Below are 235,285 nucleotides of genomic sequence, written 5' to 3' on the forward strand. Positions count from 1 at the left end.
AACCTAAGAGTAAAAAGCTAAAAACTGTCTCACCAGCATCAACACCAATCCCTCAAGTTGCTAATGAGAAACCAGCTACACGAAAGAGTGAACGCATTGATAGGGAAAAGCTAAAAAGATCTTCATCCCCCAGAGGTGACTCCACAAAACTCATTGCTGACTCCAGAAACTCTACAAAATCTCCTGTTCATGCTACAGATTCAGAGCAGGGTCATGAATCGAACACAAACCATGGCAGAACACGGCAGCGACGGAATGTACGATCTGTCTATGCAACACCCCATGAGGATGAAGCTCCACAATCAGGAAAAGAGATTACCGAACCTCCCCGTGTCACCCGTAAGCGCTGTAGTGATAAGGAAGCTGCAACACAGCATATGGTAACCACACTTGGTAGAAGAGGTCGTCCACCCAAGACTCGCAGAAGAGGTGATGATATGTCTCCAGTTAAGGGAGATCATACCAAAAATTCTGAAAGCGAAGACATTGAAAATAAAGAGTCAACATGTGCTGGAGAAATATCTAAAACAGCAGAGGCATGGCGCTCTCCACGATCTCAAAAAGGACAGTCTTCACCAATAAGAGCAGGACAAAGCAGAAAAACATTGAAATTGGACAAAGTGTCAGGTAGCCCAGAACCCATTCAGTCAGAGAGAGCAGGAGTTGATGTGTCACCTGCCCTAGATCACCAAGCTGAATCCAAAGATGAATCTTCAATGCAAGTTGGGCAGTTGTCAGAGGATGCCAAACAACATAACATATCTAAAAGAGAAAAGGAATTTGCACATTCTGGTGAGGAAAAATCAACAGATGCCGATATAGAAATCACTCCTGTAGAAAAAACACAGCCATTAGATAAGAAAGTCAGGGCATCAAGGTCAACACGGAACACCAAAACAATGCCTGATGATAAGCCTGTCAACATTGTTAATCTCACTGTGGATGCAGTTAAGAATGCCCTTCATTCAGATGATGACAAAGCTGTAAGTTTTGAAGGGTCTTTTAAAACCAAAGCCCCACAGTTAGTAAAAGAAGAGTCAAACATCCCAGTTTACCACAAAGAGGAAGATGTTCACAGTCCTGATGAAAAGGAGGAGTCTTTTTCAGAAATGGAGCCTCCTACTGATCCTGTGGCTGCCTTGCTTGCCCATCAAATGGAACTGGAAAGGGCAGTGGAGAATATTTCAAAACTTACTGATGAACAGCATCCAGCACCTTACAAAGAACCTCGTACTGAACCACCAACCCTAACACCACCTGTTATAGTACAACCTGCAGATGATACAGAGGTAGAAAAGCCTGCCAATCCAGCAAGTGAAACTGAACTGGCTGCTGCAATCGATTCCATTACTGCTGAGGATATATCTGGTGATGCAGATGGATTCTCTGCTCCAACAACATACACAGCCCTCCTTCCCACACCAGAGACACTTGTTTTGCCTGTATCAAGTGAGGTTATTGAACCTGAGACGAACTTGACTGTAAAGACCATTGTACAGTCTGAACAAGATGGTGTTATAGATCCAGATTCAAAATCTTATCAAACATGTAAAACAGATACTTCATTCACAGAATCTCCATTATCAGAGGCAGCCAAGAAAGGAGGAAGAGCACGGCCAAAAACTCCAAAGAAATCTAGAGGTCGGAAGGTTTCTTTGAACAGAAAATTAGATATTGCTGAGGATGCAGTGCTGGAACCTGAATCCACTACAGTCAAACTTCCAGAGTCTATCCCTGAAGAGATTCAAACTGCCAATCCTAAGGCAGCGACATCAGCAGCTGCAGCAGCTGTAGTCACTGTTGCTGCTGCATGCAAACATGAAGCTACATCTACAGTGATTTTGGACACACCAAAAGAGGCAGAACAACCTGCTGTTGACCAGCCTGAACCTCAAGAATCCGCCTTCCACTCTGGAAATAACAGTCCTTCTTATCTAAGGACACAACAGCTATCTCCTGAGCCAGTAGCACCTACCCTTACTTCACCTACAACCTGCCTGAATTCACCTGCATCCTCCAAGACTCCTCTCACACCCCCTGAGTGGAACACCAGGACAGAGGAGAAAGGAATTCTCCTTAAACCTCAAGTTAATGTGTCTTTGTCTACACCAGGAGTTGGGGGACCTCCAGCAAATCCTCCCATGCCCCCTGACACAAAGGCCTCTGATATTGACCCAAGCTCCAGCACATTGCGAAAAATTCTAATGGAACCGAAGTATGTATCTGCTTCAAATAGCAATGCAGTCCCAGGTATGCAGTTCACAACCACAATGGCAGATCCACGGATGTCTAATAATGAAAATTCAGTTGAGGCTGTGCTGCCTTTAAAGACCTCTCTACCTGAGGATAGACCTAGCCCTATAACTCAACTTGTACCTTGTACAGCACCACCACAGCCACCTCCTCTGCAACCATGTGGTGCTCCGCAGATCTTAAAGGAGAAACTGGCTATAACTTCCACCGCTACTTCAGTCATTAGTCGGATCCCTATGCCCTTTGATTTCGAAGACACTCCTCGGATCTCTTTAAGCAACCGTAGCTCTGGAATGTCCTTACCCAAGCAGAAGTATCGTACAGGCTTGAGTGAAAATAGCAAGTATCATGGACTTAACCCCTCTGAGGAGGGCGGAAGTGTTGGGCGCCCTGTTGTTGAAAGCACACATTGTAACACAGGGTCAAGTACTGGTTTGAGGGTCAATACATCCGAGGGTGTGGTAGTGTTGAGTTATTCTGGACAAAAGACAGAGGGACCACAGCGGATCATTGCTAAAATAAGTCAAATCCCACCAGCCAGTGCAGTGGATATTGAGTTTCAGCAGTCTGTAACAAAATCACAGATAAAACAAGAACCACCATCTCACCCATCTACACCAAAAGGATCACAGACACCTATAGGTTATGGACATGCAGGGGTAGTATTATCTGGCCAAACCTTCAGTGCTCAGCCTGTTATTTCCTCGATTAATCATGAAAGTCCTAGCTCTGAAAAATCTGAACCATCCTACCACACTGGTCAACAAGGAGGTTCTGTGAAAGCCTTTCAACAGTCCACAAGCCATCCTCAACTTCTGAGGTATAGTCAGTCAATTACACAGCAGCAGCATTTTAAGAAAAATGGAGTAACTGAATCTATGTCAATGAAAGCTGATATAAAACCATCACAGACCTTCAATGTTAAACCAGTTTTAAGCCCACACCATCCATCTTTGGTAGGCAATCACATTTTAAGTTCAAGTGTTCCACATGAAAGAGTGGTTTCACAACCCAAGCAAGATTCACATTCTCCAAGGTCATCAGGCCATTCCACGTCACCCTTTCCAAAAGTTTGCCCCCCTAGCAGCTCAGTTGTTTTGGGACCAGCTGGCCCTATATCTCAGTATGTGTCAAATATACACCATGCTGAGCAGTCAGTGATAATGCCCCCTCATAGTGTCACCCAGTCTATGCCCATAGGTCATTTGTCTCAAGGAGATGTCAGAGCCAGTACGCCATCATTATCTGGAATAGGTTATGGAATCCGTTCAGAAAACCTCTTATCGCCTCGATCTGCACCTCCAAAACGTTCCACGACTCCTCAACCTGCAGTGATCAGAGATGTCGTACTGAAGTCACATGCAGGTTCATCTGGTGGTGGCCAGGTTGAGACAAGCAATGATGATATGCAGAATCTCCCACAAGGACTTCGTAGAGCTTCTGCACCACAGTTACAACCGGAAAGCATAGTAATGCAGCCTGAATTCAAAGGTCTGCATCACAGGGCATTGCGTCTAGATCAGTATGCCAGAGATGTGCGTTTACTTGTGCACCAGCATTTGACTGACCATCCAGGTGTTGTAGAAAATCGCCAAACTCGAACACCAGAGGCAATGCAGTCATCTTCACACATATCATCTGCTTCTTCTAAAGCTTCCCCTGTGGTAAAGAGTGCTTCACAAATTGTGAGGGATGCACCAAAAGCAATAGAGCTGAAGATGACACCCTCCCCTCACTCAGACAGCAGGATAATAGGGCACACCCCTGGCTCTGTGATGGTATCTTCTCAAGGAGTTCAACTGATTCATCCTGGAAATCCAAACTCCATGCCTGAATACTACAGAGAAATGCGTGGCTTCCATTCTCAGTATCCAAGTCATTCAGTAATTGGAATTAATTTGGCTAATCGTGGAATTGCTGCGTCTCAGGTGAGAGTTTGTTTTGTGCTCTACAATTATAATTTATGCAATCCAGTTATTAGTTATGATATATCTTGTCTTGATGTGCCTTCTTCACTAGGTCTCACAAGTTGATCAATGTCAGAGACAGAAGGTTCCCTCTGTCGTCTCTGAGTCTGTGGGAAGTTTTGGTGAATCAAAACATGACGGTTCTCACATTCGACACCCAAACTCCATGGATTTGTCTCACATATCACGAGTTCAGGGTGAGACTGGCTCTCCCTCTTACACTTCTCCAGTGACTATAACACCCAAATTGGAGTTGCCTATCACTGTGCAGAAGGGACCTCAAGGACCTGTTTCTAACCAGATGCAACGTCCATCCTCAGCCTCTTCTCAAATGCGATCAGACTTTAAACTTGACCACACAGGACTTCGGTCCGTTGATATGGTGCAGTTGTTAACGGTTTGTAATCTTATTTTATTACTATTTCTATTTCATTTTTAATTCCATCAGAAGTATAATTGAAATAATTCATTTTTTGCCATTCTGGTTGTAACTGTTTTTGTCTTTGAGCAGAAATACCCAATTATTTGGCAAGGTCACCTGGCACTTAAGAATGACACTGCAGCAGTACAGCTACACTTTGTGTCTGGTAACAATGTTCTAGCTCACCGTTCACTGCCACCACCAGAAGGAGGTGCCTTTCTTCGCATTGCCCAGAGAATGCGCTTAGAGGTCTCACAACTTGAGGGAGTTGCAAGACGTATGACTGTAAGTATCCTGTCTTATTTTATACCTCTTTCTCAAACCATATTAGGGATTTGTCTTAAATCTAATTAATCTCTATCTATTAAATCTAAGCAAAACAAAATCTACTGAAAGGTTAGGATAAAATTAGGAATTTAAAGGAAAAATGTTTTTTTTTTTTTTTTTCTAGGCTGAAAATGAATACTGCCTTCTGTTGGCATTGCCTTGTGGATTGGACCAAGAGGATGTCCACAACCAGACCCATGCCCTTAAAACTGGTTTTATCACTTACCTGCAAGCAAAACAAGCTGCTGGAATTATCAATGTCCCAAACCCAGGCTCAAATCAGGTTAGTCCTCTCAAGAATAAAAATTATCTTGTGCAGTACAGAGTTGAATGCGAGTTTTTCCTGAAAGAAAATAACTTGGCAAGATGCTCATGTCTAACCACGCATAAAAGATTAGATGCTTCCATATGTGAAAATAAATAATTTAGCCATCTGCTGACTTAAAATGAGACATTCCACTAACAAATAATTTTCTTCTGTCTTCCTTGTAGCCAGCCTATGTTGTCCAGATTTTCCCTCCTTGTGAGTTTTCTGAGAGCCACTTGTCTCATCTTGCTCCGGACCTTCTCAATAGCATCTCCAGTATCTCTCCTCATCTTATGATTGTCATAGCTTCTGTATAAGAGGGAGATCCCAGCTTCCCACACCAACATGCCAACACCAGCCTTTGAGACTTGCCAGTTTTTTGTTTTGTTTTTTTTAAACCTCTGGAAAGCACCTCAATGTCCTTTTTGGCCATGTACTCACTATCTTTTTGTTCTTTCACCAGCCTTTTAATCCATTGACTCATTGCCACTTTCGTTTAACTGTGTATCACCTTAAAGTACACAGGGATAAATGGAGCTATCCACAACGATCAATTCTCTGATCATTTTTTCCCTTTTTTTCATTTGGAGATTTGTATCTATGGTTTTTAAAACACTGAAGATCTTTGGGATTATTAGGACATGGGAGTTAAGAAATTTTTTATTGATTGATTTTTTTTCTGAAGAATAATCAGACCAATCATTGCACTATGTTATGAAAATCAAAAAATGAAAAACAAGTTTGTACAAATTTGGTTATTGAAATTGTAATTTTACTTTATTACTTGGACACGCTTCATTCACCAGCCATTTTTGTGGTAGAGACTAAAAATGTTATCTAGTCAAAGTAGTTCAATTGAATTTCTTTGACACATTTTATAAAAAATAAAAAAAAAAAAATAATAATGTAATATAAAGCAGTTACTGTTCAGTCATAAGTAAACAAGTTACTTCCATGTTATTTGTAGAAATGGCTCTCAATATAACCCTTGGTCTCTCCCAAAGGACAAAATGTTGGAGCATTGTAAGTTGTACAGTTTACACTTGATGCCTCAATTGGGGATTGTATGTATAATTTTTTCGCTTTCTTAATACTTGCAAAGTGAATCAGGCAAAGACCTGGTTGTAAATATGATGTATATTTAAAGACTTTCAAAGCAGTCATTAGACACTGCACACGACAAGCATAACAAGATCGACAACCTATTGCCATCAACCGTGAAAGTGAACTGTCAGTTACCACTTGAGTATCATTTCAGATTTTTGTTTTGTTGATGTTTTTGAAATCAATCCTGTGCCATAATTTTTAATGGAGAAGCTAAATGAATTGAGATTTATCTAGTTTTATTTTGATACTTGACTTTGTATTTGTCACTTGATCTTTAAGGCCTGCTTTTACATTGCCTTGTTTTATGCTTTTTGTCCCCTACCTCTATTTTTATCTTTTTTATTGTCATGTTAGTAACTATTAGGGGATCCTAAAAGATGATATTGTCATTAGGACCCCTAAAGTGTTAAATTCTGTTTTCCACTGTTTCTTTCTTGGTTTTTTTGAACATACCTCTGAATGTCCAACAAGAACAGTGCAATGCAAGTGGTAAATATACTTTGTAAAGAGAGAGGGAGGGAGAGAGAGAAAAAAAAAGATAAATATGTACAAATCTGTCAGGAGACATGATAGAGACTGGCTTTTTGGTCTCCTTTCTTCATTGGTGTCTCCTTGAGCCAAGCTGTAAATAATCATTTTCATTTTGTGTTGCTTTTGTTTTCTTCTTTGTCTTTGTTTTTTTTTGTTTTTTTTTTTGTTTAATGTCAGGGTCATTATTTTGTTTTGTGAGACAAAACAAAAGTATGTAAAGAAAACCGATGCAGAAAGTAAACCATGAGTCTTAGTTTTGCAGTTTCATTGGGTTACTACAAATTCGCTCATGGTCATTTTGAAGGCACTTACATTTTTGATATACAACTTTAAAATATCAAAATACCAAAAGAAAGAGAAAACAAAAACAGCTGATCTTAAAATTTTGTCTGATTTATTTTATTTCATCATTTTGAGTGTATTTTGCGGTTCCTCTATGAGGACATTTAAAGATGTAAAATAAATTTTGTTTGTTAACACCTCTGCAGATCATTAAATGGTCATTCACACTCTGCCTTGTTGGTGTTTTGTTTCTTTGCTTCACTCTGGTTTCCTTTCACTATCAATTTTACACTGTTATACTTGGCTATCATGTAGTTTAGTTCAGATTGGTCATTACATATTATGCATTGGTGTTGGTCAACTTTTCATCATTTTAAAAGGCAGCCTTTGAAATTAGAAATGAAGCAATTCAAGTTTAACGTTTAGTTAAGAGATCAGTGACCTACAGTGTTAGTGTCCCTTGTAGCCACTTGATGGCAGTGTTGTGATACCAATAACATGTTCTCTATTTTCATCTAATGGTTTATTATGGGTTTTGGCTACAGTGAACTTAAGTCTTTTGTGTGGTTATACAGTGAGCCTCAAAAAGACAATGAGAGAGTGAAAGATATCAATGAGAGTGTTATTCTTCAGCCACAGCACATCTGATGATGCTAAACCTAAATTAATTCGCTAAATTAAAACTCTTTAATCTTAAGAACAAATGGCCTGTAACTGCCATTGTAAATAGAGACTAGATTTAGACTTTTTTAAATGTATTTTTAAAAATGTATAGTATACAATACGAAGTTATAAGCACCCAAAAATGAAAATTCTGTCATCATTTACTCACTTTTGTGTCATTCCAAACCTGCATGACTTTTTTCTTCTTTTTAAAAAAGAAAATATTTGAGAAAAGCCCTTGTTTATACACACAATAGAAGTAGGAAACGAATCGGTTTGATTACATTCTTCAAAATATCTTTTGTGCTCTGTATAGAAGGAAAAGTATGCAGGTTTAGAATAACATGAGGGTGAGTAAAATGATAACAATTTTCATTTTTGGGTGAACTATGCCTTTAACGACATTACGTTTATAAATGCAATTATTTTAATATTTTGCCATTTTCCAAAAAGTTTTTTTATTTGCCTGTGTTTAGCGAACTATGCTTGTATGCAAGATGGTTTATTATGCAGGAATGAAGGGCAAAAGCATCTCTTCAAGGCACATATTTATAACTTTAAGAATAAACGTCTGTGTATTTAGGTATGTGATGAGGGAGAGAGAGCAGGAAAGAGGTTCTGACCAGCTCTTGGTTTGATTTGGCTGATCCCGTATAAATCAAATTCACAAACCCGCATGATGTTCCACCACAGGAAATTCACGGAATTCCCAGGGGCAATGTTTTGTGGTAGGGCTGGCATGACCCTGAAGACCGGGAAATTTGTGAATGTGGTGAGTTGGAGGACACATCACACAGAAACAGTCCTCATTTCTCTAATGATCCAAATGTATCCCATCCCGACCACAGCGCCTGTATTCAAGAATACTAACTTGCTCCAAAGCTGTGGCTTTTATGTCAGGTTTAATCATAAAATATAAACATATTTTGAACTTGCATTTTACTTGAATTAAAGAACACTTATATTCTTTGAGATTTAGGTTTAGCCGTGGGTAAACTTTTTACTACCTATAAATCTGAAAGACAAAACGAAGGGCAAGTTGCGCACAGGCTATACCAATGCCCTCAAAGACATATCGCTCTCCTCATCTTTCTTTTCATCCCAGTAGGAAGAGGGGTGTGTTCATGGAAAAAAAGGAGGTGAAGTATATAAGATTTACAATGCCATGACAGACCAAGACCAGGAATGTTAATTGACACCCACTCCCGGCAAAGCAGTGATGCATTTGCAGGAAGTATGAGGATCTGGAGGGCCCAAAATAATGAAAGGAAAGTAGAAGTAGCATCTATATTGTTCCTCTACAGTTATAAACCAGGCCGACGGCAAAGGTAGCAGTAGGACGTTTGGTATGTAGTAAAAACCACAGTTGGAGGACATTGCAACAAGAACAGGCATGCAAATATCTAATTCATTCAAATTGCTGGGAGGGTTTTTGACTGCTTTATTGAGCCCATATGTCGGTGGCCGAGTACATGTGATATGATACTTAGATACTTCGATGGTATTTTTATAAACACATCAGACTGCTTTAGAAAGATCTGTTTTGCATTTCTCCTTAAGCCCATATTTATGGACATTAGAGCACAAAATATGAGAAGTATTTGCTTATGACCACTATACAGTTATCCAGTTATAGATAAATGCTTTTATTATTTTGTACTTGGTTACGGTGCGTGTATATGTGTGTGTACGCAGGTGCAAGAATGAAGGGCAAACGTATTTCTCTTCAAGGCACGTATTTGTACTGTCTTTCATCCTTCTAGCTCTCTGTAATTCTATGGGCATGAACCACACTGACTGGGCTCCAAAAGACCAAATTAGAAAGAGAAGGAAAATGTTAAGAATGCTGAAAATACTGGGGTTGGCTTTTCTTTTTCTGATAAGTGTCCACTTTCCACCAGTCATTTGGGCATGCTAAACATCCTTGCAATTTAAATTATCTCACAAGCTGCTGAGCTGATACATTCCTTATCACAAATAGATTTACATCTGCAGTGTATTCACTCCTTTTGTTTCCTTAAACCTAAAACTAGGAATCCTCGACTTATTAAATACACATATCAAATGAGATAACAGGGTGGGAGTTGATGTACAGTTTGTGGAGGAATGTAACTGTCAATGTGCTCAAATGGTAGGATTGAAACATTTGCAGACATTCTGAGAAATGTGTAGTGTGAAGCATTTTGTGACCAACACAAGTAAAACATCTATTGAAATGCCGTGAAATTTCGCCAAGCAAAATTATTATACTATTATGCAAAATACTTTATTCTAATTGGTCAAATGCTTTTTGTGTTATGTCAGTAGAATTGTGCGCTTTACCATTGTCAATAATTGCATCCCAAATGACACACTATACAATCTGCACTTATACACTATGTACTTTTGCACTATGTACTCAACTGAGTAGTGTATGAATTTTCCAAGTTTATTGTGTCATTCAACACTGGAGTCTGAAAGCCCTCCTTCTCCCCCACGTAATTAAAGCTGCGATGGTTGGGTGCATGAGTTGTCCAAGGGTGCATTTAACTCCACTTTTAGACATGCACTCGCAAACTTCCCAAAGCACTTCCCCTCGGGGGAAACTCTGCCGGTGTTTTGAGGTGCGTTCAACTTCGTGAAGTGGACGAGGAAAGTTTATTTGGACAGACCCTCGACCCCTCCATTTTGAGCGAGGGAGTGAGTCTACTTATATGTACACTTCAGGCAGATCCATAGACCACAATGCAACACAACTGTGACGTCAAAACAGCAACTCACAGTGCTCACACTTAATTTATCCACAAGTGATCAAGGGCTTAGGGTGTTCCATTTAAACCCATTGCAAGGGTTCTGCCAGTAGTGGGCACTTGTGCGACATAAGTAAGGACGTACATACGAGTGAACGAGATGGAGGGAAGTTAGCAAGGCAAGGGCATAAAAAATGTACTTAACACAGCCCAACATTCCACACTTGTTTTGTTTTTTTGTTGGTTAATTAAATGCATCATCCAGGTATTTAAAATATGAACACACTACTCGTACTATTTATACTACAAAACAGCACAGAGTAGTGCAAGTACGGCAATTGGAACGCACTTAATGGCAACACACTAGCATATCACTCTCGTATCACGCAGTCTCTCTTTCAAGTTAAGCACCAAATTGCGTACTTATGCACTATTGTATGTTGTTTTGTAGTATAAATAGTGCGAGTAGTGTTTTCACACTAAAAAATTCCAAAAAGATAAAGTACACTTTAAATATCCAGAAAAATTAAGGCTACATCCAAAATCTCATACTTCCCTACTATAGGCTATACTAGGCGAAAAACAGTATGTGACAAAAGAAGCCTATGTCCGAATTAAGAGTACTCATAACAGAGTGGGCAAAAAGTACCCAGATAATGTACTACTTCTGGCGAGATTCTGAAGTGCGCATATGATGGACACTTTACTATCCCATGAGGCCATGGGAGAGGATTTGTGAATGGCACAGCTGAGGCTGGTAGGTCACATGACAGTGACAACATGGCGAATGTCTTTGGTAGTACGTCCGGGGCTGTGTTCCAGTTCGTTTTTTTATGCCCTTCCCTCACTTACTTTTCTCAGTCTCGTTGACTTAGACCCTGTCCCAAATGGCACCCTAAACACTCATGGCCTTCCGCACTTTCATGACGTAATGTCGCTTTGACTGTCGGGAAAAAGTCTGCTGCGGAGCTCGCACCAGTGCGGGCTCAGCAAAAGTGCGAGGGCGCATCTCTGCATATCGAGGGCGCATATCTGCATAGAAGTGGACCGGGCCTTGGAATGTCCTAATGCTGCATTCCAGACGAGGTTGGACGTGGGAATATCCCAATTTAAATGTCCCACTTCAGACCTGTGTGTTCCAGTCAATCACACGTCACGTTCACATGTTGACCATGTGATGTCGCCACAAAACAAGGAGAGCATATCGTGTTTTTGTGTCAGTTATGGCAAAAACAGAATAAAAATAACATAATATCTTTGAAAACAGCTGATGAAAAGCAAAAATGTATGTATCATTACATTAACTTAATGTGTAATGTTAAAGTTTGTTTTTACGTTTATGCTCATAGAGTACCTCAGGGATGACGTGTTTTTGTAAGCCAACCCGAAAGGGTGCGGCGCACGGGTTCCCTCGATCGAAAGCCAATGCATTTTTCCCATAGACTTTTGGAAAATCGCAAAAAATAAGCTCTGTGTTTAACAAAGGGTTATGGCACTTACGTTTTGTCTATCAAGATAATCTTTACAAGTTGACACAACATTTATACATTTTGAAGCCTAAATAAAGTCGTCAGATATAAAAAGCTAACAGTAGGCTATAAACGGACTACAGCACACCATGGTCGCGGATCAACGTCACCACCACCAAGCTTCCTCAAACTTTATTTAGAAAACAACTTTATTTAAATACATGCTCGCTGATTATGATCTGCGCTGTGTATGAATACTTATCCACTTTTTCATGAGAAATGCTGTCCAAATGTCCTGTTTGTCATGATGACGTCTAAAGTCCCCGCCAAAGGAAGTAGTCCCTTTTAGCAATTTGGTATATACAATAAAGGTTTAAAAAAATCACAAGTGGGTTATATCTGGTGTGTTTTATGTGATTAATCAAAACGTGAAAATATTTAGAGGCTTTGTTAACCACAGACCTTATTTCAGGCGATTTAGCAGAAAGCCATTCAAAAAACCCATAGACTTTAGGGCGATGGAACCAGAAGTCCTAAAATGCTAAATCGCTTCCGGGTTTTGCCTACAAAAACACGTCATCCCTGAGGTACTCTATGAGAAACAGGACTTGCCGCCATCTTGAAAGTGACGTCAAATGACGCGTCTCGCTGAGGTTGGGGTTGATCGATGTACCCCGACTTCAGAGGTCGAATGTCCCACTTTGAGTGGCGTTCCAGACGTTATTTCCTAGAAGGAGGTAAGAAAAATCCAAATTCCCATTTGTCTGGAACGCAGCATAAGCCCTTGATCACTTGGAACCCACTATGAAGCTAATTTATTATTAAATTTTTTCCCCCTTACGAAATCGTTTATTGCAGCATTCTATATGTATATAGGTGTATTTGGGTTGTTTTAGATATTTAAAAAATATATCTATATCATAGAGTTGTTTGTGGTGGGGTAAATTAAACGCGGTGACATCACAATCGTGTTGCATTGTGGTATATGGAGCTGCCTGAAGTGTACATATGAAGTAGACTCGCTCTCTAGGTCAAAATCAAGGGAGCGAGGGTCTGTCCACTTCCCTCATCCACTTCAAGAAGTTGAACGCACTTCAAAATTGCAGCAGGGATTCCCCTGAGGGGAAGTGCTAAGGGAAGTTCATGAGTTCGTGTCAAAAAGTAGAGTGGAACTGAGTGGAACGCAGCCCCGATTACATTCATACTACACACATTCACACTATATAGAACATACTTTTTAGCACTTTCAAAGTAAGTACTTATTCAAAATAAGTACCAACTCAAGAGAGTATACGATTTCAGACGCAGCCGATTCACTCAACTGTCGTGGCTTTCCTTATGTAGAAGAAGGGAGGGCTATCAGACTCTGATGTTTAATGACAAAATAACCCAACAAACGGTTGATTAGGCAACACTGTGCATTGTAAGTGCATAATGTACAGGTGCATCTCAATAAATTAGAATGTCGTGGAAAAGTTTATTTATTTCAGTAATTCAACTCAAATTGTGGAACTCGTGTATTAAATAAATTCAATGCACACAGACTGAAGTACTTTAAGTCTTTGGTTCTTTTAATTGTGATGATTTTGGCTCACATTTAACAAAAACCCACCAATCCACTATCTCAATAAATTAGAATACTTCATAAGATCAATTAAAAAATGTTTTTTTGTGAATTGTTGGCCTTCTGGAAAGTATGTTCATTTACTGTATATGTACTCAATACTTGGTAGGGGCTCCTTTTGCTTTAATTACTGCCTCAATTCAGAGTGGCATGGAGGCGATCAGTCTGTGGCACTGCTGAGGTGGTATGGAAGCCCAGGTTTCTTTGACAGTGGCCTTCAGGTCATCTGCATTGTTGGGTCTGGTGTCTCTCATCTTCCTCTTGACAATACCCCATAGATTCTCTATGGGGTTCAGGTCTGGTGAGTTTGATGGCCAGTCAAGCACAGTAACACCATGGTCATTTTTGGTACCTTTGGCAGTGTGGGCAGGTGCCAAGTCCTGCTGGAAAATGAAATCAGCATCTCCATAAAGCTTGACAGCAGAAGGAAGCATGAAGTGCTCTAAAATTTCCTGGTAGATGGCTGCGTTGACTGTTGACTTCAGAAAACACAGTGGACCAACACCAGCAGATGACATGGCAGCCCAAATCATCACTGACTGTGGAAACTTCACACTGGACTTCAAGCAACATGGTTTCTGTGCCTCTCCACTCTTCCTCCAGACTCTGGGACCTTGATTTCCAAATAAAATGCAAAATTTACTTTCATCTGAAAAGAGCACTTTGGACCACTGAGCAACAGTCCAGTTCTTTTTCTCCTTAGCCCAGGTAAGACGCTTCTGACGTTGTCTTTGGTTTAGAAGTGGCTTGGTACGTGGAATGTGACAGTTGTAGCCCATTTCCTGAAGACGTCTGTGTGTGGTGGCTCTTGATGCACTGACTCCAGCTTCAGTCCACTCCTTTTGAAGCTCTCCTAAGTTCTTAAATCGGCTTCGCCTGACAATCTTCTCAAGCCTGCGGTCATTCCTTTCACTTGTATACCTTTTCCTACCACACTTTTTCCTTCCAGTCAAATTTCCATGAATATGCTTTGGCACAGCACTCTGCGAACAGCCAGCTCTTTCAGCAGTGACCCTCTGTGGCTTACCCTCATTGTAGAGGGTCTTGATGATCGTCTTCTGGACAACTGTCAAGTCAGCAGACTTCCCCATGACTGCTGTTGGGATTACTGACCTAAACCCAGTATTTATACCCTGAGAATGGTAATTTAATAGATCTTGAAATTAAATATTCTAATAATTTGAGATACTGATTTTTTGATTTTGATGAGCAGCAAGCTGTAATCATCAAAATGAAAACAAAAAAGTCTGGAAATATTTTGCTTTATGTCTAATAAATCTAGAATATATTTAAGTTTTACTTTTTGAATTAAATTACAGAAAAAAAAAACTTTTTAATGATATTCTAATTTATTGAGATGCACCTGTATAGTGTATCATTTGGGACACAACTTCTTTCTCGTTTTTACGTTCGTAAGAATAGTATTGGTGCCATCTTGTGTCTCCAATTTAGTTACTCCCTTTAGTTACTGTTGCTATGTCCGACAAGCCATGCCGCTCTCACGCTACACAATATGTTCACTTCTCACGCAGTAAAAAATACATCGTGGAGCAAAGAGGACATGGCTTGTTCGAGATGCATCGGCGCTGCGCAGACCAATCGTCATATGACATCAAAGTACAGAGCGATTCAAAAGCATATAGAGTCGTGCATTCATCTTGAACAAGCCAATGCATCTTGAACAAGCCTACTGACAAGTTTTTTTCATGTCCACTGACGTTAATAACTCCCCTGACTGCTTTGTCAGACAAAACAAAGTATGGATTCTGCGTTATGATTGGTTAGAATGCCTGTCAATCAAACTTTCAGCGTAGGTCAAATGGAGGACGTTTGGTGGGCTTCATTATTAACTTTATGGAAAATATAACACATTTGACTAATACGCCAAGTTCGCTGATCAAATGAGCCTATCATGCGGAGGAAGTGGGCAAGGAACCGGTAAGACACTTGTTTTATTTATAAATACATTAGCTTAATATGTGATCTACCTAGACCATAAGAAATGTAGCCTACCTGGAATTGCAGATTAATACATTAATATTAAAATTAATTATAAATTAAAGCTGCAGTCCGTAACCTTTTTTGTGTCATTACGTCACGTCTGTAAAGAGAAAGGAAGGAGTCCCAGCTAGACTATGCATATATGATTCTGCTGGTAGCAGATCATTTATAGCCTTTTCTCACAGCAGCTGCAATAATTAAACTTAAAGGTGCAATATGTAAAAATTTTGTCCGCTAGAGGTCGCTAGAGGCCTATTCAAAACGAAGGTGTGGCTTGATGACGGCAAGTTTGAGCGCGGAATCTTGGGACATGTGGTCTTCACCTCACCAGACGGTGGAAACAATCGGGATAGGACTCAGGAAGAAATCATGTTCATGGATGCGATTATTAACGTTACTGTAGTATGAAGCAGAGCAGGACCGAGTGTTGTGGGAGCTCAACGAGGCTGCTGGAGCGATTGCGCAACACACCTCATGAGCAGCGGAACTTTTATTATGCCACAGTCGCCGGCGCCGCTTCCGCTTTTCCGGTCATGAGTATGAGGTAACGCAGCTCTATTTATCATATTACATACATTTGAGTGCGTTGATGATGGTGTTATAACATTACTCTGTGCGCTTGCTCGGTGGCTGCGGTGAGACACTTGTTTGAGACACACTGCAGTAAGTTAGATCGATTTTAGAATATCATATTAAATGCTGGGTGGCTTGCGTTGATAAATGGCATGCAATTAATTTTAAAACATATTGTATGGTGGAGAAAATTCTGTATTACTGTTACTAAAAATAAAGTTGCATCTGATTATGCTATTTTAGCTACTTCACAAAATAGTGTTTTTCTCTGAGGCGTGGTAAAGCATGGTACTCTCAAAAAATAACAGTAAGACTAAACGTGTTGAGCTTTATAACAATAATTAGTTTTCTGTCTATAAACGTAACCAAACAGTTGTTCCCTTGTCTATTAAAACATGTAATATATTAAAGCATCTTTGGTGTTTCCATGGTTTTTACAAAATAAAACCGGAAACCGAGGGTAAAGGGTATGACGCAATTGACAGGCGACTCCTCACACGTCCCGGAGCCTTGGTTAAAATTGCAATTTTCTCACGATTTACAAATAGCTGGAAACATTTGGGATATTGTAAGTACTCAAGTGAACAAAATATATAACACTGGCCTAGTGGTTTTTGGATATTTTACTGCAAAATTCTTACATATTGCACCTTTAACATTTTGATGGCGGATTGTAATCCAGAAAGGTCCAAATGACAATCATCAGTGACAACTGGCGATTCACCCCTAGACAAAAGCAAAAGACTGCAGAGTGGCTACAGATATTTAAATCTACAGGTAACGCTAATACACGATAAATACATAATCACGCAATGCTTATGTGGTTAACATTAACAATTTGAGAACAAAGGATAACAACAATAATTTGCACAGTTTGATGCGATATGAGCTAAGCGATCGTTAGATTTATTCACTATTGGCAGTGAGATTTATTGTAGGCTAATGCTTTTCCCCTCAGTTGGTCAGAACAAAAGTGGCAGACATGTTACTTACTTTTTCAGATGACATTTTCCAGTGAAAATTCCTACTTTGTTCATACTTCAAGACTACAATCTGTGATTCCGAAGTACAGTATCCACACCGGTATGGTGACTGACAGCAAGCATTAGATTCATCCGCGCTGAGGAGCAGTGCCAATTCACAATACACGTAAAGATAATAATTTCGCTTATAACTGCAATTGCAGGTTTCAAACAGAGATGGCGACAAAGAGGCAAATCTTATGGACAGCAGCTTTAAATTAATATTGTAATATTGTTGTTTGAGGTCGTTTCTTCGGTGTGGATTATCTTACAATATTTGAAACTCTAATCAATATTTCATGTCCATATTGTTTATTTTGTGTTTTTTTTTTTTTTTTTTTATAAGTAGCCTTGTAATAGTAGCTTTTTAATGTATGTTCAGTCAATAGACCTGAACCCTGTCAAGATTTATTCAAGGACTGTATATTTGTAGATAATTTCAGCATTTTTCTAGCCTTCTATGTTGATGCCAGTTTTTGTGTTGTGGTGGAGAGTCATAAAGTTATGGAGTGTAATATTTCTATAGTCAGTCTTGATGTTTTTAGCTGCACCCTCTTCAGTGACAGGAGAGATAAGCAAATCACATGCAGATACACAAATACAACACACACACATAAATAGGCTGATAGGCATGTTAGGCCTATCATTCAGAAAACAATGCCTCCTTTCATAGCCATTTTTGTTAGTTATGGTGGTCTTGACCTCCGGAAGGCTATCACATATCATTTAAAATCAACTTTTACAGACATGAAAATCTGCTGAAGACAGTTTTGGGCGATTAAACTGCTCTGTACAGTTTTCCTCTTTTAATGTAACCCTCCTTTGATAACATAGCCAAGCAGACATTTGATAACATAAATATAGGCTGCATTTAGATAATCGCTTCACTTCAATGACATACTGTATTTATCTGATATGAACCTCTTGCATGATGGCAAATTTAAACCAGACCTCTTGATTTTTGTATTTTTGGGCCCGCTGAAGCACCGTGTCAAGCTTCAACAGTTTACTGTGAATAGCTGAATCAAAACAAAGCAACAAAAAGGTTTGAATATGAGAGCCTTCTGACCTTTCAGTTAGGGCAGACTGAAATTAAGCTGTTTGAATGGGCAATGTTCCATTTTTATCTCTGAATTAGTCATAGGAAAAAGGAGACCTCACTGTGGATCACGCGAAAATGCTGTAACAGATGACGTATGACCAGAAGCCACACTGTTGTGTCTCCCTTGCTGGCTGAATAGTCTGAAGAAAACATTAGGATTTGATGCTGCTCTTCTTTTCATACCCAACACAATGGCCAGGATGTGTTCAGTGCTGGATCGGGTGGCACTGGGGTCAGCTTGCTTTTTGCGTAGAAAAAGACTGGAAAAGGTCAATGCTGCCGCAATAGGATTCACCTGGTGACTTAAACCATGCGAAAGGGTTACCTCCCCGTGACATCATCTCCTCTGCTCTGAGGCTGAAATATAATCTCAGACGCAAGTAAAGATGGGCCTTGTGCATAATTATATCTCGCTGCAAAAATTTTTCTCTTTGGGTCAGTTTGAGCAGAACTGGGATCAGATCAAGAAGGAATAGTGCGGAATGGAATCTGGATGTACTTTCTGAGACTGGTTTTGGTATTCTGGTTTCAATACAAGTTAAACTCGGTTTGTGGCATAATTATGATTACCACATAAAATAATTTCGACTCATCCTTCATTTTCTTTGAAAAAAAAATATATGCAAAAATCAAGGTTGCAGTGAGACACTTGCAATGGAAGTGAACTGGGTCGGTTTTAAAGAATTTAAAAACAAATGTGAAGTGTATAATTTTACAAAAACTTACATTAATAATTCTGTGTAAACTTGCGTTTGACTTTGAGCTGTATATTTTTTCTCATTGTTACAGACATTAACACTCTAACATAATGTTAACTTGCCTATTGTTTATGTCTTGTGGCTGTACTGTTGAAACAGTGAATATTTCAACATTTAAGGATTGGCCCCCGTTCACTTCCATTGTAAGTGCTTTTTTGACTGAAGAAAAGGAGGGACAAGTCAAAATTCATTTTTGTGGTAATCAAACTATACCACAAGTGTTATCGATTGAGCTTAACTTGTATTGAACCTGTAATATTTTTTTTAAGCACAATCACACAATGCTCCGTGTGTGTGGAGTTTGTGTTTAGTTTAGAACATGCATGGATTTGACTAACCCAGAACTCCCACAATGCCCGAGTTTTGGGTGAGGCAGCATTTGGGCATATCTGTTGCCCTGTGAAATTAATCCATTAAAGTCAATGGATTACTCCAAGTTTGAAAAAGGAAAATCCACAAGCCAGACAGTAAGCTTTTTCTGACTTGTTGAAATTGTTGAAACAACATAAGATAAATGCAGTCCCAGCAAGGATGTATTATTCAGAGCGCTTGACAGTAAGACTAGTGTAGGCGTATTTGCCTACCTGGCTATTTAGCTTAAAGGGAGTGAATTTCATTACATACACTGTCTGGCATTTATTTGGACTTTTTGTCAACTTTTTTGCAGGAAAATTGTTTTTCTGTATTTACAAAATCAGGCCTTTGTTGACTTTTTAAATTGTTAACAGGTTTTTTGAAAGGATACAGCAAACAGACCAATTTAAAATGGATAAACATTCTGTAATTTAAAAAAGTTCATTTCCCAACTGGGTTTAGAGCAAAATAAAGCTTAATACTTAGTTTAAAAAGAAGTATGTGTATATATATATATATATATATATATATATATATATATACATATATATATACACACACACACACACACACAGTATATTCCCAAATAATAATATATTATTGATCATTTCTGTAGGCAGAAATGTTTATAGAAGTTCATGGATTAAAATTAGTAACTGTTCATTGGTACATTTTAGATAAATGATAAATAGAAACCTTCTTCAAATTGACACTTGCTGTTCAGATACAGAGGGCATGTGTGATCTTGAAAGAATCATATGCAGGACGACAATGCAACATTTTGTATTGCATAAGTTGTTCCTGCCTGTTCTCTCACACACACCCTACCAACACGCCTGATTTATTTGTGGTTAAGGTGGAACGTTTGGGACATGTAAGAGCAAGCAGAAGGAGCTGAGAGAGAGAGAGAGAAATAGAGCATAAAAAGAGGAAGAGATGTAGTATAGGAATGCTACAGGATCGCCACCAATTTAACCGTCACATGTACCGCACCGTTGCCTAAAGCACTCATAAGAAAAAGAGACACGTTCTGTAATATGGCATCCTCTGTTCAGCTCCATACATTTTCAAGTGTGCATTAGGGCTGCACGATATTGGGAAAAAAAACTGTCATTGCAATATTTACTTTTTCTGCAATATGAGGAAATACAGGAATGTTCACCAGATGACTTGATATTTGCAAAGAATGAATCATTCTAGAATGAGTGGGGTGATTGGCAAAATAAGCACATCATCCTTTTAGGGATAAATGATTTATTATATTTATCTTATTTCTTTATTTTTTTATTTGGGTGTTCACACCTTGGTTTATTCTTCACAAGAAGTTACACAAACCTCTTTCAGCAACCATGAAGTGAACAGTTTAAAAAAAATCTCTCCTCTTGAGTTTGCATAGGGGAGATTCACACTTTTTGACCAACTCAGTATAAAATAATAATAACAAGAATTGAGTATTATTAAATAGTATATCAAAAAAAAAAAAGGAATATATTGTAGTATTGTAACTGTTTACTGTGAAATAAGAACTCGAGTATTTAATAAAATACTGAACACTGTGGAAATGTTCTAACCTATGGAAGCCCATTTCCGCCACTAAATAAAAAAATAAAAACAGTAATTGTGACTTTTTATCTCAGAATTCTGACTTTTTTTCTCACAATTGCAAGTTATAAAGTCACAATTTGCGTGATATAAAGTCAGAATTGCAAGATATAAACTTGCAATTGCGTGATATAAAGTCACAATTCTGAGATATAAACTTGCAGAAAAAAAGTCAGAATTACGAGAAAAAAAACATCAGAATTGTGACTTTATATCACGCAATTGCGAGTTTATATCTCGCAATTCTGACTTTATAACTCGCAATTGTGAGAAAAAAGTCAGAATTCTGAGATAAAAAGTCATAATTACTGTTTTTATTTTTTTATTTAGTGGCGGAAACGGGCTTCCATACTAACCCATTCAATAGTATAGAATATAATAGAATAATTATTCAAACGTGACCCTGGACCACAAAACCAGTCATAAGTCGCATGGGTATATTTCTAGCAATAGCCAACAATACATTGTATGGGTCAAAATTATCGATTTTTCTTTTATGGCAAAAATTATTAGGATATTAAGTAAAGATCGTGTTCCATGAAGATATTTTGTAAATTTTTGTACCGTAAATATATCAAATTTATTTTTTATCCACTAAATTTATTTAGTGGTTATGTGTTGCTAAGGACTTCATTTGGACAACTTTAAAGGCGATTTTCTCAATATTTTGATTTTTTTTGCACCCTCAGATTCCAGATATTCAAATAGTTGTATCTCGGCCAAATATTGTCCTATCCTAACAAACCACACATCAATGGAAATCTTATTTATTCAGCTTTCTCAGATGATGTTTAAATCTCAATTTCACAAAATTGACCCTTATGACTGGTTTTGTGGTCCAGGATCACAAATAGTATTGAAGTGCTCTTTAGTAGTCTTTAATGGTTGTAGTAAACAGTGTTTATTGTTCACCTGTTTTTGTGTGTGTGTGTGTGTGTATGTGTGTGTGTGTGTGTGTGTGTGTGTGTGTGTGTGTGTACTTGTTGGGAAGGGGTTGGAAAAGGGAAAGGCATCTTTAAATGGTCACCATGTGCCAATGTGTTTAAATTGAAGAGGGCTGCTGTCATCTGGTGAATCATTCTGAGGGTGGTGTTTAAGTCGGGCCAGCAAGGACAGACATGTTCTCGTACCTCATTTAAAGCCCCCATGAGAAGATGATGGGCCACAGATTCACAGCACTGTGTAAGATGTGACATCTGTCAACAAACGAGGAAATGATTTGCAGCCTTCAATTCCAAACCACTACTTACCTGTCAAAACAGAGGAGCTGTTTTTCCCAGCTGTCAACATGACAACTTTTTAGGTCAGTGAATTTTTTTTTTAGATTGACATGTTTTAGGGTCAGTTGATTTATTTTTTTTGTCCGACTTATTAATTTATTCAAAAATACACTGAAAATGCAATTCATACATACAGTGTGTACACCGGTTCTATGATGAGCATATTTTAAATTTCTCAGGGTTTTTCTCCCCCCTGTGGATGTCATGTGGTGCGACTCCCCAAAATTCAAATTTTTGAATTAATCATTCATGATATTTGTTAAAAAAAAGAAAAGCATTTAAGCTTGGAAAATATATTTAAATAATCAATATTTATATCAAATAATCAGTATTTTACACTCGTATACTTATGATTAAGTATAGTGCATGTATTGGAGCTAAAAGGAAAATATGTTATTTCTTTACTTGATGGTTACACCACATGACACAAGACATTAAAATTTTCTTGACAATGGTATAAAACATTTTCAAAGCCGTATGAAACCAACTTAAATACAAAGAGTACATTTCTACGAACTTGGCATGTATTTTAAATGTCATTTTTAGAAGATTTTTTTCCTTTTCTTTATTATGGACTGTCATATATCATTGACCCTTTACAATCTGTCTCAGAAAGTATTGACATAGAGAATTTTGTAATCATTTTCGCATTTGGATTGGTTTTGTAAAATGTCAAAGTATTATTACTGAATTACAGTTTTTGTTTCAGACTCTTGTTGGACACACTACACTGTTCTGTGCTACACCCAAGCTGTCTCTCATTGGTTTCGATTGTTATCTTCCCATCAGTAATGAGGCTTCTGTGACCCACATATCCGTACAATACATCATCCTTGAGCTGCTACTTTGAAAACTTAAGGTCCCTCGTTCTTATCAAATGGATAACACATTTCCATCTGTTGTAATCCTTTTTATCTCCTTTTTGACTAATCTCCACTTTGATCCTCCTCTTTCCTCCTTTTCCTTATGTGATACCACTACATTATGAGTTACCCCCTCCGTCAGTAATTTACACAGCTGCCTTCCACTTTCTCTTGGCTCTGGCCCCTTTGTAGGGTGAGGGAGGAAGGAAGGGCCAGTCAGCTGGTTGGGGGTGGGGGGAAGGGGGGTGACATGCCTGACGTTCCTAAAGCCTACCTCAATAAACCAATGTTAACCTCCTGGGGCTCAGACTGCTGGAACAGGTGCCTTATTGCTGTCTGCTCACTCAATACAGCGCAGTGAAGCCGTAACTACTTAACCGACCACAAGTGCACACAAACAGTCCCGCAAAGAATTCAATCACGCAGTTAGGACACACGAACCCGTGCATATTATTTGCTGCTCTATCTCTTCCTGCTGCCGGGCTCATCTGATATGATGCATGACTGAACACACTCAATGTTGGGTGGGTCATGAGCACTGAATCAACAGGTGGCCATTCAACAAGACTGTCATTAATACAGTAAATAAGCCCTGATGTGATTTATGCCAACTATGTTACAGTTAAGTGAACCGCATTTGTCGTTATTTGCATTCTCAATCTCTCCATCTCTTACGCACATAAGTTTAAAACCGTTCCCTCGCATAGATAACTTTGTTAGTGGATGAATTCCCCAGTGACAAGGTCATTCACCTCCAATGAACATCTAGAACATCCCTTTTGCTGGTCTTGTGTTAACTGAGCCTTGAGCATATCTAATTGAACAGGAGGTATATTGTTGTGCTCCAATTCAGAGCATTGGAATGTTGTTATAAAGGCCCTTGGTGCCCAGAAAGCATTTATTCATTCAAGTGAATATGTGCACTGCTTTATGTTGTCTGATCACATGATTGCCCAGCTATCAGTGGCGGCTCATTTCCCTGCCGGTCTCGACTCTTTGGTCTGTTGGGGTGTGTCAGTGAAATGATAAAGGAGATTTATGGTACCAAGTGCAAGAATTAAATTGCAGTAATCTACAGGAATGTTGCATCAGATTATCAGTTAGACTATTTGCTCTAACTACTGTATTGTGAAATATAAATGCATGGTTCTGAGTCTCAATTCTAATTGGGTAAGACATATTCAAAGTTGTTAAATGACTATATATGGGTCAATGACGTGACGGGTCATTTTTTTTGTCCAAAGGCCTTAATAATAATAAAAACAAAGATATGACATCCAAAGTATGTAAGGTAGTATAACTAGATTTTATTGAATCCAAAAGGTTTTAATTGTATTTGGTTACATATAAAGGTATTTTAAAGATTTTGAAGTGTCAAAAGGTCATTTGGTTTAACCGCCCAAAGGCCAATACAGCCACTTCATTTGTGATTAAAATGGTATTAAAATTGTGTGTAGAAGTCATTGCTCTGTTATGAGAAAGAATGTCCGGAAAAATTAATTTAATTGATGTGATACGGAGTAACCAATATAAAGGGATCATTTTGGATCAAGTCATGCGGTCAATATAATGCGACAGGATGTAACATCATTCAGAGACACCTGTAAAGGACCACATGGTCATGAAGCAAAGTAACTAACTCTCTTTTAACTATTTGAAAAATTAATGTTTTCACTTGATCATACGCATGTCCCGAAACATCAGGTCATTCGGTACAATCGCTATAAAACATGGAAAATGTAATATTTTAAAAACTTGTACTAAATATAAAATGTTTGATTGTCCTTTTGCTAGCTAGCTAGCAAGATAACTAGCTAGCTAGCTAGATATCAGCCTGTTTGAAAATATCGTCATTCCGTATAACCAAAGTGTCTTTCGGTAAAACTGAAATTTTAGTTATACTGAATGACTTTTTTGGTGACAAATTTTGTCCATCTTGTAAAAAATGACAAAAGCAGTGTTAATTGATTATAAAAAACACATAATTTCATTGTTAACACTTAATAAAACTTCAAAATTAATTATATCTCCATTATGTTTTTGTTTTTTTACACTTTTAAAAACCTTATTCGTCAATGACCCATATGTAAATGCACTTTATATATTTTAGAGGGACAGTTCATCCAAAAAACAAAATTCTGTCATAATTTACCCTCATGTTTTTACCTGTATTTTTTCTTCCCCTCTGGAACACACACACACACACACACACACACACACACACACACACACACACAAAGATATTTTGAAGAATGTTGGTAACCAAACCATTTTGGTAACCATTGATTTGACAGAATTTTAATTTTTGGGTAAACACTTTAATTAGCCAGGTTGCTACTTTGATGGTAACTGCAAACAGCCTGCTGGATATTTATGCTTTTGACACAATGATTCCTAAAAAAATAACTACAATTACAACAATATAACAATAAAAACATAATAACAGTTATTAGTTATGAAAAGTTGTTTTGCAAGTCATCTTGATTTAAGGGTATGAGTGAGTGTAAGTAAAACACTGGATAATTATGCAAACAATACATTAAATAAGGAATTTTATCAGTGAACACTGCAACTCTTTATTGAACAGGGTTCTCTTTCATATAGTGCTGTCGCCACCATTTTATAAAATGAATAAAGTCTGTGCGTTCAGTAACCGAGTTTTAGGCACTCCACTTTGTGTTAAATCACTGTAATGCACAACTTCTCATGGCTTATTGCTTTAATTTAACCTGCTTTGCTGAACGTGCTATTTATAATAATTTCATTTTCATGATTACACAGTTGAAACTCTCTCTATACCGATGAAAATAAACATTTGATCCATGAAGAAGTTGTGATTCGAAGGAAAGAGTGGTGAAGACCCCATCTTCAGCCCCCTTCATCCGAATCAACAGAATGGACTGCATTTCAGAGATGCTGAAGCGTTGGAAAATTGGTCAGTGGAGTGGAATTTCTCTTTATGTCTCTTTCTACCGACCACACAGTCTTGCAGTAATTTTAGGGTTAGGGCTGCAGTGGCATCTCCTCTATTCCCATCATTATCTCCATCTGTGACCACATACGGTATAGAGTCTACATTACAGCTCAACTAAGATGCTGAAACTACATTTAAAGTGTTGGCTGTATGTGCACTATAGATACTAGTGACGACTCTCACGCCAATTCAACCAAACAAACCTAGACTAATCGTTGATCTCTCTATCCAATCCTGCCTGTCGTTAAGGGCAAAAGGGACCACACCTAACGTTTAGTGCTCTTAGTTGTCCTCATTCAAGTCCTCTGTTTTATGATTACGTATGTTATCGCTAAAGTCAAATCATAAACTTTCTGTGGTGATGGTTCCCAAGCAAAACCCCTGTTTAGCCCCTTCATGTGGCTCAGCTGTGTGTGGTCTTTGCTCTGAGCATCTTTCAGAATCGTGTCCCGCATAGTCTGTGATCTTGCAGTAAAATGAACTCTGACCATGATCGAAGTAAATATTCTACCAAGCACTCTGTGTCGCAATAACAAATCATCTTTTTGAACTTTTGACCTGGTATGCGAATTTACCAGTTAATGACTCTTATCATGTGATTACACACAATGTGTCAATACCGATTCAATCGTTACCATAACAAACTGAAAGCCATATAAAATTTACACTCTATTCATTGTCAGTTTCAATGCTAAAATGGAATATTCATTGAGAATTTCCCTTTGTGATTTATATACTATTATAGTTTTTATTAAAGGGTTAGTTCACCCAAAAATGAAAATTCTGTCATTAATTACTCACCCTCATGTCGTTCCACACCCATAAGACCTTCGTTCATTTTCGGAACACGAATAAGGATATTTTCGATAAAATCCGATGGCTCAGTGAGGCCTCCATTGACAGCAAGATAATTAACACTTTCAGATGCCCAGAAAGCTACTAAAGACATATTTAAAACAGTCCATGTGACAACAGTGGTTCAACCTTAATGTTATGAAGCGACGAGAATACTTTTTGTGCACCAAAAAACAATACGACTTTATGCAACAGTAAAGTGATGAGCGATTTCAAAACACTGCTTCATGAAGCTTTATGAATCTTTTGTTTCGAATCAGTAGTTAGTTTAGTTTTTAGTTATTTTAGTACTTCAAGTTAACTTAACAAAAATTTGAAATGTTGCCTTTGCAACTAGCTGAAATAAAAGAAGTTTTTTTATATTTAATTTCAGTTAACATTTATTTTACTTCAAGTAAAATGGTTATTGTTTTAGTTTTAATTAATGATTATAATGCTGGTTCCTGGTATATAGACTATACAACAACATTCCAGACTTTAAAGGGATAGTTCACCCAAAAATTCTTTTGTCATTTACATGTTTTTTGTTCACAGAATGAACTTCTTTTGTTTTCTGCAGAAGAAAGAAAGTCCTACAGGTTTGGTGGAAGGACATGAGGGTGAGTAAATGATGTCAGAATTTTCATTAATAGGTGAGCTGTCCCTTTAAGAGCAGGAAGTCCCAGTGTTACCACAGAGGTGATTCACTGAGATATACATTAGCTCACACATGCGTCTTTGAGCAACACTTGCTGCTGTATGTTGATGGGCTAGTAACAATGGACCTGCTGTTTGCTTCTCTGCTGTTGAGTGGACTACCACCTGTCCTTCAACAGCACTCCATTCACAACTTCCCCCACAACCTTTTTCACCATCCATTCATGACTGTTAAGTTTAAAGATTTACAATGTTATTGCCACCTTAGTAACTAGTGTACTAGTGTACATTTAATCATTTGAAATTGCTCTTATGTAAGAACATAAACTGTATCACAACAAATACAAAATAAGACTACTTATCTTTCATAGTTCACATAAAGGCCCTGAAGATGTAATTAAAATAATTGATTTCAATGTGATTACACACAGTGTATGAATAATGTTTGTGCAAAAGTAACTAGTTCTGCTTTTTTAGTGCAACTTTTCATTCTCAAATCAAGTTCATATGAATGTGTGAAAAAAGGGTGTGAGGTGAGAATAGTGGTGTGGGGGAAGTTAAGGAGATGGCATTGTTAACCAAAAAAATCTCTGAAATGTTGGGAGCAGCCCCTGGTGTGAAAGACTTTGTGGGAATGGTGTCGTCAGAGGTGTGGAAAGTGAATATTTTGACAAGAGCAATGCAATGACAGCAGCAATGAACTCCAAAATTAGGGGTTGCACAATATTCTGAGCATTTTTGTCTTAGAGAAAAAATTTGCTATTTAAGAGTTTAATTAGTCATTCTGAAAATAATATGTAAGTTATGCCATCTGTTGTTTTTTATCTAAATGACTGAAAGTGGGGTGACCGTCGTAAAATGCTCTCTGTCAAGTAAATCCTTTCACTTGTGCACTTTTTGTCGGTGACTCCACTGTGTGGCTGTCAGTGGAGCAGCTAAGTAGGGGTCTCAAACACAGGGAGCTTGACTCCAAAATTCCTAAGAGTTGCCATGGGACACTTTTGTCATGATTTAAGTCCTGTACTCAAGCTCTTACCAGTTCTGCTTACAGTTGATACATTTTTAATCCTTTATTTTTTTTAGCAGTACACATTAATGTAAAAATAAATGTTACTCATTTAAAATTATTAGCCTATACAATAATTTGAATATCAGTTCAAAAGTTAATGTAAGCAATTATGACATTTGTTGTATGATTTTAATTGTTAGGTAATCCTACAGTTGAGAAGATCAAGATCTTTGACATGTCACAGGACAAAATCTCCATTTAAGGAGGAGATTTAGTCATTTGATGTTTTAAAAGTTAAAAATTGTGTCCACTATAAACTTTACAGGTAAGTTACTCGTTAAAAAGAAAGGTCAGGGGCGGGGTCCCAGGACGGAACTCATACATGTCAATGCCCATGACCACCCCTCCTTGCTATAAAGACGTCGATCACATTCCAGCGGGCGGGGTTCATGACTCTCTGCGTTTCTCAATGAGTCTGTTGAGAGCGCAACTGGAACAGCAACTGGATTGAGCGTGGAGCAGCCAACATCACTGTCCACTCCGAAGAAAACATGGATTACAGACGGATTAAGCGAATTTTATTTGTCAATGTATTTATGAACTTTGTATTTATTTCTCTTCAGAAAAAGGAAGGTACGTTAAATTTGCTCTCTGAGACTTTCTAAAACTTATTAGCCTACTGAGGTTCACACACTTAAACTATTTAAAGGTTATATCCTGTGCCGTGTATAGCTACCTAAATTACTGGCAAAACTGCAACAACCTGTGCGAGGAAAAAGATCCTTTAAATGTTAACAAGACTGGCTTCGTCGATGAAAATGTGTGCTTTCCAACTTTTTTGTGAATTTAAATAGTTTTTAATGTTGAAAATGTAGAGCATTTTAGTAGGCTATTTTAGACTTTACAAGTGGCATTTAATGTATCATACGAGAACGTAAGTAAAACAATCAGTCTAGTTTTGAAGTAAATCTGTAAGCGAAGTGCGAGTTCCTTAGCGACGACAAATAATTAACCGTACGACTTTGCAACACGGAACATTTTTATTATGAAATGTTAGCCTATTATTGTCATTATGAACTGAAATGTGTTTTATTAGCAGCAGTAGTAGCTAAACATTATTTCCCTTAGTTTGTTTCTAGGAACCTGGTGTGCGTATATTCATTTAGGCTACTTTATTGCTTTATGCGTTACTGTTGCTGTCTATCCGAACAAATATATTAAATATATAACATTTTTTCTTCATTATCACAGAGGTGCTGTTGGATATGATGGCATCGGGAGCAGAGTTGGGTTGGTTGACATCGCCTGTTGAGCGCGGGGTGAGTTTATTCCTCGTGTACAGTACGAGCCTCCAGTTATGTTGGCTGCATTTCGTTTGTTTAACGTAATTTTTTAAATAAGAAGGTTTTTATTATTTGTTTATTATTATCGTTATTGCTTAAGGATAATTCAGACTTCACCCTCAAAAACATTCCTGAAGGATTAATACTTCTTTGCCTGCTGAACACTTGTAGTCTCGTGCGATTTTAAAGCCCTGTGTTAGGGACTGTAAAGCTGAGGGTGTAATTAACTTTTAAAGGTTGGCACATATGGTGCTTTTTGTGACGTGAACTGAAGCTATAATGTTAACTAGAATTTAGAAGCGTAATTGGTTTTAAAATCAAAAGGATGTTTTTAGAACAATTTGGACTAGCAACAAACGCTACTGGTCATAGGGTAGTCAAGCTGGGTTTGAATGATAGCTGGTTGACAAGCTTAGACCAGCTAGTGTATTTTAAAACCTTGTTCCAAAAGGGCTACTGGGTTTTCCAGCAGGGAATGATTCGAGATGGCAAGTACAGACTTGTTAACTCTTCCTTCCATCAATAGCCAGTCTAAAACTGAAGATTTTCATCATAAAATGTGGAAAAAACAAATGCATACAAAGTAATTAAATGCAAAGCATTGTGTCCTTCAGACTGTCGTGGAAAAAGCTGAGAAATGAAGAATGTGAACAAGGTGTCAGCATGTTCAATTTTATAGAAAGTTAATTGCACTCTTAAGGAGCTGCTGTTTATTTAAGAGTTTAATGCCTTTCAAATGTATGAAATGCTTTAAACCACAAAGTTCCTTTAATTTGGAAGCATTCGTTGCAGAGACAGTTTTACTGCCATGCCACACACTACGAAAACAATGCACCTCTCCTGTAATTAATACCATGGTAGCACATGAAATAAGAGCTAAAAACACACATGTACGCTGCATGTGAACAGATATGTTACAGCATATTACATCAGTCATGCAGAAAGACTGCCGCATTGTTCTTTGCCAGAAGTTGGTGGGTAATTGACCAGCATCCTCACTACTACTTAAAATTCCATGGTCAGGACATTTTATGTTATTTTTGTCCTCAGCCTTCGTTGGCATCTTTTCTTTGAAATTTTTTCCACAATCTTGGTTTTGACTTTATTGCTAACATACATTTTTTTATTTTATTTCGCTTTGCAGTGGGAGATTGGCCAGCGGGCTGTGAACGGCTCTCTGTTGTATAACTATTATGTATGTAACGTGGAGGAACGAGAACAAGACAACTGGCTTCGTACTACGTTCATCCAGCGCAACCCCGCTGCTTCTCGGGTCTTCGTGGAGCTGCGATTCGTAGTTCGTGATTGCAACTCTTTCAATGCAGACTCACTTATCTGCAAGGAGACTTTTAACTTGTTCGCCTCTGAGGCTGACGCAGACATCGGCACTGCTTTCCGCAAAGGACTGTTCCGCAAGGTGGCCACCATTGCTCCGGATGAAATATCCAGCCTCGGGGAGATGAAGATGAACATCGAGACAAAAGTAGTGGATAATCTTTCTCACAAGGGCTTCTACCTGGCCTTCCAGGACATTGGGGCCTGCGTAGCCATCTACTCTGTCAGGGTTTACTATAAAACATGTCCAGCAACAGTGAAGAGCTTGGCAACATTTCCTGAGACAGTGGCAGGGGGAGAGAACCAAGCCCTGCGGCAGGTGGCTGGAAGTTGTGTCGAAAATGCTGTAAGTGAGGACCAACCTCACATTTATTGTACCACGGATGGGGAATGGGTGGTACCTGTGAGCCAATGCCAGTGCAGTCCCGGGTTCGAAGCCATGAATGATGCTTGCCAAGGTAAGACATAAGTTTCTTTGTTTGGTTTCTACAGATCGAAGCCAGCACCAGCTGTTGTCAGTTAAGGTTTCTGGTTAGGGTCGGGAATTTGAATATTGACTAGACTTCCACATGGATAGTGATTAACATTTCATTCATAGTACATCATTATATGAATTACTCTATTATTTTATAAAAATGCTTTGTATTATTGTGGATGTATATTAAAAAAGACTGGTATATAATGTAAGTAATATTATAAGAAATCCGTTTTTTTCACATTTTAAGTTGCCGCCAGCATCTTTACCATACATGCTTGTAATACTTTTTTGGAAAAACACTTTTTCACATTTTAAGTTACTCATCAGCTATTTTGTTCATGCTGTGACTCTTAAACTTTCAAGTGCTTTGAAACCTGTTTGCTCTTTGTCACTGTGCGTTTGACTCCCATAACCCCCAGCATTCTTTGAAACACAAGTTCAGACGTCAACGACTATTGCAAACCTGTTGTGCTTTAGGCAGAACCTTTCAATGACAGATTTAAATCTGGCTTTGAGGATGTGACAATTTCTCTTGGTATTAGGCATGTCACCTGTTTTTTTTGTTTTTTTTTTTCTTCTCCTCTTGTGTTTCTGTTCCTGCCACACCAGAGCGAGATCAACCATGTGACAGTCCTAAAGTTCTTTGTGACTGCAGAAATGAGAGGCACTGGCATGTTGGAACTTGTTTAGAATAATTCAGTTTTAAACGTCCTCTAACCTCAACACTTTAACATATTTCCACAATTCAGCCACATGCAGTGACAGGTAAAATGCAGGAAATGAAACACGAATTATAGAAAAGTCTCAAATAGGCAATCTGAGTTAAAATTTCTTAATTGTAGCGGTTACAGATTACCATTGCCAAGCTCATGCACATGCAATTTTTTGGTTCGCACACATTCCTTGTTTTATAGACTAGGAATTGTGGGAACAGGTGTGTGTGCATGGTTTAGAATGGGAAAAGATAAAGTGTCAGACTTTGGAGAGGGAGGAGATTGTAGTGGAAAGGTGGAGAATGGAATGTAAAGGTAGCAGAACAATGTAGTGCTGTGTTCAGAGACATGCCCCCCTCCACAGGTCCCCCCCCTCCACCAGTGCCTCTTTCACTCCGCTGATGCATTCCTGCTAGGTTTATTAAGGAGCCTTCCCAACTACTGCCTGCCTGAGGAATTCCCTGGGGAGAGCTCCAGGCCAGAGCTGACTCATGTTGATGGATGTAGTGTTGATTAAAGGCAATCATTGTCAAATAGCCAGGTCAGAGAACTATGGGTAAATGCGTGGGTGGGGTCAAACAACCTTTCGTTCTCAAAAAAAGGATGGCAAACTGTCCTGTATTGGTGAGATTTCTTAAAAATATAAATATCAGACATGCACGCAGCATTGTGGTTTAATCGGTATTGACGCTGATTCTGTTTTCCACTAATAAAACAGACCCTTTCTCAGTCGTAACGAATAAAAGTGCACATACCTTTGCTGACCACACAAAGACTGCTGCCTGACCTGTGCTAGACTGCACTAGGAATTCATGCCCACACCCTGTCACTCACAGTAAACTGAGGTTGCCTGAGTTGGATAGCTATAGTTTCTGGAATGTTTCAAACTGCTATTGGCCTCCATATTGTTGATCTATAGTAAAAATGAGACCCTGATGAATCTGGATGGTCTTGAATCTTTCATAGTAACATTTCTGTATAGAAAAAACCTTGTGCTTTACTGTAAGTAAGGCTTTTTCTGCACTGGAATGAGCTAAAGCTGAGAGTTATGGGTGACCAAGTTAGAGCTGTGCGTGTATAACGTGTGGTGAGTGACTGGCTGGGTAGTAATTGACTTGGGTGTGTGTCCTCAAGAGCCATAAGTACTGGTTTTGGATGGATCTTCTTCCTATCCTGTTACTCTGGTCTTTTCTTTCTTTCTTTCTTTCTTTCTTTCTCGCTTTCTTGCTCTTAGTTTGTCCCACCTTTATAGCCTCTCCCAAACTGATTGTGATCCCTAGAGTTTTCCCAACTAGGCATGGTTTATATTTATTGTTATTGGCTGTTCTGATGACAATATGTTATTTTTGGCCTTGACTGCAGGTCTTGGAAGTGACATGTATTGAAAGTTTAAACATCCACTTTCACACGACCCTGCAAACACTGTTGTAACTCTTCTGGGAGATTTCAAATGGTGTCTTGTAAATAAACAGCTTTGCTTATCCCAGTCTGTCTCCCAAAGACAAATAGATGGTTTTAGACCATCCCCAGTTTACATGCAAAAGTGTTTTAAATAAACGTTAACTCAGACTCACAAGCATTTATGTGTACGGTCAAAAGGTTGTGAAATTTTGGAATTCCTTGCTTGAGAAAGTCCACAGAGCACTCAAATACCGTGAGCCATTGGGCGACAGCACAGAAGGGGAATACAGAAATCCTCCAAAAGTGAGAGATCTGGAGTTTGCTGGGCTACAAGTAAACAAAAGTATAAAATTATTGTGCAAGCTTATTTGCGCTAAAGATAGTTTAGCAATATTCCACCAGAATCCTAAATGAAGTTGATGAAAGCTGTGATGATCTGTACCCTGAGGTGTAATTATTCTGCTTTATGTGATACTTATGCTCTTTTCTTTTGCCTATTTTGCTTTCTTATACCTATTAAGCCAAAGAAACCATTTATCTCCACCTTTGGGATTCCTAATCTTACTTAACTAGCAGTCAACCGCAACAATTCATTGCCAGTTCTTTCCATGCAGTACCATTTGCCTGGGCAAGTTTAGATAATGATGAGCACTTCCAAGTGGGCTTGTTTGACTTCTTTGATCCTCTGTCAACTTCATGTGCCAACATCAAACGAAACTAGAGTGGATGACATGGTTGTTCTGTTAATTTAAGTATAATGACTGCTGAGACTTACTAATTAAATGAAACTATATTCACTGGAACTCCAAGTTACTCAGTTTCTTTGAAATGTTCACGATGACCATGTAGGAGGAGGTGGGCGAAGTTCTCTATGATAAAGTGAGTCACCAGAAGGAGGGAATTGTGTGGATTTTTCCACCTTAGTAATGTAAGAAAATCAGTTGCATACAATTCTGCCATTTTTGTGTATATAATTTTGCTTCTTTTTTAGTTCAGTGGCACAGTTGGTGGACCGATGGGGTGGAATGTTTAGGTTAGATGCTTTATATACATTCCCTTACATGAGAGGAGTTAACTTCAGGATTGTGTGCATGTGCTGAGTGTATTGTGCTGCCAGTGTGTGAGATCAGCAGTTTCCTGCCCCTATGTCAGCTCTGCGTCCCCGAAACAGGACAAGCTATAGCGGAAACCGGAGGCCTGCTAATCCTCGGTGACCCTCCAACTCGTCCGCTCAGGGGTTTTTATTGTCACTGGCTTCATTCACTTATTCATTTTCCACTTGTTAAGGAATTTTGTTTATGTTTTTGCTTCACATTTTTGGCCTAAACCAGACTTTACCCATACGTGTTGTCGTCTCAAAGTTTAGACAGTGGGCCAATGTTTTGTATGGGCCAGAATGAGAGCAAACCAGTTGTGCCCATTCAGTCTCTGGATTCGTGTTTTAGATTTCTTAGTTAACTCCTTTCTTAATTAACAAATCTTCTGGATTGGTCTCAATGTTTGTGTCCTTTTGTGCTCTGTCATCTTCTCTTCCTCTTGCCCTCTTTCCTTTAGAATGAGTGAAAAGTGTGAAAAGAGAGGGATTAGAGCATTTATTGTGTCTGTTAACGACTAGATGAAAGAGTGAGTGGAATTGTAAAGCGTAGATGTAATTCTCTTACAACTGTTCCATTGGGCTGATAATCCTTTGCACTAATGCTCTCACCACACCTAGAGACCATTCCCTCCCCACTGGCTTCATGTTACCACTGCATCCCCCCTATACATACAAACACACACTCAAAGCTCTGGCTTTGTCCCGTCTGACCATAAGAACCACTCCAATGACCATTCAGAGATGGTACAAATGTTTTCTGTGGAAAGTGCAAGCTATTATGTGATAATATGCATATTAACCTTCCAAAATCAAGCATTTTTAGGGATGAACTGATATTAAAATACTAGCCTATAATGATTACCCAAAAATTATTTAATATGTTAATTATTACTTAATTGCAAATACATTAAAAAAGAAATACTATTTTGTCTGACAAGAACTTTTGATTTTAGTTTTTATTGCCTTTTTTTTTTTGTACATCAATTCAAAGGACTGCTTTAATCCTTTTATGCAAAAAGTTTAGGATGTGAATGTAGGAATCACATCATTAGTTGCATTAAATTTTTGTATTATTTTGTTGAAAAAAAAATCTAAAAATAGGCAGAAACATAGCACCCACAATTAAATATCCAATATTGACTTTTAAATATCCAATATTGACTGATATGATAATCACTATCACTATTATCATCCGAAACCAGATATGCTCTTGTTATATTTAGCTAAATAAATAAATAAAAATTATATTGTGTATTCCTAAAAAAAAAAAAAAAAAAAATTATATATATATATTATATTATACATATACAGTCAAACCAAAAATTATTCTGACATTTTTGATATATTTTTACTAGTGGGTGCAGGACACTATAGCTCATTTATGTAAGTGAGGATAGCAAAATAAAGTAAACCGTGACATATTATACCCAAAAATTCTTCATACAGTGGACTACCAGTAAAATTGATAAAAATTTGAAACCAAAAATCTTATTTTTTATTCCAAATATGTTCAAATAGAAAAGTTATTGTAAATGGTAAAAATATTTCACAATATTACCGTTTTTGCTATATTTTGGATCAAATAAATGCAGCCTTGGTGTGCATGCATTAGACTTCTTTTAAAAACATCTTGCTGAGCTAAAACTATATATTAATTATAATATATATAATATATATATATATATAATTATTTTAAAAAGATTAGTTAGATCTAGCTACAATTTGTCTTCACCTCATTGTAGGCCACAGAAAACCAATGTTTATGATTGCACCATGCTATCTTTATCTTCATTTTCTTATGTATACATATTTTACTTTTTCAGCGGCTCTCTGTTTGAATTTAACTTCTTCCCCTGTGAAATGAGTCCCTGGCCGCTGTCCGCACTCACTCTGCTGTGTTGTTTGTTTTACTTGGCCATCAACACCTGGCGGAGCAGCACACTTTAACTCAACTCTGCCTAGGGCTACATGTAAGCCCTCTGTGCCTAGGTTTAAATGACTAGGCCTTTTGTTTTTCTTTCCTTTTCTTCATTCGAAACCCCCCCCATCAAACTCTTGTCCTGGAGGGGTTCGCGCTGTCCCGCCGCCATGTAAACATTCATTCATTCAGCCCTCCTTCCCCTTCTCGGTCAACCCATCCATCCATACATCCGTCCATTAACGTCAACCTCTCATCAGTCTTCGCTCTGACTGCTCCACTCAACCCATACGGCTCACAGACCCCAGTAGGTCACCGGCGAGCAGGATCCAGCTACTCTCACAATAAACAAACAGTCACTCAGAGGCTCTTATGGCCTGGGCCTTCGGTGCCAGATAGTGAAATGGGGCCAATGAGAGACGGCCGACACATCTATGCATCTCTGCTGGGAAGTTTGTATTACATAAATGTAATCAACGTTCCTCAAAAGCCATAAGTCGTCTTTCGCCTCTGACCTCTCGTTGCGATTTTTGCGATTGAGCTAGTTCTCCTTTCCAGAACGTGTCCAACATTCGCCTTCTCTGTCCCTGCATGCTTTGATTGGCTGCCTTAGGAAGGAAGCTACGAGTCAGCCTTGTGCTTCCTGCTTCCTGTTGTGTCCGAAAGGCGAAGACAAAGACCCTCGTGCTGAACCACATTCCTGCTGGATTTTGGAAAGTAAGACGTTGACTCAAAAAGCCAGGGTAGCTTTAGATTGCAACCAACTATGCACTGTAAAAATAGTTATTATTAAGTTATTATTTATATATAAATAGAGAATTATTGGAGCACATATTACAAGAAAAAATCAATTTCAGTCTTTCTACATCAAAGTTTTGCATTTAATTCAATGTGTTGCAAATGTTGTAATTATTTGTGAATTGTGAAATTAAAAGTGAATTTATTTACATTTATGTATTATTTTGTTGTTTAAAATATTTAAATATTTAAATATAAAAATGTATTATACATAGTTTCATATATATAGGGTTAGCAATTTCTGAGTGAAAATTGGTTCAAAGTAAATCCTACACCCATTTTGTTTTGCTTTGGCTTGAAAAGTTGGTAGATCTGATTCGTAACACACAAAGTGTTTTAAATAAAAGTTTCGAGTCATTCAAATTCTTTTGTAAACTTTTTGCATAAAAGGATTAAAGCAGCCCTCCAAAACGCTGTCAGGTTTTTGTCCGTGGCTGTTAAGAAGCCAGCCAGCGTATTAACGCGTCATGTGGCATCTACACTATTCGAAACAAGTGTTTTCTCTCTCGCTGCCCCGAGTGGCATTCTGTGCCTGTTGTCCGGAGTGAATGGGCTGCCGAATGTTGTGCTAGACCCTCACATGTGGCCATGAGGCAAGCGAGGGGACTTAAGAATTTGGAGATTACGAGTGGAGAGCTGAGAGGGGGGCTGTATGAAACGGGGTTCGCAGCAGCAGCTGTTTGGCCCCCTTCGCTGTGAATAGGACAATTCTTTTTCTTTCCCTACTCCCCCCTTTCCTTTCAAATCCCACCAGGACTCGTTATCCCTCTCTCTGTCTCTCCCTCAGTCCCCCTGTCTATCCCACACTATCCCCACCTCCGCAGAGGAGTGCGTTAATGAGTTGCAGTAAAGTCTCCACAACAGCTGGCACAGAAACAAGATGAGGAGTCGACTTGAAAGAAGGAATAAATAACACATTGGCTCGATCTACGCTGCCGTGCTGAATTCTTTTCATGCTGCGAGTTTTCTTTTGAAATAAGAGAATGCATGCTCTCAAATATTAGAGGTAATGTATACCACCGTTAACCCCCTTCCTGTGAGGGAGAGCAAGTGGCTCAACCCAAAACAAGGCCTCAATTGATACAAAGCATTCAGGAAGGAGGAAGCACCCTACTCTGTAATTAAAACTGTTTGGCAAATCTTCAGATAACAAACCATTAGAAAAGGGAAACAATGATTTGGTTTGTGGTCACTGTGCTACTGAAATACAACGACTGCAAAAAATACTTGGACACTATTAGCCACACTTAAAATGCATGCCATTGCCATTGTTAGTTCACCCAAAAATGAAAATTATCCCATGATTTACTCACCCTCAAGCCATCCTAGGTGTATATGACCATCTTCTTTCAGATGAACACAATATATTTAAAAATATCTTGGCTCTCTAAAGATTTATAAAGGTAGTAAATGGGGGGGGGTGTTTTGAAGCCCCCCAAAAATGCATCCATCCATCACCATGGCTCCAGGGGGTTAATAAAGGCCTTCTGAAACTAAGCAATGGGTTTTTGTAATTGTGTATTTTATTTAAATTGCAACTCCTACATCCTGCATCGTATATCGCATGAGAGGTTACTCATTTGGCGCAAGTCGACTTGCGCAGTATGCGTACGGTTGTCTGGCAGAAGTTAGTTATTTTAGATTATAAAGTTTTAAATATGGATATGTTTCTTACAAACACCCATCGCTTCGCTTCAGAAGGCATTTATTAACCCCCTGGTGCCATATGGATTATATTTATGATGGATGGATGCACTTATTTTTGGCTTCACTTCACATGGTTCACTACCATTATAATGCTTGGAAGAGCCAGGATATTTTTAAATATGTCTCAGATTGTGGACATCTGAAAGAAGATACACCTAGGATGGCTTGAGGGTGAATAAATCATAGGATAATTTTAATTATTGAACTATCCCTTTAATAAATTTAATAAATGCTTTTTTTTACTACTGGGCAAATGTTTAATAATCTCGTATCTCGTAATCTAGTATTACAGTCTTTGCCTCTGGCAGTATTTCAACACACAAATATAAATATATCACCTGATCAGACACATGGTGTACATAATTGTGTAATATTGCTATAATCTATGCCTTGCGTGTGTCTCAGCTTGTTTTTTGACTCATAAATAATGCACTTGAAACTAAAAACCAGATATCACTGCTTTATTGTGAAAGTAAATAAATTGGTCCTGTATGTGGCTGCTCCAAGAAATGAAAGAGCAAGTTTCAGAAAGGAAGCAGTGTGTGTGAGTGTGTGTGTGTGTGTGTGTGTGTGTGTGTGTGTGTGTTTGTGTGTACACAGGGTGGTGGTGGATTGTGAATGAGACTCTGGACAGCGGAAGGACATGAGCTGGGCATGTTGGAATGTTTCTAGACAGATTCCGTGGACACCTTTCTTTTTCTTCCTGTTTGTACATTTAAACGTCTGATTGACTAAATTTATGCAAATTCAGATTTTTGCTTTATTAATTAATTTTTATATAAAAGAACGTGGTAAATAATAAGCAACACTTTTTTGTTTATTTTTTTATGGGGGACACTTTAGTCAGACTTAAAAATGTATGATCTCACTGTTTTTTAACCATTTATTTCAATGACATTTAACCAACTGATCTCAAAGTGATTTATTATTAGTACATGTATGATGTAATTTCCCTTCAAGTTTACACAGGTGTCCTACCTAGAAGAGTAACCACAGGTGTAGTTCATTACATTAACCCTGGACATGTTTCAATGATGTTTGATAGCTACAGCATGTCCAAATATTTCATTTTGTACAATATATTTTTAGTATTTGAAACGTAATTGATTGCGTTGCAACTAAATGCCACATTATGTACACTGTAAAAAGTAATACGCTCTATCTACTCCATAAAATTTTGGCAACAGATTACAAGCAATATTATTAATTAACTTTAACAAATAGAATTGAGTTAGAATTAATCAAATTTATTCCTTAAATGTCAACCATTTAAAACAAGTAAAATGTAAGTAAAATTTAAACAAAAATATCTGAATAACAGACAGACGTCAAAGATAAATTTAGAACTCTTAATTTTTAATTGCCAACATTGAAGATACCAGATGATAACAGAATCACTGAAGAAAAGAGAAACACATGAATTAACAGATGTTTAGATGTTGATGTTAATTGTATTTAAAATGTTTGGTCGCCATTATGGTGATCAGTTTCCTGTTTAGTTGGGCAGTTTGACGCTTTGTTTTTTATGTCAGTTTGTGGTTTTTGTAATGGTGTTTGTTAATTTAAATGGTTGACTTTTAAGGAATTAATTTGATTAATTCTAACTCAATTCTTATATGTTGAATTTAATTAATAATATTGCTTGTAATCTGTTGCCACAATTTTATTGAGTAGATAGAGCGTATTACTTTTTACAGTGTAATATTTTGTTATATAATGCAAAGATATACATATATTTTTAAGTGTGACTTAAGTTTCAAAATACTTTTTGGAGCCACTGAATGTCAATATTTGTTAATGCAAACTATTCATGAAAAAATCCACAAGACTTGGTTGAAAACATATTTCTTTTGTATTGAATCCTTTGTTAGATGCAGCATTCATCCTGTTTGTTGGTTTTTATTAATTTTGTTCAGTTTTCTTACGTGGTTGAGTTTTGAGAGCAGAGGTACCGGGCTGGAATGTTGGATGACTGGTCCTGTGTGTAGAGAATGAGGGGGATGGTTCACACAGGATGAGTAGGAGTGTGCTTAGTCTTGCTCTGTCAACTTTGCACACTCTTGCACAGAGCTTTAAAAAAAAAAAAAAAAGCTGTAGAGGGAAAAAAATCATCTTCAAAGGAGGTTAATTTACTGTGTTCATACATAGATGATCACTTGACATATACGATGTGAACAGTTTAATTGCACAGTTTCCTCTCATCCATATCCAAGTCATCATGCATGTTTTTTTTTGTTTTTTTTTTTGGCAGAATGTCAGCCAGGCTTCTTCAAATCTTCAGTGTCCGGCGAGGCTTGCAAACCCTGTCCAGAAAACACCCAGCCCTCGGGCCGTGGCGCCATCAGCTGTTCCTGCAAGGAGGGCTTTTATCGAGCACCCGAGGACCCCGAGACAGCCGCTTGCTCTGGTGAGAAGTCAAAACGTCTGCCTTGAACATTCAGTGCTGTCATGAGCTAGTTCCTGTCATTTTATATTTACCTGCAATATCCTTTCTCTGTCACTCTTTTCTTTAGGGATTAACTAAACCAGTATAGGTGAACAGGTAAATAAAAGGCTTGTCTGCTCTTTGTCTACTCAGGTTTACCTTCCGCTCCTCAGAGTCTGCTGGCCACCACAGCTCAGATGTCAATAGGCAGGCTTCAATTGTCATGGAGGCCCCCTGCAGACACCGGTGGCCGTAGTGATATCACATACACTGTGGTTTGCGAGCGGTGTGAGGGAAGGGCGTGTCAGACTTGTGGCGAGAAAGTGCGTTTTGACCCAAGCAACTCTGACCTGAAGGAGACCAGAGTCACTGTGAGTGAACTGGAGCCCCATTTGAACTACAGCTTCACAGTGGAGGCACGGAGCGGAGTGTCTCAGTTCAGCAATAAGAGAGCCATTAGCAGCATCAACACTGCTTTACATTATACAGGTTGGTATTGATCACTAGTAGAAGGAAAAATTCAGTGTAACTGATGGGTTGAATCATTTTAAGTAGTGTACTTTGTTTTTGTTTTCAACTTTGTGGGAATTTGCACACTACTGTTTAAATGTTTGGGATCAGTAAAACATTTATTTAAAAAAAGAAAGAAAGAAATACAATTCTATTTAGCAAAGATGCGTTAAATTGAACAAAAGTGACAGTAAAATCATATATAATGTCACAAAAGATTTTTATTTCAATTATTTATTTCATTCTATTCATCAAAGAATCCCGAAAAAATCGGTTTCCACAAAAATATTAAGCAGCATCATAACTGTTGATAATATTAAGAAATGTTTCTTGAGCAACAAATCAGCATATTAGAATGATTTCTGAAGGATCATGTGACACTGAAGATTCAGCTTTGCCATCACATGCATAAATTAAATTTTAAAATATATTCATATAGCAAACTGTTATTTTAAATTGTAATAATGGTTCACAATATTTCAGTTTTTACCGTATTTTTGATCAAAAAAATGCAGCCTTAGTGAGCACAAGAGACTTCTTTTAAAATCTTTTAAAAATCTTAATGACTGTAGTTTTTTTTTCTCATTCTGTTTTGTCCATTTTGGAAATCAAAAATTAAGAATATATTATAAATACTTTAGGCAATGTTCAAACATGCAGCAAAAATCTGATTCATTTTTTCTTTATTTACTCAAATCGTTTTAGTATTTTGTAGTCTAAATGGCAAAACCCCTCCACAAAATCTAATGTTTACAAACCCAAACCCAACCACTTCCATTTGTGGTTTGAAATCCGATTAAAATCAGATATTTTGTGAATTATAGTCTGTACTGTGACTCCGGTCAGATCGGATTTCAAGATTTTTTTCACAACGCCATAGTAAGTGCACAGTGTTTACTTGAGCTGTTTCCAATTAAACTCATTTTCCCCTCAACTCTTTTCTCAAATAGCAAACCATGTGACATTCACTTTTGGAGCGCAGTTAGTCCTAAAGATCAGATTTGAAAGTTTTGAATGTGCAGTATGAAAAAAACCTACTTCAGAGACTCACACTTAACTGCCGTTTTACCCCCAGATCCTCCAAAAGTGACTGCAATACACCTTGTGGAAAGTAGCCCCACCAGCTTGTCGCTTCAGTGGTCTGTTTCTCACCGTGCCAATCCAGTTGCTACACGTTACGAACTGATGTATCGCAAGAAGGTCAGTAACAATATCCTTTTCATCCCTAATACTTAACTGCAAATCCTGATCTATGATAGTGGCATTGTTATTCTCCATTTCATCATCTTCCTTTCATTGTCACGTCTACAGGAAAATGATGAGGAGAAGGCCAGTGGAAAGGTCACTACCTACACTGTGCTGGTGCTGGAAAAGAACTCTGTTCAGATCAGTAATCTGTCTCCTTCCACCGTCTACTTGTTTAAAGTCCAAGCTCTGAGCTCAGAGGGAAACTCGGGCAGCCACAGCGTGGAACAGGAGTTTTCAACACTCCCCCAAGGTAAACAAAGTGAAAATGTTCGCTTTTATATTTACAATTATGCATTTATTTATTTAGTCTTTAGTCAATAAGTCTTTTTCTTATTGGAAAATGAACCAAAAATACTGATGACTCATTTTGCACTACACAGATATATGTCCAATCAAATGTTTTCTAGAATGAGAATGTCCCGCCCCTTAATACTACAGGCTACTTGTCAAGCAAATTCATGGGGTCTTTAATAATTAATAAAAATATTTTTCAAAAATGATCAAATTCAAAATGTTATAGTTTTTGAGAAATATACATTGTAAATTATTTTTAATATTATTATTAAAAGATTATTTTTAAAATCAGTGTCAGAAAGTTTTTGTTTCTTTTTAGCCTGAACAACATACTTGTACCAAAGCGACAGAGAATGTTTGTTTGCTCTTTTATGTTATGGAGTGTGTTGTTTTATTCTTGAGTGATTAATTTGCCTGGCTGCTTTGTTGTTGTTGTTTTCCCAGCTCAAAAAACGGGAAACACACCAGTGATCCTCGGGGCAGCGATTGGGGGAGGCGTCATGCTTTTCATCGTAGTAGTGGTCCTGCTTCTGCGAAAACGGTTAGAAACAAGCACTTCACGCACACACCCATCTTTGTACCTCTCCCCTAGTCACTCCTTCAAGCCGTTCCTTTTCTTTCTCCTTACAAATCCATTCACTGTTTTCTTTTCACCGCTCTCACACTCTTACTGAAATTGCTCCTTACTAATTTTGAGGAAGAATCAATTCGCTGACTGTCCGCTGACTGCTCACTAAGTGTATCTTAACAAGAGGCATGTTTGAAAGGAGCTAAATCAGAGAGGCATATTGTGTAAGATAAGAGGCGACGGGATTGTAGCGGGTCTGTGAAGGTGACCTGAGCCCTTCTAGTTCCCTGTGATAACCCAGACCTCTGTCACCACTTGGAAAACACAGACCGCTTTTTTTTTTCCTAAGCACTCCTCGACTGAATGGAGCCAGTCCAGCGCTAGCCACTCTTCAAACTCAAGTCTGAAAAGAAATGTGTCGGTTTGCTGAAAAATAGAACCCTCATTGAGTTGTTTTTCTTCTACAGCCGAAGAAACTCTCACACCAGGCAGGGGCCAGAGGACACTTATTTCTCCAGCCCAGGTTAGTGGCATTGAATTTCATTTGGTGGCTTTCTTCTTTTAATACCCTGTCCCTTTCCTCCTCTTAAATTCTCCCTATATTCTTGTCAACCCAGACCAGTTGAAGCCGTTAAAGACCTACGTTGATCCTCACACTTACGAAGACCCCAACACTGCAGTGCTGAAGTTTGCCAGCGAGATCCATCCTAGTCACGTCACCAAGCAGAAAGTCATCGGAGCAGGTTAGTACATCCATGGCAGTTTGACAACCCGCTGTGGGGCTGTTTGGAATGCATTCTGGGAGATGGCACTTTCAGCACTCATTGATTTGAAGTTATGTTACAGTTCATTGAAAGTGACAGCTTTTTTTCAGTTCATTGGAGTGACAGCTTAAACAAGGCGAACATCAGAAATTGTCTAATTCAAGCTTTACATGTTAGAGCTGGAATATTTTTAGTGTAGTAACTCTTTCCCTCCAGAGACGTTTTTTTTTCCTCCCAATGTCATTCAAATTGAATTAGTGTTGTTTTCTTAACCCGCTCTAGAGCTTTTTTTCATATCCCACATGGAGGAGTACTGCTATAAAAAAAACCTGAGTTAATTAATCATGACTTAAAAATAAAACAAACAACCGCTAAATTAGTAGTAAGTCCTAAAGTGTTTATAGGCTATATCTCAAACGTCAACTTTAAATGAGAAGATCAGTGCACCGTGGTCACGTTTCCCCTCTCAAGCCGCCCACAGGACATGGCCCTTGTCCACTTTCTGTCTGCTTGTTGTACACAAATTCTCATGCCCTTTCTGACCCTCTCCCATGAATCCACTCACTAACCATTCATAGGATTCTCCATGGCCTTAGCATTAGATGCACACTGATTATATTTCCAAGTGTCTTGTTCATGTTTTTAAATAACCCCTATTTGTCATGAGGCACGATTAAGGAGTTGCCCTTGGATATGTTGCTTATCTGATGCCTGTATGCCTCTCACTTTGGTGGTTTGTGTTGCTGTGCTGAAGGTGAGTTTGGAGAGGTGTACCGAGGGATTCTAAAAGTTCCTGGTCGGAAGGAAGCAGCGGTAGCAGTAAAGACACTGAAGCCAGGCTACACAGAGAAACAGAGGCAGGACTTCCTTAGCGAGGCCAGCATCATGGGACAGTTCTCACATCAGAACATCATCCGACTGGAGGGGGTGGTCACCAAATGTGAGTTTTAATTTGTTATTTACATCTTTTAAATAAATATTTTAAATATATTTTTATAAATATTTCAAAAATATATTTATTCTAAAAATAATATGTAATTGTTTATTAAAAATAATTTGATTAATGATTAAGTTATGTAAATTAAATAGATAATTATATATATATACATTTTTAAATATAATTTTATAAATATTTTTTAAAAATATTTCTTCTAAAAATAATATGTAATTGTTTAATGAAAATATTTTTATTAATGATTAAATTATGTAAATTAGACTAGATAATTCAAGATAATTAATAGATAATTAATTATATATACACACACACACACACATTTTTGCATTTTTTTGTTTAATTCAGGAACAAAAAATAAAATAAAAATAGTTTATTTTAGAGTATAAATATAACATATTTTTTTTAAATATTTATATTATTTTCCATATTTTTATTTAATTTAAAAATAAATATAAGAAATATAATAAAAATAGTAGAGAATAAAAAGGTAGAGAATTTAGAGTCATAATACATTTTTGTATTAAATTAATAATTGTCGAATAGTTTTTTGTCGTTACTTGACTTTTATCCTCTGAATATATTTCAGTAGAATTTGCTTTTACTTGTTATGTAGTAAAGCTGCTTTGTGTTTATTTTTTGCAGTCAAGCATGCCATGATTGTGACTGAGTACATGGAAAATGGAGCTCTTGACAAATACCTGAAGGTATGTTTGTCAAGTTCATCACTGAGACAGAAAAATTATGACAGATGATAATGACGTACTTGCACGGTGTTTTAACATAGCAAATAGTTTAGTCAAAATTATCAAGAAAAACTAGAAATGAAACTTTAATTTTTTCACAGGACCATGATGGCGAGATGTCGTCCTTCCAGTTGGTTGGTATGCTCCGTGGCATTGCGGCTGGGATGAAATATCTCTCAGACATGAGCTATGTACACAGGGATCTGGCTGCCAGAAACATCTTGGTCAACAGCAATCTGGAGTGCAAGGTGTCTGACTTTGGTTTGTCACGTGTTTTGGAGGATGACCCTGAAGGAACCTACACCACCAGCGTAAGTTCACATTGCAAATAAATGTGTGGTTCGAATGTTCTCTGAAGCTGCACTTAACTCCAGATGTCTTTATTTTACCATTACTACAACCTGGTTATTATTTCAGGATTTTCGGAAATTACAAGGGATTGCCTGACACTTGTTTATATGTTTTTTTTTTTTTTCCTAACAGGGAGGTAAAATTCCTATTCGCTGGACTGCTCCAGAAGCCATAGCTTACAGGAAATTCACGTCAGCAAGTGATGTGTGGAGTTTTGGCATTGTCATGTGGGAGGTCATGGCCTTTGGAGAGAGGCCATACTGGGACATGAGTAACCATGAGGTACACCACACCGGCTATGAACAATAACTCTGCTGTTTGTCTTAAAGGATCTTCCTTTGAGCAGAATGTCTTATCTGACTATCTTTTCTCTAGGTAATGAAGGCCATTAATGAGGCTTTTCGCCTTCCTGCTCCGATGGACTGTCCCTCTGCCGTGTATCAGCTGATGTTACAGTGCTGGCTGCAAGATCGCTCCAAACGGCCTCGCTTTGGTGACATTGTTAGTCTCCTAGACAAACTCCTCAAGAGCCCAGATTCTCTGAAGGCCATTGCAGATTTTGACCCTCGGTAAGAGCTCAACACATACTCTGAATTCTTAAAAGGCTCGTATGAATTTTTACAAGACTCGAACGGCAGAGAGAAGTTGAGGCATGCACCAACTATTACACAATTTTGTGCAAGAAAGTCAAGTGGTAGCTCAAACAAAGTCATTCCTTGGAAAAGTTTAGACATGCACCACGTACCAATGGTACCTCTGAATGGTTTTGGCATCTTCTGATGTTTATCACACTGTATGCGTGCAAGAGGGAAAATCTGACAGTTTCGCATCTTTATCAGATTCTTGAACTGAACAGACAGGTTTTCCTCTCGAAGTGTGTCTCTACCACCCAACAATTACAACAAAGGAAAGGCAAAAAAGGTTTCACTGTGTGGTTTGCTGAATGTATTTGTGTTCTGTCTTTGTCAGAGTTTCCATTCGGCTTCCCAGCACCAGTGGCTCAGATGGCTCTCCCTTCAGGTCTGTGGCGGAGTGGCTGGAGTCCATCAAGATGAGCCAGTACAGTGAAAACTTCAGCATAGCCGGGATCGTCAACATGGAGCAGGTGCTGCAGATGAAGAGCGAGTGAGTAACGCTAAGTTCCCATCATTCCGGACCTTTAGCACGCTATACAAGGGAAGCGTAGCTGTGAACAATCAGATGAGATCATGCATACAGTACAAAGTGCATTTCTGCAGAATTGATTTCTGCTTTACTTGGTGTGTCACATCCTGGTGCTCAAGATAAATGGAGTGTTTAACTTGGTCAGCAGGAAACTAGGAGTGTCAGTAGATTAAAAGTAAATTATTAATCTTTTTACAGTTAACATGATTCAGAATGCTTTGAATTTGCTCAAAATTAGTCTTTAATACAGTATATAATTATCAGTTAAATATACAACAAAGATTTTTTTTTTTTTTTTACTTTTTCTTTTTTTCATGACTCTTCACCCGTAAATGATGTTTCATACTTGAACTAATTGAATTCTGAAATATTTTGTGAAAAGTCTCTTTTTAGTTTCATTTATAAATAAATTAGCTGTTAAAAAGATCTGTCTCCAACATGTACTGATAAATGAAAGTTCACAAATAAAACTAAATACATTTATTATTTATTATTATTATATGATTAGTAAAATAATACAAATAATTATAATTATAATTATTATTATTATCTCACTATTTAAAATATATAATTTAGCTTATATTTACATGCATGTAAAAGTGCCACTGTTTGGACATACAGTATCCAATTTTGCAAAATTCCTTCAATGTTCCCTCTTATATAATACAAAATTAGTTAGGCTACAATTCTGACATTATGTAAAATAGTCCTTTGAGTAAAATGGCCCCAGATGAACATAATTTGAGAGTTCTGGGAATTTGTGAAGGAATTTAGAGTGTTTGGAGTGTTCTCTTTCCTGTGGCATACAGCCTACACTGAGGCTGATTGGTCAGGACAAGATCATATTTAAATAAGATGGTATCTTTTAACTTTTAATAATTCCTAGAACATATAAATATTTTCCATGTTTTTGTTTTAGGGATCCGGTAATTGAATGTGGCTTAAATTTATGCTTCGGTTACAAGGATAATCTTCGCACAACCGCAGACCATTTTTGATTTACTGTATTTGGCGAGTGCGGAAACCACATATATTGTAATAACGATTTAACCTTTTTAGGACTTTTAATCAAGTCAGGCGGTAACATTTTACTTAAAAACTTAAAAACTTCTCAGCGTCTTCTCAGCTTAAAATGCTACTCTTTGCTTCAAGTTTGAGCGGAAAACATTGTGGCAGCAAAGAAAGAATAGCCTTCGTTTTTAATGGCCTCGATGTGGTGGATTGTGGCATGCTGTTGCCCCTCCCCTGTTCTGCCATCCCTCCCTTCCTCCCACTGTTTCGGCAGACTCTCTCATCCCTCCCATTCCCAACAGCGTTAGTCGAGGCTTGTGCTTCCACTGCAGCCAGGAACCACTGTTTCTGCCTGCTGGGGCCATGAGGCTATGCGGCTACTCCCCCTCACATCAACAGGATTGGACTTAAAAGTCAGGACATGAGATGAAAGAGTGTAGGGATGGTGAACGAGAAAGCTGATGTACATGTGGAGGTAGAGACGACAGTGCTGGACCTCACGGAGGAGGTAGTTTGACTGATGAAGGGGTTGGGAGTGTAGTAACATCGTAGCTCCAAGACCTCTGGCTCAGCTCCCGTGGGTGTTTTTAGCCTGGAAGCTCGCTGAACTTTGTGTGGAGGACCAGAAATGTCTTTGATGTGTTTGTCTTTTATTTTATGGCCGACTGTTCCATCTGGTGTCATCTGGTAGCACTCTTTAAAACCAGAAACTATTTACAAGTCCTGTGTTGGCTGTGCAGGCCAGCTCTGATTCATGATGTGTGAAGGGAATACTTGTTAAATCATCAAGGCGCTAATTAAAAACGTAATTAGGACTTGGATAAAATGTTATCTTTCAAACGCCGCTTCAAAATTACTTTTTGAAAGATAAGATTGTGTAAAAAGTACCCTCCCACAGTGTTATTATCATTGACGAAAACTAAAGCAAAAACTATATTAATATTTTCCAAAAAAGGAAAATAAAATTTAAAAGAAAAGAAAAGAAAAATATAAACCTATCTCGGGAAACTCCAAAGACCAAGTAACATATGAAAATGGATTTTAATGGAAATTATTTTTCATTTTAGATACATAGATTATTATAAAGCTTTGCATTAACTTTGGCTAAAACTAAAATAAAAACTGAAGCTAAACTAAAACAGAAACCTAAAAAATAAACATTTTCGAATAATGAATCACATAACTTGAAACCAAACTAAAATACATTCCCCTGGTTTCACAGACAAGGCTTAAGCTAGTCCCAGACTAAAATGCATGTTTGAGCTATTTTAACTGAAAGCAACTTGCACTGACATATCTTAAAATATGTCAGTGCCATTGTTTTGTCTCAAGACGCACACCAGTAATGTTTTTTTTCTAAGGCATGTTTATAAAAGCCCTATCTGTGAATAATCTAATCTAAGATAGGGCTTAATCTAAGCCCTATCTGTGAAAGCGGGCCATTATGACTTCAAAACTAACTAAAATATAAATGAACATAAATTAATTTTAGATTTAGTTTTTCATACATGCTTTTTTTTTAAATTTAGCATACACTCTTAAAAATAAAGGTTCTTTATTTGCATCCATGGTTCCATTAAGGCCCCGTTTACACTAGTGCGTTTTTGTTTTAAAGTGCATACGTTTTGCTACGGTTACACCTGTTGTTTACACAATGTCGGCATTTTCGAACCTCGAAAACGGAGACTTTCGAAAATGCTGCAGACCCCGTTTTAGTTTGAAAACGCCGGGGTTGCGTTTCAGTATAAACTGAGACTTTTGAAAATGATGGCGTGACTGCCCACGTTCGCTCTGTGTATCCTTGACAACCATGTAAACAATAACATGGAGACTGAACTGCAGTCATTGCTGGCTTTGTTGTCATTTTTAGCAGCCATTGTGCAGTTAAACTCAGCATTTTTTTTAATACTGCAGCTGCCTACATGCGCAAGAGGCAACTGTTTACACTCGTACGCGCATACCCAGTGTGCATGAACGGTCATGTGACATGTGTTTTCAGCCGTGCAGTGTAGATGGAGAACGTTTCTGAAACGCTGTGGAAACGCCAGTGTAGACAAGGATCGACCATTTCAAAACGAAAACGCACTAGTGTAAACGGGGCCTAAGATCCTTTAACACCCATGGAGCCTTTCCATTCCACAAAAGGTTCTTTATAGTGAAAAAATTTACTTCACACTAAGAAAAAAAATGGTTCTTTTAATAACTTTAATAACTTTTATGGCATCGCTGTGAGAACCCAGTTTTGGAGCCATTATTTTTAAGAGTGTATTAAAGGGTTAGTTCACCCAAAAATGAAAATTCTGTCATTTATTACTCACGCTCATGCCGTTCCACACCCGTAAGACCTTCGTTAATCTTCGGAACGCAAATTGAGATATTTTTGTTTAAATCCGATGGCTCCGTGAGGCCTACATAGGGAGCAATGACATTTCCTCTCTCAAGATCCATTAATGTACTAAAAACATATTTAAATCAGTTCATGTGAGTACAGTGGTTCAATATTAATATTATAAAGCGACGAGAATCGTCACTATATAACTCGTTATTTTGTTTTTTTTGGCGCACCAAAAATATTCTCGTCGCTTTATAATATTAATATTGAACCACTGTACTCACATGAACTGATTTAAATATGTTTTTATTACATTAATGGATCTTGAGAGGGGAAATGTCATTGCTCCCTATGTAGGCCTCACGGAGCCATCAGATTTAAACAAAAATATCTTAATTTGTGTTCCGAAGATCAACGAAGGTCTTACGGGTGTAAAACGGCACAAGGGTGAGTAATTAATGACAGAATTTTCATTTTTGGGTGAACTAACCCTTTAACTTTGGCTAAAAAACAAAATTAAGCAAAAACTGTGAGAACGGACAAAAAATAAAACGAAAAGACAAATTAAAGATAAAACAAACATATAAACTAAATAAAAAAATTTTTCAATAACCCTGCCCCTCACATTCTCACATTCTTTTCTGTTTCCCCAGGGATATCCGTAACATCGGAGTCCGTCTGCCGGGCCATCTGAAGAGGATTGCCTACAGCATCTTGGGGCTTAAGGACCAGACGAGCACCCTGAGTGTGTTTGCAGTGTGAACTGTCTTTAAAATGCACCGAAGGGACCAAACCCTTTGGCTGTGGACTGAATAAACTCTCAGCTGCCTCAGGATTGGACTGCAGGGACAGCCCTCAACCTGGCCTTAACCCTCCAGCCTAGCGAGATGGACTCTCACCGCCGTGGAGACTTTTGATGTACTTCTCAAAAATGGAGGAAGTGTAAAACAATCAAAAAGCTATTGATGTACGCATCAAACCATGTATATTAGATCTATTTTTACCATATGCATATGTTTATTTTTTAGAAGAAAATATAGTAATTTCTTTAGTTTTGTTTTTTAATTTTTTGTTTAGTTTCATATGCATGCTTAATTCTCATCAGAGAGTAGTGATCAATGCTAGTTAGCGGTCACTTTACTCTCAGATTTTATACTTTGCTCCTCCAATGGTGTTGAAGGAGAACTGGCACTGTATTGCTCTGTACTTGACTGAACTCGTCAGCATTATGAGAGAAAAACAGACCAACAGGTCTTTCTATACCAGAAATGTAGACTCAAAGCTGGCGGTTATGGGTTTAATGTAAGACTTAGTGATGTTCCGCTGAGATCAAGGTGATTGTAATGCTTTCTGGTTTCTATCATGCTTGAGTTGGCCATGATTTGATGTCTCGCACGATGACATTTTCATTACAATTGCACTCTCAGCGCTATATGCTTTGGACCATCAAGTTTAAAGTCTGGTTTAGATGAACGGAACAGCAAGGCGTTCCTTAAATCCTGTATTTTCTCTGCAAACAAGAAGAGCGGAGGCACCGCCATGAAATAGCACTTAAATCAGAAATCTCAGCAGCTGTCTCATCCCTTATCATTATGAAAGGTTACAGCAATGATGACATTAGGGATTGAAGGAACAAAGAACGACCGAAATGAAAAAATGGAAATGGGTAAAGAAGAGAGAACTGCTCTGGAACAGATTGTCGGCCTAAATCAAATGGAAAAATGTAATCCGGCGGTGTTCTGCAAACAAATGCATGGTTCTGATTTTCAGATATTTGCACCAAGTGACAGTCTTTGCAAACTAAGAAATAGATCAAACAGATAGTTATGTTTAACAGATATGTGGATGATGTACCAAGGTCTGTTATTCATTTGGTATCAGCAGATTAAAGTCGCCTGGAGCCGTGAATTGCGGAGACTATCTTCAGCAGATCTGGTTTATGATTAGCTGATCCAAGATATGCTGGGATGAAATTCTACAACTTTCCTTGATTATTTCCTCTGACTTCCAGGACCTCAATATGGTTTCAGATGGGGGCAGATACAAAAACTGTTTCAATGTTTAACTCTACTTTTCAAGACTATTTTGTATTTACAGAGGAGAGAATCAGCTAACTTTTATTCTGATTATTTCTAGATGTTGAATGCATTTGAGTTTTTCCATATTTAGAAATGACATATTTAGTGTTTGTTTGCAGTTGATATTGTTTCATATATTTTCTAAATGGGACGTTGATACTGGCAAACTGTAATAATGGCAGGACTTTTTGGAAAGGGAAATTTGTCATTTTTGATCTGCTATCTTAGTTCTGACCTTTTTCTAAATATTGAAATTTGAAAAGCTCAGTACAAACATACAGACCCTACGCATGGGCATTTTTCTACACAAACAAAAACATGTTTGATTTGGCCAATTGTTTTGTACTTAATTTAATAGTCTATTTATTTTTTACTTTATTTATTGTTTTAATGACACTGAATTGGGATTTATTTGTAATGGAAGTTTGTCTTTCAGTCACAATAAAATCTTTGTAGCCTTTAAATTCAATGTCACTATGATTTCTTTATTTGTTTCTTCATCCACAACAATAAAAAGGCATAATAGAATGGAAATGAAGTTGCTGCTACCAATTACAGCTTCATTGTAGTACATTAACCACTGCCATAGTGAGCAAGTCAATACAGCTCTTATGTACTCAAGGAAGCCAGAAGCTTTGCATGACTGCATTATCTAATTGGTCAGAGCAGCCCCTATTTAATTAGTTGCCGGTTTGCAGTCCATCTGTAAACTATGACAGAAACCAATGAACCTTATAACCCATGCTGGACAATTTACTTTGTTCTCAATTTAGCCCCTCCTGTCTATAACCACAGCCTCACTGAACCCAAATTAAGAGAGGCTTTTGTCTGGCGCCCGGAGTATTGAATTTATCAGCTGCTGCTGAGTGATGTAGGTAACAATGCCACTAATGCACTCTTTTGATAAGGTGGAAAATGTCAAGGTTGGAATGTAAATATTTATATACAAAAATAATCGGACAGGGGAAGCTGGCTAAAGAATGAAATGCCATCATGGAAGTCAAACAGGTACAGCAGTCTAACAAAGTGTTCCGCATCCGTTTATGTCTGCATGTTTGTCATTGTCATCTTCGTCATCTTTTGTTCAGATGTACCTGCATCAGTGGCCTGGAATTATGTATTTAAATTTTACGTAATATGTGCCTCATGTGGTTTAGCGTGTATGTTTGACCTTGATGAATCAAAAAAGAAAAAGAAAAAAGTTTTTTTTTTTTTTTTTTGTGAATTTTGTGATTCATTGGTACATGATATTTTAAAGAATAGTGTTGTCTTTTAAGTCTTTTATTAAAATTGAATATCTTGCTTCACCTCTGAAAACACTTTCTTGTTCCACTGTCGTCACTTATGCCACAGAGGCTTGTACAATGCGATGTTTCACAGTAGTGATTATGACAGTTTAGCAAGTGAGTCAGGTGTTGATTCATTAAAGAGTTAGTTCACTCAAAAATGAAAATAATGTCATTAATTACTCACCCTCATGTAGTTCTACACCCCTAAGACCTTCGTTCATCTTCTGAACACAAATTATTAAGATATTTTTGATGAAATCTGATGGCTCAGTGAGGCCACTATTGAGAGCAAAGCCACCGAACCTCTCAAGATCCATAAAGGTACTAAAAACATATTTAAAAACATATTATTTTCAGTGGTTCTACCTTAATATAATAAAGCGATGAGAATACTTTTTATGCGCCAAAAAAATAAATAAATAAATAAATAACGACTTTTCAACATCTCGTGATGGCCGATTTCAAAACTGCTTCTGAGCTTTACGGATCTTTTGTTTTGAATTAATGATTCAGATCTCCTATCAAACGGCTAAACTGCTGAAATTAAGTGACTTTAAAGCTCCGATTCACTGATTCGATTCGTAAAGCTCCGAAGCAGTGTTTTGAAATCACTAGATATTGTTGAAAAGTCGTTATTTTGTTTTTTGGCGCACAAAAAGTATTCTCGTTGCTTTATTATATTATGGTAGAACCACTGAACTCACATGAACTGTTTTAAATACGTTTTTAGTACCTTTATGGATCTTGAGAGGTTCAGTGGCTTAATGGAGGCCTCACCGAGCCATCGGATTTCATAAAAAAATATCTTTAATTTGTGTTCCGAAGATGGACGAAGGTCTTAGGGGTGTAGAACGACACGAGGGTGAGTAATTAATGACAGAATTTTCATTTTTGGGTGTACTAACCCTTTAACAGCGTTGAGAGATTCAATTCAGTAAACTAGTCCTTTTGAACCACTAATTAAAAGAACAGGCTCCTAAGAGAAATTAGTTAGGGAAACAGACTACACTTTTCGTGCTGTATGTTTTTGATTCATTAAAAAATACTGACTCATAAGAGTCATTTGTTCGTGAATGGATAGTCGGTGAGGACGACGAGAAAAACGGTAATGCTATTATTTCGTTTTTTTCTTTTGCATTCAGACTGCGAAGTTTTGCGAGCTCACATTTACAACGCAGGTATGACGGATTTTCCGTGACGCTGAAGATTCAGCAGCAAAACAAGTCACTCCCTACATTTCTTTTTACTCACTGAATATCCTATTTCAGTTGGAAATACGTCACATTTTGCTTGTGAATGACAATTCATGTTTACTGTAAAGAAAACACAAAGAGAAAACCAGTGAAAAGAAAGTGACAATGTTGTAAAGGTAAGGGGAAGACATTTTAAAAGCACTACCAGTATTTGCCAGTTAAAGAATCCATTTATATTCCATGTAAACAGCACCGTTCCCATCTATGAGCAGAAATGTCCCAGAATGTGGATTTTGGGAGGCACATTTTTCCCTGTATGTGTGTTAAGCTTAAATTACAGGCTACAATAGCATAGGTGAGGACTGTGTTGAAGGCTGGGCTGTGGTGCTTTATCCGCTGTACACATGGTTTAACCTTAATGGCGAAATGTCCTGTGTGAGGCCTGCGGCTTTCATTTTTAGGTTTCCTCCTCCTTTACAGTGGCTTTGAAAACGTCCCTGCTCTTTAAAGTACTCCCATTGTAAAAATCATCATTATACAGTTCAAGTATGAGTTTTCCCTTTTATATTTATTTCTTGTCTTTTCCATAGCCCTCTTTTTCATCTGAACACACAAAGTCAGAAACGTTGTGGAATTTACATCCCTGGCTAATTTTAGAGATGGGTTTCTGACCAAAAAACACATCCTCCAATTTGGGGCTATATTGGTCTTTCTCCCTCAGTTTTTCACTCTGTGTTTCTCACTCTCTCCACTCTTATCCTCACTCTTGTTCTCCTCTTCAAATCATTCTGGTTGTCTTCATGACTTTTTCATGATTTTAGGCTATGCTACCACACTCACTAGCTCTTTTTCTCTTCATCATTGGTGTTTTCGGTAACTTATGTTCAACCAAGTGGTCCTCAAAGTTGTTTCAGGGCATAGATTTTGCATTGGGCATCGATTTGCGACTCAAATGAAATTATTTAGCATACAAAAGTGAACAAAATGTTCTCAGATCCAACATTACAATGTATTAAAATTGGACTGCATAGATCCAGCAATGTACAAATTTAATACCATTACATAAGCTGAACAGGAAAAACATCTCTCTCTTTTTTTTTTTAATGGTTTAATGTTCTCTGCAGTGCACAGCCAATAATTGTACCGCAAGGAGTCAGCCCTAAACCACATTTATTCCAGCTGCATGTGAACCTGTATTTAATGTAATCTGTTTTTGTTTTGTTTTGTTTTTTTTACCTTGTGTAGTTTTGTTCAAAATTTTCAAGGAATAAAACTTGGCACTCAACCGTCAATGTTGGCATCTTTGTAATTTGACTACACTTTTAAAAATAAGGGTTCTTTAATGGAATCTATAGTTCCATAAAGAATCTTTCCATTGCACAAAAGGTTCTTAATAGTGGAAAAAGTTTTTTTAGGGTGTGTTTACACTTGGCATGTTTGGTTCAATTAAAACAAACTCTGATACGATTGCTCTGTTAGTGCGATTCATTTGAATAAGTGTGAACGCTGCCATTCGAACCGTATGCGCACCAAACAAGCGGTCCAAAACCCCTGAAAAGTCTCTGGTGCAGTTCGACTGAAATATGAACACAACATGGACCAAAGACATTTAAATTAACCAAAATGTGTCATAAAAGCCCTTTTTTTCTTGTTTGTTTTGTGTCTTTTCAGGTTTCGGTGTTAAAAATGACAGTGTGTGAACGCTAAGTGAACCAGGACTAAATGTAACATTTTTTTTGGTCAGGACCAAAAGAACCAAGAGAACCGAACTAAAAGTGTGAACACCCTTAGATTATGTTCTTCACGCTAAGAAAAAAATGGTTCTTTTAAGAACTTTAACTAAAAGGTTCTTTGGGAAGCCAAAAATGGTTCTTCTATGGCATTGCCACAAAAATAAATAAAAAAATCTTTTAAAAAAAAGAAAAGTGTATAGCAAATATTGACATGAATGTTTACCAAAATTCTGATTGATAAGTTCACTGATAATAATTGCTATTTTTAATTATGCACAGTAATATTGTCAGTTGCATTTTATTGTTTGTGTTTTTCCTACAGTATTAATGAAACAGATCAGTGACCCATTTCGGGGTAACTTGTGTTGTGACTCACCAGTTGAGAACCATTGGTTTAACTTATATGCTTCTTCATTACTTTGTGGCAACAGCTTGCTTTTTATGTAGCCTTTTTTTAAGTACTGCATGTAAACATGTGTGGAAAATGTGTAACATGTGTAAAAACATGTGGACTGGGAAAAATTTGACAAGTTTTTTCAAACAATTATGTACAAAGACCACTATGTTTGTTCTCAGCTCAAATAAAAAAGCATTTGAATGTATATAATATTATAGGACAACACCCAGTGCATGTATTTAGCAAAAACATAACATTTCCTTCTACCCTTAAAATGTTAGTGCTATTTAGGAAGACTCAATGGAAACGGATTTATCCGTTTAGCAGTTGTGACATGTATAAGTTTGTTACAGTGCCTAAACAAATGCTGCTTTGTGATGAAAGTGACCTTGATATGTTTATTTTTAACACAGCTTATCTTATCTGCATTTTTACAATGTGCCAGGAAGTGTAGATTGGTTAATTATGCATACTAGACTGTAACTCATCTATCAGTGTGCCTTAAATATGGTTCTTTCAGACCTTGACAGCTTGACAGTGAAATATGAACTTTTTCCCTTTGTTTCCCCTCTTACGCTTTAAAGAAGACAGCTGCAAACGGTATAAAACTAGCATGATTGCTTCCTGTGAAGTTTCACTGTGTTGTTGTAGGTTTTCAGGTCAAATAATTACCCTCTCAACAACACAAGCTCTATTTTGCAGTTCTCTGTAGTATTCTTTCAATTAGATCTGTTTTGCCTTGTCCCTGAGTGGCCATGACAGTCCTTTCAAACTTTATCGGCCCTCTTTCTGCTGGCATTCTTCAGCAGCTCCCTTCTCTTCTACTCCTGTCTGCATGTGTTCTTGAAGCCATTAATCGTTACTGCCTGCACAATGTGAACCCCAGCAGATAATTACAGTAATTAAACCAATTAGACAGCATATGGAACGAGAGTTAACATGCCCCGAGGACACTGAGGTCTGCTATTCATCCCCTGCATGAGCCTCTGCTGAGGTGGTCCCCGTATCTGGCACTGCTTAAGGAAGGGGCCGGGGAAATTGCTTCAACCCAATTTTGGATTAAAGCAATTTCCTTTTAGCTGAGCCTTGAATACGGTGTTGCAGATGTATGCTGCTGGCCTGATGCAAGAGAGGACTTCAAACAAAGGAGGGCAACGTAAAGACAACCTGTCATCCCTCAGTCATATAAATTGATTTCAATAGCATATTTTGTTCATGCTTCATACTCAGATAAAATATGTATTTTATTATATTAGCTTACTTAAAGTGATCTAATTACTTACTACAGTGATTATTACATGGCTCTCTGTAATACTTGATTCTGATTCGTCAATCAGACCAATTATTTGAGCGGCATTCCCAAAAATGTTTCACTGTATCTTTTTTTGCAGGTTACATCGTTAAGTAGGAGGCATCAAATTATCCCTTCGTACGAATATGCCTACTTCCATGTATTGTAGATGACAAAACAGTAGCTGTGTCCAAAAACTTAAAAATGCTGCCTTCGGAGGATGCATTCCAAGGTAGGAAGACATCAATGCATGTCTGAATCTAATGTTAACTTCACTTCCTGTCTCCTGAGATACCTTCTTCTTTTAAAGGCAGCATAGATGTATCCTTCGGTGCCTATAATATCCTACGAACCTTTGCGTTCCATTCTGTGGCAGTTATGCTAAAAAATAAAGATAAAGGCATCTAAAAGGTGTGGTTGGTGGTCAGTTTGTGTGTAAATGTATATTTTTGGCCAGCGTTTTTGACTTTTGATGTCATTTTTAGCGAGAAATTAGTATTGTAGTAATTAAATATTTGTTTTGTTTTCACCAAAGCTCTCTCTATTTTGTTGTACTTCATTAAAACGTTACGCGGCCTACTTTCATGTGCAGTCGCTGCCTGCAAAGTCATTGCCTGATAGGGCAGCGAGGCAACAAGTCAGTATGCAGCCAGTTTACCAATTAATATATTCATAAAACACTACCTGCCTAAAAAGGATGCAAGGAAAGAAAATGAGGACAGAGGAATCGAAGGAAAACTTTTTTGAATATTGGAATATTCTTGATCGTTTAAGCGTCACCTTATGTTGTTGAAGTTTGGTTATTTAGGAAATGTTTGAGAAATATTAATAAAGCAAAATTCCCTGCTGAAATATTTGAGATGTTTATTTAAACTGCAAAGGTAAAACATAAATAAAATTATTTTGACAAATGTGAAGGAGGAGGAGAATTTATTTGTATTGGTTATTCATTTATTAGAATTGAGAAGTGAATGAGTCATTGAATCATTAACTCACGTGGTTCGTTTATAGCACTGATTCGTTCAGGAAAGCAAAATGTCTGTATGAGTGAGTCATTGAATCAACCGATTTATTCAAAACAGATGATTCATTCAGGAACAGAACTTCACCACAGTGTGTTTTTTGTTTGTTTGAAGATGAGGAAACAGATTTTGCTTTGTCTTTGTTTGAAACATCTGTCCCTGACAGAACAAAACAGTGTAACTGGCAATATTGTGTGTAAAATGTAAGTTACTCAATTATTGTTGTGTACAAACAACATCACATTCGAAATTGTGAATATCAGCACAGCTCTTGCTTGTGTGATAGCTTAATGCTTACCTTAAATAATGACTAAACTGTATTGCTGCATTCACGCCACCGCATAATTACCGTAATCTACGAGGACATGAGCGCTTTTTACAAACCAGAATCTTGTAGTTACAGTAATTATATGGCGTGAACGCACATTATATTGGACTGTTGCACTGACGTACTACTCTGTAAACAATATAATCTGAAATTAATATTTTATACTAATTTATTTACTTATTTGGTAAGTGTTCTTGTAAAAAATGATGTAATAATTAGGTCGTGGGTGAAATCCAGTCATTTCAATGGAAAGCTGCTATTGACAATGGAAAATTGACTTTTTTTGCCTGCAGAATTTCACTAATGTGCACTCGGCTGTCATTATCAAAATAAACTCCTTCAGGCTGATACCAGCCCTTAGCTTCGCATCATGAGATACATATGATGTAACCATCTTCCTTTCATGTTTCTGTTTTTACTGTGAAATGGCTCTATTCAGCACAATTACACTTTTGTTTAACAAAAGCACACTGGCTTTCTTGTGCTGATATTATGATCTTGATTCTTCGTGAGCTAAATTCTTGTGGTGCTGCAACACATTTGTCCTGAAGCATTCAAACCCTTGCAAATGAGATTTGTCAAGTTTAAGTTTTCTTATGTTACAGTACAAGATTTACTGCCGTAAAAACAGTTTAGGTTAACAGTTTTAGCCAAGAAACAGGAATGGACTGGAAACTAAATCCTTTTTCTGCTTCTCTTCCTGACAGGTTTTTGCAAGCACTGGACCAAACGTCTACTAGGAAGCGTTCAGCATCAGTAGATATGACAAGAAATGCCACATGCAGATCATATCTGTGAATCCACCTTTCAGCATTTTCTTTGGAGCAGATAAAGAATGTGAAGGGTTTTCTTTTCGACAGCAACAAGTGGGGGGTCTCAGAGGATTTGCTCGCAGCAGCAGGTGAGGCGGGTGAGATTATCTTTGTCTGAAGTGTGAGAACAGCAGACAGTGGGAGGGAGTCAACAGTAGTGGGAACCTGCTGAGCTGGTGCTATGGAGCAGGGATGGGCCTTTACAGTGGGAAAACACTGGACAGGAAGAGCAGATCAGGTTTCTGATGTATTGAAGCTGTAAATGCATGAGATTTTAATCAATAATGACTTCTGGAGTAAAGAAAATACAATACTTTGAACAAATGATATGGAATTTAAGGGTTTGTGGTGATTTATTATGGTGAGAATGTGTTGTTTCAAAGCACCAGCTTTGGAAATCCCCTAGCATTGCTCTTCAAGTCTGATGTTGAATTTAAGTGACACACATTTGTCATGTTTTAACATGCTCATAAAAAGAAAAATAGGTAATGTCTAACAGCTTCTTTGGTAGTCATCGTAAGGAATTTTTTTGTCCTGCAGATTACTCAAAAGTCAAAAGCACTTCTTTTGGTGTGGCGTCTATTTTAGATATAATTTATTAAATATCGTCTTGCATAACCATAATTATCGTTCAGTTCTGTCTTTTAAAGGTGTACATTTTGTTTGCACTTTCAATTTTGTTTGTGTAGATTATTCAGTTTTTTTAAATTAAAGTCAAATTATTATTATTGTTTAACATGATCTTTTTAAAATATACTATTTTTAATTAAAGCTAGACTGCAACAAATATTTAGAAATTTTGGAAACATCCTCTGACTGCATCTCTGCTTAAAGGAGTTAACCTTATGTCTCAGGCCACTGAGTAAAGCGTTCAGTCCGGCCTCTCCAGGGGAATAACCACTGACAACTCATAAAATGGGTTATTGCTTTAGTTATGTTATTTATGGTGACAGAAGTATGTAAACTCTATGGAGACAGAAGGAAGAAAAGCACTGAGACCTCCAAAGTCAGCAGCCAAAAATAAAATCAGTGGTGTTGAGTGTGTTGTTGTGAGTGATGGGATCGAACTGACAAGCAAGTCCCACGGGAAAGGATTTTTTTTCATGAACCAAAGTGAACAAAACATTTTTTTCGTAAAAGAATCTCTCTTTTTGGTGTTTTGATACAGCAAAAACATATTTGTACATTAAAAGTGAAGCTGTTAGAGCAGAGAAATACAAAGTTATGTCATGAAACTCTAGATGGCACAGGCTGACAGGGCCTTAACTCACACTGATTGCAATCAAATCATTCTCTATAGGGCACAGCTGATTGAATCCTGCTGTATCAGTAGCCAATGAGCTCGCTGCTCAACCTTCGAATACTGATTAGCATTTTCCGTAGCAGTTGCAGCGCACTTTCAGAAACCCTCCACCTTCCCCAGCTCCACCTGTCTAGATGTGCTGCGGTTAATTCATGTACGCTATATTGTACAGCAGCAGCAGTGTAGCAGATCTATTCCATCAAGACTAAACATATCAACATTGTCATATCCATTACCAGTTAAAACACTTTGAGAGATGTCATGACAGAACTATTTTAAAAGTGAAGAACAAGTAGCTTGAACACATTCAAACAATAATAATTTACATTTAAAATATGTAAATATTCTATTTAAAACAAGTACGAGCATGATTTCTCTACAGTAAATTGATTTTGTTACTATTTCTACTACTAAAATGCTTTCTGGGGACCCCACAATGCATTATAGGGGGTCCTGAGATTGCTGAACCTTAGAGTATTGAACAGTTGAAGTCATCTTCAGAAAAAGGCTCGAATTAACTCTCAAATGAACAACAACAATAGGTGGATTGCCTTTTCACTTGTATGCCATGAAAGAGGAGGACTAAAGCCATGCCTTTGAATGATTTCAATGTACTGTTGTTGTTCATTTGTATGATTAATTATTCATGATGAATCTGATTACTAGGAGAGTTAATCAGAAAGCAAAAAAGCATAGATGATGGTGGAAGTTGTTCAGAAGACCCTGTGGAGTCCAGGATCTGCAATTAAACTGATGAAGCACACACTTAGATGTTTTGTTATACACAAAGCTGCACACATATATTTGCTGTGCCCTGTTCTCCAATTATAATTCATCACTCACATCTTAGTGTGTCATCAGCAAGATTATATTAGCAAATCTCCAAGCATCACACAAAACCCTGAACACACAAAAACAGATGATCCTCACAATGTTCTCCCTATTAACCTGTTTAGTGACTATTTAAGGCGTAGATGTGTGTGTGTGTGTGTATGTGTGTGTATGTATGTATATGTGTGTGTGTGTGTGTGTTTCACTTTTTTTAATTAAAATGCAAATCAAGCATTTTCATACTGCTCTCAGATTTTTTTGGACCCCGCGGTTATCTTCTATCATGATTGTGATTTTAGAGGTGGAGGCGCCCTCTAAATTTCTCTCTTAGATGGTTATAGTATGTTATGTAGTTTTTCCATGCTGTGATGAGTTTGAGAAATAGACAGAGCTGGTGTGAATGGGCAGGGAAATCTGTGGGAATAGTAAATGGCTAGTTAAATGCAGAATGGAAATTTATGTGCCCACAAAAGTCAGACACACATGTGCAACCTCAGAGAAAGACAGAATAACTCATTTTGACATGGTACAATTAGTGTAAATCTTTACTATTTTCACATAGAAAGTTCACTCAATTTGTGTCAAAAAATCTCATGATGAACGTAAATGTGCAGAGTGCAAGTGCATTGATTTACCACTAGGTGTCAGAATTTCATCAAGCTAAAATATAATTTCCTCTGGCGTTCAACTTCAAGCGTTGAGCTAACATGAGGAATGTCTCTTACACTGAGGTATGCCAGAGATGTTTAGCAAATTAAATTATATTTGCATTGTTTAATAAAAATGTTAAATATGTTAAACCTTTACTTAATTAGAAAAATCTGGGCCCTCTACTCAGTACCGTTAAAAGGGAGCAGAGTTTCTATTGTGCAAGAGCATGACTTGAGGTGATGTCAGTAAAAAACAATTTGAACAATGTTTGCTTACTAGATTACAGGTTAACAAGAGACAAGGAAAGTGAAAAGAATTTCTTTTTGAAGCCACAAGTTCAGACATGTGTCCTGCGTGTTCTGAGACATGTAAAAGATAAGTGAGAGTGTAGAAATAAAACTTTTCTTTTATGATAACTGAACAAACTGAACCAATATACAAAAATGAAACCAAAACGCACTTGAGCTTGATTTGTTAAATAAAATCAGTAAAAATGTGCATAGGCTAAAATAGTTAAACTAGGCCTTTATGTATTTGAGTTATCTAAATTCCTCAAAGTTTGTCGTTAAACACCAATGATTCACATGTCATTAAAACAAATATTTCTTATATTTACCCAGATATATAGCAACATGTTCAAACTAGAGTTGGCAACTGATTAAAATGTAGGCTGTTTGCCAGTGTTGATCCACACTCATAATGGCACATTGTAGTTCTATGTTTATTATGATGTCTGTCTTGCAAAAGTAAATGTAAAAATAGAAAAATAATATGACTCAAATTCTTTAAATTTGAAGGATAATAGTTATCTACATTAGTGGTAAATCACAGATTACAGTCGTTCAATATTTACAGATAAATTAAGAAATCATTTATAATCAATTTGTCATGGAGGTGGGACTATAATTCTTTGAGGATCCATGTTCGGATAATTCTCAGCTCTTCCTCTGAACTGTTGTGCCCTTGAGGAAGAATGTAGCCTACTCTCCATCTGCTCAAGATGTATAGTGTGAATCATTACATATTACATAACAAATATTTTTAATACATTGCTGTAAATTAGATGTATTTAAAGCTAAAATAGTTATTGTTTAGCATTCACGTCGAGTGTGATTCTGCATGCAACTTTACCTTTGTGACACTGGAGGGCAGCAGAAAGCAATAATTAGCTACAGAAACTTCTATTCCTTTCTGCAGCACTGGAAATTTCAGCTATCTTGCAGAATCTTATCTGAAAATATCTAATCATAACACACCTTTATATTCCATTATATCTGTTATATGTCTATATAAATCTATCTTCTTTTGCTTCTCATTTCTCTTTTAATTTTTCATTCTATTTCCAGTTTTCAGCTATGTAACGTGCAATCAGCACCATATTGGTTATCGTCTGGTATTAGATTTTTTTAATTTATCGTTGCCGGTGAGATATTTAATTGTGCATGTTAATTTTTATTCTCACTTAAATTAATTTTTAAAAACACTAATAATTTCATAACACTGCTAAATGTTATCTTTATCAAATTTCAGAATTAATACTGTACATGAACATATAAGTTGTGATGCCTAAATTCACCTAGTTTTTATTATTTATTTTTAATTTATGTTGGCAAAATTGAATAGAATTTTAATATGAGCCATTTGTTGATTATTCATAACATAAAAATATTTATTGGCTTACCGTTACCAGATACCAGTGCATCCCTAATGTAACCTCAATGAAAGGTAATAATTTCAGTATGCAGGTGGTGTGAAAGTTGTGTCTGAGAGAGAAAATGAGAGCAGAAGGGGAGGAGAAGAGAGGAGAGGAGGGGAGGGACTGAGTGCACACAGTCAGTGTGATGTTTCCCCCTACTTCTCTCTCTCTTTCCCTCTCCTCACTTCCATCCCCACTTGAGAAACAGTGCTTCACACTGTACCGGATGGACACCAAGTCTGTTTTTTCCTCCTCCTGGACCAATCTTTTTCCTTCCTTAATTTCTCCACCTCTATCATCCAGTTGGCTCTCTCTGCCTGTTCCACATCCCCTTCTTCCAAACACACACTCATCTCTCTCTCTCACTGTTGCTAATTTTTCCCCGTCGCCCCGCTCTCTGTCAGCATGGTGAACAGATAACTGCTAAGCTGTTGAACATGGGCTCCTGCCTCTGCAAAGGTCACCAAGGTCAGTCTCTTCCTGATTGTATCTGAGTTTGTCTGTCTCTGTCCATCCTGTGTCCATCAGCCTACCTGTTGGTCCGTCCAGTTATCTAATCTGTTTCTCCACCTGTCTGCTTATCTCCACCATAGAGAGCATTTTACATAATGCATGAATGTGAAAAGAAAATCACAACATTCAAAAATAATGCAAAATGAACATATACAGTTGTGAGTGACTGAAATAAATACAGTGTGTATGATTGCATGGTTTTATTATATGCAGGTTTTATGCTTTATGATACTGATGTACAGTTATTTGCTCAGCAGAAAGCATGTTTCTGCTAAAATATTGATGCTTACGCAGCCTACTGTACTATAATTAAATATTACGCTGCTCTTTGGAATTCTTGATTCTGATTGGTCAATCGCGACACTCAGCGGTCCGATATTTCCTAATATTCGGCGTCGTCATAGCAGCGATCTAGATCAGTCTGCTCCTCCCTCGAATAGGCTATATGCACGGTTACTTCCTGGTTGTCGTTAAGCCAGCTCGGGCATTTCCGGTGAACTGTTAGCTGTTCATTCTGTAGTCGCTGTACATCGACACAAAACCATCAATGGTTGACTTTTTAATGTTGTATTCATATTTTAAAGCAGTTATCACATTTACCTAATTTATAAACCAGTTTTATTGATTGCAATAAAGACGAAGCTATTGGGACCGTTTAAAAACGCAGTGTCTGTAATTACACACGCACACGCATTTTTTCCCCCAGCACTTCGTTATTTTTAATGTGATGACCACAAACATTATTTGTTCATCCTTCTGAGATTGTCCCCATTGTAAAACCGAACGTTTAAAAATGTAGGAAATTCAACATTTGATAGAAAACACTTATTTAAAAATGAAAAAGACAATAATTACCACTTTAACCAGCAGGTGGCGGCAAAGTAGCATTTATTTGCGCATATCAGCCATTTCCTCTATTCGTTTTTCACTTCGTTTTTGACTAAATATTAAACATTATAAAATAACTAGGTTTAAAGATACATTTTGTCAATGTTAATGAAATACTCAAAAAATCTTAAGAAAAACAATAACTTTTCTTGTGAATGAATGACAGGAAGCGCACTGCGCTTTCCCTTTGTAATCAGCTGTCAGTCAGTGCAGCGCAAGATCAATGATTTCAGCACACTTGTAAAAACACACATTTTATTCAGTTAATTTAACTAAAGTGCACAATAAATATTTAATTTTTGAAGCTTTTTTTTACATAAAAGTGTGAAAACTGATGGTCGAATTGAATTTAGCCGAGGAGGAACAATGAGGTACGTCTTTATTTATTTATTTTTTATGCTGTCTTACGTTTAAATAACTAAATTAATGCTATGCCTGACTATTTATGTTACTATATTTTGATTAAAAACTAAGTATTACACTACTGATGCTCAACACACCAGCAAATGACATCTCACCGGAAGTTTTCGAGCTGTCTTATATTATTGCGGAAGTTCTAAAGAACAATCCGTGTCTCCGTCAACTATCAGTTAATAGTTTATTTCATAGTTTATACTAAGAAAGTATACAAACAAACGACATAAATTCAAAAACGTGTATCAATTTAAAGTGCAGGCTATATATAATTTCTTACTACTGCTTGCTTACCGATTTCTCAAGACACCGGCGCTAATTTCACACTGTAATACCACACCGTTTCAAACAAACGCAATTTGCGCCATCTTGTGTTCATTTATCGTTTGAAGTGTAAATACATACCCTCAGAGAACTTCGTATGTATTATATATATATATATATATATGTATTCAGTGTTGTTACTAGGCCGCTTATTTTGAACATTGTAATTTTGACTATTTTCTTCGCGGTAGCTGTAAGATACTGTACAGGTAAGATTATAAAATTATTCTCAAATTAATATTTCATGTATTTATTTGAAGAGTAGCCATGTATTATGTGCATAAAACTCTGTCAATGTGAATTTTATTTTATGATAACGGCTGTCATTTTGTACATAATGCCTAGAAAAATTAATTTAAAAAAATTCTCATCAATATTTCATGTCTACTTGATTTGGTGAGTAGCTTTGTACATTATTGCTTACATATTGATTTTCTACGCTAAGGAATTTATTTTAGTTAGGCCTATTTGGCGCAAAATTTACAGGCCACATTTAGATGCAAACAGAGCCAGTTGTTGATGCTGGAGTAACAGCTGATTCTGGGAAGTTTCCTCTGAGCACCAGAGGGAAATTATTCTGTTCTTATTTGTATCATCTAAGACAAGTGCATTATGGTAAGGCAGGCTTTGAGACAGTTCAATCTGGGTACACAAGTGTAGTGTCACAGTATTTACAAATGGAGTCTAAGGTAAGAGGTGACATTTTATCCTTAAGGTGTCCTCCCAGGAAGTGGCACCAATGAAGTGGATAATTTGTAAATCCCAAGGAGCGAAGGGTAGTGTTTGTTTGTCTGAGCCTTGTGGGGGTTAGAAAGTCCAGAGCTCCGTAGCTAAGGCGGAGCATGGCATGCGAAATGCCAGGGTCAAAACTGATGTATAATGCAAATGTGAGATGGATGGAGTTTCACAGTGATGAATGGGAGGTCGGTTTTACACGGGGGGACACGCACGACTTGTGACATTGTAAAGGTCACACAATGTCAGTTGATACCTGTTAGCAAATAACATGCTGGCGGGTACCTGAAGCTCCACAGGTCTGAAACCTCAATGTGATATGGCCGGTGACGAAAAACGTGCTCTCGAACATTGGGGATCCCCAGGGAGGTGTTGTCAAGACAATCTCTTGTTGCCATGGAAACATGAGTGCAACAGGAGTGAGTCCCGTCCATCCACTCCAGATAAATCTCAATGCACACTGCCAATTGCACACACACTTGAGAAGATAAATTAAATAAACAATTATTTACAATTAACAGCAGTGTATTTTGTCCTTCCAGAGTTGCAAAGCGGCCAGCAACACCCCATGGAAGAGCTTCAGTCGTACGCTGAGGGACAGCCCATCTTCAAGGTGTGTTTTCTCATAAAAATCAAAAGTTAAAATCCTGTCGTTTAGAATATGAAAATACATTTCAATGATACATGGGAGTTCTTTCACACTCTGAATGTGTAAGATCTGATAAAAGTGTCTTGTTAGGTGTAATTAGCACCTGTGATTCACTGTGTTGCTTGCAAATGTGATTTTCTGAAAGGTTTTATTTGGCAATGGTAGGCTGTCATATGTGTATCCCGTCTTGTCATGTTATTCAGGGTAACCAGCAGCCCTACAATGGCAGCATGTCAGATAAAAGGAGCAGCAGTGGGTATGACATCGGAGAACTGGCTACATCTTCCCTGCTGGGTGAGGAGCAAAGAGCACATGTTAGACACTGTCACACTGTGTGTTGTTTTTTGCCATCGTTCAGAATCATTCATCTGAATCAGAAGAGCAGTCGACCTTTACAGAAGCTTGCTAATGTAATTTCCCTCTGCCTGCATATCTCTCATTTATGAACAGTCTCTCTCTCTCTCTCTCCTTCTCAGTGCCTCTTTAGCCACCTGTTTTCTTTTCTGCCTGTTTCTTTGCTTGACGTCTCCACTCTCTTCAGGAAGTTAATTAAAGAGACTAATAATGTGTTATGGGTTTTTAAGCTTTTCCAAAGAACATTTTTGATCATTTCAGTCTAATTATAAATGCAGTCACCAGCCGATGAATATGTATAATGAGCAATAAAGAACCACAAATCTCTGATCGACCAGAAAAAGCTAGAAATTAACTGCTTGTGGAAAAATGCTATTAGAAGGATTAATTTATAAAACACGTCATGGGGAGTGCAAATCATTGCTGTATCCAGTAATAAGTTTGTAAGGACTTGCATGATAATTATGCGCTCAGTTTGGCTGTGTAAAAATGTTTCTTTCTTTTACATTTGGTACAAAAAAAAGAGAAAATTCCCTTTTCCTTCAGAAAATGTTAATTAACATCAGGGCGTCATACAAATTGTAATGTGAGCTATTATATTTTATATTCATTTTATATGAATTTTGCATTTTTTTTTAGCTCTTTCATCAAAAGTTGGGGCATGTCTAAATATAGTTTAAAACTAGTGCTGTCAAATCGATTAATAGCGATTAATCGCAATTAATCGCATCTAACATAAAAGTTTGTAAATATATAATATACAAATATGTTTGTGTGTATATATATATTTATATATGTATATACAGTTGCAAGAAAAAGTATGTGAACCACTTGCAGAATCTGTGAAAATGTGCAACATTTTAACAAAATAAGAAAGATCATACAAAATGCATGTTATTTTTTATTTAGTACTGTCCTGAGTAAGATATTCTACATAAAAGATGTTTACATATAATCCATAAGACAAAAAAAATAGCTGTATTTATTAAAATGACCCAGTTCAAAAGTTTGTGAACCATTGATTCTTAATACTGTGTGGTTACCTGGATGATCTACGACTGTTTTTTTGTTGTGTGATGGTTCTTCATGAGTCCCTTGTTTGTCCTGAGCAGTTAAACTGAGCTCTGTTCTTCAGAAAAAATCTCCAGGTCCCAAAAATTCTTCAGTTTTCCACCATCTTTTGCATATTTGAACCCTTTACAACAGCGACTGAATGATTTTGAGATCCATCTTTTTACATGGAGGACAACTGAGGGACTCAAACACAACTATTAAAAAAGGTTCAAACATTCACTGATGCTTCAGAAGGAAACACAATGTATTAAGAGTCGGGGGGTGAAAACATTTGAACAGGATGAAGAGGTCCAAATTTTTCTTATTTCGCTTGAATATAATTTTTTTTTTCCATTTAGTACTGCCCTTCGGAAGCAACAGAAGATACTTGCATGTTTCCCGGAAGACAAATTAAATACAATTTACCTTGATCTTCAAATTCCAAATGTTTTCACCCCCCGTCTATTAATGCATCATATTTTTTTCTGGAGCATCAGTGAATGTTTGAACCTTTTTTTATTAGTTGTGTTTGAGTCCCTCAGTTGTCCTCAGTGAGAAAAGATGGATCTCAAAATCATTCAGTCACTGCTGGAAAGGGTTCAAATATGCAAAAAATGCTGGAAAAATGAAGAATTTTTGGGACCTGGAGATTTTTTCTGAAGAACAGAGCTCAGTTTAACTGCTCAGGATAAACAAGGGACTCATAAACAACAATCACAAAACAAGAAAACAGTCGTAGATCATCCAGGTAACCACACACAGTATTAAGAATCAGTGGTTCACATACTTATGAATGGGGTTATTTTAATAAATTCAGCTATTTTTTTTGTCTTGTGGATTATATGTAAACATCTTTTATGTAAAATATCTTACTCAGGACAGTACTAAATAAAAAATAACATGCATTTTGTATTATCTCCCTTAGTTTGTTAAAATTATTAACATTTTCACAGATTCTGCAAGTGGTTCACATACTTTTTCTTGCAACTGTATGTATATATATATATATATATATATATATATATATGTATACACACACACACATATACATACAAACGTTTGTTAGATGCGATTAATCATGAATAATTTATAACATTTATTTAAAACATTTATAAATTTGTATTAAATATTGCTATAAACATTAAACACACACAATTTTCCAGAATGGGTAACAGGATTGAAAATTTACCCTATGTCAAAATTTGCCCTATATTACCCAGTAAGGGTGAATCTAGTTTGGGACCAAATGTTGATTTGTAGTTAAAAAATAATTTAAAGAGAAATATTTGTTTGAATGTTTCTCTTCCAATAACTTGAGCAAAGCTTAATAAGCTTAATTTTTTACTACAACAAAATAAAAAAACAATTTAGCAGATTGTGTCAAAATTATGACATTGTTTTATGATTTTAATTGTTGGACACAAGACCTCTGAGGTGCTAAAGGCCAAAATCACCAATTTAAGGGGAAGGATACTGTTTAAAACAAGCTAAATGTTAGTTAATTAGTCATCTCAGTCTCAAAACAGAAAATATGTTATTTGTGCCTCTTTTTTTTAAATAAAAGAAAATGTAATGGGGCACCAAAGTGTAATGCATTTAAAGTGTCCTCTAGTCTCTGCTTTCAGACACTAATCCTAAAAAAGCTGTTCAATTTTTGATGACTTGGAGAGAATAAGCTCCTTTTTTTCCCCAGTTGAATTCCTTTTTTCCCCAGTCGATTTATCTGTTCTCACCTCTTTAGCATTACTTCTTCACCTCCTTCCCTCTTTTCATTTCTTTTATTTTGCACCAATGCTAATCCCTCCGATCTCTTTAGGACTGCTGGCCACTATTAAAGACCACATCACTAAGCCCACAGCCATGGCCCAGGGCCGAGTCGCCCACCTGATCGAGTGGAAGAGCTGGGGAGGGGAGGCGACGTCTAGAGGGAGCTGGTGTGGCTGGACTAAAGATGGCGGAGGATGGGGAGGTGTGGGAGCCGCACTGCAGGAGGACGAGCAGCTCTACTCCCACCTCACTGATGAAATCAAAGAAGCACGATTTGCTGCGGGTGAGACAGCATTTATATACTTAACATGTAGCTGCCAAGTTTTGAAAAAAATCTCTAACCCTAAGCATAAAACTTCAGCCCTGCATAAAAGTATAAATACGGTAATACCTTGTTTATGTTATCTAATGCGCCTCACGAGTTCAGCACTGCGCAAAGTGATGGACAGAGGCAGGATTTTTCCATCCTTTCTTTCCACACTGACAGCTCTTCATGTATGTCTCTTGGTGACGTGTTGACGTTCATGTCAGAACTATAGCAACCAATGTAGATATACCGGATATTGACTACACTGTCTGAACAAACAGATCAGAATTCATCACTTGCAAAATGACATTGTCATTAGAAAGACCTTGTCTTGGTGACTTTAGTACAGCAAATACTGCTAATATTTTCTTGGTAAATGTAAAAATTTAATTAATTCTCTGAAGGATTTCTGTTTTTACAGACAGACAGTTGTGAAATACCTCTTTGGTCTTGGTAATTGCCTATAATATTTATTAAAAAGTTAAATGATTCTTCATAGGACATGAGTGAGAAAAACAGAGTAGGTAGTAAGAGTAAGAGCACATTTCTTCTTTTTTCCTGGCACTCTGTGTATCTGTGACCTTTTATCTCTTTTTTCCTTTCGCAGGTGTGGCGGAGCAGTTTGCTCTGGCTGAGGCAGCGATGAATGCCTGGTCCACACAGGACATTGAAAATCAAGCCACAGCTGGCACAATCCCATTACAAGGTAATGGTATCACTGTCATTTTTCCCAAACACAAAGCTGCAATACCCAAATATATGTGACCAGGGTCTAAAATTAACACTGCACACAAACTGGCTATTGTGAGTAAATAAAATTTGCCACTTAGTTAGCGATGTTATAGGAACTGCAATATAATACATGGTTTACATCAGATTGTAACAATGATCTGAATCGAATCATGCTGATGTTAGTGACATGACATGTTAAACTACATACTAAGAAAACATCTGTTGTAACTCAAACATCTTCTAAAAATTTGACTTTAATGGAAAATTAGATAAACTAGACTTCTCAAAATTAAAGAAGTTAGAGAAGTTAATCTAGTCTCCCTCCAGCACTCCCTGTAGCAACATGTGTGACATAAAACACCAAAATAAAAATCTAAAGTACAAAAAAAAAAATTTTGTGACAGGTGCCATTTTAGAGAGATTTAGACTCTTCTCATATATGATGCTATGAGAGACACTATGAACTGCTGCTAGATCATTTCATTATTATAGGGAATAAAGCATATTATTTGAATTAAAAATAATAATAATGCAAAATACAGTTTCATGGTTGGTAAGAAATGTTTCTGGTCTGTACATCTCTGAATTCACTCCCCACTGGTATATGTGATAAAAGTTCATTTTAGACCCTATATGTAACCATGCTGAAATGATCAGCTTTGCTGGTCACTAGTATCAAAGAACTTATACTGACAAGAAGTGAAAGCCAATAGAATGTTCCATTACAACATCAGCGCCCAGCAGCAGCCCTACGCTTCGCCATTTTGGGGTGAAAGTGACTCTGCAGTCTACTAGCTTCTTTTGCAATATCAGATGCTTTGTTAAAAAAAAAAAAAAAAAAGTATTAAAGCTGAAATTCAACCTGAATTATGACAACACAGAATAACATACAATCACTGGTGATCATCAAATCCTTTTAACAGTTTATTTTACAGACTTTGTGTTTAAGTCTTCCAGTTTTTTTTACAAAACCTTTGCTCTCTAGAAACCTAGTCAGTTTGGGTTAAAATTCTTTGAAGTTCAAGTACTAGCATTGTAAACACTGAATTAATACCAACATATGAAATTAAATTAAGGAAAATTGGGAATGTTGGACAATAAATATATAACAGAATATAACAGCTTGACAGTAAACTGTTTTTGCAGTGTTGTCTTATATTAATGTCTGTTAAAGCAAGACTGTGTAAACAAAAAAACACAGCCACTGTGTCCAAAAGTGGGAATTATGGGAAAACAGACACAGCAATGCATCATGTTCTATACGATCATTATGTTTATAGCATGATCCAGGGGATTAAAAACGTAGAATATATATTTCAGACCTAGTGGAGTAATTTACTATTACTATTACTCCACTAGGTCTGAAATATAAATTGTACGTTTTAATCCCCTGGATCACGCTACAAACATTACAAACTATTCATAGTAAATATGTAAAGTTTCATAAAATGGAAATACTCAATAAAGTAGGCTAACTACGTTACCTCAGATGTGTAATGGTTGGATTCCACAACTGATAACATAAGACATATATAGGCTAAGACAATACAACATTTACTGCAGGTACAACAATTACTGCGCATACATTTTTTATTGCGTTTCTGATTTGTGAGATTCGCCGATTTTGGGTGCGTAAGATGTGATGGATTCTGTCCAGTTGGCATTTTCACCCCAAAATGGCTGCCGTGCTACCAAAGTGCCACCTAGTGGCTGTTACCCAAAAAGCATCAGAGTTTCGCCTCTTGAGTTCTGTACTCTTTGCTAGTATGTTAGCTAAATGTTAGCTGGTCCATGTGAAAATATACTGGCTATTTGGTCCACTAGCAAGACCAGCTCTAAACCAGCACCGTTTTTGAAGAAAATCTTGCGTCTTACTTACCCATATATTATTTATATTATCCTGTATATATTATATTCATATTCACATCCCTTGATTAAAAGTAGAACAGTAAGTTACTTCACACAGCAATCCCAGTAAATTACAGTAAAATGACCAGAATTACTTTTCTGGTAAAAACACAAATGTGCTGTTCACACAAGCAACTTTTCAGCGGTAAGATACCTCAAATTAAAAATACCTCAAATTCACACATCAGTACCAAAATACCGATAAACAAACATTTTGGTTAATTTTTTTTCATGACAGGCGTAAGGGGATGATCACACAGAACGCCATTTTGCTCTAAAAACACGAAACGTATAATAGTTACCATAGTAGGCTATTGCAGTTACTATAGTATGCAATAATTGCAGATCCACAGCACTGATGAATGGAAAGGAAGGCAAGCACGAGACGCGGCGCAACGGTCAGATTTTCATCTAATTTATGTTTACATAGAAAAGCAGTTAAAAGCAGCAGAACTTACCGTAAACAGCTCTGACAGAGCTTTACGTTTGGCCCAAAGCAAACCTCTTATGTCAGCCTGACCTCGTACGTGCTCATACCGGTTATCTTCATTCTTTGTTCACATAGTAATTTACTGGTAATGTTACAACTTTTCATACCGGGAAATTGCCAAAACATTTTGAAAAGGTCGTGTTCACACATGATATCTTAACGGTAATTTACCAGTAAAGACTGTATGTGTGAAAGGGGCTGTTCTCACCATCTGGTTCATCTCACTCTGTTCCAGCTTGTTTAAAAATAGTGCTATTTCATTATGAAAAGGATGACAGCCCTTGTGCTTACTGCAGCCCAGAATAATGACAAATGATGTGACCTGTTTAGCCAGATGAGCCAGGTGCAAAAAACATTTTACCCTGGTACTGAGGAGTCTTGCAATTGAATAAATAACTGCTAAACAGAAATGTCTGAATGTGTCTGGGACATGATGACTCATGGATCAAGCAGATCAGAGCTCTATATTGAGATTGGGGCTTTCTGGGCTTATTCATTTATGCTACAATTTTCACTCTAGAAGATGTGTGTGCTTGAGGTCTTTTTAATTTTTGCTCTCACAATGATGACGATGTCTTCACAGACCCCGAGGGCCTCTATCTCTCTCAGTTCCTGTTGGATGGAGGGAGTCTGGGTGTTCCTCAGCACCTATACAGAATGCACGTGGAAGTTGATGACACCAGCTCCCTGGCGCCTTCTCATCCTCCTCAGTCTCATTCCCCCAGTCATTCTCATTCTCCGCTGGACACGCAGCGTCCGCCGCAGGAGCAGAGGATCTCGCAGTCGGAAGGGTCCGTGCGACACGCAGACAGCATCTCCCTGTCGGAGGATGAGGTTTTTTATAACTGAAATTTTGATGACACAGCGGAACTATGTCTATTCTTTGTGTTCACTGATGTGGGAGAGACACGTATGAGGTTACGTCTGGGGTTATCGCTTTACCGTTAAAGTATGTAATAGCCACAGCTGAGCCTCTTCGACAAGCAAAGAACGCAGGGATCGTTGTTCATGTGGACATGTTAATTCCATATCACATTGCCTTTTTGCAAATGAAAGCCTCTCCGTTTGCAGTAATGATGTTGGAGATTGGATTGTAAGTTAATGGGGTCACAACAAATTATGTCTACGGGAAGGTAAAAGGAATGCACATGAATGCATCTAAAATTATACATTGACAGAGGGGTGAACAAGACCGTAATGCCCTTTCACCTTTAACAGAGTGTTTGTAGATATTTGCAGCAGCCTTTCACCATCAAAAAGAAGCTGAGGCCTTTCAGCATTATAGACTGAAGAAGAAAGAGCCAAAATAAAACACGCTTTCATCTCCACAGACTTTTTTTTCTGGTGCATTTCCACTAAGAATGGCTCAATGGGGCTACAGCGTGAATAGGATCCTTTTGTGAGGACTCTGGAGGTTGAAAGTGACTTGTTGACCTTTGAGCAAAGCTGCAATCATTACTTGGGACAGTGAGGTGGAGATTTTAAAGATTTTTCATATTGCTAAATGTTTCCATGGGGATTTTGAGTATAAAACATCTAACACACCAAATGACTAGATGTATCCTTAAAGCTGAAGTGTGTAATTTTACTATCCTCATCAAATAAAAATTCTAAAATATTGACTGTTTAAGTACATTTCCAAACACTCCCACCATCTGCTATTGGATGGAAAAAAAGATCCCGCCCCAAACTCATGCAATTGGTTGAGCCAGTGTTGCTGGTCGGAAAGCTCACAGAGCACCAAAGCACTACATTTCAGCAAAATCAACCTACAAATGGCTCACTTGTAGTTAGACATGTGCCGATATTCGGTAATGTGATATATCACGATAATGAATATGCACGATATTGTTATCGTGGGCACTTCAAAATACCGTAAATAATAATTTATTACCAATTATTATTATTAAATTATTAAAATTTTTATAATGCATCTAAGAATACTTTCCCCATCAACCGTATAAAATGCACAACACCGCTGCGTCAAAGGGACACGTGCTCAGATGTAAACATACGGAGCCCCGGACATGACATGCAGGAAAAAAATAGTAGGCTAAATTGTGCGCACGATTTATTAGTTCGTTCCCTCGATTTACTAAAACGTGCACACGATTTACTATTTCGTTCCCTCGATTTACTAAAACGTGCGCACGATTTACTATTTCGTTCCCTCGATTTACAAATCATGCGCATGATTTATAAATCGAGGGAATGAAATAGTAAATCGTGCGCACGATTTAGTAAATCGAGGGAACGAATTAGTAAATCGTTCGCACGATTTAATTTTTTTTCTTGCATGTCATGTACGGGGCTCCGTATAAACAAGCCCAACGTGCATGAGAAGCACATGGCGGAACGAGTGAAGGAGACGCGCTGAATGAAAGTGCACGTTCACTCTCTGACAGCAGAGGGCGCTGATGGAACAGCAGAATGCAGCGGTTACCCCGGAAACCCCGCAAACAAATCAACTGCGCTACTGAACACTCTAAAATGCTTCAAATAGCCATTCATTTTTTTGTAATCTCAATGTTCATCACAGCACCAAATACTTAATACTTAAAGACTTAATAGGCTATTTATTTTCATTAGTTAACATGTTAATTCATTATTACCAAACTGACAATGAAAAATACTTATAAAGCATTAATTATTCTTAGTTAATGTTAATTTCTTAGTTACTGTTTAACAACATTACTAAAATCAAAAGAACTTATTTAATGGACCTGAGATAAAACTAACAATGATCAGTTGTATTTCTTAACTAACATTAACAAAAAAATAATACTTTCTGTCACAAATGTAGTTATTGCTCAATCTTAGTTAATGCATTAAATAATGAGACCTTATTGTAAAGTGTTACCTGTTGTTCTTCATAGCCTAATTCATTTGCACTTTAATCTGTTTTTAAATTTTACTTTGAATATTTAAATACAATACACCAAAAATATATAGAGTTCTTTTTGTTATTACAAAAAGAGTTCTTAAACCTGTTATACTATGACAACACTTTTTTTTGCAACTTATTTCAATATCGTGATAATACTGTATACCGTGATAAAAGCTTCAGCAATTAATCGCAACATGAAAATTTGATTTTGACCGTCACATGCTTACTAGTCTAATTATTATTAATTTGATTATGTAATATAATTAATATCAACCAATACCAATACTATTTATATTGACTAAAATGAATAATATTCATATTAAGATGGAATATGAGATTAAATCAATCTACAAATGTTTACATGTAGTAAAACCTGGGTCTGTTCTTAATATGAATATTATTAACATTAATAAGGTGGAATATGAGATATGAGCTATAAATGACTTGTAGCAATTATTTGGTTTATTAATGTTAGCTTAATATTAAATTGAATTAATATTATTATGAATTAAATATTAATATGAATAATATTAAGATGGAATATACGATTGAATCAAACTATAAATGGCTTACTTGTAGCAAGTATTTGTTCATTAATATTAATGTTATTATTAGCATTAATATTATAAATATTAAGCTAGAGAAGAAAGTATTTAACAAAAAATTACACACTTCAACTTTTAAAAAAGTGGTTATGGTCACAATTGCCATATATTTTGAAATCAAATATATGTAGAAGTGAAAAAAAGTGTTACCTCAGCTGCCTATGAGTAACTTGCCTCCATTTTGTGTTAATTGTTGTCAGCCTGTTCTGTTTTGTGCAGTTCTTTGTATGAGAAAATTATGATTTAATCTTTAAAAGATCTTTAATCTATATTGCTGCAGAAATCGCTTGCTAACAAGAAGATTCATAAGAGCGAAAGTTGGAATAACAATCATCTTGCTTTTTCTCCATAATTAGCCCTATTCACACTCCACTGACAAAGAAAGGTGATTGAAAGAGTGAGATGGAGGGAGAGAGTGAGGGACGAGGTAGAAGAGGGGAATCGGCGACGGAGGGGATTATAGTAAATGCAGAGGCAGGAGAGGGCAAGACAGGAGGGTGCTGGGAGGTGGAATGGTCAAGTGTTATCATGCTCCAGGGTCTTTTAATAGAAGTTTAAACAGTGTGATCCTCATGTGCGGTGTCAGATAATGTGTGTGACAGCTTTGTGCTCCAGGGGAGGGTTTGAAGTAGGAATTAATTGTGTAGATAGAGGCTCTGTGATGGTAAGCAGAATTTAAATTGTGTTTGTAACTGGAATTCAATTTCAGCCTAATATATTAAGAAACAATACACTGCGAATTTAAATGAATTCTTATAAAACCTTTTCTGTGAAAAAAAGCACAAGGAATAATGAGAGAAAAGGGATGGTTGAAAAATCAAACGAAGGCTGTTTATTATTGAAGCCTTTGTTCTGCTCTTTTCTCCCAGTGTGAGGCTCACAAAGCTAACAAGCTGCATGAGGTTACAAACAGATCTCTCATTTCATTCAAACTCTAGACATGCACATAATATTCATCGGATCCATCCACAATGCTTGACAGCAATAGGGTACAATAGGGCCCTAAATATCCCCTTTAGTTGTAACTGGCAGCAAAGTGTATGACTGTTCAAGAATATATATTCTGTTATATTTAAAATTGGTGGGGAAACACAATTTGTGAAAAAGAAATAATAAAAGAAGTTTGCTTTGATTAAAATCCATGGACACAATATCTAGTGATGGGCGATTTCAAAACACTGCTTCATGAAGCTTCGAAGCTTAACGAATCTTTTGTTTCAAATCAGTGGTTCGGATCGCGTAAACGAAGCCGTGTTTACTGAAATCACGTGACCCAAACATTTATTTAAAACGTAAAACTTCGAAGCAGTGTTTTGAAATCGCCCATCACTAGATATTGTTGAAAAGTCATTATTTTGTTTTTTTTAGTACACAAAAAGTATTCTCGTCGCTTTATAATATTAAGGTTGAACCACTGTACTCACATGAACTGTTTTAAATATGCCTTTAGTACCTCTCTGGATCTTGAGAGATTCGGTGACATTGCTGGCAATGCAGGCCTCACTGAACCATCAGATTTGATCAAAAATATCTTAATTTGTGTTCTGAAGATGAACGAAGGTCTTATGGGTGTGGAACGGCATGAGGGTGAGTAATAAATGACATTATTTTCATTTTTGGGTGAACTAACCTAACCTAAAGCAACAGTGATAGGTCAAAATATGCATATGTAGATACATTTGGTTTAGCAAAATATTTTAAGCAACATTTATGTATAAACATTTAATTGAATTTTCCTCTACATCCAGCATAATCTCTTTGGTGGCATATTTGGGTCTTTTCAAGATGCAATAAAAGGGGCTTTGTCAATATCAAAAATCTTTCCACTTATTAGATGGTTATTAAATATCTATTGATTTAATCACCTTCACAAAAACTGAAAATCATAAAACGCATTTTTTTTTTGTCACAAAATATACGTCATAATTTTAGATATTCTCATTAGTCCTATGAATCTACTTTTAAAGAATATTTTAAAAATATATTTAAATGTATATTTTAAGGTAGATCAATCTACCTCAAAATTAACCTTTTGTCAAGATGTTCAGTAAAGTGTTCTGGTGGTGTTTGTTGCTATTTTTGATTAAAAAAAAATAAAATAAAATATTTTACCTTGGAGAGATTTTCTCCCTGTTGTACCATACTAAACTGCTGCTTCATTTAATAATGTTTCTTTATTATTTCACTATGAATAATTCTTCATTGATCCCCACATAATGATCCATGTAAAATCTCCAGCAGATAAAATATTAACTATGATTATTAAAAATAGAAGGCACACATTGATGACTGTCCTGAATTCTGATGTCCATGCTGTCCATGCTTCAGACTTCCTTTGCCATCTCTTCAATTATTTTCTTCATCTGGAGGTAAAATCAAGTGTCATAAGACCATCATTTTTGTAATAAGTACATATAGTCAGTGTGACCGGTGTATTCATCATTATTTGGTTTGTGTACAGAAGTATGTGTGTACATATTTGTCCTTGTGCAGGCTTCTCTTATCACCTCTTTCCATGTGATGACGCCACACAGCCGCCCACTCTCCGTTATAAACAAACGCTGCTCACCCGTGACACTCATGATACAATGAGCCTGACAGAACACACACAAACACGCACATACTAGAGGAACACCTCAACAAAAACATATACATAATGTAAAGGAAACAGCGGTAAGCCACCAGTTTATTCTCACTGCACCTGCTTTACGGTGGTTTCAGGAGTCAGATGTAGCCGTACAGGTTGAATAGAACATACTTCTTCTAGCTGTTTACATGAACCCTGCAAAAAAAAATATTTAATGATGCTGAGAAGCAGGAGCATCATGTGCCTCGTCAGATTTTTGAGCAGAGAGGTTTTTGAATGTAACTTTAAAAAAAAAAATTATAAAATAAATGTCATTGTTCTGAGAAAAAATTTGTAATTAAATTACAGTTACTTATGAAAATGTTAACGATTACATACATTAGTTAGATAATTACATACATTATCTTAATAATATTAATATTAATTTGTTGCTTCACAAGTTTTTTTGATGTGCACGATGCCTCCTGTCCTTTAGTAAAGCAATGCTATTCAGATGCTTTTGATTGGTTTTTGAATTTGCAGTGCACCACATCTACCTATTACATCAATCCACATTGCTGCTGAAAGCTTTAGGCTACAACCTGTCTGAGAGTTGCCACCATTTTTTAAGATGAACTGTTTTTTCCAAGGCATTGTTAGATGCCAGTGTTTCCTGTCATAGCTATGCAAAGATTTGATTTCAAAAACAATATCATAGCTATTTAATTATTTCTTGTGATCATTTTAAATATGTATTTAACCTCAGAACAATCTCAAAGTAAAAAGAGGTGCAAGTGGCTGTGCTTTAAAATTAAATTATAATCTTAATTCAAGTGATGAAGGATTTTGAAGTCAGACAGTAATCAGTGTTGAGTACTACTTTAAGGTTAACCCTGACTGGTTGAATGTTGAAAACATTTGTTAGAAAAGTAATCAAAAAGTAATCAGTTACATTACTTAATAAAAGTAATTAAAACAGTTACACTACTTATTACATTTTAAATAGGATAACTTGTAATTTGTAACTTATTACTTTTCCAAAGTAACCTTCCCAACACTGGCTATAAGTAACTTTGCAATTATGTCTACTAACTCTTATTATTAGTAGACTGTCTGCTTAATATCTGCCAACACTTTATTTTGATGTTTTTTTTCGGCCGGTTCAACATGTTGAATTGGCATCAGAGCTCGTCGGTCATCTGATCATTCTGATTGGTTGTTCAGCTACTGCCACCTGCTGTTACGGAAAGGCATTTCTTCTTACGCAGACGCAGAACGGATGTGCTACTTGGCCGTCGGGTGTTGAGCGTCCGTTTGGTGTGTCAGGGCAACTTTGGACCCAGACGCTGCCAACATGAGCCAACCCCGCAGTCTGCTTCGTCGCCACTAGTTCGGCGGCGTCAGCTTGGTGTGTTCCGGGCTTAAGTTACCTTTCAAAAGTTGTAAATGTTCATCCTAAATTGACAATTCTGTCATCTTTTACTGACTCTCATGTTGTTCCAACCCTGTATGACCTGCTTATGTGGAAGATATTTTGAAGAATGTATCAACAGATTTTTGCACATATAATGAAAGTCAGTAGGGTCCAAAACAATAAACCCCATTGAATTTCAGGTGCAGTGTCATCGGAAAAACATAGTGCTCATGTGCAAGATGCTGAAAAACACAGCTTAAAGGGTTAGTTCACCCAAAAATGAAATTTCTGTCATTAGGTACTCACCCTCATGTCATTCCAAATCCGTAAGACCTTCGTTCATCTTCAGAACACAAATAGGTTGTTTGCAATCCTGTGGTACTGGTGACGCACGAAATTAATGTGGAGGGCAAGCAGTGAAAATTAGAATGGAAGAGATGGAGAAAAGTCCGTACTGTGCTGGTTTAGAAAGGTAAACAGAAAATCACAGCATATTCTGGACGTGAACCTTATGTTATGAGGAGGAGCGATTTTTCTACTGAATTGAAAGACTTGACTGCCATCGAGGAGGTAGATATAGAGAATGTGAAGCTGCCGTCACGCCGCGTTCAGGTCTGGGTTGTTTATATCGCGCTGCCTTTCTGCTAGTGACGTTAAGGGCAGTGTTTTTGATTTTCTGTCGTGATTGTGAAAAATGTCGCCATTGTAGGTAATTTATGCTGAATCGAGAATTGCAACAGGAACTCACATCATCGTTCAGGGAAAAAACTGGACAGTGTAATACAATTTTCGCCTTTTCTACATGTAAAAACACACTAAAATGTCACTGATTGAACCCACTCCCTATCGCTCAATAAAATAATCACATAGCTGAGTATTTTTGAAAGTTTTGTATTTTGTTTTGGTTTAATAATTAACATTACATTTGCGAGTATGACTCTCATTTGGCTTGTGAATGAGCATAACTTGCACGTAGCCACTTCAAAACTGTTCACAAGCTTCTATGGGTTTGATTTTGGTTGTCATTTGTTGTGAAAAAAATAAATAAAAGTACAGTGTGTCAGTTTCTGTCATAGACTGTAAAAAAAGGGTGTCTGTCCGCTGAATGCCCATTCGATTCTCCTCTGTGGTCATATGGGAAAGTGAATATTTACAAAGAAAACATTAAAACTACAGTTACATTTACACCCTTCCAACAAAGAAATGGATCAACTTCTGTCAGCTTGTTGAACACATTTTTTCTTTATTTGGACATTTTCTACCATATGATGGCTGAAGCAGCAGCACGTGCCCAGCACGTGACACTGTTTCCACGGTAACCACATCAACATTGTAAACAGAATTCTACAAAACTGAAGTGAAAACACCAAATGATCATGCAATGGGATAAAATATCTTCTCTTCCCTGCAAACGATACCATGAAGAATGTGAATATTTAACCAAGTCAAAAACAAAAAAAGTAAGCAGGTATCCATATTCATTCATACGCAAAACGCTATAAAAGGTGACAACTTTTAAAGTTAAAAAACGATATTAGTTACATAAACGATAAAGCTCATTGTGGTTTCTCGGTTTGATAGATCTGAGCAACCATAAACGACGCAAAACATAGGAATTTTGAGTTTGTGATAGGATTCCTATATAGAAAAATCACTCCTTGCCCTCCAGCCGCTTTTCACGTGCAGCAATGACGTCATGTGCAAACAACCTATTAAGATATTTTTGATGAAAGCCAAGGTTTTTTTTTTATCTCCCATAGAAAGCAACAAAGTTACCACATTCAAGTTATAGAGAAGTAGTAAAGACATTGTTAAAATAGTCAACATGACTACAGTGGTTCAACCTTAATGTTATGAAGCGACAAAATACTTTTTGTGTGCAAAAACAAAACAGAAACGACATCAGAACGCCCACTCAGTATTGGCCGGTTCCTGTGTCAGCATCACACGCATGCGTCGTGGTGTTCACGTGAACAGCATCAGCCAATACTGAGCTGGAGTTCAGACGTAAACATGGAAGCTGCGTTGCGTTCACTGCACCAACTGCGTAGGAGAATGACAGGGAAGAGGAAAAATTTAATAAAGTCATTATTTTTGTTTTTGCGCACAAAAAATATTCTCCATAACGTTGAGGTTGAACCACTGTAGTCACGTTGTCTATTTTAACTATGTCTTTACTACTTCTCTGGACCTTGAATGTGGTAATTTAAATGCTTTCTATGGGAGAAAAAAAGCCTCTTGGATTTCATTAAAAATATCTTAATTTGTGTTTCGAAGATGAACGAAGGTCTTACGAGTGTGGAACAACATGAGGATGAGTAATTAATGACAGAAAATTCATTTTTGGGTGAACTAACCCTTAATGGTCCAAGACGTGTTACTAGTGTATGTTTACATGGGTAAAAACAATTAAAAAGCAGGCACTGGTATAAAACTGGCACTGGTTCCACTTCAAAGAAGAAGAAGAAGCCCCAGCTGAGAATCCAGCCTCTGAATTGAAATGCTTTAATTATTCTTTCGTTATTTTTTTATTATTCTTTCAGTAACTTCGGACAATTCCTGTTATGACTCAGCACATTATGGGTTCAATTACCTCATTTCTATGCTCTTCCAGACACTCCCGCAGCTGTGATTTGTTGATTGTTCCCAGGAGAATAGGGGAGTCTGGGAGACAAGAGAAAAAGTAAATGGCATGGCTAAGTCCAAGCTTCAGACTGTCAGCCTCATTTCATTCAATATCATCATTGTACTGTACTGGAACATTATCTTGAGGGTGCAGTCTTGAGTTTTCACACAATCATTTAGCCTTTGGCCCTTATCAGCACACACATTTCACTGGCTTTCACCATCCTCTGTCAAGCACGGAGGTGTGTTATTAAAGTAAAGAGGTGAGATTGTGTCGTTGAGCTGGTGATATTAGTTAGGCTCACCGTGAGAGTCCACCACAGGAACTTCAGTGTCTGTGCTGTCGTTTAGGATGTGCTGCACACTTGTCAGTGTCTCTGTCCTCTTCAGCACGGCTCCCGCTGGGACTGCAAACCGCTTGATCTGAACATTGGCCAACCTGTGGGAGAGCATTCATGATGAAAACAATTTACTATCCAGCCATCACTACCTTGATGTCTCCCTCCAGAATCTTGTTTTTGCAGAAAGAAACGCATGGCTGTGTCATCTCAAGAAAAATGCAATTTAATTTCAAGTCATAACATGGCGGAGCCTGAAGGCAGACGAGCAGATAGATTACTCACTTTGGACAAGCCCGGATGAGAGATGGCAAGTGCGGAAGCTGTTTAATAAGGGATAGACCATCGTAGAAAGATGGACGGTGCTTTGCGCGAGCTACTGCGTTGGATACCAGCGTAGCAACCAGAGCAGGGACTGCGTGTGAGCATTGGCCGGTCATTTCCAGAGCCAATAGGGCAGGAGAGAGCGTGTGTGTCACAGCCCCAGAGAAGGCGGCTGCTCCTGTACACACACATACAGCAGAATATGACCCCATCAATACATTTAGACAGGCCTTATCGTTTCCGTGAGCCTGCAGTGTAGATAATCCCCCTTCAGAATTTGACAGAATAATAAGTTTGTTTACCTGCTAAAGCATAGCCGCCCGGGTTTATCAAACTCTTTGTTGATGAGATTCCATCTGAGAGCAGATAGGCCGAGCCCTCGCCTACTAAACGCCCCACTGCAGCACCTAAAACACAGACAATTGCTGTTTCAATGGGGCTTTTGTCAAACATCTTTTGGTCCACTGGATTCATTGAAATACATTATAAACTATCGCTGACTACATTTTGACAACGACAATACTACATTTTATTCATATATTTTTACTTTTACTACATTTTATTTCTATTTTTTGTTATTTATTTTTTTTGTTTTATCACATTTTATTTATTATTTTATCATTACTATTATAATTTTATTGTTGTTGTTGTTATTATTATTTGCTCATTTTTTATATTTGTTTCAAACTTGTATCATATTTTAATTATTAAAGGCGCATTGTGTAAAATTTGGGAGGATCTATTGACAGAAATGCAATATAATATACATAACTATGTTTTCAGTGGTTCATAAAGACCTTACATAATGACCCGTTATGTTTTTATTACCTTAGAATGAGCCATTTCTATCTCACACACCGCGGGTCCCCCCTCCGTGTCAAGTCGCCATTATGCGCCGGCATGTTTCTACAGTAACCCTAATGGGAAAAACTGCTCTACAGAGCGCGTTTCGTTACTATGTTCGTTGGTGTTTTTAGAGGCAGCTTGCATCGTCACTACGTTGAATACACACGAAGTAGTAGTAATCGTAGTATTTGTCGTCTGGTTTATTAGAAGCAGAGACCTTTCTTTGTTAGAAGTAAGTAGAAACCTCATTGCTTCACTGGCTAACGTACTCTCTGCGGTCTCAGACGACGACATCTTTGTCGTGTCGGCCAGACGGTGCAATGGGTGTGCGCCATTAGTTGCAGTTCGCAAACTCACCGCTAGATGCCGCTAAAATTTACACATTGCACCTTTAATATTTTATTTCAGCACATTTTAACTACTATTACATTTTTATTTTATAATAATAATTATAAAATAAAAATTTAGCATTTAGCATGATGTAGCATGATGTAAATCCCATGGTAATTACCTACCGTAAACAAAAACTGGCATGAAATAGCCAGCAGGTAAAGGCAAAGTACAAGCCACGACCAACAGCCCAACCTTACAGAGAGATGTTAGAAATCATGAAATCTGCTTATGAGAACCTTTTTAAATTCTTCGACAAGCAGCTTATGAACACAGTAATAATAATTGCTCTCATTTTATTTTACCTTCGCAGTAATGAAAAATCCTAGTGTTTGGAAGTAACTTCTGCCAGGTGGGTTCCAAGCCTGCCAGAATGTGTTCTGAGGCTCAGGCAGGACAGAGGCATTCTGGGAAACGGTGTACCAGGAATTGCCGTCTAACAGTGAAGTAAGCAGCTGTTTCATTGTAAGCTATTAGAAAACAAAGAGAAGTTTAAAGTAAATAGAAAACATGAACATCAGAGCACCTAAGTTTGATGTACTGCCAATATTCCAGAAATAAGCCTATCCTCACCTCAGCAGCAATGAAATGTCCCGCTGAGTGATAAAACGTAAAGCAGGCTAGGAGAAATGCCACAATGGCTGAATAAAGTGCCTTTCTGAATATGATTACGAATACAAACAAAAGGCAGCTCTGGGTTAGATCACAACAAATATCTTCAGGCACCCAATCAAAAGACATATATATTTGATTATTCTGATTTGTAAAAATAGAAAAATGCAAAATAGAACCATTTCAGTAGTGGTCTAATACGTTTGGACCTCATTGTGTGTGTGTGTGTCTAAATATATATACACACGCACACTATGAGGACAAGGAAAAGTCTATGAAATTGTAATTGTCTGTGGGAATAAACGTTTCAGCTCACTCTGTTGCCAGAAATCTGCTGATGGGTTTGTTTGTTTTGACAAAACGCAGAGCCCAGCGATGAAAGAATAAGTAAATACAGCTGAGAATACTGCAGAACAGCCTGAATCAGAGGAAAACACAATTAGAACAATTACTGCTTCATGAATTTTAATAATATAACAAACCCTGAGGTAACAGATATGACTAAGCAATATTTAACTTATGACTGTCCATCACCAATCTGGCAATTGAACGTACCCAAGCAGAGCGAAAATGAATATTTCAAAAGGCTGGTAAGGCAGATCACTAGAGAAGCTGGTTTTAAACAGGGCCTGGATTGTTTCTGTGAACATAGATCAAAGAAACATTGAAAAATTTCTCTATCTGATGGTCTTGCGGTGGATGAGATTACCACAAAGACACCAGTAGCATCCATTAGGGGGCACTGTAGGTAATGTAAACCTCTCACCTTGATCTCTACTACAGACAGAAAGCAGCCTGAAGGTGATTGCTCCGCAAGCTGCTGCAAAGAAGCAGGGACAGTAATCTCTGACTGAATAATGAGTCCCCATCACCTCTATACTGAACAGAACGCCTATGATGGTAAAACAGAGATAAACATTCAGGGAAAGGTCAAGTGACAGACTGACTGACTGATGAGATATGTTAACGACTTTGTGTTTTTTAGTACTAAAGGATATCACGGACCACTGTGACGTCAACTCACCACTGACTGGAGCCCCAAAACAGCTCGCGACGCCCACTGCTGACGCCACAACCAGCATTTCTCCTTTAGCTGCTCTCTGTAAATGAACAGAGCCACAAGAGTCATCAGCATAAGTGGCCTTCTATACAATTTCCATCTGGTTCTCATAATACAAATTTAAAGTGGGCTGCATGGTTTATTTATTGCAGTGGAGTTCAGCTACCTGCTTTCCACCACGACAGGAAACATGCAGGCGATTCATGAACGCACCCACCATGACAGATAAATGGACAAATGGACCCTGTTGAGATCAGTTATATTGCAAAAGGTCAATATATTCAGAATGTCAGTTTATGGTTAAGCTCCACAACCTCATTTGCATAAAAGATTCTTACCACTTTGCCGAGAAAGACTGTGCTGCCTGAAGCTAGTGTGCATATCAGGCCAAACAGTTTAGCAAACAGATTGGAGAGGGACAGATAATCTGGCATGTCCATCCCTAAGAGAATAGCCCTCGCCTCAGGAACACCAGAGCCTGAAGGGTCATGGGTGAAACACATTATGCATGACCAAAAATAATAGACAGCCCTTCTAAAGAAAAACTCGATATTTATGATTAATGTTTAATAACATCAGCATAATCCCAAAGCAATCATCTCTGTCACTGACAACAAGGCTTTTCCAGCAAATGCATCATGCCCATTCAAAACTGATTTTGAATATATTATATATATATATATATATATATAAAACCCGAATTCCGGAAATGTTGGGACGTTTTTTAAATTTGAATAAAATGAAAACTAAAAGACTTTCAAATCACATGAGCAAATATTTTATTCACAATAGAACATCGATAACATAACAAATGTTTAAACGGAGAAATTTTACACTTTTATCCACTAAACGAGCTCATTTCAAATTTGATGCCTGCTACAGGTCTCATAAAAGTTGCAACGAATGGCTGAAAAAGCAAGAAATTTTGAAAAGATTCAGCTGGAGAACAACTAGCAACTAATTAAGTTAATTGATATCAGGTCTGTAACATGATTAGCTATAAAAGGGATGTCTTAGAGAGGCAGGGTCTCTCAGAAGTAAAGATGGGCACAGCTGTGAAATAGTGCGTAAAAAGATTGTGGAATACTTTAAAAACAATATTCCTCAACATCAAATTGCAAAGGCTTTGCAAATCTCATCATCTACAGTGCATAACATCATCAAAAGATTCAGAGAAACTGGAGAAATCTCTGGGCATAAGAGACAAGGCCGAAGACCTTTATTGGATGCCCGTGGTCTTCGGGCCCTCAGACGACACTGCATCACTCATCGGCATGATTGAGTCAATGACATTACTAAATGGGCCCGGGAATACTTCCAGAAACCACTGTCGGTAAACACAATCCGCCGTGCCATCTGCAGATGCCAACTAATCTCTATATCATGCAAAAAGGAAGAAATATGTGAACATGGTCCAGAAGCGCAGTCAGGTCCTGTGGGCCAAGGCTCATTTAAAATGGACTGTTTCAAAGTGGAAAAGTGTTCTATAGTCAGACGAGTCCAAATTTGACATTCTTGTTGGAAATCATGGACGATGTGTCCTCAGGGCTAAAGACGAGGGAGACCTTCCAGCGTGTTAATCAGTGTTCAGTTCAAAAGCCAGGATCTCTGATGGTATGGGGGTGCATAAGTGCATACGGTATGGGCAGCTTGCATGTTTTAGAAAGCACTATGAATGCTGAAAGGTATATAAAGGTTTTAGAGTAACATATGCTCCCCTCCAGATGACGTCTATTTCAGGGAAGGCCTTGTGTATTTCAGCAGGACAATGCAAAACCACATACTGCAGCTATTACAACAGCATGGCTTCTTCGTAGAAGAGTCCGAGTGCTGAATTGGCCTGCCTGCAGTCCAGATCTTTCACCTATAGAGAACATTTGGTGCATCATTAAATGAAAGACGACCGCAAACTCTTCAGAAGCTGGAAACCTATATCGGGCCAAAACTCCAGAAACTCATAACCTCGATGCCCAGACGTCTTCAGACTGTTGTGAAAAGAAGAGGAGATGCTACACCATGGTAAACATGCCCCCGTCCCAACTATTTTGAGACCTGTAGCAGGCATCAAATTTAAAAATTAGCTCATTTTGTGCATAAAATTGTAATATTTCTCAGTTTAAACATTTGTTATGTTATCTATGTTCTATTGTGAATAAAATATTGGCTCATGTGATTTGAAAGTCTTTTAATTTAAAAAACGTTCCCACATTTCCGGAATTCGGGTTGTATATGGGCTATATATATGGACTAAATATATAATTAAATTCTATAATAAAATTGTAAATTGTTTAATTGATTATTTTTGGTAAAAATAATTGCAGTCCAGTCACAATGCATCTTCTACATTAAGCAGATATTTTTTCATTATATATATATATATATGTATATGTTGTTGTTGTTGTTGTTGATTTTGTCTCATGCATGTACATGTGATAAAGCACTTAATATTTTAACTATTGATTTAAATAATTATAATAAATCATATTTGCCGTACCTACTCTAAATAAGCAATTTATATTATGATGGCAAATTTTAGATACATCTAATTGCAAGTTAACCTTTTAAATTCAGTGAATACATCTACTTAAAATAATTTTAAAGCTCTTTTAACACTTTTTTTTTTTACAGTGTAAAGATGTGATGAATGTCTAGCTGACCTGCAGAGAATGGGCAGATACTGTGGGCAAAGCCGGTGGACAGAGCACAGAGGCAGGCTGGGTAAAGCGTCCAGCAGAGGAACTGCAGCAGGTGGTGACCCTTCAGACAACCGTACAGCCATTGGTGAGCTAATATGAGAGAAGGACATGGACTGAGGTTTAACAGTGTGTGAGAAATGAATCTAAGGTCAAGTCTGTTTTTGAAAGACCTTGCCACACTCAGCTGCTAGAATGCTTCAGTGCACTAACAATTTTCCCAACTGACCCACCTGCATTTGTATGTAAATTTTGTACTAACCATTTTTTAAGTGACATGGTGGAACCGCTCACCATTTAGCAGCTTGGCCACAGTCATGTCCATGAAGAAGCTCATTAGAGCGGTGATGATCCCTAAAAGGGCATAACAGTACCACTCCATGCTAGCAAAAGACACCAGAACCTTCTTCACATATAGCACACACTCTGCCCAAATGCAAAGCACATAAATTACATTTGTTAATTATGATATTTTGAGTTTATTGCATTGAGGATAATGTGAGATAACTGATGATGGGGAGGAAATGATCCACCTCACCTCTGATGCGTGACCGCGATTGTTGCCATGGTTTCCATGAACGCTCATTAGAGCTGATTAGCTTTTCCTCCACCGTATCTGGGTCTGTCTTATCTTTATGTGTGCATTGTTCTTCATTTTCTTCAAGACGCTTTACATTTACACAAATCTCATCCATTGTCTGAAATGCAATATGCATGCTCTAGTCACCATGAAAATTAAAATGGGCAATTTTTATTTTTATGGAATATTGCAGTACTTATTATAAATTATTTATACACATCATTATTTATTTATTTATTTTTTTATTCATGTGCCCTCATAATCTTTAATCAAAATCACTTTCCCTCCCTCTTGCAGCGACATCTCTTCTCTTCTCTGATGATGTGTTTGCTGGTGCGAGGGCGGGACAACCGGTCACTCACATGAGATTACAGCAGCAAACCACAATGATTTAATCAATTCCTGATGGACAAACTACATTTTTTCTTGTTCGAGAAGTCATTTCAGTTGGATATAAATCACAATATTGAAGAAAAGGCTATTGCAACTTCTGTTTCATGCCAACTTCAAAGCAATTTTACATTTCATAAAAAATGATACATGATACTACCTCTGATATGAGCTCTTCAGACACATGAGCTTATAAACACTCTTTTCACACCAGCCCACTGTTTCTCCATACTCTGTTGGTGGCAAGGATTTGCATGCTATATGTAATTACCACGGAGAGATTCATTTGCCTGGGGAAATTTGTTGCCTGGGTAAATGTTTGTAATGCGATTGTAAGTAAAAGCACAGATAGGCAAATGTGACGCTGGAGTTTGTAACTAATTTTTCGGTCTTCATTAGATATTTGCTCCCGCAACGAAAATAACTGCAAATGAAGCAGCAGCAGAACAGTGATGTTTTAGTTTCTGAATCTGTTTTTAAAGGGGACCTATACCCCTTTTCACAAGATGTAATATAAGTCTCTGGTGTCCCCAGAATGTGAATTTTCATCTCAAAATACCCTACAGCTCGCGCTTCGGTTGCTCAAAAACAACAATGCTGGAGAATCTCATGCAGCCAAAATGACGATTGTCAGTAATGGTGTTCAGCCTTACATTGTTCAAACCGGAGTCGGACACTGATGGAGAGACTCAGGAAGAAGTTACAACTTTTAGAATGCATCTGGATGTTTCTGAAGGGTTAGTAGATAAATTTATGTAGTTGCTGTGGAGTTAATTCAACTCATCGACTAGCATATGCCGTCATGTTAATTTTCTGTACAAATCCAGCGTTGAATTGACCCTCGTTTGTGAAGCAGTCCGGTCCGGTGTAAAATGACATCACTTTAGTAGTCTAAGCTGTTTTGTGGGTGAATCATAAGTAACACTGACACATTTCTGTCAAACACAACTTCTGTTTGTGCTAGCATAAACCAGGGCCCCCAATTCCCCCCCAGTGTTCAAGACATAAAGTAATGGCATAAAGTAATAGAGCATATGGAGGCTTAGCTATGCCATAGAAATATACAGAGCTGGCCAATCAAATCAAAGAAGGCGGGGCTTACTGTTAACAAGACGAGTGTGAATTCCAATTCAGTGCTTTAGTTTTAGCAGTGAAATAGTACGTGGCGAGTAAGTAGCTAAACATTTAATATTTGACGACTGTTTTATGATTGAAATAATCAGCGACCGACAGTAATATCCAGTGATGCAAACTACTCAACATTTTTGTGAAATTTCACCATTTTTAATTGATAACATGCTATTATTTGATTAATATGATATTAATGTAATTCATAACTGAATGTGACGAGACAAGAAACGTTTTGTGTTTTTAACATATTAGACATACAAATAAGAGTGAATATATATATATATATATATATATATTTAAAAAATATATATATATTATTTGCAAATAGTTTAAATTGATTACTTAATAAGTACAATAGACCTGGAACTTTTTTTAGCGTTCTTATGTCTTTTTCGTTATTCCTTTAAATCCCTTTTAATCTTTTAATTATTTAATAACTTTTAATAAAAAAAAAAAAAAAACCCAATAACACAATAAATAAAATGAGAGAGACTCAGGAAGAAGTTACAACTTTTAGAATGCATCTGGACGTTTCTGAATGGTTAGTGGATAAATTTATGTAGTTGCTGTGGAGTTGATTAAACTCATCGACTAGCATGTGGCGTCATGTTAATCTTTTGCGCAAATCCAGCATTGAATTGACCCTCGTTTGTGAAGCATTTGTGTAAAATGACATCACTTTAGTAGTCTAAGCTGTTTTGTGGGTGAATCGTAAGTAACACTGACACATTTCTGTCAAACACAACTTCTGTTTGTGCTAGCATAAACCAGGGCCGTAACCATAGACATTGAAGGGGACAATTACCCCCCAATGTTCAAGACATGGTTACGGCCTTGGCATAAAGTAATAGAGCATATGGAGGCTTAGCAATGCCATAGAAATATACAGAGCTACCGCAAAAACGTAAGTTCAAACACAAAATTCTAAAGACATACAATAATTTGAACTCAAATCATTGTTTCATGTCAGTGCATTTATTTCTTTGGCGAGTAGCCGTGTGAGAAGCGGGGTACGTTGCTAATAGCGACAAAACTGAAATATAGCAAAGGATTTAATGTCAAACTAAAGTCATTTGAAAACTGAAATATAAAGTTTAAAGAGAGCTCACCTTTCAGCCTGTTGACTCATTCCACATGAAAGACCGTTGAGGTCAGAATCAACTCTTTACCCTGGCGTCACCAGATGTAGCATGAAAGGAAAATTAAGCTTTAACTTATTTATGGTGCACGTCCTCTGCTGCTTTGCCTCTGGGCAGGTACTGAATTGGAACAATGTGAGATTGAAGTTTCCTTTTTTGTTTTCTCTGAAATTCATTTTGATATCACAAATGTCATTCGGACATAGCTCATTGTATGCCTTTTGGAACTTTTAATTAGGCGGTTAATGAAATGACCTGTGATGTGTTATGAAGCTTTGTTGTTAAGGCCGAGAGTGCAGAAAGTGATAGAACCCGACTGACCTTTAGAATTGTCATCGGTACTCTTATAACACTCACTCGCTTTAATGAGCCCTGACTACGTTTCTTAACAGGTGAAAAGAGCAGCATGTATTAAAGTGTACCCAGCTTTTCTCATGTATTGCATAATTTAGATGGTGATTGCCCCTTATACGGTCTCTATTTGAGCACTGTTTCATATTGCATTAACCTTCGTTCAAGGTGAAAGCAATCACACACACACCAAATCAATGTCACACACAATCACTGATTCACACAGAATTTCCTAAATCACATAGCTGCGGTGGAAATACTAAATATTATAATTTCATTATGCATCAGTGGATTCCATTAAGCTTTTTCAGACAATAAAAACATTGATGCATTATTCTGTTCCTGTATTTTAAAGTCCTGTTATTTCTGTGTAATTTATATTATAGTCACGATGATCAGCACTAACTCAGACGATAAATTGATCTTTTCGAACAAATATCAAGATGCATTATTCATTTCCTTGAAGTTCACACTCAAAGGCAAACAATAAAGCTATTATTGTTGCACATGCTCATATAATTTTCCTATTGACTAATTTAGCTGAGGGCTTGCATGGCCAAATGCTTTAATTATGATGGCACCACGTTCTCTGCACGCTGAAAACACAAATAGATAACTTGTTTTACTGTCTACTTAAAAACAATTTCTTCTCTATAACTTTCTCCCATAATTTGTGGCACAACCCTCACCGCAACCTGAGTGACAAAAGGTGAAATTTCAGTTTATTGAAATGTAAAACTCCCTGATCATTTTGGAATTGTTTTATCCCCACTGACAGAACCAATACTCCCAAAGGAGTGGCTGGATCACAGGGTAAATATGTGTGAAATGTCACAATAATAATCCTTCCCTCCCTCCATGACTGATGAGCGGCTACCCTCTGTCATTCCGCATTCTATTCGTTTTCCCTGACAATTTCCATTCGTTTTTCTCAGATGGGTCCAGACGCTGGTGGTTTTTATAGAATCATGACAGCCGCAAATGCAAAAAGAGAATATATTGACTGAGGCGTATGGAACGCACCAGGCTATTTAAATGCATTTACCTTCTCATCTCAGCCTTTATTGATTTGTATTGGAACAATAATTTGAGTCTCTATTTTGTGATTTCCAAAACAGCAAAGCAAGCCATTCATGTTGAGCGACAATGATAATCCTATATTATGTATGATCAGCAGCTGAGAAAATCACAGACAATAACACAACACAAACTCTCTCTGTGAGCTTCCATGTATGTTTACATATATTGCATATATTGTTTAAAGAGTGTTGCAACATGTATACCGTACCAACAGTAATGTATTTACATACTTTATGATACTTACGGACAATGGAAGCCTTGGCTTCTTAACTTTAGCTTTGGTTGAAGTTATACATATATATATATATATATATAACTAAATTTCGGCTCATTTATCTCCACATACCCTTATGTTTATTCATGCTGTTACAAAACCGTCCCCTGAGGCCTGTCCAATGACATCCATAAACTAGCTGAATACTTGTGCGGATATTAAGCGAACTTTCTGAAGTGAACTCACACTAAGCCTGAGGACAAACTGTGCTAGTCGTGATTATACTGTTGACTGATTAAATGCTCTCTCTCTCTCTCTCTCTCTCTAGCACAGAATCGAATTAGAAGAGCTGCATTGGTGACACATGCTGTTATAGGCATAATGTTGAGTTTCTCAGCTAGATTTTGACAATCTTTGAAAGTCTTTAAAGTGAAAGGGAACACTACATGCGATGAGAGGCCACTTGATTTGAGGTTCTGGACAACACAGGCTCCAAAGACATGCTGTCTATTATTTTAAAACATTCAATACTTCAAATGCAAATAACATCTTAAAGGGATAGTTCACCCAAAAAGGAAAATTATGTCATCATCTACTCACCCTTGTGTCTTTCTAAACTTGTGTAACTTTATTTCTTCTACAAAGGATGGTATTTTGATGAACGTTATAACCAAACAGTTTTGGTTTTTATTGTATAGACAAAAAAACAAAACAAAACAAAAAACACTGATACATTTCTTAAAATATCTTCTTTTATGCTCCACTGAAGGTTTGGAATGAGGATGAGTAAATAGCCTATTAGGAATAATGCAATAATTTTAATGAATTATCCCTTTAACTCTATAGGGATGATCACTATATAGGACTTAACCCCGGGCTATCGTCATTTAAAACACTGCTTTTAACTCCGGGTAAAGGAGCGTTTCACACTTGTAATTTAGATGCAGGGTTAGCACCGCTTTTTACCTGGGGTTATATAACCCTGCTCTGGGTTGCGGTGCCAAACTTGCACAGTGTGAAACGATGCGGTGTTAGAATGTTACAACTAGATGCTTAGCAACCGACAACCAATCGCGTGCCTTATATTCTCACGCTTTGGGTAGTCGCGATGTAGGCCTAAACAGTCGTTTCTGCGTATGATAGGAAAAATGTCAAACGGCGATGGAAAACGCGACAATTGAAGTAAGGAAGAGACCGCCACTATTACCTTTAGTTTATAGTTCGAAAAGTTCACTCAGAAAAAAAACTTGATATTACAGTCAGCAATGTGTAATATGAGGACACGCAATGCTAGAGCCTTAAAACAGGTCACGTGCTGCGTTTGTCCACTCGGTGACACTGACACTGCAAAATGCAGATAAGGACTTTAATCCGGGGTTTATGAATGTGCAGTGTGAAACGGTAGTTTATTAATACCCAGGATTAATATGGTATGAGCAGTGTGAAACGTAAATGAAGATAACCCAGTATTCCGTTTATCAGGGGTTTAGAATGACCCAGGGTTAAATATTTCAAGTGTGAAAAGCCCTTATGGGTACCAAATCAATTATCAGCTGATTTTTTAATTTATCAGTACTGGCTGTTATTGGATATTTAATAACTTCCTCTTTTTTACATTCATATTACCTTTTTGCTGTCATCTAACACACTTAAATTTAATCTTTAAAATATCTAATATATAACGCTGTTAAATGTAATCTTTAGCAAAATAAATATCCATTTTCATACTCTGCATTATGCCTATATTCACTTTCAGCATTTTTTTATTTATTTTTTTTATTTATCTATTTACACAAAATTGTATGGAATTTTAAAATTGTCCATTTATTTGACCATGGCATGAAATAATTATCGGCTTATTGGCATCGGTCTGACATGTAGCCTAATATCAGTGCATCCTTATCTTAAACAACTCATGAAAAGGAAACAGAAAATAATGTGATTTTTTGTAATGAGGAGTAAACCAACACTAAAGTGCTATTATTAGCAACTCTCCTCCAAAAACAAATGCCTCCTAATCCGTTTTCCTAACGTCATCTGTCCCTCAACGTCACTCTCTCATCAACATTCCTTCCATCTTTCTGTTAATCCTCAGTTTGAACTGTCATTCCTCAGTATTGTTGTTTATGCAGAGATGAACACCCTCAGGACCTGTGTTTACTGTAATTTTTAGATTGACAGGCATCGCAAGCTTCTGACGCCTGCATTTGTAAATCACGGCAAATTGCTTTGGATGGCAGGCTGGAGAAAAATGGATGGAGAGCAGACGGAACGGGAGAGAGGAAGGGAATGGCTATTTCAGGGAGCGAGTGTCTGGAATGCCAGCTGTTGACTCAACCCCCCCATCCCCCCCACCCTCCATCCGTATCTCTCTCCCTTTCCTATCTTTGAGTCTTTGTCAGAGCCCCTTTCTCAACCTCAAGCCCTCATCACACAAAACTTTTCCGATCACAGAGCCCCTCTCTCTCGCACGATAATTATAGCACACTGTCATCCTACAATTAACACACACACACACATAGAAGTAAGAACTCTCATGCTAGACCCACCATATAAAAGACAGTCAGACAGGCAATACCCACACCAGGGAGACACAGCTAATACAAACAGGCTTGAGAGTGGATTCATACCATGTTTTAAAAAGGCAGGGCTCAAAACTACTTCATTTATAAACTCTGTGCTCACCATATCAATCCAAAGCTCTGACTGGATATCAATTTGAGGCAAAGAAACCATCTAAACACTAATGAGTGGGACCAACTCCTCTGCCTACCGATCGGAGCGCAGTTACCACCAGACGTCATCCTCCTCATCTTCATCCTCAACTTCAACAAACCCATACATGGAGAAGAGCCGGGGACTCTTTGCTGAGGACTTTGGATCTTTCATGTGTCCAAAAGATGCTTTGGGATTTCCAAGTGAGTTATTAAGGCTGATTCCAGTTCATTAGGGATCTATATAGCCTAATGTATCTTTATCAGCTTTAACTCATTAAAGATTTTTATTTTGGATATGAGTATCAGTATTTACTGTATATATTCACATTCTATTATAGTTTTAATGACTGTACAAATGTGTCAACTGCATGAGGCCTATTTATGGTAGTATATGAATTTCAAGACTGCATGAGACATTTGACTGTTTGTCTGTGTGATATATATGTGAAGGCAGATGTATTATTCACGGTTGGTATGTGTAGAAGTATGTTTAAAAAAACAACAACAACAGATTATTCACATGTGCTATACAAGGGCACCTGGGGGGCAGAGAAAGGGTAAATTAGGGAATGTTTTGGGCCAGAGCCAGTGCTGTGACTTCACTGTTGGGGAATGACTTAACAGCGCAAGGGCAATCTGTTGCTGAGCGTGATGTATGGATATAAAGTGGTTGTCTAAGATTCACCAAGGCAAATTTTCACACATCATTAGAGAGGGATATTAATGTACAGGAATGCCCATTTGTAACATAGTGGTGCTTGCGTAATTATAACTGAGACTATATACGTACAATACTCATTGCTGATTTAATTAACTCTCTGGTGGTCTTCAAAAAAATTTATGTTGTGAATTTTTTACTTCATTGGAATGGTATGAAACTTTTTGTTTTTTGTGGTGCCTGCAATATGAACACACAAATAATTGACAATAATAACGACAATGGATGTCAAAATATATCCAAATGGAAAACCTAATAAAAGTAATTATGTCTGAAAATACTTCAATAAGCAACTAGTGAAAATACATTCATACCATAGTATTACACATGAATTTCTCGCACTAGGCTGGCATCTGCCTTACATGAATTGGATAGAACTGAATATCGTTTTTCTTCTAATATTTGTATTATTTTATACATGAAAAAATGGATAATTTAGAGGTGAATATTGTTCAGTATCATGAAATCCCCTCAAAAAAAGAAAAAAAATATAATAAATTCCTTTCATTAAAAAAAGTTATGCTTAGTCTTGACCCAGAAGTGTGACCCATGAATAATACCACAGGGTTAATACTTTAGTTGATAGTTTCAGTCACATTTAGAAAGCATGATGTTGTCACTGAAAATAAAATTTTGATTGGAGTTCACTTTATTTCATAATCTTGGCTGTTTTAAGCTCCCACTAAGAAAAAATAGTCCATTACGATGTAGTAAAACAATCTGCCTAGCAACACGACGAAAACTGCAAACAATTCTACAGTAATAGACCTATTAATATGTCATTTTTAAACTCAGTCGATAATTAAGATGCAGTGTGCAGTCTGCAGTGTGATACGAGAAACATGAAAGTAGCGCCGCCATGGATGACAGCGAATATAAGAATATAATTTTAGACCCCTGGACGGTGCGATTGGCAAATCATAATCAAGTATTCAAGAACGCATGTGTAATTTCAGATATCATGTAAGTTTTGATGTTTTCCTTTAGACAGAACAGGGACAGTTGGGAACGTCAAGACTCTGGGAGACACATACCAATTCACAGTGGATGTCCAAGACTTCTCACCTGAGGATGTGATAGTCACCACCTCAAACAATCAGATTGAAGTTCATGCTGAAAAGGTAAACAGACACAGACCTCTGTATAATACAACTGAATTTTCAGAATATCATTCATTCCCTTATGTATGCATTTTGTTCAACAGCTTGCTGCTGATGGGACAGTGTTGAACACTTTTACCCATAAATGCCAACTACCAGAGGATGTGGACCCCACCTCGGTCAAGTCATGTTTAGGGGCTGATGGGACTCTCACTATAAAAGCACAGAGAAACACTGCAAAACTAGAGCATGCACAGACGTTCCGCACAGAGATCAAAATTTAGATCTTTCCCCTCTTGCTGTATCTGTTTCCCTGTGATAAATGACCTTGAAAATATAGCTACTTAGTCCTGCTTTGTCATTCCTCCATGACCTTCTCTCATTTCTTCTCATTAGACTTGGATGGAATTTAATCCTGTCATATGTATTCAAAACATTCAAGACAAATGCACTGCTAACGTCAATTCCCTGCTATCTGCGTATCACCTTACAGTATACATACAGTGGGATCCAAAAGTCTGAGACCACATTGAAAATCTGTGATTCAAATTTTAAACTTAGAAAGAAAGAGAACATTTTGGGATTTTGAGAGTAGAAAAGAAAAATTATGTATATTTAAATTAATAAGAAATGTTTTGGATTCTGCACTATTTCTGTGACACTAATCATGTGACTCTTTGTACAGGCGGTTAGATGTTCTTGGTTTCATTTAAGCTCAAGATGTTTTTTCAGTCATTATCCAGTTATGCTGGAGAACATGATCATCAGGTTTGACACAAACTTGTCGAGTTTATGCAGCTCGAATGCTGCTATCATTAAAGGAAAAAGGACTAACCAAGTTTGCTATCTTTTCAAGATATTGTTGAAAAAAGTTAACTTATCACATTTTTGGAGCCTACTGTATGACAAACAATCAAAACAAATGATGCAACTAATTCCCAAATGGCGAAAAACCTTATTGTTATCAAAAGGTACATTTTCTAAATGTAAAATTGTGTTGTGTGATTAAAATGCTACTTTAAAACAGAATAAAACCAGGACGCCTTTGATGAATATTTTGAGCTTGTGAGTCAGTGGTTTGGTTCTTGTCCACTTCCATTAAAATGAACATCATGAGCAAATGTCAGGTACTCTATGTGTCTCTGAGTACTTATTCTATAAATAGAGTCTGCTGTTATTATTCAGTCTTATCATCTACTATTTTTACGCTTTATGTCATCCATCAACCTCTCACTGTGCTGTAGGCTACCAGATACAAATGTATGAAATCACTACCTGTTGTACATATTAAAACAGATTATTTCTTTCAAAATTGGAAATTAAAATTAAAAAAGGAATTATCCCTGCATCCAGAGAATAGCGATGGAATATCAAAAACTCTACCATGCTGAACATCCTAAACCATAATCTGCTGGACTGGATTAGGCTGGTCTGGTCTCCCAGCCATCTTAAACTAGTCTTTGCTGGTTTAACTAGGTCAGCTGGTCTCCAAGCCTAACCATCTGAAAAATGGAAGAAAAGAAAAAAATCCTTTAAAAACAGATCAGCTAAAACCAGAAAATGTTTTCCAGCATTCAAAGTTTATATTAATATTCTAAATTCTTGAGGAAATATGAACATTTACATTAGATTAAAAATGTAGCAACATATAGATGTACTACTGTTATTTGAATGTGATTTGGGAACATAAAGCTTAATAAGCTTAATGTATAAGTAAAGCACCTAAAAAACAAACAGGCCAATTTTTGCCCCAAGATACATGGTAATGGTTCACTGACGATTTAGTTAATGACAAAAATGTGCAGTAAAACTGCCCCCTTCGATTTGCATATATTAATTCAAAACATATTTTAATATGTAACCCGTGGTGGTGTTTAAAACGCATTAATGACCCAATTCATAAACGAGCTGCGTTTTATTTTATAGATATTTCCTCACTCTGGTCTTATTATTAGATCACTATTTTTAATAACAGCTAAAGTTCGCCGTCATGTGGTCAAAACAGTTACAAGAAAAACCCGCGCATGCGCTATGGTGCTTAACTTCCAGCCATTCGCTCGGCCACTATCAATCGATCAGAGAGCGGAAGATGGCGGCGCGACGAGGCTGAGCACTGAGATCGATCACCGAAACACTCGATTGGACGGATCAGCTGAAGTCTGGAAAAGCTAGAAACTCGTCCATTATATAAGGTAAAGAACGTCAAACATGACCCGATCATCCTGTTGTTTTTAGGACTACTTTTCAGATACGTCTCTAAACGAACGCGCAGCTAAAATGAGCAAAGAAGAGGCAGGATCATAGCCCGCCTCTGTCAGCGCCATCTTGATCCAGCAGGGCCAGGCACGCTAAATTAATCCCGGAGCTGAGAGAGAGAGAGAGGACTCATAATCAATCCGCAACATCGTCACATTCTTGTTGGGTTATTGCGCAGTTGCTCGCCAAATCACTAGACACATTTACTCGCTAAAGCCAGACAATCAGACATCATTGTGCTCGACTCGGCTGATAATGACAGTTTGAATTAGGCTGCAGGACAAAATGTCCCGAGCGAGCTCGAGATAAACGTTTCAGTGTCACACAGAAACACACACACGGACTGTTACGTAATGATGTTTGTTTACTGAAGTAAATAAAGTCTGTTGGATGATTAATGTTTGGGCAATGTACATGCACTGAATCATAATGAGAATAATGCACCATGGAGGGATAATTTTGTACTGTGGATTAGATAATTTCATTGAAAGGATTACATATTCAGATAACCTACAGCAGTACTGTTGGATGAGATGTAGATCATAGAACAGGAATAAATCTTCAGTTTTAGTACTTCAAATTGTGAAAGTACTTGCTTTGAAAAATACAATATTGAATCATGGCGATAATCACTATAGACACGAAGGACGACGTTTTCTCTGCATTATTCAGATGGTTGTGTGTTGATTCTTAAACTTTTACATATGGTAAATTGACAGGGACTGTGACAGAATTTATATGAATGGGCTTGGGACAAAGTTGACCATACAAAGGTCCTGGTTCACCTCAATTTGTTTACATCCTTGCAAACTGAGACATTTTGTTTGTGAGGCTCAATTTCAAAAGCAGCAATAGTGCAATAAAAAAAAAAATATATTCTTTTCTTTTCATGATCAGGATACTGTGGCCTTAAGTGCTATAGTCTGCTGCATCAGTTATGGACTTTCCTTGGCACAGTGGGAAAGTCCTTGGGCAACTTAATGAACAACGTCAATTGGGTCTTCTTTGTGACTGCACTTTTGTGGTGGATGGAGTAGACTTCAAAGCCCACAAGGCTGTGCTGGCAGCATGTAGTGCTTACTTCCGCACACTCTTTTTGGACCAGAAAGATGTTGTTCATCTTGATATCAGCAATGCAGCAGGTAGGCTTGCATTCTTATGGAGAACTTTAATTAAAGGGGCTGTCCACCTAAAAATGTAAATTTGGTCATCAATTACTCATCCTCATGTCGTTTCAAATGCATTTCTTTCTTTCTGCGGAACACAAAAGAAGATATTTTAAAGAACGTTGGGAACCTAACAATATTGGTGCCCATTGATCTCCATTGTATGGACAAAGAACACAAAATATTTTCTTTCATGTTCCACAAAAGAAAGAAAGTCATACACTTTTGGAACAACATGAGGGTGAGTAATTATTTTTGGGTTAACCCCAAAAATAATCCCATTAATCTGATCTTTTGTAGTTAATTGTATTTAATTAAATTTTAACATTTCTGTGCTCATTAGTTGTTTTTCTGCCTTTGTCCAATGTGTTCAATCTTTTATTCAGGTCTTGAGCAGGTCCTTGAGTTTATGTACACCGCAAAGCTGACTTTGAACCCTCAGAACATAGAGGACGTTATTGCTGTAGCTACTTTCCTTCAAATGCAGGAAATTGTCAATGCTTGTTCAGCTTTTCAGTCCTTGACTGTCCCTTCATCAACCAAACCTGGTTAGTGCAGAGTTCAGATTCTCATATGCTGTTAGTTTAAGAAGGTACTAAAGTTATGTCTTTCAAGTCACCCTTTCTCATTTGTGTTCATGAAAAGTAGTAGTAACTGAGCCGGTGGAGGAGCAGCCGAGATCTGTGAATAATCCGGAGGATGCAAGTTCCCAGGAGGAGCAGGAGAGTCATTCAGTGACTCAGAATGAGGTTCCTGAAGTGAAGGAAACTCCCTCACAGTCGGAAACAACAGAAACCCAGGAGACTGTGAGCAACATGACTGAGAAACAAAGCACAAAGTCTCTGAGAGCTGTCAGCAAAATTAGTGGGCTGTCCAAAACGAGACAAAAAAAAGCCAGTCTCTTGGATAGTAAGGCAGAAACAGAGGAAGAGAGAGCCACAAAAGAGATTCCACCCTACCAAGATGACCCTTCTGATGCAGACTACACTCCTAGTTAGTGTCCATTCTCTACTCGTAGTGCTTTTGTTAAAGGGATAGTTCACCCAAAAATGAAAATTTGATGTTTATCTGCTTACCCTCAGGGCATCCAAGATGTAGGTGACTGTTTCTTCAGTAGAACACAAATGATGATTTTTAAGTCCAACCGTTGCAGTCTGTCAGTCTTATAATGCATGTCAATGGGAACTCAATCTATAAGAGTCAAAAAAACATGCACAGACAAATCCAAATTAAACCCTGCGGCTTGTGACGACACATTGATGTCCTAAAACACGAAACAATCGGATTGTGCGAGAAACCGAACAGTAATTATATAATATTTTTTACCTCTAATACACCACTATGTCCAACTGCCTTGAGCGCACGCACGGCATCCAGTGCGTGAGGTGTGTACGCGCTCTGGCGTAGTTTAAAGGATTAGTCCACTTTCAAATAAAATTTTCCTGATAATTTCTCCACGTCATCCAAGATGTTCATGTCTTTCTTTCTTCAGTCGAAAAGAAATTAAGGTTTTTGATGAAAACATTCCAGGATTATTCTCCTTATAGTGGACTTCAAAGGTCTCTCCAAACGGTTGAAGGTCAAAATTACAGTTTCAGTGCAGCTTCAAAGGGCTTTAAACGATACCAGACGAGGAATAAGGGTCTTATCTAGTGAAACGATCAGTCATTTTCTAAATAAATACAAACACAAATGATCGCACGTGCTTCCGCTTTCCGTATTCTTCAAAAAGCTTACACTCTATGTCCTACGCCTTCCCTATTCAACTTACGGAATGAACGCGGCGCCAATTCCGTTTTTTCCGTAAGTTGAATAGGGAAGGCGTAGGACATACAGCGTAAGCTTTTTGAAGAATGGAAGTCCACTATAAGGAGAATAATCCTGGAATGTTTTCATCAAAAACCTTAATTTCTTTTCGACCAAAGAAAGAAAGACATGAACATCTTGGATGACATGGGGGTGAGTAAATTATCAGAAAAATTATATTTGAAAGTGGACTAATCCTTTAAACTACGCTAGAGCGCGTACACACCTCATGCACCGGATGCCGTGCGCAAGGCACTTGGACATAGTGGTGTATTAGAGGTAAAAAATTATATAAATACTGTTCAGTTTCTCGCACAAACCGATCGTTTCGTGTCTTAGGACATCAATGTGTCGTCACGAGCTGCAGGGTTCAATTTGGATTTGTCTGTGCATGTTTTTTTGACTCTTATAGATTGAGTTGCTATTGACATGCATTATAAGACTGACAGACCGCAACGGTTGGACTTGAAAAGCATCATTTGTGTTCTACTGAAGAAACAAAGTCACCTACATCTTGGATGCCCTGGGGGTAAGCAGATAAACATCAAATTTTCATTTTTGGGTGAACTATCCCTTTAATGTTAACCATGTTTCAATACTTGTGTGACACTATACTGCTCCTACAGATCTCTCACAGAGGATGGCGGCTAAACGGTCGTATGTTAGCACAAGGAGAAGCAAGTCGAAATATGCAACCGTTCACACATCTGCACAAGGTAAATTCTGCCTTATATAACTATGGTGTACATTCACCTTATATTTTTATGTTTAGGTTTCATAACTGTTAACCTTTTTACTAAAAGCTGATGACACAGAGGAAAGTGTGTCAAAAACTGAGAGCGTGGAGAACGTGGTACAAGAAGAGGATGAAGGAGAGGATGAAGGAGAAGAGGAGGAGGAGCAGGAAGAAGGAGATGAGGAGATGGACACAGAAGATGGAGAAACGACGGGTTCGGAGGGGAAGCAGTCTGCGACCGCAGCTGAGCGCAGTGAGTCCAGAGCATATGGCTCCATCATACACAAATGTGAGGTGAGAAATTCTTCAATTTTGTGATCTTTATTGTCTTTGTCCTTTAGAAAAGTTGTATACACTCTTAAAAGTAAAGGTTTTAATAGGTTTAATAGATCTCTTTTCTGTTGTATTTTCATTTTGGTTATCTGATTCGTGCAGGACTGTGGGAAGAAATTTACACACACAGGCAATTTTAAACGTCACATGCGCATCCACACTGGTGAGAAGCCATTTAGTTGCAGAGACTGTAACAAAGCCTTCTCAGACCCAGCTGCCTGCAAAGCACATGAGAAAACACACAGGTGAGCCTAATGCTCTTCCTCTACAGTCTCATCTGACTTGTCAACTATAAGATGAAATAAGTAAACCATATTTACAGAAAAACTTCACAATGTGCAGTTTTTCTTACTCACATTCTTACACGTTTCTGTTTCTCCAGTCCTCTAAAGCCATACTGCTGTTCCACTTGCGGAAAGAGTTATCGGCAAATCAGTCTGCTGAACCTACACCGGAAGCGACACACAGGATGAGGCACGGTACAGCTGTGAGGATTGTGGGAAGCTCTTCACCACTTCTGGAAACCTAAAGCGGCATCAGTTGGTGCACAGTGGAGAAAAACCCTACCACTGTGACTACTGCGAACGGGCCTTTTCTGACCCCACTGCCAAGATGCGACATCTAGAGACCCACGATACTGACAAAGGTCACAAATGTCAACACTGTGACAAGAAATTCAACCAGGTGAGGAATCCATTTAAACTTTAATATTTGACCACTATTGTCTATATAAATGTAATTATAAAAACCTTACAGTAGTATAATGATGAAAAAAGAGCCTTAATGTTCATATTATATGTAAAATATACACTAACGTTCAAATGTCTGGGGTCAGTAATTTTTTTTAACGCTTTTATTCAGCATGGTTTCCACAAAAATCTTAAGTAGCACAACTGTTTACAACATTGATGATAATATTAAGAATAATATTTTTTCTTGAGCATCAAATCAGCATATTAGAATGGTTTCTGAAGGATCATGTGACACTGAAGACTGAAGTAATGATGCTGAAAATTCAGCTTTGCCATCACAGGAAAAAAATACTTTTTAAAATATATTAAATTAAAAGACAGCTATTTTAAATTGTAATAATATTTTACAATATTACTGTTTTTATGGTAAAACTTTACAATGATGTATCATTTGTTAACATTAGTTAATGCATTAGTTAACATGAACTAACAGTGAGCAATATATTTTTACAAATTTTATTAACCTTGGTTAATGTTAGTTAATAAAAATGTTTGTTTATATTTATGTTAGTTCACAGTGCATTAAAAATTTTTAACAGATACAGCTTTTGAACAATGTATTAGTAAATGTTGAGACATTAACTAAGATTAATAAATGCTGTATAAGTATTGCTCATTGTTAGTTAATGTTTGTAGTTAACTAATGTTACCAAATGAAACCTTATTAAGTGTTACCATTTTTACTGTAGTTTTGATCAAATAAATGCTGTCTTGTTAAGCATAAGAGACTTCTTTCAAAAACATTCAAAATTTTTACAGACCCCAAACTTTTGAATGGTAATGTACATTTACTTAATAATTTAGTAATATTATTGTAAACATTACAACAATATATAATATAGAATAAATTATGATAAATGAAAATATTTACTGTAAATAAAATATAAATTATATTAAAAATAATAAAAATGTATATATTTTTAAAAGGTTATTAATATTGTAAGCATCACAACAGAATGTCATACTCTCGCATTATGTATATTATATGTAATGCATTAGAAATAATTCTGTAAATATAGTATAATATAATATGCAGACAAAATGTATATATTTTATATAAATGTATATAGCATTATACCATATTATTGAAATTATATTGTAGCCATTTCTACAACAGTATACTACAAAAAAGCCATTTTGATGGGGCTTAACAAAATGCTCAGGACACATCTTTTTCTGTTATTGAGGCAGAATGTGCAGTAAACTGATATCTGTAAACAGATAGATTTTTATATATTTTTTCTTTTTCTAGTTGGGGAACCTGAAAGCACACCTGAAGATCCACATTGCAGATGGGCCACTTAAGTGTAAGGAATGTGGGAAACAGTTCACCACCTCAGGTGAGATTTACACATTGGGACAAGGTGTGGCATTTTTGCAGCAATATATACATGCGCAAAGAATTTTTAATGTCCCTCCATGGTCTGTTCACAGGCAACCTGAAGAGACACCTGCGTGTGCACAGTGGTGAAAAGCCTTTTGTCTGTATGCACTGCCAGAGAGCCTTTGCCGACCCTGGGGCCTTGCAGAGACATGTGCGCATCCACACAGGTATGAGACGTTTCTCATATCACTGTTATATTTAAAGAGGACTTATTATTCCCTTTTACAATGTCTTGATGTTGTTCCGAATGTTCACACTTAAATGTCCAAAAAACACATTATTTTTCGCATATTTTACATTATTGCAGCACCTCTCTTCCCAGTCAGTCTGTAACGCTCTCTGTGAAGCCAGTCCTTCCGAAAAATGCAATGTGCTCTGATTGGTTGGCTGGATTAGTGTGTTGTGATTGGTCAACCCCTTCAAGCATGTTTTGGAAATGTCACTTTAGATCCGGGTGGAAAAATCAGCCTCTCTTCAGAAACAGAGCTTACTGATATAAAGAATAAAACTATAGAAAGTTGAAAATGTAAAAAAGCATAATAGGTCCTCTTTAAAAGTTTATTTGAATGTTTCTGTCTTACTGTTTTAGGGGAAAAGCCCTGTCTGTGTCTGATTTGTGGAAAAGGCTTCACACAGGCCAGTTCACTGATTGCTCATGTTCGCCAACACACTGGGGAGAAACCGTATGTGTGTGACCGCTGTGGAAAAAGGTATTTGAGACACTGCATGAATGATTTTGCATAGATTCACAACGGCACCACATATTAAAAGTTTGATTTGACAATCATACCTCAAAGGTTTGTCCAGTCCAGCCAGCTGGCCAATCACATCCGTCATCATGACAATATCCGACCACACAAGTGCCACACCTGTAACAAAGCGTTTGTCAATGTGGGAGATCTCTCAAAGCATATCATCATTCACACAGGTAAGATGCAACATTTTTTTTTTATATTTGAGCCTTTTCTTGTGTATTTCTCTCTTATGGGCTTCTAATGACTTCTTGTTTACAGGGGAGAAACCTTTCCTGTGCGATAAGTGTGGCCGAGGATTCAACCGTGTGGATAATCTGCGTTCCCATGTGAAGACGGTGCACCAAGGGAAGGCGGGCATGAAGAGACTGGTGGTGGCTGAGGAGGATGACGAGGAGGAGAAGCTGCTGCCTGACTCTGCCACCGGCTCAGAGCTCGACAATAACGAAGTCAACATTGTCACGGTTACTACAGATGACATTGTGACTTTGGCCACAGAGGCTCTGGCTGGCAGTACTGTAGCACAACTCACAGGTGAGAGAATGTGACAGAGGAGTGTGATAAAACTGATTATTACACTGTGCCTTGTAGAAAGGTGATTCCTAAGGGAATATGCTAAATCTGAGTGTCACCATAATGACACTTGGATGGTTTACTGATAATATTTGTTTTTCTTGACCCCCGTAGTGTTGCCAGTGGCAACCTCTGTATCCGCAGATGAAACTGAGGCACTGAAAGCAGAGATCACCAAAGCGGTGGAGAAAGTCCAAGAAGCAGGTGAGTAATAAATAATTTATATACTCTATATATTAGCGCTGTCAATAGATTAAAAAAATTAACAAATGAATCATTCTCAGACTTAATGCTGACAATAATGGAACCACTTGGGAGAGAACACTCAGAAGACTTATTTCTTTGCACAAAAGAGGACAATGGTACAAGAGGATTACCATTTTAATTGTGAAAATATAGCAAAAGTAACACAGAAACTCAAAAAGAATAGACTTCTGGAAATGGAAAAAGAATGGATCAATCATTTTGTATCTAACATCATCCAAAATGTATGACATTCCTCAGTATAGTGAGAAGTGCCTGGGCTTCATAGTGAAGTTCTGTGGTAGTAAAGTTCTTAATATAGGGATTTATATGAGTCCTAAAGAAGAGGGGGAGTTATGCTTAATCAATAATGGTGTGTCATGAATTCACACACCATTGTGTGATGTAATACAAAATCTTCAAATGGAAGATGCTACCTTCTCCTTATTCCCTGCGTTTTTGGGCACTTTTTCAACATGACAATGACTCTGTACATTCTCCCAAGGTGAAAGTCCATCAGTGGACAAGTATTTCACCCAACCTTAAAGGGGACCTATAATGCTCCTTTTACAAGATTTAATATAAGTCTCTGGTGTCCCCAAAATGTATCTGTGAAGTTTCAGCTCAAAATACCCCACATATAATTTATTATAGCTTGTCAAATTTGCTCCTATTTGGGTGTGAGCAAAAACACATAGTTTTTGTATGTGTCGCTTTAAATGCAAATGAGCTGCTGCTCCCGGCCCCCTTTCCAGAAGAGGGTGGAGCTTTAACATCTCGCACTTCGGTTGCTCAACAACAACAAAGCTGGAGAATCTCACGCAGCCAAAATGACGATTGTCAGTAACGGTGTTCAGCCTTACATTGATCAAACCGGAGTCGGACACTGATGGAAAGCATCTGCAACTTTTAGAATGCATCTGGACGTTTCTGAACGGTTAGTGGATAAATTTATGTAGTTGCTGTGGAGTTGATTCAACTCAACGACTAGCATGTGCCGTCATGTTAAAGGGTTAGTTCACCCAAAAATGAAAATAATGTAATTTATTACTCACCCTCATGTCGTTCTACAGCCGTAAGACCTTCGTTCATCTTCCGAACACAAATTAAGATAGTGTTGATGTAATCCGATGGCTCAGTGAGGCCTCTATTGAGAGCAAAGCCATTCAAACTCTCAAGGTCCATAAAGGTGCTAAAAACATATTTGAAACAGTTCATGTGAGTTCAGTGGTTCTATCTTAATATTATAAAGCGACGAGAATACTTTTTGTGCGCCAAAAAAACAAAATAACGACTTTCCAACAATATCTATATGGACCGATTTCAAAACACTGCTTCAGAGCTTTACGAATCGAATCAGTGAATCGGAGCGCCAAAGTCACGTGATTTCAGCAGAAACAAAAGATTCATAAAGCTCAGAAGCTTCATGAGTTTTGAAATCGGCCCATATAGATATTGTTGAAAAGTCATTATTTATTTATTTTTTTTGGCACACAAAAAGTATTCTCGTCGCTTTATAATATTAAGATAGAACCACTGAACTCACATGAACTGTTTCAAATATGTTTTTAGCACCTTTATGGACCTTGAGAGTTTCAGTGGCTTTGCTCTCAATAGAGGCCTCACTGAGCCATCGGATTTCATCAACAATATCTTAATTTTTGTTTGGAAGGTGAATGAAGGTCTTACAGGGTGTAGAACGACAAGAGGGTGAGTAATAAATGACATTATTTTCATTTTTGGGTGAACTAACCCTTTAATCTTGTGCAAATCCAGCGTTGAATTGACCCTCGTTTGTGAAGCAGTCCGGCGTAAAATGATGGCATGGCAGCAACACTCTACTACAACAACTCTTCCGCTTCTCTAAAGTAGCCCAACATGGCCTCGCCCCCTTTGTTGCGTGTTCCCTGGGGGCAGGGTTTATGTAAATTTTGGGGTTTGTGATGTCACCAACCCAGGAAGAATCTTGTTGTAGTCCCTTTCATCCGTTTGTTGTAGTCCTTAAAAAGAGATTTCTGTATTAGAAAATATATCCTTTTTGTATTGAACTTTGAGCGTCGTGACTTTGCAGATGTTGTTTATGCTCAAACAGCAACATTACACACTAACTAAAGTTAAAAACAATGAAATCATAATCAAGGAGTCCTTTAACACTATTGGGCACCTGTGGGGGATTTTGTAGAGACAAGGTTGAGCAACACTCCTACTCAAACATCAGAGCACTCAAGCAGGTCATCGTCCAGGAGTTACACAGAATAGATTGCTCACTCAATGCCAAGCTGAAATAGTGTGCTGCTCTATTCCTGCAGATCCCAACACCCAGATCTTGTATGCATGTGACTCATGTGGTGAGAAGTTCCTGGATGCCAGCTCTCTCGCCCAGCACGTACGCATTCACACTGCCCAGGCCCTGGTCATGTTTCAGGCGGACTCTGACTTTTATCAGCAGTACGCAGGAGACGGCACATGGCAAACCACCGAGCAGGTCATCCAGGGAGGGGAGCTCTTGTTCCGGACACGGGAAGAGGACAGCGAGGAAGGAGAAGGAGCTCTAGCCCAGCCAGAATCTCAAACCGAGGGGGCAGAGGAGGAGACCAGTTCACAGGCAGAGACAGAGGAGGGGTCTGGAAAGGTGTAGTCTGGAAGCCAAAAACAGTGAAGAGTTTCTGACCTGAATTAGCCCATTGAGAGTTAAAAGGAAAGAGAGATCCACATGGAGTTTAGACTGTAACAAAGTGTATAATATTTCTCATCAGAGGTATGGTTATTACTGATTAACATGCTATAATTAAACACACTCATATTTTGAAAATGCTAGGTAGATGTGATAATATCTCAAACCACAGCACTATTAAAAGTACATTGTATAGAGTTAAGTTTAAATAAAAAAGAAAAAATGTAATTTAATATGAACAAAACTTAATTTGTAATGCTGTCAAACCTTTTAATACTGTTGTCTCCCTGTAAATGTTCTCTGCCAGATCATGTATTCACACTATTGTAGACTGAGGCCAATTAAACATATGACTGTCGTGCAAGTTTTCATTTTTCAACAAATCAGCTACCAAATTTTTATTTATCGATTCATTTATTAGTGATTTGTGGTTTGTGGAGTTTACTCATTTTCCACTTGAGCATAGTACTGCTTGAACATTTTCATTTTAAAATGCATTCTAGAGAATGGACTATTCTTGTTATTACTACTGTGTGTTGCAATCAATCTTTTATTTTTGAATATCACAGCTTTCGTTGTCAAATACTCTCATATAAACTAGTATTACAAGTGGTCAAGTATGCAATTTAATGGTTTGTTAATAAAGTACTATCTTTTGGTTGGTAGTTGAGTTACTATTGCCACTGAAATAAATGTCTATACTATTGCCAGGAAAGCAAAGCTACTGGTTGTTTACCTTAATTTTATTTTCATGAAAACGCATTGAGACTTTGATGAGAGCTTTAAAAATCTAATCAGTTTAAAAACTACTTGGACCACATTACAAAGCATTTTGTTGAATGCGGTTTGACATGGACTGCAGGTTTCAGAGGTATGGGTGCTTTGTTGTTTTAAAGTGTGGTTATGTTCAGTAATAGGCTTCCAGTGGCAGTAATTGCAAACTGCTCTTTCATGTGGTGTTTCAAGTTGTGTGCAAATTAAGGATTGAACCTTTGCTTTGAAACAAATTTCAGTTGTTTCATGTGTCATAGATCATTGAGGTTTACAAATAACAACAGTTAGGTAAATGAGCAGGAAAACAGGTGTTGATTGTTTGGCTTTTTTTTGTTCTTCTTCTTTTTAAAAAATATACATATATTTGGTTTGGAGCTATTTGTCACACTTTTTACTCAAGTGAATTTTTCTCAGGTTTTCATTTTCTGTATAGGGCATGGTATAGGGACATACATTGAGCATTTCCGCCATTTTTGTCCAAATTGACACTGGTAAGTTGTCACAATAGAACTTGCAAGCTACAGTATCTCACAAAAGTGAGTACACCCCTCATATTTCAGCAACCATTTTATTATATGTTCTCAAGGGACAGTACTATAGAAATTAAAATTGGATATACTTTAGAGTAGTCAATGTGCTGCTTGTATAGCAGTACAGATTTACTGTCCTCTGAAAATAACTCAACACACAGCCATTATTGTCTAAATAACTGGCAACAAAAGTGAGTACACCCTAAGTGAACATGTCAAAACTGTGTCCAAAGTGTCAATATTTTGTGTGAGCACCATTGTTATTTAGCACTGCCTTAATCCTCCTGGGCATGGAGTTCACCAGAGCTGCACAGGTTGTTGCTGGGATCCTCTTCCACTTCTCCATAATGACATCACGGAGCTGCTGGATGTTAGACACATGGTGCTTCTCCACCTTCTGCTTGAGGATGCCCCACAGGTGCTCAGTAGGGTTCAGAGACATACTTGGCCACTCCATCACCTTCAGCTTCCTCAGCAAGGCAGTTGTCATCTTGGTGGTGTGTTTGGGGTCATTATCATGCCGTTCAGCCCAGTTTCTGCAGGGAGGGCATCATGTTCTGCTTAAGAATGCCACAGTACATGTTGGAATCCATGTTTCCCTCAATGAAGCAGAGCTCCCCAGTACCAGCAGCAATCATGCAGCCCCAGACCATGATGCTACCACCACCATGCTTGACTGTAGGCAAGACAGTTTTCTTGGTACTCCTCACCAGGGCGTCGCCACACATGCTGGACACCATCTGAGCCAAACAAGTTTGTCTTAGTCTCATCAGACCACAGGACATGGTTCCAGTAATTCATGCTCTTGGACAGGTTGTCTTCAGCAAACTGTTTGAGGGCTTTCTTGTGAGCCAGCTTCAGAACAGGCTTCCTTCTGGGACGACGGCCATGCAAACCGACTTGTTGCAGTGTGCGGCGTATGATCTGAGCGCTGACAAACTGACCTTCTGCTTCTGCAACCTCTAAAGCAATGCTGGCAGCACTCATGCATCTGTTTTTTGAAGCCAGCTTCTGCACCTGACGCACAGCACAAGGTCTCAACTTCTTTGATTCAACTTCTTTGGCCTGTTCCGAGTGGAACCCGTCTTGGAAAACCTCTCTCTATGACTCTGGCCACAGTGCTGTAACTCAGTTTCATGGTGTTACTAATCTTCTTATAGCCTAGGCCATCTTTGTGGAGAGCAACAATTCTAATTCTCAAATCCTCAGAGAGTTCTTTGCCATGAGGTGCCATGTTGAACATCCAGTGATCAGTATGAGAGAATTGTACTCAAAGCACCAAATTTTAACTGCTCTAATACAAGATCCACACATTTGTATGGTCCTGTCAAGCAGACAAAAACATGAACATGATGAACAGCACATGTGGCTTTGCATGGTTAAACAACATACAACTGTTATCACTTAGGGTGTACTCACTTTTGTTGCCAGCTATTTTGACAATAATGGCTGTATGTTAAGTTATTTTCAGAGGACAGTAAATCTATACTGCAATACAAGCACCACATTGACTACTCTAAAATGTATCCAAGTTTCATTTCTATAGTATTGTCCCTTGAGAAGATATACTAAAATGGTTGCTGAAATGTGAGGGGTGTACTCACTTTTGTGAGATACTGTAAATGTAAAACAGTAAAATTATGAAAAGTAATTTAATTCATGAAACGCCACACAAATGTAAAATGTATTATATAAAAAGTGTAATGGATTAAATAACCAACACATATATAATAGATATATATAATAATATCTTCACGTTCAGTTTTATAAAATTCATAGCACTTACTGCCACACATCGAGGCCTGCTCAACGAAAAGCAGATAGTTGTGTTGCACTGACCCCTGTTGGTCGTTAAAAATTTAAAGATAGTTGCATGCACATAACACGAAAAGACTATGATTTTTTTTCCCAAATCTATCTATAAGAATAATCAGTTCACTCGCATAAATTAAATTAAATTATTAACAAATATTAATTGTTTGAAAATAAATGTGAAATGGAATAAATAAAATTGTTAATTTAAATGTAATTGTTAATAAATAAATAAATTGATCCAACTGCATGTATGTTTCATCAAATGCTTCCTGCAAAAGAAGTGTTTTATTTACAGTCTATGGTTTTATGTGTGGACATGACAGATATTTTGTCTCATTATAATATTAATAAGCCTATGAGGCAGCACGCGATTGGCTGCAGCTCTGGGTCAGAGTTCGCATCCGCGTTAGCGCTGACGTTGTCCAAAGGAGGAAAATGGCGATGGGTTGCTTGTCAATGAGGGACACCGCGACTGTGGCAACATTAACCTGCAAAAGACGGCGTGCTACAATGTTTCCCACATTGTCTGGTGGGTTCAGCAAAAGCACTCTGTTTGCTTTATCCCTGGCGTTAATGTTGCAGGCGGTTTTAGGAGACGGAAAGACTCTCGTTTTGCTGGACAATCCCAACATCAGAGACACCCATTCAATCTTCTTCCGCAGTTTAGCAGGTGAGCTACACATTATCTGATATTTTTTATTAAAGTACTACAAATTATCACATTAGCACCTGGAAATAAGTTTAATATATTCATTTATATGCTATATGAGTAGAAGATGCGGGTTAAGAATATGCGAATGTGATTGAGTAATTGCACCAACATGCCTGTACTGACACAAAAAGGTATATGGTACGTTTCTTTTTAAGTGTTTTAACCCATAATTGCATTCTTGTTGTTTTCAGATCGTGGGTTTGACCTTACCTTCAAGACTGCTGATGATCCTGGTCTCTCTCTGATAAAGTATGGCCAGTTCCTCTACGACCATCTCATCCTTTTCTCTCCATCAGTGGAAGGTGAGGACTGTTGAATTTCATGTCATGCTGCAATTTTTATTTTTGAATATCCATTTTCTTATGTTTACAAATATCCAATAAACAGATTTTGGGGGCAACATCAACGTAGAGACCATTACGGCCTTCATTGATGGTGGAGGAAATGTTCTTATTGCTGCCAGCTCAGATATTGGTGAGTGCTGTGTTGGTTTTTAATAAGTGTACGCATATTGGCCTGTTGATGTCAATGTAATATTTTTACCTATATGACTCTGGCAGGTGACCCTCTGAGAGAGCTAGGCAGTGAATGTGGGATTGAATTTGATGAGGAGAAAACCGCTGTCATTGACCACCATAACTATGATGTGTCTGATCCTGGCGAGGTAAGTAATGGAAGGAGGAAAAACAGCTTCAAGCAGTTTATATAAAATGAAATGTGAAAATATGAACATGAAATAAAAATTGACATTTATTTTCTTAATGCACTCTTCTCGTATTATTGTCCATGACTCTTCAGTACACCAGTCTTTGGAATCTCGTAATGTAAATTATTTGCATAGACTCTGAAATGATTGGCTGTAGGCTGTTTGGCTTTAGCCAATAGCAAGATAGCATTTAGTCATTGGTTTTTCAGACGAATCACTTTGATTTAAAATAATTCATTGAAGTACCCCCTCAGATTTTAAGTTAATATTTTGATAATTTAGCAATACTTAACATGTGCACTGTTCTCTGATATTGGTTAATGGTCACATGACATGCAGGTAAACAAATAAAATATTTAATCTTTTTTTGTAACACTAATTTAGTGCTTTATTATGAAAACTATGTGAAATAAATATTATGGCAACAATAGAAAAAGATATAATGTGAAACAATTGAGGGTGAACTTGACCTTGGAATTAAAATGGGTTGCTATTTTATGTTAAATTAATATTGTAATTCTTTTACTCTCTTGACATTTACACCACAGTTTCAAATCTTTGTTTGAAGCCTTATCATGCATGTTAAAGTTTAATTCTTTATTCTTTTTTTTTTTTTTTTTCAGCACACGCTTATTGTTGCAGATCCAGAGAATCTTCTTAAAGCCCCAACTATAGTTGGCAATCCCACTGATAAACCAGTCCTGTTCAAAGGTGTTGGGTAAGTGGTCTCTTGATACCCTGTTACTTGCTTATTGTGAAAATGTAACTGTTTAAGTTACAAGTTACCTCTCTTCCTCAGCATGGTGGCTGACCCAGATAACTCTCTGGTGCTGGACATTCTGACAGGATCCTCTACTTCATACTCCTACTTTCCTGATCGTCCCATCACACAGGTAAATATTTCAAAGCGTGGTGCTTGATGACAGCCAAAATCTTTTAATTTTACATTTTTAAAAGATTCATTCCCACTCACCTCAGTTCCCTTTTTGCTTTCCAGTATCCTCATGCAGTTGGAAAGAACACCCTACTGATTGCCGGTCTGCAGGCAAGAAACAATGCGCGTGTGGTTTTCAGTGGATCATTGCTCTTCTTCAGTGATGCTTTCTTCAACTCCCCTGTGCAGAAGGCTGCCCCTGGTTCAAAGAGGTCTGTTATGTTACATTGCTATATATTCAGACATTAAAATGCATTGTGACATTAGGTTGAAATCATATGTCTTAGTGTCCTACCGATATGGATTTTTGATGGCCGATGCTGATATAAAGTCAGTAGGCTATATGTGATATTACGCTATTTATTTTAAAGATAGTAAATAACACATGCATAACAGTTGCTACAATAAAAGTAATTAATTTGCATATTTACTGGATTAGAAGCATTTAATTGTAAAATATATAAAAATGCTTTAAACTTGACAAAATACAACTCTAAAATAAACAGATTTAAACTTCTTGATTCTGTAATGCTATTATAGTATTTTTCACAAATAAAGAGAAAGATGAAAATATGAATAAAAAGGAAGTAAACACTGTAACCAACAGCGAAATCAGTAATCTGATAAGTCTGTGTGCACTGGGAATCATATTTTATCAAATAAAGACCAGGTAGGGCTTATTTTACATACAATGAATATGACATGAACATCATAGTGCCAACTGAATATAGCAGAGCACAGTTTGAATGAAATGTCTGCATATGTCTGTTCTATTCAAATGTGTATTTGATGAATGTTAACATTATATGAGAAAGTATTACAGCATTTGTCTGTTTATTACTAATAATAGAAATGCAAATGCTGTAATACTTTTTTTTTCATATGACATTCTTTTTTTCTTGTTTAACAGTTCTGTGTAATATTCTGTGTAATTTAGACAGTACTGTTAAACAAAGACAGTAAACTAATGAAGACTCACTTTGACACTTATTGGCCAAACTGGCCAAAACTTAATGGCCAATGCTGATAATTAAAACATGCCAAATATTGGTTGATATATTGGTCAACCATTAATATGTGTTTTTATGTTTGATCAATTGTGAAGTTAAGGCTCTCAACTAAACTAACTGTGCCATGCTTAAAGATATTCTTCATTTGTTTAGAGTTTTTATAATGCATGATGTGTCTATTCTTCATAGATATGAACAGACTGGTAACCAGGAGCTGGCTGAGGCCCTGTCCCGCTGGGTGTTTAAGGAGGCTGGTGTTCTGAGGGTTGGGGCTGTTACCCATCATCCAGTTGGAGAGAGCACACCCCCTGCTGCCTATACCATCACTGACCTTGTGGTGAGGCATAGCGTATATTGTTTTTATAGGCATTATAAGGGGCTTTCGCACCGAATAGTTCTAGGAACGCAGTTATAGGAACTAGCCGCTAGGATAGTTCCCAGAGAACTAATTTCTCCCCCGGGTCATGTTCCTGGTTGCATTCGCACTGGGAATAGGAACTGTGAAGCGGCCGGCAGCGGCGTCTTTAAGCACGGCGTTTACAAACTCTAAAAAATGGTGAATGGAGGATGCCGTGATCGGAGCGGTGTTTGTTGTGTGTCGTGGGTTTCGTGATAACGGAGATTGAATGTAAACACATAATTTACACGATTGAAAGAGCAAAAAGTCAGGCTAAGAGACGAAATCTCCTATGACAACTTTCAGTATTGCATATCATCGAGGCGGAGAAAAGAACACAACCCTGCAGACAACAGGTAAATGCCGTTATCGCCTTTTTCCATGTTCGTGAAGTAAATGTTTACACGGCTTTGTAAAATGTTGAATGCCGGTGTTTGACATGCGTTTGACCAATCAACGTACACTTAAGTCACTAATAGTTCCTATAGTGCTGGTTTAGACCCTACTCTGAAGTAGGAGCTAATTTAGTTCCCCCAAAAGGAGTTCCTAGAACTAAAATCGTTCCTAGTTCCTGAGGTGCGGCACGGCAAAATCCAGATACTTCAGCCAATAGTTCTAGGAACTATGAAAAGGTTCCTCCGGTGCGAAAGCCCCTATAGTTCATTTGACAGTTTTGGAACTGGAAGTGTCTTCTGATTTGTGACTGAAGCAAGCAAATATTTTGCTTGTTAATTCTGGAGAATGTTTTCACATTTCTTTCAAAGTAACATGGTATGCTCAACAAACAGAGCAATTTGACTTACTACTACTGTCTGCATTGTCTCTACAGGAATACAGCATTGTGATTGAGATGCTGTCTGGTGGAAAGTGGGTGCCTTTTGATGGAGATGACATTCAGCTGGAATTTGTCAGAATTGATCCATTTGTTAGGACCTATCTTAGGAAAAATGGTATGTTATTATTATAGTCTCAAGTGCATGTACACCACCTTTTGAAATGTTGGGGTCAGTAAGAGTTTTTTAATACCTTTATTCAGAAAAGATGCTTTAAATTGATCAAAAGTGTCAGTAAAAACTTTCTATTCATCAAAGAATCCTAAAAAAACATCACATTTTCCACAAAAATATTGTTATTGTTATTCCACAATAATATTATCATTGTTTTTAACAATAATAATAAGGAATGTTTCTTGTGCACCAAATCGGCATATTAGAATGATTTCTGAAGGATCATGTGACACTGAAGACTGGAGTAATGATGATGATAAATTCAGCTTTGCATCACAGGAATAAATTACATTTTAGAAAAAATAGTTATTTAAAATTGTAATATTTCGCAATATTACTGCTTTGTATTTTTGATCAAATAAATGCAGCCTTGGCTGAGTGTAAGAGACATCTTTCAAAAACATAATGTTACTGACCCCAAATTTTTAAATAGTAGTGTATGTTAATAATGAATGGCATTAAAAATATATGACTGTTTGTTTAGGTGGAAAATACAGTGTACAGTTCAAGCTTCCAGATGTATATGGAGTTTTTCAGTTTAAAGTTGACTACAACAGACTTGGCTACACACACCTGTACTCCTCAACCCAGGTGAGATTCATAATTCATTTTAAAACTTTCTGTATATATTTAGGGTTCTCAACATTTCCGTAGTGATTTACTAAGACTCTTGATATTTACTGATTCTTTTGTTATTCCACAGGTGTCTGTCCGCCCCCTGCAGCATACCCAATATGAGCGCTTTATCCCCTCTGCCTTTCCATATTATGCCAGTGCCTTCTCTATGATGGCAGGACTCTTTGTCTTCAGTTTTGTCTTTCTGCATATGAGAGAAAAAGAGAAGTCTGATTAAAATGAGTACCAGTAATGAGGAGTGCAAGAAAATGTAAAAACAAAGCTGATGTGCTCCAGACCTCTAGCAGTCATGATGAATAGAGATCTGAAATATGTTGGTATGGGCTCGTTTTGGTGAGTTGGATGGTGTGCCATTACAACAAAAGACAACAATTGTAAATCATTTTTTTGGAGGGGGGTTGGGTAATCTAACAAAAGATGTTTTTGTTTTCTGGTTTGCCATTTGGTTATTTAAAGTGATTTTGGGGCACTCTTATTTGTATAAAAGGCAACTTGAATTGGTTTTTATTATACAACATGCACTGATGTTTCGGCTCTTGCTATGAGAAGATTGTTTTGGAATCTACCATTTGTAAAAAGAGGAATGGATGCTCAAAATGTGGTTGAAACACCTGAAGGCAGTAAAGTTTTAACATTCCACCACTACACTTTTTCGTCTCTCTGTTGTTCAGTTGCATCACACTTGAAAGTGCCTGATTCTATTCATGATGGTTTTAGGAGTTATAAATAGTTCTTACAGAACCTCATCTCTAAACTACACCGGCCAAGTTTATTTTATTTGTGACGTTTTTCCTTTCAGTTCTTAAATATATGAGTATTTAGGAATCAAAAGGAATATGGGATAGTGTGACAATATATCAACACTGTATATACACAGATGACGTGCATTATCATTTTTTTAATATTTTATTTGATACACTACTGTTCCAAAGTTTGGGGTTGTTGAATCTTATATATGTTTGTTTTTGAAAGAAATCTCTTGTGTTCAGCAAGGCTGCATTTTTTTGATCAAGAATACAGTAAAAACAGTAATATTGTAAAATATTACAATTTAAAATAACTTTTTTATTTCTTGAAACAATATTTCTATTTTAAAATATATATATTTTTTTTTCCTAAGATGGCAGATCTGAATTTTCAGCAGTCATTACTCCAGTTTGTGTCGCATAGTCCTTCAGAAATCATGTTGATTTGATGCTTTATCAATGTTTTTATTGTAATACATTTTTTCAAGATTTATTAGAAATAGAAGTCTAATGCTATACATGTTTGCTGAATAAAAGTTAGTTTTATTTAAAAAATTTTAAAAACATTTTTAAATGATTTAAGAATGGTAGTGTACATCATTGACACCCTTGTTTTTTTTCCTATTGCATAAAGTGTATGCTCTACGGTGTCAGTTTTGTACCTCAGGGCCACCTTCACATCTGTTTGCGAGAACAGTTCAATTTTTTGTTATCCATATAATAAAAAAATCATTTCTTCGAATGATTTGTTATGTGAATATAAGGAATAATATACAAATCTACACAATCCTCCTGTCTTGGATAAAATATTTCTCATTTTTAAGTCGCGTTGGATAAAAGCGTCTGCTAAATGATTACATCTAAATGTAAGTAGTCTTCGATAGTCAGATTTCTTGGAGACAAACTGTTATATGTGATTTTAATCTAAATTGGTCATTTTATCTGTTTTGTTAATGCAATAAGAGACGTACAAGACAAGAATGTGTGATTACGTGCTTGACTAATGACGTATAATTTAACCGACAGAATTTGTAGTCCTTGCTAGTTTTTTAAAACAAACTGCTGTATCAAAATTCAAATTTGAAGTATGACCGCGTGTAATTTATGTTGTAGAATAAAACTCGAAAGTCTCTTCAAGTAATGTTAACCACAGACCTTATATTACATAAAACGAAACCGCAAAAACTACAAAATAACGTCATCACTAAACAGCTCGTGGCCTGTGAACACAAACCGAGTCGGGAGCGCGCGTCAGCTGACACCCGTAGCAGAGCCAGACATGGATCAACTCAAAGTCAAAGACAGGATCCTCGAAAACATCTCTCTTTCCGTCAAGAAGGTAAGAAACCTCTATACATGCAGCGAGGATATATATCGACCTTCTCTAGATTATAATTCGAAGGTTAGTTTGAGGTTTTTGATGTTAACGCTATCAAAATAGTTGGGCCTCCCTCCCCCTCCTGTTGTGTTTTGATGAAGACAAACGCCTTGACATCTTAAGAATAACATCCAGTGTTTCCAAGTCAATGTTTAATGAATACCAGGTTAGCCAGTCAACTGTCGCTGCACTAGATTGATTTTTCTAGTTTATATTGTGTACTTATAGCGTAGTTAATACCTGCTTATTAGTAAAATTACATGAAAGGGATAAATTCATTTTAGGCTTCAGTGAAGTAAACACTTGTGCATCATAGACACATCAAAAGGGTGACAGGATGCCCCTGTAAACAAGTCCTGTGATCAAATGAGATCCTATTAATAGGACAAACAGAGCTTGCTGCTTATTTTATGGGACCATCTCAGGTCATCCTGTCTTTTTGTTCTGTATAAACTTATTGAACCTTTGCTGTTTGCAACTTTATTTTTTGGTCTTTTGCACCTGTGATTCAATCGGCTTATACACTCTGCTGTTTTTTTGACTTAGTCATTCGGATATTAGCTCATCAGGTGCTTGGTATTAGTACTTTCTCATGGATTTTTGATGGACTTACAAACATAAAGCTCCACTTCCATCAGTTAATCACAGAATGGTGAATTCTAAAAAAAAAAAAAAAAAAGTGCATTTCTCATCTTAGGTTGTTCATCCAGAATGAAAAGGATTGATTGGAATGTCATGGCTGTGTGCACTTCAGAAACTTACCAGACAGAACAATCATTTTTTTTATTCATGTTTACGTGATCATTCTTTAACACTTCTGTAACATTTGATCCGCAGTTGCAGAGTTACTTTGCCGCCTGTGAGGATGAGACGCCAGCCATCAGGAATCACGACCGGGTTCTTCAGCGGTTGTGTGAACACCTGGATCATGCTCTGCTTTATGGGTTAGACATAAAGGTCAAAGCCTTTAAAAATTCAAACACTTATTAAGTGGACATTTGAAAGTACACCGGTTCTTCTCTTTTCTTTATGATTTAAAGGCTGCAGGACATCTCATCAGGTTACTGGGTCCTCGTATTACACTTCACACGGCGAGAGGCCGTCAGACAGATTGACGAACTCCAGCACATAGCTACCAATCTTGGCAGAAGTAAGACCAAAACCTTTACCGCCTGACTCTGTGATGTGCTTTATAATGGTTTTAAAGTACACTACTGTTCAAATGTATTGGGTCAGTATTATTTTTTGCAGATATATTCAGATGTTGAATATTGTGGCACTGTGTGGCCTTGTTTCATATAGTTAACTATGACTGCTGTGTTGTTGTTCTGCAGGTCGTGCCTGGCTCTACTTGGCACTCAGTGAAAGTTCTTTAGAAAGCTACCTCCGACTTTTTCAAGAGAATCAAGGACTGCTTCAGAAATACTATTACAAGTGAGTGACTTTGAGATGATAGGTATCATTGTTTTTCTCTGGTTTCACATCATGTAAGTGCTTCCTTTAAGCAGTCATCTGATTTTTGTGGTTTCCTCCTTTACAGAAACGCTTTGGTTTGCAGTCATGATCATCTCACTCTGTTTCTTACACTTGTCTCTGGGCTGGAGTTCATCCGATTTGACCTCGAACTGGTATTGCTTTTTACTGATTGGCTGTTCCACTGTATGTCCTAGACCTGAAGTGTCTAATACAGGACACATCACATGTAATACAGTTTAGTGCCAAACAACTGACTGCTCTTTACAAGCTGTTTCAAAATATGATAAAGTGTATCATTTAGGTGCTCTGACAGGTCAGAAAGGTTTTTTTTTTTTTTTTTTTTTTAAACCTTTTTATCACTCTTATTCCTTCAATAGTTAATTTTTAAATAGCACTGCAGTATAACAAATAATGATATATATATATATAGTGCTAAATTTGATCACTAAATTAATGTCAGACCAAGGAGCAGTTGTTGTCATGGTGAAACTTCCAAACATTTGGGAAGGACAGAGGACAAGAGTCTATTCCTGGGTCCCAGGAGGATATATATCTATATATAATATTTATTTATTTATTTATTTGTATATATATAAATATGTATATATCATGTTGTCTCTCAATTTGAAGTGGTAATAATTATATTTGTAAAAATTATTTAAAATAGTTTTAGGTGAACTCCATATACACTTTATACATATTTAACGTCAGTTACCCTTTTAATTACCCACTCTTCCATTACTACTACTAATCTTATACCATACAATATCTTCCATGACTGAATGTTTCGATATCTCCATGGCCTAATAATGCTTATTTTTTTTTATTTGGTAACAGGATGTGCCATACCTGGATGTTGCTCCTTACATGCCAGAATACTACAAACCTCAGAATCTGTTGGATTTTGAGGAGAGGTTACCAAGCTCTGATAGCCTGTCATTGCACTCGTTCACTTCCCTCACCTCCACTAACCTTGAGTGGGACGATAGCGCCATTGCCCCATCCAGTGAAGGTGAGCTGCCCGAATTCAATTGTCCATCTTTTTCTCCCTCTGTGTCTGTTACTATTCCAACTTCTGTATCTTCTTTTCACACTTTATTATATTGTCTTTCTATTTTCTTCTTTCTTTTACAAATTGGCATATTTCCCTTGATATAATTCATTATTCTGCACCAAGATGACTTTGTTAAAGTTTATTTATATAAAAGATGAGGACAGTGAGTGTTCAGTAATCTGTGAACTTACATGATCATCACACATTAATGCTTTCATTTAATTTAGTGACACATTTCACAGTTCATTATGTCACAATGTCTCATTCAGTTTTTATTAGTTCCTGATATGCCAAGTTTCACATACACTTTTGTTCTCTTACAGTTTCTGTTTTTCTTTCATTCACTTCATCATCCTTTCCTGCCTATTGATGAGTCTTATTTCTCCTTTTTTAGATTATGATTTTGGTGACATCTTCCCTGTGTTGCAGTCACTGCCGAGTGCAGACTGGGAAGGTGGGACGTGGTTATTTCCCCCTCCCCAATCTAACGTTTGCAACCCCATGCAATCCATCCTTCAAAACCTACTAACCAGCATTGCGCATGTCTGTATCACTCAGTGCACGTTTGTTTCTTCATGTGCAGAGGCTGTTATAGACAATGTACTTGTGATGATTTCATAGACTGGTTGCTGGTGCCCATGGTCTATATTAGACTAAACAGAATCCAACCCTTCGCTGATGCAGGGCTTTTTGGGATGATACTAAAACATACACAGTGCCTGATGCAGCTGAAACTCGCTCTCTGTTGATGAATTGCATTTTCTGCCATCGCACCTGCAGCAGTGTGGCAGCTGGTTTGCATGTTTGCTGCTTGGATTTCAACCAGCTGCTTCCAAAGCTTTAAATTCAATGGCAAATATCAGTCATAAGTTAATGATTATGATATGCTGACCATAATAGCAGGCCAAATAGCAGTCTTTTAAATGTAAACCAAGTTTTTGCTTGCATGATATTAAATTATTTAATAGTATATTCATTTAAAAAAAAAAAAAAAAATACAATTTATATACTATTATAACACTTAATGAAGCAGTTTTAACATCAAATTATATTCCATCCTCTTTCTAAAATAAACAGTCAGAATAGTCAGAACCATTGCAAGAGCTCCAGTACATGTGTCTTCAGTACTGCATTATATGTATATATGTATGAGGCAAATTAACAGCAAAAATGTTTATTTACAGGTGGTTTAATAATTTGCACCATTTGTGATTATTTTCCCATAATTTTTAGATAAATAAAAGGATAAGATGGAAGTAGCTGGAAAGCTAAGTTTGTTTTTCAAAACAACTTCTGTTTGTTGTATGTCTCTGTGCATTCCTCATGATTCAGTAGCTGTTTTTTCTGCCTAACACCCCTAATATGAGTTACTAAAACCTGTATGTTTAAGATGGTTTCGCTTCTTGTCGTTTTCTAACAGAGGGAGACTTGACCGATCCAGTCAGTGGGCCCCGTTCCTCAGGATCGGACCCTCAGACTGTTGTCAGTGACTGTGTGGTGATCAGGGCCTCTGCAGGCACCATCAGGACCATGTCTCTGTCTCGAAGCCCTACGTTTCGGCACAATCCCTTCAATGAGGACTCGGACACTAACACTTCCGCTGATGTCACCCCGGTGCACGTGGCTAGCCGTCAAGCTTCCACAACAGGAGAAGATGCTGAGATCACCAACACTGAGCTGGAAGTCATTAGGTGTGTCTTGAGCATTAGAGCTAATGGTGTAGGATTATAGTAGTGGGAAATCACACATTATTTGTTGAATGGGTGAAGTGTGTTATTTTGTATTACAATAATGTCTTTTAGTTTAATGCAACTATAAGTAAACCATTTATGGTTAACTTCCCAAAGACTGTAAACACATTTTTGAAAAAAAATTTTTTGAGCAGTTTGAGAGTTTGTGGCTTGACCAGTGATGTGAGCTTGCCTTGTCAAGTAAGGCTGTAATATGGTGAAAAATCCATATTCCATATTTTTTTGGAGAGCCCTCCAAAACGGGTCGCTGGCATAACATAACTAATTTAATATTTTATTTAATCAGAATAAATGGACACTTTTGAATGGATGTCAATGGAAAATGATTTTTGCAATAATATTTGGTACTACTAATGCCACAGAAGTGACACGCTTCACCTTTAAACATATTTAAATATATTGTACTTATTTTACATTGACACTATGCTAAATAGGTTTAACATTAGGTAGAGGAACTGATGATTTGCTTGTTTTGTTTTCATAAATATATCTTTGTGTGACAGAATGGCAAGGCGCAGAAGGCCTGGTAAGAAACGACGAGGAAGAGGGTCGACAGACTCTGTGTCTGTGAGCAGTGAGCAGAATGTCATTTCTCCAGACACGGCTGACACTGAGGAAAGCCTTCAGATAGTGGTTGAGAGAGACATTATAGTAGACAAGCTTAACGTAGACAAGCTTAACGTGGACAGTCGGGGTCCTCCTGAGGGGCCAGATGGTCCTGGGACAGAGTCCATGAGGAATGGGAGACAAGAAGGAGAAGACGAAGACCCGGAGGCTGGACTGAGGCTTCCTGAAATGACGGACACTTCTATGGACAGTGTGGGCCAACCCCTCCGTGACGTCATGGACAGGCTGAACGGTTCTCTGGATGGAGACAGCTGGCAACCACGTGAAGGTGAGGAGGGAGTGGATGGGATATGCACTAGTCACGACGGACCTCCCCATCAGCGGCCCTTTCGAGAGGACTCAGGTGGTGAACCTCCAGACCCAAACCGTAGCTTCCTGCAGGCCCCCCTGCCACCTGCAGACTTCTACTGCTTTACCTCCCAGAGTCCAGACCCTGCTGCCTCGTGTGGTGGGCACAATGACTCTGCAGGGAATGGCGAGCCGCAGGATGTTCCTGGTGGCGATGAAGATGAGGGAGAAGCAGAGACACCAGCTGCAGGGCAGGATCAGTCCATCCCCGTAGAGGCATCAGCTCAGGAGAAACAAAGTAAAGCAGAAGAAGAGCAGGAGGAGGATAAAGACCGTGCAATACAAAGCTCCCATGCTGCAGAGTTTAAGTGAGATTGTAAACTGTGGTTATCTTTTAATCAATGAGATTTTAGGCTTAGAATAGCTCTAATAATGACACAATGTGTGATGTATTATGAGGTTAAGTTATTTGTTTTTGTTTGTTGTACAGGGTGGATAATAATCACTTGCTGCTGCTCATGATTCACGTTTTCAGGGAGAATGAAGAACAGCTCTTTAAGGTAAACAAATGGATATCTATGTAATTACAGTTTTACTTTGTGTCCATGCTGCAGCTTACTAGTGCAAGATATCTTGGCCACATTTCCTCATTTTGCCCATTTACTAAAACATTCTATGACATTTGTGACCCCCAGAGTCAGATGGAAAAATCAAACAAGGTATATACACATATATACACTACCGTTCAAAAGTTTGTGTTGGCAAAAGTTTTTGAAAGAGGTCTCTTATGCTCAACAAGTCTGCATTTATTTAAACAAACAAACAAACAAAAAAAAACAGTAATATGAAATATTATTACAATTTAAGAGAACTGTTTTCTGTTTTAATGTATTTTAAAATATAATATATTCCTGTGATGATAAAGCTGAATTTTCAGCAGCCATTATTCCAGTCTTCAGTATCACATGATCCTTTAATATACTGATTTTTTGCTCAAGAAGCATTTCTTAATATTATCAATGTTGAAAATGGTTGTGCTACTTAATATTTTGTGGAAACCATGATACATTTTTTTTTTTTTTTTCAGGATTTTTTTGATGAGTTGATGAGTACAGCATTTTTTTTTTAAATTTAAATCTTTTGTAACATTATAAATGTCTTTAATATCACTTTTCATCAGTTTAATGTGCCCTCTATGAAAAAAGCAATTAATTAAAAATATTAATTTCTTTTAAAAACAAACTTTTGAATAAAAGTGTACATGTACAATGGTTTATTGAAAAATTTGGTTATGACATAAACATACAATCATATTAATCATGCATATCCAAAGTAATACAAGTATGAGCAAATATGCCGCCTAAAACATCACCTTTGTAGTGATATGCACACATTTTAATATTTCGAAAGAGTTTGTGGTGAATGGTTTCGTGTTTATGTAGTAGGTAATGTATATAGTCCTGAAATAAGAGACTCTCTTGAAATGAATGAATGAAATCTGGGAAATAATACCAGTAAACAAGGCCCTACTTCAAATATAATTGACCTACCTGTAATTAAACATGCTATTGTATGCCTCTATTAATGTGTAATATGAATAACACAGACATTAATAAAATGTAAAATGATTCTATCCTATTGATTGTTTGTATTTGTACATTTATTTCAGATGGTGAGAATGAGCACAGGCCACATGGAAGGAGATTTACAGCCCCTGTATCTGCTGTTGACAGACTGCTACATTTACCTCTTGCGTAAAGGTCAGCAAACCTTCAGTGGAAGAGCAGGACATTGCTAGGAACATCTGCAAAAGCTCTTGTTTACATTTGTTGTTGTGTCCCGTTTTTTTTCAGGGGCAGCAGAGAAGCCTTATAGTGTTGAGGATGCAGTGTCTTATAATGAGCTTGACTACATCTCTGTGAGTAAACAACCTGAAGCCTAAATGATCAATTTGACATGCTGCAGAGAGATTAGAGCCCTTGTTTGTGCCTTAGGTGGGACTTCACCAGCAGACTATCACTCTGGTGTGCACTAACAGAAGACGGCAGTTCCTGCTGGACACAGCCGACTCATCTCTGACTGTGTGAGTTTTTTAAATTGAAGCACATCCCTGTGAGGTTAATTAGTATGCAAGTCTTTGAAGAATATCTCTTCATGTTCTCTCCTCAGCTGGTTCCTGACTGTGCTCAAGGCAGCCTTGGAAAACGGCTGTAGGGAACCTCCCTACCCTTCTGTTCTCACTGACGCCACAATGGAGAAACTTGCTCTTTCTAAGTTTGTATGCCAAGAGACTCACTGTGAGGTAAATGGAGAAGATCTATCATCCTGAATAATGCATGAGACAGTGGCTCACTTTGATATTCTTAGTTCTTCATGCTGATTCTTCCTATAACAATTAAAGTATTGATAATGATCGTACGGTTTAGACCAGTGGTTCTCAACTAGGAGGCCTCAACTAGGAGGGAATGCAGGATGACTTAAAATTATTCAAATGAGTATATTTTTATTGTTATTATCATTAATAGAACTTATATTATTAATTTAATTTTTACATTTAATCTTACATGATTAAAATGCTAAAAGAACATCCAAGAGTGAATGAATTTAATTATTTATCCCTCCTCGATAATTATAGTTTCTCTTTGTTTCCTAGTTTCTGTTTATAAAAAATTCACAAGCAGCTTTGTCATAATTATAGCACATTTTTTGGACTGATATGATTTGTAAGGGAGTTCAAAGAGCTTCCATAATTATTATTATTATTATTATTATTATTATTATTATTACACAATATATTTACCATTTTTAATGCATGAATTATTACATTTCAAAAAGAAAGAAAATCATTTTGCATCTTTGCTTGGCACATCAAATAGCTAACTAAATGCACATGCTAGGACTTATCTTGCTGATTTTGTGCTAACTGTGTTTGAGTAGTTGTCGGAGATGAGTATCCGGCTGTATTCTCTGGTTCACTGGGAGGACCCCATGGATGTGACAGTGGCTTCACCTACATCTCCATCCGGATCCAGAGAATCCAGCAGTACTAAAGAGGGGCCACTGTTGTACCGAGCCGGGAACTCTTATTTGGGGAAGGAAGTGTGGAAAAGCTGTTACTTGGTTCTCAGGTACAAAAGGGTTTGGCGCTTTAAACTATTTGACAGCGCTTCTGCAAGCTGTTCATGTGTACTGAATCTTAATCTACTGTTTACCTGGCAGCAATGGCATCCTGTATCAGTATGCAGAGAGAACAGATGTTACGCCTTTGATGTCTGTTACCATGGGGTAAGCTTTCGCTGTTGTTCCAGCAGTGCTGGGTAGATGTCTTACAAATTGTAGTCGGTTACTGTTTCCAATTTACATGACAAAATTTTTTAGTTAGTAACATAGTCCATTAGATTACGTATTTAAGGTAAAATAATCAGACTACTTTTTGATTACCTTTAGACATCGCCTAACTTGTTTATCACATTGATTGGAATAGGATAGTCTATATACCATATTGATATCAAAATACAGAGAACGAAAATGTATTCCATTGTTCGTTATCAACAACATGAAGTGCATTAAATAATACATTAATAAAAGGTATTAAGTAATTAAATCATAAAAACTTAAAATTAAAAAAAAATAATTTTAAAATAAAAGCAATCAAAATAGAACCCTTACTAAAAAAATATTAAAAAAAATTTTTTTATTTGTTTACCTTCATGTCATGTGACCTATAACCGACATCAGAGAACAATTAACTTAATTTTATTTATCATATTACTATTGACTTAATTTTATTATTAACTTGATTTATTAACTTAAAATCTTAGGGGATACATCAAGTAAATAACAAGTGAACAGCTGACAAAAAAGTTGCAAATATTAAATGATGTGAATTTGTACATTTTAATGTGTTTGGAAGATAAAAACCTTCCAGAGACAGTAATACATGGTTAAATGACTCACTGAGTGATAAATTACAATAATAATTAATGTGTTTGTCACTAGCTGATTAGATATGCAATGTTGAGAAAACAATTCTTAAAGGTTATCTCACCCAAAAATGAAAATTCTGTCATTAATTACTCACCCTCATGTTGTTCCACACCCGTAAGACCTTCGTTCATCTTCAGAACACAAATTAAAATATTTTTGATAAAATCCGATGGCTCAGTGAGGCCTCCATTGCCAGCAAGTTAATTTCCTTTTTCAATGCCCAGAAAGCTACTAAAGACATATTTAAAACAGTTCATGTGAGTACGGTGGTTTAACCTTAATATTATAAAGCAATGCTTTTTGTGCGCCAAAAAAAACAAAATAACAACTTTATTCAACAATATGTAGTGATGGGCGATTTCAAAACACTGCTTCATGAAGCTTTGAAGCTTTATGAATCTTTTGTTTCGAATCAGTGGTTCGGAGCATGTATCAAACCGCCAGTGTCACATGAACCATAGAAATTTCGGAACACTTATGACGTAACAAAGCGTTGTTTACTGAAATCATGTGACTTTGGCGCTCCGTGGCTGGTCTATGCAACCTTCTGAATGTATATAAGCAGTAGGCTTTTTTTAGAAAAGAAAATTTAAAAGATAAAAAAGAAGTAGTATGGAGAATCAACGAATTATAAATAAATACTGCCAATGTGAGAATAACATGTAATCTATAAAAAAGTAACTGTAGTCTGATTACAAGTATTTTAAAATGTAATATAATCTAATTACATTTACTTAATCTGATTACGTAATCCAGATTACATGTAATCAGTTACTCTCAGTACTGTGTTCCAGTTCATAGATTTCACTCTTGGCAATTTATAAATACCAATATGAAATAAATAAATATATCATTATCAATAAAATATAGCCACTTAAAAGTATTTAAATTTTCGTGTGATTGTGTTTCTGTTGTAGGGGAGGGCACTGTGGAGGCTGCAGGCGTTCAAACAGCACGGAGAAGCCTCATGCATTTCAGGTGATCCTGACGGAACGCCCTCCATTAGAGCTCAGTGCAGAAAACGAACTGGAAATGGCCGACTGGATGCAGCTTCTCTGCCAGTCTGTCTCTAAAGGGGTGAGCCAACATCACACACATTAACCTTTTTTTCTGGATGCATTTTCCCTGAAGTTCTTAATTTATGCATTCTGGAGACGAGATCTCTTTGCATTTTTTGGGAAGTGTGACTAAATGCACAGACTTCTTTCCATTCATGCATTTGTATTTGAAATGCTTTCAGATTCGCCTCATGACAATGTGTTATTGTTCCTCATCAGTTCCAGACATGCATTTGCATTTTAGTTGATGTTTTATATGTTTTCTTAAGCCAGCCTGCCAGAGTTAACCAGAATTCCCCATATGTTGACCAATACATTTTGTATATTTTTGTTTCTCAGATTATTCCACAAGGAGTAGCTCCTGCACCCTGTATTCCATGTTGCCTTGTGCTCACAGACAGGAAGTTGCTCACGTGTCACCAGGATTGCCAGACCAGTTTTTTCCGTTCTCTAGGAGGAGCTGATCTGAACGATGTCACAGCTGTTTGCCTGGAGGACGATAAAGAATACTGTGTCATTGTAAGACTTCCATGTAGATTGTTTTGCATAAGATGTCTCTGTGAACAGATGTTTGCTGTTTGTAGTTTCACATCTACAAATAGATTGTTCTTAGATCTTTTTTTGTACCGATTGAGGAAATGTGTGCTTGTCATTATGAATCACATTAGCTTATGAATGTGAAATCTTTTGTGATTCACTGACTTTTTTTTAACTTGTGAATTCCTCACCCTTTGTGCCTCTCTGCAGGAATTTGCAGAAGACCGCGCTCACTTTCTCCCTCCCTGGGTTTTGTATTTTAGCGGATGTGAGGAACGAGATCGGCTACTAGCAGAATTGAGCCAAGCTTGGACTGCTGTTTATCAGGTGAAGAAACCACAAACTTTTTGTGTTACAAAAGATTTCTATTTCAAATAAATCCTGAAATATTAAGCAGCACTTCAATTTTTTAATAAAAATAAGAAATGTTTATAATAATTATAAAAAATGTTTCTTAAGCAGCAAATCAGCATATTAGAATGATTTCTGAGGGATCATGTGACTCTGAAGACTTGAGTAATGGCTGCTGAAAATTCAGCTTGCCATAACAGGAATAAATTACATTTGAAAGTATACACTTTTTATTTTTATTTAATTATTCATTTATTTCATTGATTAACAGCCTGAATTTCTACACGTTTGTCCAGGTGTCTCTACCTCGTAAGCTGGTGTTAGACCCGTCGGTGCAGAAGAGGTGCGGGGAGGCGCTGGAGCTGATGAAAAGCGCCTGGCAGAGGAGTGACAGCCTACACAGAGGTCGATCAGAGAGAGAACCGTGGTGCTGACGACCTTTACATCACTACAGTGAACCCAGGATTGGATAGGACAACACTGGGAAGTCGGCTCACCAGCAAACCTACTGTTTACGTACAGTAGGTACAAGCAGACTCGGTGAGCTCTCCAGACCAGAGACAATATTGAACAATGTTGGCTCGTATAATATTAAAGTACCGGTAATAAGGCCTGATGACCTTGTTTACACTTGCCTTGCACAAATATTTAAGGAGTTAAGATTAAGGCTTTGGCTTTTACAAATGGAAGTCTGCAACAGGAAATCAAAAAGACACTCTGAGATCTAGCAGTTCTCTACCATTACATTGTGTTTGGACTATAAAGAGTGTAAATACATAGTCAAAGGTTTTTTTTTTTTTTCTAAATACGCCTTTCTTCCTTGTATAAAGTCTATGGACAGATACTGTTCATGCCTGAACTATATAAAGAGGTACAAACTGCTTGGTGAGCTCTTGCGAAAGAGAATTTTAGTTATGTTTACACCATTGATATTATTTGGCTGCTTTAAGAGAACCATTTGAAAGTATAACGGTTTGCATGGCGGCTTGGCACTGACACTCAAAACACAGAAAGAAATGGGGGGAATTGGTCTGGATTTAATTTTTAGATATCTAATATCAATCTGCTAACACTGGTGAGGTACCAGCATGTCACCGCTGTTAAAATGGACTGAAGTAATTTGTTAGAATCAGGTGGTATTGAGATACTGTATTAGGGATCATATGATTCTAGTATGTCGTTTAAGTTATTAATGCTCATGCAACTAAAGTGGAAGGAGTCAATTACAGCAGAATTGCACAAGGTTCAGAATTACACGTTTGTTGGTGTTTCTGTTTGTACTTTTGTTGAAAGAAAAGTGTTTTTTTTTTTTTTTTTTTTTTTTTTATCATGCCGTTAAAAGGATTTACGATCATACATAAGCATTCACAGCACAACTTTATCGGGTTTGAGAAAAATGCATTTATTTTTTTATTTTTGTTCACAGTTGAATACAATCAATCAGGCATTTGTTTAAAGTCACACTCTTCGAAAGGTGTTTTATCTTAAATATCAAAGCCATTCCCAGTTCCTTTCTCACTGGTACATTAGATATAATATACCATGTTCAGTGACACTGTAAAGTTGTTTTAAGAATGTAGAGTGATTTTAAAGAAAGCAAACTTGAGTAAACTTGAGTATGTGGATCTTTGCCAGACTGTGATGAATGGAAACAGAAGCAGAATCTCAGGTATGTTGAAGTTTGTTCCAGTCAACAGTGATTTTAAATAATACATTGCTGGACAATGATGGAATACAGTTGTTCATTAACAATTGAATTGTGGTTTTATGGTTTTTTTTTTTTTTTTGTTTGTTTGTTTTGTTTATTTTTTATTATTTTTTTTAAAACTTTTAGTTCTTTATTTTTTTAATTTTTTTTAATGGGAGTGACCAACAGTAGTCAGTTGTTGTTCTAACACTCTAATGTCTCAAATACACTAAATGCTGCATGTACATTTTGGAAGATGTCATTAATATGATAAATATAAATAAAAATGACTTTTTTAAATGGGGAAAAAGTATGAATAATATATCTGCATTTGTAATGACGCTGACATTGAAAGGGGTCAAATCTTTTGGTCAATAACTGAATATTGTATAGAAAAACACAAGACCCTCAGAGAAATTAGAATAACTTTTTTTTTTTTTTTTTTTTAAATTAGACAAACAATCCCAAAAGTGGTAATTAAATAAAGTAAAACAGGCATCATGGCGCCATCTAATGGCCAAACATAATGAACTAATCCTATTTTCAGTAACATAATGGCAAATTATTTACTAGCATTTGATTCACACCAAAATCGAACAAATGGTGTCAGGACAATAGAACTAAAATCCTTTTTTAGCTTCTTGTATTTGTTTTCTACATGCAAAAACACTTTATCCAATGTACAAAGTCCTATAGGCAATGGCAATTAAACACAACCTAAATAGGTTAGGTAACAGTATGAAGGTAACCAAATTCGGTTACACTTTATTTTAAGGTGACGTAGTTACATTGTACTTACTCAAATAAGTACTGAGTAATATTAACTACATGTACTTACTATAGGGTTAGGGTCTGATTTAGGGTTAGTTACTTGTAATTATGCATAATTTACTGTTATTACTATAGTCAACACATTGACTGACACATTACGTCAACAAAATGAAGTGTTACCCCAAATTCTTCCTCAATTTCAGTGATTCCTTTTTCTAAAGAACCCCTAAAATATCTAGTGCTACTTTCCTTGTATGCTGAAATATTCAGATAGACATGCAGATCCAGTGATGGTGAGAAAGCATCTAAAAAAAGAGTTGTCTTGATTCTGTTTCAATTTATGTTCTGACTTTCCTCTTGTTTAGTGGTGAATTTCTGCAGTCAGGTGGTATTGCTTCTTTTCCAGTTAACCTTGCCTCCCTACTCTTGCAGTTCACATCAATGAACAGAAGGTACTCATACCCTCCTCCCTCTCCCTTTATCTGCCCAACCCCTTCTCTTTATTTCTCTCCTCCCTCTGTCTGCACTGCCGCAGTAACATCAAAATATTAATGCACCACAGAGATTGGGGGGATGGGATGGGGGCATTTGAAGCAAAAAGGATCACATGCCACATCTGGAGATTTTCTTTTTGGGGGGCATAAACCACAGCACCAATCACAAGTAATTTGTACTTTGTTTGTCTCACAAACCCTCTTGCACTTGACTAATGAGAAATATGAGCTATTTGTGCTCTCAGCCAAGCATGCAGCACTTAGGACTGACCCAGAAGTCTGCAAATACCATCTAAACAGCTAATGTCAGAGTTTAATTGCTGTTAAGTGCTAATGATTAGGGGAAGACATAAATATACACAATGCAACTAAAGCCGGGAGCATCATTCTTCTGTGACTCAGCTCATTTGTTCAAGCCAATTCATAAATTTCAGGTGGCAATGTTTCAATATCCAATGCGACATTTTACCTCTTCAGTCTTTGCACTGAAGAGTTTTAGATTGTGATGGTCTGTCCTTCCAATAGATCGTTTACCTCTTTAGGGAACAAGATTTATGTTCCCTCTGAAACACTAAATTTAGTGCATCTGTAGTCTGTCTGAAACTGGATTATGTGCAGTTCTGATGTATTAAAAACTTGCTCATCACCAGAGTCTCAAGCATATAGTGATTTAAGTGACAATGTATAATGCACCTATCCTTAAAAGGAAGCAGGATTTATGTATTGCTCTAAAATGTGTTTACATGTTTTTCCTTGCTGAAGATGAAAGAAAACAAGAGGCTCATATTCCAGAGGAGCTACGGTAAGTATCCCTCTGGAGTGCTGAGGAGACAGGGATGCAGTGAATGAGAGAGAGAGAGAGAGAGAGCAGAGATGCTGCAGACCCACTTCTGCCCTTGTTTTGTCTCATCCGTTTATAGAGGCACTTAATGCATTTCCTCTGTCTCCTCTCCTGCAGCTCTTCTTTGGGAGGAATGCACTTATAGTTTTATCTCAAATTTAATTTATGTGCATAATTTATTGGACACTGATGTTCTGCAGGAGTATCTGGACTGGAGCGTAGGACTGTGTATATACATCAGTTCTACTGAAGCTCTGAATGTGAGTCAAACGACATAGTCTCTGCTAGCTCCACCTCAGCATCTGGTTGTGACGGTCTGGGATTCTCATGCTGAAGAAGAGGAACACTGAGGTGCTGATGGACCGAGAGGTTCTGCTGGATCTGGACTACAGTGGCGAGACCCATGGTCCAGACAGTTATGGAAGCCTGCAAAATGGGGGCTTCATCCCTCCCAGATATGTGAGTGTACAGACCTTTGTTTTGTAACATGGTGTTCTGATGCATACTTTATAAGATACATTTATTCATCAGAACAAGAGTTCTAGTTTCTGTGTGTAACAATATCACCAAACTCATTGCATAGCTGTTCTGTTCGTTGCGTTAAAATTGCTGTCTAATTAGCATATGGCTTTGCTGATTAAGCAACCTGGTGGTTTTCCTGCGAGTTTTTTGTTACTTCAAGATATCTAGACCTAAAAGAGGATGCATTACAAATATCTTTTTGATAATGGGTTAAATCTTCCTCAACTGTTTTACCTGTCTTATTTTGATAAAACATACAATATAGTTTAGTTGTATAATTGTTGTCATATTGTCATTTATACAACAGTTAGTTCCTGTCCTTGAATTTGATTGTCCGAGCTGCAGTCCAATTGCATCGGGACTTTTCACTTTGTATCACTCCGCTTGTCTGTGTTTGAGTATCCGGACAGATTGTCAGTTCCAGCGACTTTCTGTTGCTTACATCTTTACGCCAGTAGGTGGCGATAAGTGGCAGACTCTGAGTGAGTCATTTAATCATTCACTCAACTGATTTGTTCAAAAACACTGATTCATTCAGCTAACGAAACACCACTACTGTGGCAATCATCCACCTTATTTTTAACATACTCTTCTAGTTATTTAGCAGCTAATTAATCTGTTTCAGTCACACATTCACAGAAAATAACTTGCTTCGGTGTTGCAAAATAAGGTATATACTCTATCTTTATAAGGCCAAACCATGCGAAATGGTTGAATTATGCTTTGGCACCATTTGGAACTATTTTCTTTGCGGAACAAAAACAGAACTTAACTTAAACAGCCCAACTCATCTGATTGCTATTCTTCTCACACTACACAACAATTTATCGTCGTCACAAATTTTTTTCCAGGCAAAACAAGTTTCATACTCCAGGATGATTCACAGACAGGTCTAGATATTTAATGTCACCCACACGCCACAATATTTTTGCTCTGATTTTCTATATTCGCTGACAATTAATTGAATTTGCTGACGAAATACTTAAATCTGAGGCAAATCGGTGCTCGTGAGTGATGATTGCTGCGGTATGTGAGAATTTTCAGTGACATGTTCTGAGAAATGCGTCAGATATTTAGCAACGAGATATTTAGCAAGTTATGCCACCCACAAGCTACACAACATCAGCCCTGATTTTTCCACTCATTGACAGTAAAAAGCCCCAAAATCCCTGTGACCAGCCCACCACCAACTTGTTTTTCAAGAGAAGTATGCGTTTTTAAAAAAATCACAAGAGGGTATTACAGATGTATTTTATATCGTAGAATGAAACGTGAAAATCTCTTGAGTTTGTGCTCACCACAGACCTTATTTAACCAAAAACCCTTTTCGAAAAAACCCATTTACTTCAGGATGGTGGAACCGGAAGTGCTAAAATGCTAACTTCTCGGTTTTATTGGCATACAAAAATACGTCATCCCTGTACCACTCTATTATCAAAAATGCAATCTGAGAAAAGCGCCCATGTGTCAACAAAGTTGCCCAAGAGATATTTAGCAGGTTACCATGCGCTTCTTTGAGATCAGTCTTTTAAAATTGGCATGAATACCGAATTTCCATTAGTCTTTTCTTCCCTATTGTGACATATATAGTGAAATGGCTTCACAAATAAGAATGATTTTAGGACATGACTTGATTTTGTCCGTCTGGAATTAATTAGATTGTTGGATCGTTATCGTTTGCTATTATTGCTGTGATCACATGTGACTGACAAGTTGACCCACGCTCGTGGCATCAGAGAAGAGATGTCTCTGTAATTTGAATGAATTATTTGATTGAATATTATGAGCTCTCATGCATTAAAAAATAATAATGATGTGCATGGATAAATAATTCATAATAAATACTGCAATGTTCCATTAAAAAAAAATTAGGACTGGTCCATTTTGATTTCACACATAGCGATCGTCTCTCAAGTGATCAAGATTCAGGCTTTTGTTGGTGATCTCCATTAACTGTGGAAAATCAGGGTTAAAATTGTTTAGTGCAAAAGCAACATAATGCTGAAATATTAAAATGATGATGATGATAATAATAAAATCAATAATACAGAAAAATGATGGAACAACAGCTCTTTTGCTCTTGTGATGTTGCTTAAATGGCTAAACTCATGTCAACATTTTGACAGTTGATTGCTGCAGCTAATGATGATGATGACCCCATATACGTTCATTGTGAGCGGACAGCAAGCCCACCTGTTCAGCCCCCAGGCAACTACTTCAGAGATGGCCAAACAAAAATAGGTAATGGATTGATGAAAGCGCTTATACCAACCACTTTGACTAAACGTAGTCATATTAACCCTGGTCACTCATGCCTCAGACTTTGTGCTGGTGTGGGAGGTGAAGGTGCGCCGCAAGCGTCGAAGTCGAGGAAAGCCACAAGAAGAGGCGGCGGAGGAGGCAGTAGAAGCAGCACAAGAGGAGAGCAGGTCAGAGAGGAGAAAAGCTCAACTGGCCCGATGGAGGGACAAATTCATCCAGAACCTTCAGAGTGCTGGACTATTGATGGAAAAGGTTCAGTTGTTAGGTCCATTTTCTCAGTACAGCGTCATTTATGCAACTTACTGTGATGTTTCTAATGGTTTTCTCTTTATTATCAGGAGGAATCATCCAGTGTAAAGAAGACTATACACTATCTGAAGCTCCATGCTCCATGGGATGTGTTGGTGTATTACGCTGAGGAGTTATGTCTTAGAGCGCCTCTGCAGGTCAGATCCATCTTTTTATGTTCATCTCTCTACTGAGCTCTCAATGCAAATACAGAGGGCTTAAAATAGCACTGTATTTGTTCATTGACAGGCACAGCCGAACCCAGAATTCAACACTTCTGCTCGAGTTCTTCAGAAGCTCTGGGTGCCGAACATCATGAAAGACTCGGTCCCCAACCGTCCTGTAGACTACTATACGTGTGCCTTCCGCAAGTCCAAAATGGAAAAGTTACGCTCTTCTTCTATAGGCTATATGTACAAAATAGGGCTTTTTTTTCACACTTGAAATATTTAACCCTGGGTCATTCTAAACCCCTGGTAAATGGAATCCTGGGTTCTTTATTCACGTTTCACACTGCTCAAGTGCTCATACTTGTGCACATTCCTAAAGCCCGGGTTAAAGTCCTTATCTGCATATTAGCGGTGTCAGTGTCACTGATTGGACAAACGCAGCACGTGACCTGTTTATAAGGCTCTAGCATTGCACGTCCTCATATTACAAATTTCTGACTAATATCAAGTTTTTTTTCTGAGTGAACTTTTCGAACTATAAAGGTAAGAATGACGGTCTCTTCTTCACTCCAATTGTCACGTTTTCCATCGCCGTTTGACATTTTTCCTATTGCAGAAACGACTGTTTATACATCGCGCAGTGCTTCCGTGACTGCCCAAAGCGCGTGAATACAAATATATAATATATATAATATAGCAAGCGACTGGTTGTCGGTTGCTAAGCATCTAGTTGTAACATTGTAACACCGCATCGCAAAAGCTCTAGAGCAGGGTTTCATGACATAAAACAGTCCTTCCAGGATTTCGCAGGACTTTTTTCTGATTTCTGCGGCCTAAAATGACTGATTTTGCGGCGGCTTTTCTCAAAATTTGCGGCATTTCTTGTGTAGTTTTTCAGTAAAAAGTCAGTATTCTTCTAACATTTCTATTACTTTTCTGAGTTCAAGAACCACTGGGCTCTGTAATTTTTAAAAGGAGAACACTGATAATAACTTAAAATATAATTTCAACATTTTATTTCATATTTAACACTAAATAAAACATTATAAAATGTTATATTGCAGTGTTTCCCCACATGATTTTGTGAAAGGGGGCATGGTTGTCAGGTACTCTAGGGGGGTCTGGCGGTATATGATCCCCCTTTAGAAAGGTTTGTATATTTTATGTATCAAATATGATACAACAGGCTTTCAGGAACATTTATTTGTTCATCTCTTAATCATCACTGTATGCCGATTGCATTGCATTGTGTTTTTCCCCCCACAATAAAAATTATAGAGCTTTTATCCTAAAACTAAGCATATCTTCTTACCAAGACATATTATTAGGAGATATAGAGTGACAAATTATATTTATATGCATTTTATGTAAGTAGTCTGCTGTACTGTTATAAAGATCTCATTGATTTACATTTTTTGGTCATATAAATAACAACTGCAGCAAACTGCAATTTTTGCTCAGATTTGGCCTCTGAATAAAATTAAGCTGTTTTCCCCCTCCATACTCACCATATCATATTGTAAATCCTGGTGTGTCAAATATATGACAAAACATAAAACACATGCAAACTTTTTCTTTTATATTTTGTCTTTTATATTTTGAAGGTAAAAAAACAACAACTTCTGTTTAAAAAATAAATTATTTTCTGACTATTATTTAATTATTTCAGGCTTTACAGGGTTGATTAGTATTTTTATAATACAACAAAAAGAACCTTAAATATAACAGTGGCCTACTTTTGAAGAATACACAATGTATCCACCTTATTCCTACGCCCCATGACGCTTTGCGCGAATTATGGGTGTAACTTCCGTTAAGCTGTAAACAATCAGTGAAAGGCTCTATGAACGCAATAATACGTTTAGAAAAAAAATGGGTACAATGAGATGACATTATTATACTCACCCTGCAACCATCGAACATTAAAAGGACATTTAAAAGTGTAAAAGCATCAACAAGGTAACAGACAATGAATAACCGCAAAAGCGCGATTATTTCCACAGCAATAACGGACGGGTTAAATATCACTGTATATAGCCAAAAATGTTCATTAATTTCAGCATTGCGTGATACTATTTTTCAAAGTGATTTCCGTCATTTTGACAGATAATAAATTGTATTTACCTGTGAAAACAAACCTGGAAAGATACGTGAGGATTTGAGGAGAAAAACGAGATTCTTCGTCCAGTGAATTATTAATGGGATATATATCGTTAATTAAATCGGGAGAACAGACCACAAATGTGCAGTATATGTTGTCCTTTTTCATACTATTACACGGAATACAAAGGGAAGAAAGAAAATAATCATGAGGAAAAGAATGCAGCGACTGAAAGGAGCTCTTGCCATAGATATTCTTGTTATAACATGTAACGTTAAAATACCAAACGTTACGTTATTCTCATGATGTCTGAAAATAAAACATGAAGGAATATTAACAGCTCATTCAGTCAAACTGACGGATAAGCTTTATTTGTAGCACAACCTTATGATTTGTAACGATTCGTTTCAGTGTTTTTGAATGGAAGTTCTTCAAACCGGAAGTGGCACCCATAATTCAAAACGCTGTAGGCTCGTCAGGAATAAGGTGGATAAAGTAAACAAATGTTTCAAACAGATTAAAGTGAAAAAGAACATAACTATAAAGTTCGAAAGTAAACAATCAGTACACAAGCAGTGTCAGAAAGGTAAAGTAGTTGCCTGCTGTTTTTACAGGGGTAACCTTGGAACCCGCTATATTACCGAATACATTTTCATTCAGTGTCTACTTCAATTGTTCCGTCTTGTTCCTCGTCCATTTTGAGGTTGTTTACAGAGTGCGCGAGCCTCTTTTATGCAACATACAGACACTGTTGATAAACTGAACCGATTGATGGAAACGATGTCACTCAGAGCGTGCACGCTCGTGTGTGTCTGTGTGTGTGTGTGTGTGTGTGAGAGAGAGAGAGAGAGAGAGAGAGTTACGAGCTTACAGCGGGGTTGTTGCGGTGGTTGACTGACTGACTGACAGATGCATTGCCAAAGCAACGGCGCAGTTGTTTATCGATCGATTCAAATTCAGCGCACATAACCTACTTCGAAGTGGGCTTTCCTTTGGCTGAATGTACGTTGTGATGACGTCACACGACGCGTTCAGGACCAAAATCTGCGGAAAATATGCGGCAATTTAGAAAAATTGCAAGCCCCTCCGAATTTTGCGGCGTTTGCTTGATTTTGCAGTAAATTCTGCGATTGCAGAATCGCGGAATCCTGGAGGTACTAACCCCGCATCTAAATTACAAGTGTGAAACGCTCCTTTACCCGGGGTTAAAAGCGGTGTTTAGAACGACGATAACCCGGGGTTAAGCGCGGTGTGAAAAGCCCTAATGATTATCTACTTGCAGAAATATAGACATAATATAGCAAAATATAGACGTTTACCTTGGCTTCCTGTTTTGTTAGGTTTCTGGGCTCTGATGACCGTGAAAACTACTTTACCAACACACAAAGACACCGCATTGTGAGTGTGCAAAAAACAGGAACTGGGTATCAGATGGTGTATTAAATTGTTATTAAATACCCTACCATTCAAAAGTTTGGGGTCGGTAAGATTTTTAAAATGTTTTTGAAAAGAAGTTTGTTTTGCTCACCAAGGCTGTGTTTATTTAAACAAAAATATGTGAAATATATTCAATTATTTGAATAACTATTATTATTATTATTATTATAAAATAATTGTTTTCTTTTTTAATATATTTTTAAGATGTTATTTATTCTTGTGATGGCAAAGCTGAATTTTCAGCATCATTAGGCCAACTCCAGTCTTCAGTGTCACATGATCCTTCAGAAATCATTCTAATATGCTGATTTGGTGCTCAAGAAACATTTCTTATTATTATCCATGTTGAAAACTGATTGCTTCTTAAATATTTTTGTGTAAACCGTGATAAAACAGAACAGCATTTATTTAAAATTATTTTATAATAATAAAATATATATATATATATATATATATATATATATTTTTTTTTTTTTTTTTTTTGTAATAATATGCAGATCTTTACTGTCAATTTAAATCAATTTAATGCAACCTTGATGATTAAAAGTATTGATTTCTTTCAAAAAAAGAGTGGTAATGTATAAGAAGGTGTATTGAATTATTACAAGTGTATGATAATTGCTTACACCTGTGCTCATTGCAGGTATATGAAATCCTAGCAAGGACTGGATATGGCAGGAGGAAGCGTGCAGAAGTTGGAGTCGCTCGTCTGCTGAATGAAGGGGCTTTTACGGGTGCATTCCCTCTGCATGAGGTTAGATACAGGATACCAAATACAGCAATGCATTTCAAACTTGTACGTTTTATTAAAAGTATAGCTTTTAATCAGCTTTTTCTCTGCTTCAAAGGGCCCCTTTGAGCTCCCAGGTTGTGACATCCAGCCTGATCAGCTGAATAAAAGGCAGGTACTGTACCACTATTGGTCCAATTGGTTAAAATGGTATAAGTACCAGCCTCTGGATCACATCCGTGAATACTTCGGAGAGAAGATTGCGCTTTATTTTGCATGGTTGGGTGAGTATTCATATTTACATATTTGGTTTCCATTGTCTTGACATTGCAAAAGCGACAGTGTAATGCATATCATTATCAATCAGCAATCATTAATCAGTGGCACTTGAATTATTATATTAAATTAATATATTCATATAAATTATAATTTACAATACTATGATTTATTTATTATTTTGACACTGACATTCCCAAAGCAACTTGTAGATGTAAGATGTAATACAGGACATGCATTCACTGCATGTGCGTTCCCTGGGAATCAAACATGGCTTTGGCATTGCTAGTGTTACAGAGCCACTAAAACAAGTACTGTGAACATATTTACCAATTGTAATAACCAATAATGACCAAATTTTGTTTTGTTTACAGGATTTTATACAGCCTGGCTCTTGCCTGCTGCATTGGTTGGGACATGTGTCTTTGTTTCGGGTATTTTGACAATGGGATCCAATACCCCAGCGTAAGTGTCTCCTGTATTATGGATTAACAGTGTTTCTGCTGCTGTGCTGAACTTCTTGCAGCTCTACATGACTCACACATTTAGTGCTCCTCTAAGCTATTTTGCTGCTATGAGAAATAATTTCACATCAATGGGCTTTATGACCTTTATTTGTTTCTATAGCAACTGTTGGCCAAATCTACTTGAAGGACTAATAGTGATGGGTTGGGAATATTTGCTGCAGTTTACGCCATAGAATGAACAAGCAAAATAATGAGAATGAGAGAGCAAGAACCCATAAAGAAAGACACAATTAGAAGCACTGAATCTGTATCTATATGCTGTAAGCATTCGTTTGTACACTCTGCCACTCTGGTATATTGATCTTTACATAAAACTAAACTATTGCTTTTGGTAGGAATGGAGTAAGAGTGCGGTTACTAGATTTTTAACATTTTCTTTTGTTTAGTCAACACAGTTTCACCATGAAAACAAATACTTCAAAAACACAGGCTGTTTCATTTTTAGCTCTACCATTGTTGCCTGTTTCCATTTACCATCTACAGGAAGGAAATCTGTGAGAGTGGAGGACTCTATCTAATGTGTCCACTGTGTGAAACCTGTAAACCTTGGAATATTTCAGACATCTGTCCCATGGCCAAGGTAATCATCCCTGGCTCAAGTTGCTTCGGTTGAGTTGGGTACTATATGTGAAAAACACAATATTGTAGCATTTGATAATATGTTTGTATAGTTTATGAATATGTGTATGGATTGTGTAAAATATGTAGGAATGTTTTAAGTCATTTCACTTTTGGAATTTAGTCTGGTTGCTAATAATGAACACTAAATATTAGGACCTCCTGCTTGCTTTTGGCAACGCTTCTTTAGGTGGGGTATCTGTTTGATCATCCTGGCACGGTGTTCTTCAGTGTGTTCATGTCTTTATGGGCTGTCACGTTCCTGGAGTACTGGAAACGCAAGAACGCCACTCTCGCTCACCACTGGGACTGCATGAATTTCCATGAAGAGGAGGTTTGATGAACATCATTCTCATAATCAGTATTTTTGTCCTTTTTCCATTAAAGGTATCTAAACATTATGAAATTCCTGAAGGCAATGTGAGATATTTTTCCTTACCAGAAAATTTTGCTTGTTTTTAGAATGTTTAGATATTTTTACTAGAAAAAAAAGGACAAAAAATACAGATTAAGTGGGGTTTTATTTAATTGGTAGTATAAATCAGTAATAATAAGTTATTCTTTTGGAAATAAACAGGAACCACCACGTCCTGAGTTTGCTGCAATGGCCCCTGCGATGGAGGAAAACCCAGTGACAGGAGTGAAGGAGCCCTACTTCCCTGAGAAAGCCCGGATTTCTCGCATGCTGACTGGCTCTATGGTCATTGTTATAATGGTGAGACCCACTAGAGAGTTTTAATGGAGCTACAAGATTTTAATTGGTCAGTTAGAAGAGAGATAATGTGTTATAATTGTTCCAAATCTGTTCCTCTTCCTCTCAATTTGTTTTCCCAGCTGTGCGTAGTGATGATCTTCTTGGTCACAGTGATCATATACCGCAGTATAGTGAGCGTAATGATGTTTGAAACTGGGAGTTCTGTTCTGCGTGCTCAGGTGGGCACCCCATCGATCTGCATTAAATTAAAATATGAGATGACTTACCATAATGCAGCATTTCATTAATCTCCTCCGCACCTGCAGCAGCTCTTGAACTCTTGAATCCACTCCTCGCACACATTTTGTCTTCCAGGCTGGGAATATCGCCAATATCTCCAGCACTTTGGTGAACTTGGCTTTGATCTTGCTGATGGGGCAGGTCTACACAGCCCTGGCAGAACAGCTTACTAAATGGGGTAGGCTTTCTGCACACATCAGACCCCATAAAGGAACACATGCACAGGGCTTTAAATCAATTCACACAGGCTAGTGTTGCCATTTTTTGTGGCTCAGGGTAATGAACCTGCCCATCCACACTGACTTTGAGAATCAATAAGCCATTAGGACTCTAGTCCTTAGTCTTCCTCTCTGAGGCAATTTCAATAAAGCTTTGAGACTTCACACATGCCATATAAATGAGTCTCATTTATCTTGTGTACTCACATATGGCTGTTCCTGAAACATTTTTCCCTATAGAAATGCACAGGACTCAGACACAATATGAAGATGCCTTTACATTCAAAGTCTTCATCTTCCAGTTTGTCAACTTTTACTCATCGCCCTTCTATGTGGCCTTCTTCAAGGGCAGGTAACCTGTAAATAGCCTAAGAGAACAAAGCAGCCTTTTGTGCCATCATTTTCAAGATCAAATCATTCAGGGCACTCTCATTGCTCTTTTATTGCAGATTTGTGGGCTATCCTGGTCATTATGGCACACTGTTTGGGATGCGGAATGAGGATGTAAGTGCTTTGCCTTTACTTTTATGGTTATATAACCATAATACAATAACCATAATCGTTAACAATGCTCAAATATGCAGTTCAGCAGTCATTTTCCGAAAATATTTTGTATAAAGACGGTAAATCAGAGTCATGTATTCCAGACAGCCTGTAATAAAGGGCAAGTGTAAATGTCAAAAACATCCACAATAGGTTGCACTTTATTTGTAGTTTTTTTTAAAACTAAAGAAGCAAAGTTTTCTAAAATAATGTGCGTACATTAATGTTCAGAAGTTTGGGGTCAGTATTTAAAAAAAAAAAAAAAAACTTTATTCAGTTAGAATTAGAGATGCACCAATACTAAATTTCTCTACCGATAACCGATTATTCAGAGTGATATCTGCCGATACCGATAACGATACCGATAGTTTGGGGGTTCTGCCTTTTATACCTTCCTTTAAATGAATGATAGTTTCATTATAATTAATAATTAATCATTATATTTTTAATTATTATATTTTGAAAGAAATGCAAATATAAACTTTATCCTCTCCATTTCATCAGCTTGTTTTAGAGTAACTGGTATCAGTTATAAACATAAACACATTACTCAAATTAATATTAACACACATTAACTAAATTCTGAAGATTAAATTAATATTTCTTAACTTTCTGACTGTTATTAATTCATATAATTTCTATTAATATTGAACATCAAACTGGTTTCTTAGCATTTTCTTTACACAAAGCACAAAGGCAGTGCACTTTCCTGCCCTCTTTTGATTGACAGGATATATCGGTAGCCGATAGTGTGAAAATTTGCTTTTATCGGCCGATACCAATTACTGGCCGATACATCGGTACATCTCTAGTTAGAATGCTTCAAATTGATCAAAAGTGACAGTAATTTCAAATAAATGCTGTTCTTTTTTAACTTACGTTTCATCAAAAAAATCCTGAAAAAATGTATTGAGGTTTTCACAGAAATTTTACACAACACAACTGTTGATAATCATAGACATTGATAATAATAAGAAATATTTCTTGAGCACCAAATCAGCATATTAGATAGATTTCTAAAGGATCATGTGACACTGAAGACTGCTGAAAATTCACCTTTACATCACAGGAATAAATAGCATTTTATAATATTAAAATACAAAACAGTTCTTTTGAATTGTAATAATATTTCACATTATTCACTGTATTTTTGATCAAATAAATGCAGCCTCTGTGAGCATAAGAGACTTCTTTCAAAACTATTAAAAAATGTGTATCTGTGGTTGCAGTGTGGACCAGGAGGCTGTCTGATCGAACTGGCTGAGCAGCTCTGCATCATCATGGTGGGAAAACAACTTATCAACAACGCTCAGGAGTTTATCATCCCGTACGTGTCTCCCTCAGTGCCTGACTTTTCATCAAACAAGTCATATTTATTGTAGCTACACTATAAAAGCTTTTTATGTTGTAGAGCAAATTGCATAGTATTTGAACTAAAAGACTGCTGAAGTCTTAATCCTACAAAAACTTAATTATATTATTTGGTCAGCACTGTGGGTCAGTGCTGCAGAGTTGGCACAGCAATCTTTTGTGGAGATGTATGTGTGGGTCAGGCTTTGCCTACATTGCAGAAAACATACTGAATAATTAATAAACATTCTAAATAATGTCCTAATGAACATCTTAAAATGCAGAAGTCAATTGGAAGTCCCTACTATCTTAGAAAGAGTGTATATAGGTTCATGCAGAGGTACAAGAGTAAAAATGTGTAAATGTGAGCAAAATTAGCTGTCGGATATTGATTGATGTGTGTATTGATTAATCCACAGATACCACTGTAGGGTGCAGTGTGCAGACAGATGACTGTATCACTGCCAGTACTGCAGCATGTCTCTCCTCTAAGGCAGCAGTTCCAACGGTTTAGCAGGATAAATGCCACACAGGAGAAGCTTTTAGCACTCCCTTATCAATAATGTATCACCAGAGTCAGGCTTGGGCAAAACTGGATCGTTCAAAATGAGCACAGTTCTATTTTAGACCTAGAAATACACCCAGAAGAGCCACCATCATCATCATTAGAACACTGTGTCTTTTGGTTTGGTTGTGTCATTCTCTCTTTGTCTCTCTCTGCTTTTCAGTAAAATAAAGGCTTGGAGACAGAAACGGGCCTTATCATCTGTGAAGAAGGCCCAGAAAGCAGAGGAGCCTAAGCGATGGGAGCAGGACTATGAGTTGATTCCATGTGAGGGTCTTTTTGACGAGTATCTGGAGATTGGTAAGATGATAATCTTTCACCTTTAATGAGCTTTTTGTTCAAAATTTCATGTCTGAAAATGTATAGCTACTGATGCCAGAACAGCATGCACCTATATTTCTTGAGGTGTCAGTCCTGGCTCACTTGGTGCACTAGACAAGATAAGACATGACAAAGAAAAAAAAAAACATTTCTGAAGATTTCTATTTCAAATAAATGCTGTTCTTTTGAACTTTTTTTTTCATCAAAGAATCCTGAAAAAAAAAAAAAAAAAAAAAATGCATCACGGTTTCCACAAACATATTAAAGGGATAGTTCACCCAAAAACGAAAATTCTGTCATCATTTACTCACTCTCATGCTGTTCCAAACCTGTATAAATTTCTTTCTTCTGCTGAACACAAAAGATGTTTTGAAGAATGTCAGAAACCAAACAGTTGATGAACCTTTGACTTCCATTGTATTTTTTTAGGGATGTCAAACGATTAATCGCGATTAATCGCATGCAAAATAAAAGTTTGAGTTTGCATAATATATGTGTGAGTACTGTGTGTAATTAATGTGTATATAAATACACTCAAATTAATGTACATATTTAAGAGAAATATGTTGTTTATGTAAAAAATATTTTTATTTATATATAATATAAACTATATAAAAATATAAATAAATATATATACTAAATATTTCTCAAATGTATACATGAATGTGTTTGTATTTATATATACATAATAATTACACACAGTACACCCACATATATTAGGCAAACTCGAACTTTTATTTTGTATGCGATTAATCGTTTGACAGCCCTAATTTTTTTCCATACTATGGAAAGCAATGGGGTCCATCAACTGTTTGGTTACCCATATTGTTCAAAATATCATCCTTTGTGTTCAGCAGAAGAAAGAAATTTATGCAGGTTTGGAACAACTTGAGGGTTTAAGCAGCACAACTGTTTTCAGCATCGATAATAATAAGAAATGTTTCTTGAGCATCAAATCAGCATATCAGAATGATTTCTGAAGGATCATGTGAGACTAAAGACTGGAGTAATGATGCTAAAAATTCAGCTTTGACGTCACAGTAATAAATTACATTTTAAAATATATTAATATAGAAAACAAATATTTTCAACTGTAATAATATTTGACATTATTACTGTTTTTACTGTATTTTTGATCCAATAAATACAGCCTCTCTAAACATTAGAGACTTGTTTCAAAACTATTAAAAAATCTTGTCGACCCTGGTTATGTAAGAGTGAATTTCTGTCACACTAATTTAGACAAGTCCATTTTTACCTACAATAATCGTGCAACTTAATTAAACATTCAATGGAAATTACACTTCTGTACAGATGCTCTTGCTATACTTAATGAATGACAGTATTTAATCTTGTTTGCTTCCAGTCCTTCAGTTTGGCTTCATCACCATTTTTGTGGCGGCTTTTCCTCTGGCTCCTCTCTTCGCCCTGCTGAATAACTGGGTGGAAGTGAGGCTGGACGCTCATAAGTTTGTGTGTGAATACCGGAGACCCGTGGCAGAGCGAGCCCAGAACATCGGTGTGTGGTTCATCATACTGGAGGCGCTGTCACACGTCTCTGTCATAGTCAATGTGAGTGTCTACACAAAACCTCTATTATGTGACTAATCATTTTGATACTTAAGGTGTGGTCACCTTAGTGAAATATAAGGTCGATGGTTTTGTCCATTGTCCACATTGTAGCTATGTATGAAAACACTGCTCACACAGAAGTTACTTTCAAACCAAGCAGCTTTCTGTCGGTCTGCATGGCAAATTCGTGTGAACACGAGTGAATTCTGTGCGGGGATCTTTTTTGCCCTTATGCAAAACTCCTGATTATGCAGATTCCTATTTAAATGACTGGATTTCACCCACAAAATTTTCCAGAGCAAATGTGAATGAAGATGTGACTAAAACTTTAGTATGGTACATTTTGTTAATAAATAAATAAATACATAAATAAAAAAAAAAAATATACTGTGTGTGTGTGTGTGTGTAGTATATATATATATATATATATATATATATATACTGTATATATTTATTTATAAAATGGTTAGTTCCTGTCCTTGATTCTGACTGGTCAATAGCTGTGTTTTATTCACGATAAAACACGGCTATGGCCGCTTCACCCAACGGTTCTGTGTATCACTACACAACACCCTTAGCAACCACTCTTAGCAACGTAAACTGTATGTTCTAAATTGATATTGTTCATTGAAACTTACTGTATTATGTAGAAGAGTATTGTGAGAAAAAGATCGAGTGAGCGAGTTTATTACCTGCATTTAGATTTAGCATTTTCCTTCAGGTCAGTCCTATGTTCATAATAAAAACTGTTTAAATGTCTGATGTATTATCTTGTCCTTTTAACATTTAAGGGGTTTTCCCATGACTGACAGCGCTAGTCAAAGCATTTGTCAGTTGCGTTTTGTTCCGTTTTCAAAACAATTCAGTCTTTTCAATATAAAAGTCTTCGCTACTGACTGACACGCTCATAAAGACAGTCTTTGCCGCCATCTAATGGCGTAATAATGTAACTTCTGTTGCTGTTCACGGTCAGGGACTATTTTTTCCGGCGGAAGGAAGGCTTTTAGTGAAAGTTTACTTCATGAAAGTTGCATTGATGCATATTTTTGGCTTTAATATTTGTATTGTGTGGTAACTGTTTTATAAAAGCAATAAGGTACTTGAGGCTAGTGCTGTATCGTGAATAAGTCACAGCTGAAGGGAGTTGTTACGCACGACAGAACACAGCCTCTCATACCTTATTGCTTACTTTTTTTTTTTTTTTTTGTGAAAAGCATAAATGACACAACTTGTTACTTTACATCATTCAACATCTTGTAAGGTTTCACAATATCTTTTTTTTTTTTCTCCAGGCGTTCCTCATTGCATTTACCTCCGATTTTTTGCCACGTCTGCTGTACCAGTACAAGTTTAACAATGACCTGCATGGTTATGTCAATTTCACGTTGGCTTACTCTCCACCCAGTTACAACTACTCCAATCATACCATGTGCAGGTAACATTGTTGATGCTGTTCTACAATCTAAGAAATCTTAAATCAGACTCTGTTATATCAGTTATGTATTGTAAATAAGCAAAAATATATTTTTCCTCTTTTCAGGATGGGTAATTTGTTGTATTTTTTACATGTTAGCCTTGTTCTGATGTTTCTCAGCAGTGTCCTGGCTTTCGTACCATGTTACGCAGTAGAGGGGAAAATTGTTAATGAAGGCAGTGAACTGTAAAATTGTAGCTGTCAGCACTGTTCGATTTTCTTCTCTTGTGGTCTTTTTTTTTTTCTTGTGGTTACCGATATATTTTTTTTTTTTTTGTCATGACTTTTCTTGTTGTCAGATATAAAGCATTTCGGGATGAAAATGGAAAATACAAGCTGGTGTACTGGGAGCTTCTGGCTGTAAGACTGGGCTTTATCATCGCCTTTGAGGTGATCATTGATCTTCCTCCTGCAAACCACATCACAGTCAGATTCTTTCTTGAATTTAAGCTTCACAGTATACACTGTGACCATTTTGAAAGTCAACGTTAAATCAAAATTAAGTAGGTAAAACCAACTTTTCATTATCCAGTCAATTCCTAGATAAAATTGGATCCCAGCCTACATTACTTTTTGTTGCATATATAGTTTTTTCTACCTTCAGTAGAACATCACAAACACCCATACCCAAAATAAATAATTATGATTTCTATTTTTGTGGTCATCTTAATAATAAGTGTGTGTACACATCTTCAGCATGCAGTGTTCTTCGTCCTGCGTGCCATCGACTGGATGGTTCCAGACATCCCTGAGTCCTTGGAGCTGAAGATCAAGCGGGAGCGCTACCTGGCTAAGCAGGCTCTGGCTGACAACCAGGAGGCCTTGCTGGTGAGTGGCAGGATGCTTCTTAGGTGCGGTCAGTGCACATGGTGATGTCCACACCCTCCAGTGCTCACTCACTGTGAGCCATGCTTCTCATTAACACTCACAGAGCTCACAGACTAAGATTATAAAAAGATTTTCTGAATCACAATATGCAGCAGTGTAAATTTACCCTCAAGGCTGAGGATGAAAATCAAAAATTTTGTTATAGCTATCAAAAAAAGCTCTTTTGGTCTTTTTTCATATTGTTCAACCTATAGAGCTTCAATGGTTGCCATGATCTAAAAATCAGACAAGGCTTTGCAATATATAGTGATTTGGAAAAAGTTAATTGTCTTGATCAATTTATACCATTTCCCAAATTATTTTAGTATTATTGAAGTTTTAGTAGTATTATGTGCTTTTGTCATTTTTATTAGTTTGTGATTTTTTTTTTTTTTAATTAAATATTTAGATTTAGATTTAGTACTTAAATAAAATAAAAGTTTTCAACTAATATTTATATTTTATTTTATTTCAGCCTTATTTCAGTTAACGAAAATTGTTCTTGATAGTTTATGTTAACAATAACCACTGATTTGACAATATAAGCTTTATCCAATTCCTGGAGCTCTTTTGTTCTCCAGGATTACAAAAATATACTTTTTAAAAAGTTAATTAAAGTGTGACACAGTTCCTGCACTCTAGCAGAAGTAGAGCAAGGACCTCTGTATTACTTTTTTGCTGCCCTGGTTTATGTTCTCCACATGTTCTGAAAAGTTGAGGGGGGAAAGAGATCAAAACATTTTTCAACCCACTTTCCTGGAAAATATGTGTTAGGATGATGTTCTGCTTCTGGTTGAAGTCAGAGTGTATATTTGGCTATGTGCACTGGTTTCTGAGCAATGACGCAACCAAATATTCAAGATTATGGGGTGCCAAATATAATAGTTGAAAACCCTACTAACTATTCCATTGAAAAATTCATATTGATCAACTACTATTCTGAATATCGGTAGAATTCCCCCTCTATGTCTGTGTTGGTTATGGTCTCTATTGTTTTTAGTTACAGTAAATTGTATTTTAAGATGTATTTTACTTAAAGGGTTAGTTCACCCCATAATTAAAATTCTGTCATTAATTACTTACCGTCATGTCGTTCCACCCATAAGACTTTTGTTCATCTTCGGAACACAAATGAACCCCGAACTTGAATGACGCACGAGAACAAACCTCTCCCGGAAGCTCAAACGTGCTATGTAACCAATGAGGTTCATTCTCGTGTGTTACGCCGCACATTTGAGCTTCCGGAAGAGGTTTGTTCTTGTGCGTCATTCAAGTTCGGCTGAGCATCTGTTTGTTTGCTGATCAAGGTTTATATGTGAATAATAAACCTAAATTAAAACTGTTCATCATAAAAAGTGATCGAGTCTCTTCAGAAAATTTGGACTAAGCCACTTGATTAATATGAATTAGTTTTACGATCTCTTTATGAACTTTTTAAAGATCAAGTTACAAAGGCAGTCTATGGAGGGACAGAAATCTCTCAGATTTCAGAAAAGATCTTCATTTGCGTTCCGAAGATAATCAAAAGTTTTATGGATTTGGAACGACATGATGCGTAATTAATGACAGAATTTTTATTTTTGGGTGAATTAACCCTTTAAATAGTTTAGAAATAGACCTGGCTCTCTTAGTCTCTTTGAGTGTCTCACTGTGCTGTCAGTGATGTGGTGTGAACGCCTCCGTGATCTGACCTAGCCCTTGTATACGTTGTCTTTTTCCCAAAACAAAATGAAGACTATAGTAATCTCTGCATATTAAACTAAAATTGGAGAAAGTATTGCAATGTATATAAAAAAGACAAACTTCACCTTTAATAGAAGTTTGTGACTGATTGAGGATGTTTCTAAACAATGTATTTCTTTCTTTTTCCTCTTTATTTCTATGCCTTGCTCCTCGTGTGCTGGTCCTTGAAGCAAGCGAAGCGCCTAGCTACATGAGACTGACCTGCAGTGCAGGTGCTTCTCCAGAAGGGGGCGCGCTTTACACCCTCAGAACTGATCCAAGAGGGACTTAGTATTTGCTGTGTTAAAAACAATGCACTTGGACTGAAACTCGGCTTGAGTTTTGTAGTGGTTGATTGTGTGGATGTGTGTTTGTGAGCATGCATTTCAAAATGTAGAGGTCTATGCCAAAGTTGTTCACTATCACCTCTACTTTAACAAATGGCTGTTTACATATGACTTCCTCTGGCTCCAACTATACTAAGACATGTGATTACCTACACATCTCACTCTCTCTGCCCTCCCGATAAATGATATATTCCTATTTAGATTTAGTGGGAGGACAGGGAGGTTTGCTTTTCTACATTAATACTAAAGTATATATTTGTACTACTGACAAAATGAAAATTGTGAAAGATGGCAAATGCATTAGAAGCTTATTCTACTTTATGTGTCAGTGTGAAATGCTTCTCTGAATAATACCTTAATGTATTTGCATTTGTCATGTCTATCTCCGGGCTGTTTAAGGAATCATGTTTTAAAATAAAGCTAGTTTCAATAACTGTTCAAAAAACATTGAAGTGTTTACATGCTGGAGGGCAAGATTTAAAAAGGATTGTTTAGCCAGAAATCAATTCCAAACCACTATGACTTTGTTTCTTCTGTGGAACACAAAAGGAGACATACTGATGAATGTTCACATTGTTCTCTTATGTATTTTAAAAGTGGATGGTGACAAAAAGAGGTGTCAAATTCCAAAAAAAGCACAGAAAAAGTAACATAAGTGGGTCATATATTATAATAATAATAATAGTTTTACAGTACAACTGTAAAATTACAATATTAATAATTATGGTTGTCTTAATTTTTTTGCTTTCAAATGTTAAACCATAGAGCTTTTATTTCTGTGGGAAACCACCAGGCGACATTAAAACTTCTCTTTTGTTGACAACAGCCGCCGCCTTACAAATTTGGAGAGATTGTTGACAAGTGTTGCTTCCCAAATGCATGTTATAAGCGTTCTAATCTAAACAGCGCTTGCAGAGATGAGTTTGTGTAGACCAATATTTTCTACGAACTGAGCTGCTAAAAACACTGGATTGTAAGCAGTTTGCCTGTAAATGACTTCGCTATACTTTATCTTCACTGTAGCCCTACTTCTGAAGCCATATGATATGGTTGTGTGATGAACAGAATGAAATTGAAATCATTAGTCACTGGAAAACTTGTTTGACAGCTGTGGTCACCATTCATTTTAAATGTATGGAAAACAGCAGCTTGAACATTCTTCTAAATATCTCCTTTTGTGTTCCACAGAAGAACAAAGTCATATGGGTTTGGAACAACATGAGGTTAAGTAAATTATCACAAAATGTCATTTTTTCGGTCAAACTACCCCTTTAATTCCTAGTTACACCGGTCCTGTCGAACAATGCCTAATTGTACAAAAATGGTTAGCTTGAACAAGAACGAAAATGATATGCTTGAACAAGTTAGAAAGGTGAATAAGACAACACTAATGCTAAGCCATTGAAGTTCTGTGTTCCAGTGCAGAGAGCCGATGCCAGCTGGCAAACGCATCAGATCCTTAATCTTTGGTTAACACGTCCATGTATGCAGCTTTTGCCCCACTTTTCAGCTCTACTTTCTGCAGATCTCTGGTTCTCACATTCCATTTAATTTGATCAAACCATCGAGGCCAGCTTTGTGCGAACAACCTGCCCCTTTGAAAAAATGCCCCTTCAAAAATGCATCCCAATACTATCCCAATTTTTTTTTCTTTAGTGGGATGATGGATCTAGCAACTCTGATATATTAAAGCGAGAAGAAGACAGGTGTTCTGATAATGATTTGTCTTTAACCCCACCTACTCAAAAAACGAAAAAGAATCTCCATGACCTCGGGCTATTAAAACTTTTTTTCCCCCTCTCTCTCTCCTTCATTTTTTGATTGTTATGATTGCTGTGCGTTCCTACGCTGTTCAGCCTGCAGGCGGGGTTGGTTGGTACATGTCAAGGTGCTGAAGTATGCAACATGGACAGCAGCCCTTTCGCATATTAATAACTATGTAATAACTCCATGTGCTTCATCACCTGCAAGAGCGACCCTGTTGCACACCGTCACACTTTAATGTGCTTTTTCCACAGAAAAGACTAATTTCTCAGTGCAAACACATCAATAATTGGCTGGAGATTAACATGAATAGGTTTTGTTTACCAAAGAGTTCAATGATTTTTTTTTTTGCTGATCTTCTAGACTTGCACACGTGCTTGCTTGATAAACTGCTCTTTCAGTTCTTCATAAGCGAATAAATGAAGTGTGCAAAAGGGAGAGGAGTTAAAGAGGATTTAAAGAGCATATCTGAGTGAGTTTCGGCATGCCCTCTCAGCTACTTGCTATCTTCAAACTGATACTTACCTAATTATACACACACACACATGCACACACTCGCATGCACAACGGGATATTCGCATACAGTCTTCTTCCCACCCTCTATCTCACGCCCCCACCAAACTAACCCTCCTAACCAACCGCCTGCTATCCACTTGCAAAGTACTGCTGTTGACACACAGGAATCCAGACGCACGCACACACACACACACACACACTCATGCTCTTTCTCCCTCCTTGGCAGGAAGGACTCTTCTCTGAACCAGACGACAGCTTGCGCCTCTCTCCTTTTCCTCTGCTGGCAGGTGTTAGAAATAAAACCATAAATAAGTACAAGAGGGACCCAGAGGAGGACAGCGCGAGAGAGGAGGACAAATGTCTTTCTGCATTTGTTGCTGGAGAGAAGGGGAATTATGAGGAAAAGGGAGCGATATGAAGGAGAAATTTGTGTTTTTAAGTAGCTAGAACAGTTAGTAGGGTGTTATTTGTCTACTGTCAACTGTATTTTTGTATCTGAAGGGGATTGAAGAGAACACTTGGATCATCTGGACTGCATATTGACTGAATTAGAGAGCAGCTGAGGGGAAACAAAGTAGCCGAGAGGAACACAAGGCAGTCATGGACACTATAACACCTCAGCCACAATCCTGGATGACTTGGATTTGCACACTGGAGTTGGACCCCATCCAGCCCACAGTCCACTGATACAAATGAGGTACTGGCTTTCTGTAAATCAAAATCTGTGGAGATCTGTTGCATTTTAGATGATATCGGCATATTGTTCTGGGGAAAGACTGTAGTTTGTGTTTATATGAGGAAGATTTATATATGCAGTGGACCAAGAGTCTGAGACCATACTTAAATCTGGGATTCAGAATCTAATATTTCTGATTCCCACGTCACTAATCAGGTAAATTTGATCAATTTGTATGTTAATATATTATAAATGCAAAATAAAAACGTTGTCACTAGTGGTCTCAGTCTTTAGGTTCTCCTTGTTTAAAGAAGTGGCTGAGCCTACTGTCACTTTTCGACATTGTCATCTGTTGCTGCCAACAACAAAATTATGACTGTTTGACATGGTGAATGCTTAAGGTCACCTAAACTTAGGTCATTTATATCTGTCCCTCTGGGTTTTGCGTTGTACTGCCAGACAATTTTTCCTTGCTTGAACAGATGCTCATGCATGTAGTATAATGTTTTGATTTGCACATCTGACACTCATCACCTGCATAGACAAATCTCATGATACGTCTGGGATATGGTCCAGTTTATAAAATCCTGGTAGAGCAGGCAGCAAACACTGCCCTCCAGCTCTGCTATTAGACATAGTTGGATGCAAATATGCCCGTGCTAACGATCGCTTGCAAGCTACTTAATGTTGCATGCATAATAGTTCGATAGATTGAGCAGGATATGAGTCTTGAATATTCTACTGCTGCAGGGAACGGAGATGGTAAGCGTGTGCATGCGTGAGCTTCTGTTGATGTGAGGGGCAGGTGAGTGCATGTCTGGAACACGCTGTAAATGAACTGCACATGGATAGATGGCAGTACCGTCGTGAACTCAATGTCAGGGTGTTTTACTGTGTGAAGCAATGTAGAAATGTTAGTTGGGGAGAACTTGGACTTTGTTTTGGTCAGTTTGTTTTATCGGCAGTGGATTTTGATTTTGCACAAATAAAACCTTTGAATTTGATCATATAATGCTCAAATATACACAGTGAATTCTGTTATTGATTGACTTAGGAAAGAGTATTACTCAGATGCTCATAAAAGTTAAGTTCTTCATTTAAGTATTAACTTTGTTCTAGTTCGATTTCTTAGGAGATTATAAAATCTGACATAAATTAGGTCATTGTTGATTTACAGTAAAACAGTATAAAGCTAATAAGCTATAAATGAATCATGCATAGCAAAGTCCAGATAATTTGCTCTTGGACGAGTTTGATAAGAACTGTTTGAGTTTATGAAATCTCTGACTTTTGCACACTTAGCAAATCTGAGCATTCATGAGATCTCTTCTGAGATGAAGAAAAACAATTATTTTATATATTTTTAATATATTTTTATTATATTATTATTACTTAAAATATATATATATATATATATATATATTGTTATTGTTTATTTGTAGTTAATCCCTTTTGAATATTAAAAATCTATAGTGTTATTTTGGTATTATTAATACTATTATTATTTATACCATTTATGTAGTAGTATAGTTTTTTAAATAGTTCTATTTAGCTGTCTTTTTTTAGTTTTTGCAATTTTAGTACTTCAACTTATTTTATGAAATTTACATTTCTATTTTTTTTTTTTTTTTTTTTTTAAGTTTTTTATCTAATATTTATATTTTGTTTTATTTCTGCTTTATTTAAAATGATTTGTATTAATTTTAGTTAAAACTGATGGTATATATGGCAATTTATCCACATCTAAACAGGAGATCTGTTTACATGCTTGATTATTTACATAGCTGTCATAAATTTGGACTATATTACTTTCATCAGACTCATGATTCATATACTGTAGTGCTATTGCGTCATCAATTTGTGTGTTTGTTAATGTGTATGTGATTTTATTGTGTTTTCCTATACACTGATTATGTTATGCCATATGTGGAGCATGTGTTTTGGAGAGTGTTTTCTTTTCTTTCTGAGCGGGAGGGTGCGACGTCCTCTTTATGACCTAGCACCTGTCTGATGGAAGGCTTTATGTTTTCCTCTACACTGCTGTGCGGGAATAGAAATTATCCCGGCTGCCCAGACGAAATTATTGAACAGCAGAAACCTTGCAGCTTAAACTTCATAGTATCTGATTTTAGGTCATTTTCCTGGAAACTGAGATCCTTTTATGATGGGTCATGAGTGATTGCCAATATGAGGATGTGGGGTAAACAAAAAAGTATCATGTCACAATAACATCTCCCTGCCTTATTCATCCTCATCCTGTATAGACTCAGAAACCATTGTCTGCATTTGCTGCATCATATCATTGGATGTGTAAGAGATATCCTTTTAGTATTGAGAGTGATTATCCCACACAAATATGGGTCTTGTTTGAATGGAGTGAGTGATTTTCATTCACCCAGACTGGATGGACCTTGTGTACCAGATGAATTATCTGTGAAACTCTTCCCGATTCTCCACTGACATCTATTGAAACACATGAAGACATTGAAATTTGTAAGCTTTAAGGGTGTAAGTTTGAGCATGGATGGATTCCACAGGGTGTGGTTTGATGGTGCTTTGATTTAGTCAATATGTTGGCAGATATGAACATCAGAGAGACAGCGGGGGCGGCCAGACCCTTGGAATGTCTATCGTAACCTGCGGCTTGCTTCTCCTCTAGCTCGGCTGTGCCAGTCTGTGTGTATTTGTATGACTCATTGCATTCTCATAGTTCTCAGGAGGTCTGAATTGCTCATATATGCTGGTAGAGATAAGAACAGATTGGAGGGAGCAATAGATGGCACAGGATGTTTGGTAACAATACAAATGAACTGGCATGTGTACCAGGAAAACACACTGTTTTTTAAGCTTTAGGGTCAATGACAAGACATGATTGCCATAACAGATTTGTTAATTGATTCAAAAATACATTATAATTGCTATTTATTATACATAGGCTTATACGTCTCTTATATTATGAGCATGTTTGTAATTTCTGAGTGAAAAATTAAAATTTTTAAAAAAATGTTAGGGCATAAAAGAAAAAAACAAAAAAACATCAGGGTGATATAACTGTCCGGGGAAGTAAAAAAAAAAAAAAAAAAGCCTCATTAAAAGAATGAAATTCCTGAAAATAAAATCTTACTAGGTAGTTATAATCGTACTAGGTGTTATAATCCTTTATAAGTATTTCTTATAATTTTAAAAAAAATAGAAATTCTAGAATAATATTTAAAAAAAATATTTAAAAATAGTAAAATTTATTTAAATATAATAAATAAATAAAATTTATTTAAAAATTATTTTTACAAAATGTTATACATTTTATCTTTGTTAAAATGTTGTTGTTGTTGTTATTATTATTAATAAAATAATTGTTATTAATAAATGATTAATATATTATTATTATTATTATTTGAAAAAGTTGTCCAAATTACAGTCATGTGGTGTGAATCATGCTGAAACAAAAACATAAAAGATATTTTATTCATGATATTTTAAAAAATTACCTGAAGTTTTTTTTTTTTTTTAAATGTAGTTATTAATCTGTATACTCGCATGTAAGGAAAATATTTATATGATAATATTAATTTTACAGGATGGTTATACCACATGACATGACGTCATTGACCTAAATGTAATATATATTTATGCTTATCATTCAGTACATTTGGTTTCCATGGTATACAATAACCATGGTAAAACCACAGTACTTTTTGTAATCAGAAATGGTTAGCTGTATCATTTGACTTTAGTGTAACGCATATCATTGCTGAGACTGATTAACAGTTCATTTTACCCCATAAAGCGAACTGTAACTCCTCTCTTTCCCTCCCTCCCATCATTTCTCCTGCATATGGAGCACCTGCCCCATCACCTGTCAGTTGGAGGCAACAGGCTGATTCTGTATCTGCACCTACATGTACTAGAGCTGCAGTCTGGGGGAAAAAGGACGCCATGCCACACCCAGTAATACTCCGTCCCCACTCTTCGCATGCAAAAGCATTCTCTCCTCACTTACCCTCATTTAGCTTGTCGAATTCAGGTCAACAGGGCCACTCAGGGTGGAATGGGTATCTAAAGCCCCTTCACTCAACTCTGTTGGTCTTACTGGCCTTAAAGGGCTTGTAAGGGCTGAAAAAACCCCAGCAGAGCTCACCTGCAGAATGAACAGATGGTGACGGAAGAGGTTTGGGGAGCAATAAGAACAGACCTTGTTTGTGTGACTGCACGCTATTAGTGCCTCCCCCAATGGTCAGCACAGATAGGATGCAGCCACACAAATAAGGCCTGTTCTTGTTGCGTGAGCTCAGACAGACCAGACTCTTTGTTTGTTCTCGGGTACAGCTTACTGGGCAATTTAAGTGGAATGACAGAAGCGCAGTTATTTGGGGAATGTGGAAAGTGTCAGATCTTTATTGGGAGTGGGGGTCGGCCATGATAATGAACTTGCTTTTCTTCTGCACACAAAAGGCTTAATGGTTAACCATTTTTATTGTGTCCTCATTTTGCCTTTACAAACAATCCTTGGATTTCAAGAATTATGCTATAAAGTTGGTATGATTGTTGTAAAGTGTTGGAAGGCACTAGCACTTTTTATTTGTTTTTTAAAGGAACTTTTAGAAGTTTATGGTTGAAAAACGCAAGAACACACATCTATAACAGGCTACTAAATTCTTAATGACAGGAAGCTGATATCTTGATATCAAGATATCTACAGTAAATATGCTTGTACCAATGTGTGTCAGTGTTTTAGGAGTTTTGTTTTTTTGTGTGGTGCACATGTTTGTGTTTGTCTATGAAAAGTGATCCTGAAAAGCCAAGCCCTACAGGTATGTGTAAAAGGCCTTTCTCTGGCTCTGCTCTATGCACACCTGTTTAGCTACGCAGCCTGCAGGCTTTTTCAGGCGCTCTGTTGGCTTGCACATAATGTGGATAAAATCATTTGTGTTTTTATTTGATTACATGAACTGACCTGAATACAGTCTTTCAGAGAAAATCTTGAGGAATACGAGCAATGCAGGTATTATGTGGTAATTTCACAGGAACAAATTAAATAGTTGTTATTATTACAGAGCATAGTGATTTTGCTTTAAGTACATTTAACAAACCAAATTTTTACTTGATTTATTTGTGTAAAATATCCATGTATGAAGTATGATTTTTTATTTTATTTTATTTATTGATGTTAAAAAACTTAACTATAAGTTAATATAAAACTTAACTATAGACCTTTGCCACTTTTGGATTAAAATGAATATGTCTGCATGTTAAAATATCACAAACCTCGAATGTCATCTGCTGCATGGTCAATCTCAAGATGCGAGCAGTATACCGATCACATTTCAAAACAAGCTGCTTCGAGTGACTAGTCTTTACCTGTCCATATAATAAAGCAGAGGGAGGGGTCAGCATTTGCCTGGCTCAGTTCACCTCCCGAGCAGCGAGTGAAAGAAAACAGGAAGTTGAGGGTGAATGAGTGTGACGTGAATGGAACGGTGAAAGTAGGTCATCTTTGCAACGTGACACAAATTTAACGGCACATTAAAGAACTGATTGAGCTGTATAAATCTGGCAAACATCAGCAGGACTATTGAGTGCAGTCATGCAAATTTGGTAGTAAATCATGATACTGTGACTTGAATAGATATATTCGCAACCCATTTAACTTTCATAATTTGATGTATTTCCAAGTTTAAATGTAGGGCGGGGCTTGATTTTATCCATTTGGAACTGATTGGGCACACCAGAGCTTGACACACCAGAATCGAGTATACGAGTTAGCTAAAACAATGCTGTTGTTTCACATTATCCAGTAAGTGACGTCGATGGAAAAGAAAAAACATTTCAGAAGAAGAGTAAGTTATGTTTTGATTAAAGATTGTGAAGACACACAATTTTTGTCTTTGGAATAACATGCACTGAGGAACTGATCACAAGGAGCATGCATTAATAAAGTAATTTGAGTCAATTTTGATTTTACTTAACATTAAGCACTTTTACATAAGATTTTTTTTCTTTAGAAACAACTGAATATTGTTTAGTTGATGCTTTTGGTTTTTTTTGTTGATCTGAAGATCAATAAATTCATGTAAAGAGCCTGTTGCTACTTATATTATTTTCTATTAAATGATCATTAACAAGCAATGTGTATTAAGACAATAAACAGTGCAACTGTCTGCAATTAAACTTATTTAAAAGCACTAATATTTTTAATGACAGACTAAACAAGTCTGTGTTTATAAGTGGCTATCCAAACCTAAGTGGACTTCTTCGGTTAGTGTGAAGCAATGTGGTTCCTGCTTAAATATCCAGTATTCAGAGGACTATATTTAATTTAGTTAATGTATAAAACTTAAAATCAACTGCGCTCTCCACTGAACTGTAGCATGTTATAATAGTGCTTTGTTTCCTCAGCACTACTGCTTGTGTGCAGCACTATCGCTCCTGTATTCCACAGGGTGTGTCCAATATGGGAGGTGTTAATGTTGAAAGAAGGTGAGTGCACAGATGTCCTAAAGATGTGGTAAATTCTTTTTTAAGATGGGACCATGGGGTTCAAGGTGGTCTGAAGGGGCTCGGCTTGCTAGAGTAATACCTTAAACCAGGTATTGTTACACTTATGGACTTCTCTCTTGCTCTCTCTCTGTTGTGTTGGTGTTGAGAGGGTTGAGGGCAATGTCAATGCTTTGTGAATGTGAAAAGGGATTTTGGTGTCTGTCTTGATGGAGTAGGTGGAGGAAGGCCTCAGGCACTTTGAGGGATCAGGCCCCACACCAAACACAAACAAAGAAGTGTTTTTCACCTCCAGATGTCCTCACTCACCCCACCAGAATTGAAATGCTACTATATAAAATCTCTACAATGAATTTGCATCTTTTGTTCTAGAATAATACTTTCACACATTAGGTGTCCATTATAATGTCATCCATTATTTAAAGAAAAGTGAACACTTTCGGCAGTCTTAGGGCCAGTGTTGAGGAAAGTTACTTTTAAAAGTAATGCATTACAATATTGCGTTACTCCCTAAAAAAGTAACTAATTGCGTTACTTAGTTACTTTTATGAAAAGTAATGTGTAACGTTACTTTTGTGTTACTTTTTGTCACCTGGGCCGAGGTTGCTTGTTTGTTTTTTTAAAACAACAAAAAAAAAGTTCTATTTTTGGCAAATGTTAAGGCCCTTTAACACCAAAAGTGAAACAAATAAGCCTCAGGCTGAAGGAAATGCATATTTATGCCTGTACAGTAGAGGGCGCAGCTCAAACCTTTCAGCTGTGCTGCCATTCTGGATTAAAGAAGAATAGGATACAGGAGAAGGAAGTTCAACATTCTTATTTCTAAATCTAATATAAAATAGTTTTTGTTTATTAGTATGGTTGAATTAGAACATTGAAGTGAGCAGCAAAGACATTTGGTTAGTAAAGTGAGATTAAATACATAAAGTATATTTGTGTAATTTAATATATTTAATAATTGCAGGTTTGCATAAAATTCTGAGATTACATTTAACTGTTTTTATTCATTTGGAGTAATACTGAATCTGTTTTTGTGTAAGTGAGATGAGTAAATGCATGTTCACATTTAGTCTAGAACTACAATAACAATCATGTTCACTTACCCTATTTCTCTCAACATGGGGACAGGAGAGGTGTCAGTCAATAAATGTGAAAACAAAGTAACTTGTGTTACTTATTTGAAAAAGTAACTTCGATATTTTCTTGTAAATTGAAAAAGTAATGCGTTACTTTACTAGTTACTTGAAAAAAGTAATCTGATTACGTAAATCAAGTTACTTGTAATGCATTACCCCAACACTGCTTAGGGCAGCAAACAGAGTTGCTTAAAAGATAGGTCCACAGTTTGTGTAGTTTCAAGAAGTATTAAACTTTTATAATAAAAGCATATCATACCAGTTGGATTTAAGGCCACTTCACGGCAGGAAACTATTAAAGAAATAGTTCACTTAAAAAATGAAAATTCTGTCATTATTTACTCACCCTCATGTACCAAATCTGTATGCTGTTATTTGCCCATGGAACATAAAAGGAGACTTTCTGAATAATCTTTACAGTTTTTTTCCATTCAACTAAAGTTTATCATCAAAACATTCAGGAATGGCAATGAACAAAAAGGGTGAGTAAATAATGACGGAATATTTGTTTTTATTGAACTGTCTCTTTAATCTTTGTTAATAATGTATATCTTTTATTTGTTACCACCTGCATCTTGCCATCAAGTTGCAGCAGCTGAAAATGAGCTGAGGTGTTTGAGTGCGAAAGGCAGATGCCATGATGTCACAGGCCAATTAGACCAGCAGTGTCAGCCTGCTTCAGAGCAATATAACATACAAACAGAAGCCTATCGCACCACACTGTTAGACCCTTGCTCAAACAAGCAAAAACTTCTAAAAATTAATAGGGGAAAAAAAAGTTTTTTGTTTTTTTTTTGGTCTTGTTTGGTGTGTTCATTGTGACTTTTAAAATTTGTGTAAAATTTATGTATAGTCATTTATAAAAATTGATATTTATTTTACAGTAGAATTTAACTCGATTTAGTCACAGCTATACGCTATCGGGAAAAAAATCACTGAATATATTTGTGGATTCATGTGGTTCTTAAGAATTATTTTATAATTAACAGTCTACATGGGCTTTTGCAGCATTAGTTTCTTTAATCATAGCTACAATGAAGAAGATGGCAGTTTTCTGTTCATTTGCTTTGTTGACGCCCTGACTTACAGGAAGCCTCCAAAATTACAGAGAGAATGTATACAACAAAGACCAAAACATAAGGAAATAACATGTTGAGAACATGGAAAATTACATGGTGGATTTTACTGAAAACTGTAAAATGGAAGACATAAAATTGAATGTATGGAATAGATGTATTGTAATGGGCTGTAATGAAGTGTATTATTGAATTTGTTTTATAGTAATAGCTATGCACAACTTTCACAAAATTACTGCAGCTATTTGTACAGTACATTAAATTTGTGCAGCACAAACAATTATATTTTAGAACAGTTCCCAAGTTTTGCTTCCATAATTTGATGTATTTCCAAATGACAAGATATTCAACAAGAAAAACTGTAGTGCAGACGTAAATGTGAGTTTGCTAAAACATTGGCTGAATGGCTATTTAGCAATTGGCTTTCATTATCCAATAGCACACAAGTGTGACATGAACAGTAAAGTCATTTCAGAAAATGAGAAAGATACTATATGTTGATTATAGATTACGAAGTCAAACTGAGAATATCAACTGACCAAATGATTTTTATTTCTGTGTGAGGAATCCAGATTCACATCTCTTGTGCAACTAACAGCATTCCCCATCTGGAGAAATAAAGGGACCTTTGTTTAGAGTATAGGGAACAGGTAACCATTTGTGCAGTGTATTTTTGGGTTTAGTTGTGCAATGTGTTTGTTGTACAGATGTGCATATAGTTTTTATCAGGACAGAGGGTCAGATTGTGTGTTACCTGGGCTTTTCATATTTGTGTGTATGAGAGTTTGCTTGTGGATCATGTTAAATTGTGCAGTTGGATATAGTCCTGTGTACATTCAGTTTTCAAAGAGAAACTGAGATGGGGGAGACTACCTCTCAGAAAAGTGATGTATGACAGATATTGTGAGGGTGCAAAGATTTTCAATAGATGGTCTTGAAACTATTACAATAAACAAAGATTAATTCAGTTTTACCTTTTTATTTTCTGGTTCATGACATACACACGCCTAAATTGCATGCAAGGTAGAGTTTAAGACACCTAGGGGCAACCCAACTAGCATCTTTGGGTGGATTTCATCTCCAAGTTTAGAAAACATCTCTCTTTATTTCACGGGTCAGTGATTAAGGCAGATGTGGGTCATCAGCACTGACAGTTTGCTGAGCCTTCATTGCTTTAATAGCCCAGGAAATGTCATAGCTCAAGCTATCTCAGGCTTGCTTGTCCCTCCAGGGCAAGACACTGAATACTAATAAGCATTGCTTCTCCCATGACCCAGATTTGTTTGGGTAAATAGAGAGCTGTTTAGAAGCATGGGAAATATGCACGAAAAAACTCTTCCAAGATGACCTTCTCAGTCAGGTTCCTCTTTGTGAAGCATTCCATCTCAGGTATAAGCTGCTAGCAAGACTAGACACTTGCCCATTATCATAGTTGGAGGGATCGGAGTGTCCTCATGTGACTGACTTGACATCTTCATGCAGAAGCTGCACTACAGAAGCAGTTTCGAGTAAGGGATCCAGCTGTAAATGATGTAGATAAGTATAGGGGATGAGGGCTGCATGCTGCGCTCTTTAATTACAACAGGAAGACGCAGCGGCAGCGACTGAGCCAAGTCTGCCACGGGGGGAAGAGCAGAGCCTGTTCAGCGAGACTTAACTTTACCCAGTGGATCACCAAATCCACTAAGAACTGCAGAGATGAGCCAAGCTTTACTGTGCATAAATCTGTGCTGGCACAACAAAAACATTGGCCAGAGGGATCTATTCCTTTGTGCTCAAATTTGGAAATGCAGCGTCTGCCAGGACAATGGTTATGTGGGTACATGAGTTATAATACCTTACATTCTTTCTGTCTGTTTTTGTTTCCCAATTGCTTTGCAGTACCCATGTCCCTCCTGAGCCATGCTCCCTGGCTATGGATTCTCTCCTCTTCTTGACTTCCAGCCTCACCTCCAAGCGTTCCATTGCAGAGGCGAGAGCTCTGACATGTGGTTCCCAGGCTCAGTTGAGGCCCAGGCTCTGAGTGACTCTCGGGAAGGCAGGCCTCTCCTGCGACAGCATCAACACATTGCGGTGTGTCAGCAAGAGACATTGGCCTTCATTGACCTTCAACAGCCAAGCATTAATGGTTTCCAATCATGCACACCGGAAAGCTGTAGTTCCTCTCTTTGCTCCAAGCCTGTCAGATGCAATGGAAACAGTCCATCTGACTTTGCCAAGAATGGGAGTACAGACACAACACTGGACAATTATTTGACCCAGGATAGCAATAATGTGGAAGTGGTTCAGGATCAGACGTGGACACCTATTACTGGCTTACCTGAGACCGTTTATGAAAAACCTGAACCAGGAGTTAAGAGCCTCAGTTCTCGAGACTTGTTTCTGCCTTTGTCCCCTACATATGCACCTGAGGACAGGAACTCTTTGGAGTCTCAACAGCTGAGCTCCCCCTCTTCCCCCTTAGAGTTCCAGAGTCCGGACCCATTTCGCCCTCAAAGACGCACCTCTTTGGGATCCATAAAAGAGAAGTCCATAAGTAAGTGCCACTTTCACTTAACTAAGTCTTGACACATTGGCCCTACATTCCTGTTTTAAACAACAAATAGTTTGTCACAGTGCACAGTTTTTCACCACTCTTAAAACTGTATGAGAGCTTTCGGATAGATGATGATTCTTAGTGCAATCCTTAAAAGCATACTAAAGCTGCTTTTCCACCAAAATGACCTGGAACAATTTGTCCCAAGAACTTTCCCCCCCAAGACCTGTTGCTCTCTGTCTTTCCATTGCGGTCTAAAGTACTGTGAAGATTAAGTCCGGTGACGTAGGACGTTGTGCGACTTTCCAGGTCCAGCTGGATTTCGTCCTCCGCATACAAGCTTAATAAAGCCTGAACCTTGTCAGCGGTCCATCGGTCATATTTTTTAAACTCCATTGTTGATTCGAATAGCAAACAACTCTTACTGCACGCACCGCAACAGACTTTTAAAAATGGTGGTTGAAATAAAAGGCTGCATGGAGTCAACCAATCAAAATGCTGCATGAACTCAACCAATCAGCATGTTCAGCGCCCAAGTCCCACCCCTGAAGTTTCCGGAACTTTAAAAAAATACTACCCTGCATGCAGGTACTTTCTAAGGGGGTGGAAACACGGCTTAAGGTTCTGTCAGATGTTTTAATACACTACGGCAGTGGTTCCCAACCCTGTCCCTGGAGGCTCCTCAAAACAGTACACATTTTGAGTCTCTACAAGTGAGTTGATGAGTTAGATAATGTGTGTTTGTTTAGGGAGATGTCCAAAATCTGTACAATTGATGGGCCTCTAGGATTAAGGTTAGGAACTACTGTGCTAAAGTGATCTACAGGTGAATGTAAGTGGATAGTACCTTTTCTTACTCAATGTTCCTTGTTGTTAATAGGGCGTAAGATGAGGGTGTACTCTCCAGACACTCTGATTGATAAGTCTCTCAGCAGCCCAGGCGTGGAGTGTGATTACCTGCTCCCAACATCCTTTGAATCATTTGTAGAAGGAGGGCTTGGCATGGTGGGCTCTACTATCCCCACATCCCAAAGTTCCAGCCCTCTCCCAGGGGTAGATGAGGACCTCTCTCTTCTTGCCATACCGACCTCTCCAAAACCATTCTTAGATATCCCTCAGGAGGGTGCCAGATCAGAAGGGGGCGTAAATGATGGGGGGAGGCAGAGGTTGGGCCTAGAAGACTGCGAAGCCCTGGAAGGCCCTGCCCTCAACAGTGGGACCTCACTGCCTCTGTCTTGTTCTCGCTCAGTAGACAGTGAGCGCCGGCGCTTCTCTGCCTCTGAGCTCATCTCCCGCCTGCAACTTTCCCAGAGGAAGAACTCTTTTACCCTTAAGCTGGGCAAGTCTCTCTCTGCTCGTGTGGCCTCCCGGGATCGCCACCTGTCTGGAAACCTTAGCTCAGACCGTAAGTGACTCATCAGGACTGATTAGATTAATGAAAGACTTTATTGTGAAAGTCTTGAGCTGTGATGTCATTATGACACTTCAGTGCTATATTTTCAGCTCTATCCCTTTTTGTGTACATTCTCCCTCCCTTGTCTGTTTGTAGACAAACCCAACTCCAGACGTTGCTTCTCAGGGGGATCAAGTGACACTGCACCACATAGTCCGGTGGGGCTTGCACCACCGCTGCCCTCTGCTGACTGTAATCTGCCACTGCACAGGAGGAGTACAAAGCAAAGGTGGCTCTAAAACTCAGCTAGTATACACAGAGAATAACATAGCGAGTAGAATATAACACATCCTGTTTTAACATATTTTTCTACTGTTTTCTCACAGTATGAGAAAGATTTCCATTGATGAGGATGAAGGCAGTGCTTCCAGTAGCTCTAAACGTCTATCACGATTCTTGCCAAACTGTAAGCCCAAAAAATATATCTGGAATTTTATATATATAATTTATTATTATTATATTTTTGTATTATTTACCATTTTCTCTTCCTGTCTCTCTCAGTGATTTTGTATCAGGAATACAGTGATGTTGCTATCAACAGAGAGATTCAGAGGCAGCAGGGGGCAGAGCCAGGAATTGATGAAGAAAGAGGGGACTCTGTGTCCCCTGGCAACCTCTCCCCATCCAGCTCATTCCGCTCATCACGAGGCTCCGCCTTTTCCCTTTGGCAGGATATTCCTGATGTTCGGTCCAGTGGACAACTCGACAACTTCAGCAATGAAGAGCGTAAACTGCAGGAGGTGACTCCACATTCAGAAAGTCTGTTTTGTTTTGTTTTTTATCAACCAGCAAATTTTGCTGAAAAAGAAACAATTAATTTTATCTTGTTTTCTCATTTCAGGCCAAGTTTGAGTTGGTGACATCAGAGGCCTCATACATACGCAGCTTGTCTATTGCAGTTGACCATTTTATGACGTCTCCTGAGCTGTGTGAGTGTCTTGGGATGCAGGAGAGGCAGTGGCTCTTCTCCAAACTGCCTGATGTGAAAGAAGTCAGTGAGAGGTGAATAAAGATGAAGAGTAACTTTAATTTTTGCTATTTTTAATAGAGTGAGCCTTCTGCTGAGATATGTTTTTCTCTCTCTCCTTTTCAATTCTCATTGTGTCCATAGGTTTCTTCTAGATCTGGAGCATAGATTAGAAGGGGACATTTTGCGTTTTGACGTGTGTGACATTGTCCTTGACCACTGTCCTGCACTGCGGAGGGTTTATCTGCCTTATGTCACCAATCAAGCCTATCAGGAACAAACCTATCAGCGGCTACTGTAAACAGTCTCTTACCGCAAAACTGTTCTCTAACAAGCATAACAATGTACAGTACATGTTGCAATTATTACCCTGTTTAAGAGGTTCATGCTTTTGTTTTGTGGTGTTTTCTTAGGCAAGATAATCCCCGTTTCCCTGGAATCCTTGCCCGCCTGGAAGAGGACCCAGTATGCCAGAGGCTGCCTCTTACATCATTCCTTATCCTTCCTTTTCAAAGGATCACACGACTCAAAATGCTAGTGGAGGTATTCCAACATGGACAGAATCCACAATATCTATCTTTTCGAATGTTATAAGTTTAACATTCTATCATCAAGCTTTAGAACAAGGCTTGCTAAATTCTAATATTAACTTGTGTTAATGAACTGTGTGTCCATTATAGAATATCCTAAAGAGAACAACGCCTGGATCACGAGATGAGGACACTGCCACCAAAGCACTTAATGAGCTCAAAAAGGTGAGTAAAGAAAGAGAGGAAAGTAAAATTGTCACAAACAATGTTTTAAAAATCATGAAATGAAAACTAAATGTGCTCTGTTGCCCTAGATAATAAAGGAATGTAACTCCAGTGTGCAGTCCATGAAGAGGATGGAAGAACTAATTCATCTAAACAAGAAAATAAACTTTGAGGGCAAGGTATAACATCAAGCATTCTAAAACGGTCTGTCAGAAATCATGTCTATATTTTTTACCTACAAAAATGTTAAAAAATATACAGAATTCTTTTGTAAAATTCTATTTCTTTTATTTTAGATTTTCCCTCTCATCTCTCAGTCTCGTTGGCTGGTCAAACATGGTGAACTTCTAGAAGTGGACACACAGAACTTGAATATATCTGGGTCTAAGTTTAAACTTACCACTCGTCCTGTGTACCTTCACCTGTTTAATGACTGTCTTCTGCTGTCCCGGAGGAAGGAGTAAGTCTAATGGGATGGGAGACCAATGCAATATTTGAACCAAGCAAAACCTTTTTAAAACCCTGTGTAAATTATGTAAGTCTGCTACAAAATTGGTCCCTTCTCTTTCCTGTCACAGCACATGGAAGTTCATGGTGTTTGTACATGCAAAGATTGAAGACCTCAAGGTGAAAGACCTAAGCCAGAAACTTCAGGGAATCTCAGGATTCATCTTCTACCTGCAGTTATGTGAGGGGCAACAGCTAAAACACCAGATTCTGCTCAAGTCGCCCACAGAGTGAGAACATTCACATCATTCGCAAATATTAACATCCAAAATCCTGTCACTGACAAATAGATCTGAATGTTCCTAAAATGAGGATATATATCCTCACAGGATGCATAAAACTGAGTTTAAAATGGAGTCAAGAACATTTTGTTTTATATGTAGGAGCAGCAAACAGAGGTGGATCACAGCCATGTTTCCCTCTGACCCAAAGGCAGCTATTGAGCAGACCAATGAGAATGATGGTGTGTAATTTCTTTGTCTCACACTTGTAATGCAATTCAGATTTAACTATATTTTAGATTTAACACTGTTATCTAAATGGCATGTAAAAAAAAAAGTTGCATTGGCTAGTTGCATTGGGTGGATCATAGCCAGGTTAAGCCGCAGTGTGCGTACCAGATAGTCCAGATATTTTACGATGATAATAAAGGGGGCTGTTTTGACATATAAAGTCATCAGTTATTTTACTGACATAACACTGAAAACAAAGTGGAATGTACAGTTCTGCTCAAGAATATCCTGTTTACTTGTGAACTAAGTGCCTCCTAATAAAACTCTAGAAGGAATAGTTCACCCAAAAATGGAAATTCTCTCATCATTTACTCGGCCTCATGTCTTTCCAAACCTGACCATATTTCTTCTGTTAACTAAAAAAAAATAGGTATGAAGCTTCTTTAGATGAAACATACAATGGAAAAAATACTGAACAAAACCCTTAACCCTGAACAGAAATAAAGATTGTTTTGAAACATTAAAGATATCTCTTTAATGTTTCTCTGCATGTGTCTGTACAGATCTATCTCAAGTCCAGTGCATCAAGAGCTACCAGTCTCAGGAGCATGATGAGTTAACGCTGGAGAAGGCAGACATCCTTCAAGCTGTAACAATTACAAGTGATGGTATGGAAAATCCTTTTTTTTTTCTCCTGGCTATACTCCATTTTTCCCTTTGAAAAAGAGAAGCTGGAGGACTGCAGAAGAGATAAATGACATTTTAATGTTTTCAATTCACAGGGTGGGTAGAGGGGATTCGGTTGTCGGATGGAGAGAGGGGCTGGTTCCCCAAAACTTACGTGGAGGAGATCACAAGCCGCAGTGCTCGTTTGCGAAACCTCCGTGAAAACATTCGCATCAAGTGTGTCTCACAAAAATTAGAGGGAGAGACTCTCTGAGACCTTGAAGTATGGGACATTGTTTTACTTAAAGCTTGTATTTCAAACTTTTCAACCACTTGGTTAAAATCGCCCTGCTAGCAACAGCCCTGAGCATAAAGTGCTGCGCTTTCTGACAGACCACAGACGCACACTGCTTAAAATACACCATGTGGGTGGACAAATTCTGGATGTATCAGCTGTTAAAATGTTTAGCAAAATAACAAGATCCAATTTAAATGGGTTAGTTTTAGGTGGCATAGCAGCCATTTCACTCTCAAGTGTTTTTTATAAGGACTTCTCTTCTACCTAGTGACTCAGATAGTTAGGCTAAATAAAGTAAGATGTCTTGTTAGCTGATTCACTGAACAGCCACACAGTAAAGCTAAACGCTGTCTTTTACTAGTGGAACATTGGAACCAAATTTGGGACTTTTTGAATGAAGTTGCTGTTGCAACGTACGTAAATATTAGTTTATGCCACTAGTCTTCTGTAGATGATAATTTACTTCGTATTGGCATAATAACAGGAAGTGTACTATCAAATTATGACCATTATTTATGTCAGTGATTCTGCTGTTTGTTTGTGTATTTGTTGTTTTGGTAACGCAGATTTTTCTGGGAAATTTCTTTGTGGAGTACTGATTTCCTGAGCATGTTAAATCACATTTGAAAAATAATCCTTTAAGGTGACTTTGTAAATAAAAATAAATGCATATATTACTGAAAGTGTCTCAAGTGTCTGTCTGAGACAAATGCCAAAAACACACAAAAAAAAGTTGAGCTTTCAGGTCGTGTGTAACGTTAACCTTACTGTAACCAGGATTCCCAGCCACGTATGCGCACAGCTACAACAAAGCACGTCTCATAAACTTCAGTTTCATTCCAGGCTCACCTCATATCCCATGGGGCAATAAAGCAGCCGGGTAGCAGGTAAACAGAATAGTTTCTTTGTCACAGCTGTTCTGAGAACCTTGAATGCTTTCCAACCGCTGTAAATCAGAGGTGAAAGGCTGCAGAAAAGAAGCTGCAGTTAGGGACAGATAAGAGACGGACTGCAGAGGCTCAGGAATGCTTTTCTAATTAAAACCATTCATCTCAGTGAAACATTTCGTATCCATTTTATATAATGTGCTGTACTTTTATATAAAGTGCTGTACAAAATGCATCCATGCAGGTTAAAGTTACTTCTGCTTTGGGTTTGCAGTGATAATTAGCTATCTGTCTCGCCTCTTTAGCAATTGTTTTCGGTCTTTGTTTACCCTGACCCGACTTAAGTTTGATGGAGTCAAGACTGCACAATAGTTATACATTCTTTGTTCAGTTTTACAAGTATTATGGTAACATTAATGTTTACTGAATAACTGTACTAGTAATGTTCACATACAGTGTGTGTGTATAGGCACCTATTGTATTTTTTAAAAGTCTCAATGAAAAAGTAGTGATAGATCTTTTCTTCATATTGTAAAGTACATCTGAGACAAACAAATTATCGAAAAAGAAAAAATGTAGGGCGAGACTTGGCTCTTTTTGTAGGTTGTTGGTTGCAGGCAGAAAAAACAAACAAACTCTGAGCTTTAAAAAAAATATTAAAAAAGCAAAGGTGAATTGATGACAATAAGATCAATAAGATGCATTTAGACAATTTAAGGGACCAAGCATAAGGTGCATATTTTTTGCTCAGACAACCAGCCAGAAGATTGAATTGTGTATTATATTAAAAAAGTTGTCCTTTTGATTTCCCACCTCACGCTCACTGATTTGAATCTCTTCCCTTTAGATTACCCGCCATCTTGAATTTTTATTAAAAACGTTTTTTTTTTTTTCACTGCTACCCTAATGAATTGTCCAATATCCAATCTTCAACAAAGTCTTCAGTGTCTCTAAAATCTCAGATCCCTATATGATTCTAGGTGATATACACAAAAGTTATTGAATGGATTTTTGAGAATTAAGGGGTATTTTTGAAAATAATGGCACAATAAAATCAGTGCCAGTGGCAAACAGGAAATAAGGCTGAATCTACCCCAATGAATCAGCGTATCGAAATTAAATTTCATAATTTCATTGCTACCATGCCCTGGGGACATATGATTTAGAGCTGATCATCTATTGTCTTTGAGTCATAACCATATTTCCAAAGTCATGTGCACCATTTTTAATTTGAATTTGTCTTTTTGAAGTACGACAGCAGTATATCAGAATGCCTGTTTGGCAACACACCAAAGCTATATGTCTGGAGTGGGTACAAATTTTGGCTGGTAATCAAAAGGATGAAAGTTCAAGTCTGGCCTGGGGTGATCCTGAAGTTGTACCTCTGCTGTTCTTGACTTAGTGTCTCGCTAGGTGCTGTGTAGGCTTGTAGTTTATTGTGGCAAAGTAATTGCTACATGCTGGTATATTTAATATTGTTCCATTAAATCAAGGAAAAAAAAACAAGTTGCCCTAAAAATATAGAAACCATAACAAGCAGATGACAAACAGACACTAATTTACATCCCTATTGTACCCTGGGATGTGTCATGTGCTATCATGTCACTTTATTGCTTATGATTTGAGTATATTTATCTATATTTTGTATCTTTTTCTCTCTCTTCTTGTCTGTTGGTAAAGACACTCAACATACTGCCCTCTGCTGACAGTAATCTGAAACTACACACAACACTTGACAAAAAATACAATGAGTTTGACTATTTTTCAACTCTTTCATCTTACTCTGATGGTCATATATAAACCATTTACCAAGATGGATAGATCCTATTGGTTTAATATGTATATGGTAAACAAAGAATATGGTATTTCAGTATCTGATACATATTTCCCTGCTCCTTTTTATTCATCCGTTTCATAAACTGGTTTTCTTAATCCACAAAGCTTTGTCCTGGTTCTTTCGACATTTACGTATACAGCATGTTCTGTGAAATTTAAATAGATACCAAAAGGTTGTCAATATTTAGTCTAATTTTGCCTTGTTAAGGGGTTAGTTCACCCAAAAATGAAAATAATGTAATTTATTACTCACCCTCATGTCGTTCCACACCCGTAAGGCCTTCATTCATCTTCGGAACACAAATTAAGTTATTTTTGTTGAAATCCGATGGCTCAGTGAGGCCTACATTCACAGCAATGACATTTTCTCTCTCAAGATCCATAAAGGTACTAAAATCATATTTAAAACAGTTCATGCGAGTTCAGTAGTTCTACCTTAATATTATAAAGCAACAAGAATATTTTTGTGTGGCAAAAAAACAAAATAACTTTTCAACAATATAGTGATGGGCCAATTTTAAAACACTGCTTCGGAGCTTTTCGAATCGAATCAGTGACTTTGAGCGCCAAAGTCACATGATTTCAGCAGTTTAGCCATTTGATAGGAGATCCGAATCACTGATTTGATTCGTAAAGCTCCGAAGCAGTGTTCTGAAATCGTTCCATCATATTGTTGAAAAGTCGTTATTTTGTTTTTTTGGCGCACAAAAAGTATTCTAGTTGCTTTATAATATTAAGGTAGAACTACTGAACTCGCATAAACTGTTTTAAATATGTTTTTAGTACCTTTAGCGATCTTGAGAGAGGAAATGTCATTGCTGTGAATGCAGGCCTCACTGAGCCATCGGATTTAATCAAAAATATCTCAATTTGTGTTCCGAAGATGAATGAAGGCCTTACGGGTGTAGAACGACATGAGGGTGAGTAATAAATGGCATTATTTTTATTTTTGGGTGAACTAACCCTTTAAAAGGAGTAAAATCCCTCATTCACTAATCTTTCTATAGTCATTCACTAATCACTATTCACTATATACTTTATTCTACTAATATAGTTCACAGGTAAGTTTAAAGTAGTAATGAAACGATCTATCTTGAAATCCGTCGTGGAAACTGGAAACCATCTTGTATAAACCGTAAACAATTTAAACTTACACCTGTATGATTTCGCTGAGACGCCATCTTCTGGCGAGAGGCGGGAAGTTTAAACTAACCATTCTGCCTGTTAACGGTCATGTATGTTCAACGACTGCCTTCTTCCCTCCCGCAGCAAGAGATACGAACATAAATAAAGAAAAGGGATGACAGAGAGCATGAGAAACTAGTAAAGGAAAATATTAGTTGGGCTACTCTCTGACTCCACCTGAGCTTGTCTGTTCTGTTTTATTGTCTGAAAATTAGGAAGTATTACAAATAGCGTGAATCACTTGAACCCTGTTTGATATCTTTGAAAACAGGAAGCGAAACCTGTAAATTGCTATTTTGTAGAGAATGTTTTCTGACTTATGTAAAGATTCTTTAGCTCACAGATACAAGACCCTGGAATTAATTTCAAATTAAAACTATTTATTATATCTCACTTAAACATTTATATTAACTTTATACATTACTGTAAGTGTGCATGTGTTAGGCCTGTTTCCACTTACTACCTCATTAACATATATTTACTGAAATGGAGCAGACTGTCTAAACCTGTTGAGTTTCCTAGCTATTGAAGATCTTTCCTCACAAGCAGTGAAGAGATTTGTCACTTATGAGTAAAATGCAACAGTAAAATGTTCATTTGTCATCAGCAGCTTTCATTGGGCACAATGATTGATGGGAGTATTTATGATTTATGATTTCACAGCATTTTAATCCCCATCCTTCACATCATCCTCAGCTTCTGCGCTTCTTCGGTATCAGAGGTGGAGGGGTGTGATGTGGCAATGAATCTGCCACTTTATCAGGCTGTGGGAGATGGAAAATAAAATATTCAGATGTATTGTTTCAATAATGTTTAGGCTGTATTTACATCTTACAAAGTGTGGTAAACTCTAAAGTAATTAGTTTTACTATAATGATCATTAGCTTGTCTTAAATGTGAACAGTCTAAAATCCAATATCTGCAGTCTTGCCTGTTGTAACTGGAAGATCCAGTTTTGATAGTCCTCAGGGTAAATACAGGAGACAAGCAGAGGCTCCATCAGTTCACCTGGAAAATACATCACTAGACATCAGCATAAAGATTATAGGCCTACAACAGTTTAGAAAACGCTTGTGTGAAGTTGGTTTGTGGCTTGAAATCTGTCAGAAAATGCACTGAAGAAGCACTAAGAAGTGGCCTACATGAATCATCAGGCTTCTAATAATTTTAATAATTTATAACTTGGTGTAATGACGTTTTGAGTGAATCACCTCTTCAACAAAATTCAGGCGATAAGAGGAACATTGAGAAACCAGTCTGAGTGTTTATCATCACATGGCTATTTTCTGAAGGTGAGTCACAAGCACCTCTATGACTAACACAGATCACTTGATTTATGACTCTTAGAACAACAAAACATGCAATGCATCCAGCTTTCTTAATGTTTATGAAAGACTAATATATGATAATAAACAGCATATCCTAATATAGCCCCCAGCAAACTGCACAACTAATAAGCAACCCTATGGTTTTATGTTATATAAGAGTATTTCCTGGGTTCTCATGACAAGTCATAGTGAAATGATTGATATGACAGATAAATATAGACATTTGCTTAAAGTACAGACCATTACCACACACAAGTCTAGCGTGAGATCTAAAAACTATACCACAATGTGAGTTTATAAATATGCTGTCCAAAAAGAGCTGCTCATTTAAATTGCTCTCCCATAAAGCCATCGGTATTTAAATTGTATATCATGCGGTATATTAAATATTTATATTACATGCAACTTAGAGGTTATGTTATTTGGAATATGAGAGTAATATATTTGTTCAGAAACATACATACCTGTGAGTTCAAACTCCAGTCTGCCAGGTAGTGCAGATCTTTCCATGGCTTTAATGCTCTTTAATGGCAGACGACCCTTCAGTATAAAACAATACAACTCAGTGCTCTGATGTTGTATACATGTATAAATAGTCCTATATTTGAATCTGAATTAAATGTTTGTTAATTATATTTAAACTTAGAATCACTTAAAGGATTGGTTCACTTTAAAATGAAAATTACCCCAAGATTTACTCACCCTCAAGCCATCCTAGGTGTATATGACTTTCTTCTTTCTGATGAACACAATCAGAGTTATATTATCCTGATGCGTCCAAGCTTTATAATGACAGAGAACAGGAAACAACGAGTATGAAGCTCAAGGAAGTGCATCCATCCATCATAAACGTACTCCATACGGATCCGGGGGGTTAATAAATGCCTTCTGAAGCGAAGCATTTGTGTAAGAAAAATATCCATATTTAACAAGTTATAAAGTAAAATATCTAGCTTCCGCCAGACCGCCTTCCAAATTCAACGTACGAGAAGCTGTGTGAAGTATGTTTATAATGCACTTATGCACTTTCTTGAGCTTTATACTCATTGGTTCCTTTCAACGACATTTATTAATATAACTCCGATTGTGTTCATCAGAAAGAAGAAAGTCATATACGGCTTGAGGGTGAGTAAAGCTTGGAGAAAATTTGGATTTTAAAGTGAACTAATCCTTTAAATTGAATTGTCAAATGACAATAATGGTGGCCAGAAGGTCCTTTGTTTTATTTTTTCATTTTAAAGAAACAGTATGTATAAACCCCACTGTTAGCACCTTGGCACCACTTAGTTGAGTTACTTAAATAGGGTTCACCAATTACACTCCTAAAAATAAAGGTTCTTTATTGGCATCAATGCAATGGTTCCATGAAGAACCTTTAACAGCATGGAACCTTTCCATTCCACAAAAGGTTCTTTATAGTGGAGAAAAATTCTTTAGATAGATTTTTTTTTAAATGTTCTTCATACTAAAAAAAAAAATATTTTAAGAACTTTTCACTGAAAGGTTGTTTGTGGAACTAAAAATGGTTCTTCTATGGCTTCATCGCAAAACCCCCCTTTTGGAGCCTTTATTTTAAAGAGTGTACTAATTGAGGCTGCCAAATACATTTCTATGGCTCACAGACATATTGCTGATATAGCTTGTTGTTTAGTCAGCAAAATTAGCTTACCTCATATTTCACACGTACATGATGACAGTCAAGAGACAGAATGAGGAGGTCAAACGGGAAGAGCACAAGCAAACGCTCCTGAGGTCCCTGCAAAAAACGATGTTTTTTGAAGGAGGCCTGTTTAGTACCATCCTGAATTATATGGATAACACTCTCAATTTATAGCCTGACCTGTGTGTATATGTTGCTAATGTGCACCAGTGAAAGGTATTTTGGACAGCCCATGTGCTGAATAGGTGTCCCCTCCCATTGCAAGATTGGAGAACGCAGTAAGTATCTTTTAAGCTCCTCCTTCTTCCAGTTTTCATCACATGGCACCTGGAATAGTGAAAATAAATCTGTCTGAGCAATGATATGAACAATCCTAATTCTGTTTTACTTATCTGGTACTTAAAGGGTTAGTTCAGCCAAAAATTTTAATTCTGTCATTAATTACTCACCCTCATTTCGTTCCACACCTGTAAGACCTTCGTTCAACTTCGGAACACCAATTAAGATATTTTTCATAAAATCAGATGGCTCAGTGAGGCCTACATTGCCAGCAAGACAATTAACACTTTCAGGGCCCAGAAAGCTACTAAAGACGCATTTAAAACAGTTCATGTGACTACAGTGGTTCAACCTTAATGTCATGAAGTGACGAGAATACTTTTTGTGTGCCAAAAAAAACTAAATAACGACTTTATTCAACAATATCTAGTGATGGGCGATTTCAAAACACTGCTTCATAAAGCTTCGAAGCTTTACAAATCTTCTGTTTCGAATCAGTGGTTCGGAGCACCAAAGTCACGTGATTTCAGTAAATGAGGCTGTGTTACGTCATAATTGTTTCGAAATTTCAATGGTTCACCACTAGGGGGCGTGACTTTGGCAGTTTGATACACGCTCCGAAAATCTCACAAAAGATTTGTAAAGCTTTGAACTTCACGAAGCAGTGTTTTGAAATCGGCCATCACTAGATATTGTTGAATAAAGTCGTTATTTTGTTTTTTTGGCACACAAAAAGTATTCTTGTTGCTTCATAACATTAAGGTTGAACCACTGTAGTCACATGAACTGTTTTAAATACGTCTTTAGCAGCTTTCTGGGCATCTGAAAGTGTTAATTATCTTGCTGTCAATGGAGGCCTCACTGAGCCATCGGATTTTATCAAAAATATCTTAATTTGTGTTCCGAAGATAAACAAAGGTCTTACGGGTGTGTAACGACATGAGGGTGAGTAATTAATGACAGAAATTTCATTTTTGGGTGAACTAACCCATTAACATTGGCCAAAAATAACCAGTGTTCATTCAGGTACAAATATATTTGACCATGTTTTATGAGTCCTGTTTATTTCAGGTATGCAGTACAACAAGGCTGAATAAGATGCACCAGGTATGAGAGAGCACTATGGGACGGGCTCAGCTGTTGCCTTAGGGATTTGTGTCTCCTTTCCTCAATGTTCTCCATCCAGGCTTTTGTTTCAGCAGCACTAGCACAAATGAAGATCTTTGAGTCCACCATAGGTCCTAGAGTATATCATAAATATAGGTGTACTATGATCAAATATTTTTGTGACTTCAAAATGTTCATATTCAGGGTTAATTCAGAGATTAAATTTTTTGTTGTTGTTGTTTTAGAGGGGCTCTCACCGCTAATCTCAAACATATGTGGAGAACTGGGGTCCTGCTGTGAGATCAGATGAACCTCAATGGCTGAGAGAGGAAGGATGCCCTGTGACAAAACACAGATGGCAGTTTAAAGTGAAGCTCACATCATTAAATATTTCCTTATACTTAGAAAGAGTCTTACCTCATAAATAAAATCACGATTAGAGCTGTCCAAAGCAAGGATTAACAAATGGAAGGAAAATAAAACCAGATATCTTTCACTCATAGCCTGAAGAAGAAATCATAATGCATACAAATTACAGTTACTCATGAAGACATGGACATAGGCAAAAATATTAATTTGGCTCCACTTAAATTTTTTTTTTTTTTTTTTAAATTCTGAATTGGCACAAAACATTAAGTAAATCAAATGGCATCTTTTTCATTATAGTTTTGTGTAGTTAGAGGCAGTTTGGAACATGAACTTAAGCAATTTTGTTGAATTGTTACCTTTGTGTATCCACTGTGTAAATACACAGAAGATGAGTGGATAATGTCTCCATAGGTGTGTGGTGCCTTTCCTTCCCATTCTCTGATTGGCTGAGTGTACAGCCTGTGATGGAGCTCTTTTTTTGTCCAGCCCCAAAGCACCAGCTGAGAAACAGAAATACAAAAATAAAAAAACCCACCCTATATTGTTACATAAAGAGCATGTAATGTTGAGAAATGCATAGATGATTATTTTTTTTTTATTTATTTAGAAGCTGATGAAGACATACTTGTGAATGGTTGTGTTTTGTTGTGTCCCTCACAGAGACAGGATCTGGGTCCTTGCAGAAGACACAGATGCAGAAATGGAGATGAAATTAACAAAACTCTTATTCGGCACAGATATTAGATTCATCTAGATCTGAACACAGTGGCTCCAAAAGTATTTAGATACTTTAATGCACATAAGCAAAACATAAAATGTCCAGTTGTTACTGCATTACATATAAAAAAGTGGCATCTGCACATCAATGATGCCATTTTCTTTCAAATAAATGCCAGTTAATTGCTTTGATCTTTTATGTAATTTAGAAAAAATCATAGATTTTGGTTACACTTTATTTTACAGTGCCGTAGTTACATTGTAATTACTGAAATAAGTACTGAGTACTATTAATTAACTACATGTACTTACTATAGAGTTACAGTTAGGGTTAGGATTTGGTTTAGGGTTAGATACTTGTAATTGTGCATAATTTATTGTTATTACTATAATAAGTACATGTAGTGACGTGTAACTACGGCACTGTAAAATAAAGTGTAACCCTAGATTTTTAAGTTCCCAAATACTTTTTAGAGCCACTGTGTTCTTGTACACACTCTTTTGGTTTCTCTGCATTTAATCTTTTCTTGGAAACTTTTTTTTTTTTTGTATTATTGCTAAGAACATACAAAAACCAATGCCAGGGGTAAATAGAGTTGAGAATTCAAATATAAGCTACACAATCAGGACAGGAAAATATAAAAATGACAATGTGAGTGTGACAGTTTGAAGGCTTTGGAGTTGCTGGATGTAAATAGAGTGTCTAGGTAGGATTTAAGTTCCTTACAAAAAAAATAAAAATAAAAATAAAGTAGGGCTAGCCCCCTGAAATTGACATTTGTGTAAGAAAACTTTTGCTAGAAAAATAAGTTTATCAAAAAATATTGGTCCTTTACATCTTTATCAAAGCTGTGATGACCAAATAATACATCTTTGCATAACAAAGAAAAACTCTGTGAACAGACTTGTATGTGTGAATTCCCGGAAGAGATGAGAAACAGATTAGTCTTCAGCACCACAAAAGGTTTTTTGGTGACAAAGCTACGCCCTTTACCACTTCCTCTTTATGGCTTACCTCCTTCTTCAGGTGCCTCACAGAAGGAACACGATGAGGACCTTCATCTGTGCCATTTCTTGTGGAAATTTGGTGCCTGCTTTCAGCGAGACTCCAGAGCCTGAAATAGCAGATGGCTAAACAGTCAAATCACTTTATCTTGCAGCATAACAGATGAGGATTTAAGAAACACAATGCAAATTGCTGTGCACTGTGACAGATTTAGTGGGAGAAAATTTCACCTTATGTAGCACTGCGGAAGTAAGCTGTTTTCTGTGATTGTGTGGGCACTTCTGATTTATTTGCTGCTATAGACCTTATACACTTATTATTCAAACTTCAGTTTTTGTAGGAGCTATGTATATTTCTATGGCATCGCTGTCGAGTAATTAGTTGGTGAAGTAGATTTACATATTGTGGAGTTAATGAAAGTTAGCATGAGCATTGCAATGTTTGAAGCGGATGTCATAACAAATGTCAGTAGACCGGGAAGATTTTAAAATGAGCGGTTAATTTATCCGTAAGATCTTACCTTCATGCTGTGGAAATACATATTGGAAGAAAGAACACAGGTATAACAAAATGCTGTAAATGGTACAATAAGTTGTGCTACAAACCAGTGTGTTTTTGATTATGATAATAAGTTTAAATAATAAAATAAGTAACAGTTTGCAATATCAAGCAGTATAACGGAGAGTTTTTGTATACTAAAATGGAAGCAGATGAAACCAGAAGCATTGACAAAGTCAAGTTACAATGGCCGCACCCTCTCTTCTGTTACGAATAAGGTGAATACGAATTATGTCTTTGCCTGTTTTGCATGTGAATGTTTATACACTTTAAAGGGCACCTATTATGCAAAATCCACTTTTACATGGTGTTTGGACATAAATGTGTGTTGGCAGTGTGTGAACACAACCATCCCACAATGATAAAAATCCACCCACTCCTAAACCAAAGCAGTCTCATTAGATGTGCCGTTTTGATTCTCTGAGCAGTGTGACGTCACGCCCACGGCCGCTGACTGACAGTCCTGCATTAAAATAGTTTCCGCCCTCAGTGAGTTGTGCGCTTTATGCCATTTTCTCCACGCTCGAGCAGCTGTAGCGTCAACAATGTCTCAGCAATCCTGTTGTTCTGTTTTTGGATGTAAAACTAAACATAAGACTCTTCATTTTGAGGACACAGTGGATTAGTTTTATTTTTTAAGATAATGCACCCCAAAATCTACCTAAATTCGTTTATGTCTGCGCAAATCATTTCACTCCAGACTGCTTTGTGAACCCTCGTTCAACACAAGGCAGGCTTTGCTAAAAAGTTGGTACTCAAGGATGGATCTGTACCAACTGTTCATGATCCTCCAGAAGAAATAAGTGTCACACTGTTTATTTTTTATGATTTTTGAGCAAATCACCATTTCAGTCTATGTCTGTTAGTTCCACAACAAATGCAGCTAAAGCTATTGTTTTCTTAGAGACCAGATGTCTGTCATCTATTTTAAACCTTGTTACTATGTTTATTTGCAAAGGCCAGCACATTTATTCACTAACCATTCAGAAACCTCCAGTTCTAAAAGTTGTAACTTCTTCCTGAGTCTCTCCATCAACTCCGGTTTGAACAATGTGGCTGAACACCGTTAACTACATGTTTGTGCTGCGTGAACACCGTTTGGCTGCGTGAGATTCTCCAGCTTTGTTGTTGTTGAACAACCAAAGCGTGAGCTGTTAACGCTCCGCCGTCTTCTGGAAAGTGGGTGGGGAGCCCCAGCTCATTTGCATTTAAAGGGACAGAAAAACTGCATGTTTTTGCTCACACCCATAGGAGCAAATTTGACAAGCTATAATAAATGATCTGTGGGGTATTTTATGCTGAAACTTCACAGACACATTCAAGGTACACCAGAGACTTATATTACATCTTGTGAAAAGGGGCATAATAGGTGCCCTTTAAGTTTAAGCTTGCTAGAAAAATATTAGTGTTCTACTTTGTAAAAAAAAAAAAAATGTACGGTGAACACAGGTAACATCAAACAATGATTTATTATTTTGCACTGTCTCTGTTGTTATTTATTTATCGTCTCGTGGTAACATGTACAAATTGTTAATATGACTAATATCAAGATATATCAGCTTATACCAATGAAAGTAATTTTTAAGCTTCAGTTCAGGTAAAGAAAAAAAAAAGGTCCATACGGTGACAACGGAACCAAACCGTATTTTAGAATGTGTATAGTTTTCAATTACTAAAAATAACCATGAAGTTCTTCCTAATCTAATCTGGGATACAATTGTATCCATTTGGATACCACAAACGACATTCTACATGGCCTGAGGCCATTGTTTTTATTACAAATTCTTTAACAGCACACTTTAACAAACTCTTTGTATGGGGTTTGTTGCTTATTTTACCCCCAGACCCTCTGTTCCTGCTGCTTTTACCCATTGCGCTTACTAGGGAAGTGCCCAGACATAAGCAGCTTACTGTGGGTGGTGAATGACAAGCAGACATCCACCATCTGACCCTCAATAGGCTCAACTCTTTAAACTACACTCAGAACCCATATAGACACTTCAACAGGTATATCGCAAGACCATTACCCACAAAATGAGTGATTTAACATTGTAATTACTCCAAACAAACCATGTTTTCACCGCTGACGCAGTTGCATATCTGCATATTAACAACCTGTGTGTATTTTTGCAGATTGGCCGTTGTCTGATCCCCGTTTTTCTGCTAGTTTGGCCACATAAAGCTTATGAGCTCTGATTAACTCCCATTCTAATCCCTACAGTCTCCTAATGAGAGGATTGAGGCTTCCAGCCTGGAGTAAGACACCAGACTGCTCAAACACACTTGGCTCCTTTAATTAGCAATACTAGCTGCATTAGTTCTGCCTCATTTGGTGTATGAGAGGCTCTAATGAGATCTAGCTGCAAGTCTGCTGCCCATCCACGGTAAACACCTTCATTGTGTGGGGAATAAAACAACTAAAACTTACATAAAAAGCTCAAGATGTTTCACACGGTTTCATCAGATCCATTTCAGACAGACAGAATCAAGCAGAATGGTTTGATGCTAAAAAAGGTGTCTCTAGAATTTACTTACTGGCTGAAACTGTCACATGGTTTCCTACCACCATTCCTAAAATACATATGTAAAACAACTCTAACAACTTCTAACATTCTCAACTCCAATGGACAGCCACTTCCATTTTAACATCCACATGATTATGAACAACTAACCCTTTGTGGTTTTTAAAATGTTATCATACATTACCTAACATTCTGAAATGAGGAAGTTTTGCTACTAAGTATGTTCTGTGCACCCAAAAGCCTGTGCTTCCACTGAAATGCATGAGCAAAAAACAACAACCATGCGGCAGTCAGTCTCTTACCCTGCATTGTTGATTTCCAGGAGTTCGATCTCATCTGGGCCCACTTCATCAGTTCCCGTATGCCTTTGGGTCACACTGCAGCATCCCATAGCTTGTCTGCACCTTACCTCTCCTTTCCACACACACAACCCCAATGGCTTCTCCTCTAAACTACACACGGAGGGCCATCTGGTCAACCCCACATGCCCCACACCCCAACAGACTATAAGCAGGGTTCAAGAATGAGGTGCACAGAAGCCTGAAGTGTCTTGCAGTAAAAAACATTGAACCAAAGCCAACGTTGGGCGAATGAAGAGGAGCAAGAGAGGTGTATGAAACTATCAAGCACAGCAGTTACACACAAATGCTGCACTATTTCTTCCTGTTGCAATCTGCAGTGACGCAGCAGTGGCCAACACAACTTCCTCACTTTACTCAGTTTCATCTGTGAGTGAGCTTGAAAGCATTGAACGGTTTGTTTTGACTTTGATTTTACACATGTGGGATGCAAGCAGCATCAATAAAGCAAATCCCACTTAAGATTATGATTACACTTCATAAAGTCAATACAGAAAAGTAGGCAAAATGTAGCCACGACAACAAAACCGCAGCTGAATCTCAAACATGTGTTTATTGGTGGTGAGGAGCGTGTTAGTGTGTAGAGGTCTAATCTGGTGTTTGTTTTGTCACATATGCCACAGATGGAGGAAGAAGGAGTGTTCTGTGGCTGGGCTGCATCTCCAACACCACATAAAAAATAGGTTATCTGAACCAGTCAAGAGAACATTCAAAATCACTCCAAAACTTTACTGAAGAAGGCAATTTGTTGAAATGATGGTGAGGAGAAGGAGCCTTATTAATGCTGTGTCAATATCTGAAGTGATGCTGTCTTATTATGTGACACTCTGAGATAAGATATAACCTCCCCACAAAAAACAATTTTTTTTTTAGCAGCTTAGCATTTCTCTCCAAGGCTTAAAAATGTTTTAGTCTAATGGTGTTGTTTTTCATTTATAGTGTGCAAGGGTTTAAATTGTAACCCCTTAACTCTTATTTATATTGCCTTTTTTCCCCATCACATATACAATTAAAGCTGCAGTCTGTAAGTTTTGCCTCTTTGTCGCCATCTCTGTTTGAAACCTGCAATTGCAGTTATTTGTGGAATTATCATCTTTACGTGGGTTGTGTATTGGCACAGCTCCTCAGCGCAGATTAATCTAATGTTTGCTGTCAGTCACCATCGGTGTGGATACTGTACTTCGGAATCACAAATTGTAGTTTTGGAAGTATGACCAAAACAACAATTTTCACCGGAAAATGTCATCTGAACAAGCAAGTAACATGTCTGCCACTTTTGTTCTGACCAACTGGGAAAAAAGCATTACAATCGCGCTATGGTGATTAAATCTAATGATCACTTAGTTTGGATCACGTCAAACTTTTTCAATTATTATTATTGTTATACTTTGTTCTCAAATTGTTAATGTTAACATCAGCATTGTGTGACTGTGTGTATTTAGTGTGTATTAACATTAAGATTTCAATTTCTGTAGCCACTCCACAGTCCAAAGTCTTTTGCTTTTGACTACAGGTTAATCTTCAGTTGTCACTGATGATTGTTGGGTTAATGTCAAGTTGTCACGTGACGCTATGACGCAAAGACGAACGGCTGCATGCTCAAATGTCCCGCGGAAACCCACCAGTACTGATTTTATTATAAAACATTATTACAAGCTTACCGTTGTGAATTGGCTAAGGTAAGGAGATAGTTTTGAACACTGGCTGGTTATGTACATGCTCAAAAATTGATTTTGGATCATTTTTAACCAAAAAAAGTTCCTTTTAGTGGGTGGTGTCACGTTTCATATTACAAAATTTACTACATTTTATAATCAAAAATTTTTCCAATCTTGACAAAACACATATCGTTGGAAATGTCTAAAACTCAAGGTTCCATATTTTGTGATTGTTTTGTGATAGAAGTAATATTGTGACAGAAATGGATTAACTTGTAACGGGAAAATGCATAAAACTAATATAATGGAATGTGGGTGACACCCGGTGGCTTTTTTTTTGGTATAGCGCCTAAACAAGTTCTAATAGGAACTTTTTCAAACAATTTTTGTGATATCAACATCCAAATTTGGAACACAACTTGATATGGCTTTGATTTTATAGCATTTTTAGAGTAAAAAAAAAGTAAAATATGTATTTTGTGTAAAATAAAACATGTACAGTATATTTGCTTTACAGTACTTCTAACTTTTTTACACTTTGAAGTGCTTTCACTTCAGCAATAAGACGCAACCTTATGTCTGTGTTCCAAAGCATTCATGAATTGCAACCATTTAAGTCGAATAGTGCATTTTCACATCTATGCTCAAAAAAGGGGTTATCAGTAAGAAATTTTTTTTTTTTTTTTTGTTAAAGAAATTAATACTTTTATAAACTTTTATTCATCATTTTATCAAATAAATGCAGCCTTGGGGAGCATAAAAGACTTCTACCAAAAATATTTACTTTTTTTTTTTTTTCCCAACCCCAAACTTTTGAAAGGCAAGGAATATATAATAAATAAAGCAGTTACACAGACTTTAGTCTGTATTTACCATGCATTTTCATTGTATGGAAAAGAGCAGCTTTGACATTTTAATAAGTTTAACCCACTTTGGTTTCCACAGAGTTTTGAGCGGCATGAGGGAGGATAGATGATGTATGATAAATAAATGGGTGACATGTAAAAAATAAAATTAAAAAACAAAATCAGCAGGAGCATCAGTTTAAATGAGCATGATGCTTCTGGTGATGAGGAACAACATTAGACTCAAGCAGAAGAAAATGCTAATTATTCAGAGAAGAAGCCCTTATAACTGTTTTGATTTGAAAGTGCAGTCACCCATCATCTTCCTATTCTTTGGTCTCTTTCTTTTCTGTCCCCACAGTGTGGAGGAAGTACGGCTCAGCCAAATGAATCTAGGACATCTTGAGGTTGCCGCTCACGTGCATCATTTTGTCTGTTTGGCGGCCTTGAGCTCCAAGTCTTTGTGTGGGGTTTAAGTCTTTGCTCAGGGCTGGTGTAGACAATGACCTGATAGCACTTCTCACCGGTTGTGGAGGCACTTTGAGGTTGGATACCACTGCAGGTTGCTGCCAGGTGCACTTGCTGAGCTGCAACTCCACACGTGCACGGACAGGTCTGGGCTGGTATGGTCGAGGCTGATTTGTTTCTTGAGCTTTGGATGTCAGAGGCTTCTGGGATAAAGTTGCTACTGCTGAATGTTTCATTGGTAACTCCACAGGTTGCTGTGAAGGTGGGCTGGTATTGGACAAAACAGAGGAAGAGTGGATCGCGGTGGAAGGGAAAGGAAATTTGGCTTGAGTTTCAGAACACTTGCTGCCCCTATTAGTTGATTTCCCTGTTTGTGTTTCGATGGCAACAGTTTTGTCTGTGTTATTGTGGGTGGAGCTGCTCTTTGGGTGGAGGGTCGAGAAGGGCCCGGTGGTTTTGCGTCTCTTTTTAGTTATAGCCGCAGTCTCACCACCATACAACAACAAAAACTCTCTTTGACTGTTTAGTGGCAGGAGTTTCAGTCCACAGCAAGACTTATTGAAGATTTCCAAAGAAAGGTCTGAAATGAAAAGATGTCACACCTTTTTTTTTATCATGTATCATCACAAACAATACATTTTCACTGCTTTCACACATATGCATTACTTTGACAAACTCATTTAGAATGGAATGAAATTTGACACTGTTGATGCATTGGATTTTAAAAAAAAATTTTGTTTGCACATAATTGATCTAAATGTGGTTTAAACTGTCTGAATATTATATATTTGTTAAATATATTTCATGCATTTAGAGTTATTATTTAGTGAAACAAATGCTCACCAAGTGTCTCAGTGACTGTCCGTGGTATTACATCTTTCAGCACTTCACAGTTAGTATGCAGGGCAGGGTTACAGTTCATCTCTAGCAACCAGACCTGCCCAAAACAAGCACATCACAATCAAGTGAGATCTCAGGTTACGAAGATAAAACAAGCTCTTTTCTTAAGGTGACCATAATTCTGCAATGAAAACATTTTGAAAACATTTAATATATAAATATACACTGCTCAAAAAAAATTAAAGGAACACTTTTTAATCAGAGAATAGCATCAAATCAGTTAAACTCCTGGGATATTGATCTGGTCAGTTAAGTAGCAGAGGGGGTTGTTAATCAGTTTCAGCTGCTTTGGTGTTAATTAAATTAACAAGTGCACTAGATGGGCAACAATGAGACAACCCCCAAAACAGGAATGGTTTACAGGTGGAGGCCACTGACATTTTTTTCCCTACTCATCTTTTCTGACTGTTTTTCACTAGTTTTGCATTTGGCTTGGGTCAGTGTCACTACTGGTAGCATGAGGCGATACCTGGACCCTACAGAGGTTGCACAGGCAGTCTAACTCCTCCAGGATGGCACATCAATACGTGCCATTGCCAGAAGGTTTGCTGTGTCTCCCAGCACAGTCTCAAGAGGATAAAGGAGATTCCAGGAGACAGGCAGTTACTCTAGGAGAGCTGGACAGGGCCGTAGAAGGTCCTTAACCCATCAGCAGGACCGGTATCTGGTCCTTTGTGCAAGGAGGAAGAGGATGAGCACTGCCAGAGCCCTACAAAATGACCTCCAGCAGGCCACTGGTGTGAATGTCTCTGACCAAACAATCAGAAACAGACTTCATGAGGGTGGCCTGAGGGCCCGACGTCCTCTAGTGGGCCATGTGCTCACTGCTCGGCACCGTGGAGCTCGATTGCCATTTGCCATTGAACACCAGAATTGGCAGATCCGCCACTGGCACCCTGTGCTTTTCATAGATGAGAGCAGGTTCACCCTAAGCACATGTGACAGACATGAAATGGTCTTGAGAAGCCATGGAGAACGTTATGCTGCCTGTAACATCGTTCAGCATGACCAGTTTGGTGGTGGGTCAGTGATGGTCTGGGGAGGCATATCCATGGAGGGACGCACAGACCTCTACAGGCTAGACAGTGGCACCCTGACTGCCATTGGGTATCAGGATAAAACCCTTGGACCCACCTACGCTGGTGCAGTTGGTCCTGGGTTCCTCCTGGTACACGACAATGCCCGGCCTCATGTGTTTCATTTCCATCAAACGATATGGCATCCTTTCGTTCCTAACACATTACCCAGTCCATATCAGTGTAGATATCCAGCATGATATTTTTCCCCATTGAGATCTGATGTGTTTTCAAAGTGTTCCTTTAATTTTTTTGAGCAGTGTATATATATTTTGTCTCTTCTGCTCACCATGGCTGCATTTATTTGATCCAAACTACAGCAAAAACAGTAATATTGTGAAATATCTTTACATTAAAAAAAAAAAAAAAATTGCTATTTCAGAATAATGATGTTCTTTCGAACTTTATATTCATCAAAAAATCCTGAAAAAATTGTACACAACTCTTTTCAACATTAATAATAATAAGAAATGTTTCTTGAGTATCAAATCATCATATTAGAATGATTTCTGAAGGATCATGTGACACTGAAGACTGAAGTAATGATACTGAAAATTCAGCTTTGATCACATGAATAAATTACATTTTAAAATATATTCATATAGAAAACAGTTATTTTAAATTGTAAAAATATATTCCTGTTTTTGCTGTATTTGATGGATCAAATAAATCCAGCCGTGGTGAGCAGAAGAGACTTCTTTTATATATATATATATATATATATATATGTGTGTGTGTGTGTGTGTGTGTAATGCCAATAGGTAATTCTGAAAATGATCCAAATAACTATGCATGGATATAATGCAATAAAATAAAGAGAAATCAAATCTAGTAAAAAAGGAAAATGGAACCTTTGTTTACATCTATAGTCACCCTTTTCCCTTATGAGTACCAACAAAACCTACAACACATAACAGTTTACTTTCTGAGACACACTTTCACCAGTAGATGGCAGTCTTACCCTACTCAAATTGCTCTATTTATTTTCCAGTAAATATGTCATATCTGTTTCACCTAAACCACAAATATGTACGGCCCCATATGTTTTTTACAAGTTCAATCATCCCACATTCAAAGAGCACAAAGAAACAGACTTTATAACCTAGTAGCACTTTGCATCTTGTGTACATCAAACATTTTTTTTTTTGTGGTCAGTGCAGAGGAAACAGTGTAAACATATGACAAGATAACACACTGACACTGAGTGAAACATGTACACATCTCACTGAGGCAAGACTTTTAAGATACTGTTATAGTTTTATAAGTATGCCGTGTAATATCTTCCGATATAAATGTTGTTGGTTGTTATGTGTGAATCCATAATGATCTGGTAACCTGGAGACCAGTATGTGCCTGGCCTGGGGAACGCATGTTTACGCTGACAGTACACGGGTTGCCTGGCAACTGCTTGGCAGGGATTGAATTTAGGATGCTCCATAGGGGGACAACTGGCCTCTGAACATCATGTTTCCAGAGAATCATGCCAGCATTAGAAAACTGTATCATAATTGTCTTGAAGAAACTAAAGAGGATTAGATTACAGAAGAGATAAATAAAGACTTTATGTTTGTAATGCGTCTTAGCACATTCGGTGGATAATTCTAAAACTAATCTCCTGTGTCTGACTCCGTTAAGCCTGTCAGGCTTCAAACACACACACACATTTCCATTCTTGAAGTCCCTATAAACATTCTTTTGCATCTCACCTTGAAATCCTCATCAATCAAGAAGTCACAGCCAATTAGGTCAAAGTAACCAAGTTTGCAGTCCAGCTTGGCTTTGACAGCTTGAAAGCACTGCATGATGATATGTTGCATCCTTTTCTGCAGAATGACAAAACATTTAGTTAGAACGCAGTTTAGTTACTGAAATCTCAAATGAAATGTTGTTCCTGTTTTAGACTTCATATTCGCCTGTCAAAAATATAATTTTGTTTCGAGCTCCAAGATAAAATACTGCCCTTAATTTACCACATCTTTATTTTCCTATTCAGTTTAATCCTTCTCAGTAAATTTGATGAGCTTCCCTTTTAATATTTCATATACTTCCAAAACCATTGTTACCATGACAACGGGACATCTGCATCATTTCAAGTAGTTTGAATAAATTTACATGCAGTCATTACTTTAAAAGATACATGGAGACCTTCCTACTAAATCAGGTTAACAGATATTCTCACTTCATCTTTTTGATTATCACTTATTATTAGGGATGCACCGATACCGATACCAAGCTCGTGTACTTGTACTCGTACACGTAAAAATACCCCCGATACCAAGGGCCGATACCTCACGTGACGTAACTGACAGAATTTTCTGTGCACAGAGACACCGGCGGCAGCAAGCAGAAACAATGTCAGCCTCAGAGGTGTGGAAATCAGGGGCACAGCTAGCAATTTTGGGCCCTATGAAAGAATTTGAGGTTGGGGCCCCTACCGCACCAAACATACAAGTCAACCTAGCTATCCAAAATCTTTGTCTGCAATTTAATAATAATGACCTATTTCTTTTGCTATTGCTAGAAAAATACAGTAATCAAATATTCATATTCGTACATTCTTAAACAAAACCAATTGTTTAGTCAAAAATTCAATAAGGTTTATATTCTAAAGCTTTAATTTGTACTCAGCCTTAAAATAACATAGTTCTTGTAATTGTTAACTATAGCATTTGTTACAATAAGGATACAATTACAGGTTTATAGCATTGTTATGAAATATAGCAACACAGTTTAGAAACTATAGCTACAACATGCCACAGCTGTAATATAAATCTTTAGTGAAAAATCTATTCCCTTAACAGATTATCTATTATAAATTCTACAACTAGTCAAAATTTGCAACAATAAAAACAACAGAACGTGATAAATTCTAGTAAATGTGGTCTTCATGAGTTTAAAAAGCTTGCAGGATGTTTTCCCCTCTTTTCATCAGACATTTGTGGTTGTTTTATATCATGTTCGACTTTCTCCGTAGCGTTTTACTATCAATAGAATCCAAATGGGTCGCACATTTTATCATTAGCGTCGCATAGGAACGGCTCGTGCTAATATTAACACTTTTGGAGCGCGCTGGTGAACGCGCTTACGGTGATTAGCGCCCCACTCATGCAAAATTAAACAACTGAGCTTCAGTCACTGTCATATTGCGCAGACAATTGATCCGTTCAGTTCGTAAAGCTTATAAAATCTCAGAATGCGCGATGTACATTTAATTAATAGTCTGATTCTACGTTTCGGTGTGGGCGTTCAGATACCGGCAACATGCGACAAGTGCCGGTGCGCGAGAACCACTTCGAGCACTGACTGTTACTACTAATAAAACCGATCTCTGGGGGCCCCCAAAAGTGCGTGGGCCCTTAGAATCGTCCTAACTTTCCTCGCCTTAGCGGCGCCCCTGGTGGAGATACTTCAAAATTAATGATGACAACACACACATTGCGAACTGCATGCTTTCAATCACAATTCGTTATCGATTAGTGAAGGCGGGATAGGCGGAATCGCGCTGAATGACACAGACCAGAAGCGCTCTCTCTCGCACGCGCTCTCTCTCTTTCTTGCGCGCGATCCCAGTTCTCTCAGACAGCACGCGATCGGTTCTCCTTGCGCCTGAATGGTCAAATGCACAAATAGTTGTCAAAATGTCCATCGTGTGGAGTATCTCACGTAAATACAGTCGGTTATGGCTTAAGTGGACGTAAATATTTGGGTGAAAACAGGATGTGTGTCAGTATCCATGGATTCGGTCTTAAAGGGACCGTAGCCTATATTTGTCATTAATGTTAATAAAACAACAAAATATGTTAAATAAATGTATACATGGTAAATAAACCTACTGTATCTGAAAAACAAGTTTATTTAATTTGTATCTCTATAGTATATGTTGTATTGTTTGTAAATTTCTTTTTATATAACAACAATTATATATATATTGTTAATTATGCCATTTGGAGGTTATTGGACACTGTGAAATTTTTGTTCTTTAAGTTTGTGACAAGCACATAAAAATTATTACTTTTTTCATCAGAGTAATAATAAAGAAGCTGTCGTACATTCATTAGTCTCACTGTGTTGTGCTTGGAAAACTGCAACATAAAAAATAAATAAATAAATAAATAAAAAAATAAATAAAGAGAGAGAGAGAGAAATTAATAAATGTATAGGCATCGGTATTGGCGAGTACTAGAAAAAAAGTATCGGTACTCGTACTCGGTCCTTAAAAAATGGTATCGGTGCATCCCTATTTATTATATAAATCTATAAAAATAATTTAAGGATATTGCCTCTTTGATGTGTGAAAAATATCAAACTCACTGCAAAAGGACCCAGAGCCCAATCTTTGGGCAGACCCTTTGACAGCATGTATGTCTCATTAATGTATGTATTGAAGCGCTCCATAGACCAAACGGTTTCCTCTTTTAGCAGGCTGTAGAGAGGATTTTTCTTCTGCATGTACTGCAACAAAGGACAAATTGTAGTATCTTATAGCCTAAAAACAAGCATATAGATATTAACATTAATTAGGCTTTAAAATATACACATTGTCTTACTTGATTGGTCAAGTGGGCTGTGATATTGTCAGAGTTGGGGTCATAAAGGTTACATGTCAATCGGACATAACCATGGCGAAAAAACACCATGTATGGCGAGGTGCAAGCAATTAGAAAGTATGACCGCACATCAAATTTTCGCCCTTTTAGTAGCAAAGGGTTCTGGATGTACCTTAAAATAATCAGAAGAGCATAGAAAAATTAATTTGTACTGATTAAGGTAATTTTTTTTTTTTTTTTGAAGATCCATTCCTGTATACTCATTTTAACAAACAGGTATTTATTAACAATTTAATAAACAATATTTAATAAATATACATTTAATTAGTATGTATTAAAATATTTAATATTTATTTATTTACTAATTCGTTTTACTAGTGTTAATTTTGTGCATTCTTTACTACAGTGGTAGATTTCAACGAATTGCTTGACATGCTGTTCTAACCATAGATATGTATACATATAGATGCCATTTTTCGACTGCTCCAGATACGTCATTGTGCCCGCCATCTTGGAACGGTCAACATGTCATCTCTCACAGTAAATCGAGTTTACCAAAATGCCACAGCATTACGCAGCCTCAGCTGAGATTTAAAGGTAGGGTAGGCAATTTCAGAGAGGCTAGCAATAGCAAGCTAGCTTTGAAAGCATAAGATCCCACCCTTGTCTTCTCTCCAAAGCCACACCAAAAGACATGAATGCACACAGCAGAGTCACGAGAGACGGCGTTAAATTACCTCATGTCTCAAAGCACATTACATTGCAATAATAATGAACGTCGTAAACAACTTACAGAGCTCTAGTTGTACCACCTGACTGCTGCAGATTAATTTCGCCGTTGATATAGAAACGCAAAAATCTGAGTCTGAGGAGAAAAACAGCTCCGGGTAGAACGTCACGGGTTGTCGTTTCTAAATTACGGTAACAACATGGTGTGAACGCAGCATAAAGTCGTTGTTTAGGTTCAGGAGGAACTGTAAAAGGCGGCTGCTGCTTGTTTGCGACGCTCTGTGACTGACATTTGTCTAACTCTGAATATCGCTTTTATCTTGTTGTATTGTGTTAGTTTAGCAAAATCACCTGCTGAAGTCTATTACAGATATATACATTCATACTCAGTCAACTTGCTCTTGAATGTTTACGGACCAGCTTCAAGCGTTGCAAGATGGCGGACGTCTTACGTATAGTGGACATAGAAATAGCCGCTAATGAGGCATCTATATGTATATATAGCTATGTTTCTAAAAACCTCAATAATAAAAGAAAAGTTTTTGCAGTTTTGCTGAGCTAGCATGATAGAAACTAGCCCTGATCACTGCCTCCCTGCAGAGTAGAAGATGCATGTTAGCTTACTCTGTGGCACAACTACTGTATTTTGTAATGTTCACTGATTTCTGAATGAAAAAATTAACATGTAGACATCAAGCTGTTTTTGATTAATGCCTGTGGCACTGACCATGAATTTTATCAGGATTATAGGACACTGAGGCCATGATTCACAGCATGATTACATATAATTAGAACATGTGATCTTTTGAAATTGTCAGCTTTACTCACTGTTGAACAATCAGAGCTTGTGGCATATTGAAAGGTGACCTCCTGTTGGACTGCTTCTCTATTGTGTTCTGCAGTCGTTCTCTGAATGCTGTGATGTCTTCTGGCATCCGCAGTAGAAAAATACCACGGCCCTGATTAAGGCCTGTCGGCTTGCAGATCCACATACCGGATTTATCATTGCATATTCCTAAAGGCCACATCAATTTTACATTGATTAGACTCTCACTGATGATGAAGTACTTAAGATACGGTTTCAACAGTATATCATTATCTACTGTTTCTGTCTGTATCTATATAACATGTAGTCTTGCCTTTAAAGTAAGCCTCTCTCTCATCCTTCATATCCATACGGAAAGTGACAGGAAAAAAGTCCTCCAGCTTCATTCTCCTGCAACATTTTTTGAATGCGGATGCAGCAGTTAGATTAAAAAAAAAGAAGAAGAAGAATATTTCAGCTGTAACATTAACATATAGTAAAGTAAATATGACTGATATTCTGATAATGCTATCAAAGATTTGTGTAACTCTGGTCCTATCAAAAAGTATTTTAATTTTTAACCTGTTTCCACATCCATAGTTAACCTTGCTGCTGACTCTGTCATACTCCCGTAGGCTGTTCAGAAGGCCAATCTTAGTGGTCAGGACATTATTATTGGGTATCTGGTAAAGCAACTGGCCACCTATAAGCAAATAAACAGAGAAAGTGTAGAATGTTTTGTTCATGATTGCTGTGATCTTGACGTAATGAAATGTAGATCACCTGCTTTGAAGCTGTTGTAGGTAGCAGGTGATTTAGTTTCACACCACTTGAGCTTGTAGTCCGTCCTGGTCTTGTCATATATTCGCTGCCAGCCTCGACCCTCACAATATGAAACAACTCTGAATATCAGATCAAACCACACTGTAAATAATTATTTTCATGATTTGTTATCATAACATTGTTTTCTTTTGTCAAATCAACTTAGATAATTAATGTAGTTCAGCTAACATAATATTTTGAGTTTCTCTTGACTAAACCAATCGCTTTCATTGTATGAACTCAAATTTTTAATTTCAATGAATGTTAAGGCACCCAGGTAACTTACTTTTTTAAGTTAAACCAACAATTCTTTTTACAGTGCAAGATTTTTTTTTTTTTTTTAAATGGTTTGAAGAAGTGGCAAATCTGTGTGTTTCTTTATTTATTATAAGCCACTGGTATGTCTACATATTGATTTTATGGTTGTAGGCCTCTCAAGGACCTACTCCAGACTAAAGGCCAAAGAAAGACCAAGACAAACACCAAAACTGCAGTTTGTCCACACTTCATTTCAGTCAATTTGAGTTGATTTCTGCAAATCATGTATAACACATTACACATATTATATTGTTTATTCATGAATGGATCTATAAAAAAATATCTCATCCAAACACCTTGGTCAAAGGATTTTTATTCACTCACATGGAGGCCCCATTGTTTCCCCCAAAGTAAAAGAAGGGTCCAGGGCCTCGTGGATCTTCAGGCCGCTTGTCTCTGTCCCTCTCAACAAATGAGACGCTCACTGAACAATTACATATACAAAGAAATACAAGTGAACTTCACTTTCTAAATGGATAAAAATAATACATGGACTATATTTTACATCATATATTGAGACATACGATGTAAAAGTTGGTTGGAAAATTGGTAATGACCCTTGTAAGAATCGTGAGTGTCGTAACGTGTGTTGACTGGGGGCGGATCAGAGTTGGACTAGTGGGAGACACCTGATCCGACAAAGTGTTTAATTAATCTCACCTCCTCTTCCTGACCCGCGAGTGCATGTCTGACTAGACCTAACCCTGTATCATGTTGTCTAGTTTGTTTGCTGGCACTGAGCCATTTTACAGAACGCTGATTAACATCAGTCATTCTACAATTACTGTGCCTTTTTATATTTTTATATATGTTTCAAAACAAAATATTGTTTATTCATGAATGGATCTATCAAAATACTTCTTTAATTTAAGGATTTAATAGTATAATAATAATGGCAATTATATATATATATATATATATAATATGTATGTATGTATATATGTATATATAATATTTAAAATAATGGTAAATATAAATTATAAGACCATATATACTGTGTTAGTTAATCTTTCACTCATTAAATAAGTAGTAGATATAAAGAAATAAACTGTGTAAATGTATTTATTTAAAAGACTTCACTCATATCAGTAATACTATGGCATGTTTCAAAATGTATCAATACTACCTTCAATACCACAGTATATTAAAATTAGTGACAATTGTTTTTATGTAAATTATTGAACAGAAGTATTCTTACTTTTCCATTGATCTCAAGCACAAACAATTTTTTATAATAATTATCATTTTAAAATATATTATTAATAATAATAAACAAGTTTTATACTTATTATTAATATTATAATTATTGCAAATATTATTTATAAGTCCATATATACTATTACAAGTTGCAGTTAAAAAGTGTTTTATAGGAGCACTCAGTATGTTTTCCTTATTTAACAAGTTATAGATAAAAAGAAAATGAATAATACTTATAATGTATTTATTTAAAAGATTCCAGTCATATCAGTAACCCTAAAAGCATTTTTCTTTTATGTGGAGTTTGTCACCTCATGGGGGCAGCCATGTTGAGATCAGTCAGATATTACTCACTGTATCCCCTTATTAATAGACAACATTTGCTCTTTAAATAAATTAATCACGGCTGACTGCTAATAGTGCATTGAAATCTACAGTTACTAACGAAACAAACTATAGTACAGAATCTATGAGTGTCTCCCCATCTAAAACAACACAAATACTCTTACACACCTGGCAGGGCTGCATCTGGATGTTTTACTCTGTGTATATTCTGAGCGGCCCGTCTTCTCCCCCTTGTGTCCTTGTTCTTCTCCTTCTGCATTTCAGCTCCATTCACATGTTGTAGCACCACAACCTCAACCCCAGCATTCAGCGCACTGCCCTTCTCCTCCTCATCTGATTGGTCCTGACCGCTCATTGTCTGCTGTGTGACTCCACAGACATTCTGTGTGTCCTGTCTCTGTCCGGCACCTGGCTCTTCTCTGTGCTGACGGGGCTCAACCCAGCTCTCAGATGACATCACAGTCACTCCCCCCAACCAGCCAAGATCTATGGAGAAGAAAAAGGATTTTCCAATAGAACTGCCCAGCAGTGCCCGACTGACCTCTGTAGAGCCAGTGATCCAGAAAACAGCAACATCAGATATGCGTGGCTACATTTCAACTTGGTATTTATTGGTCACTGGAATTGCTTGAGAAAATAACCTCAAAACTGGAGTTTGATTTGAGCTGTAACACTTAGCCTATTTTAGCAAAACAATACATTAATTTTTATGCTTAACGATTTTTTAACACACAATTAAAAGATGCTGAAAAAATAAAGACATCTTTAAGACACATTAAATACTACTTAACCAAGGAAAAGTGTAAATATATTAGCAATAATTGATTAGCTTAGCAGCTAATTTGAATGTAGTAAACACAATTTTTATTAAACTTACACTGATTTTGTTCAGTTCCTCTTTTAACACGTTGCTGTCTCAATTTGAAACATCTAAACTGGTCGTGATTGTATAAGAAGTTAGTGAAACATTGTTTGTTCAGTCCATGTACTTGAAAGACTTTTGGAGCATGCTAACTCAATGCTGACCAAACTAGCAGGCTAATGTAAACAACTGCTTGTTACCTAGGAAATGGGTGTCTTAGCAACAGCTACTAATGGAGGCTAGAATCTCAGAACAAAAGAATCACTCCAGGAAATGATTCTCAGTGTTTCCAACCTAACACCATTCATTATTAATTGTCTTACAGATTACTGCTTAGGCATTACAGTAACGTGAGAATGCATTTTCAACCACAATGAATGGTGTGCACTGATGCCGTTTGTTTTAATCTCTTTTATTGTGTTCAATTAGGTGTAAAAACATATTAGCCATTTGGAAATTAGAGCTAATGTTGGTTAACACAAAACAAATTTCATCTCATGTTATTCTATAACATGAAATATCCTAATTTCAAAATGGATCAATGTCCCATAAAAAGATCTTAGACAATGGTTTTAATTGCTCGGCTTATATAGAGGCCTATCTATCTCTTTATGTTTTTCAGGATTGTGTTGTCATGAACATAACACAAAGGTAAAACATCAAACAAAGAACAAAACCTCAATAAATATCAAGCCCAAACACACCTGTCTCTATGCAGTTACCTTAATAAGACAGATAGACGCTAAACAGACCTTCATAGGTCTTATTCACATTCTAATTGTGTGTAACCATATTGTGTTGCATGAGACAACAAGTATTTGATCTGTATTTGCACATAGTCAAGTCTGAGTCTAGTACTATAATGCGTCTCTTTAACTTTTTTGTAGTTTAAAAGAGATTTTACATTGCAAATATATTGGCATAATACATGAATTTTAGAATATGATGATCTTAATTTACTTAACTGATTTGCAATGACATTTTTCTTTGTAATTTTACATCATAAAGTTATTTAGTTTAAAATGTTATATGCCCTGGTTTCACAGACAAGGCTTAAAGGATTAGCTCACTTCTGAATTAAAATTTCCTGATAATTTACTCACCCCCATGTCATCCATGATGTTTATGTTTTTCTTTCTTCAGTCGAAAAGAAATTAAGGTTTTTGAGGAAAACATTCCAGGATTTTTATCCATATACTGGACTTCAATGGCTACCAATGGGTTGAAGGTCAAAATTGCAGTTTCAGAGCAGCTTCGAAGAGCTCTACACGATCCCAGCCGAGGAATAAGGGTCTTATCTAGTGAAATGATTGGTCATTTTCTAAAAAAAAAATAAAAATTTATATACTTTTTAACCACAAATGCTCGTCTTGCACTAGCTCTGCGATGCGCCACACATGACGTAATCACATTGGAAAGGTCACGTGTGTCGTAGGCGTACCGAGCAAGTGTTTCAAAGCGAACATGCAAAGACTAAGTCAAACGGCCTTTACAAAAATAGTAAAACAACGATGTCGGACGATTTTGAAGTTGGAGGCGAAAATAGGCATGTTTGAGATGCATTGGCGCTGTGCAGACCGATCAGCGTGTGACTTCAAAGTACAGCGAGAGCGATTCAAAAGCATAAGGCCATTGTTTTGTCTCAAGATGCATGTTTATAAAAGCTACTTAAATGTCCTAATCAAAGACTATAGAATAACACTTATTAAAGGGACTTTGGTCCTAATTGACCCTTCGCCGGGAGTTTGATTGACAGGCGATCTAACCAATCATAACGCCGAATCCGCCATTTTGTCTGGCAAAGCAGTCAGGGGAGTTAGTAGATTAACGTTGGTGGACTTGAATTTGAAAAATGATGTGTACTGACGTCTTTCAGTGGTTGAAATGTGGTTCATTCATGTTTATTTGATGATATAAATTAACTAGTAAGAAGAGATTATCGGTTCATGAGCCGCTTGATCTGAGGCGCTACAGCGATGTCACGACACATTAATGACGGCAATTGTTGTTTAAATTTCTTTAAAAATTACAAAATTTGAAACTTGAGACTTTGTTTCATATCGAAAGTAACCTGCTCTGTCTTGTTTGTCGATACGTTGTCAGTGTCCTCTTTGCTCCACAATGTATTTTTCACTGTGTGAGAACATGATGTGTGGCGTGAGAGCGGCATGGCTTGTCGGACATAGCAACAGTAACTAAAGGAGGTGGGTCTTTGCGAACGGTCAATTGAACTAAAGCCTAGTCCTGGCTTAATCTAAGCCCTGTCTGTTTCTAAAACTGTCAGTTTATTTCCAGGTTTAGATATGAACCTCCGTTTATGTATTTACATCATGTGAATGCAGATACAGTTTTCATGTTTTAGATTCAGAGGTGCTAGTCAGTTCCCACATATCCTAAATTTCAGGGTGTCTCCTAGAAAGTGTGAAAATTACTGCTCTTCATAACAACCGACTCTGGAAGACACACCCAGACACCAGTGGCAGTTAACTGTAATCCCACTCCTGACACTCATTTGGTGTTAAACCAGCTTCCACACAATCCCAATAGTTTCTGGTCTTGCTCACTGAGTAAGAATTCATGGAGACAAAGAACTGATCCTAAACCACCCATCTCAAGAATATATATACACATGTGTGTGTGTGTGTGTGTAATACACATAATGTCAATAATTTAATTTTAGTTTTTAGCAGAATAAGTGCTCATCCCCGCATAAAAATAGGGTAGTCTATATTATAAGGGTCAATGAATAAAAATATTAATTTTATAATGTTAAAATATACAAACAAAATTGTGTAAAGAAAATACATTGCATTTTGCGTCACATGAATTTGCGTTGGATTGTCTCTTTTACTTGAGGCTACTACAAGCTCTTAATGGTGTGGCTTCATGTCATGAGATGTGGCTTGTAGTCATGTATGTTAGTACATTGCTGGTTTCAGCCACACCTTGCCAGTAGGCTGCAATCTGATAGACGCTGTGTACAGAGCGCTGTGTAGGTGGACAAAGAAAACAGGTTTGTTTTACAGCCATGTAACTCCCCTGGCTCACCATCTGCTTATGACTATGTGTGTGTGTGTATGTGAGAGAGAAAGAGAGAGAGAGAGAGAGAGACTGTATATCTGTACGTCAGTTTTTGGAGGACGGTCCTATTCTTCATCTTTGCCACAATCCAGGAAGTACTGAAGAGTTTATGAACATGTAAAACAACATGCGCTTCTGCAAGTATTTTCTTTTGTCTTCTCAAACTCACCATAACTTTGAGACACAATGGAGTGTGGGGGAGAGGATAGGAGAAACCATTCCTTTTTAATGCCTTTAACAGTTGGTGAAAGAGTGATGTCATCATGCTGTGCCAACAATTCCTTGTTTCTCAGTCACCAGAACTTGATGAACTGCTGTATTAGTGAAGCAAATGAGGGGTGACGTTGTTATTTTGTACAAGGAGCAGCATTTATGAAATAAGAAACGCAAGAGGCCCAAAGTTTAATCTTACAAAGCACAGAACTAAGATTCAACAGTAGTCTCCAGAAGCCAAATGTATAACAAATTCTCAAGTTAAAACAAAAACTATAATTATCTCCAAGGCTTTTCTTAAAGTCGACAGAATGATCTTAATAATTCAGAATGAGTGATTAGGGTTGTGGTAAAAACCATTTGCAAACTAATCGGGGAGTTCCCTATCAGTGTGACTGCTACTTATCCACCTGAAGGTATGTCACAGCCGTTTAAACACGTGTTCATCTTGACAGCCCGTTTCACTTCATTAGCAATCCTAGGTTAACCTCACCCTCTGTTGGTTGGAATCTAGTTTGGCTACATCTGAGCATGCACAGACCAGTGCTGGAATTCTCCAGTGTTTCCGGCGATGTGGAATTCTCTTGTGATGTCACGCAATGAAAGGCTCTCCTGCTGTCTTCACTTGATGCAAAAACAATTTAGTGTTTTAGTGTCAATTTAGCCACTTTTATATTAATGTTCAAACATTAATTGGTCACATTTCTTTACTTGATTATCCAAATACCAGTTATTGGTTAAATTATTGGATATAGAACTAATGACATTGCAGCTGTAACTTGCATTTGCGAGATAGAAACATTTTTTAAAAGTAGTTTCCCTAACTGAATGAGTCACCTGAGCACTTGGCAACGTTTCAGATCCTGTCTGGATGTATTTCATCCATTAACTATATATAGGCCTACTTATGTATTGCACTCAACAGGATCTCTCCCTGAACCCACTTCACAAAAATGCAATTACTCTGGAAATTTATTAACAACTTTTAACATTAACAACAGTTTTCAACATTGATAATAATAAGAAATGCTTCTTAAACACCAAATCAGCTTATTAGAATGATTTCTGAAGGGTCATGTGACACTGGAGTAATGGCTGCTGAAAATTCAACTTTGCCATCACAGGAATTAATTACATTAAATAGTATATTAAATTAGAAAATATTTATTTTAAATTGTACTAATATTTCACAACAGTACTATATTTTGATCAAATAAATACAGCCATGGCGAGCATTAGAGACTTCAAAAAACATAAAAAAATGACCGTAGCCTATGTCTATAAAAGTACATTTAGATTTTTTTTTAGTTGCTATTACAAAAGAGATTTAAAAGGGATAGTTCACACAAAAATGAAAATTGTGTCATCATTTACTCACCCTCACGTTGTTCCAAACCTGTATGAATTTCTTTGTTCTGCTGAACACAAAATAAGATATTTTGAAGAAAGTTTGTAACCAGGCCGCTTTGGGGCACCATTGACTTCCATAGTAGGAAAAAAAAAAAATATAGAAGTCAATGGTGCCCTAGAACTGTTCAGTTTCCCACATTCTTTAAAATATCTTCCTTTGTGTTCAACAGAACAAAGACATTTATACAGGTTTGGAACAACCTGAGAGTGAGTAAATCATGACAGAATTTTCATTTTTGGGTGAACTATCCCTTTAAGGACTGTTCACACCAAAAATGATAACTGTAAAGATAATGATAACAATATTAGATAATGAGATAAAGATAGAGAATGTTAGATAGTGAGATAAAGATAATGATAACAATATATGCACACCAACAAAAGATATCGTTCTGTTTATTCTGAGCACGCGCTGCAGTTTTGTCGTCTGCCGCTTTAAATGCTCAAGCTCTTTAAAGCAGGATGGATTCTGATTGGCTGTCAATGCTTTTATCGTTCACCAGCTGAAAAAAAAATCGTTCTGAAAGTGATTCCCATGATATCGTTTCTCTGTGACATTATCGTTATAATTGCGGTGCGTACTCTGCTATTCTTTTATAACTACAATGATTTTTTTAGAACTATATCTTTTTTGTTATCGTTATAGCTATCATCCTTAATGGGCCTTTAGACTAACCGATGACAAAAGGGATTCATTTACAATGTCATAAAAAAGTTGGGTGCCAAATGCCGCATTATAGCAGCAGACAAAACCCTCTGTGACAGACTAATATTTCAGAGATAACAGAAATGGCAAATAAAGGGCCATTGTGTTGGTTTTGTATCTGAACTTTATTGAGCCATTGTGTCTTTTTACATTTGAACTTCAAGGAATCATTCATACTTTCATTCACAGTAGTTTGCGTTTGAGTACATAGGTGCATAAAGGTAAAAATCTCGTTTACATATCATTGTCCTGGTGTCCTTGCACCTCAGTATGACAGGGGCCTCACTGGCAGTGTGCTTTCCACAGCAACACAATGAGGTCCTGGCAGAACAGGGCAAATTGAGGTAGTTAAAAAGGAGCTCTGTTCACATGTAACTGGATCTTGCTTTGCTCTGAGGCCAGGCATTCCGGTCGACCCACTGAGGAGTCACATGAACACAATGACCAAGCCAGCAGCAGAGCCAGGCCCAGATTTACTGACAGCCATTAACATACACCTTACCTGACCGCTGAAAACATGCCTGACTGACCTGATAGAATCGAAAGAAATGTCTCAGACACACTCAATTGAAGTCTGAACTGTTTTCATTATTTCTGTACCTTTCAACGCATTACAATTGATGCAGTTTTCAATTTTGTTGCTCCATTTCACATATTTGCAAATCGGTTGGAAAGAAACTAGTCAACATACTGTTACAAAGTGAATACCGTGGGTTTTTTTCCATGTGGAATTTAGTTGCCATGGTAACACTGAAGGATCGTTGTGTTGGGTAATCAGCAAGTGACAAAAAAAATCATTTCGTAATTTCTGATCTAGCTTTTTTCTTAGCCTCGAATACACTCTGTGTTTTAATATGGATACTAGCCTACAGTCTCAGAGTACAGTATGAATCAGAAGAATTATGATGTAATTGCATGAAACATCTACATACACTGAGCAAAACATAAAATATACATACAAGTGCATGTCCAAGATATCTTTCTTGCCAAGGCCAAATGACTTTACTTGCAGGTTTATTGCAGAAACTTTGACTCATAACACATGGAAGAGAATTGCAAAATACCAGTCTTCCAGTGTAGGATTCACAGTTTCTTATAAAATTATATATAAATACATATAAAAATATGGCCCATTAATAACATATGTGAAGACTGTTGGGAGTTATAGCTCAGGTTTGCATCATAACGACGAAACTCTTCTTGATAAAAGTTACCATGACAGGAGCTTAATTTGCATATGTAGATAGGAAAATGACAGATTTTCCACATCCTTCTATCAAGCACACTGAAGTTATTCTTTCAAGAGGACCATTGAGACGGGAAAAGATGACATTAGCGTGTGATGGACGGCATTACCAGACAGTATTAGACACAAATTATTAGATCTAACCATGTCTGGTAAGACGTCTATCAACAGGCCTGGCTCTGTGACACCTGATAAAGAGGAAATTATGTTAACTTACAAAATAAAAACAGAATATGAAACATACAGATAAAGTGCTCACTTTGGCTTATGCTATAAAATAATTTTGTTCAGAACAAACATTCAAACAGGTTTGAATTTACAGCCAACCTGCTTGGAATTCAAAAGGGACCTATTGTAGATGATGTAGTTATGTAAATACGGGCAATGAAAACACAAAAGAAGGGGGGGGGATGGTGACTGACAAACAAGTTCATTTCATCCATACATAAGTGAAGAATAAAAAAAAAAAAAAGTACCCCATACAAGCAAATATGGGTGTGGTTCAGTATTTGCGAGTCAATTCACCCACCTTAAACAAACATTCGAGTACTTCATCAACTATACGACCATTGCTTCCGCCTAACCATCACGTTTTAAAGCATAATGAACTTTTTGTTCTATGTTTACAAGTGGCAAAGGTCATTATAGTTCACGTGTACATAAAATTTCCCTGTAATGTAAATGAAATTACTCAGAGTAAAGCTCCTCATAAAAATGGTATTAAATGCATGCTATCATAAAGATACTCTACCACTGAATGACATGTTTAACATGGACATTTGCCAAGATTATTTTCTGTGGGAAAATATATAGTCAGGGATAAAAGAAGAAGAGGAGGAGTTGAGGATGTCATTATGTCTATTTTTATCGGGAGGGTTACGCTGAGCTCATGTGTCAGTTGCAGGATGTGCCACGCAGGTAAAACGAGCTGGACCAATCACGGCTCGCCTGCTATCACAAAAGCCACACTCAACATAAGAGGGGGAGGGGACTATGAAACTTTCAGCAGGTCTGGTTTAACAGTCAACCGACTGGTATTCTTTAACTAAGGCTGGGTGCGGTTCAGACGTCTGAAACACAAAATGGGACAAGGACATGAATGAAACGAAGCCCCTCGAGTCAATTCTTAGATCATTTCTAAAGGCTTTTCATCCAAAGAGTTGTCTCTTTATGAAACATTTTGAATTTTCTAACTGCTGATATTTTACCTTTGAGCATTGCTTCTAAATTTGTAATTGTAATAGAGTGAAATATACACATTTTTAGGCACTATTTAATATACTAATTGTTTTCCCACTATTAAAAAAGCTTACAGTATAAAAGGCATTTTCAAAGACAGTGTAGTTCATATTAAGACCACACCAGGAAGTGCAGAGAGGCCGTTATGGTTTCTGTGGAAACATGGCCTATGCGCATTAAGCAAACTGTCAAACAAACACAAGCCCTCATGTGGCTTTCTCATCCCATCAATGGAGATAAAGACAAAACAAGTGCTGTCAAACATAGTGATAAGAACTGCTACCATGACAATAATACAGCCTATCCCTGTGTAGCTTCATCATGTCACATACAAGCACATGTATATTAAATTGCATGTAGACTAGTATTATAATATTCTCATTTGAATGATTGGATATGAACTAACATGAGGACTTCCCCTTGAAGTAATAAGGTCACCCAACAAACATCGTTACCAGACAGTGTTAGAAAACAGATACACAGTCCAGCACTGTCCGGTAAGATGGCTGCTAAGTGCCAGTGATGAGGGCTAATACTTCCAGGATGCTGATAGAGAAAGTTCTGGATCTGAAGTTCGTGGATAGCCATCATCATCATTACCAGGCAGTATTAGAGAAAGTTATGAAATCCAATGCTGCCTCGTAAGATGGAGAAGACTACCCAAATCAATCTAAACAAGTGGAAAACATCTCAGTCCGGTGAAATGCTATCATCAAAAACACTCCAAAACATTGTATTATAAGCAACCGTATTATACGCAACCGAGTCTTTGTGTGTTTAACATCGGATTGTAAAGGCATAATTTGGGGAGTCAACCACAGAAACTACATTTAGTATCAACATGGCTTGATAACAGCTCTGACTCAGTCAACTGTCTCAGACAAAGGGGTATGCCAGCGAAATAACCTGCTCAAAAACAGGTAGAGCTAGTATGGCGCATGGCTTTGTTCATCTGAAAACTGCAGCTGAAGTGCAGAGTGGGCCACTAAGACAGTTAATAATTGCCCAAACCTGTTCTGACTGGTCTGATTTGACATCATGGCCAGGCTGGGAGGGCTGTTCGCTTTAACAATGTAATGTTAAGGGAAAAAAAATGCATTTCTGCCAAATGGCGCCCCCCAAACCCAACCCCGTTTGCGCTGAAAGCAACAAAGGCCTTACTGGGTGGCGTCGAAAGATTCGCTCATCCTCACAGCGCATGATACAAACCTAAAACCCTGGTTGTCTTGTTAAGCGTGAGAGAAACAGAATTACAGCGAGTGTGGGAAGGGTTGACTATAGCTAATGTGTAGTGATAACAGCAAGCTGGAATGTTGTTCCGGACTGACCTGCAACCAAATTCGGCATTGAGAAGGTCGATCTAGACACTTCCTGTTTACTGAGTAACGCATAAAGTGAGAAACTCCATCTTTAGCATACTGATAGTCACATGTTTTCTGTCACAAATGTTAGCATAACGGCTAAATATTGGAGAGAGGTGGAAAAATGAATTACTGATCTGATTTTAACGATAAAATTAAAGTATACTAGACCTAAAAAGCACTTTTGCATGATTGTGAAGTAGTAGCTGTCACAATTATTCTATTCAAATACCTTATTATAACCATTAAAGGAGAAAAACAAACACAAAATCATGCTAATTATTCAAAACAATTTCCACAAAGCAAAAAAGTGTTCGATAATTGTAACAAAGAAGTGAATTTGTAGATCTCGTGAGAAAATGAAAAATGAGCAGAGCATGAGGGGGAGCAGAATGGGAGGGAAAGATAGAAAGAGAGCTAGTGCAAACGTAAGGGTAGAGAGAGAGTGCCTGTAACCTTACCGTCGTGAAAGGGACCCTGGTAAAGTAACACAAAAAGCAAGTAAGGGGGGAAAAGAAAGACAAAAAAAAATCTCAAATTTCCAGCAGGTGCCTGAAAAGGTTTCAGCTTCCTCTTGCTCAGTCAGGACCCATGAAATGAAAAGCCCAAGCAGACCTGCTCTCCCAGACCGCAGCCTCTATTTGGTTAATCATCAGCATTATAAACCAGTGCAGCAGGCCTTCTGAGAAAGAAAGAAAGAGGAAGAGAAGAAGAGAGAGAGGGAAAAGAGAAAAAGTCAGAAGCAGAAAACGTTTAAGCACATACTTGAGGGTTCTCGTCTATCGTCAATGTCCTCCTGGTAGAATAGGTGTCCCCTGTTCTGTTTTTCTCTATCTTTCCCTCACATTTCAGCTGCCGTGAGGTGCAGGTTTAACCTTTCCTGGCTGTCTGCACTGGTCTCTGGGTTGAGAGTGAGGTGTGATCAGGTAACCCTGCCCTCCTGGTTGGAATGTGACTCCATGCTGAAATGGACAACCTGAGGGGTAAACTAGGCTTGGCCTTAATCAATAGTTTGTGAAGAACAAAGATGAGGAAACCCTAAACCTTACTTAAAGACGGGCCTCGCTCCGACGACTCTAATTGCACTTCAGCTTTAAATGGACGTGTTGTTTCCTACTATGTGCATGTAAAGAGAAAAAAATGTAGTAGACATATTCCCTTTTCTGGTTTATGGAAAGGGAAATTCTCCATGAGATTATGCAAAACTAGTATGTTTCCTTGCTAAAATTTTTTATTTTTAAATTTTGAATGGGAATAGGAAGTGGATGAGGGTCATTTGCATGTGGTATAGGCGATATTTTTCCTTGTCATCCAGAATTTCCAGAGAACCCTTTTTACTTTTTCAGCATAATTATACTAACCATGTTCTAAAAAAAAGTTGTAAAAATGTCATCTGACATCTTCAAAAATGTCTAAAAAAAGATGCACACCTGCTAATAGATGGCATCCCATGATAATACTGAATGTGCGCTGTAGCAGATTGCTGCTCTTAAGTACACAAGTTCAATGTGCCGCACTTCCGTGACCTCTCACCCGCGCACGGTAATTAATACGCCATTTTCTTCCCTCACACGGAGGAACAAACACTATGGCAAGAACTGCTGCCCACTTCCAGCACTAACGGCTCTGTGATAAAGGCTTCATCGGCCTCCAAACATGGAGATCTGTTACCTTTCCACATTGTCCCGGGGAGAGCTTAACTCTCATAATGCTCTGGCTGGGTTATAGAACTGTGACAAATGACTCATTCAGATGAGGGAATGAAACAGACTCATTTTCTTCCACCCACCAATCAAAACCCTCCACCTCACTGTGCATCCATTGTGCTGCCTAGCCGACATTTTCTTTCCACCGCAGACAAGCTCTTTTAAAATGCACTTATCAGCAATAATTAAATGACTGAACAACATAAGCCTGCCTTTAGAAACGATATCAAGACTGTGTCATGTCAATAGAGGACTTATTATTAATCTAAAGCAGCGATCGTGACTATCAAAAAAGAAGGATAAAAGAGCAGACGACAGCTTAGTGCATATAAGCTAATAGGCACTTGTTTGCTTTTCGCATCAGAAGCTGACAAAACAGCAATCATTGTCTCGCTTCCTCTGAAATCATGCCAAAAAAAGACACGCAAAGACAAGCCTTACTACAAGCAATTGGAAGAGCAAATACAATTAATCTTTACACACTTAAATTGATGAAAATACTAACTAAATGCTGCTATTTTTATTCGTTTATCTCTATCAAAAGCTTTAAAAAATTTAAAAACATTTTTAATAATTAGAAACCCCTTTCTTTATCTACAACACTTTGCTGTAGGCCTTTTTTGGCAGTGATTAGATATTACTGAGCGTACTTCCAAAGCTGTATTTTCAGCAAAAGTAGAGACTGCCCCCTCTTTATCCCCTTTGACAAGTCTGGCGGTTTGCCTCTATACCTGCCCAAACTGGTCTATCCAGTCAAGGAATGACGGTTATTGTGTTCCCTTTTTCTTTCTGTTTAAATGGATTGGAATTTAATACCGTTTATGAGCTCCCCAACCAACTAAAAAACGTCCCCCTTCCTGTTCCGTGTCACTTACGAGTTCTTTACTTTGTACTGTACAAATTGTAAATACCACTATGTGGCTACCATGACATGGTCTGTTAGCAAACAGGAACAAAACTAAGGGTGGGGACAACGATCGCAAACATAAACTCAAGCAATCCACGCAATACAAAAAGACAGATAAAAATAATTTAAGTTTTAAAAAAAAGTTACCCGTTGCGTCCTCGCCATGATCCACTAGATACGAGAGACACCACACTTCGTCAGTTACGCCGCTTCACAAGCATGTCCTTCTCTTCTCTCTTCAACTGAACGACGCCCTTTAAGATTTTTGCAACACGAAAGCCAGGAAGAAGACCATCTTGAGGCGGGAAACCAGATTCCCAACACGACGCTGGGCGTAGAAACTAACAGAGCAGCAAGGCAGGTGAGTCTTTGTCTCAACGAAGACGCTCTTTGCCGGGAGCTCGAGGTGATGCTACCTGTTTAACCTCTTTGAGAAGAGAGACAGAATTTGTAAAGAGCTTGCTTTACATGTAACAGGCCCCCTCCACCCCCACAGGTGTAATTTTCATGCCACAGCCAATCTCCTTAGCCTCTAGCGCTTGCAGGTGTGTCCCAAACTCTATGATAGGTCAGTCCCGCCCCGGAGGGCCCTCTCCAACCACCTGCCCCCACCCAACCTGCTTTGTGTATGTTTATGATGTCATCTCTCTTTGCGTGATTGCACCTTCTTTTCCTATTTCAACAGAAATGGTCCATTCATGTTTATTCTGAAACAGACTTAGAATTTCTTCCTTGCCCACTGATACAAAAATGTAAGGTGACACAGCCTTTACAACCAGAAAGGGTAAAACCAAGGAGCAACTGACCTTTGCCCTGTTCGTATTCCCACACCCATCTGAACTGTAACCTCAGTTATATAAAACAGACTACAGGGAGTTAGATATGAGCCGAGGGGACGCAGGTAAACTCTGGCTTGTGACTGTGTGTCATCAGGCCTTGAGGCATCTGCTCTAATCCCCGTCTCCTGAAGGCTGGTGGGCCAGACTACACACTGGGGCCCAACGTAATGGCTGGATTAATTTAAACAATGCAGACTGACTTGATACTAATCCTATGTCTGACAAATGTCAACGAAAGTCAGAAGAAGATATGAAAATGGGCAAATATTGATCCTATTGTTGTGAGAATTCATAGTATTTACCACTTTGTCAGGAGAAATGTTTTTTTTTTTTTGGGGGGGGGGGGGGGGGGGGGGTCAAACTGCTCCCTATGAAAGAGTTAATCCATAGAGTACCTCAGGGATGACGTGTTTTTGTAGGCCAACCCGGAAGTTAGCAGCGCACGGGTTCCCTCGGTCGAAAGCCTATGCATTTTTCCCATAGACTTTTGGAAAATCGCAAAAAATAAGCTCTGTGTTTAACAAAGGGTTATGGCACTTACACGTTTTGTCTACCAAGATAATCTTTACAAGTTGACACAACATTTATACATTTTGAAGCCTAAATTAAGTCGTCAGATATAAAAAGCTAACAGTAGGCTATAAACGGACTAGAGCACACCATGGTCGCGGATCAACGTCACCACCACCAAGCTTCCTCAAACTTTATTTAGAAAACAACTTTATTTAAAAACATGCTCGCTGATTATGATCTGTGCTGTGTATGAAAACGTTTCCACTTTTTCATGAGAAATGCTGTCCAAATGTCCTGTTTGTCATGATGACGTTTAAAGTACCCGCCAAAGGAAGTAGCCCCTTTTAGCAATTTGTGAGCAACCACCGTTTTTAAGACACAATAAAGGTTTAAAAAAATCACAAGTGGGTTATAACTGGTGTGTTTTATGTCATTAATCAAAACGTGAAAATATTTAGAGGCTTTGTTAACCACAGACCTTATTTCAGGCGATTTAGCAAAAACCCATTCAAAAAACCCATTGACTTCGGGGCGATGGAACCGGAAGTCCTAAAATGCTAACTCGCTTCTGGGTTTTGCCTACAAAAACACGTCACTCCCTTTCCATCACAATAAGTTTAATACCCCATTTTAATCATTTTAACAAAATAAGAGGGATCATAAAAATTGCATGTTATTTTTTAGTACTGTCCTGAATAAGCTGTTTTACATAACAGATGGTCACATATACTCCACAAGACAAAATGACTGAATTTATTAAAAATTGCCCCATTCAAAAATTGACATACTCTTGAATCTTAACTGTCTGTCAGTTCTGACTTCTTTTGTCACTTATATCTTTGAATTCTGACTTTATAACTCGCAATTGCAACTTTATATCACGCAATCCTGAGAAAAGTGTCAAAATTTTGAGATGAAACCTCACAATTACCTTTTTTTGTGTTAAATACTTATTAGTATTCCAAAGTATTCTAAAGTATTTAGATTAAGTTACAAAACTTGGATAATCTAATAAAATACATTACAAATTACATTTTAAAACATGTATTTTGTAAGCTGTAGTGAAATACATTTTAAAAGTAACCTACCCAGCCCTGGGTATATTTATATATATATATATATATATATATATAATAAACATATATATATATATATATATATAAACAAACAACAAAAATGGTTTGCCCGGCTAAAAGCAATGCTTAATATAATATAATATAATATAATATAATATAATATAATATAATATAATATAATATATTGACCTATACGATCAGTTACATTACTATGAGAACCGTGTGTCTTTCAGGTAATCATATAAAGGATAATGAGAGCATTACCGCCATAGGAACTGTCAGGGGCACAAAGGAGCACATTTTAATGATGTCGTTAAGGGGTTTTAATGGGCAGGTGACTCCTCAGCCATCACTGATTGTGCGTGAGCATCATGTCTGAACAATAGACTGAGGTTTTTCCCATGATAACCCGATACTTCAAGGTGTGGACTATGCTGACCTGTCTCACCTTTGACATGAAAGATGCATTAATCTCTTCAGATCAATCTGAACTAAAAACATAAAACTTTTACTTTTAATAACACAATGTGGTTAATTTTATAACATTTCTGCACTATGCGATTCTGATCACCTCTATACGGATCATTCTCAAGTGTTCATGCAGCTTGACTGCTGTTCTTACTAAAGCAAAATACTGTTTTTAAACTTTTCACTCAAATCCCTATGTTGATAATATGATTTGTGATGAAAAATTAAATTTATCATTTTTTTTCATAACCTACTTGAGATGCAACTACAAATGCAAGGTATTGTTGTTACCTGTAATTCATTTCAAAGAGAAAAAAAGAAAATGTAACTTCTAGTTAGTCATTGACTCCCAAACAACGTTCTCTCTGATACAGTATTTCTTGATCAGCGGAGCAGAGAAGTGCTGCACTAAGGTAAATGGGGACAAAGGGCCATATCCATTAAGCGGCCGACTGCTTCGTACTTCTCTCCCCCGGCTGTCCAGTGACAGAGGCCCCCCAGTTTGACTGGAAGGAAATTGGCCTGTCTAAAAGGTTTGCTTTGTTTAGCATTCTTTCATTTGCATTCCAAATGAGGTTTGAGAATGGACCGGCCAGGCACAACCAAAACTCATTTGGGTAGATAGATATCAGCCATGGCTGTCACGCAAGGCTAGCGGAGGGGACAGACATCAGCTCCCTTTCCAGAAGATCCATACCATAGACTGCAGACACGGCCCTTCGACAAGAAGACAGCAATCACGGCAATATGCTAATCTGTGTTCAATTTCATACTCAGTTCTACCACACGTCAATCATTTTCCTTAGACATGGCAATGACGAATAGCAAAACGCATACACAATTATTTACTTACACATGTTCTGTGCCTGATAGACAGCAGATGAACATAAGCAATGTAAATGTATAGTGACATGCTGTTTTTCATACTGGTTTGCATTTAGGACCCAGAATGAACACTAGGGATGAGTCACTCCTCGTTGGAGACAAACAAATGACTTCACAAAGCCCATGTACACTAACGGTACATTAAGAACACATAGCTTCATGACTTCTACAAAAAGCTTGATCTGTTTCTTAGGAGCATTCCAGGTTCAGTACAAGTCAATGTTGTTATTGTAAACTTAAAAAAAAAAAGAACCTTTCTGTTAATTGAAATAAAATAAAATATAAATATTATATGGAAAAACTTTATATAAAAAAAAAAAAAAAAAAAAAAAAAAAAAAAAAGGAAATGTTGCACTGGTAACTAAATTTATTTGCGTTAAAGTACTGAAACTGAAAAAAAAAATAAAAATAAAAATACAATTAAAAAATGCTAAATATTTAAAAAAAAAAAAAAAACCTAATAAATTTGAAAAAAAAAAAGAACAAAATAACTAAAATTAAATCTTTTAGTTAATTAATAAAAATTTTAAATTAAATATTTTATTTTATTAAATATTCAACTAAAAGCTCATTCAAAATATTAATACTATAATAGTACATAAATAATACCAAAATAACACTGGTACAAGTTAAACTCAATTGATAACACAGCATATTGTTGATTACCACAAAAAAATAATTTTGAATGTGTTGTCAAAAAAATGAAGGTTATGGTGAGGGACTTACAATGGACATGAATAGGGCCAGTTTTTGGAGGATTTAAAAGCAGAAATGTAAAGTTAATCATTTATAAAAAATAAAAAAAACATTAATTTGAGCTGGATTTATGTGCAAATGTCATGGCAAGCTGTAAAATTTAATATAATCTATATTCGTAAACAGAAAAAGCAGGTAAATTATTTTTTCCAGACTTAAAGGGTTAGTTCAGCCAAAAATGAAAATTCTGTCGTTACTCACTCACCCTCATGTTGTTTCACTTTCAAGGTCCAGAAAGGTAAAGACATCATTAAAGTACTCCATGTGACTTCAGTGGGTTAACCTCAATTTTATGAAGTGATGCGAGTGCTTTGTTTGTGCAGAAAACATAATTTACCACTTAATTTACAAAACAATATTATCCAAAGCAAGTTCACGCAACAATGTCAGCTCTTGCATGAACACAAAATGCATGCGTCATGGTGCTCTCATGAACGCGCGTTGCAGATCAATATTTTCTTAAAGTGGTAAATTATGTTTTTTTTTCCCCCAAACAAAGATTGCGAAAATTGTTCATAAAATTGATGTTAAACCACTGGAGTCATCACATGGAGTACTTTAATTATGTCTTTCCTACCTTTCTGGGGTCTGGACCTTGAAAGTGAACCTACTTGTGTCGGATCTCTATGGAGGGACAGAAATTTCTCAGATTTCATTAAAAATATCTTCATTTGTATTCCGAAGATGAACGAAGGTCTTACAGATGTGGAATGACATGAGGGTAAGCAATTAATGACAGAATTTTCATTTTTGGGTGAACCAACCCTTTAAATCATGTTAAAATGCATGATGTTAATGTCTTGTGACTACACTTTTGAAGTCAGGAGTATTTTAATGTTTACATATTGGACCCCTATTTAAAGCACCTCAATATGTAACCCAGATTTTTAAAAAATTAAAAAGTGACCAGCAAAATATCACTCTTTACATGACCTTCTGCATTTTCATCAGCAACATATAAATTCCCTTGTGCAAAGGAACCTAAAGTTAACGTATGTGTTGGGATACATTAAACCATTGTGCTCTTACTGCGATGCGAGTTTGAATCTGGCTCACGTCATTCCCCCATCCTGCTTATCCTTCTCATTTCACTTCCTGTCCCCTCTTTAATAATGATAAAGGCAAAAATAAAACAAGGTTGCTTACAGCATGAAAATACCGATATAAAAAAAAAAAAAAAAAAAAGCACAGTGCTGTACCGAGATTGTGTTCTTTACCGGATCCACGTCCATCAACACCTGTGGTATGTTTTTATCTCTCAGTGTCTCTCACTTTATTTGCTTTGCTTTTGTATTTTGGTCAGGCCGACTCCTGTGTAATTACAGAGTTGTGTGTTGTGTTAGCACGAAAGCTTAGTCCAGATGGGTCAATGCAAAGGCTAAATCTACGTTTTCTTGCATTTGATACACAAATAAACCTGCTACGACAACACGCCATAATGTCTCAAAACAACTTAATGTTTATTTTCTCAAGCATTTTCAGATATCTACAATTTGAGTGTAAACTTCCCTTCCTGCATCTTGAAAAGCTTCTTTACCTGTGGAAATTCACCAGGGGATTGAGGTTTGAGGGGGAGTCATAAACGAATACACAACCACAGCCTTGCTCTGACTTGCCACGCATTACCTTCATTGGGTAATTGGCCTCCAGGGATCGTGGGTGTAGTGCATGTGTGTCACTGAGTTTGTCTGTGTGTCCCCAAGGAGAAGTTGCCATAGGTGAAGGGAAAAGAGTCAGACCTACCAATTAATGACCCAGCATTTTCCCCACAACACACTAGTTAACACATCAAACTGGCCAGTGCTTGACCACTCATTCAATATATATATATATTTTTTTTTTTTTTAGGAAAAAAAGCATGAGATTTTATCATTAAAGTCAGCATTCGTTTATTCAGCCAGTACAACTCTATCACACACAACATTTTTGTTAGTTTAGTTTGAGCATGTATGGGTTATGATGCACTGACACTGACACTCTGCTGTCAAAGAGTTTGAGTCAAGCACAAATTTCTGAAGGAGCTGATGCAAATATTCCCGCCTATTTGTCATAAGTGTGTGATTGACGCCTGTGATCGACGTTAGGAAAGAAATCCTGTCAAATTGGACAGATTTGAATATATATTAAACAAATTAGAATATATATTATATTAAAGCTCCTAATATATATCTCTTATATATAGGTCCTAATATATATCTCGACAGCCCCATATGCAAGAATCACTCCTTAATTCCCGCTCTTAATGATATGGTTTTTTCACCTTGGAAACAGAAGGCAATAATGCTGTGTCGGCTCACTTTATATGAATGGGCATTTTTTGTCCTTTAAAGAGCTCCAGTCAAAGTTCGGGCTACCAAATTCTCACTTTTTTTTTTAGATATCTGCAAATCAGAGACTACGTCAGAAAGTATTTTTCTGATTTTGAACAACTAAAGAAGCATGAAAATTTAGAAGAAATAAACAGATTTAAAGCCAGAAACTCTAAAGCAGTGTCATATTTCTATAATGTATTAATCGATCTGGTGGATAGAGACAACTACAATCAGGAAAGCATGGGAGGAGGATTTAGGTTTCACTATTGAGGATGCGCCTACAGAACATTCATGATTGTTCAATTAACACTAGACACAACTTAACCCAATTCAAATCTCTACATACAGTATACACGTGCAAAACTAAATTGCATAAGATTTGGGTACGCTTCTACATTCACTATGCACATAACCTTCACAAGTACTGGACTGAGATTTTTGACCTACTTTCAAAAGTGTATAAAAAAAAAAAAAGAGATTGTTCCAGATCCAATGATTGCCATTTTGAGGGTGATTTCTGTACCTTCTTTTAGTAAATATGAAAGTGTATTTCTGTATTTATGGTTCTTGCAAAGAGATTGATTCTTGAGAGGTGGAAACTGGACATTGTTCCAGCATTCGATGTGTTGCTGAGTGGGCTAGTGAGCATTATTCATATTGAGAAGTTATGATTTATTACCAATGACAAGCTAAATATATTTTGGAAAATATGGAAGCCTGTATTAGATCACTTATAGGAATGTGATAACTTTATACTGGTTTCTATACTCCATTATATCTTTGTAACTCTTAAATTTATTTACCTAACTATTATCATCTTGTTACTGTAGTTTTTTTTTCTTCTTTCTATATTTTTTCCCCATACCCTTTGGATGTTACCACTGTGATCTGTTTGGAACCCCTTTATTTTATGTATCAGGGATATTTATCTGTAACCAGTTCCCTTATTTTTATACATTCGGTATACCGTTCTATTGTTTCCTTTTTGGACCTTTGCTCTGAAAAAACAAATATGTCATATATATATATATATATAAATAAAAATAAAATAAAATAAAAAAATATTGGACAGATGTTGAAACGGAAGCACTTCACTCCTTCCAATTGGATGTTCGTCAAAATTTGTCCACAAGTTTTGGTGGACAGATTACTGGCACAGTTAAAGTAGATTCTCTTCCAGTACAATGTAATTTGCAGCGAATCACACATTTAAGAAGATCTATTTCTATTCTGTTTCAAATAAATGCTGTTCTTTTGAGCTTTAAGAAGAAGAAGTTTCTTGAGCACCAGCATATTAGAATGATTTCTGAAAGATCATGTGACACTGAAGACTGGAGTAATGATGCTGAAAATTCAGCTTTACCATCACAGGAATAAATAACATTTTAAAAATGGAAAACAGTTATTTCAAATTGTAGTTGTATTTCACAATATGTTTTTGTTGTATTTTTGAGCATAGGAGACTTCTTTCAAAAACATTAAAGAAATCTTACCAACCCCCAATTTTTAAACTGTAGTGTATTTATTTAAAAAAAGCCAGAATAATGCAGAATTTGTCTTTAGATTCAAACATACAAGACCAAAACAAACAGTTTGGATTGTAATAAGATCTATCTTAATCATTTATTTGTCTTCCAGTAAACTGCAATTGAAAACAAACACACAGTGGTTCCCAAATCATATATGCTTTCATATCAGATATTTCATCTGTGACCTGATAAAAACAATTTCATTTAGATTCAAAGCAACCCTATTCCATATTATATTGACTCCGTGCACACATCCAACAAAAAGCCTCTCTTTCCCGGTATGACCCTCAACAGACCGTCAAACACACCTGTGCTGGCCTGTTTTATGTCAACTAACATAATGAGGGAAAAACAAGAGCGAAGGAGTTTGTTTGGAAAACGAGGCTGGCTGTTGTCCCATAGGTCTCTTCTTCCATTGTTTCGGCTAAAAGCCTCGTCTGCTCGCTAAGCTTTTATAGGCACACACTCAATTGTCAGTCTATGTATGCTTTTCAGGAGACGATGCTACGAGCAGCCATTACAACAACTCCTACTATTACACACCTGCCGGCACAATAATTTTAAGAGAGTGTTTGCTTATTACATTATGCAGACAACATCAGAGCCCATTTTGCTCTATGATCCTGCATGTGTATCTTGGTTTATAATGATGAGGGATCAATCAAGTTAATGTCAATGTCACAAATGTCCATGTTCCTTTGTGCTTTGCTTCAGCTTGAAAAGAGCTTGTGAAATCTGTGTGGGCACAGATGGAAGTGCACCAGAAGGGCTGATAATGATGCAAGATCTGTTTGTGAGACTGTCTGCCCACAGGGAGCTCTGATCATGGGGAGACAGACTCATCCACAGGCCCCTCTGGACCTGTTACCATGGAGGATGCTGGATGTACACAGCACGGTTATGCGTTATCAATCCTAGCCAGATCAAAAGAGGCTCACAGAGATATGAAAGTTGCTGAACATAATGGCAATTTCAATGAAAATGTGACTTGGGAGGATATAGAGTGCAAGAAATTAATTGTGGAAATGTAAGAGAACATTATTAATCCATAAGTCAGGTGTCAGAGACAATTTCCAAGTGATGAATATCTTCAACAAGTCTCTCTTCCTGAAATCCCTTTTTTATAGAAGAAGAATCACAGAACAGGTGTATACGAAATGCCTTTATCATTTTTCTGACTGGCACTTTTTAAACAGAAACTGTATGACATCACAAATCTCTTTAATTAGAGCCGGTTCTCAAATCCCAAGAGGTGATGCTGCTTTCCTTTGGGTGATATCAATATTCGCCGCAGTGAGAAACACATGGATTCTCATTACAGACAGATGGTGAATCAAAATTTCCCACAATTTTTCTGATGTCATGTCATTCAGATCAGGTTTCAAATCTGCTGTCTGTTATTATGAATCTCAGCATGAATCCATCAATGAATCATTGATGAATCAAATACATCTCAGGGTAGTGTCTTTGTGTTACTCTTACATGTATGTGATGAATGAAACATACAAAATTACTCCAAGGCAAACTTGATTTACATACGGATTAAACAAACCGCACAGCTAAAGCATGCCTCGGGTTTTTAAAAAGAATACCGGATAATAAGTCATTTTCATGAGTAGGAAATTTATACAGCTCAACCAGCCCTTTATCGCCTGTGATTAAGAAAGTTCAAAAGAGCAGGGAACCGACAGGCCCAATTAAAAGTGATTTACAGATGTGATCTAAGAAAGAAACTTTGACAACTTAGAGAAAATGGGTGAGCAACCAATTAGTACGAATATCTCTGAACTTGTGAGCAGTCCACACAGAAATAACATTATTAAATGAAAGATGGATGTCAGTGCAGTACATGTTTTACTAATTAACTGAAAACTGGTCAGGAGGTGGAATTAGTGTAATGAGTTATGAATTATTTGTGCAGAAAGATACAAGGAATATATATATATATATGCGGCTATGCAGCCCAATACGCATCAAACTGCGATGCACTGTGCATTCTGACAACTTTCTATCAGAACCAGCATTAACTTCTTGAGCAATTTGAGCTACAGTAGCTCTTCTGTTGGATTGAACCACACGGGCCAGCCTTCGCTCCCCACATGCATCAATGAGCCTTGGCCACCCATGACCCTGTTGCCGGTTCACCGTTGTTTCTTCCTTGGACCACTTTTGATAGATACAAGAGCACCCCACAAGAGCTGCAGTTTTGGGGATGCTCTGACCCAGTCATCTAGCCATCACAATTTGGCCCTTGTCAAACTCGCTCAAATCCTTGCCCATTTTTCCTGCTTCTAACACATCAACTTTGAGGACAAAATGTTCACTTGCTGCCTAATATATCCCACCCACTAACAGGTGTCGTGATAAACAGATAATCAGTGTTATTCACTTCACCTGTCAGTGGTCATAATGTTATGCCTGATCGGTATATATACACACACTGTGTATATATGTAAATAAGTTTATAATGTATATAAATGCATTAGCAATTGTGTATTCATAGACACAGAAAACAATGAGCAAAGATTTACAGTGCTTCTCATGCTGTTCATGTATATTTTCGAAATGGCAGACTTTATCTTATAGCCTACTTCACATCATGCAAATAATTTTGTGTGAATGATGAGGAATCAAAGTCCAATGCTCTAAGCACCATCTGACACCATTCTCCAAAGACTGTCTCTACGGGAGAGCTACACTGCAGCACATTTGCTGATGTTAATAACACAGCACTATCAGAGGGCTGGGTAGTTTTATTGCTGCACAAATACAGCCCAGCAGGCCAATCTGTCAATAAAGAGTCTGCATCTGCAACAAAAAGCAAAAGAGACAGAAATTCAAGCTTCTTCAAAACCTTAATAGCTTAGTCAGTTAAGAAAACTAAAACCTTTGATTTATAAATATCTGATTTTTTTGTGTGAAAAAAAAAAACATAAATGAACAATTCAATCCCTAAGTCATGCAGTATGATCCCGACAAGCCACAATACAGTTAATGGTTAATTAATATTTCATTTGAATGCTTTGTGTGCAGTTTTACGGCTGCCGTGAAGCTGAATGTTATGGAACCAAACCACAAGGGTTGAAACTGTGTTATTAATGACATGCAATATAGATCTGGTATGCTATCATGTGTAATCTTCCCTAACAACATGACAAATTGCTGTTGAAACTCCCAGCCATGACCAACTTTTCAAGGCGTGCCTACTGTTGACATAGCTTTTAAGATCTTCATATGAACGAAAAGCTGTATGCGGATAAGGACTTTGCGCCATTTATAGGAGGAGAAATAGCACAGCATGTAATCTAATGAGTTGAGAGAACCACCATGTGCCAAAATGCACGCAAGCAATGCAAGGGGCAAACCCAAGCGCTCTTATGACATCACAAATCTCATGGCTTCCCCCAATAATATCATCTGGACAAAAATCAGATCAAAGAAGTGCTGCTATCACATTTGATCAAGTTTCATTTGCTGAATGTAACGGTGATGGCATGGCTCTGGTATGCTGGGACTGCACAGACTGTGACATTACAAAAAAGAATCATACCATGGCATCAGCAAATAAAGAGAGAGATGGCTAGATGTCTGTGCAATGAAATAAAAAAAATAAAATAAAAAAAACACAAACAATTAGTGAGAGTATCCTAAATACAGAGAGATACGATGTAGACGAGACTGAAAGGCCAACAACATGACCTGTTCAGATGCAAAGCACAAGCTGGTGCAAGTTCTCAAGATGTAAGAGTATCATAACAGTATTACAAAAAAAAAAAAAAAAAATCTGTTTATGGCCATTAAGAACTACTTCATGAATTTCCATAAGCAGTAGAATAAATTAATGAATGAATTTGTACTGTTCCACTGGCTTTCATTAATTATATTTTATTAAAACTAATAAATGTTACAATGCTGCATCTAAATGTAAAACCTTTAAAAAACATTTAAATTTAAAACCATTTTGCATATTTAAGAATAAACAAAAATGTTTTTACATTTTTCAAACATTAAAATAAATGTGCCATATAATACTAACGAGAGTGATACTAATTTTATGCATTTAATTGTTTAAGATTCACACTTATTTACATATAGTTGCTCACAGTATATATTTATAGTCCTGGTTAAACAAAAAGTGGCATAATAAGAAAGATGACCATGGACAGCAGTACTGACAGCAAAGAGAGGAAGGATGAACAATTTAAGCACCTTGAGAACTTCCTCAATCTTAACCCCAGGTGACCTACCTCAAGAGCAGCCCTCCAACACAAGGCCTTTCAAGACTGCATCATTAGCCGCATGATGCCTGATCACAACACTGCAAAAATACATACATAAAAATCCAGAAAGCAATATGGTGACCTGTCCTGAACCTTTTTACAACGCTTTTCCGAATCTGTATGAGACGGTGTACTGCATGTGCTCTGACTCTTGCATAGTGAAATGATGTTGGGCGTCTAGGATCGGTGGTTTGAAGAATGCACTAGTGTTATCACCGGAGGTTATGCAAGAATAGTTTGGTGGAAACCTTTGCCTGGTACAGTGCTGGGCCCCTGCTTCACGCAGCCAAGGAATCCTGCCCTAAAAATTCCTAATTGCCCTTGCTGAGCAGGAATCTGTCAGGCTCACCCAGGATGTTACACTTAGGTTATCACACAAGCTTCTATTTTACTTACTAATTTTAGTTTTGAACTTATTCCCTCCCTGAGTCTGAGGTCATCGGCTAAAAGAGGAAGTATTAAAGGACATAAAAAGGATGCAGTGTCTTGTCTTTAAAAAAAAAAAAAAAAGGCATTATTTTAGTTTTAGAGTTTGAAAGGCATTTATAAATAACTCTTTTCTATGGAAAAAATGAAAAATATTTGAAATATTTCAGGTCATATTTGCAGAAACGAAGTGAAAATCTGTTACGCCTTCAACTGAAACTTTTGGAAGAAACTTGACATTTAGACCAAAGAAAGCAGTACAATAAAATAGAATGAAATACACGCAGCGACTCCGAACACCTCTGTGTTTGGGTGGGGGGGGTTTACACTCAATGGTGGTAAGGTGAGGAAGACGGGTATCAAATGCTCAGATGAAAGAGGCAGAGCAGATTTAGAGCCTTTTTGTTTCCGTGTGTTCAAAGGAAGCAGCTGCTGACTGCACAGGGCTTAAGTCCTATTCATCTGTAGGGCGAGACAGACGCAGTATCCTGAGGCACAAAAACACACACACCACACACAAATACACACTTCAAAGTCTATAGAGACACAGACTGCTGCGGTGTGGTAGACTCTGCTCCATAACTCTGTCATTAGCATCACACACACAAGGCTGAGAGAAGCCCTGAACTCACCCAAAGTCTGTATCAAATCAGCATTTATCAGGCCCAGTATCCTTATGAGTCTGAGGGAAAAAATTATTTATAATGCACTATATATACATCTCTCTCAATCAATCAGTTTCTCATTTCTGGCAACAGCAATGATGCCAATCAGTAATGGATGCAAATCTATATAAAAATATTGAGAAATCAATGACAAAGTAAACACTGGGGTCATATGTCAACAGGTGACATCCAAGACTCACGCCCAGAGGCGGCCACCCATCCCCCAACGACACGTAAATCAGGTGCATTTTTTCTGTCGCTTGTTAACATTCAAATATGCCCTCGGATGTGTGTGTGTGTGTGTGTGTGTGTGTCTTCCTCTACGAAGCTTCAGTTAACATTTGCATCATAAGCAAATCAGTATTGTGTGACCATTTAGTACAAAGAGAAATGGCAGTCCTTATTTCACCAATTACCTGCAAAAAACCATTAGTGTAGTAAAAGTAAAACACATACTGTAGGATAAGTATTGGACAATGAGAATAAATAAATTAAATCATTTTTTTCTAGCATCGAACTGGTTAGACAAGTGTCTCACTTTTAATACTTCCCAAAAATGCACACCAACACACAAGGTTAGGTAGGAAATGAGGTCAGAAAGTGAAAGGTTTAGGCAAACTTTACGAGTAGTAGAGCTTGCAATGAACTTGCGCTTTTTATTTTCCTATTCAAAAACATTTGCATGGGTTGTCTGAGCACATGGTGTTGGTCTGAGCGCTCTGTGCCTGGCTGATGCTTTTCTGACTCCCTGTGTGTAACCAAACCAACATGCAAAGCTCGCTCCAACAGAACAGAGCACTAGCTCCGTGTAAAGGAGGATGCTTGAACTGATAACCAAGGTCATATATTTGTACCACCTGCTCATGACCGTTTGGCTTCCCTACCACTAATACAGCCCTGATTGTGAGATGGTATAGAGCAGTGGTGCAAACACAGAAACATAATGATCTATCAGACAAGAGAAAACAAAAGTTAAATAATATTAAAAGTAATGTTACTATTATTAGGAAATACTGTATATAAAATGTTCATTTTAAATAATATAAATAATGTAAGACTGTCCAGTGGAAGAAGAACAGGGGAAAAAATATTATATTTTATATAAGATTAAATATGAATTTTTCCCCCTGTTCTTTATCATGAACATTTCATTCATTAATACAGTTTATTCACTAGTTTAAAAAAACTGTAATAAAATATGATAAGATCTCAGAGTTAAACTGCGTCAGAAAAAAATAATCTTAATTATGTCAGATAACACTTAAGCAAAACATGGTCAGGTCAAAGTGTCTGAATAATTTTTGGTTCCAATTTTTTTATCAATTTTACTGGTAGTCCACTGTATGAAGAATTTTTGGGTATAATATGTCACAGTTTACTTTATTTTGCTATCCTCTCTTACATAAATGAACTATAGTGTCCTGCACCCACTAGTAAAAATATATCAAAAATATAAAAAAAAGGTCTCAATAATTTTTGGTTTGACTGTATATTATATATACATTATATATGTATATATATATATATATATATATATATATATATATATATATATATATATATATATATATATATATATAAAAGATTAGATTAAATATAATATTTTTTTCCCTGTTCTTTGTCATGGACAGAGTCAGCATTTATAATAATAAGAAATGTTACTTGAGCAGCAAATCAGAACATTAGAATGATTTCTAAACAATCATGTGACACTGAGTAATGATGCTGAAAATTTAACTTTGACATCACAGAAATAAATTATTTTTTAAATATATTCAAATGGAAAACAGTTATTTTAATATTTCACAATATTACTGTTTTAATTCAGAAATTAAAAGCATGTTCATCGTGGAAGAGGTGTATTCAAGACACTGCATGCATTAATTATGTATTTTTGAATTAATTAATCAATAGGACAAAAAATATTTTCATCATATCTTATCATGTAGTTGCATTTTATCAGTTGCATTTAGCATTATTTTCCCTGCTGAACAGACTCACAACCCTCCAGTTTAGAACCACTAGTAGAGTTATATGCTCAAACTTAAAATAAATACGGTAGGCTCTATCTACTGGCACTGCCAATATGTACAAGGTCTATGAAGCAAAAAACATTAGAAATTAAAGCCAAAGCCAACCACAGATTGCTCTGAGCTTCTCTCCCGAATGGCTCCTAATCTACAGACTCATTTAGAACGTGATTATTAGTGGACCAAGTTAACGAGGCCCATCTGCATCACTACAACAGGACAGATGGTCCATAGGAGGACATCTCAATTATAGTGTACACTAAGGTAAAGAATACACCTACCCCAGATTTACCACCAATTCCATATAATGTTTAACAGGTGTTTGTGCAGTCAAGGGAACTTTCTGCCTTATGTGAACAGTATTAAGCTTCAGTCCCACGTTACTTCAGAGATGAAATGCATCCCCCA

At 37.2% G+C, this 235,285-nt stretch overlaps 10 protein-coding genes and 1 long non-coding RNA gene across 22 annotated transcripts; 9 read left to right on the top strand and 2 right to left on the bottom strand.

Annotated features, from left to right (window-relative positions):
• Positions 1-29,113: 29,113 nt before the first annotated feature.
• epha2b (eph receptor A2 b) lies at positions 29,114-54,405 on the top strand. The gene is made up of 17 exons (XM_051880186.1): positions 29,114-29,342; positions 29,961-30,028; positions 31,197-31,845; positions 41,750-41,905; positions 42,077-42,412; positions 43,509-43,633; positions 43,745-43,931; positions 44,420-44,516; positions 45,011-45,066; positions 45,161-45,286; positions 46,062-46,247; positions 46,905-46,966; positions 47,107-47,316; positions 47,489-47,638; positions 47,732-47,925; positions 48,326-48,481; positions 52,517-54,405. Exons 1-17 carry the CDS (start codon positions 29,261-29,263, stop codon positions 52,623-52,625), a joined length of 2,949 nt encoding a protein of 982 aa, XP_051736146.1. The 5' UTR covers positions 29,114-29,260; the 3' UTR covers positions 52,626-54,405.
• Positions 54,406-66,642: 12,237 nt separating this feature from the next.
• On the top strand, positions 66,643-80,382 carry fam131c (family with sequence similarity 131 member C). Its single transcript, XM_051880748.1, has 6 exons — positions 66,643-66,955; positions 69,904-69,974; positions 70,214-70,304; positions 73,234-73,467; positions 74,099-74,197; positions 77,205-80,382. The coding sequence occupies exons 1-6, from the start codon at positions 66,925-66,927 to the stop codon at positions 77,468-77,470; spliced, it is 792 nt and encodes a 263-aa protein (XP_051736708.1). The 5' UTR covers positions 66,643-66,924; the 3' UTR covers positions 77,471-80,382.
• A 540-nt stretch (positions 80,383-80,922) lies between these two features.
• On the bottom strand, positions 80,923-96,369 carry clcnk (chloride channel K). Of its 2 annotated transcripts, XM_051880747.1 has the most exons (20): positions 96,192-96,369; positions 93,520-93,679; positions 93,276-93,407; positions 92,946-93,074; positions 90,627-90,766; positions 90,455-90,532; positions 90,253-90,328; positions 89,995-90,120; positions 89,784-89,868; positions 89,545-89,646; positions 89,190-89,274; positions 88,922-89,086; positions 88,742-88,811; positions 87,683-87,787; positions 87,342-87,558; positions 87,024-87,157; positions 86,687-86,757; positions 82,815-82,895; positions 82,621-82,707; positions 80,923-82,476 (listed from the first exon to the last, which is right to left on the bottom strand). In XM_051880747.1, the coding sequence occupies exons 2-20, from the start codon at positions 93,674-93,676 to the stop codon at positions 82,438-82,440; spliced, it is 2,079 nt and encodes a 692-aa protein (XP_051736707.1). In that variant the 5' UTR covers positions 93,677-93,679; positions 96,192-96,369; the 3' UTR covers positions 80,923-82,437. The 2 variants fall into 2 exon arrangements, with proteins under 2 accessions (XP_051736707.1, XP_051736706.1); XM_051880746.1 differs by lacking the exon at positions 96,192-96,369 and having other exon boundaries at positions 93,520-93,831.
• On the top strand, positions 90,420-96,185 carry LOC127505292 (uncharacterized). Its single transcript, XR_007927681.1, has 3 exons — positions 90,420-90,559; positions 92,917-93,069; positions 93,859-96,185. It is a non-coding gene; the product is annotated as an uncharacterized LOC127505292 (long non-coding RNA).
• A 4,049-nt stretch (positions 96,370-100,418) lies between the features above and the next one.
• Positions 100,419-103,456, top strand: hspb7 (heat shock protein family, member 7 (cardiovascular)). The gene is made up of 3 exons (XM_051879624.1): positions 100,419-100,784; positions 102,289-102,422; positions 102,506-103,456. The coding sequence occupies exons 1-3, from the start codon at positions 100,613-100,615 to the stop codon at positions 102,683-102,685; spliced, it is 486 nt and encodes a 161-aa protein (XP_051735584.1). The 5' UTR covers positions 100,419-100,612; the 3' UTR covers positions 102,686-103,456.
• Positions 103,457-104,433: 977 nt separating this feature from the next.
• On the top strand, positions 104,434-115,734 carry zbtb17 (zinc finger and BTB domain containing 17). The gene is given in 16 exon segments (XM_051879622.1): positions 104,434-104,593; positions 105,555-105,799; positions 106,210-106,371; positions 106,469-106,816; positions 108,256-108,345; positions 108,433-108,659; positions 108,801-108,943; positions 109,081-109,168; positions 109,170-109,382; positions 110,703-110,790; positions 110,885-111,001; positions 111,424-111,544; positions 111,632-111,762; positions 111,848-112,120; positions 112,274-112,363; positions 114,712-115,734. Coding segments are annotated over 15 exon segments (2,625 nt in total). The 5' UTR covers positions 104,434-104,593; positions 105,555-105,594; the 3' UTR covers positions 115,041-115,734.
• A 2,857-nt stretch (positions 115,735-118,591) lies between these two features.
• On the top strand, positions 118,592-124,244 carry ddost (dolichyl-diphosphooligosaccharide--protein glycosyltransferase subunit (non-catalytic)). The gene is made up of 11 exons (XM_051879623.1): positions 118,592-118,865; positions 119,099-119,209; positions 119,295-119,381; positions 119,468-119,571; positions 120,237-120,331; positions 120,413-120,506; positions 120,611-120,759; positions 121,747-121,894; positions 122,784-122,904; positions 123,446-123,552; positions 123,665-124,244. Exons 1-11 carry the CDS (start codon positions 118,631-118,633, stop codon positions 123,812-123,814), a joined length of 1,401 nt encoding a protein of 466 aa, XP_051735583.1. The 5' UTR covers positions 118,592-118,630; the 3' UTR covers positions 123,815-124,244.
• Positions 124,245-125,546: 1,302 nt separating this feature from the next.
• plekhm2 (pleckstrin homology domain containing, family M (with RUN domain) member 2) lies at positions 125,547-138,847 on the top strand. Of its 5 annotated transcripts, XM_051880374.1 has the most exons (21): positions 125,547-125,682; positions 126,559-126,665; positions 126,762-126,871; positions 127,056-127,155; positions 127,262-127,349; positions 128,035-128,209; positions 128,646-128,705; positions 129,672-129,942; positions 130,506-131,285; positions 131,408-131,477; positions 131,613-131,636; positions 132,587-132,677; positions 132,771-132,835; positions 132,912-133,000; positions 133,087-133,219; positions 133,855-134,045; positions 134,137-134,202; positions 135,822-135,981; positions 136,302-136,481; positions 136,710-136,826; positions 137,147-138,847. In XM_051880374.1, the coding sequence occupies exons 1-21, from the start codon at positions 125,623-125,625 to the stop codon at positions 137,282-137,284; spliced, it is 3,075 nt and encodes a 1,024-aa protein (XP_051736334.1). In that variant the 5' UTR covers positions 125,547-125,622; the 3' UTR covers positions 137,285-138,847. The 5 variants fall into 5 exon arrangements, with proteins under 5 accessions (XP_051736334.1, XP_051736335.1, XP_051736337.1 ...); XM_051880375.1 differs by lacking the exon at positions 131,613-131,636; XM_051880377.1 differs by lacking the exon at positions 128,646-128,705.
• A 1,808-nt stretch (positions 138,848-140,655) lies between these two features.
• Positions 140,656-159,992, top strand: ano11 (anoctamin 11). The gene is made up of 23 exons (XM_051880194.1): positions 140,656-141,102; positions 143,292-143,406; positions 143,486-143,679; positions 143,766-143,873; positions 143,965-144,101; positions 147,327-147,384; positions 148,067-148,177; positions 148,272-148,437; positions 148,804-148,894; positions 149,440-149,536; positions 149,765-149,908; positions 150,152-150,289; positions 150,409-150,507; positions 150,644-150,746; positions 151,027-151,138; positions 151,236-151,290; positions 152,559-152,656; positions 153,408-153,544; positions 154,932-155,137; positions 156,430-156,572; positions 156,911-157,001; positions 157,308-157,439; positions 159,392-159,992. Exons 1-23 carry the CDS (start codon positions 140,971-140,973, stop codon positions 159,413-159,415), a joined length of 2,691 nt encoding a protein of 896 aa, XP_051736154.1. The 5' UTR covers positions 140,656-140,970; the 3' UTR covers positions 159,416-159,992.
• Positions 159,993-161,956: 1,964 nt separating this feature from the next.
• On the top strand, positions 161,957-179,527 carry arhgef19 (Rho guanine nucleotide exchange factor (GEF) 19). Of its 2 annotated transcripts, none has more exons than XM_051880192.1 (16): positions 161,957-162,524; positions 173,092-173,746; positions 174,627-175,151; positions 175,296-175,428; positions 175,526-175,605; positions 175,701-175,939; positions 176,041-176,201; positions 176,311-176,463; positions 176,580-176,709; positions 176,847-176,921; positions 177,011-177,100; positions 177,218-177,381; positions 177,500-177,658; positions 177,812-177,891; positions 178,444-178,548; positions 178,663-179,527. In XM_051880192.1, the coding sequence occupies exons 2-16, from the start codon at positions 173,113-173,115 to the stop codon at positions 178,818-178,820; spliced, it is 2,886 nt and encodes a 961-aa protein (XP_051736152.1). In that variant the 5' UTR covers positions 161,957-162,524; positions 173,092-173,112; the 3' UTR covers positions 178,821-179,527. The 2 variants fall into 2 exon arrangements, with proteins under 2 accessions (XP_051736152.1, XP_051736153.1); XM_051880193.1 differs by lacking the exon at positions 161,957-162,524 and adding an exon at positions 168,914-168,980.
• Positions 179,528-183,111: 3,584 nt separating this feature from the next.
• On the bottom strand, positions 183,112-219,817 carry LOC127505209 (protein polyglycylase TTLL10-like). 6 transcript variants are annotated; one of them, XR_007927643.1, is made up of 20 exons: positions 219,246-219,662; positions 206,536-206,853; positions 205,150-205,249; positions 204,469-204,587; positions 204,268-204,388; positions 204,020-204,096; positions 203,709-203,895; positions 202,152-202,323; positions 201,916-202,056; positions 199,311-199,427; positions 196,472-196,565; positions 192,601-196,208; positions 189,228-189,327; positions 188,121-188,171; positions 187,852-187,995; positions 187,544-187,630; positions 187,384-187,465; positions 187,124-187,260; positions 185,921-186,067; positions 185,750-185,836 (listed from the first exon to the last, which is right to left on the bottom strand). XR_007927643.1 is itself a non-coding variant. In XM_051880600.1 (12 exons), the coding sequence occupies exons 1-12, from the start codon at positions 192,687-192,689 to the stop codon at positions 183,445-183,447; spliced, it is 1,149 nt and encodes a 382-aa protein (XP_051736560.1). In that variant the 5' UTR covers positions 192,690-192,975; the 3' UTR covers positions 183,112-183,444. The 6 variants fall into 6 exon arrangements, 3 of the variants coding, with proteins under 3 accessions (XP_051736560.1, XP_051736561.1, XP_051736562.1); XR_007927644.1 differs by lacking the exon at positions 219,246-219,662 and adding an exon at positions 207,245-207,388; XM_051880600.1 differs by lacking the exons at positions 196,472-196,565; positions 199,311-199,427; positions 201,916-202,056; ... (6 more) ...; positions 206,536-206,853; positions 219,246-219,662 and adding exons at positions 183,112-183,516; positions 183,684-183,760; positions 184,545-184,620 and having other exon boundaries at positions 192,601-192,975.
• Positions 219,818-235,285: the final 15,468 nt, after the last annotated feature.

Source organism: Ctenopharyngodon idella, chromosome 22 (assembly GCF_019924925.1).
Source record: "Ctenopharyngodon idella isolate HZGC_01 chromosome 22, HZGC01, whole genome shotgun sequence".
Classification (NCBI taxonomy): domain Eukaryota; kingdom Metazoa; phylum Chordata; class Actinopteri; order Cypriniformes; family Xenocyprididae; genus Ctenopharyngodon; species Ctenopharyngodon idella.

Coding starts and splice junctions, on each gene's coding strand:
- epha2b (XM_051880186.1), top strand. CDS start 29,261: ATGGATTACAGACGGATTAAGCGAATTTTATTTGTCAATGTATTTATG. Junction 42,413..43,508: donor CACTGCTTTACATTATACAG/GTTGGTATTGAT, acceptor TTTTACCCCCAG/ATCCTCCAAAAGTGACTGCA. Junction 45,287..46,061: donor GCAGAAAGTCATCGGAGCAG/GTTAGTACATCC, acceptor GCTGTGCTGAAG/GTGAGTTTGGAGAGGTGTAC.
- fam131c (XM_051880748.1), top strand. CDS start 66,925: ATGGGCTCCTGCCTCTGCAAAGGTCACCAAG. Junction 66,956..69,903: donor CCTCTGCAAAGGTCACCAAG/GTCAGTCTCTTC, acceptor TTGTCCTTCCAG/AGTTGCAAAGCGGCCAGCAA. Junction 70,305..73,233: donor GGCTACATCTTCCCTGCTGG/GTGAGGAGCAAA, acceptor CGATCTCTTTAG/GACTGCTGGCCACTATTAAA.
- clcnk (XM_051880746.1), bottom strand. CDS start 93,697: ATGCATATTGCATTTCAGACAATGGATGAGATTTGTGTAAATGTAAAG. Junction 90,767..92,945: donor TATCTGCCCATTCTCTGCAG/GTCAGCTAGACA, acceptor ATGACCCTTCAG/GCTCTGGTGTTCCTGAGGCG. Junction 89,869..89,994: donor TGTCTGTAGTAGAGATCAAG/GTGAGAGGTTTA, acceptor CTATGTTCACAG/AAACAATCCAGGCCCTGTTT.
- hspb7 (XM_051879624.1), top strand. CDS start 100,613: ATGAGTGGGACCAACTCCTCTGCCTACCGATCGGAGCGCAGTTACCAC. Junction 100,785..102,288: donor AGATGCTTTGGGATTTCCAA/GTGAGTTATTAA, acceptor GTTTTCCTTTAG/ACAGAACAGGGACAGTTGGG. Junction 102,423..102,505: donor TTGAAGTTCATGCTGAAAAG/GTAAACAGACAC, acceptor TTTGTTCAACAG/CTTGCTGCTGATGGGACAGT.
- ddost (XM_051879623.1), top strand. CDS start 118,631: ATGGCGATGGGTTGCTTGTCAATGAGGGACACCGCGACTGTGGCAACA. Junction 119,572..120,236: donor ATGTGTCTGATCCTGGCGAG/GTAAGTAATGGA, acceptor TTTTTTTTTCAG/CACACGCTTATTGTTGCAGA. Junction 121,895..122,783: donor ATACCATCACTGACCTTGTG/GTGAGGCATAGC, acceptor TTGTCTCTACAG/GAATACAGCATTGTGATTGA.
- plekhm2 (XM_051880374.1), top strand. CDS start 125,623: ATGGATCAACTCAAAGTCAAAGACAGGATCCTCGAAAACATCTCTCTT. Junction 131,286..131,407: donor TCCCATGCTGCAGAGTTTAA/GTGAGATTGTAA, acceptor TTTGTTGTACAG/GGTGGATAATAATCACTTGC. Junction 132,836..132,911: donor ATGAGCTTGACTACATCTCT/GTGAGTAAACAA, acceptor TTTGTGCCTTAG/GTGGGACTTCACCAGCAGAC.
- ano11 (XM_051880194.1), top strand. CDS start 140,971: ATGCTGAAGAAGAGGAACACTGAGGTGCTGATGGACCGAGAGGTTCTG. Junction 143,680..143,765: donor CTGGACTATTGATGGAAAAG/GTTCAGTTGTTA, acceptor CTTTATTATCAG/GAGGAATCATCCAGTGTAAA. Junction 157,440..159,391: donor ACAACCAGGAGGCCTTGCTG/GTGAGTGGCAGG, acceptor TGGTCCTTGAAG/CAAGCGAAGCGCCTAGCTAC.
- arhgef19 (XM_051880192.1), top strand. CDS start 173,113: ATGCTCCCTGGCTATGGATTCTCTCCTCTTCTTGACTTCCAGCCTCAC. Junction 175,429..175,525: donor AGGAGGAGTACAAAGCAAAG/GTGGCTCTAAAA, acceptor GTTTTCTCACAG/TATGAGAAAGATTTCCATTG. Junction 175,606..175,700: donor ATCACGATTCTTGCCAAACT/GTAAGCCCAAAA, acceptor TGTCTCTCTCAG/TGATTTTGTATCAGGAATAC.
- LOC127505209 (XM_051880600.1), bottom strand. CDS start 192,689: ATGGGATGCTGCAGTGTGACCCAAAGGCATACGGGAACTGATGAAGTG. Junction 187,631..187,851: donor TACACAGTGGATACACAAAG/GTAACAATTCAA, acceptor TTTCTTCTTCAG/GCTATGAGTGAAAGATATCT. Junction 186,068..187,123: donor ATAGTGCTCTCTCATACCTG/GTGCATCTTATT, acceptor TCACTATTCCAG/GTGCCATGTGATGAAAACTG.